This window comes from Choloepus didactylus, chromosome 13, assembly GCF_015220235.1.
Source record: "Choloepus didactylus isolate mChoDid1 chromosome 13, mChoDid1.pri, whole genome shotgun sequence".
NCBI classification, from domain to species: Eukaryota; Metazoa; Chordata; class Mammalia; order Pilosa; family Megalonychidae; genus Choloepus; species Choloepus didactylus.
In genome coordinates this window covers 94898728-95113887 of record NC_051319.1, presented here as the reverse complement: position 1 = coordinate 95113887, position 215160 = coordinate 94898728, and the positions used below count along the sequence as shown (strand labels likewise).

At 49.4% G+C, this 215160-nt stretch overlaps 5 protein-coding genes across 15 annotated transcripts; 2 read left to right on the top strand and 3 right to left on the bottom strand.

The window, feature by feature from the left end:
• Positions 1 to 34290: 34290 nt before the first annotated feature.
• NDST1 (N-deacetylase and N-sulfotransferase 1) lies at positions 34291 to 100020 on the bottom strand. Of its 5 annotated transcripts, XM_037800870.1 has the most exons (17): positions 99784 to 100020; positions 84559 to 84627; positions 79902 to 79991; positions 63869 to 64762; positions 57367 to 57861; positions 54517 to 54604; positions 53255 to 53409; positions 52374 to 52559; positions 50730 to 50858; positions 49795 to 49977; positions 48291 to 48387; positions 46972 to 47095; positions 45734 to 45908; positions 43287 to 43457; positions 42509 to 42618; positions 40187 to 40289; positions 34291 to 39410 (listed from the first exon to the last, which is right to left on the bottom strand). In XM_037800870.1, the coding sequence occupies exons 4-17, from the start codon at positions 64379 to 64381 to the stop codon at positions 39291 to 39293; spliced, it is 2649 nt and encodes an 882-aa protein (XP_037656798.1). In that variant the 5' UTR covers positions 64382 to 64762; positions 79902 to 79991; positions 84559 to 84627; positions 99784 to 100020; the 3' UTR covers positions 34291 to 39290. The 5 variants fall into 5 exon arrangements, with proteins under 5 accessions (XP_037656798.1, XP_037656797.1, XP_037656799.1 ...); XM_037800869.1 differs by lacking the exon at positions 84559 to 84627; XM_037800871.1 differs by lacking the exons at positions 84559 to 84627; positions 99784 to 100020 and adding an exon at positions 84887 to 84904.
• Positions 100021 to 121447: 21427 nt separating this feature from the next.
• On the top strand, positions 121448 to 129388 carry RPS14 (ribosomal protein S14). The gene is made up of 5 exons (XM_037800874.1): positions 121448 to 121603; positions 123811 to 123961; positions 124732 to 124893; positions 128207 to 128283; positions 129273 to 129388. Exons 2-5 carry the CDS (start codon positions 123813 to 123815, stop codon positions 129338 to 129340), a joined length of 456 nt encoding a protein of 151 aa, XP_037656802.1. The 5' UTR covers positions 121448 to 121603; positions 123811 to 123812; the 3' UTR covers positions 129341 to 129388.
• Positions 129389 to 142300: 12912 nt separating this feature from the next.
• LOC119507792 (cytochrome b-c1 complex subunit 2, mitochondrial-like) lies at positions 142301 to 145951 on the bottom strand. Its single transcript, XM_037800933.1, has 2 exons — positions 145871 to 145951; positions 142301 to 143710 (listed from the first exon to the last, which is right to left on the bottom strand). The coding sequence occupies exons 1-2, from the start codon at positions 145949 to 145951 to the stop codon at positions 142358 to 142360; spliced, it is 1434 nt and encodes a 477-aa protein (XP_037656861.1). The 3' UTR covers positions 142301 to 142357.
• A 6692-nt stretch (positions 145952 to 152643) lies between these two features.
• CD74 (CD74 molecule) lies at positions 152644 to 161031 on the top strand. 2 transcript variants are annotated; one of them, XM_037800861.1, is made up of 9 exons: positions 152644 to 152882; positions 156239 to 156411; positions 156573 to 156652; positions 157112 to 157174; positions 157946 to 158041; positions 158330 to 158417; positions 159487 to 159678; positions 160188 to 160250; positions 160476 to 161031. In XM_037800861.1, the coding sequence occupies exons 1-9, from the start codon at positions 152806 to 152808 to the stop codon at positions 160484 to 160486; spliced, it is 843 nt and encodes a 280-aa protein (XP_037656789.1). In that variant the 5' UTR covers positions 152644 to 152805; the 3' UTR covers positions 160487 to 161031. The 2 variants fall into 2 exon arrangements, with proteins under 2 accessions (XP_037656789.1, XP_037656790.1); XM_037800862.1 differs by lacking the exon at positions 159487 to 159678 and having other exon boundaries at positions 152657 to 152882; positions 160476 to 160550.
• A 1394-nt stretch (positions 161032 to 162425) lies between these two features.
• On the bottom strand, positions 162426 to 214260 carry TCOF1 (treacle ribosome biogenesis factor 1). Of its 6 annotated transcripts, none has more exons than XR_005211336.1 (28): positions 214117 to 214260; positions 211706 to 211761; positions 208616 to 208764; positions 206485 to 206558; positions 205535 to 205721; positions 204952 to 205025; positions 202758 to 202985; positions 200631 to 200843; positions 200270 to 200482; positions 199845 to 200057; positions 199408 to 199632; positions 198655 to 198864; positions 198200 to 198451; positions 197911 to 198114; positions 180582 to 180719; positions 180209 to 180388; positions 179827 to 180033; positions 179448 to 179657; positions 177598 to 177720; positions 172803 to 172992; positions 171467 to 171594; positions 169666 to 169779; positions 169176 to 169422; positions 168593 to 168678; positions 167789 to 167969; positions 165337 to 165879; positions 163581 to 164384; positions 162426 to 162896 (listed from the first exon to the last, which is right to left on the bottom strand). XR_005211336.1 is itself a non-coding variant. In XM_037800858.1 (28 exons), the coding sequence occupies exons 1-28, from the start codon at positions 214222 to 214224 to the stop codon at positions 163598 to 163600; spliced, it is 4878 nt and encodes a 1625-aa protein (XP_037656786.1). In that variant the 5' UTR covers positions 214225 to 214260; the 3' UTR covers positions 163581 to 163597. The 6 variants fall into 6 exon arrangements, 3 of the variants coding, with proteins under 3 accessions (XP_037656786.1, XP_037656787.1, XP_037656788.1); XR_005211338.1 differs by having other exon boundaries at positions 162426 to 162799; XM_037800858.1 differs by lacking the exon at positions 162426 to 162896 and having other exon boundaries at positions 163581 to 163624; positions 164287 to 164384.
• Positions 214261 to 215160: the final 900 nt, after the last annotated feature.

Genomic DNA, 215160 nt, shown 5'->3' with positions numbered 1-215160 from the left:
TGCAGCCACCTGGAGGCCTTGGTGCTCCTTTCCGTCCACCACCCTTCCCCCACCCCCTGCACTTTCTGCTCCACAGTAGAAAGCAAGTCCCTGGAATCCAGCCCACCACCCCAATTCTCTTTCTCAAGACCCCCAGCCCCCAGGAGGATCCCAGAGTGTCAGAGTTCTGAAAGAGCTTAGGATTCTTTGCCTTCCTCATTTCAGAGAAAAGGGGACGAAGGCCCAGAAAGGGGTAGGGACTTGCCTGAGGTCACACAGCAAAGCAGGATCTTAGGCCAAACAGTGGTGCCTTCTTCCTTCAGCAGGAGGGATCCCCCACTTCCCCACCTCAAGGTTTGGTGTGGGAAGACCCCAGAGCCCCAGAGGAAGGGTCAGTGTCTGGGCTGGAGGGTGCCCGCCTGCCTTTCTCAATAGAGATTGCTGCTTGAGGGCACCCCCCCACCCATACTGGGCACCCATCCAGGAGAGACGTCAGCAGGGCTGGGAACTGGGCCGGCCCCAGGAAATCCCCTTCAGGCCGGCAGATCCCGACAGGCCCAGAGGCTTCAGGTGCAGGAGCCTTCCCCCCCCACCGACAGCTCAGCTTCCAGTCCCTCATGTCCTCCATCTGTGCTCCGGGAGGAGAAACAGGCCCAGAGAGAACCGGGCCTTGGCCAACGTCACAGCAGCAGAGGCTGACAGAGGGTGGCTGCGAGCGAGGCTCTTCAGACTCAGGCTTTTCCGGTAAGCTGTCCCCCAACTCCCTCCAGTCTAGGGTCCTTTTCTTCTGGTCTGCACAGTTCCCCCCCTGGTGGTGGGAGAGGGGGTGGCCTCAGCTCCCCACTCCTGTTAGAATTCAGCCACTTCACCCTCCACTGGCTGCCCAACCATCCATTTAGCTAAGTGGTCAGCACGGTGCTTGACACGTAAGTGCCACAACAAAAGTGAACAATTTATTATGATGACAATGGTCAAGTTCCTACTATTCACCAAGCCTCATGCCGAGCAAGAGGAACACAAACCATGAGGCAAGCCCATGTCCTCACTCACAGGAGAGAAAGAGCCTCCATCTTTACAGTAGACAAAGAGCCTCCATCTCTGCAATACAGAAAGACACTTCATCTTTACAGGCATCTTCTCACAGACGACTCACCACCACGCTTTGAGGTAGCTTCCACGCTCATCCCCATTTGGGGGAAACTGAGGCTCAGAGAGGTTCAGATGCTGCCCCAGGCCACATGGTGGTAAGGGATGGGGCTGGGCCTCCATCTAGGATTTTCTGACTCCAGAGCTGGCCAGCAGAACACCCCCAAATGCTATAAGAAAAAAGGGGCATTGTGCAGGAGCTGGAGACCTGGGTCCTGGGCCTTGCTCGGTCACTAACAAGCTGTGTGAGTTCCTTTCTCTAAGGGTGCAGTTTTTCTCATCTGTGAAGCGGAGATAACTGCTTCACTGAATTATGAAGACCACGTGATGGGAAGGACGTGCAGGGGCTTTGCCAAGTACATGGTGATTTCCCTGTCTGGTCCTCCGTGCCTGGGCTGCCACAGGCCCTACCTGGCCTGATGGCCAGCAGGATGCCCCTCGGCATCACTTGTTTCAGCCCCCAGGGTCAGCTTCCTGAAGAAGCTCTTTGGTCTCATCCTCCCCACAGTGAACTCACAGCAGCTCCCCATTGACCTGGGATATGATGAGTTAGAGGGACTTTCAAGACCCCTGTAAACCCAACCCGTCTGGCTCCCAACCCAGACCTTCCACACGTCAGCCTGGGGTCCTCAGGCCTCCTTGAAGCCGTCCACCCGCTCCGTCACCTGTGGCTGGCCCATCCTTTCCACTTCTTACTGATAGGATAGTCCACGAGCTGCAGCACATAGACGTGGTGCTCTTTACTATGACAGCTCAGAGGACTTTTTAGAAGACGGCTTCTTATGACTTCTCGGTTTCTGCATTAGGAAGGTTTGCGGGTAACTGAGGGTTATTGTCTTGATGCTAATTATTGAGTAAAATAATAATAAATCTGCCATTTGTGGAGCACTTACTCTCTGCCAGGTGCTATGCTCAGTGTTCCCCTTACATCATGCCATTCATTCTCACCACCAAGTGAGGCTGTTGGTGGTAGGGGGGCCTAAACTGTTTGCCGAAAGGCCCCCAGCCAGTACATGGCACAGCTGGTCTTCAAACACATCTGCCGGCTCCCGAGCCCAAGCTCTGCACCTCAGCACAGACAGCCTCTTCCATCAGTGTTTTCATCCCAGTGACAGTAGAAGCCCCTGGGGGAGTGAGATTTTGCCTCAGACTTTCCATGCTCCCCCAGCCCAGCTGAGCACAGGGCCTTGTTCTTAACTGGCACTGGTGAGTGCTTGCTGAATTGAACCTTACGTGGTCCTGGTTGGGTTCTCAGGTGGAAGGGGTGGTGTGCGTTTAAGTATGGGGGTGTGGGCCCTGCTGCCCTGGCCCAGCAAGCCCTGCCCAGCCCACACGGAGCCCGGGACCGGGCATGGAGTGTGGCAGGTGTTCTCAGGCATGACCCCCTGCTACTCACCTGCTCTGTTTCCCACCCGGGCCAGTTCACCCCTCCTTGCTTGGGCCCTTGCTTCTGGGAGATCACCATATCGCTGCTGAACTCAGGGTAGACACATGGTGGACCCAGTGCCTGGCAGCCTGGAACTCCTGGGCACAGGACCCTTCTGTGTATGTTGATGGTGAGAGGCAGCAGAAAGGGACAGATCCAGGAAAGCAATCCTTAAACAATGGACCCACAATCAGAGGTGTTAAGTGGACACTTGAAGAAAGAGAAACCCCCAAGCTCACTGTCCCCTGCTAGCCAATTTAGCAGAAGCCACAGGAAGACAGCAGAGCTTATCTCAATTTCCCAAGGTGGCATACTAAGACACAGCTCCAGGCTTCCGAACTCTCAATGCCACGGCCTTGGGAGTAAGGAGCAGTTGTTACCAGCTGGGCTCCTCTCACCAGGGGCCACAATGTGGATGAAAGCCACGGGGGGATTCCCATCCCTCACAAACCCCATTGGCCAGGCTGGTAGATATAGAATTTGTTCCCCCTCTTCCCTCACACTCCAGCCTCTGTGGCCTGATTCGGGTCTTGATTGAATGGCTGGCCTGAGACAAAGCAGGGGGTGGCCTCCCCTTGTTCAGCAGGACACTGCTCACCAGGGCCCGTCTCCCTGGGGGGCTCAAGGAAGGCACTACAGCCCATGAGAGGGTGGATCACAGGCCCAGGGACCCTCGTCTCTGGCAGAGCAACCTTCACCAGGGCCCCTTCTGACACATGAGCCGTCCTGATCAGATCACCGGTAATTGAGTTGCTTTGGAGGTAAATTCCATCCAGATGTGGAGGATGGAGTGGACTTCCTGAGCAGAGCAGAAGCGGGGCACTTGTACATGGGCGCCTTGCAGCCAACTCGCTCAAGCAGCCAGGAGGCCTGGGATAGAACATCATCTTCTGAAAGCCAGGGTAGAATTTCAGGGCCAGGATGTCTGAGTCCTACCCACTTAGTGGGCAGATGGGGTAACTGAGGCCTAGAGAGCAGAAAGGACAGGTCCAGCTGTGAGCTGGTGGATTTGTTGGGTGAGGATTCCCCTATCGTCTAGCTGGCCAGATCTCTTAAGTTTGGGTTTTTTTATCTGGAAGTAGACAAAGGTAACCACCTGTGCCAGTTTGAGTGTATTGTGTCCCCCAAATGCCATTATCTTTGTAGTCTTGTGTGGGGCAGAAGTTTTGGTGCTGGTTGGATTTGCTTGGAGTGTGCCCCACCCAGCTGTGGGAGATGATTCTGATGAGATGTTCCCATGGAGGCGTGGCCCCGCCCGTTCGGGGTGGGCCTTGATCAGTGGAGCTATATAAATGAGCTGACTCAAAGAGAGAAAGGAGAGTGCAGCTGGGAGTGATGTTTTGAAGAGAAGCAAGCTTGCTGGAGAGGAACGTCCTGGGAGAAAGCCGTTTTGAGGCCGGAGCTTTGGAGCAGATGCCAGTTGCCTTCCTAGCTAACAGAGGTTTTCCGGAGGTCATTGGCCATCCTCCGGTGAGGGTACCCGATTGCTGGGGTGTTACCTTGGACGTTTTGTGGCCTTAAGACTGTAATTGTGTAGTGAAATAAACCCCCGTTTTATAAAAGCCTATCCATCTCTGGTGTTTTGCATTCTGCAGCATTAGCAGACTAGGACACCACCACCCCCAGAAATTCCCATCAGGCCTTGGATTAGGAGGTCAGCAGTAGGGGTCAGGGAGGAAGGAATCTGCATTTGGGGGAGGCTCTGATCACCTCCAGCTTAAACCCCCAAACCACAGAAAGCTCTGGGTACTTTTGCAGGGATCGTGGGGGAGGAAGGGGAAGACTCCAAGGGCGAGTCTGTAAACCACATGCCCCCCCACTCGCCCTTGTACTGTAGTGGGAGAGCCTATGGCCTGGCCTCCTTCCCCAGGGGAGGACCCTGCACACTTCTCTCCTTTGACCTCCTCTGGACCACATACCTTCCTGGCTCCTTTGGGCTGAGTTACTGGAAGGCAGGAAGAGGCCAGCCAGCTTTGTTGGGGGGGGGCATGAGAACTTGGAGAGAATGAGAGGAAATGGGGGGGGTGGGATGGTAGGGGGGAGATTAAGAAGGGAATTTTTTTCCTCCTGTCTCATGTTTTGGCTGCCTTAGTGTGAACATGTCTAGGCGCCTTATCGTGAAGGCCAGCACAGTCTGCGCGAGAAAGAAAATAGTGTCTGCAGTAGAGAAAATTACATCTTGATAAAATATCCCTTTGGAATGGCATTGTGGGTCTCTTATCAGTGGGTGGCTGGGCCGCACATACCTCTTGTCTGCCTGTCCCCATGTCCAGTCCCCAGCCCCCTCTTTTCCTTTCCCCTCCCCTATCCCCCTACCCATTGCCTCCCCAGGCAGCAGCCATTGCTAAAACTGTCAGGGAAGCCAGGAGATCCAAGTTCTAGTTTTGTCTCTGCTACTGATGCTGTGTGGCCTGGGCTAAATTCCTTCCCCTCTCTGGACCTCAGTTTCCCTTCAGTAAAGGGCAGGGAAGGATGGTCCAGATGGTTTCTAAAGATCCTTTCAACATTAACACTTGGTGGTGCTGACATTTTCATACTTGTTGATTCTGTGAATTGTGAAGCTTTCCAACCTCCACCCAAACACTGTCCCATGCTAAATGTCTCTTATCTAATATGTGCAAATCCCCTTCATTTCCCTTAGACACCTGAAGCTCTTGCCTAAATCCCAGGCAAAGCTTCCCAACCCAGAGCTTGTGCAGGTGAAAAGGGGTTGCCTCCCACCTGAGAAGTCCTGGTTCAGCATGTCTTTCAACACTTTTAGCCACAAATTTCTCTTTTCCTCAAAATACCTCCTAAATGAAAATCCATATACAAAACAGAAGTGAAGCAATTGTGCCCATTCCAAAGCAGCTCCCTCTTCTCCCACGGTCTGTTCCTCTGAAGGCTCCAGACCCTTCCTGCAAACTGCTGATCAGTGGTGGGGGTCCAGATGTGACAGCAGGAGTCCTAGTCCTGGGCCCAGCCCTGCTACAACCTTGCTGGGTGACCTTGAAAGAGCCCCTCCCCTCTCTGAGCCTCCACCCAATCATCTGAATTAATTGGAGGGATAAGACTGACCCATGCCCACCTCAGCAGGTTGCTGGAGGGTGAAGCAAACAGGAAAGTGTTCTGCAAACTGTAACAGGTTTCTGGAGTACTTGGAGTCTGCAAATATGAAACCTGGAAGGGCTTTTAGAAACCATCTACTTAATTTCTACATCTTAGAGACCCAGAAAGAAGGGAAGGGCCTTGGTGAAGGTCACACAGTGAGATGCAGCAGAACCAGCACCAGAAGGACAGCTTGGGAGAGGAGGCAAGATCTCCTTCTTTGGCTGCCTACAAAAGTACGAGGTATCATCTCTCAGGAAGGCTGCCTGTCCAGGGACTGGGGGACAGCCTGGTTGGCCTTTAGGAATTCCATACAGCTTGAGTATTCAACATGACCCATGTGAGATACTCTGAGTCTGGGCTTTCCCTCTTCCAGCCTCTGAGGTCTGCAGGGCAGGGATGGGGGGAAAGCCTGACCCATTTTGTGGTTGTTGTTGTTCCCTAAAGACCTGCTCCTAGTAAAGAAGACCCATCTTCACATACACACACACACACACACACACATAGCAGCCAGCCTGCCCTGTTGCCTCCCACACCACCCTCAAGCCGTGAGTCTCGGCCTGCTCACAGGCTCCACAGAGTGCCTCTGTCCTCTGGCTGTCTGGGTGGCTGGGTGTGGGCTAGCACATGTGTGAGAGGCTGCAGGCTGGAGGGAGCCAGGACCAGGGCCCTCCTCCTGCAGGTCACCCCCTGCCACGCATCTCACTCCCTGATCACCTCACTGAGGCCTCCTTCATCATTCCAGATCATGCACTCTTGGATACGCAGATACACAGCTCCTGGACCAACATTCCATTGGCCACACACTGCCTGTTCCTCATGAGCCCAGTCACAGCCTTGGAACCCTTCCCAGCACAGACTTCAGCTGGCCAGCACCAATCAATCAGAATAGGCCCCCAAATTTTTACCTATAAGAAAAGGCCAAGCCATTCACAGTACATGTGGCAGAACTAAGGTCCAGAAAGAAGGGCATTGCCTGAGGTTGCCCAGCAAATTCGGGTCTGAGCAGTGCAGTGCCCAGTCTCTGGACTCTGGGGCTGGACTCTTCCTCCAACTCCTGCAGGCTGAGCATCCTCAAGGAAGGAACCTCCCTTCCCATCCTGGTTGTGTCCCCCTCAACGACCAGCGTTCCCACTGACAAACCTCTTCCCTGAAGCCTGCTTGATGACAGGGCAACAGTCAGGGCCACCCCGGGCAGTGCCCCCAGTCCCAGGTCCCAAGCCTGCTTCCCTGCAAACCAGGAAGCCAGAAACAAAGCCACAAGAGGAGCAAATCAGAGACACGGGTCTATTCACCAAGGCTGTGAATCTCTGAAGGACTGTCTTGGGCAGAGGAGGGTACTCTGTTCACAGAGGGCAGAAGCGAACTCATGAAGACAGTAGGCAGGTTTCCCTTCAGCCTAAGGAAGGGCTTTCTAACTGTGAGCACCGCATCGCTGGAGAAGTGCCAATGAGTTTCAGATTCCTGCAGGAGTGGGCAGAGGCGTGGGGAGGTGTTAGGAGAGGTGCCCTCAAAAGCCCTTTTCTGTCCTGGGAGGGTGTGATTTGGGCAAACACACGCAGTCACTCATGCCCACAAACCGCAGTCGTGTGCAAACAGAAGCCCCTCTGTCCTCTGAGAGCAGGGGCAAGGTTTTCTCCCCGGGAAGTCCCTCCAGCCCTCAGGCCCGGTGGTGGATGGTGGGGTGAGGGGGACTTGCTAGAGTTCCCCTCCAGCACCTCCTCTTCCACGGAGCCTTTCCAAATTTCCCCTAATGCTTTTTCCCACCTCCGAAGTCCCACACTAATGTGAATCGATAGTCTAACTGCACCTCGACTCAGAACAGCCTTTCCCAAGGTGATTTTGGGTGACCTAGGGACACCACATAGAAATACCTAAATCTCTTAGCAGTGAGACAGTTATTTCTTTTAAAATTCTCTTTCATTCACCAAGGATAGGGCTGTTAGGTTAAGAAAAAAAAGGGGGGGAGGACACTCAGTTAAATTTGAATTTCAGATAAACAATGAATAATTTTTTAGTAAAAGTATGTTTCACGCAATATTTTATTTTATCTGGCAACCCTAATCAAGGAGAAAGTCTGATTTGGAAGCTAGACTATCTTTAGCACAGCTCTCCCACTTTTTATCAGAGAGAGCAAGTCTCAGGTTCTAGCTAGCCGTTAACAACACTGTTTTGATTTATTGTATTTTATTTATGTGATTACTGCTTATGGCAAACCATACAAGTTTCCCATTTATAGTAGCAATATACAGTTCCCCTTTGGACAAATGTATTCAAGTTTTAAAACGCAAGTCAATTTAAAGAAAAATGCTAGTAAGCAATATCATAGGCTAAACACAAATACAACAAAAAATAGGAAGGTGGAGCCTGAGGGACCAGGGTTTGGGGCTTTCTGAAAAGGAGTTCTCCGCTTTCCCGTCTGTGAGTCCCAGGCGCAGGGTCCCATCCTCCCCTGCCCTTGCTCTTGTGTCCTGCAAAGGGTGGATGGCTGCAATTCTCCAGCCCTGGGGGCGGGCCTGCAGGAAGTGCAGGAGGCTCGGCTGCGTTGTTGCAACTCAGGGGGAGATTTCAGCCCGTCCTCCATCCTTGAGGTCCCCAGGGTCTCTTTATACAAAACAGCCTCCCTGGCCCCGGGCTCGACTTCAGAGAGACTGTTTCTGCGGAGGCAGCCGCCAGGGACTTCTCAATGTGTTTCCCAGTCAAATCCAAACTTTTGTGGCTTTGCCAGGAAACAGCCCCCCTTTCCCACCCTGGCTTCCTCTCATCAGGGCTGCTGGGCCATGCCCTCCCAGATGTCCCCCACCCCCGCACGCCAGACACCATCAGTGCCCCTTCCCCATGCCTGGCACCCTCTCCCCACGCGTCCTCCACCCGCTCAGAAGAGAGCCTTGGTGTTAGCGGTAGAGAGTTGGGGGCAAAACAAAGGAGGATCTGATTCCCTGGGTTGCAATGAGGGCTCAACCCCACTTTAGAACATGACCGGGGAGGGGGTCAGTGAGGAGGTTTCTTAGCAAGTCTACTCCTCGGTAGCCCCTTCCCGTTAAAAGCCCTTTCCCCACCCTTTTATTATTATCACTATTATTATTATCACTGTAAAGAACAGGATAATAAGAGCTGTTCTTTCTGAGACCCCATGTGCCAGGCACTGGGTTAAGTACTTCCTGTGCACCTTCTCATTTCACCCTCACAGGGACCGTCCGAGGTGGGAATTGTCAGCATCCCATTTTCAATAGGAGACAGTCGAGGCTCAGAGGTGGTCAGTAACTTGCTCAAGGTCATACAGCTAAGGGGGACAGAGCTAGGATTTGGCCCAAGCAGGGTGACTGCAGACACCCATGGTTACTCTCCACCTCAGCTGCAGGGTTTCAGAGCCAGAAGCCTCCAGGAAGCGAGGTGGGGAAACTGAGGGACCAAGAGAACCAAAGGTTGCCAGGTAGTTTGACTCCCTGCAGGAAACCCCTCTGCAGCCTCCCCAAATTCTGATCTCTGCCAGAGCTGGAGCACTTCACTGGTTCTCTGTGTGGCCCGGGACAGGCCCTTCACCCTCTGCGGGCATCTGTGTCCCCTTCTGGGCTCTGTCACAGGGGCCTTTCAGCTTGGCCAGGCTGGGGTGGTCCCTCCCACCCCCCACCTCCAGGAGCCCAGGGTCCCAGCCGGAGCAGAGCCGGGGAGCACATGGGGGAAAGCCTGGGGACTGTCCCCCGCTTGGCTCCGCTCTTGATCCTCAGCAAAGATGCTTCTCCCAGAGGCGGAGGCAGGCTCCGGCCCAGACATCAAAGAGCCTGTGCGGCTAGCCCTTTGATGGGAGCCTTGTAAAATAATAGAAAACAGGAGGATGACACTGTGCCCCAGTCCAAAGCACAAGACTTGGAAAAATGAAAAGAAGAAACTCTTGGCAGCCCTCTGTGAGGGCTTTGGCTGAACTCAATTCCCTCACAGCTGCTGGCAGCCTGTCCTCTCCCCACTAGGCTGTTTGCAGCCACCCCTGGGGAAGTGGGTCCCACTAGTGGGTGTGGGGCCGGGGGCCCTCTCCCCACAGCAAAGGAACTTGTCCACTGGGGCCCCTTTCTCCCAGGCTCCAAGGTACTACCAGAAGGCATCGCAGAGTTGCACCTTAGCTGGGGTGGAAAGGGCTCCCAGGAAATCACGAAGAATCCTCATTTGAAGATCCTTTAGCTGGTCTCAGATTTCAGGGCTCATAGTCAAATAACTTGCTCCCCACCCCCCCACCAACCCGCCACCAAATGAATCAGTAGCAATTGGCCAGACCATGGAGAACTGTCATTGCCCAGCTCAAAACCTTCTGAGGGGCAATTTGGTGATGTCCATCAAATGTTAAGTGCACATGTCCTTTGACCCAGCAATATAGTTCCTAGGAAATTATCGGACCCATTTACTAGCCTGTGTGCTCAAAGGTGAATGCACAAGTATATATTTATTGCAGGAGTGTTTGTGGAAGCAAAAGTCTAGAAGCAATATAAATGTACAAAGGTAAGGACTGAGTAAATAAAGCCCAGAGCGTCAGTATGGTGGGAGAGCATGGGGTGGTAAAATCAATGAGACAGACAGACCTACATGTGCTGCTAGGAAATGATCTATAACCATACACTGGAACAGAATGGTGTGCATAATATGCTACCCCTGTGTAAAAAGGAAAGGATGGATATATTGAACAAAAATGGTCTAGAATATCTCTCCAATGATACATGAGAACTGGCAACAGTGGTTGCTTCTCAGGAGGGAACTAGGAGAGAGGGAAGGGAAATTCACTTTTTATTGAACACCCGGCTGGACTTTTATTTTTCTTTTTACAATGAGTGTGCAGTGTGATCTTTTTAAAATGTCAAGTCAATTAAATGAGAAAGCCTTTAAAATTTTTTTCCTTATTCTCTAGAGGATGAAGTCCAAAGACTTCAGGCTGAGTTGATAGTTCATTTCCACCCCCGGCCAGTGCCTCCCCAGCCTCCTCTCCTTTGCCCTCTTCCTGCACCCCACACCTCTGCCAGGTGGTTGGCTCTTTCTTCTCTCTCCCTCTCTCTTTCTCTCTCCCCTCCTCTCACCCCCCCTTCCTGCCTTTCTCTCTCTTCACCACCCCTGGTGCCAGTTTGAAACAGTTATGGACCTTAGAATAGCCATGATCTTTTAACCCAATATTGTTGGGTGGAATCTTTTGATTGAGTATTTCTATGGAGATGTGACTCACCCAACTGTGGGTGAGAACTTTGATCAAATCTTTCCATGGAGGAGTGGACCCCGCCCATTCAGGGTGGGTCTTGTTTAGTTCACTGGAGTACTTAAGAGAGCTCATGAGCCAACAGAGATGTTGAAGTTTGGAGATGCTTGGAGATGCAGACAGAAAGACATTTGGAGATGCTGAGCTAAGAGATAAAGCCCAGAGTTTGCCCTAGAGAAGCTAAGAGAGGACTCGCAGATGCTTAGAGACAAACGCCCCAAGAGAACCAAGCAGAGAGCTGAGAAAAGCTAAGAGAGACAGAAGGACAAAGACATTTTGGAGAAAGCCATTTTGAAATGTAACCCAGGAGCAAAGGACCAGCAGATGCCAGCCATGTGACTTCCCAGCTACAGAGGTGTTCCAGATGCCATTGGCCTTTCTTCAGTGAAAGTATCCTCTGGTTGATGCCTTAGTTTGGAATTTTTATGGCCTTAGAATTGTAAATTTGTAACCTAATTAATTCCCTTTATAAAAGCCAATCAATTTCTGGTATTTTGCATAATGGCAGCTTCAGCAAACCAGAACAGATTTTGATACCAGAGAAGTGGGGTGCTTCCGAGTTTGCAAATATCAAACATATTGGAACAGCTTTTTAAATGAATAAGGGGAAGGTTCTGGAAGAAAGGTGACCCTTGTTTTAAAGTGGCAGAGAATTTGGCAAAATTGAGTCCTGGTGTCTGATGGAAGGCAGAATTAGAAAGCGATGAGCTGGGATACTTGGCTGAAGAGATCTCCAAGCTAAATATGGAAAATGCAGCCTGGCTTCTCTTTGCAGCCAGGGAAGAGGAAAGAGATAAGCTAAGAACCGAACCCTTGGGTACAAAGAAACCAGAAAATGATGGTCTGGAAAACTCTAGGCTTCCAGAAAGTGAAACCCAGAGGCTATAGCCTCACATGAGGATTTAATGAAAACTGGAACCAGCCAGCCATTTCAGTAGAAGCCAGGATTGGAGATTGAGTTATCCAGAAAGGATCTGTGGAAAGTCCTATTGTCTGACGGATTTGACCTCTGTATGCTGCATGCCAAGCCAACAGTTTTTTTGTGAGATCTATATAGACTGAACCACAGCCAGTCTGGACTAAAAGGGACAGAAAAGAGACAGAATGAAAGAAAAATTTCTATAGAGAAGGCAGACCCATGGAAGCTGAGGTCTGGAATCAAGAAACCTTGGGCCAGGAAAGCATACCCACACAAACACGTGGATAGGGTGAGTTTAAGAGTGCCCTGGAATTTAAGTGTTGCCATCTAAGGGTTCTCAGATGCCTGGGGAATGGAGGGGAGCTTGGTTGCTCTGTTGTTCAGAAAGAGTGTTGGTGCCCCAAGCCTCAGAGACAGTGGAGCAGTGGAGCACACTCCCCAGGGATTGGGGAGATCCTGGACTCCACCCCACTGTTCAGAGAGGGAAGAGCCTTTGTCCCAGAAAGGCCGAGTCCAGGTAGCACCCCGATGCTTGAGGAGGGTGGGGCTGAGAAGAAGGTGGTCTCCCCAGTGCGTGAATATGTTGGAGCACTCACCCCAGTGTTTGGAGAGAACAGGGCTGCCATGAAGGTCCTTGGAAAGAGTGTGACACCCACACTCTCAACCCCAAGGGTAAAACATCATTTGATAAATGATTCCCAGACTTTGAAATCTAATGGAGTTTGTCCTGCAGGTTTTAGGAACTGTTTTGGTCTTGTGACTTCTGTTTTCCTTCCAATTTCTCCCTATGGCAGTGGGAATGTTTATCCTATGACTGTCTCTCCTTTGTATATTGGAGGCAGATAACTTGTTCTGAGTTTCACAGCCAGAGGAGAATTTTGCCGTTGGACAAACCACACCTGTAACTGATTTTGATAAGACTTTGTTCTTATCTATATTGTGATGGAATAAATGTATTTTTGCATTTGGAAAGAACATGTCTTTCTGGGGTCCAGGGGGTGGAATGTGCCAGTTTGAAACTGTTATGGACCCCAGAAGAGCCATGATATTTTAATATAATCTTGTTGGATGGAATCCTTTGATTGAGTGTTTCCATGGAGTTGTGGCTCACCCAATTGTTGCTGAGACCTTTGATTAAATTGCTTCCGTGGAGGTGTTACCTGCCCATTCAGGGTGGGTCTTGATTAGTTCATTGGAGTATTTAAGAGCTGATGCTTGGAGATGCTTGGAGATGCAGACAGAAGGACATTCGGAGAAGCTAAGCTAAGAGATGAAGCCCAGAGTTTGCCCCAGAGAAACCAAGAGAGAACTCCCAGATACTTAGAGAGAAATGCCCCCAAAGATCCAAGTAGACAGCTGAGAGAAGCTAAGAGAGACAGAAAGCCAGAGACATTTTGGAGAAAGCCATTTTGGAACACAACTCAGGAGCAAAGGACCAGCAGATGCCAGCCACAGAGGTGTTCTGGACGCTATTGACTTTCCTTCAGTGAAGGTTCCTCTTGTTGATGCCTTAGTTTGGACATTTTTACGGCTTTAACCTGTAAGTTTGTAACCTAATAAATCCCCTTTATAAAAGCCAATCCATTTCTGGTATTTTGCATAATGGCAGCATTGGCAAACCAGAACACCCCCTTCCTCTTTCTCTTTCCTTCTCTCTCTCTCTCTCCATTTCCCTCTCTCTGTCTCTCTCTGTCTGTCTCACATACACACACACTCACACTCACACACGCAAACTCACACACAAGATGAGATCCCCCTCTTTTCTGGTTCCCTCCAGCCTGTGTCTGGGTCCTCTCTGAACACAATTCAGATCTACTTTCTTCTGTGGCTGTCACACAGGTCCCACCCTGCCAACATGTGGAGCTCCCTTTTCCTCTGAGCTGGGCCAGACAGCCCAAGGCTGGCTCTGGGGGAGCTCTCTCCCAGCTTTGGGGGCTGAGGTTGCAGGAGTCCAGGTGGCAGGGAGGAAGTTCCAGGCAGCCCACGTGGAACTGGGAACTCACCAAGTGTCCTTTGCATGCCCTGCACCCCTCCTTGAAGCCCCACTCCATGGAAAATCCCAAACCTTTATAAGGCTGGTGGGCAGGCTCAAGGGGAAGCCAGAGGCTAGTCTTCCCATTGTAGACTAGGGCCTCCACCCAGGGGGCCAGCGTCCACCCTGACAGCTCCAGGGTGCACATGTTATCAATCAAATAATCTCACACTGACAGCTCAAGTGGCTTTAGGACAGGTGAAGGGAGGGGTAGCCACAGCCGGGCCTGATGAAGCGCAGTGAGACTGGCCTCCCCAAGAATGCAGGGGAGACCCTAGATGTGGGCCCTGGGAGAGACCCTCTAAAGACCTGACTTTTGCTTTGAAAGAGAAAATGGAGGCCCAGCAACTTGTCTGAGATTACACAGAAAGCAGGGAAGTCAGCGCAGGAATGAAGGATTTTGAATCCTTTCCCAGAGGTTGTTTCACAAAATAGTGAGAAAACAGGGATTTTTTTTCACAAAATGGTGAGAAAACCTAATTTGCTATGTGCCCTTGAACAAATCTACTTTGTGTCTCAGAACCTATCTGCTCATCTCTCATAGGAGGGAATTGAGCTCTGTAATTGTCCCTTCTAATTATGATGCTGAGCTGTGTTTTATTCTAATAATATGATAGATATTATATGACTTCAGAATTCTAGAGTTTCATTATTATTAACATTCTAACAGACTAACATTCTAAGATTTTATCCACATATCCACCCATCCATCCATTCATCTACCCATCCATCTTTCCCTCTATCTGCCCACCCATCTATTCACCCACCTACCCACCAAGCATCCATTCATCCACACACCCATCCAATCAACTATCCATCCATCCTCCCGCACATTCATCCTTCCACTCACCTATCCATCCCACCCACTCACCCATCCATCCACCCATCTATCCATCCACCCATCCATCTACCCATCCATCCATCCATCCATCCATCCATGAGCTTGCAGCTCTTAGATGGGGCACATATATCAATCAAATAATCTCACACATGAATGTATAATTACAAACTACAATAGGAGAAGCCTGGTTCTGTAAACGCTATACCAGAGAAGTCTGATCACTTTCCAGAGTGTGGCAGAGGTGGGGGTGCATATCAGGGAGGGCTTGCCTGAGGAGGAGTCACTTGGGGTAAGATCTGAAGGATAAGGAGGTGCTTAAATAGGAGAAGAGGGGAAATCAAGTTGCTGTGTCCTGTGTGGTCTGTGGTTTAGGAAGTTCTTACTTGAATCGTTTACTGGTTCTACTGCAGTGTAACACTAACCTCTGCAATGTTGGGATTTAACTGAGCATATCACAGTACTGGCCTTGGCTGCCCCACCCTAGAAAGAGACAACTGGTGGGAGAGGGTTTGCCTTTTCCTTTCCCAATTTCCCAGCCCCCCGATCTGCCGAGGCCGAGGGCAGCCTCTGCCTGACACTCACCTCTGCCAGCCTGGCACACTGCCCTGCAGTGCACTGGGGACCAGGGAGTGTGGTGCTGATGCAGCCTGAGGACCTTCAGAGCCTGGTACCTGTGCCCACCCCTGGCAGGGCCCCTCACTGGGGGTGGCATGGCCACTTGGGACCTCTTAGCCTCTCCTTCCACAGTTAGTGACGGGGCCTGCTTAGGGTCGCCAAGGAGACCTTTGCCCGGATCAGGACCTCCTGCAGCTACTCTGGGGCCAACCCTGGCAGAGTCTGTGGGTACCAGTGCCAGGCTTCCCCTGTCAGCCTCTCCTTCAAGGAATAAGCATGGGGTGCCACGCTCTCTCTGGGCCCCTCAGGCTGGCCTATCCCTTTCTGGTCCTGGAACTTACCAGGTACATTCCAGCCTCCTGCTACAGCTCAGGCGCCACCCACTTCTAGAATGCTGCTTTCCGGCTGCCTAAGACATTCGCTCTCCTGGTGTGTTTATGCCCTGGCTCCCCAAATAAAAGCCCTTGCCCCAGAGTAGGGAGGCTTGGCTCTTGGGCCTGGCTCTGCCACTGGCTCCTTGTGTGACCTCGAGCAAGCCCCTTCCTCTAGGTCCACCTGAGCGGATGGACCATCAGTTTCTTGAGGACGGTACCCTGAGCCCCCGGGCTGAGCTCACACCAGGCTGGAGGTTGGGCCTGGTGTTTGTGTGTGTATTTAGGGGGAGGGTGGGCAAAGGAGGAAAGGAAGGGACAGGAAGGAGAGAAGGCAATGGAGGAAGAGGGAAAGGGCTCAGAGACCTGTGGGGTGGGACGTTGGGGTGGGACCTGCTGCCCCTTCCCAGTGCAGAAGCGCAGGTCTGGGGAAAACTCTGGGTCCACACAGGAAGCCAAGAAGGTGGTTTGCAGCCTGGGGTTTACTGTGTCTCCAGCTGCCTGAATCTGGACAAGCCACGTCTGTTCAACTGTGTACCAAGGGCTGGGAGAGCCAGGGGGCGGGGGGCGTGGGTTCCTGTCGGCAAACGCTCAGCGCCCCAAGGGAGCATGAGTGGGCCGTGGCCCGGGGAGCGTCCAGAAGAGGGGGAGAGCGGAGAGGGTGCGGGTGCTGAGGGCAGCTCCTCTGCCTACCTCCTCTGTGACCCGAAGCAAGTTACTTAACTCATCTGCACAGTGGGGCTAACGGTAGTACCTGCTGTTTAAGGGCAGTGGTGGGGACAGAGCCACGCCTGGGAAATGCCTGGTGCATAGTGAATGCTCAGTAAATTTGAGTTATTAGAATTATTACTGTAAATACTCCACTACTTTTATCATGTGTCTGTGTGTAATCGAGTGTGTGTGAGGCAAGGAAATTGTAGGTTCACTGAGTGTGTGTGCACAGGTGTGTGTGTGTGTGTGTGTGTGTGTAGGAAGGGAAGAGGATCCTGGGGAGTGGGAGATGTGTAGGTTTGCGTGAGAGGCTCCATGTGCATGTGAATGTCATGCAAGTGCTGGTTCAGTGATGTTTACAGGGTTCTCAGGTCCCTGGAACCCTTGAAAGGTGACCCCCAAGTCCCATCCCCTCCTCCAACCCCTCTCTGAGAGGCCACAGCTCATGCTACTCTGTCCCTCATCCCCCTACCCAAAAAGAAAGAGTGGCCAAGCCTTCCTAAGTGGCTCACTCTAAGATGAGCTGCTCTCAACCAAGCCAGTTCTTCCTCGTATCTGCCTGGCAGCCCACCTGCTTCTGGAGGTAAGCAGGCCTGTCACTGCCCAGGCCCATGCCTGAGCGGTAGACGGCCTGCCCCTGTACCCACTGCAGTTCCCACGGGAGTTGGAGAAACCCCCGACAGTGGGCGGGATCATAGAGGAGGTGCTTTCATTCACAGAAGGTCTGAACTGGAAGAGAACTGTGGTACCAGCTTCCCCAATTTACAGACAAGTTTATCCAAGGTCTCCTCAATTCCACAATCCAGGACTTTCCCACCCATGGTGTCCTCTGGAGAACAATGGGGAAGGATGTGTTTCCGGGCTGGTAGGCAGACGCCCACAGACACCTTCCTCCAAAGGAGGGGTCAGGGCACGGTGAGCACCGAGAGTAGCCTCCAGGGCAAGGGACATTGGCAAAGGCGGGGGAACACATGCCTGTGCGTGTGAGTTAAATTGTTCAGGCTTTCTGGAGCTCAGTTTGCTCCTGTGTACACAAAGGCTCCCATTTTACGTAACTTCACAATCTTCCTTCTTGGAATTTATCCTAAGGAAATAATCCATACATGTGCAAAGATGTGGTTACACAGAGATTCAGTGCTGCAGCGTGCAGATTAGGGAAATTTTGAAAATAACCTAAAAGCCAAATAATATGGGGCAGCTACAGGATGAAAAAGCATTAAAAACATTGATGTGGATCTTTATTTCCTAATATGGGGAAATGCTTGACAAGCTGTTAGTGGAGAAAGGCAGATTATGAAGCCAGACGTGTATAAGCCCAACTTTTGGAAAATATGCATACATAAATTTTTATATACATAGATCCAGACTATACATAGTAGAAGAATTTACACCACAACATGTTAGCATTTAATCATTCTACATTGTGAATCTTCGGGTGATATTTATTTCTCTTTTGTTGTTGTGCCTTATATATATTTTTCCTGTTCTCATCAATATTTGTTTAATAGTGAAATCGTGGGAAGGCCTGTGCAGCTCTTTGCTTCAAGCATGGTGCTTGAGCATGTGTGGGGCAATCAGCCTTGGGTCTATCTTGGCTGGTGGAAACACCATCTTCAGTCCTCGGACCCATGCTCCAAAGTGCAGATCCAAGGCCTCATCCCAACCCACCTCCTGGAGGGCTCGGGCCCTGGTCATTCACCTCTCCCTGTGGCTCTGGACAAATAACACAAGGACCTTGGGCCATGGGGCATTTTCCTCTTTGGAACTTAAAGCCCTTTCCTGGGCAGCTACATGCCTCTCCCAGCAGGACAGGGAGGGCGAGGGCCACCATCCCCACTTCTGGGCAGTCAAAGCCCTGGGACCCTAGCCACTGGCCGAAGGCCAGTAGCTGCACCAAAGCCACCTGAGCCCAGCTGCGGAGGCAAAGGAGCTAGAGGCTCAACAACTGGGCCGCAGCCCCTAGCCCCTGGCCGGCCTTCCCTGCCCCCACCCCAGCTCCCCAAAGGCCGGGAACATCTGGCCGCTGGCGGGGCTCCAGGAGGGGTGAGCAGCGGGGCCTCCTTCCTCCTTCCGCCAGACCCCGCCGCTGGCTGCCGCGGTGCGTGCGAGGCACATCAATCAAGGCTGCAGTGCTGGCTGGTGCTGGGAAGGGGAGCCAGCCCCCTCCCCACCCCCTCCCCAGACATTCCTGCGTAATGGAATCTCCTTTCCTGTTCATTTATTACCAACCCGCAGAGCTCTGCCAAGCACAGGCGGCAGACATGAGCCCCGAGTCACACTGGCCTAGCCTCTTCCCTGGGAAAGGGGTTCCCTGGGGGGACCCAGGAGGAGGGCCAGACCCTAACACCCACTGGGGAGTTCCTACCATCTCCCTCCTCCCCGGCCCATGGACCAGATCCTGAGCTAAGTACTTCAAAGAGGTGACCTTGGGTGTTTATGCCTTTGAAATGAGCACTCTCATTATGTTAACGGGAGAAAACACAGGCTCAGAGAGCAAGAGAGTGGTGGAGTCTGCCTGATCCCCAAGCCCGTGCTCCTGCCTTGTCCTTGCTCTTCTTTATAATCCTGCACCTCTCCCCTTCCTTTCTTAGGCGTCCTTTCCTCTCCTTCCACTTGATGGGGGAAGGAAGGTAAGCGACAAGAGTGAAAAGAGATGGAAGGAAATCAGTTTATTGGGTACCCTAAATCTCAAAGCACACATCAGTGTCCCTGCTGTGCAATTGAGAAAACAGGTCCAGAAAGAAAATATGACCATAAAATACATCAAACACCTACTAGGTCCAGTACTTGGTGTCAAAGATGAATCAGACATTCAAGGGTCAAAGCCAGAATTCAAACCAGATCCAGCTGATAGAAGCTCAAGCAGACCCACACTACCATCTTGTAAAAGGTGGAAAATAAAAAGTAGCCCACCACTGTCACTCCAAAAGCTCTTTCCATTTCTGCAGCAGGCCCAGAGCTGGGAATAAGGCAGGGGATGGAGAGTGATTCAGGTTGGGACAAATCGTGAGCCTCCCTGGGACCTCATTTTCCTTTCTGTGAAATGGGGAGAATTATAGTAGCCACCTTATGGGGCTTATTTGTGGATGAAACTTGTTTATATGTGAGCGGCAGGCCCGTGGTGGGCCTGTGTGCCGGCTTCCCCTGCAGCTCATTTGACACCAAGAGACACCAGCCTGGTTGTGGGGTGGGAGGCTGGGTGCACCGAGGGGCTGCCCGTGCCGGACATGGGGAAGGGCCTTGTCTTCACTGCCTGGAGCTTTTTGGAGTCATAGAAGAAACTGATGTGACCTCTGCTCCCCTTACAAGATGGTACTCCATGGCGTTTGCCAAGGGACTTCTCAGAGAAGATGATTATTATTATTATTACTGTTATCCTTAGCTTAGCATGTGTATTGGTCAGGGTTCCTCCAGAGGAACAGGTAGGAGATATATTTTAAGAGATTTATTGCAAAGAATCAGCTTACCTGATCGTGGGGCCTGGCCAGGCACGTCTGGAATCCATAGCGCAAGCCATCAGGAAGGGAAGGTGTCCTGTGGGCACAAGCAGAAGCTGCTGTCTGTGTGTGAGATTGCTTCTTCCTTGGGGAGCCCCGTTTCTGCTCTTACGACTTTTCAACTGCATCTGGCCCACCCAGGTTATCTAGGATAATCTCCCTTACTTAACGTCAACTGATTATAGACTTTAATCACATCTACAAAATACCTCTACAGCAACACCTAGATCACTGTTGGATTGAAAAACTGGGGACTACAACCTACCCAGGCTGTAGGAAGAATGCCCATCACAATATGTGCCAACGAGCCACCAAGCCCATTGCTACATACCAGCTGATTTATTTTCCCCAATGATCCCTTGAGGCAGGTCAGTTCTTAACTCTTTTTTTCTAGAAGAAAGTGACTTGCCCAAGGTCACACAGCTGGTCAGAGAAGAGCTGGGATTTGAACTCAGTCAGCCTCCAGAGCAGGCACTTAACCACCCCGAAGTTCCGTGTCATGAACTCATCTTTGTCCTCATACAGCATGGTGAGGATTCCCTTCTCTGCTTTAGGAGGAGGACACTGAGGCTCAGCGAGGTTACGTGGCTGCTCCAGTTGCACAGCCAGGAAGTGGCAGGCTGTAGCACACCAGCCCACGGCCCCTCCTTACAACAGCCACCTGCTGCCCCCCATGTGCTTCTGCATCTGAACTCTCTGTGTGACCAGAGCACACCCTCCTCTCTGGCCTCACCACCACCCTGTGTGAGGAGGTGATGTGTAAGGAGAGGCAGGGCTCTTCCAGGTCTGACGTTGGAGGGCCTGGCCTTGGAGTGCAGGGACCCTCACCTGGGGGAGAAGATGCCCAGAGCATCCTGTGGGAGGCACCCAGCCAGGACCAAACACCTTCAAACTATCCTTCTCCCCAGCCTTGGGCTGCTCAGGGCCTGAGTTGCCCCGTAAAATGTGCATTCCCTGGGAAGCCAGGGCCCCTTCTGAGCAGCAGGCCCCCAAAGGGGCCCAGCTCAGCCAAGGCTGTGGTCAGTGCTGGCCGTGGTCTGGGCCACCCGCCCACCCCTTCCTGTGGGGGCTTCTGTGCCAGGGCAGGCGGCCCTGTGAACAATGCCCTGCTCTGTCTTGGCCTGGGAGGGGGGGTGGCTCATTCAGTCACACCTCACACTGAGCAGGGATCCAATGCTTCCCCGCTCATCCCCTCCAACTGGCACCTTCAGGCGTCAGAGGAAACGCAGACACCAACCCCCTCCCGAACTGCTCCTGTAGGCTGCAAGAGGTCAGGAGACAGGGTCAAAATGACTTCAGGGGGCCCTGGGGTTGGGGGTTGGGAGCAGCACACCAGCTAGGCCAGCCATGAGCATCCCAAACCCCACCCCAGCCAGCGCAGCTCCAACCTTTGCTCAGCATCTTTGACCAAGCCTTAGTCTTCATTTGGTGAGGGAGAAGGGCTCAGAGAGGCTGAGTGACTTGCCCCTGGTCACACAGCAGCAGAGGTGGAACTCAAAAACCAGGTCAGTGAGCCTCCCTGGATCTCTTAACCCTTACAGTGCACCACCCTTTGGGAACCCTGAAGTGGTCAGGAATCCCAGGGTTTGGGGACACTCTGCACAGATTTCAGCAACCCCCTCCCCCCAAACACATGCATACACACATACACACACACACACACACACACACACCTGCCTAGGCAGCCAAACCCTGTTGGGGGATGTGGGGTGGGGAGTCTGCTCTTCTGGACAGCCTTGGAAAGGGCCCTGCAATTCCAGGCCCAGTTCTCCACCCTCACCTGGAGGGGGCTTCTCTGCCCCCACACCCCCAGCCCAGGAGTCAGGGCCCCAGTTCAGGGACCCCCTGTTGTGTGTGTGTGTGTGTGTGTGTGTGTGTGTGCGCGCGGGGAAGGAGTTCAGTCCTGCCCCAGAGCCTCCTCCCAGCCTGGCAGGCCTGTGGGTCTGCTTGACCTCCTGCCCCAGTCCTCCCAGGACCCACAGGCCCCAGGCCAGCTCTGGCTTCCGGAGCTGCCGCCGCCTTGGCCGGCCGCACCGCACATGGTTTCAATCAGCGGCCCGGCTGCATGAATGGCGCCTTATGAGACCACCACGGGGCTCACCTCCACAGCAGGGCCAGGTGGGGCAGCCTCGGCGGGAGAGGAGCATGTGAGGGGGCACCAGGCAGATGGGGAAGGGGCGGGCTAGGGGTACAGGACAGCATGGCAGTGAGAGTCGAGGCTGTGGTCAGAGAGGGGATGGGTCGTGGGCAGGTCACCCCAACCTCTCTGAGCCTTGGCTCCACCTTCCATATAAAGGGTAATGGTACCCCCTTAGGGGAGCACTGTGCAGATTCACTAAGATGATGCTTAGCGCAGTGTCAAGCTCAACTTTTCAGGGGGTCAGAGATCCAACGGAGAGCAGAGAAGACCACAGCTTGGAAGAAGAAGGCTGGAATCCAGAAGATTGGGGTGACATTGGGGAGGGGGGACTACGATCAGCTCTGTGGTTTAATCAGCTTCCATGGTCTGGATCTCTGCAACAACCGCCACACTTCAAAGGGGCCTTCCAAGAGAGAACTTAAGAAACAGACCTCAGCATCATTACGGGGGTAGACCAGGAGGAGACTGGCCTGCCGCCCCCCATCTCTATTGCAGCAGGAGGGCTTCAGAGTAGACATGACAGTAATAATTAGAGTTCATCGAGCACCTACTGGGTGCTGTGCTCTGTGCATTGGCGGCATAGTCTTATTTAAACCCCCTCCTCCTATCACTGTTTCCATTTTACATATAACAAAACTATGGCTCAGAGAGGGTAAGCAACCTGGTCAAAGCCACACAGCAGGAGAGCAGCAGAGCCAGGATGCGAAGCCACAGGGTGCAACTCCAGAGCCCAAGCTCTTTCCTCTCCACCACCCTTATCAGGAAGCACCTTCCAGCCTCATTGAGAAATCACCAGCTCCTGTGTGGGTGGCCAGCATGGGAGGCATGCTGAGGGAACTTAGAGATCCTTCTCTGAAGGTCTCCAGTGGATGGGGCTGTTAGGGGCACTGCTTTCTGACATCCCTGCTAGACTTCCCCTTCTGCTTGGGGAGCTTCCAGAGGCTCAGTCCTCCCTGCCATTCTCCTAGCACCTAACACTGCCTGTCATAGACAAGGGGCTCCTGGGTGTTTGAGAACAGAGGGGAGTGAGGGAGGAAACATCAAGGAGAGGCACAAACCTCATTGTGTCTCTTGCACCTAACATGTGTGGCTGTCCTGCCAGGTCAGGATAAAGTCCAGGCTCCATACATGCCTCCCAAGGCCCCACAGGACCCTGCAAATGCTTGCAGCCTCATCACCCCTGGCCCTGACACGTCCGACACTCTCCAGTCGGGACCTTGGGGTTCTCAGGCACCCTTGGCTCTCAGTCATTCACCTCCAGGCCTTGCTCCTGCCTTGCCCTTCTCTGAGACCCTCTCTTCTCCCATCCTGGCCAACGGGTCCTCCAAGACTCAGCCTCGCTCCTGTGTGCCAGGACGCCTGAGCTGCCTGATTGGGTTGGGTCCTCTGTGACACACCCCCCACCCCAGCTCGGGAACAGCCTGGAACACTGCTGGAGTGAAGCGTGCCTTTCCTTGGGCCCCATGCCCCTTACTCTGGGAGTTGCCCCCAATCCAGATCCATTTCTGCAGAGGAAGGCTGCTTCTGCTCCCCTCTGTAGGGGATGGGGACGCCCCTTTCTCAGATGGGTTTCTCTTCTAACTCTACTGCTGGCCGAGGGGGCTGCACCCCCGGGTCTGCGGGGACGAGGGGTGCTGAGGGCGTCATTCCCAGATGCTGGCCTCTCAGTGGTTCCCCGAGCTGAGCAGGTGAGCACAGTGGCTTCTGAGGCCTGCGCAGGGGACACGTGTCCCTTCATCTCCGACGAGGGTGCCTCCCTCCTGGTGCGCCCAGAGCAGGGCGCGCGTCTCGGGCACCCCCAGAGTCACACTGAGCACCTTGCCCTCTGGTGTGAGGGGTCCGTGAGGACCCCCAGAGAAAGCAGCTTTCTGGAAGCAACTGTGGACGTGTTCAAGGGTTGAGCCCCTCAAATGTGCAGAGTGACTTTGTTTATGCTACTAAAAAAAGCTAAAATAACCCAGTCAACAAAGAAAGTGCAGTACATTCACAAAACTGAATCCCAAGAAGAATATTTAATGACACCAGGAGGTGGTCATAATTTATCTCTAAGTAAAAAAAGGTAGATAATAAAATATTATGGTGGATGGGGAGAGGGAATGGGAAGTGAGCACTTAAAATGTACAGGGTTGCTATTTGGAGTGATGGAAATGTTTTGGTAATGGATGGCGGTGACGGTTTCACAACACTGTGAATGTAACTAACAGCACTTAAACATATATCCAAATGTGATTAGAAGGGGAAGTGTTAGATCAAACATATGGTAAGAGAACAGAAATTTTTTTAAAAATCCATGGAACCACCCTACACAGTGAACCCTAAGTTAAACCACGGACTATAGTTAATAGTATAATTTTAAAAGTGTGCTTTCATCAATGGCAACAAATGTTCCACACCAATGCAGGTGTTAATAGGATGGTATATGGAAATCCTATATTTTATGTATTATTGTTCATAAGCCCACAACTTCTCTAATAAAGAAAAAAATTTTAAAGGCAAAAAAAAAAAAAAAGATTATATTGCATGAGAAAGACCTCCAGTCAGATATGTACAAGAAGTGACAGGGGCGCTTCAGAGTGTAGACTTGGAAGTTGGGACTCTGCCACCTGTGGCAGGGAGACACTGGCAAGTCACCACACCTAGAAACCTGGGGTGCATCATCTGTAAAATGGGGAGAAGTCAGCACCTGCGGAAGCACAGCTGGCTCTTCAGCGCAATGTGAATGGCACCAAGACTGAAATGGGGTGGTAGTTATTGCCATATTATGGTGACTTTAATTTTCCTAGGTTTGCTGATTTGTATTTTTTAAATTTTCTGCAGTTAATGTGTATTATTGGTATTAATTTTAAAAAATGAAAACAAACATGACTCCACAAGAAAACAGCCTAGAGGAACTCGTTTCTGCTTTTCCTGCCAGCACACTGTTGAGGACATCGCTGATCACGTTGCACTGACGAGGTTTCCTGGGAGAGGGATTTCCCTAGTCACACTGGCTGCCTATGGAATTCGAGCCACAGCTTTCTACCTAACTTCATGCCCAATGTGAGGGGATCAGTTAAATAAACTGATGAAGCTATACAATGTGCGTGTGTTTGTAACGTGCACGGGAGAATGTCTGAAAGATTCTCCCTGGTGATGGGTATGAGGAGGAAACCTGTGCTTTAGATTTTGTGTACTTTATTGATCAACTGCATTTTTTCACAATAACCCTGAATTTCAGTTTAAAAAAATGGAAATAACATAATGATGTAGTAGAAAATAATTAATAACATTTATTATGACTAAAAGGAGGGTTGCAAATTACAATGGATGGTATACTCTCATTTATACAAAAAACAACTTTATTTATAAAAATAGAAGGGAAAGTTCTTAAAATGTAAACAGTGGTTATCCCTGAGGTGGGATACAAGACATTTTTATTTTCTTCTTATATGTCTGTATTTTCTATACTTTTCACCATGGATATATACAATTTTGTGATGAAAAAAATATGTCTTTTCTTAAAAAGAAAGATCTGGCTCAGGTTTTTGCCCAAACTAAGTGTCTAAGTCATGGCAGGCTGCATTTTTAGCCTCCACTTTCTCCTCTCCTTTGTGTGTCTGTTTCCTCATCTGCTTTTAATTTGCATCATCTTGCCATCTTTCCTATGAGCTCGTAAAGGGCCTGAAGTCCTTGTTGGAAGGAGACGAGGCAGGAGCTAGGGGGCAGGCCCAGCCCACTGCTCCCCCTCCAGGAGGACCCCACCCCCACACAGCCTCCTGGGGCATTGTCCTAATTAGTGGGGATGCAACACAGACCCAAAGGCGGAACTATAAACCCCAGAGGCAAAGGCCCATAAGCAGCTGGTAACCAGCTCCAGCTGCGCAGATGGCCCGGGCCCTCTTTCCTGCTGGTGTCCCCAGTGGGGGCTGCACTGGCCACTAAGGACTTGCCCCCACCCCCTCCTTCCCCACAAGCTGCCACGAGGCCAGCCAGGCACCAGGAGTTGAATTGTAAGGGAGAGCTGGGTGAGCTTACAGCCCAAGTGGGAGGGAGCTGTGGGTGCCAAGCAGCCTCAAAGTCACTGAGCCCCATTACTTATGTATCTGGGCCTCAATTTACCCATCTGTAAAATGGGGAAGAAAGGAAGTAACAGACTAGTGAGCCTTTTCAGCTTGACCACATCATCATTAATCTATAAAGCTATGCCTGGACCTCAATGTCTGTAATATACCTATCAGCAATATAAACACAGGGTACAATAAAATAATCTATAATATAACCCATACCAGAAGAAAACACCATGGACTAAGATCCATTTTCCAGCCCCAGTAGCTCCTGAACCCCTGGGAACGTGGTGAAACAGATTCCTGGGCCCCCTCCCAGAGCTCCCGAATGAGAATCAGGCTCAGCAGGACCTGGGTATTTGAATTTTAAATAATGCCCAGTTGATTCTGAGGCCAGTTGTCTGGCACAGGTGGATGCTGGGGACCTGTGGCCCAGAGTTCACTGTGTGTATGGATAGAATGTGGGGCAGGGGTGTCAGCCAGGGGGTGACAGACGACCTTCACCTCCTGCCCCACATCTGTTCACCCGCCTCAGGTGCCCACCTTACACTTGGTGCCTGACTGGGGAGGGAGCCCTTGGGCAGCTCATCATCGTGAAAGCTCGGTGTGGGAGGTTTGAGTTTTCTTGGGTGGCACAGCCCAGGGAGTGGGTGCTGGAGGGGCTTGGAGGAAAGAAAGGACTCGCTGAAACAGGGGCCAGGGTGGGGCTCAGAGCAGGCCTTCTGGAGAAGGTACAGTGAAGGATAGGGAGGATCTGGGTGGTGGAACTGGAAAGGAACAGACCCGGTGGAGGGAGTGATGGGAGCAAAGCAGGGAGTGGAGAAGCAGGAGAGCCCCTGGGTCAGGGGAAAGGAACGCTGGGACCATTCTATTGCCATGTGGTTTGTCAGGAGCTCTCCTTGACTGAAGAAAGGTAATGCACAGGATAGCCCAGGGGCAGGGGACCAGGCCCCAAGCCTCCCATATCACGGGCAGCTGGCCCAAGGTCCCGGGGCGGGGTGGGGGTGGGGGAGGCCCAGGCCAGGGGCTCCCCCCACCTGACTGTGGACTTGTTTCCTCCTCCAGGCCAGGCCACTTGACCTGCCCAGTTCCCTAAGGGCAGGTGTGGCAGGGCTGATCCTAAAATTCATACAGGAATACAAGGGACCCAGAATAGCCAAAACAATCTTGAAAAAAAGAGTAAGAGTAGGAGGACTCACACTTTCCAATTTTAAACTTTACTACAAAGCCACAGAAATCAAGACAGTGTGGTACTGGCATGAGGATAGATATAGAGACCAATGGAATAGAATTGAGAGTCCAGAAATAAACTCTTATATTATGATCAATTGCTTTTGGACAAGAATGCCAAAACCATTCAATGGGGAAAAAATAGTCTTTTCAACAAATGGTGCTGGGGCATTGTTCCAGTTTGCTAAAATATCAGAAATGTATTGGCTTTTATAAAAGGGATTTATTAGTCCACAAATTTACAATTCTAAGGTCATGAAAATGTCTCAGTGAAGGCATCAGTAAGACAATACCATCTCTGAAGATAGACTGATGGCATCTGGGGTTTCTGTGTCACATGGGAAGGCACATGGCCGGAGTCTGCTGGGCCTCTCCCAGGTTGTCTTCTGGTTTTCTTGCTTTCTCCAGAATGTCTCTGGGTTTCTGTCTTAGCTTTTCTCTCTCAGCTCCTGTGTATCCTTGCTTCTTTCTCCCAGAGCATTTCTCTCTAAGCATCTGGGTCCTCTCTTTGCTTCCTCAGGGCAAACTCTGGATTTCATCTCTTAGCTTCTCTCCTGGTTCTGGTTTCGATGGATGTCTCCAAAATGTCTCTGGGCATTTTGTCTCTAAGCATCTCAGTCTGTGTCAGCTCTCTTAAGGACTCCAGTAAACTAATTAAGACCCACCTTCAATGGGCGGGGTCACATCTCCATGGAAACAACCTAATCAAAAGGTCCCACCCACAATAAGTCTGCACCACAAGACTGGATTAAAAGAACATGGCTTTTGTGGGTCCATAATAAATTCAAACCAGCACAGGCATCTAGAAATTCACATGCAAAAGGATGAAGTTAGACCAACCTGACTCCAGATACAAAATTAACTCAGAATGGATCAAAGACCTGAATGTAAGAGCTAAAACTATAAAACACTTAGGAGAAAATATACATGTAAATCTTCATGACATTGGATAAGGAAATAGTTTCTTAGATATGACACCAAAAGCACAAGCAACAGAAGAAAGAATAAAGTGGACATCCTCAAAATTACACACATTTGTGCTTCAAAAGACACCATCAAGAAATTAAAAAGACAACCCACAGAATGGGGTTTGGAAATCGCATATCTGATAAGAGACCTGTATCTATAACATATAAAGGACAATTACAACTCAGTAATAAAAAAACAATCCCATATAAAAATAAGCCAAGGATCTAAATAGAAATTTCTCCAAAGAAGATATATACAAGTGGTCAATAAACAAATGAAAAGATGCTCAACATCATTAGCCATTGGAGAAATGCAAATCAAAACCACAATGAGATACTACTTCACACCCATTAGGATGGTTATAATTTTTAAAAAATTAAAAAACAGAAATTAACAAGTGTTGGCGAGAAGGTGAAGAAATTGGTGGGAATGTAAAATGGGAAAACATTTGGCAGTACCTTGAAAAGTTAAGCATAGAATTACCATATGACACAGCAATTCCGTTCCAAAGTATATACCCAAGAGAATTGAAAACTCATGTTCACACAAAAGCTTGTATACGAATGTTCGTAACAGCATTCATTGTTCATAGTGGGCAAAAAGTGGAAACAACCATAAGTCCATTGATTGATGTATGAATTTTAAAAAGGTAGTATATCCATACAATGGAGTATCATTCACTTATTTTTTTTAAATGATGAAGTACTGATTGTGCTATAACGGGGATGAGCCTTGAAACACCACGCTAAGGGAAAGAAGGCAGGTGCAGAAGACCACATAGTCTACGATTCCATTTATAGGAGATGCCCAGACTAGGCAAACCCATAGAGGCAGAAAGTAGATGAGTGGTTGCTGGGGGGCTGGGGAGAGCGGAGAGTGGGGAGAGACTGCTGGTGGGTATGGGGGTTCTTTGTGAGGTGATGACAACGTTCCAGAATTAGTGGTGATACTGAAAACCACTGACTCGTACACTGTAAAACATGGATTTTATGGTATGTGAATTATATCCCAATCAAAAACAAAACAGTATAACCACCTTGGATGCTGTATGTACATTTTGAGGGGTCATTTACAGTGCCCCAGATCACCCATCCAATTCCATTTCACAGGTCTCAGAAAGAACAATACATTGCTAGGCTTCCACGGTGGTGGAACTCCCTGGCCACTCAGCCCCATCCTTGTCGGCCTCAGGGCACAGCTGGCTGTACCACCCTCAGGCCCAGGCCTTGGGGTGGGGGGCTCATGAGTCTTTCGCCCAGAACCCCATCAGCCTTTCTGAGCACCCCCGTGCAGGAGGCCTATGCCAAGGGCTTTCCAGGAGGAAACTTTAATAAAATAATAAAGTGCATCTGGAATAACAAGCAAGCCAATTAGACAAGGAAATTCACAAAGAGAAGGGTGATAACAAAATAGTAATCGTGACAGATATTCAACATATTTGTAAACTAAACAAAATAGCCTTTGCCTTCCTCCCTCCTACAGTCTTGTCCCCTGGGTCCTGTAAGCATTTCCATCCTAGTGAGGATCAGAGACATGAGGACTTGCCCAAGGCCACACAGTCACCACAAACCTGCACTTGAAACCAGTCTGCTCAACTGAGCGTATTTTGTCTAACATGCTGTACCATCTCATCCCATCCCAGAGCAACCTCCAGAATGGGCAAAGGCTGGGGCATTCAAGCTGTCCCCTCCCTCCCTGAAAGGGACAAGAGGCAGGGCCTGACATGGGAAGCTCAAATTACCCTCCACCCAGTGCCCACAGGCTTCTGTGAAAAAGCAAGGTGCAGGACAGTGTGAGGGGTGCGAGCCAGCAGGGTAGCTCTCTGCTCTTAGCTGCTAGGATATACAGGACAATTTCTGGAAAGAGTCACAGAAACTGAGTAGTGGTAGTTTCCTCTGAAGAGGTGGGCTGAGAGGGGCACGGATTGGAGGGAGAAATTTCTCACTGTATGCTCTGTTGTATTGTTTGATTTTTAAAATCATAAACGTATTTTTTTGTTTTAAATTTGTGGATATATATACGCCTTTGGAGGCTCCCCAGGTCCGCTCAGTCCCTGGCTCCAGAGAGGGGCAGGGCCAGGCTCCGTGAGTGCTCCCCGTCCTGCCTCAAGGGCACTGCATTTCTCAGCTTCCAAAGCACCAGAGCGAGGGCACGCCCCGGCTTCAGGTCCAGGAGGCAGGACTGCCCAGGGAACTGCAGGCTGTAGAACCTCAGGGACTGAGGACTCCCAGCTGTGTGACCGTGGCAGAGTTACTTAACCTCTCTGGACCTCAGATTTCTCATCTATAACGTGGGAATGATGATAATACCTACTTCAGAGGTATTTAGAGGGTTGTAAGGATTAAAGTAGATAGTTCCTGACAAGCGAGGGCCTGCCTGACACAGAGTAAGCAATAATTTTTAGTACTCATGTTATTAATATATTGATATTAATAATATTAATACTCCCACCACTATTAAACACCAGGCCAGTGTTTTGTGAGTCACATGGACTCTAGCCTGCGAAAGGCTGGGGAGATAGCACCCCCTGGTGGACGCAGACTGCACTGTACCTCACAAGTACCACTTTGATCCTCTCAAGTTCAGCTCTCCATTTCTTCCCTTTTATGCCTATTTCGGTATGTCCTTCTTAAGAACAATGAGATTCTTTTACATAACAGTAAAATAATCAGAATCAGGAAGTTTAACATTGATACAATACTATTATCTGATCTTCATAGTCCGTAAACATATTTCACCAATTGTCCTTATTGCATCCTTTGTAGCTGGTTGCTTCTTGGTCCAGAACTCCTCCAGGATTACACATGGCATTTGAGCCAGGTCTCTTTAGTCTCCTTTAATCCTGGACCATTTCTCATTCTTTATATTTCATGACCTTGATATTTTTAGAGTTCAGGCCAGTTATTTTGCAAAATATCCGTCAGTGCATGTGTGTCTGCCATTTCCTTGTGGCAGGATTCAGGTTACTTGTCAGCACCTGTCAGGACTTTCACAGGTAGTGTGCCGTGTCCTCAGGGCAGCACTTCCCAGGCCTGGGGAAGTTAGCTCCAACTCCCCCATCTGTGAGGAGGGCCAGAGAGTTGCTGCGACTTGCCTGTTATCACACAGCAAGGGAGAGGCAGAATCGAGACCCTCAGCTCAGGATTACTGTAGCAAGGCAGGAAGTGCCCCCTCCCCACCACCTGGGCCCCCTGAGGGCCTGCACTCTGAGAGGACCCTCAGCGCTGGGTGACAACAGCAGGTTTGACCCCCAGGCCTTCAAGACTTCACCCCCACAACAGTCTAGCTGCCTAGACTGCTTCATGCATTTCATTTTTAGTTATTTGTTACGACTTTCAGTACACCGATAATACATAAATGCATTATCATTGTTTAAAAAAAAAAGTTCCAGCCAAGGATAAAGTCTCCTGTGAAAATTTCCCAGTGTCCCCCACTTCCTCCAGAAGTAACCACTGTTATCAGTTGGTGTGAGAGAGACCTATCTCAGGGTAGAAAAATACATCCCGTGTACCCTCCTCTTTCCACAAATAGTTTCACACTCCATTTTGTAGAGATTTCCCTGGCAGGACTTGGAGACTGAGCTATAATTATTTTCAATCACATCAGCATGTTCCAGTGTATGGACACACCAGAGGTTATTTAGCTGATCCCCTGTGGATGGACATCTAGGTTGCTCCTAGCATTTTGCTATTATAAGACACACCACTTTATGCACATGGTCCAGGGCTTTTCTGAGGGGCTGCACAACTCTGGGAGACTGGACAGATTCCCTGGGTGGCCCCCCCGTGGGTGATGAGGAGGGTCTGATGTGCTTTTATTCACTCAACCTACTAGAATCGCAGGACTCTTGGGGCCTCTGAGAGCAGCTGGGCTGGGTTTTCACTGCGTGTTTTAAGGAATTTAGGGTTCCAAGACAGGAAGTGGGAGAGGGAGGAGGAGTTGAGCTGGTGAGAGTCCAGAGCCCCTCTCCCAACTCCAAACAGAATACCCCCCACCTCCGCCTTTATCTGGCTACAATTTTCTCTTTGGAAAAAGCATCTCAGCTGTTTCAAAATTCATAACTTCTGGCACAGGCATCCCTTCTATATCACACTGGGAAGTGGCTGTCCAGGCTTGTCTTGGATCTCTCCAATAACAAGAACGTAGAGTAACGCGCCCCCCCCTCACTAAAATGTCCACACCCTAATCCCTGGAACCTGCGACTACATTATGTTCCGTGGGAAAAGGGAATGACAGTTACAGATGGGATTGGGGCTGCTAATCAGTCAACTCTGAGATGGGGAGACTATCCTAGATTATTAAACTGGAAAAGGGAGGCAAAAGAGACCTGCTGACCTGTGATTTTAGCACAGTGAAACTCATTTTGGACTACTGACCTCCAGAAGTGTAAGATAATCAATCTGGGTTGTTTTAAGCCACTGTGTTTGTGGTAACTGGGTACAGCAGCCGCAGGAAGCCAACACATCCACCGTTGCAACACGGCCACCCATGACCGCCCGTAATTCTCAGATGCCAGACCTGGTCCTGCCCCCTGGCTCTCCAGAAGACCCCCTCTTTCCCTCTGCCTGGAGCAGCCTTTCAGAAGCTTCCCCAGAGTTCTCTCCAAGCCCACCAGTCTCTGTCCCTGATGGGATGTGGTTTCCAAGTCTCCCTCAGCGTGGGGCCACCCCGGCGATTGGCGTTCCTCCACAGGTAATGCCCCAACAGAGGCCCACCCCCCAGCCTGTCTGATGGAGCATCTGCTCCCATTAATGCAGCCTCCAGCTGAATTCTCATTGATGATGGCTTCCAGTGGATGGAACTCCAAAGAAGCTTCTGCAGGTGCTGCGCTTGGGACACTGGCACTGGCATGTCAGCGTGTGCTCACGTTGACCCTCACTCCACTCACCTGGTTCCTGGCAATGGATCAGGACCTCCCAGCTGTGCCCCCACGTGCCCCTCCTCTGCTCCTTGGGAGGCCTGATTCACTGGTTCCCAAACCTTCCTGTGCATGAGAACCCTCAGAGTTTCTGACTGAGTGGATATGGAGGGAGCCCACGAATGTGTGTTTTTTAAAAGCTCCGTTGCAGACAAGTGACCCTGGCCTCTCTGCTTGGCTCAGGCGCTGCACCCCCCCTCCCCAGGCAAATCTCAAGTCAGGCCCTCAATCAGGCTGGGAATGTTAGAAGATCATTTGCTTTGCCCAGAGTTTTGGCTCCTCGGAAAGTGGGGCTCTGGGCATTAATTACAACCCTTAGGGTGTCCCAAATGGGGTGCCTCTGCATGTTGGGAAGTTTGTTAAAAATGCAGGTGCTTGACACTCCCTTTATCCAGTATATGGATGGATGAGCAGAAAAATGGGGACAAAAAACTAAATGAAAATAGGGTGGGGGAGGATGATTTGGGTGTTCTTTTTTACTTTTATTTTTTATTCTTATCTGTATTTTTTCTGGTACAAGAAAAATATTCAAAACATAGATTGCAGTGATGAATGCAAAACCATATGATGGTACTGTGAACAGTTGATTGTACACTTTGGATGATTATATGGTATGTGAATATATTTCAATAAAATTGAATTTTTAACAAATGCAGTTGCCTGGGCCCCACCCCACATCTGCTTGAGATGACTCTCTGGAAGACCTGGGAATCTGCATTTAAGCACGGTTAAGAGTCTAACTTCCTCCATGCCCCTAAATGATAAGGGAAACTGAGAATCAAAAAGCAAAAGTGATGTATCCTCAGTCACAATACATGTGGCAGAAGTGGTTCTGGACTCTGAGTCCAGTGCTCAACCACCAGCACTTCTAAACAATCTAGCTTGTCTGCAGGCGCTTTGTCATCTAAGACACCCCAGGTAGCTATGCTGGGATAGGCCTCCATTATCTGGAAAAACATCAATTTGCAACCCAGTGAAAATGATCTTTGATTTGGCCACGTTTGACCAAGTCACCGTGTACGTGTGTGCACGCGTGCGTGCGTGTGTGTTTACGGGGTGGCATGGGCAGACCTCAGCTGTGCATGCAAATATCCCCATCTCCACCCACCAAAAGGTCAGACAAACAGGACCAATGTGTACAAACAGAACCCCACTTTATTAGCAGTTAGTTCGAGATTGTACATTAATGGAGGAAGTTCCCACTTTTAACACAACCCAAAACGGCTGGTTCGAGAGCCCTCATCTTCAGGTGAGCTGGGTGGCGCCTCCTCTCCACCCCTCTCCCCACCCCCACAAGGGACGGAAACCTCTGCCTGCTCCCCTAACGTGCCCCCCACCCTCTCCAGTCAGCTCTCTCCTCTCCCCAGGAAATGACATGAATTTCATGCAAAAATTACAAAAGGAGCCCTCTTGTTGATAATAAAAGCTAGCAGTCATAGAAAACCCCCTTTCCCTCATTCTCCTCCAGGGCCAGAGAGAGGAGTGGGAGGGATGAACTTCTTAGGATAAAACACAGCCTGAGTCCCCCCAGGGCCTTGGAACTGGCTCCGCACAAAGCCCATGCCCGCCCCTCGGAGGAGCCGGAGCTCTGGCCGTCTGAGCTGGCCAGGCCAGCCCCAGAGAACATCCCGTCCAGGGCTGGCAAGTGGGGATCCAGCACGGCCTCAAGGGCTGGGGGAGTAGGGGTCCGGAGCCCCACTCCCACTTCAACTAGACCAGAACTGCTTCCTTCTGTCCTGCTCATTTCCTCTTATGATTTTCTTTAACATTTGAAGGCCACTGCTGTAGCCTCACCTGCTCATTTCAAAGATGGGGAAATTGAGGCCTTGGGAGGAAAATCCTCATGCAGCTACTAAATGCACCTGGCTGGGACCTGGCCTCACCCCTGCCTCCATCCAGTGCTCTTCTCCCCCATGCCACAGCTTGAGGGAGCCAGTTCCCAATCCAGGCCCTTCCTTGGTGCATGCCAGGGGCCTGGCCCTGGCCAGGGGCAAATGTGAATCTATAAAACACCACAGGTCTGTGCAAAGTGCAAACCCTGGTACACAAAAAAGATAGAGAGGTGTATCCTCAGGGTCAAATGGGGCCAGAGACATCTCATTCCCAACAGGGCCCCAGTGCTGCTCAGTCCAGCCTCCACGACACAGCCTCCTCCTCTAGAGTGCCCGCTATCCCTTCCTCCCAGGCCTGGCTGTGATGCCACCTCCTCCAGGGAGCCCTCCCTTGCCTTTGCCTGAGCTTCTGGTGCTCCTACTGGCTCTCCTGCTGGTTTGGCACTTGGTGCAGGAGACAGAACAGGTGCATCTTAGGTGAGAGTGAAGCTGTCAAGTCAGCAGAAAAGGCAAAAGTCCATATTGTCTAAACCCTTGAAAACACGGGATAGAGAAACTGGTTGTATGACACAATGAGACAAATCCAGAATGGGAACTTCTACCAGGCAGCAGGCCTACTATCCTCAAAAAAATATATAAAATCAATGTCATTTTTAAAATGAAAGTAGCAGAGGGTGGGGGTGGTGGAGGGGAGACCTTTTCAACATTAAAAGAGATTAAGAAACACAGTTACAAAATGCAACGTGTAAACCTTGATTTGATCCTGGTTGGAAACCCAGCTATAATTTATTTGGGGGACAGTCAGGGACATTGGGATAAGGTTGGGACAGCAGACATTGTGAGGAAATGACTGCTATTTGGGGTGTGATATTGGACCAATACGTAGGAGAATGTCCTAATTCCTGGGAAAACAGGCTGAAGCATTTAGGGGTGAAGTCTCATGATGTTTGCAACTTCTTTTTAAACAGTTCATGATAAAACGGAGAGAGAGAAAACAAATGTGGTAAAATGTTAATAACTTTCCATCTGGGTGGTGGGAATATGGATGCTCATAATAAAACGCTTCGTAAAACATTTTTACAACTCTTTCCACTAACACACCCATTGGGACAGCACCACGTTGGGGACCTCCTATCTCTGTGGGTCAGTCCCGCTGCTCTCCTCTGGCAGAAATAGGCTGCTGCATCCTCAGCTGGGCCCAGAGGCCCTGGGTGCTGGTATTTAGGGGCTTGGGAAAGGCCCATCTTTAAAATTCAGACTCACCCTCCAAGTGGTGAGATGCCCGCCTCGTGGGGAGCTCCGAGAGCCCTCAGGGAAGGAGGCAGCTGTGGTGATTCCTCCACCTGCACCCCCTGGGGGCAGAGGCTCACGGGAGCAGGGGGGACAGAGAATAGAGGTGGGGTCACCTGCACTACCTCAGCTATTCCTCTCTCTCTCACTTTTTTGGTCAAACAGGGAATTAGTAAACAGTAAAGAGGCTGCTGACACTGTGCCCCACTGCTCTCTGGTTGTCTCTTCTTGTGGGAGGACTCTGTGTCTATCTGAGAGCCCCAACAGGGGCTTAGCCCCGAACTGGCAGGTCCTGGCAGTGTCTCGGCCCAGGGGTGCCCAGGAGAGACTTGTTAGGGGAAAGGGCAGCAGCAGTGTCCAGACCGACGGAGAACGTGTGACAGGTCGGGTCTCAGTACTGCAGAAGCACCGGGACCCAAATCTAGAACCTCTCCTCTGCTCCCCAAGGGCCTCAAGCCTGCCTGCTCCTTCCTCAGGCCCAAGGCTGAGAGAGGTGGCACTGCCTGCCCCCTGAGGGCCGCTCCATGGCGGCCAGGCCCGGGCCCTTCTTGGGCTCTGAGAGACGGAGGGTCCCAGAGGGTAGCTTATAGAATGTGGGAGCTGTAAGATTCTCACAGGTCACAGAACCCAAACAGCTCAGCTGACAGATGGGAAGTGAGGCCCAGGGAAACTATGGAAGTAGTTGCCCCGCTCTGGTAGCCTCTTCCGCGGTGTGGGAGGGTCTTCATAAGCACACATGGACATGCCGCCCTGCCCCCGGGCCCTGAGCGGCTCAGCACCTCTGCTCACAGGCCCACAGCGTGCGAGGCTTCCAGGCTCCCCGTGAGGGGCACGATGGGAATTCTGGCCGCACACAAGGCAACCACACACAGCTGGTCCAGTTGCGTATCCAACCTTCCTCGCCGCCCCAGTGTAGAACTTGAGAAAAGGGGATCGGTTCAGAACTCAGACAAACCCAGGCCCCGCAGGCTGGGGAAGGACGCTTCAAGCTGAGGAGAGCATGACAGGGATGCAAATGCAGGTCTGGGGCTGAGAAGGCTCAAAGGCACCCTGGGAAGGAGTGGTTTTCCCCATATCCTGGAATGACCAAGGGTGTGACTGAGGGAGGGACGGGAACCTGGCACAAGGCAGGGTCCCCGGGATGGGCTCAGAGGCAGTGTGGCATTGGAAGAAGAGCACTCGGCTCCAGCTCAGGAGCCTCGAGTTCGATTCTCAGCCCCGCTCCCAACCCCAGCTCTGTGACCTCAGCCCAGAAGGCCACCTCCCCTTTCTGGACCTGTCTCCATACCTCCAAAAGATTCTTCCAGCGCCAAGATACTGGAGTCTCCTGACAGGACAAGGCTTTCCAGAAAGTATTTCCTGGGTGTCAATTCAAAGCTGAATTGGCAGTTGGAAGGGGCTGGGGAAAGGCACCCCAGCCTCAGTCACTTCACATTGTTAAAAGAAGGGGTGGTTGTAGGAGCAGACCCCAACCATGAAAACAGCCAGAAATCCCACTGTCTGCAGGTGGGTCCAGTGGGCTCCCAGCTCCCAGGGCAGCTCCCAACCTAGCACCATGTGAGGGGGTGGGGGGTGGGCCAGCCTTTGGCCCTAGCTCTCCTACCCCAGTCCCAGCTATTTCCTTTGGCCAAAATTCCCCAGGGTGACCGGGCTTTGAGACTTTCCCAGCGAGGGTTGGTCTTCCCTATACATCTCACCACCTCTTTTCACCTGGGTTGCCCCAGTACAGCCACGGCACTTGGGAGAAGGAAGAGACACCTCTCCAAGGGCACCTCTAAACTGTTTCCTTGAGGCCTCAGACACAAGAAGACACTGCCCCCTCCCCTCCATCTCACTCTCAAGCAGAGATATGACACCCTTTGGAACCGGGGCTTACCACCGTTTTGTACAACTGAATTAAAAACAAACCCAACAAAAAAAAATATAATATATATATATACATTATATATATATATATATATATATATAAAGAACACAGTGCAACCCCAGCACCCAGGGTATAAACTCTTAAACTCTGGCACCAAGAAAAAAACCAAAATATTAAAATACTTTAGCTTCTTAGTATTTGGGAGGTTAAGGGGATCTCTGGGAACCCTCAGCCACAGGTAGCTGGGAAAAGCAGTCTCGCCAGCTCTGCCCTGTGTCCGCCAGGAGCCAAGGCCGGGTGGGCATGGGGACCACGCGTGTACGTTGGAACGTGTCTCCTGGCAGACCCCTGACCACCTCAGTCCATTACCACAGGAAGCACCACACATGCTATATCCCGGGGAGAAGAAAGGGGGTGGGGTTGAGGCCTGGGTCTCAGGGTCCAAATGGCATGGCAGTGCCCCAGGGACCTGAAGGAGGCCTCAGGGACTGATGGATACTGTAGAACCAGAGAATCCTTCCCCAAAAAGGGAAGGTGCGAGGTGAAGGTACGAATCAGAGTGTGTGGGGGGTTCCACATTCTCTCGAGGTGGCTACCCTCACATCCAGCCTAGAGACCGACTCTGGGTGCCCAGCTCACCCCTCTGGAGGGCCTGGCTCGAAACGGTCAGGGAAATGTCCAGTCTTTCTCCCTGGTTTGGCAAAAGGCCCAGCTGGGCTCTTCTCCCTTATTGTGTGGAGGACAGGGAAAATATGGCAGCTAACACTGAGGGGATACCCTGCCGGGACAGGGAGTGGTGGGATGGAGAAGGGTATGGTTGATTGAACACAGTCTCATGGAGTCCCTCCTTCTAGGAAGCATCTTCCACCAACAGGCAGTGGCTTCCCCCCAAGAAGTTGTGAACGGAATGGACCTCTGGTGGCTAGGGAGGTCCACGAGGCCACAGACCCAGCCCCTGGATGCTCCGGGGTGCTTGTGGACCTGCCGGGGCCTTCTTCTCCCAGCCCTGCTGGGCCTTGGCAGAGTATTGCTCATAAGTGCTTGGCCGGCCTGGGCCCGGCTCCCCACCCTGCAGGTCAGTCTGGCTCAGCTTGCGGCGGGATGTCCCTGCCATCGCAAACGTTCGGTCTGGCTGTGGCCACGGCTACCTGGTGTTCTGGAGGTCCTCCCGCAGCCAGGTGGGCAGTGTCTGGCCCATCTTGTACAGCAGCTTGGAAAGCTCAATGTTGTGGTCCCGGTAATAGTCCTTCAGGAAGGCTCGGGACTGTAACAGGAAGGAAAGTGCAGATCTTGGTGATGTGTTAACTCAAGAGTGAACCCCTCTCTAAGACCACCCTGTGTTGGCATCATCTCACACACTCTTCTTCTACATGACAACCTTCAATAGAAAATGTCTAAACAGTAGGAGCATCAAAATATAACATTTCAGGTCAGAATTCTTGTGATATGGAGAAAGGAAAGAGAATTAATCAGAAGCGAGGCCAACGGGAAAAGGGAAACCTACGTTTTGGCCTGTGGCCTTTCCCCTCTATGCTTTGTACATGCTGCTCTCTCCAGCAGGAATGCCCTAACCTTCCGTTCCATACATCCAAATCCTACCCCATCCTCTAGGCCCAACTCCAGAGACCCCCTCCCCTCCTTTGCAAAGTCTCCCCAACCCCTCCCAGCTTCAGGTGACATCTCCCTGTTCTGGGTTCCACAGCATTTGCATGCACCTCTTACTGCACTGAGCACCTACTTATTGCTAATGTGTCTCATCCCCCTCCTAGAGAGGAGTTCCCCAAAGGCAGGGCCCCTGTCTGATTCATCCTTAAAGCCCCACAGCATTCAGCCCACAGTTGGAGGTAACAAATGCTTGCTGGACTAAATCCATTCTGACCACCAAGTCCCAGCTCAGATTTCCTCCTCTTAGGAACACCATCCAAGAAACACCAAGGCCATTAATGTGTTGGGTGTAGGGTAAGGGGACAAGAGGCTCTCTCCAGGACAGGGAGCCCCTCAACTTGTCCAGCTACCACAGGCAGCATGTCCACCACTTACATCCAAGTCCATCTCTGGGTATTTCCGCCCCTTGCTTTTGCCCAGACACTTGGTTTTTCCTCCTTCAAGCAGTTGGCACCAAAATCCTTTCTTTGGATCAAACCTGTGGAGAAGGGGAGAGCCTGTGGATTGGAGTTGGCCCAGCTCAACCCCTCTCCACTTTAGGCAAGTTCCCAGACCCCAGGAGTGGCAGAGCCTTGGGGATCAGGGAATCCATTTCCCTACACACGCACACGCACACATGCATGCACACACTTATGCACACATGCACGCACACCCTCTTTGAACCCACACTCATTGTGTGGGGCTAATACCTGCATCTGTTGGCCCTAGTCCTGCCTCTGGGCTACACTAAACACGCCAACCCCTCCTTCCCGGTAAAAGGAAACTCTGAGTGTTCTGAGTCTTCTCTTCTCCAGGCTGAGAAGCCTCAGTTCCTTCAGTGATCCATAATGTAAACCACTTCCCCATTCTCTGTTATTCTGGACAACTTCCGAGCATTCTCTAATTCAGTGGTGAGAAACTTTTTTTTACCCAAGAACACAAAGGAACAAAAAAAAAGTTTACTGAAGGTTCTTTTTGCTTTTTAATAAATTGTATCTTTATCTTGAACTGCAATATCTGCAACTGCACTTAAGCAGGCCCATCGCTGACAAGTTTCATTTTTTTGGAGTAAATTTCAGAAATGACAGAGCAAGAATGCCTTCAGGATCCTACATCCTGCAGGGCCTTCAAAGACATTTTGAGGAGATGGTATCTGAAGCTGTCACAGGGAGGGGAGGCAAAATGGCATCAGAATTCAGCCCTAGATCAGAAACCACCAGGAGATTCACTGGGCTGAGGGCATCAGAAAAACACAATTTGCAACGGGCAAGTGAGGACAAGAGTGGTTTCTGGATGGGTCACAGGGTAGGAAAAATCATAGGTGGGAATGGGGGTGATGGTGATGGTGATGATGATGATGACAATAATAATAAGAGTTACCCCATAAACTGAGCACTTAGCACCTCCAGGCACTGAGCTAAGAGCACCACGTGCTCACTTTCATTTAATACTCACAGCGAATTGGAATACCTAGCAGTAAATAACTGAAATACCTGAAACTATCAAAGTACAACCCTGAACCCATGAATCTTGTAGACGATTTTATAAAAATGTAGCTTATGAGGGGTGACAATGTGATTGGAAAAGCCATAAGGACCACACTCCCCTTTGTCCAGTGTGTGGATGGATGAATAGAAAAATGGGGGCAAAAAAAAAAAAAAAAAGGCACCCAGTGTTCTTTTTTAATTTAATTGTTCTTTTTCACTTTAACTTTTATTCTTATTATTTTTGTATGTGTGGTAATGAAAATGTTCAAAAATTAATTTTGGTGATGAATGCACCACTACATAATGGTACTGTGAACAACTGAATGTACACTTTGTATTACTGCATGGTATATGAATATATCTCAATAAAAATGAATTTAAAAAATTAAAAAAAAAATACAGCAACCCTCAGGAGGTAGGAATTATTATCTTTATCCCCAACTTACAGATGAGGAAAGTGAGACCTGAAGAGCTTAAAAGACTTGTCTGTGGCACACAGCTGTGAAAGGAATGGATCTGGAATTCTAATCCCCGTGTCTCTAGCCACAGCCCACACTCTTAGCTGCTGCTCCATTCCACCTCTAGCTGAAGGACTGACTTCCCTTCCAAGACAGCGAGAAGGGAACATTCTTGCTGCCAGACTTTCCCAAGAACAGAGCCAGAGAGGGTGGTTTTAACCCTCCTTCTCTTGGGGCCCCTCATCCATCCGACCGTGGCATCTGTCTGGGACCCAGCACTGGGAGGCAGCCCTTCGCCAGCCCAGAGCCCCTGCATCGCTGGCTGACGGTGACTCATCTGGGAAGGGCAATCTCAGTTTGCTTGCACTGCGTTCTGTGGGATTATTAGCCACCACCAATAATATTTTTAGTTTCCTTTCCCTGAAATTATATTTTAAGTCATAATCCAATGCCAAGAAACCCTTGTGGGAACTGGAGCTGCTCATTGCTGATCTAACTCATTTAGACAAAACACTCTGAAAATGGTCAGCTCAGACTGCAGAGAACGCCCCAGGGATGAGCTGACCTGAGCAGAGCACATTCATCATTTCCCTATCTGATCATGACTCAGGATCAGCTTAGCTTTCCTGCTGGACTGCCATCAGGGAAGTGCTGCAAACTTTCTCATGCGTGCTGACTCTAAGCATGCTTGCCATAACCACTCAAGCCTTTGGCCTTTTGGCCCCAGAGCCTGATCAGGAGTATCCCCTGTGGAAAGACCAAGCAGCACTCACGCCAAGGTTTTGTGGTAGTCGATGGTGTTGGCCACCCCCAGGAACTTTTGCACCGTGTCCATCACTTTGGCAGGTTCTATCCGCAGCAGTTTGCCATCCAAGACCAGAATCTGGAAAGAAAGAACAGGAGAAGGGTAATCTAAACCTGCTTTCACTCCAGTGCCAGACACCCTTGATCTGCTGGGTCAGCAGCCATGGCAGAAGGAACAGAACTGGTTACCAATTTGGGACTCTACACTCTCTAGAAATCTGCTTCCTCCTCCACCTTTGAGTAGCAGGTGTCTCCAAGCTGCAGTCTTCTCATGGTCTAACTCCCTGCTCTCTCTCAGCTTTCCTGACCAGTGTCATCCTCTCTTAGACTTTAATTTACTACAAAAACCCTGCCTACCACGCATATCCCTACAACAGCCCTCTTCTGACCTCTCTCCAAGCTCCCAGTTCACAACTCACTCCCTGCTTAAATCCTCCAAAGGTTTCCCTAAGAAGCCTCATGTGATCTGGCCCCTGCCTACCTCTCCAGCCAGGCTCCTGCCACTCCCAGCTGCCTCCCCCAGGCTTTCCGGCTCCCTTCTACAGAGCCTGCTGTGATGGGAGAAGTGCTTGCGGGTTCTCACTCATCAACCTCAGGATAAGCGGGACTAAACCTTCAAAGGCCTCAAAGGTCTCTCTTGCCACTGGTGGCTTTCTGACCGCATGACTGGTGATGGTGAGGCTCTTCACCGACCATGGCAAGCTAGTCCCGCGACTGTCCTCCCAAAAGTCAGGGACGGGCAGCTACCTGGTTGGCGTGAAAGGCGCTGAGCCAGCGCTCGATGTGGGTGGCATACCAGCCAGGGACCAGGCAGCGGTTCTGGAGAGCGCGCAGCTTCGAGGACGCGTCGGGCCCAGCCGTGATCACCTCGTGGAAGGTGTACTTCAGGGCCACTGGGTCATCATGGGCTCGCTGGTGCTGTGGGCAAGGGGAGAGGGTCAGCATGTTGGGTGGAGGGCAGAAAGGAAGAACAGCCCCCGAGGAGCCCAGGAAGCCCTGGGACGGAGCCAGGAGCCCTGGGTTCAAGTCCTGGTCTGCCTCTCATTGCCATTTGGCCTCAAGGAAGTCACTGGCTCCTCTGAGACCTAGTTAGGGAACATCTTTGCAAAATGGGATTTAGACTAGATCAGGATTTCCAGTTGCTGGTCATTCACCTACCATCTGTGATCTCTGCCATATCCACAAACCACCTGTGGGTGCCACTGTCATCATAGTTTTCTTTACAGTGACTTACCTTTCTTATTCACATAAATTTATTTCAAAAGAAAACTCAATATCACCTCCATAAATGGAAAGCTAGAACCAGTTGTCATAAGTGGAAGGTAACCACTGATAAATACAATAAAAATAAAGCAATGTCCTCAAACTCCAGCCAGATACAAATAAATGTCTGCTGTGGGCTCTGAACCCTCTTTGTTGAAAACAGAGCTTAGCAGTGTTACAAAGGAGTTAAGGGCCATTTGCACCAAACTAAGAATTGGAAAAGGAAATATTCCAGGTTTGAACCACCTAAAATAATGCCCTGGGCCGCTGGGGCTCCCAGCGCCTTTGGGAAACACTGAGCCCTGTGCGCACTAAGTACTCCAGCAGTCTCCCTGAGGCTAGAGCTCGGGAACCAGCCCACCAGGGCATGGCCCTCCCCAGCCCGCCACGGCCTCCCTCCCCCAAGGCTCACTCACCCAGGGCAGGGAGCTAGTGCCATAGGGCTGCACAACAGCCTCCCTCCCTCCTCCTGCCCTCCATCAAGAGAGGCCACCGGCCCTCTCCTTCCAGTACCTTCCTAGATCCTCCTGGTGGGAATTGGTCTCCCATCTCCTTGTCTCCCTTACTCCCTCGACCAGGGTCTTAGATTTAGAAGACCTGGGTTCAAGGCCACCACATGAACTTGAGCTCGTCACTTAAACTTGCTGATCCTCGGTTTTCTCACCCACCAGAAGGGGACACACAAACACAAACCCTCTGCCTTCTGGATAATGTCTGTGAAGCCCCAAGCAGTGCAGAGGGAAAAATCTCTGAAGAGTGTTATCATTAGTGCTAAACGCAGACCGACTCAATCCATGATAGCTTTCCCTCCATGTCCCTGCATTTTCCTCTTTACCTTCCCCCATGAAAGCAGAGAGCCAGTTCTCTGTTCTTTGCTGAGAGATGGGGACATGTGGCATGGCAGAAAAGAGGAGTGGTCTGCAAGGGTTTCTGGCTTTTTTCCCCTAAAGACAAAGACCAGAGGAGAGTTGGATTTCAGGGCAAAGACAGAAAGTCCCAGAGAAGCAAGAAGGAGAGAGGAGCTTCCCCAGTAGAACTGGAGTAAAATCCCCTTGCCCGGACATGTAAGTAGGATGAATGAGGTCCATGGGGCTAGGGAGCAAGGAGGGGTGGAACCTGCTCCTGCCAACACCGCAGGGGACATGGCAAACTCCAGAGAGGAAATGGTCATTTCAAGCACCCAGGTGAATCAGGCCTAAGGGGGCAGTGATCCACCGAAAGTGGCCGGCCTGGAGAGGCCCTCCCGGCCAGGCTGGTCAACAGCTCGCAGGACACCATGGGCTAAGGCCCAGGTGCCCCAATGCCCTGGCCCTGTGGCATAAACCCAAGAAGATGGGCAGGCAGAGGAGGAACCCCCAACCCCCAAGAGACCTGAGCTTAAGCTTTCCTGTAAGCCCCGTAGAGTGGCAGAGGCAGAAATTAAAGTTGTAGTCCTTACACATCTCAAGTCAGGACTAGCATGTAGCACAGTCTGCTTTAACTTCCCCACTTCATCAGGCATTTGCATCCTCCACTGAAAATGGCAGATCTTGTCCGTCTCTGAAATCCCACTCCCACCCTGCCCCTGTGCCCAGTCAGGAAGCTACAGTCAGTATAAACCAGATCACTGTCTGCCAAATCTGGACTTTATCAACGTGGAACCAGCCTCCACCTCTTGTTGACGTCAGTCAGAGGCAGGACCCCAGATGAGGCTAGGAGGGTGGGCAGTTAACTATAGGCTAGGATTCGACATCGATTTCGGCCCGTCTCCACCACCAGGCTGGAGACTCCAAGGAGATGGGACTTGGTTTGTCACTCACCACATCCCCCGTGCCTCGCTCAGGGATGGCACGTCGCAGGTGCTTAAATATCGGTTGAATGAATGAGTGAGCAATTGAGCAGCAGGCAGAGACCCCTCCCCAACCCAGAGACCCCACCCGGCCCCGGCTCACCTGGTACCAGGAGTAGGCCCGGTCGGCTGGGCTGATGAGGATGGTCAGGACCTTGGCTTTGGGCAGCAGGGAGGCTGCCCGCTGGGGTGCTACTTCTGAATCAAAGTAGTTGGCACTTTTCTCAAAGTAGAAATCGGAGGTGGTGTTGGAAGGGATGGGGAAGAACTCCATGTACCTGCAGGGAGTCCAGGGAGGGGCTTAGTGTAAATATTCATATATTTTGCTACAGACGTATTAAAGTATTTGCTACTGGGATGTTGCCCCAGGGTCTGCTGAAGGTGTTTTCAAATATGTGGTCTCTCGCCATATCACCTTCCTAAAATCCAAAATATTCTGACTTCCAGTAACACATCTGGCCACAACGGGTTTTAGATGAGACATTGTGGACACGTCAGGGATATAGATAGATAGATAGATAGATAGATAGATAGATAGATAGATAGATAAGAAAGATAAGGAGAAAGGAAAGGAAAAAAAGAAAGAAACAGATGAACGATAGAAACACAGACAAAAGAGAGAGGAATACACACAGAGAAATACCAAAAACCAAACAGAAGCCCATAATCTCACCACCCAGGTAAATCACTGACATAAAAAAATAGTAATACATGCATAAGGTTAGAAAAGGCAAATAGTGCACAAAGATGCAAACTGGAAAACTGAGGAGTAAAACCATCTTCGCACTGGCCTCCCCCACTCCTGAGGTAAGCGCTGTAGACAGGTTCTGACAGGAAGCTGCAATTTTAACAAACCCCCCCCCCCCCCAAGATGAGTCCCTGAGGCTGGCAACCTGCTTCTGAAGGACCCAGAGAACACCTCCCACAGGATGTCCCACAGTCACCTAGCTCAGTGGGGAGGCCCAGCTCTTGGGCCAGAACACGTGGATTTTAGCCCCTGCTCTGGACCCGGGTTTCGGGGCCTTGGCTGGGTCCTTCTCTCCCAGGACTCAGGATGGACGTTTCTGTACAAGCAAGGGAGGGGCTGGACTCTGACTTCCAGCAGTGTCTGACTCCAGGCGATAATGCAAAGAGGCAAAGGGCTTCCTCATCGCGTGTCCCGTCTGTGAGAAGACTCCAGCACCATGACCCAAGGGTCGCTGCACTTTGTCCCTGTTTACAGGAACTTTAACTGTGTGTGAGCAAGCGCCAGCTGCTTCCTGCTGTGGCCACTGCAGACGTCCTCCTAGGCAGGCTCCGTCACGGCCTCCCATCCTGCTGGGGACAGAAAGGTCCACTCACCAGTCGATGCCTTTGTGATAGTTGTGGCCGTTAAAGAACTGGATCTCCTCGAAGGTCTCTGAGCTGGGGTAGTTGCTGCTGAGGTCCGGGTGCATGCCCAGGAACAGATAGAGGGCCGTGGTGCCTGCAGGGAAGGCAGGCAGCTGAGACCCAGGGCCCAGCCCCCAACAAGAAGGTGGTGGAAGGAGGCAACACGCTAAATAGGGAGTCTGCAGTCCTGGGTTCTGGTCCTCCCTCTCCATCATCCGCTGGGAGCTTCTGGGCCTTAGTTTCCTCATCTGTACAATGAGGAAATTATACTCAACCCAGGAGGGCAAACACATGGCATGAGTGGGGACACCCCAACTCCTGTACCCATGGCTGACATCACTAACCTATCACAGCGTTCTTCAGCACTAAAAAGGACTTGGCCTCAGAATCCTTTTCACCACTGTACTCCAGCAGTTAGGTCCAACTGATTAGTGTCTCCTCACAATCCCAGAACTAGATGGTTTCTGTCGGTTCCTTCTAGTCCTGGGTCTCTACTCTCTGGCACTTGGGAGAAGCTTGGAAAAAAGAGAGCTACTGACTCTAGTTCTGTTGATGTGAAATTCTTGAGGGGTGAGAAATCTAACTCAGATGTCCTCTTCTAGGTGCCCTACCCTTGTTCCTGCTTCCTCCCAATTTGACAGCCCTGACCCTACTCTCTCCTGAGGGAGTCCATTCACTCCTTGTGGTGGGACCCAGGGTTTCTATGCTATACTGACAGGTCCCGGAAGAGAAGGTTGTAGAGCTTGGTGATTAAGAGTTTAAGCTTTAGAGTCACAGAGACCAGAGTTCAAGACCTGGAGCTGCCATTTCCTAACTGAATGTGCTTGAGGAAGTCACTTAACTCCTCTGAGCCTTGAGTTTCTTAACTGTAAAATGGGAGTAGCCATTCGTGCCTTCTAGGGTGTGTGGACAGCAAACACTTAGCAATCAGGTCACCATTTCTCCCTCCTGCATCTTTGGCAGACATGACTAATTGATCTCAGTCCTCTGCACTGAACTCATTTTGTCTGGCACTGCTCACACCTGCAGAGCAGCTGATCTGGGCTTCTCAGAGACTTCCAGGGGGACACAGGGAGAGCTCCTGCACAGGCAGAAGAAATCTGTGCCTTCCCCCATCCCTCCCCTCTATACTTTTAGGCAATTCATGTTCACCCCAACTTCACTTTCACTTCTACTCTCTGGGGAAAGGGGAAGATTACTGGGGAGTGGAACCAGGGCAAGGAGGTCCCCAGAATTCAGTGGCTGAGACAGTGGGTGGTGGGAGCTGGGTAAAGAGTGGAGAGACCTGCCTGTTTTCTGGGGCCCGATGATGAGGAGCTTTGGGAAGCGGTCACACGTCTTCTCCTTGGACCAGATGTCTTTGTGGCGCTTGTCCTCACAGGGGTCCTGAAGCAACAGAGGAAGGCATTTGGAGAGGCCCAAGAACCCAGTGAATGACTCTCACTGCACATGGATATGTGGCTATCACAGCCCCAACGGACAGGCATAATCACTACGTGTCCTTGTCACATCCCAGCCTCGGGACACTGAGCCTCTGGCAGGCTTAGTCTCATGCCTCCCACACACCCTAGCAAAATGCCAAGCCCAGTGCTTGGCACATAATAAGAGCTCGTGCCAGCGTGGCACACTTGCTTCCATGCACACATGTAGACATGTGCTAGTCCACACCTCCCCACACAGACCCACATGGATGCACACTCCTACACAGCCTCTTAAAAAACAGCACAGAAACTTTGTGAGCATGGTGCAGATGAAGTGTAGAAGGCGAATGCCCCTCTTGGTTGGATAACCTCTGACCCAGCAGGCTCTGAGCCATTGGAAAGGGGACTCATGGGAAGGTTTTGGGGGACAGTTCTTGAGGGAGCCTCCCCTGGGCTCTGCTAAAAACTGGAATTTTTGAATTTGTTGAATTCAACTGAATGAGCTGAACCAGAGGTTGACAAACTTTTTCTGTAAAGCTTAGTTAAATATTTTAGTTAATATTTAATAATTTTTAGTTATATAGGAAATTTCCAAAGTTTTTATGAGTTACAATACCATCATTTCAGTTATTTCCTTATTATGAAATATGACATATACACAAAAGGTGATAGCTTTCAAATTACAATTTAACAAGTAGCTATAGAACAAATTTCAAATACTAAAATATTTAATATTTTAGGCTTTGCACACCATCTGGTCTCTGCCACAACTACTCAACTCCACTTGTAGCATGAAAGCAGCCAGAGAAAATATATAAGAGAATGAGCATGGCTGTGTTTCAGTAAAACTTTATTTACACATAAGCTCTGATTTGTAGGTCACTGGTCTGAACTAAGAAACTGCTGCCAATTCCAGCTTCTGCTTACAGTTTTTAACGGAGCCCAGGGGAGGCTTCCTCAAGAACTGTCCCCCAAAACCTTCCCATGAGCCCCCTTTCCAATGGCTCAGAGCCTGCTGGGTCAGAGGTTATCCAACCAAGAGGGGCAGTCGCCTTCTACACTTCATCTGCACCATGCTCACAAAGTTTCTGTGCTGTTTTTTAAGAGGATGTGTAGGAGTGTGCATCCATGTGGGTCTGCGTGGGGAGGTGTGGACTAGCACATGTCTACATGTGTGCATGGAAGCAAGTGTGCCCATGCTGGCAAGCAAGTGTGCACCTGAGTTTACATTCAGGAGAAAGGGTGAGGGTGTGGGGGGCTGAGCCCTTGAGCCCATGCCCAGAGCGTGTGCCTGTGAGTGGTGGGCACTCCATTCCTGCTCCAAAACACCCAGGCCACCCTGTCCTCCCCATCCTCCACACCTCCCACCTACCTGCCAGAGTGGGTCCTTTTCTTCAGAAAAGATCTGGAAGTACTTCTGGGCTAGCTGCACGGGGGGCAGTGTCTGCAGCCGGAGATTGGTCCAGGAGTGCAGGAAGCGCACCAGGTGCTTGAAGGTGTACAGGCCCAGGCGGTCATTCCCGTAGTTGGACAGGTGCGTCATGAAGATGCTGATCTGCTCCAGGGGAGAGGAGATGGGAGGTAGGGGTCAGTTGGCATCTGGACCCACCCTCACCCTGCCTGCTGACCCTTCTGGCCCTGCCCAGCTTGCACGGCCACCCGAAGACCAGTACAAGGTACACAAAATCACTGGGTGGCCTTGGGCTAGGCACAGACAGGTGTGAATCCAGGCCTGGCTAATCACCAAACATCACAAACTGAAATGGGAAGCTGACCTAATGCAGGAGTTATTTCTGCCTTGTTTTGTAATTTTTTGGAGGGTGGGTTGCATGGAAAATGAGGAGCACTCAGTGATCCCATAAAGCTGAATAACAACAAACATCTGACATTTATTTAATAATTTTAAAGCATGGATAATTATTTCCATTATACGGAAAATGAAAGAGAGGCCCAGAGAGCTCAGGTGAATAGTTAAAAAGTGATTAGATTGATAAATAGATGGGTGGATGGACAGATAGACAGTTAGACATGAACAAAGTCTGGAAAGAGAACATGGACAAAAATGCCAGTGCTATTGTATTAAAGTGCAAGATTATGAAAGAAAAGAAAAAAAGCAAGTGAGTCCAGATAACTTAACTGAGGTCCCCCAGACAGGAAGGGACAGAGCCAGAGCTGGAAAGGGGGTCTGCCAACTCCAGGCACCACCCCCCCGCCCCCACCAAGCTCAGGACAGCCCACCTGAGCTGCAGACAAGACACCCAGCACATCCCCACGGCACCCACCAAGCGAGCACTGAGGAGCACTCACGGGATTGAGGAGCACGGTGAGGAAGAGCTCGCCGCCGTTGATGATCTTGTCCAGCTCACTGGAGCCTCCGGGGTACTCGTTGTAGAAGATGGTGTGCGTGAAGAGGCCGCAGGTCTGCCGTGGGAGGACCTGGGGTGGGGTGGGGAGAGGAGCTAGGGCGTCTCCAGGGATGGACACTGTGGGGGAGGGTCCTTCCTCGGGAGAGGGGCCGAGGAGTCTCCTCGGAAAGACGGCCTCTTGTGTGACGGCACAGACCTGAGGACGTGGCCTGCTTTCATCACTGCTCACAGCCCCCACCCTCAGGGGTACTCTCCCCCAAAGACCCCCTGCAGCCTGCAACCTCATCCCTAGTGAGATCCCAGCCCCTTGCCACTTTACATACTTCACTGCTATTCTCTGCACAAAAGGAAGACTCCTAAAAGTAACAGAAATAAGGAAGAGAGTGTTTCCGGAAACTCAGGCCATTTGCCCGGTGAGGCCACGGCCTTCTTTAAAGCAGCAATCCCAGGCACTCTCTGCTACACCCCTCACGGCCTGAGAACCTCACCTGCTAGCACCCTTGGTCAAGCACCGGTTTATCTGTTTTCTGTCTTCCCCCATGAGACTGTGGGCTCCAAGAAAACAGGGCACTTGCCTGTCTTGTCAGCACCTCATTCCCAGAGTTTATACGAGTGCCTGGTACCGAGGAGGCTGGCTGTCGGTTGACAGATGAACAAACAAACGAACTGACAAATCTGCTCTCCCAAAGCTGCCCCATCTGGGCTGATGACAACTCATCCTTCCAGTGGCTCGGGTCAAAAACCTTGGGGCCATCCCTGACTGTTTTCTTTCTCTCACACGCTACATCCAGCTCATCAGCAGATCCTCTTGGCTCTACCTTCAAATTAAGTCCTTCATCTATCACGTCCCAGCATCACCCCTGGTCCATGCCAGCATCATCTCTAATCTGGACATGTGTGTCAGGAGAAGGTAGCTCCCTAACTGGTCTCTCTGCTTCTACTTCTGTCACTTATAGTCTCTGCTCCATGCAACAAACACAATGATGCAAATCCTTTCAAATGTGAGTCAGACCATAATATCACTCCACATGAGACCTTCCCATTTCAGACTAAAAGCTAACGTCCATCCGGGGGCCCCAACAGGGTCCTACCCGACCCAGCCCATCACCCCTCTGACCTCATCTCTACCTCTCTCCCATTGCTCACTCCTCTCCCACTGCACTGGCTCCTGGCTGGTCCTTAAAGACCCAGGACAGCCCTGCCCCAGGGCCTTTGCACTGTTTCTCTCTGCTTCAACTGCTCTTCCCTCACACAGCAGCATGGCTCATTCTCCCTTCCTGGTCTCGATTCAGATGACACTCATCAGGAAGGCCCTCCTAACCACCTCACTTAAAATAGCTTCTCCTATTCCACCTGCCCCTGGCACGACCTTGAGTTTCTCCGCGGCACGACCTTGAGTTTCTCCGCAGCATTTTCTGCCATCTGACCATTGTGTGCTTCTCATGTTTATGAGCACACGGTCTGTCTCCTGCCACTAGAATGTCAGGTCTCCGGGCACAGGGAATTTTGTCAGTTTTGTGTTGTCCGCCCCCACCCCCCTCCCCACTCCCCCACCCCTCCACCGGGCTGCCGGGGGCCCACACACCATGATGCCGTTGTGGATGAAGCCGCGGCGGTAGCGAGCCGGCTTCAGGTGGGGGTACTCCTCCGTGCTGGTCACGCGGATGCTCCACACCTGCTTCCAGGCCTCGTACAGCTGCACATGCACGGGGTACACACCCGAGTGGTGGGGCGCCACTGCGTACCCCATGTCCGTGGGAATGCCGTGCTCCTGGGGAGAGAGGGCCAGGGTGGCGTGAGCACAGGGTTCCTTCCCCTCAGAGCCTTAGTTTCCCCTCCATAAAAGGGGAGAGAGAAGTCAGAGGCTCACAGTACAGATGGGGACCCTCCACTGAGGCCCAGGGAAGGGAAGGGCTGGGCCCGGATCTCAGGGAGAGCGGCTCAGTGCGGAGACTGGAAGCCAGGTCTCCCGACTCTCGGTCCAGCACCAGGGACTCTAGGTCCCTGCGGTGAGGGATATGGACAGGCCTTTTCCTGCCTTCTCTTAGCCTCTAATTGGCCGGTGGACACCCAGGCCCACGCAGACCCAGCCCAGGCTGAGCCAAGGACCAAGGCCTCCCCACCTCCCCACTGAGCACCTCCTCCAGCTTTTAACAGACTCCCAACCATGCCTAAAGGTAAGAGCTCAGGCTCAGGAAGCAGGCCTGGGTTTAAGTCCTCACTGAACCTCTTACTTGCTCAAGTGACCTCCCTGTCTATAAAAAGGGGCTCTCAGTACCCGCCTCTTGGGGTCTCTGTGAGGTTTCGATGAGACAGTGTCTGTAAAGGCAGCCAGCCCCGACCCTGGCACAGAGATGTTAGTAAAAACCTGTCAGACTGAACTGCAAAGGCATGAGAGGCCAGCAGTCCAGACCCCAGCCCAGCCCCTGGCCCACCCGGCTCCGCCCTGTAGGGAATCTTACTCACGACAGCGAACTTCTTGTTCAGGGCCATCTGCTCCGCCAGCACAGACTGGTTGTGGAAAAGGTGGGGCTGCATGTGGCTCCACATGTGGGGGAACCACCAGAACTCCTTCACGTATGACAGCAGCAGGTCATCCCCAGCGTCCTCGGCATCGGTACCTGCAGCCCAGCACAGGGAGCTCAGCATGGCCCCAGCAACGAGGTCTTCAACCCGGGCCCAGGCCCGTGGTTGGGACTGCACAGTCATGCCCCACCCAAGAGCTGCTTGGAACAGTCATCCAAGCTGACAGGACCCCAATCCAGAGCCCCAGATTCTAGCCTACAGTGTGCCCTTGACTCGATTTGTGACCTGGGCCAAGTCCTTCTCATCTCTGGTCCCTTAGACCCCAACTGTGCAAAGCAGGGTCTGGAGTCAGTGACCTCAAGGGTTTCTTTGCTCTGACATGCCTGCTCGTATTCTCTTCCTGTTTTTCTATTAGGTCATTTGTCTTTTACTTATTGATTTGTAGAAGCTCTTTATATATACAGGATGCTTAATCTTATGTATATCATTACAATCACCTCTGATATGCTAAAGGTTGAGAAAAAGTGCATAGAGATACCCAGTATCACTTCCATTTGGCTTTGGGACTATACTGCACACATTGTTGCCTAACAGGGTTTTGCCTAGAGCGAATGTCACAGTGTCCTGAGTAGAGGCAGCAAGAGGGAATGGTCACTGAAGATGACCTGAACAGGGGCTATTCCTTCTTACCTAATCCTTGAAGGGCAGCACGTGAGGAACCTTGGAGAGCCCAAGAGAGGAAGGAATGTCTGAACCAAGCAACCTACAGCCTCCACCTCAACTCCTATGACTGAAATAAACTTCTAACAGTAGTCATGCCTAGGGTGGGTACAATTACAGGGCATTTTGACTTTCTATGCTATACGTTCCTATAATGTTCTTACATTTCCATCACCTTTTATAAACAGAAAGAACACAGTAATTTTTAAAGGCGCTAAGTGTGGGAGAGTCTAGAGGGAGAAGATGCCCCATCTAGGACAGCAGAGCCTGAAAGCCTCGGAGAGGGCTGAGTGGAAGCCACTGCTGCTTTGACTGCTGCCTTGCAATGGCCTCTGCCTGGGGCTGTGGCTGCTTTTGGGTCCGATGGCTCTGGGGAGGCCAATGGTCAAATGTACTCCTAATGCCGACCCACACGCCCACCAGCTGCCCTCCCGATACAGTGCTCTGAGAGTCTGGATGCTGCAGAGGCCCTTCGCACTTACCTGTGTGGAAGAATTTCCCTGAGTAGCCCAGATTGAAGGTGAAGTTTGGGATGTGTGTGCGTAGTTCATGCTGCGTGTCAAACAGGGCCTGGGAGGCAAAGGGGGAGGAGAGGGGTGAGGCGACAGCTAGGAGCTCCCTGCTCCTCCCACTGAGGGCCCAAGAAGGGTCCTGCTCCTGCAGGACAGGCTACATGATTTGCAGGACCTTGTTCTCAAAAACTGGTAAGAATTTTCAGATGGCAACAAGACATAAAAGCACGCATCGGGCCCCCCTGAGCCAGGTGTGTGCTGCCACCTTCACCAGGCCCCTGGCAAGACAAGACCTGGACTCCATCCTGGCTCTGGAGAAAGCTTCATGACTTCTCTGGGCCTTGGTTTCCCCAACTATAAAATAGGGATCCCTTGTGGGGCTTTTGGTAAAATTAAATGAGATACTGCATGAAAACCAGCTGATGTATGGTAAGTGATGAAAAATGGTGCCTGCTGCTATGTCTGTGGTCACTGCCATGTGAGCCTCAGTGCCCTCATCTATCATGTGCAGAGGATTTCTCCTCCCTGGTGGAATTCAAGGCTGATGCCCAGAGACCATGACTTCCCAAAGATGTACTGGGTGCCCAGCTGCAATGCTCCACTGCATGACACACCCAGTGTTTTGCAAGTCAGTGAAGGGGTGATGACACCACTGAAACAAACATTCAGTTGTACTCTGGATTTAAGACTCAAAAAAAAAAAAAAAAAATCCCTCCTGCATGATTCACCAGGCTCTTAAGAAACCTCTGAGAGCCTGATATCAAAACACGTTGCAACCTAAAAGTCCTGGCACTCCTGGGGGCAGAGCTGTCACCACTGGCATCTTCCCAAGGATGACCATGGCCTGCTGGACGTGCAGGCTCCAGCTGTGTGGCCTTGGGCAAGCTGGTTCACCTCGCTGAGCCTTGGTGCCCTCCTCTGTAGAATGGGAACTATAATACTACCCCCCTCGAGGACTGCTGTGAGGATCAGATGAGGTAACGCACAAAAAGGGCTGAGCACAGAGCCCGGCCCTCACCGAGCCCTGAATAAGTGGCTGCTGCTGGCATTCTTTAAATCATGCTGTACAGCCAGTACTGTACAAGTTAATGAGATGACATTCATGTCTCCAAAAGAAAGGCGCAGTTGTAGCCTGTGTTTGGGATTAAAAAGAAAAAAGTTCTGCCCTTTCTGGCTCACAAGGATGTTTAAGGCAAATGAGGCCCCAGTTGGAGAAGCCTTCTGCAGTCTGCACTGAACTGATCATGTGGAGGAAGACACCTTTATTAATATTCTTCTACAGAAAGGGCTCCTGGTTGCTATTACTCTTCTCATTTTAAAAACAGGGATAATAAACAACCGAGAAGGGCAACCCCAGAGTTTATGGGGGACACGGTGAGCCCGGGAGCCTTTCCCTGAGGGCTCAACCCTGGAGTAGAGTCGCCCCAGGACCCCACCTGGACAGGTAGACAAGGGCCTAGGTTATGGGGACAGTCACAAGAGAGAACAAGTGTGGGCCACTGGAAAAACCTCCTAAGCGAAAAACAGAGCAATCTCTCCAAGGCAGGCTGTGGCATCTCCTGAAGTCTTGGAGCTGGAAGGTTCAGCGGAAATCATCTTAAAGCTTTCTTTTAACAGGACAGTCCCTTCATCAAGTGAAATCTCATGAGGAAACACACAAGTGCAAAACAGATGAAAGCAACATTGCCTGTTTGACAGAAGGGGCAGCCAGGAGGGCTCAGAGCCTGGCTGTCTGCCCATCCTAACCCGCCCACACCTGTTACCTGCAGGCACTCATAGGAACCCCTGGGGCTACCCAACACCATCCATTCTGTTCTCCTCTCCCGGGTGTAAGGAAGAGCCAAGATTCACTCTCTATATAGGGGGCCCTTCTGGGAGTTCAATATTCAACCCCATCAGGGTTTCCTTCCAGGCCCCAGGACAAGCCCCTAACAGTGGATTAGATGATTTCAGGTAGACAGGCATACAGCACCAACAACCCTGAATTACCTGGGGAGAAAATCTGTATTCCTTTTGTAAATCTCGTTTAAATCCCCATACCAACATCAAAAAGAAGTCTTGGTTGGTGCTAATCTAGTAAGCTCAGCAGGCCAAGAATTTAATCCCCCTGTTTTGTTTTCATTGGATTTATTGTTATGGTTGCCCTCTATTTATGGCAACCAATACTGATTTTCCACTTACATCAGTGACGTTGTTTCCTTTGCAAATAACTTTAAGTAAAATAGTTGAGTTGATGAAAACTGTATTTTAAAGATTAACGATCTCAATTTGTAGGCCTCACTTTAATAGCGATAGCCTGCTCAAGTTTAAAATTTCGGAGTCTGCAAGGTACTTTTACACACAGTTTAGTTTGGTGAACACTTTTTGAATAAAAATATGCATTCCACTACCTACATATACCTCAACGGAAATATGCCTTATGTACAACATCAGCTTTAGTTCTTATTTTAAGAGTTTCATAGGAGCTCTTATATTAACATAAATATTTCTGAGAGTTAAAAATCACATCTGGTCTAAAAGGTGGGTAAACAACACTGCACAGCACCCATTTTTGGGTTTCAGTGACTGGGTCCCTTCTTCCATAGATACATTCTTATACTCCACACTCCAGATGCAAAATACCTGCATATTCAATACTTAAATATAATTTTAAATGACACTTCCGATAAGACAACTAATGCAAGCCAAGTAGTCAAGGGAGGATTATTAAGTAACTAACAGCACAGGAGAGATGCAGATAGGGCAAAAGTCATGACAGAGTACCCAGAGGGCTGACATTCAGGAGGCTCTCCCTGCTCCCATCCGTCACCCCAGTTGTACCTTCACATCCTCCACCTTCATGCGCGTGCCCTCCTTGCCCACAAAGATGTCATCGATGTCCACCAGGATGTAGCGGTCCAAAGGCAGCGAGAGGCGCTTGCCTGTGAGAAAGGCCACAGCATCGACGAAGACAAGCTTGTGTAGCCAGAAGTTGAGGTTGTTGCCAAAGAGCACGCGCTGGATGCCGTCATGGAGGCCCAGGTCCTGGACCACAGTGGCATGCAGCGCGGCATGCAGGCCGGCGTCGGCACCCAGGTGCGGGATGGACTCGGACGAGCGCGTCTTGGCCAGCAGCACCGGCTCGTAGGTGGAGTGGTTCGACTGGAACACGGTCCAGTCCTCGCCGGGCAGCACACCCTTCTCCACCTCGCTGGGCCGTGTCACGTAGAGCAGAGGGGACTTGGGGTTGATGCTGCAGTCCTTCAGGCCCAGGTTCGAGTGCAAGAACAGGGGAAAGCCCTTGAGCTGTGCACTCAGCAGGCTGTTCTCGTTGGCCTGCAATGGGGAGGGGAACAGAGTCATCAGATCTAGATCCCTTCAGACCACTGGGATCTCAGATGTGGACCAATAATAGCAACAGTGAATGCTAACATTCACGGAGGGCTCACCGTATTCGCAGCCCTGAGCTAACCTGTCACACAAACCCAGCTCCATCTCTTTACGATGAGACTAACACACACAGTGTGCTTACAGACAGCCAGGCCCCAGGGTCCTTGCACTTTGAGCGCAGAGATGCTACAACAATCCCAAAGTGGAGGTGCTGCTGTCACCTCCATCTTGCAGATGAGGAGACTGGGCACAGAGAAGCCAGGTAATGTGCCTCAGATCATGCAGTGGAGAAAGCGGAACAGTTAAGACCTGCCACCCGTCTGTCTGGCCTTGGGCAAGTTATGTAACCTCTGTGTGCCTCAGTTTCCTCTGCTGCAAAACATGGCTAAGAACAGTCAAGACCTAAGGGGTTGTGGATGCAGCATTAATGTTGCCAAGGTGCTTAAACCAGGGCCAGGGCAATTATCGATCTCCCCCTCAGTGCTCACACTGGCCTCAGGAGGCAGGTTTCCTGATTAGCCCACTCTACAGGTGAGGAAACTGAGGCTTCGAGGGCAGCACTGCCTTCAGCCACAGGGTGGTCAGGAGTGTCACGATTCATAGCTGGGTCTGTCCTTGCATCCCCAGCACCTAACTACCAGCTTTCCTGGCTGGAGTCTCCAAAATGGCTTTTGCCACACAACCTTTTCTTCACAAGAAATCTGACTCCACTGTAGAAGACAACGCACACCTCCCCCCCCAACCTCCTTCCCAATTCCCATACATTCCTAGCACCCCCTGAGGCATTCGAAAACCACTGAGGCCTCACAGGAGTCCCAGCTCCCTGTGCCGGCCCAATCACTGCCTGCAGCGTTGAGCTCCCGTCCCTTCTCCTCCCAGGGACTGCTGCTGCCCAGCTCCCTGGGGAGTGACAAACAGTGCTCACAGCATCCTCCTCTTCTCTTCCTGGGCTCACAGCCCTTCACAGCTTCCCCATAGGCCTCAGTGGCAAATCCCTCTCATCCTCTCAGCCACCTGCCTCTGGATATGGTGTAATTTATCCTTGTCCTTGTGCCAGCTCACTCGTCTTCTCGGCCTGGCAAACTCCTGCTCATCCTTCAATACCCAAGGCACAGCCCCTCTGCTCTGCACCGGCCTCCACATTTAATCCTCAGCTGCAACACTTCTGACTTTGGCTGCTGCAGTATCTGCCCAGGGTCTCTCCCCTGAAGGCAGACAGTACATCATTTCCACCTTTGGATCCCTGGTGCCCGAACGGGCTTGACCCCCAGTGGGAACAGATACATGTTTTATGAATAACTGGATTTCAAAAAAAAATAATAAAATAGAAACAGACCACCCCTCAGTACCTGGCACATGAGAGGTGTCCAGCACAAGTTTCACTTGTTTATTTCATAACTATTCACCATGTCAGACACTGTGATAGTGAGTAAAAAAAGAGAGACATGGCCCCTCTCCTCATGGACCTTAAAATCAAGCAGGGAAGAGTGATAATCGAATAACCAAGGAATGAACATAAAGCTACAAGGTGGTTAATGCTATGCAGAGGAGGTTCATAGTTCTAGAAGAGCAGATAACCAGGGCGCAGTCTGCTGGCTCGGGGAAGGCCTCCTAGACAAAGGAACTTTTGAGATAAGATATTGAGAATGAGTAAGCGTCAACCAAGGGACAGGTAGGGGCCAAGTTCAAAGAACAGCAAGTGCAAAGGCCCTGGGGTAGGAGAGGACGCAGCATGTTCGAGGAACAGCGAGAGGCCAGTGAGAACAGAGCTGAGTGCTCAGGAAAGAGAGTGGAGGGGATGAGGCAGAAAGGCCGGCTGGAGACCTGCAGGACCCTGGAGGCCAGAGGAGGAGTTTGGATTTTGCTCTAAAGGCAGTGGGAAGCCATCAAAGGCCCCATTCAAAGGGTTTTGAATAGAGGGAGGATAGGTTTCAATTTGCAATTTTATGCAATCCATCTGGCTGCTGTGCAGAGAATGAGTAGAATGGGGAAAAGTGAGAGTGGACAAGATACACCAAAGGAGGTTGGGGAGAGAGGCAGGGGCTTGTGCAGGGCTGCCACGGACAGCTGGTCAGGTAAGCACTGGGCAAGGACCCCCAGCTGAGGAAGGGAATGGGGGTGAAATTCTGGACAGGCCCTACCTGCTCAGCCTTGTATCTCCGTTTGGAGTTGCATCTGCCCAGAGGAGTCCCTTTTCCTAATTTCCTCCATGCAAAAGTACTTTTTTTCTAATTCACACAAAGGCTATGCAAGGCCCTGGCCCGGTAAACTGCAACAAGGGGTCTAGATTTGATTCTCCAAACACCAGGAGTGCCTGCCAACTTCCCACCCTGTCCTAAGCCAGCCCCAGTGTAGAGGCCCAATGAACAGCCCGATCTGTAAGGCCATCTCCCCCAGCCCCAGGTACCCTATGACCCTAAGCCAGTGCTGGCCAAGGGTGGGAACTGCTTGAACTGCATAGGGTCAAAGGTGGCAGGCAGCCAGTGACATTTCAGGCCCTGTTCATCACCTGCTGAGGCCTTGGAGGCCACACTGGACCACAGGCACTAGGGGGATCCCATTTCAAAGCCCCGACCCAGAGCTGACCGCCAGCTGACCGCCAGTTGCTGGCAGCCCAGCCAGCTGCCCAGCTGGAAGCCATAGAGAAAGGGAGAAAGCCAAGTTGCTGATCATCTGCCCCAATCATCAGTGAAAGGAACCAGCCGAGAAGAAGGGAGTGGGGTGGGAGCCTCAGCGTCACAGGGGCTGACTCCACTGCAGGCCTCAGCCCACAGGAGTGGGATCCGTCCTGTTCCTCAGCACTGACGATTCCCTCGGGGACACCATATCCCACAATAAGAATCATCAGTCAGAGGAAGAAAGAGCCCTGAGCTGGGAAGCAGAAGGCTGGAAGCTGAGGACAGACTCAGCCATTAAGGGATTAGATGGCCCTGGAAAACCCACTTCTCTCTCAAGGTCCCCCACCAGTCAGTTTGCTCTGACAGGCTCACTTGTGGTTGGATAAGAAGGCAACATAGGGGTTACCATTGGAGCTTGGTTGTCAGATCTTAGCTCTGTGACTTCCTAGCTGGGTAACTCCGGACAAGTCACTGAACTTGGGAGCCTTCATTCCTTACCTGAAAGTAACATGCCTACTGCACAGGGTAGTTGTGAGAATTAAACAAGACACTGGCTGAAAAGCAATGAGCTCAGTGTCTGGCACATGGTTAGTGCTCAATTAAGAAGGTCAGGTAGACTTGCCAGGATGTGCTCAGCCCCAGGGTGCCTGGAGTTGCAAGGCTGAGGCCTGGCGGGACGGATGCTCTTCTCCATTCAACCACCAGCCATGACTGCTTTCTCCATGCCAGGCCCTTTGTCAGGAACTCAGCCTACAACTAAGACCGGCTCCCCACCCTCAAGGACCTCACAGGGCACACAGTCAGAGCCACAAGACAAAATGCTACCACTGGCTGCATTTGCTGAAGTGGAAGATGCCAAAGCACAGTAGCTGCCATTTATTGAGTGGCTCCAGGAACCAGGCACTGTGCTTAGTGCTCTCCATCCACTGTCTGGTTTTACCTTCAACATGGCCCAATGAGGAAGGTGCTGCACTGGGTCCGTTATACAGGTAGGGTTGAGCGCCCTGCCCACGGTCACACTACTTATTAAGTAATAGCAAGCTCTGAACCAGGGTCTGGACTTTCAAGTCTGTGGTTTCACACTGCTCTGGGAATTCCACCACCAGTGGGAACTGGAAAATAAAGAGTTGCCAGATGGCTGGAGTCAACAAGGCTGATACATAGCACGGATGCTGGCCTCGCAGGAAGAGCAGAAACATGCAGCTTGACCACCAGAGGGCGCTCATTGGAACAGAAAGTCCCAGGCCACTGCTGAAAACCAATGAGCGGTCTTGTCTTAGGCAAAAGCATAGAAGGGCACAAAGACCTGGAATTGCCACTGACCTGGCAGCGTGACTTTGAGCATGTCCCTACCCCTCCCTGGACCTCATGTTTACCTCCTGTAGAGCAAAGAATTGGGACGAGATGGGATCCAAGTTCAGTTGTACCAATCATGCCCAATGACCCCAGCCCGCTGCCTGGTCCCCAGCATGCATGGGAACTCTGTGTACTGGATGTGGCTTTTGATGCAACTTCTACTAACTAAACAGTGTCTGAGGCTCTGAACACACTGCACAGTGGTTAGGGCTATGGCCTCTGGAGCCAGGCTGCCTGGGTTCAAATACTGGGTCTACACGTACATGATGTATGACCTTACTTTGCTTCAGTTTCCTTTTCTCAAATCAGGATAATCCCATCCTGCCTTGGAGAATAGATGCTGAGTGTTAAATGAATTAATCTGTGTAAAGTCTATGGGACAGTGCAGGACACCAAGAGAGCACTCGATAATGTCACCCTTTCTGATGTGTTTCAGAACGTGGGCTCTGAAAGAAACGTGATGAAATTCATGGCAGGAAAGGGTAGAGTCCAGGGGAAAAGAAGAAATGAGACGACGGGGACAGTCTGCCTTTATACCATTGTAAAGCCATAAACCAGGCCAGCGTTTCCCAAAGGTGCTCTGTGATCAAGCCGGTTGGGGAACACATCTCACCAAGTTGCTCTCCTGAAGGATTTCTAAGGGCCTTCCATTTCTTGGCCACAAAACCTTTTTTAGTTGCAGAGCATCCTGCTACATTAGGGTGCAAACGCACATACTAAGGGAAACTGTCAGCTAGACCGGCCTCCTCCACAGGTGCATCCTTGAAGGCCTGGGGAGGAATAGACACCCATGACTGGACATCAGCCACTTCTGGCCCATCTCCTTCTACTCTTCTCCCAGTCCACACTGAGCAAGGTCCTGTGCACTTACTGTTCCTTTGGCCTGGAAGGTTCTTTGCATACAGAACTGCATGGCTTGTCCCCTCCCTTCCTTCCAGTCACTTTATCAAAGAGGACTTCCCTGGCCATTCTATCAAAAATAGCATCACCCCCCCCCCATACACCCACTACCCTCCCTGCCCTTTTTCTTTATTCCTTTTTGCTCTTATCACCACCTGCCACATTGTGTGTGTATTTGTTCACTGTCACCCATCCCCAGCCCCACTGCACTGAAATGTCAGCTCCGTGAGCAGGGACTTTGTCCACTTTGATCTCCTCCATGTCCCAGTGCCCAGCACAGAAACTGTATTTACTGAGTGTTCAGTAAACATCAACTGAATGAAGGACAAATGCCCCCAACACACCCTTCAAGTACCTCCTAGCGCTTGCTTTTGTCTTGCAGATCAGAGTTCTATGACTCTGGATCCCCCATCCACCCACTCTTGCCCCATCCCTCCCCAAGGACAGACTCTCCACAACACCCTTTCAGCAAGGACCTTTGTCCCAGAAGCTGTTCTGGATGCCCCACAGAGCTCCAAGCAGCTCCTCGTCTCCCACTGGGATTTCCTTCTCTTCTTTCTCCCAAAGCAAAATGGCTCTGGCTCAGGAGGTACACAAACTCCAAACCCCACCAGAGCCAAGAGGAAAGAGCACAGGATATGGAGCCCAAACTCTCTATGCCTGGGATCAAACCCCAGCTCCCCCACTTATAGGTTGCAGAGCCTCAGACCAGTAACTGAGCACCCTGGAGCCTTGCTTTGCATCTGCAAAGCAAGGACACACTCTCCCCCTTAGGAGGATTTAGAGGCACAACAGAGCAGGCCTCTTCCATCTTGATCCCTGCTGGGGGCAGGACCCCATGCATAGCAGGCAACCCACTAATAAAGGCTGGAACTTATAAAGCTCTTACTGGGCACCAGGCCCTGTGTTCCGAGCACGCACCATACACCCATTTAGACTTCACGCCCACCCTGTGCAAGATGCGCACTCATAATACCCATTTCCAGGTGTGAAAACTCAGGTTGTCAGCCAGCTAGTGTGCAGGTGGGATTCAAACCCGGCCACGACTCTGACCTGTGTGGGACCCGCCCCCTGCGTACCTTGAAGAAACCGATGATGCCCACGCCGTAGGCCACGCAGTACTTGTCCAGCAGCTCCCGGTTCCAGGCATCCAGGTTGACGTACTTGAGGATGTTCTCGTAGATGATGAGGGCGAAGCGGCCGCGGCCCTTGTCGGTGAGCGTGGGCATGTCGCCCTTGCCGGGCGCGATCTCCGTGCGGTACTTGAAGCGGCTGGACTCCAGGATGGCCACCACCTCCTGGCCCAGCTGCGAGTAGAGGCTCTCCACGAACACCAGCACCAGCGGGTCCGTGCGCGAAGGGGCGGCCGCCTGCACGGGTTTGAGCGGCAGCAGGCGACTGGGCGCCACGGGTGGAGGGTCCCCGCAGTCGGGCTCAGGGGCATCGGCCGACGGCTCCAGGCCCCACTTCCAGCCATACAGGTAGTAGGCCGAGACGAAAACGCTGAACAGGCAGAAGACGAACAGCAGGAAAAAGACGGCCTGCGGGGACATGTGCCGACACAGCCTCCGGCGGCGCGCCAGGGAGGGCATCCTGGCCCCGCAGCCTCGGTCGTCGGAGGCCCGGCCTGCCCTGGCCGCCTCAAGGCGCCACACAGAAGAGACACGAGAGTCCACCGACCAACAAATTCACAGAGTCTTGGGAAGCGAGGCCCTCAGTGGGCAGCAGGCGTGGAGGATCTGGGCCCCCGGCCCTTCCTCCCAGCCAGGGCGCGGTCCGCAGGCCGGTCACGCTCCTTCCTTCCCCTGCGCCCCTTTATGTCACCATGGCAAACCCCCGCGTGGTCCTGCGCAGAGTGGAAGTGCCCCAGGGCGTCAGGACCTCCTGGGGGGGCTGGGCAGCCGGCCGGAGGACACTGGGCTGGCCCGGGGCTGCCACATGCCGCTCGCTTGGTGGGGCCCAGGGGGCTAAGGCTGTGGGGAGAACAGGAGAGTGAGGGGGTGAAGGCTCGGACTTTGAGGGTCAGCTGAGGACACACAGGCCCTGACCCAGGCAGGCCCGAGGTCAAGGACTGCTGCCTAACCTGAGGCTGCACGATTTGGGGAGGTTCCTTAATGTCTCCGAGCCTCAGGTTCCTCATTTGTGAAACGGCTGACAATAGCACCCACCTCACAAGGGGCTGGGGGATTAAGTCCAACTGTGTATAAATCAATCAGAGTAGTGCCTAGCATATGGTCTTTAGGAATGGTCATTGCTATTTATTATCATCATCATTACCAGGGTGCAAGACTAGACCAAGCAAGAAGGACAGGGTGAGACAACAAACATTTGCAAGGCTCAGGAGCCGGAAATGAAATTATAAATCACTACTTAACACCACGTCCCCGCAGTCTTCCCCTCACCCTTCCCCTCACCTGCCCACGGTGCTTCCCCAACCATTTATCTCTCTGTACTGGCCCAGCATCCCCATCTGCCAGATGAGAAGACTGAGGCTCGGGCAGAAGCAGCCAAGCCAGGATCCACAGCAGGGCTTGAGGCCTCAGTGCCCAGACTAAGTGGGAAGGCCCTGGCTGAGGCCTCGTACCTCTCAAGCATCAGTGACCTCATCTGTAAAATAATCACCCCTGTGGTGTAGGGCTGGGGTAAATCTGTCTGAAGAGCTTGGCACAAGAAATGCTCAAAAAATGGCAGCTGTCACTATTTGGCCCTAATGCAACCAGGCATCCCTTGTCCTCAGAGCATGTGCTCACGGGCACACACCAGCCCAGGACACCAGGTGACCATATGCCCTGCCTCGATGATCATGGGGCCCTCTGCCCACCCAGGCAGCCAGAATTCTGGATTTCCAGCTTCAGTCTTCAGCCTGACCCCTGGAAGAGTGAGGGAAGAACCAAGTGCCCACAGACACTGTACCAGGCCCTGTTGCCTCATTCCAAACAGCAATCCCAAACCCACGGCCCTCCAGCCTCCTTTAAACAGGAGTCGAAGTGAGTGAGACTTTTGAGCAGGCCAAGGAGCCACTTTCTATCAGTCAGAGCTGCTACAAGCTAGAAGGCGAGCTCCCCGGGGGCAGGTGTGCGAGCCTGGGCTGGGGCAGCCAGGCAGGGGATCCAGGACTCAGGGACAGCCTCGGGGGTGGAGAGCTTTGCTGTCCCTCAAAGGCGTGCTCAGCATGGGTACAGAATAACCGAGACCCAACAAATGCACTTCGAGGAATTTATCCTCAAGGTGGTAATTGCAGAAGTATGTAAAGATTTTCCCACAAGAGTACAAATCCCAGCACTGTTTTTAATCGCAAATGTCCAACAACAGGGGATTGTCTTTAGAAACTATAATGTGAACATATGATGGGATCCTAGGCAGCCATTTACAATTATGTCAAAGAACATTTACTGACAGAAATATAATTACCATATGTATTGTTAAAGTGGGAAACATTTATAAAACAGTATGTGTGATCACATTTTTTTGTTACCATTTTTTGAATGCATAGGCCAGGAACTGCTGCTAAATTAAAAAAAAAAATGCTAACACTGATCATCTCTGGGTGATTTTTATTTTCCTCTTTTTGTTTATCTGTTTCTAAATTTTTGACAATATCCACCATTATTTTGTAAAAGTAAGAAAACAAATGTTTTCTAAAGACATGCTCAAAAGCGGGAGGCAGGGGTACTGTGCACTGAGGAGAGGCCCGGCCTGGACACCGAGGCACCCTGGGTACTAGTCCCAGCTCTGTGGTGACACACTGCGTGGCCCGAGCACACCCTGCCCCTCTCTGTGCTTCCTGCCTGTTAAAAGAGGGCTTGGGCCAGATGCTTTCTGGGGGCTCTTCCCCTTCTGGTGGTCTACAATTCAGATCCTACTATGTGCCAGCACCATGGTGAGCCAGGGGCAGCCAAGGAAATGGACACCTACAGGGCAGTGACAACGCAGAGGGGAAAAGTGAGGGCACTCAACCCTTCTAGTGGTGGGGCATGGCGGGTTGGGGAAGGCTTCCTGGAGGAGGTGCTCCTTGACTCACCAGAAGAACAGGTAAGGGCTGGCCCAGCACAGGAAGAGCGAACAGCAGGTGCCACAGCCTGGTAACAGGGGAGCCCACAGGGCTTCCTGCAATTCTAGCTGAGCAGGGCAAGAAGGGAGCAGGTTCCCTGGATGCAGCCTGGAAGGCCGGGGTGACAGGTCCTGTTTTATACCCAGGGTGAGCCAGTGTCCCATTTACCACTGATAAGAGTAGCCCTTTGCCCTGTGGTCACCCCCAAGCCCCACCCCTTGGACTGGAGGGGAGGCAGGGAAGCCCTGAGGGTGCCCTGCCCACCGCCCACACCAACCAACCCTATGGAAGAGGAAGAGAGCAGCACAGGAGAGGAGCCCCAGCCTCCTGCACTGCAGGCCTGACCCCCATCTATTGCAATAACAGCCTTTCAGCCTGTTAATGATGCAACCGGCAGGGAGTCTCAGGCATCTAGGGGTCATGGATCCCTGTGGGAATCTGACATTTTTCCCCCCAAAAAATGCACATATGTTGGAAAATGTTTTAACAATTTTGAGGAGTTCCATCCTCGCCCTCCCTCCCCAAGCCCATCCACAGATCTAAAGCCGTAGATTAATTCCACAGGGTGGTTAAATGTGCAGACTGGAGCCAGACGGTTTCGGTTCAAACCCAGGCTCCACCACTCAGTAGCTATGTGTGCAACCTTGGAAAAGTTTAACTTCTCTGGGCCATAGTTTCCTAATCCATAAAAGAGGAAAATGTTGTAGACTTCTCAAGATAGTGAAAATTGAAATGACCTGATACGTATACTCAGAATGACAGCTGCTGTTATAAGGCACCACTGGTGCTTACTGAACGCGCACCATATGCATCACAACTTAGCTTCCAAAGCACTTCCGAGCTCATCTTTGTGCTCCACTCCCAGCAGCCCTAAGAGGCAGGCAAGGGAGTATGAGCCCATTTTACAGCTGAGAGGGAGACAACGCCTGCTCTTGATTCCGGACCTCAGACCCATAACTCCAGGTCTGGTGGGCCCCAATACGGACAGAGGGACAGTCCTGCAGTCCTCCCCTCACCACACACCTGGAAAGGATCCCCATGTCCTGAGGCTGGGGCCCTTCCAGGGAGCGGGATGGAGAAGGACTTGGGTGGTGTGAGACCAGGAGGCTGGTGAGACTGTGGCAAAACCCAGCCAGGGAAGGAGGAGGGGAGGTGAGAGGGGGCAAAAGAAGAGGCCAAATCCCCCTGGGCCCAAAGTGGGAGAGTGGCTGTTTTGTAAACAAAGCACTGACCACCCAGCTTGCCTGCCAGGGGACTTCCGGCACTGCCCCAGGGCAACCTCCTCAAAGGCCTGGAGCCAGCGTTCAAGGGCCTCCTCACCGGCCTGCATTCCTGTGGTCAAGGGGCGGAGGACTGGGGAGCTTCTAATTCCCCTGGAGTCAGCAAGGCCTCACGGCCAGCTGGGGACTGCGGCCTCACCTCCCCCTCCACCCTGGCTCCCCCAACCCAGGGCCCTCCTGGGCCTTGGCAGTGCATCCGTTCCCCTAAACTCCAGCCCCGCCCAATCGTGGTCACGCCTCTAGGTTTTGCTAATGAAGTTCCCATCGCCTGGAATGCCCATCCCCCCACCCTTGGGACACTTACTCATCCTTCAAGACCCCAGTTCCAATGTCACCACCTCGCTGAAGTCATCTCCAACCACCGCCCCTTTCCCATCCCTGCCTCCCAGCACTCAGGTTCCCACCCCATCCCCACCCCATAGTGGGGAGACTGAAAACTGGGACCCTCTGGCCAAAACAGAATGTAGATGTGTGTTCTTTGGCTTGCACAGTTTTTATTTATTTTTTTTTTAAATTTGAGATTCGTTATCAACATTTTAAAATCAGGAGATTTCATATAAAAAGCAGAACTTACAGTTTCTCTTTCAAAGGGGCACGTGCTGGTGACTGTGGCCACCAAACCTCCCAGCCACATTAGCGGAGGCACTTGCAGCTGCCCGTCTTGGATTCCTTAGAGAACGGAGTCCCTGTCCCTCTCTCTTCTCACATCCTACCTCCTCTCCTCAGTGGACTTCCTGCCCGGCCCTGGGCACACCTGAGTGTGTGGTCTGTGCAGAGTGAACTCCCCGCATCTGGGTACATGTCTCTGCCTCCCGCAGCCCGCAGGCCCTCGGGGCAGGACTGTGATTTACCGACCTCTGCACGGGCAGTTTCTGCCTGGTGCCTGGCACACAGGAAGCCCTTGACGAATAGCAATTTCCTTTCTCCCTTTCGCCACCAGCCTGAGTGCCTTTCAAGGGCAGGGACCAAGTCTGATTCATCTTGAAAGCTCCCACTGAGCTCTCTCCCCAGGGCCAGCTACTTACTAAGTACTCAGGATATGAACGAATGAACAGCTGTTACTACTCCCAATTTACAGATAAGGAGACTGAGGCTCCGAGGTGACATGACTTGCCACAGTCATGTGGGAAACAGCTACATCTTGACTCAAACACAGGTTCCCTTCCCTTCTTCAAGTGTGGTCTTTCACCCCTCCCTGATATGCAAGGGTTTCTCTAATAAGAAGAATAACAATATCATTATAATCACCATCATCATTATTATACTGTTACCATATATTGAACACTTGCTATGCTCCTGGCACTGTGCTAAGGACTTTTACATGATTATCTCACTTAATCCTTACAATCAATACTGTCTTTTTCCACATTTACAGTTGAGGAAAAGGCTCAGAGAAGTTAAGTCACTTGCTCCAAATCACATAGCGAGTCAGTGGCAGAGCTGAAATTTGAATCCAGACCCCTTGAGAGGGAGCCGGCTCCAGAATCTGCCGGAGAACCTTGGCTGGAGGTGAGGGAACATTGGGAAGGTGGGAGCGGGGGACCCTGAGAGGGAACCTCAGCCACTGAAGCTCTAGCACTCAGCCAGGTCTCTGCCATGCTCTCCCATCCTTAGCTAAGGTGCTTTTCCTGCCAAGGTGCTGGGGATAATGAATGAGATGCTCCGGTTACCATGGAGACACCATGGCAATGCCGCACTTTCAGAAAATACCACGGTAACTGTGGCCACTGCTCCAGAGCTGAAAGTCACTCCCTACCCACCCCCAGAAAAAGCTCTGGTTCCCCAGGGTCCTCCTGGGATGGAGGGAGCAGAAGTATGAGGGCCTTCTTAGAGAGCAAGCTGTCTAGAGACTGGGGCCAGAGGAAGGGGCCTGAGCTCGGGCCCTGATGGACGGGTGGGTTCTGGGAGTAAGACCAGGAGTTCCCTGGAGGCAGGCACAGAGACCGAGCTTCTCAGGCCTCTCACAGTGATGTGTGCCTAATAACCCCAACACACATGTCCTGAGTGCTCACTGTGTGCCAGCAGGCCCCCTGGGAGGGCTGGACGCACCATCTCCTTTCGCCCTAGCAGCCTTATGGGCAGCAGTGCAGTGGCTGCCAGCATAGCAGTCAAGAGCACAGACTGATGCCAGCCTGGCTGGGCTTGAATCTTGGTTCCATTATTTACTAGCCTTCTGACCTTTCAGCAAGTCTCTCAACCTCTGAGCCTCGGTTTCCCCAACTGTAAAATGGGGTTATGCTACTCATCTATCTTGCAGGGGTGCTGCCAAGACTAAGAGAAATGATACATATATAACACTCAGCTCAGTGCTGAGCACACGGTAATGCAGGCTAATAAAATTATTATCCATTTAACAGATGTGGAAACTGAGGCTCAGGAAGGAACTGGTCCAAGGCCACATATCAATTAATAGTGGATCCAGAAAGAAAGAAGAAAGGAGGTCATGCTGAAGCTAGACGAGAAGAACAAGAGAATGGGCTCCAGGAAGGGAGGACATGGGGTGTCAAGAACAAGAAAACGACACTTTCCCTCATCCTGAATTTATTGAGCACTGCTATGTGCCCCATCTGGTACTAGGCTCTGAAAATGCAATGTGACTGAGACCTTCCTGCAACAGTTTCTAAAGGCCTTTGGGCTCTGAGGTTGTGTCTCTGGTATGACTCTGCTGCTGCAGGGTGAATGGGGGAAGGTCTTCACAGCCCTGCCCAGCCTAGATTTTATTTCCTGCCTGGGTCATTCCTAAAAATGCCCCCTGCAGGTCCCATCCCCTCCCCCACCAGCACACTCACATGCTCACAGATAAAACAGGCAAACTCGCACGGAGCTAACATGCTCATATGGGGTCATCTCAGGCATCAGGGCCACATGCAGAAGCACCGGGGGTGGGGGGGATCTGAGAGGAATCAGTGCAAGAACGGCCTTGAAAGCAGGCCTGAAGGTACGTGAATGGGCAGCAGGCTTGAGCGGGGACAGGGTGGGAAGGAGCCCAGAGAAGGGGAAACAGCAGGCCCTGGCACCAATAGCCCCAAAGCCACCTAACAGCCACTCCCCATAGCTGACCCAGTCCCTCCCAGACTGTCACACCCCCAGCATAGTCACGCCACCACAGCCCAGCCACACCCCACAGCCACCCAGCTCCACCAGCCACCTGCCACAGCCTGTCCCACCCACCACGTACAGTGCAGCAAAGAAAATCCTCCTCCCCATTTGCTTCCCAGCTGTGCAGGAGTTTCTCCCATGCAATTACACCCCTGGGAGGCCGAGACCCAGAAGCAAATCCCTTCCTCTGCCGGAATTTGCTGCACACCCCATCCCCCACCATCCTGCAGTGCTGCCTGGACAGCAGCCAAGTTGCTGCCCATCAGTCACCCCGGAGTCCAGGCCACCACCACCAGGGGACTCTCGGAGGTCTGGCTCAGTCAAGGGCTACAGAGATTCAGTCCAGCCTGCAATGAGCAGACTGAACACTGAGGCCCAGGGAGAAAACAGGACCTGCTGGGGCCACACTGGCCAGGACTGACCCTGCCCATTCTCCTCCAAGGCCAGCCTTGGCTGGGAGTTGGACTCTGCCTGCTCTGGGTCCCCAGAGTCCTGCTCTGCACCCTACCACATGATGCCAGATATTCCATGGCCAGATGTGAGCTGCTCTTGCTGGTCTCCTAGCCTAACTGAAGGCCGTCCAAAGCAGAAGGGGCTCCTCCTTCCCTTGCCCATTTCACAACCTGGAGCGTCCCCCGTGGCAGGTGCTCAAGAGGGGTACATCCCTTCCAATTCCTTTCCCCTTTTTTGAATCTGCTCTGAGGACTCTCCAAGCTGAATGCAATAATTCTACTAACTTCCCTGTAGTACACACTATCTGGCTGTACTCCATGCTATTTAACTCTTCCAAGAGCACTGTAACCTATCATGCCCCTCATTTTACAGATAAGGAAACTGAGGCACTGAGGAGGCTGGGACTTGGCCAGCCCACGGAGGTGGTGACTGGGTGGACGGGCCTCTCGGCACAGAGCCTCCTGACTCCGGAGCCTGGGCTCCGTCTTCCTTAGCTGCACAGGCCCCGGTGGGTTTACCTACAACAGCCAACTCACGCCAGGTACGCACGTGTACCATACCATTCTCTGCTCCCTTTGAATGGTTTTCATTATGTCTATGTTTTTATCCCAATCTATCTGTGTTTTAGCATCACAAGCAGCCTCTAATGATCCTTCTTGGAAACAGACCCATAAATCATCCATCAATCAACATGCAAACTAAGCAGAAAACCCCAGTTCACTCCCTGGTTCTCAAGTTGGGAATTTGTTCTGGGTTCCCAGGCAGAGAAGGCCCAACAGAAAACCTCATGAGCTTAGATCCCACTTATTGGGAATTTGTTCTTATTCTAGCATGGCCTGGGGTGAAAGTTTACCTTTGTACCAGCTCTGAAGAAACAGTTTACCAAGCAAACAAACAAGATGGCTTGGGAGGGAAGAGGCAGTGTGGAGGACACCCCAGGTCAGGGCAGGCTCCCCTCCCACTCCCCTGAAGCCTGGACCACAAACTAAGGGTCAACAGGCCTGTTGCAGGGCCTTGCTTGTCCATTAACCCATGAAGCTTCCCAGGATAGGGCTCCCTCTCTGTCCACCCCCTAATCTGCCTATGACAGAATCAATGCCATCCCCAACTATTCATCTTAGGCTCAGCATTATAGGCACTCAGAAGGACTGGAACAACATTTCCTTACAAATATCAATCATAACCTCCCCCACTGAGAGCAGCAGAAGAGCCAACACTAACTGAGCTCCTGCCAACTCACCAGGGCTGGGCCAAGAGCTCCCCTACTTTATCACATCCAATTCTCACAACAACCCGGAGAGGTGTTGCCGCTGCTGTATGCACTTTACAGACAAGGAAACTGAGGTGCCGAGAGGGTAAGGGACCAACTCAAGGTCATACAGCTTAGGAGAAGTGGAGCTGGGACAGCCCCAAGCCAGCCCATCTTGGAGCACCTGCTAGTAACGTCCATGCAGTCTTTCTGCCAGCATTCTACATTATTTCTGAGCTCCTAAGCCAGCTCCACAGCCCAAGTGTGCCTGGGAAAAAGGTTTCCCCGAAAGTGACCAGCCCCAGAGCTGCCCAAAGCCTACCAGGAAGCCACACGCATGCAGGCTGACGTGGGCTCTCCAGCAACAGTGAGCTTCAGCCTCCTGGAAAAGCCTGTCCTGGCAGAGAGGGGCACCATGTTTCCCCAGAAAGGTAGGACATCAGCTGGAGAGTCCCAAGGGTCTCTGTCATCCCAGCAGGCAGAGGGCCCCATATGAGAAAGCGGGGATGCCTCCATGCCCCAGATGGAGGCCTCGCTCTCAGGAGGAGGAGAGAGGGGCAGGAATGGGGGTCCAAGGCTGGAGGCCTCAGCCAGCAGGGGCAATGAGAAGGAGAAGGGCAGCTGGCAGGCCTTGTGGGTTTGCTATGTGCCAGGCCCGATACAAAGCACTTCCCAATCATTGCCTCACTTCATCGTCAGTTACTCCCAGTGAATTAGAAACAATAATATCCCGTTCTGAACTTCTCCCCTATCTGCCATCCCTGCAGAGGAGGTGGGATATGCTGGTCACCCCCAACCTCCCCCTCACCCCACACATGCCCACTCTGGAACCCCAGACCCCCTGAGAGATTCTGAGAAGCAGACATACTCAGGGGGCCTCCATTTCATGGATGTGGAAGTAAAAATCTATGGGTCTCGACTCCCAGGGTTGTAAATCTCCCTGGCAATGCAGAATATGACTCCCGGGGATGAATGTGGACCCAGCATCATGGAACTGAGAGTATCTTCTTGACCAAAAGGGGGATGCAAAATGAGACAAAATAGTTTCAGTGGCTGAGAGATTTCAAATGGAGCCGAGAGGTTACTCTGGTGGACATTCTTATGCACTATATAGATAACACCTCTTAGGTTTTAATGTATTGGAATAGCTAGAAGTAAATACCTGAAACTACCAAACTCCAACCCAGCAGTCTGGACTCCTGAAGACAATTATATAATAATGTAGATTACAAGGGGTGACAGTGTGATTGTGAAGACCTTGTGGATCACACCCCCTTTATCTAGTGTATGGATGAGTAGAAAAATGGGGATAAAAACTAAAGGACAAACCATCAGAGACTTAGAAAATTCACAAATACCTGGAGGTTAAACAACACACTCCTAAACAATCAGTGGGTTAAAGAAGAAATAGCAAGAGAAATTGCTAATTATATAGAGAAGAATGAAAATGAGAACACAACATACCAAAACCTACGGGATGCAGCAAAAGCAGTGCTGAGGGGGAAATTTATAGCACTAAACGCATATATTAAAAAGGAAGAAAGAGCCAAAATCAAAGAACTAATGGATCAACTGAAGAAGCTAGAAAATGAACAGCAAACCAATCCTAAACCAAGTACAAGAAAAGAAATAACAAGGATTAAAGCAAAAATAAATGACATAGAGAACAAAAAAACAATAGAGAGGATAAATATCACCAAAAGTTGGTTCTTTGAGAAGATCAACAAGATTGACAAGCCCCTAGCTAGACTGACAAAATCAAAAAGAGAGAAGACCCATATAAACAAAATAATGAATGAAAAAGGTGACATAACTGCAGATCCTGAAGAAATTAAAAAAATTATAAGAGGATACTATGAACAACTGTATGGCAACAAACTGGATAATGTAGAGGAAATGGACAATTTCCTGGAAACATATGAACACCCTAGACTGACCAGAGAAGAAATAGAAGACCTCAATCAACCCATCACAAGCAAAGAGATCCAATCAATCATCAAAAATCTTCCCACAAATAAATGCCCAGGGCCAGATGGCTTCACAGGGGAATTCTACCAAACTTTCCAGAAAGAACTGACACCAATCTTACTCAAACTCTTTCAAAACATTGAAGAAAATGGAACACTACCTAACTCATTTTATGAAGCTAACATCAATTTAATACCAAAACCAGGCAAAGATGCTACAAAAAAGGAAAACTACCGGCCAATCTCCCTAATGAATATAGATGCAAAAATCCTCAACAAAATACTTGCAAATGGAATCCAAAGACACATTAAAAAAATCATACACCATGACCAAGTGGGGTTCATTCCAGGCATGCAAGGATGGTTCAACATAAGAAAATCAATCAATGTATTACAACACATTAAAAATTCAAAAGGGAAAAATCAAATGATCCTCTCAATAGATGCCGAAAAAGCATTTGACAAAATCCAACATCCATTTTTGATAAAAACACTTCAAAAGGTAGGAATTGAAGGAAACTTCCTCAATATGATAAAGAGCATATATGAAAAACCCACAGCCAGCATAGTACTCAATGGTGAGAGACTGAAAGCCTTCCCTCTAAGATCAGGAACAAGACAAGGATGCCCGCTGTCACCACTCTTATTCAACATTGTGCTGGAAGTGCTAGCCAGGGCAATCCGGCAAGACAAAGAAATAAAAGCCATCCAAATTGGAAAAGAAGAAGTAAAACTGTCATTGTTTGCAGATGGTATGATCTTATATCTGGAAAACCCTGAGAAATCGACGATACACCTACTAGAGCTAATAAACAAATTTAGCAAAGTAGCGGGATACAAGATTAATGCACATAAGTCAGTAATGTTTCTATATTCTAGAAATGAACAAACAGAAGAGACACTCAAGAAAAAGATACCATTTTCAATAGCCACTAAAAAAATCAAGTACCTAGGAATAAACTTAACCAAAGATGTAAAAGACCTATACAAAGAAAACTACATAACTCTACTAAAAGAAATAGAAGGGGACCTTAAAAGATGGAAAAATATTCCATGTTCATGGATAGGAAGGCTAAATGTCATTAAGATGTCAATTCTACCCAAACTCATCTACAGATTCAATGCAATCCCAATCAAAATTCCAACAACCTACTTTGCAGACTTGGAAAAGCTAGTTATCAAATTTATTTGGAAAGGGAAGATGCCTCGAATTGCTAAAGACACTCTAAAAAAGAAAAACGAAGTGGGAGGACTTACACTCCCTGACTTTGAAGCTTATTATAAAGCCACAGTTGTCAAAACAGCATGGTACTGGCACAAAGATAGACATATAGATCAATGGAATCGAATTGAGAATTCGGAGATAGACCCTCAGATCTATGGCCGACTGATCTTTGATAAGGTCCCCAAAGTCACTGAACTGAGTCATAATGGTCTATTCAACAAATGGGGCTGGGAGAGTTGGATATCCATATCCAAAAGAATGAAAGAGGACCCCTACCTCACACCCTACACAAAAATTAACTCAAAATGGACCAAAGATCTCAATATAAAAGAAAGTACCATAAAACTCCTAGAAGATAATGTAGGAAAACATCTTCAAGACCTTGTATTAGGCGGCCACTTCCTAGACTTTACACCCAAAGCACAAGCAACAGAAGAAAAAATAGATAAATGGGAACTCCTCAAGCTTAGAAGTTTCTGCACCTCAAAGGAATTTCTCAAAAAGGTAAAGAGCCAGCCAACTCAATGGGAAAAAATTTTTGGAAACCATGTATCTGACAAAAGACTGATATCTTGCATATATAAAGAAATCCTACAACTCAATGACAATAGTACAGACAGCCCAATTATAAAATGGGCAAAAGATATGAAAAGACAGTTCTCTGAAGAGGAAATACAAATGGCCAAGAAACACATGAAAAAATGTTCAGCTTCACTAGCTATTAGAGAGATGCAAATTAAGACCACAATGAGATACCATATAACACCTATTAGAGTGGCTGCCATTAAACAAACAGGAAACTACAAATGCTGGAGGGGATGTGGAGAAATTGGAAGTCTCATTCATTGTTGGTGGGACTGTATAATGGTTCAGCCACTCTGGAAGTCAGTCTGGCAGTTCCTTAGAAAACTAGATATAGAGTTACCATTCGATCCAGCGATTGCACTTCTCGGTATATACCCGGAAGATCGGAAAGCAGTGACACGAACAGATATCTGCACGCCCATGTTCATAGCAGCATTATTCACAATTGCCAAGAGATGGAAACAACCCAAATGTCTTTCAACAGATGAGTGGATAAATAAAATGCGGTATATACACACGATGGAATACTACGCGGCAATAAGAAGGAACGACCTCGTGAAACATATGACAACATGGATGAACCTTGAAGACATAATGCTGAGCGAAATAAGCCAGGCACAGAAAGAGAAATATTATATGCTACCACTAATGTGAACTTTGAAAAATGTAAAACGAATGGTTTATAATGTAGAATGTAGGAGAACTAGCAATAGAGAGCAATTAAGGAAGGGGGAACAGTAATCCAAGAAGAACAGATATGCTATTTAATGTTCTGGGGATGCCCAGGAATGACTATGGTCTGTTAATTTCTGATGGATATACTAGGAGCAAGTTCACAGAAATGTCGCTATATTATGTAACTTTCTTGGGGTAAAGCAGGAACAGGTGGGAAGTAAAGCAGTTATCTTAGGTTAGTTGTCTTTTTCTTACTCCCTTGTTATGGTCTCTTTGAAATGTTCTTTTATTGTATGTTTTTCTTTTTTGTTTTTTGTTTTTTTTTTTTAATTTTTGTTTTTCCATACAGTTGATTTAAAAAGGAAAAAAAGGTTAAAAAAAAAAAAAAAAAAACAAGGAAAAAAATATGTAGTGCCCCCTTGAGGAGCCTGTGGAGAATGCAGGGGTATTGGCCTACCCCACCTCAATGGTTGCTAACATGTCCACAGACATAGGGGACTGGTGGTTTGATGGGTTGAGCCCTCTACCGTAGGTTTTACCCTTGGGAAGACGGTTGCTGCAAAGGAGAGGCTAGGCCTCCCTATAATTGTGCCTAAGAGCCTCCTCCCGAATGTCTCTTTGTTGCTCAGATGTGGCCCTCTCTCTCTAGCTAAGCCAACTTGAAAAGTGAAATCACTGCCCTCCCCCCTACGTGGGATCAGACACCCAGGGGAGTGAATCTCCCTGGCAACGTGGAATATGACTCCCGGGGAGGAATGTAGACCTGGCATCGTGGGACGGAGAACATCTTCTTGACCAAAAGGGGGATGTGAAAGGAAATGAAATAAGCTTCAGTGGCAGAGAGATTCCAAAACGAGCCGAGAGGTCACTCTGGTGGGCACTCTTACGCACACTTTAGACAACCCTTTTTAGGTTCTAAAGAATTGGGGTAGCTGGTGATGGATACCTGAAACTATCAAACTACAACCCAGAACCCATGAATCTTGAAGACAATTGTATAAAAATGTAGCTTATGAGGGGTGACAATGGGATTGGGAAAACCTTGAGGACCACACTCCACTTTGTCTAGTTTATGGATGGATGAGTAGAAAAATAGGGGAAGGAAACAAACAAACAAACAGACAAAGATACCCAGTGTTCTTTTTTACTTCAATTGCTCTTTTTCACTTTAATTATTATTCTTATTATTTTTGTGTGTGTGTTAATGAAGGTGTCAGGGATTGATTTAGGTGATGAATGTACAACTATGTAATGGTACTGTGAACAATCGAATGTACGATTTGTTTTGTATGACTGCGTGGTAAGTGAATATATCTCAATAAAATGAAGATTAAAAAAAAAACTAAAGGACAAATGAGGTGGGATAGGGGGATGATTTGGGTGTTCTTTTTTCACTTTTATTTTTTATTCTTGTTCTGGTTCTTTCTGATGTAAGGAAAATGTTCAGAGATAGATTGTGGTGATGAACGCATAACTATGTTATCATACTGTGGACAGTGGATTGTATACCATGGATGATTGTATGGTGTGTGAATGTATTTCAATAAAACTGAATTTAAAAAAAAAAAAAAAAATCTGTGGGTCTAAAATACACACCAGCACCCCAGCAGCCCCTTACCAGAATCTGAACTCAGGGGACAAAATGGCAGTGACCCCTCAGAGTGAGCCAGGGCTCCCCTAGCCCATGAGGTCCAGAGCTAAGGACAGATGCTGGCAGGAAGACAGGAAGATGGGGAGATGAGAGCCTGGGTTGTCTCGGCACTTACATGCGCTCCCTGTGTGACTTAGGGCAAGTCCCTTCCCTTCTTTGAGCCTCTATTTCCTCAACTGCGCAGGGAGGTGTTTGGACTAGATCAGGTTTGTGACCTCGTAGGGGTTACAAAACCCTTCGAGAAGCTAGTAAAGGCTGAGAAACTAGTAAAGGCTCTCTCCCCAGACACACACCATGTTCCACACAAATTCACGGTAGCTGTGACTGCCCTCTGCCAAAAGTCAAATTAAGGCCATGGAAACTCTAGGGCCCTTTGGCTTTGATAAGCCGTGGCTCTCAAGGCCTAGACAGGACCCAAGCCATGGATGTCACATCCAGTTTTTCCCGTGGCCCCAAGGTAAATCTTTAACTCTCAGACCTGGTGCCTTCAGGTGGATTTGGGGACTTGCCTAGATGGCAGGAGAAGCCACAACAGAAACTTGGCCCTTCCTTGCCATTCCCTCCTCCCCCACGTCTTCCTCCTCTCAGAATCTGTCAGGTCAGCCCTGGGCCATCTCCCTGGGGCATCCCAGGAGCTGGGACACTTGAGGAACCTGCTTCTGATCTTGATTGCAGACAGGACCCGGGGCCGGGGAGTGGGCCCAGACCTGCCCCAGCCCCTGCATGCCCCCTGCATGCACATGCACACACTTCCCACATGTACACACACATTCAGACAGACCTGGGGCACCCGACATGAGGAAGGGGCCAGGACAGTGCTCAGAGAGTACAGAGAGGCCAGACAGGCTAGGAGTCGGGAGACAATGACGAGACCCACCAGAGCTCCAGGCAGCAGTGGCTCAGCTCTTCTTTACACCAGCCGAGTCCCCTCAATGGCTCCAGGCTTCTCACTTAACAGCGGCTGCACCTAATCCCAGAGCCAGGACAAATGGCATTACTGTTGGCCCAGTCTCCTCCCTGGGAGGGAGGGAGGGGCAGAGGGAGGAAGGAAGGAGGGAAGTGGCCCTAGGGCACCCTGAACCACCAACCACGTTCCCACAGGCCTCCCCCCAACCCCTGTTGCCACACCCCTCACCAGGGGACACCAGCCCCTACCTCCTCCCTCTCTGGAAAGGGATGCACACACACCCCTCCCCCCTTGCTGCTGTCACCCACCCAGGGATCCCCATAGCAGGCAGGGACCCCAGCCTGGAGGTGCTCTCCAGGGAGGAGAAAGCACAGCCCTGACCCATATGCCAATCAACTCTGTTCCCTCACGAGACAGGCGGCAGCCAGGAGTGTAAGGAGCCCACACTGGCAGCAAGGCTAAGCAGGTTCTAATCCCAGTTCTGCCCAACTCCCAAAGTCCCTATGTGGCCTCTGGCAATGCCCTTCCCCCTTCCAGGCCTCAGTTTCCCCATTTGTCCTAAGGAAAAGGACAAACAGCCCCTATCAAGGCCAGCTGGTGGTCTAAATGTGTGCAGTTGGCTTTGGGCCCCTGTCCCCACCCCAGTCCAGCTGCCAGGCCTTCCCATTGCCCCACCATCTGCCAGGAAGAAAGGTGACTGGAGGAGGCATGGATAGAGAAGGTTAGAATCTGTGCTAGTGTCAAAATCCTAGAGCTGAAAAGGGCCTTATGAAGCCAAGGCAAGCTAAGACCCAGAGAAGAGAAGCAACTCCGCTAGGGTCACACACTAAGCTGGAGAAGGGCCAGGCTAGCCTAGTTCTCCTCTCAGCAGCCAACACTTAGAAAGCATCCACCTGAAGAGCTATTTGCCTTTTAGAGGATGCCAGAGAGCACAAGGTAACTTGCTAATGGCAGAATTTCAGGACCCGGGAGCAGGTCTGTGTGTGTGTGGCACAGGCATGGGGCCTGGGCTGGCTTTCCAAGGCCCTGTCATGTCACACCACAAGGGTGGCCCACGATTCTGCCAGCCACGGGCAAATCCTAGGAACTCTTGCCAGGGATTAGCAGCCTTGGCCACCTCTTAAGAAGTCACCTGAGGCCCAGCCAGCAGGCCAGGGATGGTGACAGGGAGATTGGCCCAGATGGACTCCCCAAGACCAGAGAAAGACGCTGCCCCAGAAGACACCAAAGCCTTGGGGAAACTGGAAAGCCCCCAGGCCCAGTGGCCAAAATGGGATGAGGCCAAGTGGTGGGGGCTAGGATGGGGGTTGTGGGGGGACAACAGAGGAAAGGAAATGCTTTGAGACATTTGGAGCTGCAGAAGCCCCCTAACCTCATGAAGGCCTGGTGGGCACAGTACATGAGGCCAAGAAGCCCCCTCCCCCCAGTGCCCACATGAAAGCAGTCTCATCCCGCCAGACTTGCTGGGACTTGTCACCACGACAGGAGCCCACTACCAAACAGCTCGGGTGTGAGAGGCTCAATAGGCTTACATGGAGACAGAGCTGGCCCAGGGAGGGGGCAGGTGGTAGGAGGCAACTGACTGGAGGGCCTTGCTTTCTCCAGAACACAGACTGCTTAGGGAGCAGAGACACAGAGCAAAAAGCACCTGTGACCTACTTAATGCAGGCTCCTTTTAAAGAGACCCAGGGTGGCTTCAGTGAAATTCTGGAAAATGCTTCATAGGTGTCCCCACATCCCCAAGCTGGGTAACAGCACATGGGATCAGGAGAGATCAGCTACTAACCCAGGGCTGGGCTAGGGTGAAGCAACTGAGATACTTAGTGCACACAATTTAAGGAGGCACAGGCTCCCAAGGTCATGCAAGTACAAGGTCAGCACCTGACAGTGAGCACCTCCTTAAATTTTGTGCCCTATGTACCCCCCTCTAGGCCTGTCCTTGCATCAACCTACCAGTGAACCAGGACAAGCCTTGCTTTGTTTACCTATAAAATGGGAATAGTGCTGAGGGCCACCCCAGATGATTCCAAGGGCCCTCCTGACTTTAAGTTGGGTGATTCTATAGGGAGTATAACCGACTGACACCTCCACAGCTCATTGTTGGGCACAGTGGCCCAACTCCCTGCTACCAAGAAACCCATAAGTCACCATGCTCTGGGCCAGAGCACATTAAACAACCCCTCTATGTAACCACGTGCGAGGCCCTTTGTTAAATGCTTTACTTCTGCTCATCAGGGCCTCATTCTACAGATGTGGAAACTGAGGCTTGTAGAAATTCAGCAACTTGCTTGAGCTCCCACCAGGGACATGCTGAGCTGAAATTCAAACCAGTATCTGTCTTAATCCCCATATTCCATGGCATCGGCACGGATAACCTGAAACCCGCTGGGCCCCGAAGATGCTGCTGGACCTTTTCACCTCCCACGTTGCCTAGTATGGAACGCTGAGGCGGACGTTAGAAGCAGGCTCCTGGATGGCAAGGGTCAGGAGACAGGGATGGGGAGGCCTGCGTGGGCGTCGGGGCTCTCTGCACATGACCCATGTCCAGCCAAGCCAGTTGTCCGTGGCTGCGGTTACAACGTCCTCATCACCACAAGCATACCACAGCCACCACTTACCACTTTTAAATCATTACATAGACGACAGCTTTTTCACAGATATTTCTATTTCTTGGTGTCACATGACAACTCTTATGAAAGCAAGGCAGGAATTTCTTTCCCCTTTCTCAAATGAGGAAAGTGGGGTTCCAAGAGGATGAGTAACTTCCCAAAAGAACACAGAGTGAATAAGTGTTGCGAGGGAACTTGAAGCCCAAATCCTCTGCTGCTGGGGCCAGGGTGCTGTCTTTCTCCATGTTCTGGGATTTTTAGTTCCAGTTGGACTTGATGGTAACACAACCATTTTTGAGACTTACTATGTGCCAGGTACTACACCCCCACACCTTTGCACATCATCTCATTTAGTCATCATGACCTCTCCTTAAATTACATACTGCTGTTTTCATTTCACAGACCAAGGCTCAGAAACAATGAGATCTTGCCCAAGGTCGCCACGCTAGGAAGGGGCAGAGCGAATTCAAACCGAGGTCAGTCTAGCTCTGGAGCCTCTGCTACACTACCCAGTCTAGAAGGATCAGGAGGGGTATAGGAGACCAGACACACTCAAATAGTGGGTGAACATGGGAGGTTACAATAAGATTATGATAATAAGAGGACAAAGCTCTTGGGGAGCCCACAAGAGGGAGGCTGCTATGAGCATCCAGGCAATAGGCCAGGAGTCTGAGCAAGGGGCAGTGAGGGAATCAGAAGGAGGGGACAGATGAGGAAGGCAGCATTGTGAAAACTTGGTCAAGTACCTTGCTCTCTCTGGACCTCAGTTTCCCCAGCTGTTAAAAACAAAATCCCCAGAAGATCTCCAGAGTCCCCTCCATCCCTAAAGACCCTTGGACCCTAGAAAAGCAGGCAATGCCTGCTGTGGGCCTGGTGACTGCCTGGCTGCAAACCCTGGGGGACTGTGAAATATCCTTGGCCATCATGGCACAGCTCAGCTGCTGGGAAGCAGGACTGCAGAAGCACAGGGCTCAGCCGGCATGCCAGGGCACTAGCGAAGTGTGGATCCTGAGGGGGTCGTATTCCACCCGTTGTCAATCTCTCCACAGCTCCACTTGAGCAGGCACCACCCAGCCTGGACCCAGACCAGGAACTGAGGTCACGTCCAAGAGGCCAGTGGAATGCCACTCCAGGGCCTGCCCTGTCCCCACCAGCCCAGCCCAGAGCCCCACATGCAATGTAAGTCCCCTCAATGCCACCCATCCCTAAAAGCCACATTTCCCTAAGGTGAGCCAATGAGATGTAAAGATAAGGGGTCCTGCAGGAGACTTCAGGGAAAATGACCATCCCAGCCCCGAGCGACCTGTGCAAGGCATAGGCTGCCCTATACCAAGTCAATGAGGACCCTCGGCTGGGGAAGACCAAGAGTTTCCTTCAGGGCCAAACCCAGTCCTCACACTGGCAGATGGAAGGAGCTCAGGGACTTGCCAAGAGGGCTCAGTCCAAGTCCCCACACTCACGGCTGCCCCCTCAGACCACATGTATAACATGCTCCTGCTCCATAGCCTCCCGTGGCTCCTACCACCCACTGAGCGAAATCCAAACCTTGTAACCTGCTACACAGGTCACCATGATCAACAGTCTCTACGAATGGGTGGGGTACAGGCCAGGGGCTTGCTAAGTGCTTTTCGTACATTATCTCATTTAACCCTCAGAGAACCCTGTGAAGCAGGTACTGTGATAGGCCATTTTCAGAGAGGTTATGTCGCTTACCTGGAGTCTCACAGCCAAGTGGCAGAACGAGGATTCACACCCACCCCTGCCTGACTCCCAGGCTGAGTTCTTAACCACTGTGCTATGTGGCCTCCTCAGCACTCCCCCCGCCTTCCTCACGACCCTGTGCTGTACAGGAGGGGAAACCTGGGGCACAGAGAGAAAGGCTGTCTCTGCTGGAAGCTCAGCCAGGACAAGGCCTGGGGCCTCCAGCCTCCCCTCCCAGGGCTCCTCCTCACCCCCGCCCCAGAAGGAACCCCTTCCCACCCCCACCGCACTGCCCCACAGAAAGGCCAGGGCCACACCTGGGACAGTGAGGCCTTGGAATCTGCTTTTTCCCTCCACCCAGAAGGAAGAAGAAAGCAGCAGGAAGTCTGAAAAGAGAGAAAAGAACAAGAAGACACCAGGACACATTTCTTGTCACAGAAGAGACCCTCGAGTGTCCTGTAGGCCTCTCCTCCAGCCCCTGCAGGAATGACTCCTCCAGCACAGAACAGGCAGGCCAGGGCCTTCCACCTGCTCCCGCCCCTGCGCACTCCACCCCCCTGCAGCATATGCCGCAACCTGACCTCTGACCCAAAATCTCCATTTCTCTCCCCAAGTCTACTTGTATTCCGGCAACACTGTACTTACTTTCTCAGGCCAGAAAACTTTCGGTCAACTCCCTCTTCCTTTCGCCTTGCACACCTAATGTATCAGCATAACCCAACATTACTTTCATTCTGCAAAATAAACCCAGAATCTGACTTCTGATCATCAGCACCACTACTAAACCATCCCCTTTCACCTGCCAGACTGCGGCAGCCTCCCCTCGCCTGCCGCCTTGCTTCCACCCCGCCCCGCTCCAGTCCCTTCTCCAGGCATCGCCCAAGAGAACCTTCTAAAATGTATGTCAAAACAAGTCACTCCTCGGCTCAGAACCTCCCAGCAGGTTCTGCTCCCCCCACTCCACAGCCTACCGCAGCGGCTCTCTTTCTGCTCTCACTGGCACTCGTACTCCTTCCCGGCTGTTCCTCAAACACACGCTCCCCCCAGCCTCCGAGCTGGGGCCCTGCTGCTCCCCCTGCCTGCACTGCTCTTCCTTCAGATATCCCCTGGTTTCCTCCCTCCCCTTTACCAGCAAGACCGTCCACGACCCCCCCCGGACACAGGAGAGCAACGCCTTCAAGACACTCTGCACCCTTGACCTGGCTCTGGGTTTCTTCCCGGCCCTTCTTGCCTGTTGGTTTGTTGATCATATCCCACCACTAGAGTGTCAGCCCCGAGTCCAAAGCAGGGACTCAGTCTTTGTTCACTGCCATGTCTAGAAAACTGCCCGACACAAAGTAGAAGCTTAATAAAAATGTGTTGAATGACCTGAACACATGTTTTGATTATTTCTGAAGCCTCTTAGACAGGGTTAGGCGGTGGTTGATATTACAGTCGTGCCAGATGAAATCCTGAGGGTTTTCAGACGAACAGCCTCCCAGTGAATTCCCTCATCCCATCCTGGGACAACTGATTGCTTGAACCAATGGACAAGACTTTACAGTGGCCCCTGTCCAATGCCTTTTCCCATCCTTTGGGCCACTGAGGGAGGAGAACTTCTGGAGAAAGTGGATCTCCACAGGGTGGCTCCAGCCACCAAAAGGAACGTGGGTTGCCACTCCCTCCCAGCCCATCAGAGCCGCCAGGGACCAGCATGGGACAAAAGCTGCCCCATGCCCCAGCAAGAGGAGGCGGAGGAGGGAGGCTGGTGCCACGCCTGCCCCTTTCCTGCTGTCAGCAGGGGGACCATCAGAAGGAAGCTTTGTTCTCAGCATAAAGAGAATGAAGCCAAGTGCCAGGCAGAAACAGGCACGGAGGCTGCTGGCCCATCAGAGACAATTTTAAGGAAAAACAAAAAAGCGGGATGGAGGATGTTTGAGGGGTAATTTGCACACCTAGCCAGTTTCATGCCCCCAGGACGGCTGTGCCGATGGTGGCTTCACTTTCCCAGGCCATGGCCACAAGGCCAATCCAGACAGTAGGACAGTAGGACAATTGTCCCAAATGGGTGATCTGGCATTGGTCCTTCAGAAAAAGGTAGGGACAGGGAAGTGTGGCCTGGGAGTCAGAAGACCTGGGGTCCGAGCCAGGCTCTCCACTCATTCACCATATGACTTTGAGAGACTCCCTTCCACTCATCCCTAAGACAGCAGGGTTCCTCAAAGTGTGCTCTAGCTCCATCCCCCCATCTGTAAAGGGCTGGTTCAGGTGTGCTCTTGAAGCCTCAGTTTGCCTGCTGCAGGACCACGCAGAAGGGGAGCTCCCAGCCCATGGGCAGGTCACTGGATCACTAGGCCAGTCGTCCGATCTCTCCAGGCTCAGGCCTTCCCTGTGGAAACTAACATCAGGGGTTACAGCACCTGCCTCCTCCTCAGACATCAGGGCATTCTTCTCCTGATGGAATGTCTGGACTTGGAGCCTCCTCACCACTCAGACTCTAGCACCTGGCCCCAATCCCCTCTCTGCCATCCTCTCCAGGGATGGCTCACAAGGCCCTAATAGCCACACCAACCTGAGGAGCCCAGCATGTTGGTGCACAGAGGACAAAAGAAGCCCAGAGAGCCCTCCCCACTATGTGGGACCCGACTCCCAGGGTTGTAAATCTCCCTGGCAATGCAGAATATGACTCCTGGGGATGAATGTGGACCTGGCATCGTGGGACTGAGAGTATCTTTTTGACCAAAAGGGGGATGCAAAATGAGACGAAATAGTTTCAGTGGCTGAGAGATTTCAAATGGAGTCAAGAGGTAATTCTGGTGGACATTCTTATGCACTATATAAATAACACCTCTTAGGTTTTAATGTATTGGAATAGCTAGAAGTAAATACCCGAAACTACCAAACTCCAGCCCAGCAGTCTGGACTCCTGAAGACAATTATATAATAATGTAGATTACAAGGGGTGACAGTGTGATTGTGAAGACTTTGTGGATCACACCCCCTTTATCTAGTGTATGGATGAGTAGAAAAATGGGGATAAAAACTAAAGGACAAATGGGGTGGGATGGGGGATGATTTGGGTGTTCTTTTTTCACTTTTATTTTTTATTCTTGTTCTGGTTCTTTCTTGTGTAAGGAAAATGTTCAGAGATAGATTGTGGTGATGAACACGTAACTATGTTATCATACTCTGGACAGTGGATTGTATACCATGGATGATGGATTGTATGGTGTGCGAATGTATTTCAATAAAACTGAATTTAATTAAAAAAATAATAATAACTAGAACCTTAAAAAAAAAAAAGAAGCCCAGAGAGGGAAAGGGGCATGCTGATGTCACACAGCATAGCAGTCCCCCAGGGGTCCTCTCTATAGCCCTGGGCTCCATGCACTTAGGGTTCCCCAAAGTGTGCTCTACAGGCCCCCCAAACCTGAACCTTCTGGGAAGGGTTAGGCTGTACCCTACCCTGAACAAATCAAGAGACAATGGGGGGATCTGGAAATCTGCATTTTTCCAAGTGTCCCAAGGTGATTCTTGTACCCAGAACACTTGCAACCTCTCAGCTAAGACCAATTCCAGGAGGACACATCTTAGCCGGCCCTGAGGGATGGAGACTTCAAGTAAAAGAGTGGAATAAAACTTGAGTGCTCAGACAGCTGGCAAATGAGCTGACGGATAAAACAACACACTCTAGAAGGAGGATAAAGCAGTGAAAGGCCCAAAGGAGGGAGGCCCAGTCCAATAATCGCCAAACTGCTTCACACCCCCTCCTCCCTCGCCCTTGCCCCTGTGCCCCCCACTCTCGACACAGAGGTCTGGACCTCCTGCCTTCTGAAGGCTCCTGATCCCAGCCTTCTCTCTCCCCCCATCTAGCTCCTCCAAGACCCCTGGGAGAGCAAAACTTGGAGAAAGCTGCAGGTGAGGTGTTCTTCTTGGTTATATCACAGTGTGGGGCAGCACTTACAGCAAACATTTATCCACAGCTTAAAAAGCTGCCTGGGTCAGTGGCTAAGCAGCCACAGCTTATCTGGGAGGAGGATTTGAGGGCCACAGGGCAGGCTGATCCAGAGGCCACTATTAAATGGAACCTTCATAGCTGGCAGGGAGGCACCGCTCACAGCCATGCCTTCACTCACACAGAAAGCACTGATGATGCTCCTGCTGTGTACACAGCCCTGAGCCTGAGCACAGTGCTGCAAGGGACACAGCGATGAATCATGCACACACACACACATACCCCCTCCAGCCCCACCCCCACCCCTGCCTTCAAAGAGCCCATGAAGGAGACAGGCAGAGGCCCTGCACTGCACCATAACCAGGAAAGAAAATATTCTTACCTTTAGGGCAGGGTTGCAAACTCAGGTGCCTTCAGGGGTCAGCAAGATCCCATGTAAGTATGTGAAGTGGCGGGGTGGGGATGGGGCAAAGTGGAATGTATGTGCCTCATCCAAAGGGGAAAGCCATTGCCACTGGACAACACATCTTAGGGTTCTCTCATCTTCCAATTTTTGAAGCGAAGCCAGAAGTCCAGATTTTAATGTGAAATCTGTTGGAAACTAATATCTGGAGTAGGCCAAGCAAAATCTGCCTGTGGACTGGACGTGGCCTGCCAGTTGGTGACCTCTGTTTTCTTAAAAGGGACAGAGAACACACTGTGGAGTTCAGCAGAGGCTGACTTCCCTGCAGCAGAGGCACCAGGGAAGGCTTCCTGGGAGAGGCGGCATTGGCACTGGGCTACAGGGAGGGGGAGTGCACCCCGGGATAGGGAGCCATGGGGCCAGGGATCAGGAGCCCCCCTGGTAGGAAGGACCCAGGGCTCAGGCCATCTAGAAGGCCCACCTTTCCCCACAAAAGCAGTCCCTATCTCTGTCTCCAAACCAGACAGAGGCAGCAGCCCTGTTCTGTCCCCAGGCAGCAGAAGGAGGGGCTGCCCACCCAGCAAATCTCCGGACTAAATCAATCGTGTGGCAGGGCAGCGCGGGTCCGATTTCACCCCTGCAGCTTGGGGAACGGGTCGGCTAATGCAACAGCTCCATGGGGGGAGGGAGAGGAAGAGACAATAGATGGACCAAAGGAGGCTGAGAATGGAGTTCTGCTTGGCCAGGCCTAGCTGGTTACATAACCCTGCCTCAGGACAAAGCCACTCAGGGCCATACCAGGAAGGCAGAGCTGGGGAGTGCCAGAACACAGAGAAGTTTCTCCCCTCCCTCTCCTGCCCACTTCTGCTCTCCAACCTTGCTCTGCCGCTCCTGGAAAGCCCAGCACCGACTACAGAGGTGGAGATTAAGACCCCAAGCTAAGGCATTTATCAGCATCACACAGCAAACTGGCCACAGAGCTGTAACCAATAAAAATAGCAAACTTTTACTAACTGAATACTTCGTACCAGGCAGGAGGACAAGTCCTTTATACATAGTATCTCATTGAATAGGCTAACTACAATACCATGGGAATAAATACTGTTGTTATTCCCAGATGAAGAAACTGAAGCACAGAGACACAAGAGTACTTTACCCAAGACCACACAGCTTGTAAGTGGAAGAGCTGGTTTAGAACCCAGCCATTAGCCTCCAGAGGCCACGCTGATGCACAATGCCACACCTAGGCTTCCCTCTATCTGACCCAACCACCTCTTTGACAACCTTCTCTCAAGCCTGCAGTGCATGCATGTGGTCCACACCCTCCCGTCAGGCCAGAGGTTAACATCTTGGATGCTGGTCTGATGAAACGTACAAAATGCCACACATGATTTCAGGGCTCACAGAACCCTGTGCTGGTGGGAAAAGGGTGCGTCAAGATCACTGGACACTCAAAGAGACGAGAGGTGGCAGATGGAAAGGACTGCCCCAGGCCCCTGAGCCCCCTCATATCTGCAAACTTGGCATCCAAACCCCCAGCCTCCTTAGTCCACAGGCGTAGGCACAAATCAGGGCTCAGGGCCTAGTCATCCATTTGGGGCTGTGAGAACAGAATGAATCACGACACACAACGGCCCGCGCCTCTGCACCCACTGGTTGTGACTCAGAGCTCCCAGCTGCCAGGCAGATGGTGCACAGCTGGGTCCTGGCAACTAGATGGGGGTGGCATTGCAGAGCACACCGTCCCAGCCTTCTCTACCCCGCCCCCCCCATACAAGTTGACATCCCATGGGCCCACCTTGCTGCAGACCAGACCTGGCCTTGCCCCAACCCCAAGGGGGACACCCTCCATAGCCTCTGCCCACCCACCCCACCCACGCCAGCCAAGACCTGGGGTCATGAGTCAGGAAGGCCAGCCCCGGACAGGGCACCAACAGACCCAGGTTCTGATCCCAAGTGCTCTGCTGCCTCACTTGCAATCTCAAGCAGGCCCCTTCCCAGCTCTCAGCCTCAGTCTCCCCAACTGTAAAATGGGGAGATTGGACCCACCCAAGTTCTTCCCAGCTCCAAAGCAATAAGTCTATAAACAAAAGCACCTGATAATCCTCAAGGAGCTCTGGGATCCTGCTTTCAGGAAGTTACATAAATATCCTTCTGGAAAACAAAAGTCAAACTTAAAGACACTGTATTTTTTAAAAAAGGATATCAAGAAATCCTTTTTATAGTTCAACTTCCCCCATCCCACCTCCATTGTTCCAGATATCCTCTCAGGACCTAGAAAATTCATTTGGTTTCCGTCTGGGGTCTGGGCTTCTTAGTGTTCTTCCTTTAGGAAGATACCCCACCCCTCTTTGGCAGCTCTCTCCCCTAGGCACACCCATCTCTGTCCCCAGTATTGCTCTGGGCCACCCTGGAGCTATAGCCAGCTGCCCAGCCTGTCAAAGATGGCTGGCCGGGGAGTTCTCGGAGGGGGTGGGGCTATTGGGGAAACAAATCCTTCCCTACAGGAGAACACAGGCAGGTCTGGGTTGGGGTCCTGATCATGACACTGACATCCTGTGTGCCTGTGGGCAGCTCCCTGTCCTTCTCTGGGCCTCAGTTTCCCGTTTGTGAAATGACGGGGTTTCTACCTGTGTCAGGGAAGCTGTTGAGCTCCTGGGCAGTAACTTGCGGAAAGTGAGGCCGGAACCAACAGGCAGCATGGACAGTGGGCTCTGATCTTGACCTCCCAGCCCTCCTGCTAGAACCAGATGAGACCTACTTTGATTTCTGATTTTCTCTTCTGTCCTAGCTGTGGGACCCTGAACTCATCACTGAGTCTCTTTGAGCCTCAGATGGCCTGTTGTGAAATAAAAATATCTGCAATGGTAATAAGAAGCTTAAGCCTTAACCATCCCGGAACAATCTCTATCAACCCTCCCCCAAAGCCTGATTCACTCACTTGATAGGACATATATTTTTGCATCTTTAGAAAACCAATCTAAGTTATGCCTGCTACACAAACACTATAAGGCAACTGTCCTTCTTCCAATGAGCTCACACTCCTAAGCACCTTCTAAAGAATTCCTAGATCTTCCATCTTATCACTGGATGACTTCAATATTCCCATCTATAAAATGGGGACAATAATAGTGCCTACCTTATAGGATTGTTCTGGGGATTACTCCAGATGAAGTTATATGGGAAGTGCCTAGCAGGCGTTTATAAACTCTCAGTAAATGTTAGCAGCAATTAAGTCATCATCAAGATTAAACTTACTGAGAAGCTTAAAACTACTGGACTGGTGACAGCTACGGCCACTCAGTTCTCTTGAACCAAGTGTGGTCATTGTAACTGGCCCACACAGACACCAGCAGCACACACCCTTCTCTGAAGGAGGAGCCACTCCTTCTACCCAACGTCAGCCCCAGCCCCAGCCCAGGCCCCAGCATACAGCTGGTTTGTTCCTGCCACCAGCAGTGCTCAGAGATCCCCCATCCTTGCCACACTGAAAGCCCTCCCAGCCTTCTAGCTCATACCACCACCACCCTCATCCTCCCTTCCTAAGTTGCTGCAGCACCGTCTTCTGTAAGCGTGCTGAGGTTTCGCTGTATCCCTTCCCTGTGTCACAAGATTGTTTCCTGGAAACAGGGAGTCATGACAAGATGGTGAACTCTTGAAGACAGGTTGAAAGAGACTGGGCTTTACTCTGGGTCCTCCACATTTGCTGGTTACTGAATATGCTGAAAACAGGAGAGCCTAAGGAAAGAGAAACTCATTTAAAAAAAAAAAAATGACTCTGGTTTTTAACTTTAAGGAGCATCAGAATCACCCAAAGGGCTTCTGAAAACACAGACTGCTGGATGTTACCCAGCAGTTTGAAACCCAGAGTTTCTGATTCAGTAGGTCTGGCGTGGGGTGAGATGATTTGCATTTCTAACAAGTTCCCAGGTAGTGTTGATGCTCCTGATCCAGAGACCAACTTTGGGAACCACTGCCTTAACCTTGGGGTGAATCAAGGAAAGCTCCCATGAACAGGTGATGCTAACACACCTGAAAAAGCATGCGCAGAAGTTACCGGATGTAAGGAGAGGAGGACGGAAACCAGGCAGAGTGCCTAAAAGCCCTGAGATGACGACATGCATTTCTCCTCACCTAGCCTCTGCCTGGGCAGGTAGCTATTTGCAAGGCTGGTAGTGTCATAAACCAGAGGTGGCCGTGGCTCAGCCAGACAACAGCAGACCTCCACTTACCACCATCCTAGGACCTGCCCAGACAGGCCAATCCTCGGCCAGCCCAGGGATGACAAGAATCCAAGCCCCTCCCTCCGTGGAGCCAAAGACCGCAGGTCTGAACAAGGCCAGGATCCCCACCACAACCTCTCAACCATGTGAGCTCCAGGATTCTGTTCCACACCTCCAGAAACGGGGTGCTCACTCCCTCCAGATGTAACCCCTTCCATCTTGGCTAGCTCTGCTTTTTAAGTTTTCGTATCACACCGAGTTGAAATCAGTCTCCCCTGACACAACCACCCACCGGACTTGCCTTCAAGTACATCACAGAACAAGTCTATTTCCTCTGGCCAGAAAGCTCCTCAAAGACCACAGACCCTAACTGCCATCCTCTGAGCCTGCACTCTCCTGGCTGAGCCACCCACCTCAGTGGCCCCATCTGCTAAAGGGGGGTAAATTTAAAGAGTTCTCATCTCCTACTGGGAGAACTAATTCAGTTCCTTAGTTAGCAATAATATCAACTATAGCAATAATCATAACTAGTATGCATTGAGCTCTTGGTTAAGTACCTTCCGTACATCATCTTTCTAAATGCTATCTATCTGGGTACAATTATTATCTCCTTTGTATAGATGAAGAAACTAAATAGCTTGCCCATGGACTCACGAGTAGGAAGTGGCCCAGCAAGGATTTGAACCCAGACCATCTAACTTCAGAGCCTGAGCTCCCAACCTCTGCTCTGTTTGGATCTCCTAGTCACCTGCCCAGGATGTAGCCCAGGCCACCTATCTCCCTGCCACCATCCTCTCCCCCTTCCCAGGCCTCATCCCTGGCACCTGCAGTTTAGGACTGTGGGTGCCTGGTCATGAGGGCAGCTACAGGGCCCTCCAGACCAGCGGGACCTTCCAATCAAGTCAACTTGTCTGTTGCAAGCTTCAGACCCCACTCAGCATGGCCACCAGGGAGGAGGCTGAGCCTACAGAACTTGAGCACCTTAACCTTGATGAAAGCAGAGAAGAGGAAAAACAGAAGTGTAACAAAGGGAGGGAATCCCATCAGACTTCCTGAAGGAGATGGGTGGCTCCCCAACCCCATGCACAAATTAGCCCATCTCTCCAGGCCTCAGATTCCTCATCTGAACAAGCTTTCTGAAACCAACAGGCAGAACACTCAAGGACACGAACGCCTACGAGTCTTCTCTCCATCTCTAAAAGGGCAGATCCCCTCCCTAAGTATAAACAACAATAATAAGCATTGCTATCATTGAATAGCTCAAACTTTACTGGGCTCTTACTGTGCATCAGGCACTGATCTGCTCAACCTCCCTAGCAGAACAGGATTATTACTATCCCCATTTTACAAATGAGGAAACTGATGCTCACAGAGATTTAGGTCATTTGCCCTAGATAACACAGCTAATAGTTGCAGAGCTGGGATCTGAACCCAGAACTTCTGACTCCACTCAGCAAAGCTGCCCACCAACACCAATGCAGAAATGAGCTGCCCAAGGCTCCGCCTCCAGAGCTCAGAGCCTACAGCAGATGAGACATGTCCTGATGGCAACAGGATTCAAAGCCAGGTGTGCAAAGCACCCCAGAAGTCCAGATAATGGGTTCTGCATGTGTAAAGGAGGGATCAGGCAACACCAGCTCTGGGGAATTCGGAATGACTGCATGGAAGAGATGATACAGCAGCTTGGCTCTGGAGGGGGAAGATTTGGGGGTGGGCAAGGGGAAGTGACTGGGGTTTAGTATCTCATCACGAGCAGAGGCTTGGAAGCAGGAAAGAGCGGGGGCACCTGCAGGGGGTGGAAAAGAAGCAGGACCTGCTTGAGAAGTGAAGGGGAAAGGGAAATGGGGCACTCAGTTATATACGGGGCCACATCCAATACCTTGCCTTCAAATAAATAAATGCTCAATACATGTTCATTCATGATTCACATTTAATCCTAATCTGTATTAGGAAATAAAGCAGAAAGGAATCAAGGGTCAGGAGGTAACTTTGCACAACTCCCTTCCGGGTAAGAGTTTTAGTCCCCTGTGTGAGTCCTTGGTGACAGGCTGCCTCTAGCTCTCCAAAATATCTGCCTCCCAAAACATCTATCCTTTCCACCAAGCTCCAAACCCCCAAGATCAAAGCTGAATGACAGAGCTTTGCAACAGCCCCATAGGCAGGAGAAAGCACCTTTGCTGGTAAACCCCAGAGACCAGGAGACCGTTCTTTAACTTCTACTGTGGCAAGTGGGGAGCCAACCCTGTCCCCTCTCACCACGGCTACTCATATACAAACCCAGCAAAACACCAGCCCTTCCCCCTAACCCTTACTGACACAGCCTGATTCAGCTTTATTTCTTCACACTTGAGGAATAGGAGACTGACGCCATTTCCCAGGCAAGGAAATGGAAGCAGAAAGTTCAACTCCTCTGTGAAACCACAGTGCCCAGTAGCCAGGCTCTGGCCACTGAGGCCAGGACATCCTCAAGGGGCCCTTTGAAGGTTTAGCTGGGCTGAGCAGATTCCAAAAGGCAAGGACCCTCCCAGGTGGAGTGCTGCAGTCCAGGCATGTAGGAAACTTCCCAAGATGTACAGGAAGGGGCAGCTCAGAAAAGCTATGAGAAAAGCAGGATATAGAAGTGAGCTGAACATCATCCCAAATGCTGAGATTCTCATGTTAAAAGGGAACTGATAACTATAATTGTGCTATTAACTATAGCTAACAGTAAATTATTAAAATGTGCTTTCATCAATTGTAACAAATGTACCACACCAATGCAAGGTGTTAATAATAGGGTGGTATATGGGAATCCTGTATCTTATGCACGATTGTTCTGTAAACCCAATTCTCTAATAAAAAAATGTTTTTTAAAAGATAAACTACAAAGCATCTTAGTTAAAAGAAAAAAAGATATATTCAAAATTCTGAAAATGAAACTTACAACTAAAACTCAACTAAAAATGCTAACACAGATTAAGAAAACAAACAAAAGAAAAGGGGAACTGAGAAAGGTCACACAGGCCTGAACCCACTGATGCAAGTCTTCTGCACCATCTCCGACTCTCCAGCCTCTTTGTATACTTCAGCGACGGGGACCTCACCTCCTCTCCAGACAGCTTTCCAGGAGCTGCCACCCTTGGTGCTGTCTCTGCCCTTGGGAGACCCACAGGACAAGGCTATGCCCTCTTAAGTCTCCTTCTCCAAACCTCAGAGCACCTTTGAAGACCCCCAACCCCCAAGGCAGATGCAAAGCCCTGCAGCCTCCCCCTCCTTCCCTCTTGGTCCCACCACTTGAGTCCAACCTCAGTCAGCTCTCTGTTGCACCCAATTAGCATCGACTCTGAGCTGGTCTCAATACAGCCAGTCTTGCCACTGTCTTTGGCCAAATGGCCACTGAGGGAAGCAACACAATGGGTCAGAAACAGCTCCAGCCTGGGTTCAAATTTCAGCTCTGCAAATTACTCAACTCCTCTGAGCTTCTAGTTCCTCATGTGAAAAGAGGGCAGAGGTGGGGACAACCACCACTACCGCCACTCGCTACTTGACAGGGGGATTGTGAGGTTTCTGCAAAAGAGCCTAGCACAAGACACAGTAACAGGCATTGACTCAACAAGCCACTTAACCATCCTCTGTCCTCTCTACCAACTATAAAATTGAATCCAAATGCCCGAGCAGGATAGTGCAGCCTCCCTATAGCCCAGTCTTGTCTCCCACTGCCCCCCTTCCCACAGCCGGAATCCTTTCAAACACTTCCTCCCCCAGGAAGCCCTGCTGACATTAACAACCAGAAGTGCTTTTCCCCTCCACTGACTTTCCAAAGCCACCTATCAAGGATCACATCCTGCCTCAGAGCTATCACTTGGATCCTTGTCATCCCTTCCCCATCAGACCAGCAGCCTCTCCAGCACTTCACCCCACTTTGTCTCCCCTGTCACCCCAGCCCATGGACACTGTCCATACATATTTAACAAATTACCCTAACATTCCATTTCGAGCAAAGAATGTCCAAGTTCTCTAAACAGTCCAGATATTTCAAGCCATACCCCAAACCAAATTCCGAGCCAGCAGAAGTCTGCCCAGTCTCTGAAGACTTGAAGGCCTGGCTTTGGTCCCAAAGTATGGAAGAAGGGTCAAGCAGGGCAGGGAGAGTTTTGGGCTGCTGAGGCCAGAGCCCAGAGCCAAGTTTCTCAGATGCAAAGTTTCTCTTCAGGCCCACCCCTGGCCCATGCTCTAACATTCTTGACCATATCAACTTATAATTATAAAATGGTTTGTTGCATACTCCTTGTGACAGGAGGCTCACTATCCATCATATCTTGCTGGCTGGCTCCCTCCCTTCACCTATCAATTCTCCCAGAGGCTTCTTCTCCTGCTTTGATCAAGCTGATGAGGTGAGTCTAGCTGCACAAAAAAGGATGGCCGCATCCCTCGGGACCCCTTTTCAACCTTCCAGCCCCTCCACTCAAAGTTCTCTGACTCCCCTCAAAGCCCAGATACGTAATGGAATTTCCACTCTTGTTCCTACAAGCTGGCACTGAACTGTCTACTCAGGAGGGCCCCCTCTTCCCAGAGCCCAGGAAAAGCCTACATTCCCTGCAAATCAGAGGCAGGTTTGGAGCAGCCCTCAGAGAAGTCAGGGCAGTAACGCACAAACCATTTTCCAGAACTGTTTTCGTTACCAACCAGAGCCTGACTGGCAGAGAAAAGTCATTGCCCTCAGTGAAAGGCTAGTCCAATTGGTCCAGCTCAAGGACCGAAGGCAGCGGAAGCCTGGGCCACTCCATACATTCATTCACAGGGTATTTACTGAGGGCCTACAGTGAGCCCAACACTGCTAGGCTCGGGGATCCCGGCATTGCCCATTAGGATTCTTCAATCCTGATACTGACTTCAAATCCACCACCCCCCCTTACTGTCTTCAAGGACCTTTGGGGCTGGGGCATCCAGGGCTGGGACCACTGACCAAAACCAGCTCCTTAGTTTTAGCAGTGAGGACCTGTTGATGGCTGAGTCAGATAAACAGGAGTGCATTTGGGAGCAAATCCCCTGGCCATAGGTCTCTCATCTGCCCAAAGCCTGAACTGCTCAGCCCTACCTCTGCCTCCTGCTAATCTGAAAGTGACCTGGTCTGAATGGGAATGGAAGGCTCTGCCTTCCCCTGGGTGCTGGGGTGAGGCCTGTTGACAAAGCCACCAGCTGTCCCCAGATGGAGCCAGGGAGACAGGCTCCTCCCTGCATCACCTGCACTGGTAGGGTATTCCTGCCACGGACCCAGCCAGCACCAGAACTTGGACCATCACAGATCTCCAGGCCCAGGCTCCACCTACCCTACCCTCCTTCCCGGCTGCCTACAGTGACAAGAACCAGGGAGGGCACAAAACCTCACCCGTAACGAGTATCAGGCAGAGGGAGCATCATCTGTGGGTAAGGACAATGGGGAGAGGGAGGCAGGGATCCTCATCATAACTGAAAATGAAATGGTGAGCTCTGTCACAGTTGTACCTTGCATAGCCCTGTCATTGAGACACAGGCTGGGGGAAGGGGGTCAAATCCCAGCCCCACCACTTCCTACCTGTGTGCCCTTGGGCTCTGCCTTTCTGTGCCTCAGTTTTCCCCTGATACAAATGGGGTTAATAATAATGCAGGAGAATTAGATGAGATAATGTAATCAATGAGATAAAGCAATTAACCCACTGCCTGGCACAGAGTAAACATGCAATACGTACTTGTTGAATACAAACATGCCAGCATTTACTCAGGGACTGACAGGCTCCTACTTCATCTTTACTTTGGCAGATACTAGGTTGTTCCCGCTTTACAGATAAGAAAACCGAGGCTCAGGGAAGGTAAGAAACCAGCCCAAGTTCACACAGCTGGGAAGTGACAGACTTCTAGGTCTGTACCAACCTCAGACCAGGAGGTAATACTGTCCCAGGACATTCAGGAGGCCCTTCTAGGAGATACTGCAGAACGGAGGGCTGGGGGGTGGGGTGGGGCTCAATGTCTGAGAGACCTGGCAAGCTGGGGTGCTAAGATCTGGGAATGAACCAGCTGGCCAGTTCCCAGATTTCCTGGAGCCCACGAGGCCCACGGGCACCCCCTCTTCACCCACGTCCCAGGGCATTAAAGAGCAGCGTTCAAAAGGGAGATTCGCTACTGCCGAGAACCTAGAGGAGAAGGGAGTTAGAGACCAGGCCTCCGAAGTCCGCAGAAAACCGGTCCGCCTGCCTCACCCTTCCCGAAGCCGGGACCCGGCCTCTAACCCCCTCCCTCGCCAGACAAAAGTTTGCCCTGTTCGGAAGCAGGGGAGGGGGAGGGGGCATTCCTCGTGAGTGACATTATCCATGACCTACAGCTGCCGCGCTGCCCTCGCCGGCACCCCGGCCTGCCCCGGCCCCGCGCGGCCCCCCACCCCCTTTGTCCTCCCACCCCCGCGCGCGCGGGGCCCGGCAGACTCCGCCAGCCCGTCCGGCGCCCGCCCGCACCAAACTTGCGCCGGCGGTCGCTTGGGCCCCGCGCGGCCTGCAAACCCGGTTCGGGCCCCGCCGGCTCGGCTGCAGGGGACCGACCGGCCCCGGCCCTCCAGGCCTCTTACCTGCCGCTGCTGGGGCGCACCGGGGGAGAGGGGACGCTCCCGGCGAGCCGCCGGACGCCTGGGTCCCCCGAGCCCAGCGTGCGCCGCTTGCCTCCGGCCCCGGCCGAGATTAGCCCCTTCCCCGCCGCCTCCCGCCGCTCCCACTCCCGCGCCACACCGCAGCCGCCGCCGCCCGCTCTCCTACCCCATCCCCCGCGCTCCCCGGGCCCAGCCCCCAGCCCCGGCCCCCGGCCCCGCGCTGGGGCAGCTCGCAGCCTCCCCTCCTCCCGCGGCAGGCGGCGGGGGTGGGGTGGGGTGGGCGTCTCCCTGAAGGCTAGAAGTTGGGGCGCGTTGCGTCGCCCCCCGCGGGCCCGCGGAGCCCCCCACATCCCGTCTCCCCGTACCCCCTCCGGCCCCGGCGCCTACCTCCCCGAATCACGGCCGCTGGGAGCTGGGTTCGATCCCGTGCTGGCGCGTAGGGGCCGGCAGGGCTCGGTTCTAGAGGCCCGGGAGGCCGGCGGGCGTGCGGAGAGCGCCCCGGGGCGGGGGCCGGGGCGGGACCGGGCGCTGCTGTCGGGGCTGGGTTTCTCGGCTTCCACCCGGTTCTCCCTCGGCTCTCCCGGCGATTCGGTGCGGCTCGGCGACCACGTGACGCGGGCTGCCTTTGACCCGGGTCTCGGCGCGAGCAGGGGGCGGGGGCCGGAGGGGTGTCAGACGCGGGAGCCACGAGGACCCCGGGCGGCTGCCGAGCGTCCCGGAGGCGGCGACCCGGGAAAACAAAGCCCGGGGGAGACCAACAAGTTATTCGGGGTCAGAGAGGGAGCAGCAATGAGGGTCAGGAGAGGAGGCAGAGAGAGCCAAGGAGACAAAGACCCGCGCCCGCCGCGCCTCGATGGGCCCCGGGAGCGCCGTGGCTAGGCCCGAGTGGGCCTCCTGGCTCTGTCGCCACCAGGCTTGTGACAGTCCCCCCCGGACCTCCTCCCGACAGTTACCTGCCAAATACGTCTCTGCCGGAGTGACCCTTCCTGGGCAGGCCTTCCAGCCACCCCCCTTTGCCCTGACTCTTGCATCCCCCTTTATTTCCTTTATCGTGATTATCTGGTTCATTTACTGGTTTCATTGTTTACTAGAATGTCATCTCTCCCAACAAGTTGTTCCCAGCAGAATCCCCAGCGCCTGGCACATAACAGGCAGATGAAGAGGTGGATGACCTTGTGCAAATCTCTCCTCCCACTAAGCTTCAGTTTCCCACCTCCCCTGTTACTTCAACCATCTCAAGGACCCTAGGAGTTAGGTGGGGTTACAGTGGTTGTCCCCATTAAACAGATGGGAACAATGCAGCGCAAACAGATAAGGCAATTTATGGGAGTCTCACACACAGCTGGGAGCTGGCACTCATTTTGCTGCTCCAAGCAGGGGTTGTGCCCTCCGTGGAAACAGCTTGTAAAATAGGACAGGGGTGGATTTGATCAGTGGCTCCTTTAAGGAACTTGTAAATGATCCCCTGTGGGCTTTGGATTCTGTGGTTCCGGGATAAGGCAGGGGCAAATTTGGAAGAGTGGCTTGGCGAATTCCTAAGGTCATTTACAGGCTCAAGATTATCTGACTGTAGGAGGAAAGCCCAAAAAATACATGATCAACCAGAGCAGAGCTAAGGGAAGCAGAGACTGAGCTTGACACACGAGGGTCCAGTGGACTTACCAAAGGGTAACCTCTGTGTACTGAGAGAAGGGGCATTAGGCCATCCACTCACATCCCAGAAGGGAAAGATTCTGAGGCCTGCACAGGGAGAGATGCTTAACAAGTTGGGGATAAGACCCAGGTTCCTAACTTCCAGATGTGCCATGTCACAACTTTGGATGGAGTGTTCTTGGTAGTGGGAGTGGCCACAAGCCCAAACTGCAGGCCATTTTCAAGGACAGGTTTGTGACTTCCTAGCCCATACTTCAGCCACCTCTTTAGTAAGACCAGGGAAATCAGCGTAAACCAGCAAACCCTCCTTGGTAATCTGTGTTCCTATGGTCAATGATCTGAAGTCCTTGAAGATGGTCTGGGTCTTGGACAGGTTAAACAAGCCCCTTGAATCTTATTCATGCTCCCATCTGCTTTAGAGGGTAGGTTCTGTCCACATGAGATCCTGGAGTATCTTCTCTGTGCCAGGTACTGTGCACTTGGTAAGGTGGGAGGGGGGGAGTGTGCAGGGTTGAAAGAGACATGGGTCTGTAGCCTTAAGAAGTATCCAGGCTTGTCAAGACCTGCATGTCTCTCCCTGTGTCTAGAGGCTGGCAGTGCTGAGGGACTGCTAGAGAGGCACAGTGCAAGTGCTAGGGCCTGAAGGAAGAGGGGAGCAGTGTAAGGGGCTTTGGGGGGAGGCAGCCGCTGAGCAGGAGCAGAAAGAATGGGTGAGATCAGGGTGTAGAGATGGACACTCCTAGCAGAAGGAACAACCTGTTTATGGTTATGTGCAAAGGGCTCAAGATTAGCTGGTGCTGCAGCTGGAGGTAGGGTTGGGGGAGGCAGGAAGCAATGAGTGAGAAAGAAAACTGGAGAGGAGTATTGTGTGAGTAGCTCCATGGATCTACAATATCCTGGGGGCCTGGGAGAGTGAGAAGGCTGTAGGCAGGTAAAGGCCATACCAGGAGTCCTACTGTGGAAGGCTGGAGGGGAAAGGAGGGATTGGAGGTGAAGGGACCAGTCAGGTAAAAAAGCCATCCTCCCACCAGATCCAAAGCAGACTCACCTTCATCTCCATAGCTCTTCCTACTCTTTAGTCTTCGAGGTGGCTATTCAGAGTAGAGCCCAAAGCCTTCCAGCTCTCTGTCCCCTGAAGAGCCTGTAGTTGGCCCCAGTGGGTCTAGGTGAGGTTGAGGACCTGCACCTCTCACTGTGCCCCTGGGGCTTCTGATGAATACCACCCCTGAGCTGCCCTGCCCCTCTTTCCCCTCAGCTCCCACCCGCCTCTCCCAGGGCCTTCTTTGTGCTAACCCTTCCTTCTGCACAAACCCCATCCTCAGCCCCAGATGGCTTCCCCACTTGGCCAACCCAAGGTCACCTTCAAGTCAATAAGTCAAGTGCAGAGCTGATGTCTACCCCCCAAAACCTGCTTGGCCACCTCCTCCTTTGAGCTCAGAGACCTGATACCACCCCCCTCATCCCCAGTTCCCATCCAAGAGTGAGTCCCTTAATTCTGCTTCCACTTTTTTCCTCTAGCCCATTCCCATTCATTCATCTTCATCGCTGCCACCCTAGTCCCAGCCACCATCTTCTCTGCCCTGGACCATGTTAACAGCCTTTTAACCCCTCTTCCTCCCTCTGGCTTTGCCCCCTCTAATACAACTTCATCGTACCCATTTCCTACCTAAAGCTATCAATGGCTTCCCATTGCCTTGCTCTTCAGGATAAAAGGCCCTGCCATGTGTTCAGTCTCATCCCTTCCTTGCCCCAAATGGTACACCCCACCTTCCTTCCCCTTTACCTTACTAAATGCTCTTTAAGAGCATGGACTCGAGCTAGACCGCCTGGGTTTGAATCCTGGCTCTGCCATTTACGAGCCACGTGACCTTGGGCTGGTTATTTGACCTCTTTGTGCCTAAGTTTCCTCATCTCTAAAGTGCAAATCATGATAGTATCTACTTCATTAGGCTGTTGTGAGAATTAGATGAGTTAAAATAAGTAAAACCCTTAGTGTGGTACCTGTCACATAATAAGCCCAATATAAATTTTAGTTAAATGATTAATTTTGATCCTTTGGGTCTCGGGTTAAATTTCATTTCCTCCTGAGGCTTTCCCTAACCCCCTAAATCCAGACCAGGCCTCCTGGTACACTCCCTCTACATCCCTTGAACAACTCCAGCCTCCTTGTAGTTACTTATCAGATGCCTGTTTGTCCCTCTAGAAGGTAAACTTTTTTTTTTTTTAGTTTTTTTTTATTAAATTCAGTTTTATTGAAATACATTCACACACCATACAATCATCCATGATATACAATCCACTGTCCACAGTATGATAACATAGTTATGCGTTCATCACCACAATCTATCTCTGAATATTTTCTAGAAGGTAAACTCTTTGTGGGCAGGGCCGTGTTTGTCTCAGTCACCCCTGAGCCCAGGGCTCAGCACAGCACCAGGCACAGGGTAGGTAACCAGTACCTATTCGCTGACCCAACGGATTAAATGAGTTAACTTGTGTTTCATCACAAAACAGAGGACACCATCTACCTACAAAATGTCCATCAAGGGTACTTCATTCATTTCACATTGATTACTACCAACTTTATATTCTCCCTTACACCACCTGGGTAGAGGAGAGGACATGGGGGGGGGGGGCGATACAGAAATGAGTAAGAGAGATGTGGCCCCTGCCTGCAAGGAATTTATAGTCCAATGGGGAAGACAGACATGTAAATTCATAGGAAGATACAATGCAACATGACTATGTTGTTATAAAGGTCTGTAAACATTTTGCTTCCCAGGAGGCTAGGGTGGATCTTTGGAACAATGAAAGTGAAAAGTAACTGAAAACAGACACTGTTTGCTACATTAGCCAGCATCACCAGTTCCCAGCAGTTTTGCCTTTAGAACAGGAAGGGTAGGTGGGATCTACCAAAGCACAAAGCAGTCCGGTTCTAAGGGCATTCAGGCCACGCCCTCTTTCTCTGCCTGGTGACCTCCTATTCAGCCTTCAAGGCCCCATTTGAGCAGCACCACCTCCATGACATTTTCTTGCTCCTGCCAGGGTTCTGTATGGGCTCCAGTCACAGCTCTAGTGATTTTCTTGTAATATTCTAGGATTTGTCAGGGACAATCCAAATTTCATGTCATTCGCATCTTTACAAAAATAAAAGGTGATTCAATGAATGTGTAACTACATGTGATTTCACGTTTGGACTTCTGTGGAGGCAGAAAATAACCTCTGTCAAACCATGTGACCTGATATGTGGTTTGGAGAACATGGTCACCATAATTACAACCTTTACATGGTGTAACAGTTTCCTCTCTCTCTCTCTCTCTCTCTCTCTCTCTCTCTCTCCCTCTCTCTTGCTCTCTCTCTGACACAAATGCACACACACACACACACACACACACATGACTGAGCTCTTCCAGGGCAGGGACTGTTTGCTTCCCAGTGGCACACTTTGGTATTTGTTAAACAAATGAAGAAGGGGATCTGAAATGGGCATGTTATCCATGCTTCAGATGGACAATGGATATGAAAGGTTCTGGAAACCAAAGACTGTCTGAGGCAGGAGACGGGAGCAATTAACAGTATTTAATTAATTATTCTGGTGCGTGCTACCCACTTGTTCATTACCTCAGCAACCCAGAGAGCATGAAGCTCAGAGAGGTGAAGCAACTTTCCCAAGGTCACACAGAGAGGAGTGACAGAAGCGGTTTCAAATCCAGGTCCACCCAACTGAAAGCCTGAGTTCTTGTTGCTACTTACCCCACCTCGTGGTCCCCTAGTGCCATGAGCTCCCAAAGTGTCCAGTACCATCTAGGTTCTGTGTCTCCTTCCCTTGCTTCCACAGGATTCCCTTCCCACCCTTCCTTGGCTGCACACCCACTTTCATCAATGATGCTGCCATTTATGGTCTCAGCTGGTTTCCAAAGAAGTCCTACTTCAGGGACAGGTTTCAGGTTTTGGGGCAGAGCCTCAGGATTCTTGTCATGCCTTCCCCAGCCCATCCCTCACTCCCAGGGGCTGCCATCAGGAGAAGAGTGGGCTTTGGATTCCACTACCCAATCCCTTTCATGTGCAGCACTTCTCCAGCTTTTATAAAGCATTTCCCATTCTGTACACCAATTCCTGGTGGCCCCACAGCAGCCCCAAGAGGAAGACAGAGTGGAGATTTTTCACCCCCATTTTACAGATAAGAACATGGAGGTTTGGTCAAACTGCTGGAGATCCCCTCAGCTTGCTAAACCGGGATCTTCAAACCACCAGCCCCTACTCTTTTAAGTTCCTGGAGAACAGGGATGGAGGGTGACAGACCTTCAGAGTCCTCAGCAGAAAAGATAATGGCCTCTGCAAACAAATGTAAATCGGTTAATTTTACTGCTATGTGTTAATTGTAATGTGCCAATTCCAACCTGACAAAAGAAAAACACTCCAAAGTGTGCCTAGTCTCTAAACGATTATTACCAGCTCTAGGCTGGAAACCCCTTGAGGGCAGGGCTGGTGGAGGCCAAGTTCAGGACTGGCCAGCAGAGGCCTGAGTGGAGGACTCTAAGGCTCTCAGAGTGGCAGGTGCAGGGGCCTCCCCCCACGGGACTATTTCTTTCCCAAACTTCTTAGCCGCTAGTCAGAGGCTCTCTGCCTGGCCTTGCCCCCAGGCCGGTTTCCATTCACCTCCCCTATCAAACCTCCTCATTTCATGATACTCTGCCTTCTAGCACCCGGAGCCAAACGCTTTTAAAAGCACTCAAATCCAAAGGAGAGATTAACAAAAAAAGTAGTTTCTCCACAACTATTCCCATCAGTTATGTTAGTTCACCCTCAGGGCTCCTGTGGGATAGGGGGTTAGGCATAACAACTTCCATCCGCTAGAGACACAGACTCTAAGGGTGAGTGCCTCACACAAGGCCCTGTCCTTTCCAAAGCAGAAGCCTACAGGTGCTCCCACTAAGTTACGTCAAGGTCACCTGGAGGAGGCTGCTGTCTGCCCCCGCCCCCAGGCCCATCACTCCCATATGCACATCCAGCCCAATTTGTTCATTTGCACTATCCTCCTGGCCCCTGTTGGCATCTCAGTTTGGGATTCCTGAACTAATCCACTTCTCCTTGTTATAGAAATGGAGAAACTGAGACTCAGGGAGGGGAGGGGGTTGCCAGGCTCACTGATGACAGGTAGCAGAGCTGGAACTAGACCTGAGGCCCCTGGTGTCAGCCTGCCCCATTGCATGTCCTGTGTGTATTGCCTGCCCTCCTTCCACAGGAGCTGGGAGGTGGCACCAGCCAGGCAAGGACCCCCAGGATCAGGTCTGGATACCATACCTGGGCCCTTGGGGATGTACCAGCATGGGGTGGGGGGACAAGGTGTTGAACCTGGTGCAAAGTTGGCTCTGGGACTGGCATAGTGGCCAGATGCTTCTCTGGGGCTGTCGGCTCAGAAAGACATGGAAATTCTTATCATTCCAAGGCTCTCTTCATACCCACCTGTCTGGGCTGGATCTGTCCTGAGAGGGAGCTAGGGTGGGGGAAGAGCCAGGGACACTGCAGTGATAACTTTCACACACACACACACAGCACATGGTCAGACTCACACTCTCCACACAGCACACACACCCTGGCCCCTCCCTTCTCTCCCAGCCTTCCCTCCATCCAGGGCCTAAGAGCTTCACAGTTGGACTGTCCTGATTCTGAATCCAGGGTCAGTCCTCACTTAGCTGTTTGGTTTCATTTGTTTATTTGTAGAATGGGGATAATAGTACTTACTCCATGGGGTTGTTGAGAGGATTAAATGAGATATTAAGAAACTGCTTAGCACAATGCCCGGCAGAGCTGTAACTGTTACTGTTGTTTTTATCCATCTCTGCCCTATAGCTCAATGAAGTGTTTCTCTCTCTCTCTCATATGCAAAGACATAGACATTCCCCAGAGGCTAACTCCCAGGCTGCCGTCAGCCGAATGACCCACCTTCCCTGCATTATCACCCTTCCTCTGACCCCTCCACCCAGTCTCCTCTGGGTCCCTCAAGCTCTGGGCGTGGGGCCTTGTGTGTCTAGTATTCCTTCTTCCCAGAATGCTCTCACCCCTACCTCTTCACAACTCCAGCCCCTCCCCATCCTTCAAGGCCCAGCTCCTGTTCCACCTCCTCCAGGAAGCCTTCCCTAACTGACCTCTACTGTTAGTCTTCTGCCCTCTCTGAATTGCTGAGGCCCTCTGAATGATCCAACACCACTTAGTACCGCCTTGGAATTCCTGGCTCTGTTGTTGAGAAAGCCTCTTCTTTCCTCTTCCCAGTCTCCTGAAATTGAAAACAGCAGTTTCCAAGCAGATTTGGGGCACTCTAAATTCCCCTCCTGATTCCTGTGCCACTCCATGCCCCAGAACCTGTAGTCACCCACCAAGCAACTTCCTCAAGCTGGGAGCAGGGCAGGGCTGAGGGGCCATGAGGTGCAGATGGAGAGACAGGATAATCTACAAAATGAGGGAGGCTGGAAGGCTCCCCACTCCATTACCGGGGTTGCAGGGACAGTTCTGCTGAGTGATGGGGAAGCAGAGAGGATCATCTGGGGCTGAGGGTCCCCGCTGGAGGTCAGTGGAGCCCATCTGTGGGGACAGGTGTCGGGGCAGGACAGCAGCCAAGAAGGGAGAGGAGGGACAGAGCCCAGGCTCTCTGCTCTCGTGAGGAAGAGGGCACAGACTTGTACTGTGAGACCCCAAGAGGTGTTCTGGGAACCTGAGGGTGGAAGCTGCAGGGAAAGAGATCCCAGCCACCAAGAGGAAACTCTCACTAACCACTCAAAATGTCCAGCCGCCTTGGAGGCAGTGAGTCCTCTACCGGAGAAAGAGAAGTGGCAGGAAGAAGCTGCGTCAGTGCCGATCAGGGTGGGCTAGAGGGGATCACTGCTTTGGGTGGGAAGTGGACCAGGATTCTGCTCAGATTTTTATAGGCGCTGGAATTAGTATCTAAGATTCAAAGCCAGTGATGTAAAGTTCTGGGTATCTGGTTGTAAAATTCTGCCACTTTATAGATTCTGAACTGCCAGAACACTGAATCTCTAAATTTTGAAACAGACAATTCCATGATTCTGAGATTCAAAACTGTTGTGATTCTGAGGTTCTAGAACAACTCTGTTCATGAGAAATACAACACAAGCCACCAATGAAATTTTAAATTGCCACATTTTTAAAAGCAAAAAGAAAGTGGTGAAATTAATTTTAATAATATGTGGCATGTAACCCAATATATCCAAAACATTCTCAATTCAGCATGTAATTAATATAAAGAAATTGTTAATGAGATGCTTGAAGTTCTCTCTTTTGTACTTCACAACCCACTATGTATCTTACACTCACAGCACACCTCAATGACGACTAGTCACGTTCAAGCCCTCGACAAACACACGTGGCTGGCTGGTGGCTTCAGTATGCGACAACACAACATAGAAACCTAAAATTCTATGACTCACTTTTCTAAAATTCTAAGATGCTCTGCCTCTGAGATTCTAGAATTCTGCAGCATACTAAGGTTCTGAAATGCTACGACTGTGATTCCACCAGATTAAAATGTTACATGAACCCCAAGGCTGCTTGGGAGAGAGACCTCCCCCCAGATGTCTTTTGTATGGAAAGAAATCCAGATCCCTCCAGGGTTCCCAGGTGGGGGGAACAAGGAGCCCTCCCCTCTGCTGCCCCCACCATCTGGCCCAGTGGGCGGGAGAGGGGCTTGGCATGTCTAGCGTGCGGCCTCTCCAAGGGAGCTGCCTCGCCGGCCATCCCTCCAGCTCATCAACTCTCCATCCATGCGCACAGGCCCTGCAAGTCAGACTCCTGCCTCTGAATCCTCCTGGGGAGGGGGCGTGCCGCTGCCTCCCTCCTTTGGTTTCCCTCCACCTGGAGAGCATCTGGGGGCTGCCACAGCACATGGAGCTGGGAGTGTGGTTAAAACCGCAGATAGACCTCTGAATACAACTGGTCTCCTCTTGCTCAAGACTGGAGCCTGGAGGCCTGAGGCAGGCAAGAGACAGAGGCCCACTGAGGGGCTGTGATGTGTCCCTTTCATGGTACAGATGAGGAAACTGAGGCCTGAAAGCAGAAGGGTTTTCCCAGGTTAGGCACAAATCGAGTGTTGTGCTATGCCAGAAGGAGCCCTCCTGGTGAACCATAGTTCTCCCCTTCCTACTCCGCAACCCCCTCTCCAGCTGTAGGGAAAGCCGAGGAGCAAACCCAATGTGGCAGGATGTCAGGGGGGCTGCAGGAAGGACCCCTCTCCCCCAGATGTATCCAGGTGGTGACTTGCTTTGGGATGCTCATGCCAGGCCCAGAAGCCTAGTGGTTACAGGCTTGCCCCAGGCTCCTCCCTGTTCCAGGACCACAGAGCCTGCTGAGGGTCTGAGGAAGGGGGCCTGGGGCACAGGCAGGAGCCTGGGTGAGGCATGAGGCCAAGCTGGACGGTCAGAGAAATCAGGGCTTCAGTCAACATAAGCAGTGTCTGTATCTGCTGGGTTATCAGCCCTGTGTTCTGCTTCAAAGGCCTTTCATTTTATCCTCACAAGAGTCCAAGAAGAAAAGCGGGCATGCAGACCTGCCACCAGCAGCACATAAACCCCTAGCCCAGCTGCCATGCAGAGGGCCCAGTGCCGGAACTTTGTTACTGGTCCTCCTTCTTATAGGGGGAGAAACCGAGGCTCAGAGGGGGACTGTGACAAGCCCCATGCCACAGAGCAAGAGGGGTCCAGATCTAGGCCCCTGGGGAATCACTGGCTCAGTACCCATAAAGGGAGCCCCCCCACCCTGCCCTGCTGCCAGGCATCCAGACGCATGGCAGCTAAGGAGACAAACATCAGGAGTCGGCCGCAGCCATATTTTCCATAAGCTGCTTCCAGACTGGGTTTCCCCACCAGGGAAAGCCCCAAGGCTGTTCCTCATGGTCAGGAGAACCTGGGAGGAAATGACAAAGATCCTGCTAAAGAGGGAGCAGAAAACAGCAGGCACCTCTGGCCTCTAGGGATCTGATGCAGGGTTGGGGGTGGGGGTGCAGCAGGAAGGTAGACCTGGAGCCCAGAATTGAAAACGTGCAAACTTTAGAAAGGGGCAGACCCAGGTTCAAGTTCCAGCACGGTGACATCTGGATGATCTTCTGTCGGCGACTTCACCTCCCCCCTCCAATAAAAGAGTAACACACCTTTCCAGGGTTGTGAGAATCTGAGTGTGTATAAGCTAAGCCCATAGCTGGCGCTAAATAAATGTCAGTTCTCGCCCAAACGTGCCTCTGGGAACCAGTCTGATCCTTCGGCCACCTTCTTCTACCACAAAAATACTCCATAAATATTCTTGAAGAAACGAATGAATGAATGCTGCCATCCAAAAATGCTGCAAAATAGAGGGGCAGGCTTTGAACTAGACAAAAGAAGATCTGACGAACTCTGCCACAACTTGCTAGATGGATTTTTTTTTTTTTTTTTTTTTTTTTTTTGTGAGAGAATACAACTAGCCTTTCTAAAGCACTCACTATGTGTCAGGCTTTGCAAAGAAGTTTACATGTTTTTAGAGCATTTAATTCTCCCAGCGACACTAGAAGGTATGACTGTAACTCTTGGTTACAGATGAGAACACTGAGGCATGGCAGAGGCTAAGTAGCCCGAGGTCGCAGGGCTGGTTGGTGGCAGAGCCTAGATCCAGAGCCACACTCTTCCCTCTGGATGGCTCCCCTGTCCCAGGTTCCCCTGGGGAGGATTCCGGGGTGGCTCCTGTCCCTGGCTGGTGCAGCCCAGAGCCTCCGGTGAGGTTTGGAGGCTCCTGCAAGTCAGTCTTTGGGACTGTAAATAGGAGAAGAAGCGGGGGCTCTGCCCACCCTGGCCCTTTGTCAGAGACACATTCTCACAGCTTTCCGGCTGCTTCCTGCCTCAGAGTGAAGCAGGAAGCAAGGCCACCGGGGATTTTGGCTCCAGCTCCTTTGTCCTCCCTCAGTTCATCCTCCCCCCACCCCTCTTCTCCCTCCCTCCACTCCAACCCCTGGACCTCCCTCTTCCTTGTCCAACCACGGACCTTGAACTTGAGGTTCACTCCCAGGCAGACTTTCCAAGGGATGGCAACAATCCAGGGCTGGGGGCTGCAAGGACTGGGTTCTCCGCTTGGCCAAGAACCAAGGGGTGCTTTTCTTTTGGCGGGGAGGGGTGGGGCACAGATTTAGAGAAAGCCTGTCCTGATCTGGGGGAGCTGGGGGCTGGAAATGTGAGGGCAACTAGCATTGGCACGTCAGTCTAGAAAGAGGCTCTACAGTGGTGTCGTGTTAGATCATGCGGACCGCCCTCAGCTCTGGGTTCGGCTGTTATCATCCCCATTTAATGGAAGGGGAAACTAAGGCCCAGGAGGGTTGTGTCTTGCTCATGATTATGCAGACCTTTAGTGGCAGAAGCAAATATTTACCCAAGTCTCCAGAGATTCTACAATAATAATAATTATTATGATTGCAAATAGTTACCCCAGGCTCTGACTCCATCCAGAACATTCTTCTTATCACCTCATTTAATCCTCTCAACCATCCTAGGATGTAGCGATCCCCATCTTACAGATAAGGAAACTGAGAGGCTCAGAGAAGCAAATCACCTGCATCCACAAGTCAGAGTGTCAGAGCCAGATTTAAACTCAGGTCCAAAGTCCTCCAGGAAAGCCAGGGCCACTGCCACCTGGGGTAAGGTGGTCACCCTGTTTCCTAAAGCAGGGCTTGGGGTGAGCCTGGCCTCATCCCTCTGGATGAGCAGGCCAGGTGCACACAGTTCTTGGGGGCCCCTCAGGGAGGGGGGCCTGGAAAAGGCAGCAGGCACCACAGGGCTTCAGGACCAGCAGCAGCCCCTGCTCCAGACCACTGTGGTCCTCTGACAGCCTCACAGGTGAGCATGCATATGTGTACACATAGATTCATTCATTCATTCACTCATTCACTCATTCAATACAGCACCAGCCAAGTGGCCTGCATACCTCTACACACACACACCCACATCTTTTTGCCAACCTCTCCAACTGGGACAGACTACATAACTGCCAAGCCTGGTGCAAAAATGAAGATGCAGAGCAAAATTATTAAGAATTTCAAGACGGTGATAGCAGAGCACTGACCCAAGAGCAGGGGCCTGTGTGACTGCACAGCTTGTACCTCCAGGAAGCCGGCCCTGCCCCCAGCTCATCCTGCCCCTTCTTGCTGCTCAACCCTCCAACTGCCTCATCCTCCTTTCACTCCCACACACATGCCAAGCTCTTTCCCACCTCAGTGCATCTGCAAATGCTCTTCTGCCTACCAAAAACCCTTTCCTCAATCTTCTCTTATAACCGAGTCCTCCGCATCATTCAGGTCTCAGCCCAAATGTCACCTCCTTCAGGAGGCCACCCACATGGCTCCCCACCGCCTCTGCTGTTTACTCCCTTTGAAGTGGGCATCAGAGTCTGTGCCCTTCGGGGTTCTCATCAGTTACTGCTTATTGTCTGTCTCCCCCATTAGAGTGTGGGCTCGCGAGGGCAGGGCCCATGTCGGTCCTGTTCAGCCCTGAAACCCCAGAGCCCAAACCAGTGCTTGGAACATAGTCGGTGTTCAACAGCTATTTGTAAAGCAGTGAGTGTGTGCATGAGTGAATGAATGAACACAGACACCCTGACACATACCACCTCCCACCCCTACATTCCCCTCCACTCTCCCTCAGTGGCAGTCCCCTGAATGTCCTGGTGCCCCAGACATCCCAACGCAGAGAACTGATGAGACCGACTGAGGCAGGCAGATCTGAGGCCTCAAAACAAGGACAGATGGAAGTGATGAGGCTAGAGAAAAGAAAAAGAACAAGGGAGGTAGGAGAGAGGGAGGAGGAAGAGAGGAAGGAAAAAGGAGATGGAGTTGGCAGACAGAAGAGAGGAGGCAGACAATGGGGAGAACGAGTTGGGCTTGGTGATAATTCCATTTCTTCTCCTTATTAATGAAACTAATAATTACTATTAATACCTAGCCCTTCCCTGGCCCTTTCATCCAGGCTGGTGGGGAGGTTTTGAAGATGAAAGTCTGGGGGCCTCTCAGATGGTGTCAGTTCCAGGGGCTTCACAACCACTAATTAAGCTTGGCAGCCCCCTCCAATTACCCCCCCCAGCCCCCCGGGGGATGCTGTGCCACCTGACTCAATACCTTTCCAGGTGGGAACACAGCAGTTTGCTGCTCTCTGGGCCTCACCCTCCCATGGGAGATGCTGAAAAGCTACAGTTGGGGGGAGGGGGCCATCAGCAGAGAGAGGCCTTGGGGGAAGGGCTGCCCCCACTTCCAAGAAAGGGGACTCTCACACCAGGTGGCCTTGAAATCGGAAACTCAGGAGCCCTGTCCCCAGCTGAAATTACAGCCCCATCCCTGAGGCTTCTCTTTTGCCCCGCTTCCTCCACCCCAGGCCTTGCTGGAAGGCAGTGGGGGGAAGGGAGCCACTAGAAAAGGAAGATCTAACCAGACAAAGAGACAGTGTCACCAAGTCCAGCTCCTCTACACAGCCCCAGGGCCACCTGGAGTCCTGAACTCCGGCAGTGGGAAAGGAGCACCCTCAGAGGTCATTTCATTCCGGCACCCCTCAAAGAGGCCTCCCTTGTCTAGCAACCATGACTGACATCAGCGAGCCTCTCCCTGCACAACCTGCAGGGATGGGGTCCTCACTATCTCCCATTGTTGAACTGCCTGAACTGTTGCTTGTTTGAACTGATCCCATTTAATTCCCCGATATTACAATCTAGAGGCTCCTGAAGTTTCGTCAGCAGCTCTTATCCTTCCAATGAGCTCTGTACCAGATTGCTAAAGGTGCAATTATGCAAAATATGAGAAATGGATTGGCTTTTATAAAAGGGATTTATTAGGTTACAAATTTACAGTTCTAAGACCATAAACGTGTTCAAACTAAGAAATCAACAAGAGGATACCTTCACTGAAGAAAGGCTAATGGCATCCGGAACACCTCTATCAGCTGGTGTCTGCTGGTCCTTTGCTCCTGAGTTCTGGTTTCAAAATGGCTTTCTCCAAAATGCTTCTGGGCTTCTGTCTCTCTTAGCTTCTCTCTCTTAGCTCCTCTCTGTCCTTGCTTGTTATCCCAGGGTGTTCTCTCTAAGCATCTGAGGGTCCTCTCTTAGCTTCCCTGCTGCAAACTCTGGGCTTCATCTCTTAGTTTAGTATCTCCAAACATCTTTCTGTCTGCATCTCCAAGCGTCTGGGTCTGGGTCAGCTCTTAGCTTCTCCCAGGGGCACACTCTGGATTACATATCTTAGCTTCTCTCCAAAATGTCTCTCAGCTTCTCTGAGCTCCTCTCTGTGAACTCTCTTAAAGAACTCCAGTAAACTAATCAAGGCCCACCCTGAATGGGCAGGTTCACAGCCACATTTAATTATTTGATTAAATAATTTAATCAAAAAGTCTCACCCACAGTTGGATGGGTCTCATCTCCATGGAAACATTCAATCAAAAGGTCTCCCCCAACAGGACTGGATTAAAAGATCATGGCTCTTATGGGGTTCAGAACAGCTTCAAACTGGCACAAGCTGCAACTGCCTGTCCCATCTTCCTATTGGGATGTCATACAGGTGGCTCCAAAAACAACAGGGCCACCCAAAGCACAGCCTCCTCCAGGTTTCCCCATCTTGGTAAATGGCCCCACTGTCCATCCATTGCTGAAGCCGGGAATCTGGCAATCAGCCCCATACCTGCATCCAATCCATCTGAAAATTCGATCAGTTCTACTTCCAAAGTATCTCTCCCATCTGGATACTGATCTCTAGCTTTACAGCCTCCATCATGGTCAAAGCCACCATCATCTCTCACATGAATAGCCATTTTCACCTCTTCTGGCTTTCACTTTTGCTCAGCTTTGGTTGATGCCCCAAACAAAGCCATAGAGGACATTCAAATGCACAAATCAGAACATGTCACTCCTGCTTACACTGTACACTGCCTTCATGGCATTTAGAATATAATCCACACTCTTCACCAGGGCCTACCACACCCACAAGACCCAGCCCTGACCTCCTCCCTGACCTCACCTCTGTCCCCTCTTGTCACCCCACAACCCCTACCTCCTTGCAGTTCCCCACACTCTTCCCTGCCTCTGCCTGGAACACTGTTTCTCCAGCCCTCCTCCCAGGTGCACCTCCTTCAGATGTCAGCTTCGATGTATCCTCCTCAGACAGGCCTGCCCCTCCCCTCCTTTCCATGAGTGAGCCCACCTCTATAGCCTTCTTTATTATTACCATCACAGCACTCACCAGAGTCTGCAATGATGGTTACTGGTGTGTTTCCTTATGTAACGTCTGGCTGTTTCTTCATTAGATTGCCCCACTTTGAGGAAGGGACCCGTGTCTATGTTACCCATTGTTTTATCACTCATCAGTGCTAAGTACACTGCCTGGCACATAACAGGTGCTCAATAAATATGCTAAATGAATAAATGGCCCAAGATCCATGTCCTGATACTAACAGCCCAAGGGGTCCTGCTCTTCCTTTTGAGGTTTCTCAGAGTGTCTCAGTAGGTTGTTCTGCAGCTGGCCAAGTGCACAGAGCCTAGATTTGGGTCTAGAAGGCCTGGTTGCCATCTCTGCCCAGTTACTCCACTCTGAACCAGCTGAGTGACCTTGGACATGTCCCCGACCTTCTCTTGCCTCAGCTTTCTGCTTTGTAAAATGGGGATAATGATTCTGAGCTCCTGGGGTTGTGTTGAGAAAGCCCTGGTCACAACACATTTGTGTCTTGTGTGGGATGTCCTGGCTGAAGTCATTTCAATAAAATCTTGCAAGTGCTTGGGCCATGGAGAGGCTCCGGGGTCTCCCAGTGCAGACCTACATACACACACCAACCAACTTCTGGGTTCAGAAACTGCAAAGGTTCCCTTTCTTGGTCCCACCCACTTCCAGAAGTCCCAGTCCCAGGCCAGGCCTGTTCTTCCAGTAAACCTCAGGTACCATCTAGCGGGCACGTTGGGGAAAGCAGGCATTCTCAGTTCCCATGTTCCGCTCCCAGCTCCTGGGCAGCTCCCTGGAACTCCACCCTTTCCCTCCTCGCTGGGCACAGGTGGGCCGTAGCTGGTCGCTGACTCCTGGCTGTGTATCCGTGGAAAGTAACTGACACTCTCTGGGCCACAGCTTCTTCTCCTCACCCTCCTTTCTCTCCCAATTGTAAAACTTCCCTCCAAGGGGAGGAAAGGACCTATGGGCAAATTAAAATATGAACTGTTGTTAAGGTTTTGCACCCTGCCCACTCACTGAAACTGCTCTTTGTCAAAGTCCCCAGTGCCCTCCATGTTGCTACATCCTGTGGTCATTCTCAGCCCTCATCTTACTTGACTTCTTGGCAATGTTGACATAGCTGCCTACTCCTTCTCCTTGATTCCCTTTCTTTACTGGGCTTCCAGGACACTCCCTCTCTTGATTCCCTCCTGTTTCACCATCCACTGCTGCTTCTTCCTTGACTATCTCCTTCTCTTATGCCCATGCCCTTGATATTGGTGGCCCCAGTGCTCAGTCCTTAGACCTCTATCTACACTCAGGCCCTTGGTGGTCTCGACCAGCTCATGACTTTAAATATCATCAATATGCCAAAGACTCTAAATGTACACCTCCAGCCCAGATCCTCCCCTCTGTTCCACACTCAGATATCCCAACAATCTCCTCGACATCTCCACTTGGATATTTAAATAAACATCTCAAACTCAGGCCTAAGACCAAACATCGTATCTCCTCTCAAAAAACCTACTCCAGACTCAACTTTCCACACCCAACCTGGTGGCAACTCCATCCTTCCAGATGCTCCAACCATAAATGCTGGCCTCATCCTTGGCAACCTTCTTTCTCTCACCCTGCCGTGTCTACTCTCTCAGGAAATCCTGTTAGATCTACTTCCAAAATACAACCAGATTTTGACTTCTTTCTACCTCCCCTGGTCTCAGCTACCAATATCTTTTTTTTTTTTTAGAGAAGTTATAGGTTTACAAAAAACATCATGCATGAAATAGAATTCCCATATACCACCCTATTATTAACACCTTGCATTAGTATGGTACATTTGTCACAATGATGAAAGAACATTTATAATTGTACTATAACTACAGTCCATGGTTTACATTAGAGTTCACCATGTTGTACAGTCCTATATTTTTTTAAAAAATTTTATTCTAGTAACATATATATAACCTAAAATTTCCCCTTTTAATTACATTCAAATACATAATTCAGTGCTGTTAATTATGTTCACAATATTGGACTAACATCCCCACTGTCCATTACCAAAACTTTTCCATCACCCCAAATAAAAAGTCTGAACAATTTAAGCATTAACTCTCCATTCCTTACCCCCATGCCAGCCTCTGGTAAATTTTATTTTAGTTTTTGGCTTTATGGATTTGCTTATTACAATTACTTCATATCATTGAGATCATATAGTACTTGTCCTTTCTCATCTGGTGCATTGCATTCAACATGATGTCTTCAAGGTTCACCCATGTTGTTGTATCTATCAGAATTTCATTCCTTTTAATGGCTGAATAATATTCCATTGTATGTATGTACCACATTTGCTTATCGATTCATCTGTTGATGGACACTCATGTTGCTTCCATTTTTGGCAGTTATGAATAATGATGCTAGGAACATTGGTATGCAAATATCTGTTGAAATCCCTGCTTTAAGTTCTTCTGGACATATACCTAGAAGTGATATTGCCAGGTCATATGATAATTCTACACTTAACTTTTTGAGGAAACACCAAACTGTCTTCCACAGTGGCCACACCATTTTACATTCTCACCAATAATGAATGAGAGCTCCTATATCTCCACATCCTCTCCAATACTTGCCATTTTCCATTTTTTTAATAGTAGCCATTCTAGTGGGTATAAAATGGTATCTCATGGTTTTTATTTGCATTTTTCTAATGGCTAATGGTGTTGAGCATCTTTTAATGTGTTTTTTGGACATCTGTATATCTCCTTTAGAGAAATGTCTATTCAAGTCTTTTGCCCATTTTTAAACAGTATTGTTTATTTCATCTGTTTGTTTAGTTGTAGGATTTCTTTACATATTCTGGATATTAAACCTTTATCACATATTTAGTTCCAAATATTTTCTCCCATTGTGTAGGCTGTCCTTTTACTTTCATGATAAAGTCCTTTGATTCACAAAAGTTCTAAATTTTGATGAGGTCCCATTTATCTATTTTTTTTTTTTTTGCTTGTGTTTTGTGTGTAAAGTCTAAGAAAACAGAAAATCCTGAAGGTGCTTCCCTATGTTTTCTTCTAGGAGTCTAATAGTTCTCTTCTTATATTTAGGTCTTTGATCCATTTTGAGTTTATTTTTGTATATGGTGTGAGGTAGGGATCAACCTTCATACTTTTGCATATGGATATCCAGTTTTCCCAGTATCATTTGTTGAAGATACTATAACTACAAATATCTTTCACCTGGTTTATTGCAAAAGCCTCTTAATTTGGTTCCCTGCTTCTACTTTTGCCCCTTGACTTTCCCCCACCCCATCCTGCACCTCAGTCTATTCCCCCACAGAGCGTCCACAGTGACCCTGTTAAAACATGAGTGACACCATGTCATTTCTCTGCCCGAGACCCTCCAATGGCTCTACTCAGAATAAAAGCCAGAATGTAGACTCTAAGAGGGTTGGGATTGTTGTTTGTTTGGGTCACTGGTATATCCCAAGCCTCTACAACAGTGCCAGACTCATACAAGGCACTCAACAGACAATTATTGTAATGAATGAATGAATAATGGGAGTCACCTCCATGTGCTCACAGCGGGGTAACACACGGTGGAGTAACCCACTCCATCTCTCACAGTGTTGACAGTGCATGGGGTGTGGGTGGGGTGTGGAATACAGTCAAGGCAACAGGCAGGTAAGGTCCTGCAGAATGTGGCTCCTGACACTCCTCCAGCCTCGTCTCCCATCACTCTTCCCTCACTCACAACTCCCTGGCCATACTGCCCATTTTTTAATTCCTTGAACTCTCCAAACACCTTCCCACCTCAGGACCTTTGCAAACACTGTCCTCTCTGCCTGGAACACTCTTCCTGCCTTTATTGCGCTAATTCTTACTCTACTTTCATGTCTCTGCTTAAACACCATTATTATTGTATCCCAGTGCCTGGCACAGAGGAGGTGCCCAAAAAGATATATTTTTTCAATATACACTTTAAAAAATATTATTACCCCATTTTAAAGATGAGAAAAACTAAATCTTAGAGAGGGTACAAATCTTGCCCAAGGATCCCCAGTTGGAAGTTGTAGACCCACAGTCATACCAATAAGATGAAATAACTATTTGAAGAAACAAAAGTATTGATTAAATAATCGAAGCGGAGTTTGAAAGCAGTGACTTTGATGGTTTCTGGGATGGAGATGAGAATTTCCTGTGAGAAAAAAATTGTCCTGAGGTGAGTGGGTTTAGTCTTAAGATCAAGCTGCTCTCCTCCCTTCACAAAGCCTCCCCTCACTGAGGAACAGAGATCTGCTTGTTTAGTACAACTCTTATCCAAAGCAGAAACTCACCCCACAACAGTCTGGTCTCTGCTAACATACCTCCCTTACTGGGGTACTCACTACCTGAGAAAAAAGAAACCTCTCCCTCAAATAAGACAAACAGACAATTTGCAGAAGTGATACAAACAGTCCTGAAGAAATGTTTGACCTCACATATCATGAAAAAATGCAATGCAGCAAGGAGATATTTTTAGTTTCTCAATTTAGCATGAGTGAAAATTGATACGAACTTTCTGGAGGGCAGTTTAGCAATATGTTACAAAATTTAAAATATATATTCCTTTTGGCTTCTAGCAATTCACCCAAAGGAGAGAATAGGACAAGTATGTTCTCTACAGTCTTGTTATGTTTGAAAATTCCGCACAAAACCTAAATGTCTGTCAATAGAAAGACAGTTAAACAAATCACGGCACATCTATGCAAAGAAATATCATTCAGCCTTTAAAAATGACGCAAGGAGGAGGACAGGGGTGTTGGGTAGAGGGGTACTTTTTAGTAACTTCTGAAATTTTTTACTTTTGTGTATGCATTTCATATTCAAAATAACAAAATTAAAACATTTATAAAAGATGTAGATCTCTATTAGTCGCTAGAGAGAGATATCCACAAAAATGCTTAGTGAAAAAAAGTTACAGAATAGCATAATAGGGTATAATTTCACTTATATGAGATTGTATACTATAGATAATGATCTAGGTATAGATGTAGGCAAAGAAAATTATTTCTGGAATGGTGCTTTCCAATTTGATAATGGTGGCAACTCTAGAAGAAAGAATTTGGGGATGATTTAAATTTTTTTTACATACTTCTTTGTATTGTGTGAACTGTTTATAATGAACATGGATTTCTTTAAACCACCAAAGAAAAAATACTGTAAGGCTATTTTAATTTTAAAAAAGAAGTGACTCTCCTGTATAGATGACATTTGGGAAGGTCACACGCCAAGGTGTTAATAGACGTAGATAAGACTGTTGTTTTCTTCCTTTTTGTTTTCCTTTTTGCATGCTTATATTTATGGGATTTCTGTAATTAATTACTTTTGTAAAGGGTAAAGGGGGGGGAAATAGATTTTTAAAAGAAGTTTTTCCTTAAATTGACTTGAAGTCCCTAGATTAAGCTCAGTCTTTTAGTGAGGTACACTCCAGCTCATAAAGGACTATAAACCATTCTGTGTATCACCTCATATGTTTAAAAATGCACACATACACACAATGAATATACACATATCTAATATACACATATGTATCCAACATATACATATGTATCAACACATACATATGTATATATGTACATATATATGTTAGACCTACTGTTTGACAAGCTAGGTACATTTCTTGGCTCTTATCCTAATACTTCAAGGTCTAGATTATTATTAGAGGGATACATGGAAGTAGAGGTTAAGCATACAGGCTTTGAACTGAGAGTTCCCAATCACTTGATATCCCTTATCTGGAAAAGGGAAATGAAACAGTATCTATTTGATAAATATTGTGAGGTTTAATGAAGCAATACATATAAATCTCTTAGCTCAGGCTAGTATACAAGTATTGAATTATTTATTCTTATTGTTATGACTACCACCCAGCAAACAGCCCAGGACATAGAGGACCTAAGCACTGTGATTAGGGTGGTTTTGTTGTTGTTATTCCCCTCCGCACCACGAGGAGCAGTGTCGCCTCCAGGCGGCCCAGGCGGGGGACCAGCACGGCGGAAATCAGTTTAGCCGTGCCCACCGCCATCTTTGAACTCAGTGCCACCGCACTGAGAAGATGCAGCCGGTCCATTCAGGCGCTTAGGCCGACCCGCTCGCAGTGACTCACCGCTCACCCTTGCCTCCTCTTGTTCTTCCTCTGGTCAACAGTGTTCCCCGAGAACGAGTCTTAATCTCTTTGGAAAAAATAAAGGCAGTGTCTTCCACGAGTAAGGGCCCCGCCCAGTGACTTCAGAGGTAGTACTTCCGGCGACGCGGAAGTGACCCATTGTTCCTCCCTGTTCCATCTCTCTTTCCGGTGGCGGATTCTGGAGGCGACGCGGAGGTAGGAAACCCGGTTGGGGACAATCGGGTGGCATCCTGAGGCAAGGAGGCTTGATGGGGCTAGGGACACAGGGCAGAGGGTTTTTCCAAAGAAGCCGAACCCGGTGCGGGGTGGGAGGGTCGCGGCCCCCCTAGACTCACGTTTGCACTCAGCTTCGAGAGGACCCGATCTTGCTTGAGAGAGGTGCGGATGAATGCGGGTCTGGCCCTGGAAGCCTTGGCTCCGCGCTCCGGCCACGGCAGTGTTTGGGTGGCTGCACAGCGCGGGGGAGACCCTGGTCACGTTGGGCTCCCGTCTTTGCCCGCCACCTTCTTCCTGGGCGACTTCAGATCAAACACTAAAAGTTCGTGCCGTCCTAGAAAACAGTTGCACGGATCCTGTGGGGTTGTAGAGAGGATACAAGGAGGGAATGCTTGGAAAGCCCTTGGTCTGTGCTGGATGCTTTCTAAACCTGGGTAATTCATCTCTTGCTGTGTCGGGCACATTGCAAGTTATGGGTGCTCAGGGCAGGTCTCCTGAAGTGAGAAACTGGGGGTAGGGACTACAAACCAGTGTTTGTTGAGAGCCTATCAAGGTTGTTTACCCGAAATAACCTTTTCTCTCATCACCACCTCAAGGCAACATTGATCAGGGAAACTCCAAGTCATTATTTATTGAGCGACTACCATGGTGGACCTGCTGCTCTGCTCCAGACTCAGCTCAGATGTAGTGGAAAGGCTTCTCCACTCAGAACTTATCCCACTGAGTTATGCACGTTAGTGAAATTAGAGGGTAGGAACCTTTTACCTAGCACTTGTGGTGCTTTTCTTACATTAGGCACAGACTGAACATTACAAGGACAGCACTGGGAAGACATAGCAACATGTGAAACATTTTCAGGTCTGGGGAAGTTAATTGTGTATGGAATAGAGGCATTTTGGGGCAGGGCAGAAGTACTGGACTGGGAGTGAGAACACTTGGTTTTGGTTCTGCCACTGTCTTTATAACCCTAGGCAAGGCCCTCCTGTCTCTGTCTAATCTGTTTGCAAGGGGTTGGATGACCTGACTTCACTTGAGTCCTTGGCTCTATTCTAGTACTCAATAAAATGTTAGGAAGTAGTTCTGATGCTTGAGCCACAGTGGGGTCAGAAGGGCCTGGGGGCTTTAGGCAGCCTGCCACATTCTCATTCTCACTTACTTTTCCTTCCCCTAGTAAATTAATGTCCCTTGATTGCACTTACATGCTATGTTGGATTAGAGTTATTTGTTTACATACACATTGGGTTTCTGGAATGGGTTTTTTTCTGTCAGCCTTCCTGGAGGTGCCTTAAACCTGATGCTAGTAAAAGTTTAAGGACTTGGTTTTATAACAGTTGTGGAAGGGTGTCAGGAGATTTCATGCCAGAGAATGGGAGATACCATTTAAACTGGCTTTTCTGCAGTTTAAATTCCTGCCTGTGTGAATTCTAAGCTGAGAAGTTGGTGCACAATTCAGCAGGCAGATGGATCTCTACATGCCTTTTGTGATACAGTTGTTTAGGTTTCCTGGAGGCTACCTTGGGGCTAGGAAACACAAGCACTCTTGGCCTTGGAGTGTTGTGAGGTGTGTGGGCAGTCCCCTAACTTGGTTCTGATCTTTGTGTCTGTAACTTACTTGTTGTGTCACTCTGAATCTTCAGAGGCTTCTCAGCTTTAGTTTCTCCATTTGTGAATCGGGAGTGGCACATGGTTTATCCTAGAGAGAAGAGCAGCATACCGTGGTCAGCAGGTCCATCCAATGCTTCCCTTGGATGTGTTGAGGAAAATAAGTTTGAAAGAAGGGAATTTATTTGCCCAGGTTTACAGAGCTGTAGGTGAACTCTCAAGTCTCCAGGACCTAAGCTCCAGGGTGTTTTCCATGTTTGGGAGGTCTACTGGACAAAAATTAGAGGTTTGCTGCTAGTACCCTGAGTTTCTACCCTGTGGGTGCTATGATTTGTGCTTTTGGTAGTTTCTGGAAAAAGGTTACAATTCAAGGTACTTTGCCTGTTTAGCCATCAATTGAAATCCGCCAAGTACAGGAATAAATGAGTTTTAGTTAGGCAGAGATGAGTGAGTGTAGCACAGTCTTGGGTGGAAGAAGACAGGGATACAAAGGAGCAAAACTTGGTTTTCCTTTACTAGCCAGGGAAGAGGGGTTCTGGAAACCTTTCGTCTGTTAACATTAGGGTTCTTTTCTTTCCACGCAGAAATGGCACCTCGCAAGGGAAAGGAAAAGAAGGAAGAACAGGTCATCAGCCTTGGGCCTCAGGTGGCTGAAGGAGAGAATGTGTTTGGCGTCTGCCACATTTTTGCGTCCTTTAATGACACATTTGTCCATGTCACTGATCTCTCTGGCAAGTAAGTACCTGGATGGAAAGTTAGAGAACCCAGCTGGGAAGAAATGACCCTAGGGGTGGGTGGCATTTTGGGGGTTCTCCCAAAAGAATTAATGTTTTGTTCAAATAAATCAGAAGATTTATGTGCAGAAGTACATTTCCGTTTTTGCTGTGGCTGTCAGGAAAATTACAAAGTAAATGTTGCTTGGTCATTTAGTCCACAGATATTTATTGTAACTTTTCGAAGCATTAGGGTTACAAGAGGAGACATGGTCTGTGCCCTATGATCTCAGAGTGTGACACTCATTGAGCCCTCAGTTTTCTCTTATTTCTTGGAGTACCCTTTATAGGGGCCCCAGTGGACTAGAACTCAGCCCTCTATGCAGATTCTGACTGCCATTTAAAAGCTTTTGTGACTTATATGAAATCATTCTAACTCTTAAATTTTGATTTTCTTACCTATAAAACTGAGGATAGTAGTGTGTACCTCTTGGTGTAATTATGAGGATTAACTGCAGAAAGGAGTAGAAAGTGTTAATAGGTCTTTCAAGCCCACTAGAGTGTGATTCCTGTGAAAGCAGAGCCCTGGCAGTCTTGCTCACTTGTTCCCCAGTTCTGGCCAGTTAATAGGCAGCAGGCACTTACTGTTTGTCAGAGGATCTGGGTGAATGCTTAAGTTAAGCTTCCATCCTCTGTCAGCCCTGAGCTGTGGCTTTCTTTTACATATTAGGACATGATGACACTCAGTGAATCTTGGTTGAACAAGGAAGGAATAACTACTTTTATCCCTAGGGAAACCATCTGCCGAGTGACTGGTGGGATGAAGGTGAAGGCTGACCGAGATGAGTCCTCGCCATATGCTGCCATGTTAGCCGCCCAAGATGTGGCCCAGAGGTGCAAGGAGCTGGGCATCACTGCCTTACACATCAAACTCCGGGCCACAGGAGGAAATAGGTATGTAAGTCTGGAGCTGGTGGTGATAAGGCCACTGGGTTTTGGCTCCAGGGCACCTGGATTTGAGCCTGTTTTTTCTTTTGTGACCTTGTACAAGACATTTTATATATTTACATATTTAATAATTGGTTCCCTACTTGTTTCATCCCACCCCCAAAGCACTTTTCTGTGTTTATTGAGCACCCATTGCATATTAGGCATTGTGCTGTAACTATTGGAAGAGAAGTGTTAGAAAGAAAGTATTTAGAACATTTGTGAGGAGTGCTAGGAAGCAAAAGTATGTCTTGGTCAGGGTTGGTTTGTTTGTTTTTTTTAATTCAGTTTTATTGAGATATATTCACATACCATGCAGCCATCCATGGTGTAAAATCAACTGTTCACAGTACCATCATATAGTTGTGTCTTCATCACCCCAATCTATTTTTGAACATTTTCCTTATACCAGAAAGAATAAGAATAAAAAATAAAAAAGAACACCCAAATCATCCCCCCCATCCCACCCTGTTTTTCATTTAGTTTTTGTCCCCATTTATCATCTACTCATCCATCCATACACGGATAAAGGGAGTGCAATCTACAAGGTTTCACAATCACACTCCAACCCCTTGTAATCTACATTGTTATACAGTCATCTTCAAGAGTCAATGCTACTGGGTTGGAGTTTGGTAGTTTCAGGTATTTTTTTTTTAATTCATTTTTATTGAGATATATTCATATACCATGCAGTCACACAAAACAAAGTGTACATTCAGTTGTTTACAGTACCAATATATAGTTGTACATTCATCACCAAAATAAGTTTTTGGCATTTTCATTACCACACACACAAAAATAATAATAATAAAAATTAAAGTGAAAAAGAACACTGGGTGCCTTTTTTTTTCCCCTTCCCCCATTTTTCTATTCATCCATCCATAAACTAGACAAAGGGGAGTGTGGTCCATATGGCTTTCCCAATCACATTGTCACCCCTCATAAGCTACATTTTTATACAATCATCTTTAAGATTCATGGGTTCTGGGTTGTAGTTTGATAGTTTCAGGTATTTACTTCTAGCTATTCCAATACATTAAAACCTAAAAAGTATTATCCATATAGTGCGTAAGAATGTCTGCCAGAGTGACCTCTTAACTCCATTTGAAATCTCTCAGCCACTGAAGCTTTATTTCGTTTCATTTTGCATCCCCCTTTTGGTCAAGAAGATGTTCTCAATCCCACGATGCCGGATAGAGATTCAACCCTGGGAGTATTTCCAGGGAGATTTACACCCCTGGGAGTCAGGTCCCATGTAGGGGGAGGGCAGTGAGATCACCTGCCAAAGTGGCTTAGCTAGAGAGAGAGGGCCACATCTGAGCAACAAAGAGGCAGTCAGGGGGAGACTCTTAGGCACAATTATAAGCAGGTTTAGCCTCTCCTTTGCAGTAACAGACTTCATAGGGGCAAGCCGTCAGTCCCCAGTGTTTGTGACAGAACATCAGCAACAATCCAGGTGAGGAAGTCCAACCCTCGGCATCCTCCACAGCTCCTTGGGGGGGCCCTGAATATATATTTTTTATTCTTCACCCAAATTACTTTGGGATGTGTTGCTATTTCACTCTAACCTATACAGACTTACCGTATCTCACTTCCTATTCAAAGTTCCATGTAATTTTGGTATTTGAACAAACTGACTATAGAAGTTATATTGTTTAGAAAATAGAGATTCTACACCAAATAAACATTTCTTCCCTTGGTCTCACATGGAAGTTGAAGTTTTAATACACAGTTTCAACCTTTACCCTTTGGCCCGATTTGCCCTAGTTTTAACCAGATCTGCTTTATTCATATCTCTATTTAAGTCTAGGCTCTTTTTCAGCTTTTTTTTTTTTTTTTTTTTTTTAACAGTTGCTGTATGTCTTAATACTGACATTCATATTTGCCAAGCTCTAGCTCTGAGTTTCAGGTGTCACACAGATACCCAGTGTTCCAGAGACCAATCAGGTTATACACCAAGGGATGAACATCTTAGAGTTTGGAGATAGCCGTTACAATTCAGGAATAGATTTGATTGCTGTTAAGAGCTTACAATCTAGGGACCATTACAATAATCATTGTTAGGCTGTGCTCTAAGATTCAATTATGAGTTTACATATTGAGGTTAGTCCATTTCGGTGAGGCATTATAGTGTTTGCCTTTGTTTCTGGCATACTTCACTTAAAATGCTGTCTATGGGATCCATTCACCTTGAGTGTCTCACAACTTCACTCCTCGTAGTTGCTCAATATTCCATTGCATGCATACACCACAGTTCGCCATTCTGTTCCTCAGTCATTGTCCCCTTAGTCCACCTCCACCCACTGCAAATCGTGAATACTGCCTCCATAAACACCAATGTGCAAATGTCCATTTATGTCTCTGCTCTCTGGTCTTCTAAGTACATCCCCCATAATGAGGTTGCAGGATGTTATCGCCCCTATATACTTAGCTTCTTGTGGAACCATCACAGTGTTGGTCAGGGTTTTAACTAACATCTTCAAAGTTCTGTCTCTAGGTAAGGTCACATTCACAGGACTGGGGGTGAGGAATTGAACTTAACTGAAAGAGGGGGTTGGCACAATTCAATCCCTAACACCTACATACGGTGAACCAGGAGTCTGTCCAGTGAAGGAGAGATGGGGGGTGAGATATGTGTGTGTGGAGTATTCTAGCTAGAGACAACTACAAGGAAAAGGGTTTTGAGGTGGAAATGAACTTTGCACTTGCAAAGGAAAGAGTGGCATGAGGTGTGAACAGAGATAGGCAGAATTTTGTAGAACATAGTTAGGATTTGGACTTGAACCAAAAGAAAGATGGGAAACCATGAAAACTTTTGAATGGTGGTGACCTGATGAATGAAGGTTTTTAAGGTGACTCTGCTTGTGTGAGGAACAAACCAGATATGAAGTTGTTAAAGTGGATCAGAAGAGAGATGATGGAGCAGGTGGAAAAGGACAAATCACCAAAGAAAACTTAGAATCACAGCATGTGGCAGAAGGGACAGTGCCTTAAACAGGCTCTAGGCAAAGTAGGGCAAACTATGGCCTACAGGCTAAATCTGGTCGGCCACTTGTTTTTATACACTCTGTGGGCTGAAGATAAAAGATTATTCAAAAAAAGAAACAGTATGTAACAGCCTAAAATATTTTCTATCTGCCCTTTACAGAAAGTTTGCAGGGCCCTGAGCTAGAGGATCTTAGAAAGGAGGACCCCTGATGATTTGATGAGTTCAGATTTTAAGAAGTGAAGTGGCCAGAAATGGCCAAACACTTTTCTTACTTAGACCTTTGTTGTTTAGGACCAAGACCCCTGGACCTGGGGCCCAGTCAGCCCTCAGAGCCCTTGCACGTTCAGGAATGAAGATCGGACGAATTGGTAAGTGCCCCCCTCTGGCTAGTACTTCATTTTGCTTTGAAGCATTGATCTTAGAAAGCATGTGATGTGTCCTGTGAATACAGGGCCTACTCTGGTGACTCTCAGCAGTTAGGTTTGTTACGGGGGCTGCAAGAGGTGCCGTGTAACTTAAAATCTCCTCATTAATACCCCATCACCTTAACATGAATTTTGTCTTTCCATCTGCCTTGGAACAGCACAGTTTCATTTCTGAATCTACCCCACACTCCTTGGTGCTGGAGTTGAGATAACATCTGGTAGAACTGACAGATGAATTGTCCTTCCCAGTATTTTTCTTAAGGGAGTTGCTACTGGCACTTTGTGTGGACTGTCTCTTGCATTGTAGGACATAGAGCATCCTCGGTCTCTACTCACTAAATATCAGTAGGCCTTGCCAGTTATTGAGACAACCAGTGGTGAATTGGGGCTGGGGTGGGGTGGGGTGCAGGCATAGCAGCTCCCATGGGTGAGAACCATAAGTGGTACCTTGTGTAGATTCTGTTATCTGATCTCCTGAGACTGGCCCCTCCTGCTGTTTCTGTGCAGTTGGTAGCGACCTGTACTACTCTAAAATTACAGCCCTCTCCTGCTCTAAGATTTTTTTTAGAACATTTTCAACCTTTAACCTTTTGAAAAGGAGTCTTTGGTTGCTCTGTTAAAGAGGGCTTTTCCACTAGAGGGTGCACTAGTGGTCAGAAATCTGGATTTGTCATGTCTCCAGCTGGCACCCTGTGCAAGTTGTGAAACCCTCTCTGAGCCTCAGTTTCCCCTTCTGTAAAGCAAAGTTAGATCACCTCAGAAATTTTCAGGAAGCAGGTTATGGGCAGCTCCTTGTTTGTCTGTTATGTACTGGGGATTAGTGTAGAGAACAGTGGGATCCATTGCTGATTAATTAGAGCACTGGCCCAGGGAAGCCTGGAATTCTTCCCCATTCAACTCCAGACACTGATGTTTCCTCTTCCTTCCCACAGAGGATGTCACCCCCATCCCCTCCGACAGCACCCGCAGGAAGGGAGGTCGCCGTGGTCGCCGTCTGTGAACAGGACTCCACAAATTCTTTTCTGTTAATAAATTACCTTCACATAAACCATTTGACTCATCTCCTTGGAACATTACCCCTCAGGGATATTTGGTTCCTTCCTCCTGTGTAGATTTGACTAGGGCCTAGGGCTGACTTGAGGTCACAGGCTTAGTGGTAAAACAGCAGACATTTGATAGAGTATACTACCACTTCAGAGGATGCAGATAACCTGTCAAACAGGAACACAAGAGGGAGTGATGGTTCCCTGGGTGGGACAGAGGCTGAGCCTGTTGTATTCAGTGTGCTGGCTTCCTGGATGGTGAGCTGCTGATACTGCCATTCTGTCTCTTCCATACTGCCCCTCATGACATTAGGTTGCAATCTAAGGCAGACGAAGGCTTTGGAGACCTTGTTTTGAAAGTGGAGATGTTAGTTCCAAAAATGGACCAGTTCTTAAAAGAGCCAAAGCAGAGTGGAGCCTTCCAGACATGCTCCATATATAAACATGTGTGGGTGTGTACTCCCCCAACACCTTCTGTGTAGAATTGAGAGCGCGCTTTTCTGCGTCTCGCTTTTTCACTCTCAGCAGATTTTGGAGTTTGTTCCACATCAGTACATAAAAGATTCAGTTCCCCCACAAATGCACACCAGGCTATTTTTATCTGATGAAAAAGACAAAGTTCTTGCTTTCAGGAAGCTTGACTCCAGCTCCAAGGATGTGGCACCAGATGATAGTGTTGTGCATGGATTATTACACAGGGCCCCATGAAGGGTGACTGCTACACTGGGGGTTTAGGAGAGGCCTTGTAGAGGAGCTGGAATGTAAGCTGAAATGTGGGTCTCAGGAAGAGCCCACCATGCCAAGTGGACAGCATTCCCAGAGAGGAATACCTGTATTCCCAGAGGAATACCCTCCTGCCAATGCCCTAAGGCAGGCTTGAGCTAAGCCTGTTCAAAGCAGGCAGTGGCTGATGGATGAATGTGCCAGGCCCAGTGGAGAGGAAAGGATGCCAAGGGTCCTGGACTAGAAAGTGAAAGGGCATTGAGAATGCAAGATAGTCATAAGTTCTAAAGGGAAAAAAATCCAGTCAGGAGGGAAAACTTTGTTGGGAAGCTTATTTGGGGAAAACCGATGGCATGTTTGAACAGAAACTGGCAAGGGAGTAAGCCATATTCTGTGTGGGAGGAGTGTTCCAGGCAGAGGGAATAAGCAAATAAAGAGGTCCTGAGGCGGAAGTGGATTACTGTGAAGTAGCATTTGTTATATGCTAGACCTTGCTAAGTACTTTAATCATTATTAAATACTCACAAACCTGATTAAAAAAAAATTATCCCCTTAATATAGGTAAGAAAATGGGCTCTCAGCATTTTTATCACCCCCCAAAACACCCAAACCCATTAGTAGCCCACTCCTTCCCCTGCTTCAGGCAACCACAAATCTGTCTAGATTTGCCTAGTCAGAACATTTTATGCAAAAGCAGTCTACATTAGGTGGTCTTTGGGTCTGGCTTCTTTAACTTAGCATAATGTTTTCAAGGTTTATCCCCTTGCAGCATGTATCAGTACTTCATTCCTTTCTAAATTGCCAAATAACATTCCATTGTATGTACAGACCTGGACTCTACCAAGATCACTTTCCCCCTTGGAAGAGCCCCTGAGACCTGGGTTCTAGCCATGGCTCCGACCAACTTAGGGGTCTTGGACAATCAACCTTTGAAACTGTTTTTTCATCTTAAATGAAGGGTGTGTTTGCAAACCTACATATAAAATACAAGTCCATATTGATGTAGATAAATGATTGAATAAGTAAATGGGGTTGAAGGGCAGATCTTCCTTTAGAAAAAGATTCCAAATAATATAAGTAGAAACACCCCACTCCAGTAAGTAAAACTTAATTTCTTCTCCCCTTGAGTGTGTACTGGACTCAATGATTCCAAATAATAGAGTATGGAAAGAGGGAAAAGAATAATTTATCAGTGGAGGTACCTGGCAAACACTACCATGGTCAAATTATTAACACTGATATTTGCTATCATGTTCCCCCCCAAGTGATGAGGAGGACACTTTACCTCTGTGATATTATTCCTCAAAACCCGTAATCTTAGTCTCAAAACCCATAATCTTAGTCTAAAACATAAGAAACTCATAACCCAATTAGAGGGACATTGTACAAAATACATGACCAGGACTCCTTAAACATTCAAAAGTCATGAAAAACAAAATTAAGACAATGTAATGACAATGCAGTATGATCTAGGCTGGATCCTGGAACAAAAAAAAAAAGGCATTACTCCAATAACTAGTAAAATCCAAATGAAGTTTGGAGTTCAGTTAATGGTGTTGGACCACATTGGTTTCTTAGTTTTGACAAACATACCACAGTAACGTCAGATGTTACAATGGGGAAAATGGGTAAATGATATATGGGATCTCTATTAGCTTTGCAACCTTTTGATAAATCTAAAATTATTCCAAAATTAAAGAAAAAAATGTTAGAAGATTATGAGAGGTGCTTTCTCATTGTCAGTCTGGTTTCTAAGGCAGGTTGTATGGTGCACAGACCCTCAAGAGGCAGACATGCCAGATGAAAAATCCCAGTTCCGCGACTTCCAACTGTAACCTTAGGCAAATGCCTTAATTTCTCAGCCATTTAGTGAAAATTCCTTATAATAATGGCTGCCACAGAGGGTATCATAAGAATTAAGCTAGATTAAAGTGTTCAACACAGTGCTGGCACTGAAGAACCTGCTGCTATTCTTATGCCTGTTCCATTCTTACACCAAGCAGCATGAATGACAGCTGGCTGGGATCCTGGTGGGAAAATGTTGGCTGTTGCTGGAGCATTTTTATTTCCTGTGACTTTGCAACTTGTACTGCTGTTTCCTGGTAACCAATCAGACAGGTCTTTGAAAGCAGTTGCTTTCAGGGTTTTGTTTGCAAGGAGAGCCAAGCTGTTGCTGGCCACTGAGGTGAGGAGGACAGGACTCGATGGCCCATGGCCCACCTGAGCCCACATTCCTTCATGGAAGCCCAGCCTTAGAGCTGACCCTGAAGCTGGTGGCTATAACTCTCCAACCCCGTCAGGCCTCTAGCAATAGTCCCTCCTGAGTAGCTATCTAGTCCATCTATTCTGTACTTCATCTCTCCTTCATGCTGCCTTCTCACCTCAAACTCCTCAATGGTCTTCTTCCTAATGGGCCTCTCTAGTCCCTTCTAATCCCTAGGCCACAGCATAGCTGTGTGACTAAAGCTAGTTGGATTGCATCACTCCCCCAACTCCCCTCACTCCCCCTACCCTGGCTGTCTTATCACTGCCCCACCCAAAAGAGCATTTTACCAGGCCCTTGGGAATCTGGCCCTCCCACACCCTTCATTCTGCCAGACCTGGATCCTTTCAGTTTTCCAGTTCTCCATTCTCCCTCAGGCTTTCAGCCTTTACCTGTGCTTTTCCCTCCACTAGGCCCCACTGTCTCCCATTCAGCCTTCAGAATCAGTTTTCATCAGTCTCAAGGATAGCTTACTGGATGCCCCTTAAGCTGGGTTAGGTTCCTCTCCACTGAATTCCAGGGGTGCCCCTACTCCCCACATGGTACCACCGGTCCCCTCTATTGTAATTGCCTATATCCCCGCACTAATCTATGAACTCTGAGAAGTCAGGGAGTTATGTCTTGTTCAGTGTCTGCCACCCCAGCACCCAGCCCCGTCTGCACAAAGTAGGGGCTTGATAAAGATTTATTTGGTGAATCGTTGAAAGAAATGGATGAATGGACTTCTACCTTCTGTAGTTCAGTCAACTACATAGGGCCTTTCTAAATCCTGGATAAATTAAAACAAACATGCATTCCCTGAGCTCCCAAGAAATAGATACTCTCCAAGGGCATTAAAGAAATGAGAAAGAAAAAGGGCATCAAGCTGAAATGGATCAGGGAGCAAGCAGCTGTAGGCAAAGAAAGGTGGGGTGGCCTTGGGGGCAAATGTGGGAGTCAGTGCCAGGAGTTCAACCTTAGCTCTGTCCCCATCCCCATCCCCAGCTGAGGGAGGGAGCTGAACTTGACATTCACCTTAAGCCAGAAATCCTCTGATACCTGGGCTAGTGTGGTCCCAGGTAGGAGTGTCTCCTGGCTCTTGACAGAAGCAAAAGCAAATCCTTTCTGGACAAAACCATCCACAATTGAGGTCTAACAGTTTCCCACAGATTAGTTTCAAACAAATATCTCACAAGCAAAAGATCAACACACCCATGAAAATAAACCACCAGGAGTGAGAGTCAGTAGACACAACAAACAGCTTTATATATCCCCAAAGACTTCAGATAATATTGGAATTATCAGAATCCGAATATAAAATGTCTCAAGAAATACACATCAGAACAAAAAAGAGCAGGGAAAAAGTATATGTAGTAATCAGGTATACTTTAAAAAGAACCAAAGAGAACTCTTAGAAACACATATGTATATATAATACATATAATAATCATATATATATATATGATTATTGACATTAAATATGCAGTGGTTGGGTTAGATAGCAAATTAGAGCCAGTTGAAGAAAGAATTACTGAACTGCAAGATAAATCCGAAGAAATTATGAAATAGACAAGATTACAAGAGGATTGAACTGAATGCATTTCTGCATGGCCTCCTCTGGGTTCTGCCTGAGGTAAGGCACGAGCCTTGCCAGCTGCTCCTGGCCTTCATGAACCTGAGTGATAAGGCGATGGCTTCCTGCTGCCCAGAGGGTACTGTCACGGCCATCCTCAATCTCACAATGTCAGATTATCAAACCACCTCCCAAGATGTGGCTGCCAGGGAACATTCTTGTCCTTTGGTGGTCCAAAGAGATGTATAAGGGACTTCAAATTGCTGAAGTTCTGCCTGAGGAGAGGGAGCAGCCTTGTTGCATGTAGTCCTAAGGTAGTAGAATTATGCCAGTGGGTAGGAGTTGTAGAGACGTAGATAGGGTTTTCTAACAGAGCTGCTCAAAAGAAGGAATAAAGCTACTTCATGCATAGTGAGCAATCCCATCACTGAAGGCATACAAGAATGAGCGAGACCATCAAAGGCTAGTTACAGCACAGTCACTGTGTGGCATTAGTGATTGTTCTCCAATATGCTTTCTCTCCACTTTCTCTTGTAAATAAGTCTCTATTTTTAGGTGGACATTCAGCTGCCCAGAATAAAGACCGCTGTTCTCGGCCTCTCCGAGTAGCTAAGTATGGCCCATCCGATTAAGTTGTGGCCAAAGGGATTTAAGCAGAAGTTGTATATGCAGTTTATAGGAAGTGTCCTGAAGGCAAGAAGGCATCATCTTCCTTTTCTGTTAGATATTCTCAGGTCTACCTGCCTTGCTTCCTTGATATCTCTGGTAGAATTTGTCACCTTATCAGACAGGCCTTCCCTGACCAAAATAGTTAATTAGCATCTCCCCCACCTCTGACCCATGGTTCTCAAGCTATTTATCCATTTATCCTGCCATTGCATAGCACTTAACACCATCTGATATATACACCTACGTCAGCGGTTCTCAAACTCGATTATGTATCAGATTCACCAAGATTGCTGGGCCCCTCACTCAGGGTTTCTGATTCAGTAGGTCTGGGGTAAGAGCCTGAGAATTTGCATTTCTAATAAGTTCCCAGGTGGTGCTAATTTGATGGTATGGGGATCTTACTTTGAGAATCACTTATCTATAAAATTTACAGGACTTTTCTGTTTAGGTTACTGTTGTATCCAGCACATGGAGCTGTAAATATTTGTTGAACAGAATTAAAGGCCTTGCCTCTTTCAATCACTTTGAGGTAAGTACTATCATTATCATCTCCATTTTATATAAGGTTTAGCTGACGGTCATAAAGGTTAAGTGACTTGTCCAGGGGCACACAGCTAGAAAGGGGGCAGAGCTGAGATTTGAACCTATGATGGAATATAGGCACACCAAGTGCCCTTAATCACTATACTAGCTCATCCCTGGCAGGCTGGGTCTTAACACTGTCAGGCTGTCAGGAGGCTGTTAGACCTTGGGTGTCTCTAGGTGGCCCTGCCCTCAGGCGTGTTCAGGGCTCTAGGAAGAGGAGGTAACCCACCCAGTCTAAGCATCTCTGCAGAGGGTTGGGAAGTAGCTGGTGTGGGAAGGGAGCCCGGGGCTACGGGGAGCGGGCAGCAGTTATATATTGGGACCACCAGGTGGCAGTATCGATCTGACAGGAAGATGCCTGCTGCAATGAGGGAAGCCCCTAAATTCTGTTTTGGTTCTGCCACTGTTAGTTTTATGGCCTTGAGCACATCCCATCTCCTCTGGGCCTCAGTTTCCTCATCTGTACACAGAGAAGGTTGGATCTTTATGATCTCCAAAGAGTCCTTGCAGCTCAGACTCCATCTACAAGAGACAAGTGCAGCCCCTAAACCAAATGCATCACCTTTTTCCTCCCCCGTTGAAAAAAACTCTCACCAGAATACCACTGTCCAAAAGAAATATATGCAGGCCACAAAAACAAGCCACATATATAGTTTCAAATTTTCTATTAGCCACATTAATAAAAAAAAAAAGGTGACATTAATTTTCTTAACAGTTTTATCCACACACCATAAAATGCATCCTAAGTGACAATCAATGGTATAGTCACATAGTTATGCATCCACCACCACAATTTATATGAGAACATTCCCATTTCTTCTGAAAAGAAAAAGAAAATCCCATACCCTCCCTTATATCCCCCTATTATTGACATTTACCTTGGTATACAGTGCATTTGTTACAATTAATAAAAGAATATTACCATGTTAGTATTAACTACAGAACTTAACTTGCATTAATTGCATTTTTTCCTATATACCACCCCATTATTAACACTTTGTAATAGTGATATACATTTGTTCTCATTCAGGTGACATTAATTTTAATGATATATTTTATTTAACCCAATATTTTCAAAATATTATCATTTTAATATGTAATCAATATAAAAATATTATTGAGATACTTTACTTTTTTCTTGTACTAAGTCTCTAAAATCCAATGTGTGTTTTCCACTTACAGCACGTCTCAATTTAAACTAGCAGATTTCAAGGGCTCAACAGCCACATGTGGCTGGTGGCTGCCACAGGAGACAGAGCCACCCTAGAATGTTAATGGCAAAGGTTTACTGAAGTAGGTGCTATGCTGAGTTTCATATATCAATTACATTACTTAATGCTTACAATCCCCCACTTTAAAAATGGCTTTATTGAGATACAATTTACATATTGTACAATCTGTCCATTTAAAGTATACAATACAATTTTTTGGTATACTTACAGATATATGAAACCATCACCATAATCAATTTGAGAACATTTTCATCACCTCAAGAAGAAACCCCATACCATTTAGTTATCACCCCTCTACTTCCCTCTCCCTCTGCCCCAGCCCTAAGTGACTACGAACCTGCTTTCTGTCTCTAACGATTTGCCTACACCAGAGTTTCCTATGGGCAGAATCATATAGTATGTGGTCTTTTGTGACTGGCATCCTTCACTTAGCATAATGCTTTCAAGCCTCATCCGTGTTGTAGCATTTATCAGTACATGGCTGAATAATATTTCATTGTATTCCACATCTTGTTTAGCCATTTATCCGTTGATGGAAATTTGTTTTTTTTCCTATGCTTTGGCTATTATGAATAATGCTGCTATAAATATTTATGTACAAGTGTCTATATAGACATAATCTTCATTTCTCTTGGGTATATACCTGGGAGTGGAATTTCTGGGTCATATGGTAACTGTATATTTAATTGTCTGAGAACTGCCAGACTGTTTTCCAAAGTGGTTGCAGTATTTTACATTCTCATCAGCAGTATATGAGAGTCCCGATTTCTCCACATCCTCACCAATTTGTTATTATCTGACTTTTTGATTCTAGCCATCCCAGTGGGTGTGAAGTGGTACCTCCTTGTGATTTTTATTTGTATCTCCTTGATGACAAATGATGTTGAGCATCTTTTCATGTGCTTATTGGTCATTTGTATATCTTCTTTGGAGAAATATCTTCTCAGATCTTTTGCCCATTTTTAAATTGGGTTATTTATCTTTTTCATTACTGAGTTGTAAGATATTAATCCCTTTTTGCAGATGAAGAAACAGATCCAAAGAGAGACTAAGTGTCTGCCAAGGTCATACAGCAAGTAAGCCAAAGAGTCTGGATTTGTGGCTCTGTCTGGCTCCAGAGCCTGGGTTCTTCATCCCCACACAATCCTGCCTGAGCAGCTCCTTAGGGTGTGTAGTCAGAGGGGCCTCATGTCAGGGCCCCAGGTCAGGGGTCAGGCAAACTGCAAATGCCTGGGAGCTCAGGAGCAGGCCTGTGCTGGCAGGAAGGGGGGCTTTGAAGCCATCACTCCACCCCCAGGTTTCTAAGCAAAGCCGAGGTTGCCTAGAAAACAACCAGAGGCTCTACCTAGGAGAAACACTATCTAAGGGATATCATGTTTGAATGATAAATAATTGAGCTTGGGGGAAAAAAGCACATTAAAAACCTGGCTTCAGGAGAAAATGAGAATTGAGAAATGAAGAACAATAGGAATAACCTGCAGGTGAGCACAGAAGAGGATAGAATCACAGTGGATGGGGTTAATCCCAAACCTGGAGGTTACAGGGAGGCATGTTCTGTGAACTGGGCTCAGAGGTGAACAGGAGGGAAGTGGGGACAGACGAGGGGAGCAGAGAGGTGGGGTGGGAGTGGAAGAGGAGGTCGGGTCATTGCCACCTCGCCTTTCTTATACCTCAGGAATAATCACAGTAACGAGAATGATGATGTTAATAACTAAATTCATTGACTTCTTAGAAAGAACTTTAAATGTAGCATCTTATTTAATCTTCATAACCATCCTAGGAAGTAGGTACAGATGAGGAAACTGAGGAACAGGCTGCTAACAGGTAGCCGAGTTGAGATTCAACTGAAACAACTTGAGCTGGAGTTCATGCTCTGAATCACCATGCTAAACTACTTCCCAGACAGGCTGCTCATGGAGGTAGTGAGCTCTCTGTCTCTGGAGGTATACAAGCAGACCAAAGCAATGTGAGGAAGTACTCAAAGGGGATCATTCCTGGGGACGACAGAGAGACGTGTTGAACAGCTGTTAAGCTTGTCTGGAGAGGGATGGAGGTAGAAATTGTCCACATGAAACAGTGGGAAGGGATCCCATCTGCCTTTCTAATTCATCTTCAGACTGAGAAGAGGAGCTACAGGAGGCATGATTGCCATGGCCTCACTAAGGCTGGTCAGAGTGAGTAAGGGGCATGGCATGGAGGTTAAGGGAAAGGGCTCTGCAGACAGCTTCAACCTGGGTTCAAATCCCAGCTTTCCACTGCTAGCTAAGTGTACTTGTGCAACTCATTTAACCTCCCTGAGATTCACAGGGCTCTTGTGACAATAAAATGAGAAGACACATAAAAGTACTTTTCTTCAGTCAAAGAGGTGAGGCAGAGCTCCTGGAGCTGGAATGAGAGTCGGGCACTAACTGCTTTGTGTGATTCGGGAAGTTTCACTTTCCCCTCAAACCCAGGGGTCGGAGCTTATTGCCGGTGGCAGTTAGGGAACGAGGAGCTGCCAGAGTGAAGAGGGGAGCCTAAGACCCCAGTCCCTGGAGGCAGGAAGAAAGGCGAGGTGGCAAAGACCTGACCTCCTCTTCCAGTCCCACCCCACCTCTCTGCTCCCTTCGTCTGCTGTCCCCACTTCCCTCCCGTTCACCTCTGAGCCCAGTTCACAGACCTGCTCTGCTCAAGGTCACCAGTGACCTCCCTGTGGCCAAGCCCAGGGGCATTTCGCTGTCCTCGTCCGATGTGTCCTCTGCAGTATTTGACACGGCTGACCACGGGCCCTTGCTCCTTCACTGGTATCTCTGAGCACACCTACTCCCAGTTTTCCTTTTACTTCCTGCTTCTCCTCAGAGCTCCCTTTTGCTGCCTGCTCCTCCTCTATCCAATTTATAAATATTGAGGTTCCCCGGAGCTTGGCCCTAGTCCCATGGTTTTAAATACCATCTACCTGTTGATAATCCCCAAATATATATGCTCACTCTGACACCATTTTTAGGAGTTGGTCTGGTTATCCTCAACCATCTACTTGATATCTTTATGTAGGTGTCTCAGAGAATACAGTCCAAGCCAAACTCTTGATGCTTCCTTTTCCGGAATGTGTTCTTTTCCCAATCTTCTCCATCTTGATGAACGCCAACTCCATCCATCAGTTGTGTGGCCTCAAGCTGGGGCCCCTTCTCTGACCTCGCTTGCCTCACTCCCACAGCCAGTCCTGAGATTCCTACCTTCAGACTGGCTCTGTCCACGTCTCGCCGTCTCCACCAGCACTCTAAGTCACCACCACCTCTCCCCCAACCTGCTTCGACTCCTGACTGGTCTCCTGGCTCCTGCTCCTGCACCCTGAAATCTAGATGCCACACGTAAACCAGATCCAGCACCTCCCCACTTAGCACCCTGGGGTAGCTTCCCCTTGTTCTCAGAATAATGCCCCAGCGGCCACGAGGCCTGCTGATCTGGCCCCAGCACATCCTTCAAAGGCATCCGAAACCCCTTTCCCCCTCACTCACTGCGCACAGACGCACTCGACTTCTTTCTGTTCCTCAAATGAGCCAAGACTTCCCGCTTCTGCGAATGACGTCATCTCCTTCCCTGCCACCAAGCGTGGAAGCTCAGCAGCAGCTCGGTCCCACCTTCCCTCTCCACATCCAGTCTGGCCTTGAGTCCTGCAGACTTTTCCTCCTGAACATTTTTTCTCTTCATCCCCTTTTCTCTAGGCTTATAGCTACGGCCTCAATCAGGCCTCAATCAGGCCTCACCTCTCTACTTTGACTCTTCACAACAGCCTCCCAACATGTCTTCTTGCCTCTAGCCTCATGTTGTGGTCTGACCCCAACCAAAGGCTGAGATCCCCACCAGGTGCTGGTAACCAACTAGGTCTGCTACTCATATCTGACTCCTGCACAGACCTAACCGTGATCCCCTGAGATGGGCTCAGCCCTCAGCCAGATGTCTCCAGATGCCTCTGTGTCCCTGTCCCTAGTCCAGATCCGTGCCCCGTATATAACTGGTGCTTAATAAACTGTTTGTAGAATGAATGAATCGCAGGAGTCCCGCTCAGCCCCACTTGCAAAATCACATGTCCAGAGACCAGGTATTTACCCACCTGCCAGGTGGTGCCTCTGCCCTGGGAGAAAAGTGGGAGAGTCCCAGATCCTAGGTGGGTTGAACATTTGCTCTTGACACATCATATCTATATATCCTGGGCTCAATTTGCCCTTCAATAGGACAGAAATAGCAGAGCAGTTGGTCTAGTTCTCCCAGAAGCACAACCATGTTCAGAGCTTTTTGCTACAAAGAGTTTCCTTTAACCCTCACAGCAGTCCCACGAGGCTGTGGGGATTCTCTGCCCGTTTTACAGAATCTCAATGCAGCTGAGCCATCCTTTTAAAACGCATCAGATAATGGCATTCCTCTGCTCAAAGCCCTCCCATGGGTCCCAATTTCATTGTGAGTAAAAGCCGAGGTCCTGCTAATGGCCCATACCTGGCTTACCTCGTGTCGGCCCCTCTCCTTCTCTCACTCCACTCCCACCACCCTGGCTTCCTTGCTGCTCCTCGGTCATGCCAGGCATGTCCCCACTGCAGGATCTCTGCTTTGGCTATTCCTTTTGCCTGGAACAATCTTTTCCTAGACATGGACTTGGTTAACCGCCTCGCCTCCTTCAAGACTTTGCTCAAATATTGAGTTGTCAATGAGATCCAGCCCGAATCCCTGTGAGATACTGAAACCTGCCCCCATCCTGCTGCCCAGCTCTGCCTTTCCTTCTTCACATACCACTTATCACCTGCTAACAATAATATAATTTACTTCCTTGTCTCCCATCACTAGAATGTAAACTCCAAAAGAGTAGGGATACTTGCTGCTTTGTTCGTCAAAATCTCCAAGCACCTAGAACAGGCCTAGCACAAAGTAGACACTCAGTAAAATTTGTTGCATGAATGAATGAAAAAAGTGAAATAATGACTTCCCTGGGGCAGGCATAGCAGCAGCAAGGCTAGCTTACTCCCCATGAAGTGCCTTTTCTCCAGCCCCCAATACGTGACGGAGCTGCCCACAGGAAGGATGGGCCAGGCCATGCAGGGTGGTGGTCGGGGCTGGGCCTGCTCTCCTGCCTGCCAGTTGGGGTGGCTCATCCCTCTCAGGGGCTCAGGAGTCAAGGGACCCAGGAGGAGAATGGGGAGGAGTAGGGGTCCTGAGAGTCTCTCACCTGCCTGACTCACCAAGGGGTAAATGGCCAGGAATGCACACCTCTAGGGCCTGGGGTACCCAGACCAGGGAGGGCAGTGTCCTGGACCAGCTCAGGGGACACCGTGGGATGAGACTACCAGGGAGGTCTAGAAAGGGGGTGGGATGAGGCCCCCCTGGCTCTGTTGAGCAGCTCCAGATATCTGCACACAAACAGGGCCCAGATTCAGATTAAGCAAGTTAGCAGAAAAAAATTATTGTGGAACTATCTAACACTTACTGCACACACGTTCTCCATGTCAGGCATGTGTCGATCAATTCATTCAATTCTCCCAACAAGCTGATGAGCTAGATTCTCTTATTATGCCCATTTTACAGATGAAGAAACAAACACAGAGGAGTTAGTAACTTGCTTAAAATCACGCACCTGGTAAGTGGTGGCGCTGGAATTGTTTTCCTATCAAAACAGAGTTTTGGTAGTTGCTGAGAAATTTCAAGGCACACATCATGTGCATGTGCTATGAAAGAGCCCAGGGTCTCCAAAAGTGTAAATGTAGCAGAAATGGAGATACAGTGTCTTCTTTTTTTTTTTTAACACTAAAACAGAATATTTTATTTACTTTAGGTCAGCTGGGAGTAATTACCTGCATTTATATCTTAAGATATCTCACTTCATTGAGAAAAAAGGTAAATGTTTTATTAGAGACTTAACTTTCAAGTGTTTGCTGCTCTGGATTGAGAAAATGTTCAGCTTTCTCCTGTAATATGTACTTCAGTATTACAACTCGTCAACAAAAAGTGTATGCCCCAAATTTCCACTGGCTGCCATTGACTTCTTGCCAGAAACAAACTTCTTTGCTGCATTTATGATATCAGTGGCAGCCACCGAGTCAATCTGCTGAAGGACTGTGGTTGGTGGCACATATGAACCAGCAACTAGAGCCTGGGACCCAACTTCATCCAGGAAACCTTTAGAAGACCCTACTGACATTAGATATCCAGCTTTCAGCTTGTTCTTGGCAACTTGGACATTCATATTGGAAAGGTTTCCCTGAGTGACTGTTTTTACTTGGTTATAGGCAGCCTTGATAACATCTCCAGCAGCTACAGCATGCGAGACAGTATAAATCCCAAAGAGTCCGGAATCCGAGTAACTGGCATTAAAAGCAGAAACGTCAAATGGCTGGTGAATTCCCTTGGCAACAGCCTGGTACAGAGAGCTGGTGGAGTTGCTGCCCCTCTTGACATGTGGTCCAGCACCAAGGATGTGATGGAGAACACTAAATGCATTGGCTTCTGTACTTCCTATGGCAGAACTTTCTGCTACAAGAGCAGCATGGACAAGACTGTCTCTATTCTGTTCTTGAATATCACCTCCACGGTACCTGGCCTTTGCGCCAGCTAAACCAAGCCCACCCCTCATGTTGAGAAACTGTTCAGCAACTTGCTTTAGAAAAGGATGACTCACACCGAGTCCCATCAAAGCCATTCTTGCACTTGTAAAATAGTTCTGAACATAGTAATGTAACTCTTCTGGTGTCACTTTTCCAATCCTATAATCAGGACAATATAAGGAATTAGCCGAGGCATTCTGGTAAGCTGCAGCACATAAATTTTCAATGATACAAGCTTGTGGATTCTGAAAAGGCACAGCTTTGTCAATCTTCAGCTGAGGCTGAAGGGCAGAGACTTCCCAACGATGAAATGCTGGTGCTATGGTGACGTTGAGCAGGAGCTCCATGAGAATCTCAGTATCATCCCACTGGCATTCTACAGTGTAAGCCAGGTTTTCCCTTGTTGCAGTCACATTGAATTTACCAAGTGCTTCAATTCCACGGGTTATCTTGAAAGATGAAGCGCCTTTTGTAGTCAAACTGGATGAAAGACGCAGCAAATGAGGAGTTCCCAAATTGTTGGAGTCCTTGTATCTACTGCCTGCTTTAATGAACAAACCAATTCTTGATGTAGGAGCATAGTTTTCCAGAGAAGCAATCACTAAGCCATTTGGTAATTTGGTAAACTCAAGATCTTGAGGATGTGGAAGTGCTCCGGGTGGTGCAGCTATGGCTTTAACTTTGGGAGCAACTTTGAGGGAATAAAACCTCGAAAAGGAGCCGGCTCTGGTTAACAGCTTCGTGGCTCAAGATTGCTCTGACCCATGGTCACTGCCAGCTTAAAAGAAAGCAAGATGGTGGTGGAGGCCAATGTCTTCTTAGCAGCTGGCACAGCTCATATTCAGGGAGAAACTGGGCTTGCAGACATTGCTTTTAAAACTTTTCCCAATGATTTGTCATGAAAAATTTTCAACATATAGAAAAGTTGGTTATTCATATACCCAAACCCTAGATTCAATTATTAGAGCTTTCTGTCTGTCTATCTATCTATCCTCTCTTTTATCGATCCTATTTTTCTGAAACACTTGAAAATAAGTTGCAAACATCATGTCACATCAGCTGTAAGAACTTCAGCCTTCATTTCCTAAAAAGAATGTTTTCCTACCAGACTAAAATTCCATTATCTAAGAAAAGCAACACTAATTCCCAAATATCTAATATTTGGCCCATATTCAAATTTCCCCAGCCTGTAAAAAATGTCTTTTATAGTTTTTTTAAAATCAGAGTTTTGTCAAGATTTACAAATTGCATTTGCAATTGCATTTGGTTATTATGTTTCTTTAATCTTTTAAAATGTAGACCCCCCCCATCGTACCCCAACACCTTTTTTCATGACATTGACTTTTTGAAGGGTGTAGGTGTTGTCTTGCAAACTGTCCCACATCATGGATTTGTCTGATTGTTTCCTCATGGTGTGGCTTAACTTGTTCTTCTAACCCCTGTATTTACTATTAACTGGAATTTAGGTTTAAGAGGAGATAAAATCAACAACTTTTTAGCAAATATACTTCCCAGGTGCTCTGAGTCTGTATTATTATTGAATTGCATCAGACGGCGCATACCATCAGGTTGTCCCAGGCACTACTGTTTGAGCCCTTGTCTGAGGTTGTGGCAGCCAGCCTGCACCATTATATAAAATACTTTTTTGTTTCCCTCTTTGCTGCTAACAAGGATCTTTGGGGTGATACTTCAGAATGTGAATATCCTGTTCTCCCATAACCTTTCATCTCATGGTTTTGGCATCCTGGATGACTCTGGGAGTTACAAAAAGACGATTTTCTAATTCTTTTCTTCTACATTTATTACCTTACATTTGCCTGTAAAGGAGAGTTTTTCCTCTTCAATTAGAATTGAACTACAGTTCCTTCTAAAAAGGCAGGATAGATTGTATTGTTTGATGCTGAAATGGTCCCATTTTGACTCGTGTGTCCTTTTGACAAACCCTAGCAGTCTTTGAGCCCTTCTTTGTTTTTTTGCAAAAAAAAGATGTCCCAGCTCTCACCTTGTATTTTCTCTGCCCCAGCTCTACAATCAGCCATTTTGGAGCTGGAATGTGAATCCAGGCAGGCTACCCCAGAGCTCACTCGTTTAAGACTCATCATACTGCAGGGGCCAGTCCCAGCTCTGCTTCCAACTTGCTGTGTGACCATGGGCCAGTTCCTTCCCCTCTCTGAGCCAGTCTCTCTCCATATGAACAAGGGGGGAGCTAGGTTCCACCTCACCTCCTGTATTAGTTTCCTGTGGTGACCACACACGATACCAACCAAACTAGATGGTTTAAAACAACAGAAATTTGTTATCTCACAGTCCTGGAGGCTACAAGTTTGAAATCAAGGTGGAGAAATGGCTGTGCTTCCTCTGAAGTCTCTAGGGAAGAATCTGTCCATGCCTCTCTCCTGGATTCTGGAGGTGGCCAGAAATCTTCGCTGTTCCTTGGCTTGTGGCTTAACTCAGTCTTTGCCTCTGCTATCATAGGGCCATCTTTTCTCTGTCTGTATGTCTGTCTGTGCCTCATCTTCCCTTTTTATAAGGACCCCAATCACACTGGATGAAGAGCCTACCCTACTCCAGTATGGCCTTATCTTAACTTGCCTAATTCCATGTGTAATGACCCTATTTCCAAGTACAGTCACATCCTGAGCTACTAGGGATTAGGACTTCAATAGACCGTTTTCAAGGACACGATTCAACCCATTTCATACCCCTTTCCCCCTAAGGGTGTTGTATGACACCAAGCCTCCCTACTTCCTGTCCGTCTGTCCCCCTCCAAGTACAGGGAGAGGGGGGTGGGACAGGCCTCCTCCACTGGGCAATGGGGCCTGTGTAACAATTGGGACCTCTAAGAGAGGGAGAGTGCCCCTTGCAGCCCCCCTGGGAAACTCATTCTTGGGGACCACCATCCCGGGGGGATCGGTCTCCAGCTCCCGCAGGCAGGGACAGGAAGATGTCTGCAAGGACAGGAGGATGTGTAGGGTCATGCTCAGCCTTGGCCTAAAGTCCCTTCACAGGGAAGGGCCCTGGATTGCCATTTTGTCATTGCAGTCAGCTTAGAATCTATTGACTTTGGTGCATTTTTTTCCTTTATTTTAAATTGAGTTTTACTTTGTATAAAAATTATAAATTCACCTAGTATTATCAAATACTTCTACAAGACTTGTGAAAAAATAGCAGTTCTCACCCAACTCTTCATGGCACTTTCAAATTTTTTAACCAATCCTTTTGATATTTACCTTCATATATGTGAGTAACTTTCTGGTATTGTTATTTCACTTCCTGTTTTTTCCGTTTTAGACCTGATCTGGTTGGCTTTTTGCTGGGGAAAGTGAAGATTCAGCTCTCTTTCCTCCCCTGACCCCTATGTCACTCTTCCATGCTCTCATCTATGCCTCTACTGTAAGTCTGGCTACATCACTACTCAGTGTTTACATGTTATGGCGATGTCAATGCTACTCACGGCTGAGCTACGTCTTATAATATTACTCTTGACTTCCTATATAACTTTTGTTTTCCTCCAGGACTAACAGTTGTCTTGGTTTTTCACCTGTTTAGTTTTCTGTGAAATTATCATAGTTCAACATCGTACTCTCAAAAAATGAATCTAAATGGCCTCTCAGCTCTTTTAGACATACCAGGTGTTCTATCACTGGTGTCTTCTTGAAGAAGTATTTTTCAGAGCCATTGGGTCTGCTCCAGGCTGGACCTTTGCTTCCCTCTGGGACTTCTTTTCAGCTTTATCCTGGGATCCCCATCCCCTCTCAGTTTCCTGTGTCCTATGTCTTCCCTTTTTCTTAGTAAACCCCTTCGTTTTGGCAGAGCATACCTTCCTGAAGCTTTCTGAGAAGGGTGTGAGGAAGGAAATTTTTTTGAATTATTAGATATCTGAAAATATCTTAACTACTCCTTCATAACTACTTGCTGATTAGGCTTGGTAAAGATTCTAGGGTGGAAAAAATTTTTCCCTAGAATTTTAAGGTGTTGTTACATTGTCTTGTCGTTTGCAGCACTACTATTAAGTCCAAAGCTGTAGTGATTCGTGATGCTTTTGTGTGTCTTGTTTTCTCCTCTCTGGAAACTTGTGGAATTTTCTCTTTGTCTTCATTTTTATGAAACTTTGCAATGATGTACCCATGTGGGATTATTGTCATACACTGGGCCCTTTCAGTTTGGAAATTTAAATCCTTGTGTTATGGAAATTTTATTGAATTATTTCACTGGTGATTTCTTCCCTCCATTTTCTTTGTTCCCTGTTCTGGAACTCTGATTTTTGACTCTTGGGCTTTCTGGATTTGTCTTTAATTCTCTTGTCTTTTCTCTCTGTTTCTTATTTTTGGTTCTTCTAATCTTACTTTTATCTTAATAGCATCTCATTATTGTTTCTTGGGGGCAATATTGTCCTTTATCTCTCTGAGGCTGTTGATGATTGTTGTTTCCTCCATGGTGCTTTTTTGGGTTTGGTGGTTTGTTTTGCTCACTCCCTTTCATGTTAGAGGCTTTCTTCAGGTTGTCTAAAAGCTTGAGTGAAAGCTCTGACACATGAGAAGGGCTTATTCACGGAGGGCTTCCTTGTAGGGTGATCTGGCTGGGTTGTTTCATTGGGGAGCCCCCAGTGTCAGGATCTGGGATGGTCGTGCTCCGCAGAGGAGGATCCTCTGATCCTTGCCTTGATGGGGAAGGCCTGGTTTCTGGCCTTTGGGGAACTGGGTGAGGGAAGCAGCCTGGGACTCTCAGCTTCCATAAGTCAGCTTCCCCTTTGTTCAGCACCAGTGCTCTGCCTGCAGTGTGCCTGGGATGATAATCTTCCAGTTGCTCTCAGGGTTGGGGACAGACACTTGTCTTGTTTTGGAGAATAGAGGGAGAGGTATGGGGATCTGACTTTTCATGACAGACTTCCAACCTAACCTCCCTTTCACTCACCACCCAGGTGCCTCACTCGCCCATTCCTAAGCCTGTTCTGTCCATTGGTAAATGGGTGCCTTCTCAGTTTTTCTAGCTGTAAGTCTAGGATTCTGCTTTCTTGGGTCTTCTAAGGGAGTCATCACGAGTCTACCTGCTTTCCAGCTTTCAAAATTTTGTTGCTGTTTTCTCTTTTCCTGTTTTCTTTGTCCTTATAGATTTATACTTTAAAATAAATTCCCTTTATTGTCATTTTAGTGGAATTTGGGGAGGAAGCAAAAATAAATGTGTACCTTCTATCCATCGTTATAAAGAAATATTTTTTAATTGAGATATAATTCACATACCATAATAGTCTGCTGAAATTGTACAAATCAGTGGTTTTAATATCACCACTACCACTATCTAATTCCAGAATATTTTCATCACACTAAAAAGAAACCCTAAAATGATATGTATCTGATACCAAATATACAACCTGAAATTTCCCCTTTGAACCACATTCAAATATATAATTCAGTGCTGTTAATTACCTTCACAATGTTGGGCTACCATCACCACCATCCATTACCAAAACCCCATACCCGTTAGCAGTGACTCCCCATTCCTCCCTCTGTCAGCCCCAGGCAACCACTAATCTACTTTCCATCTCTGTGGCTTTGCCTGTTCCAGACATTTCACCAGAATGGAGTCATCCAATATGTGGATGTATTGCTGCCTTTTTTTGCTTAGCATTATGTTTTTAAGGCTCGTTCATGTTGTGGCGTGACTCAGTTCTCCCCAGCCCCCCACTTTTGTAAATAACAGCCTTATTGAGAATTTTCATTTTTTGTGTGTGGTTCAATAACATTCTATTGTATTGCACATTTTGTTTATCCATTCATCTGTTGATGAATGTTTGGGTTGTTTTCACTTTTTGGCTATTATGAATAATGCTGCTAAGAATATTTTGTACAAGTTTTTGTGTAGACATAGGTTTTCATTTCTCTTGGGTATATACCTAGGAGTGGAATTTCTGGGTCATATGGTAACTGTATGTTTAATTGTCTGAGGAACTGCCAGATTGTTTTCCAAAGTGGCTGCACCGTTTTACACTCCCACCAGCAATATATGAGTGTTCCAATTTCTCCACTTCCTCATCAACACTTGCTATTGTCTGCCTTTTTTATTTGAGCCATGCTAGTGGGTTTAAAGTGCATGTGGTTTGTCTGTTTGTTTATTTTAATCCAAGACATTGTGGGTATACATAAAAATCATGCATGAAAGACAGGATTCTCATATGTTAACCTTTTATTAACACCTCACATTGGTGTGGTACATTTGTTACAATTCATGAAAGAACATTTTTATAATTACAGTATTAAATATAGTCTATAGTTTATATTAGGGTTCACTGTGTTGTACAGTCCTACTATTTTTAAAATTTTATTGTAGTAACATATATATACAACCTAAAATTTCCCCTTTTAACCGCATTCAAATACATAATTCAGTGCAGTTAATTACGTTCACAATGTTGTGCTACCATCACCACCATTCATTACCAAAACTTCCATCACTTCAAACAGAAACTATGTACAATTTAAGCATTATGTCCCCATTCTCTACCCCCACCCTGGCCCCTGGTAAAATACATTCTAATTTCTGACTCTATGAATTTGCTTATTCTGATTATTTGATATCAGTGAAATCATACAATATTTGTCCTTTTGTGTCTGGTTTATTTCACTCAGCATAATGTCCTCAAGGTTCATCCATGTTGTCGCATGTATCACAACTTCATTCCTTTTAATGGCTGAATAATATTCCCCTGTATGTCTGTACCACATTTTGTTTATCCATTCATCTGTTGATGGACACTTGGGTTGCTTCCATCTTTTGGCAGTTGTGAATAATGTGCTATGAACATCAGTGTGAAAATATCTGTTCGAGTCCCTGCTTTCAATTCTTTTGGGTATATACCTAGAAATGGGATTGCTGGGTATATGGTAATTCTATACTTAACTTTCTGAGGAACAAACAGTCTCCCACAGTGGCTGCACCATTTTACATTCTCACCAATAATGAATGAGTGTTCCTATTTTTCTACATCCTCTCCAACACTTGCAATTTTTTATTTTTTTAGTAGCCATTTTAGTGGGTGTGAAATAGTATCTCATGTGGAATTGACTTGCATATCCCTAATAGCTAATGAAGTTGAGCATCTTTACATGTACTTTCTGTCCATTTGTATATCCTCATGGGAGAATTGTTTATTCATATCTTTCACCCATTTTTTAATTGGGTTGTCTTTTCATTGTAGAGTTGTATGATTTTTAATATATTCTGGAGATTAAAACTTTATTGGATATGTGTTTTCCAAATATTTTCTCCCCTTGTCTTTTCTACTTTCATGATAAAGTCCTTTGATGCACAAAACTTTTTAATTTTGATGAGGTCTGATTTATCTATTTTTTCTTTTGTTGCTTATGTTTTTGGGGTAAAGTTTAAAAACCATTGCCTAACATCCTGAAGATGCTGCCCTATGTTTTTTTCTAGGAGTTTTATAGTGCTGGACCCTGTAATAAGTCTTTGCTCCATTTTGGATTGATTTTTGCATATATTGCGAGGTAGGTGTCCACCATCATTCTTTTGCATATGTACATCCAGTTTTCCCAGCACCACTTGTCGAAGAGGCTAGTCTTTCCAATTGAATGGATTTGGCACCCTTGTTAAAAATCAGTTGGGTTAGATGGGAGGGTTAATAAGTTTCAACACACACGGTTCCAAAAATTCATTACCACAATCAAGCTAATGAGCATAACCATCACCTAAAAAGTTTCCTTGTGCCCCTTTGTAACCCTCCCTTTTGCTCCTCCTGGCCTCCCCACCCCCAGCAACTACTCACTGATTTTCTGTTATTGTTCGCAATTCTTAGAATTTTATACAGATGGGATCATACATACACACTCTTTTTCTCCGGCCTCGTTCGCACAACACATTTTGAGGTTCATCCAGGTTGTTGTGAGTCCCAGTTGTCCACTCCTTCCTTGCTGAGCAGTATTCCGTTTATAGATGAACCACAGCTTTTCATCCACTCACCTGTTGATGGACATTTAGGTTATTTCTGGTTTTTGGCAATTACAAATAAAGCTTGTATGAACATTCATACAAACTTTTGTGTGAACATATCATTTCATTTATCTTGATTATCCAGAAATCAAGTTTTTATCCAGAAAATATCATAGCAGGAAATATTTGAATAATAATAGTTTTGTTCCTTGAGCATCAACTAGGTGCCAGCCTCTGTGCTAAGTGTTTATTTAATCCAACAACCCTGCAAGGTTAGGATTATAGTCGTCACTTTACAAAGGAGAAAACCAGCTTAGAAAGGCTGAGGGACTGGCTCTGGGCACACGGTTCATATGTTCCCGACAAAATTCAACTCAAGTCTGCCTGCATCAAAGGCCATACACGCTCTTTTCCCTCCCAGCAAAATACGTAAACTATCTTCCTTGATTCTTGAAATTTAAGACTTTGGATCTTAGAACTACAGAATCTTCAAATATTTTTATGTGTTAATACAATTTTAAAAACACAAAAAGACAAAAGTTTAGTAAAACAAAAAAGATATGCAAGCTACAGATATGAAGAGCTAAAACCTTGCCAGCACTGTTAAATCTCCCCTGGGTTCCCTTCACTGACCCCGCCCACGGCCCTCCTTGCAGAGGCCCCCACGCCTCTGAATTTGAACCATACAGATCGAGCTTCAGGACGCAGAAAAGTAGAATGGTTACAAGCAGGGCTCCACCGTTTCCCGGCTGTATGACCTGGGCAGGCCCGTAGAGCCTCAGTGTCCTCACCTATAAATGGAGATAATAAAATAAAACACTTCTCCAAGGGTGGCTGTACAGACTCAAAGAAACAAAGCATGTGAACCAACTAGCTCGGTGCCTGACATACAAGCAGCGGCGATTATCAATTCCAGGACCTTAGACCCATGGACTCTCAGGTTTATAAAGTGTTCATGTTATAAGGGGCAAAGGGCACACTGAATCCAACCTTCCTCCGCATTTTTTTTCATTGTCTTAGTCGCATGTCTGATTGTTAAACATTTCTCATGTTAATCGTTTTTAAGTGTACAAGCCAGAGGCATTCATTACATTCACGATGTTGTAATATCACCACCACCATTTATTACCCAACCTTTTTCATCATCCCAAACAGAAACTCTATACCCACTGAGCAATAACTCCCCATTCCCTATTCTCCAGACCCGGACAACCTCTAGTCTACTTTGCATTTCTATGACTTTGCTTGTTTCAGATGTTGCATATAAGTAGAGCCACTTATATGTGAGATATAATCAGGTGTATGTGATACATGTCTGGTTTATTGCACTCAGCATTGTGTTTTCAAGTTTCATCCAGATTGGAGCATTCATCAGTCTCCCCTGCTTTTTGAGTGATGTAACTAAAGCCAGAGACAAGTGACCCTTCTAAGTTCACACATGGGTGAGCAGCGCCTTTCTGCACCCATTCACCTATGGTGAAAAGGGGAAACAAAGGCATTTTCTGCTTCAAACTGTTTTCCTGTCAGGGGAGTGACCATTCGCCTGTTTTTCGAACCACCCAGAGAGCCTCATGAATCCAAAAGTCTGCTCAGAAACAAGTGATGAGGGCTTGGGCAGCCAATGGGAGCGTGCTGGCCTTCCCACCTGCCCGAGGAGCCCCCTCCCCATCCTGCCCCGTGAAAGGCAGCTTTGCCCAAGTGGGGTATTTCCAGCTTTGCGGCTTTCACTTCCACTTCTCCCAGGTGGGCGGAGTGGACTCTTTGGACGAATCAGATTCCTCCTCAGTACCAGATTCAAGAGGTGACCCAGCGCCCCGGGGTCCCAGACACACAGGCAGCCACAGCGGCAGCAGCAGCAGGTTCTGTGGGAAGACCAGAAACCAGAGCCATGGACGAGCAGCGTGACCTCATCTCCAACCATGAGCAGCTGCCCATCCTGGGCCAGCGCCCCAGGGCCCCGGAGAGGTATGTGTGAGCAGCAGGAGAGAGACACAGATCCCGGTCTGCACGGATGGGCATGCGCCCCAGAAGGAGCACAGGGCCGGGAGTCAGGAGGGGTGCACTCAAGCTCTGACTTCCACACTGACTTTCTGGGTGACTTTAGCAAGTCTCTAGCCTGCTTGGGGGGCCTCGGTTCCCCCTGCTGTAAAATGAGGGGGTTCCTCTAGAGCAGGGGTTTGTAACTTTTTTTATCATGCACCTCCCTTTTGAAAATCAGAAAAGAGCCCTGGACTTTCCCTAGAGAAAAGCAGTTTCACCCAATGTCTCAGACAATATCAGGGGCTTCACAGACCTTAGAAACCTTGGACCAGATTTTGAAAATGTTACTGTTCCCAGATGGAGTTTCTAAAAGAGAACGGTAGAAGCAGTTCATCAAGGAGGAGTTTTCTCCTAGTTATGGGGATACATGTTCGTATCATGGGAAAGGCAGGTGTCTATCGAATAGAAGGAGAGGACTGCAGTTACAGGAGTGATTGAGAGGTGTTCGGAGGGGGTCGAGAAGGCAGGGGGTGGGGGTGCTCTGGCTAATTTTCTGAAAGAAGCCCAGAGTTGATGTGGGCCAGGGCCCCCTCACCCAGCCCCAAGAAGGCCTCACTCATGTGTTTCTCTGAAAAAAAAAAAAGGGGGATGGGGGTGGGGGCAGAGTGCAGTCACCCCAATCCCCTCACTTCCCCTAATCTCTAAAAAGTAGTTTGTTATCTATGGGGACTTCCAGCTAAATGTGATGTCAGCTGTTGCCAGGCAGAAAGGGATTTGGAAGAGACACTCAGAGGATGTCACAAGGAGCTGGGTTCTGGGGGACAAGACAAGGTAACTAGAACAGTGACCTTTGAAAATTCTGGGGAATCCTAAGGCTAGGAGTGTGGACTCCTTGGGAGGACTGGATTCCTGTCCAGGTTTGCTATTGTCATGTGCAACCTTGGATAAATCGTGCCACTCTCTGCATCATAATCATAATTGTTATTATTAATGATAATATCATAGTGATAGTGGCCATTCACCATGCACCTGACACTACAGCAAGTCCTTAGCACTGTTAGCTATTACATAATGAAAATGTTAAGCACAATCCCAGTCTTCATAGTAACCCTATGAGTAGGGAACTTTCATTATGCCCATTTTTACAGAAGAGGAATTGAGGCTCAAATTGGTAAGTAACTTACCCAAGTTATCACACTAGTGAGTGTTGGAGTCAGGATTTGAACCCAGGACTAGCCTGATTCCAAAGTTTGATCTCCCTCCATCATTAGGTCTCTCACTAAACACCCGCTTCTTGAGGCACGATTTGTGGGAGGGGAGGGGGGATGCCTCTGAGCTCAGGCCCCGCTGGCCATGGCAGACCCAGGTGGGCTACTTTTCAGAGAGGGTGCCCCCATGCCAAATCCTTGTCTGATTTTTATTAAAAAAAATTTTTTTATTGTGGTAAAAAAGACATAACTTAAAATTTACCAATTTAACAGTTTTTGTCTGGTTTTCCCTTTAGTTCAGTGGCTGCTTCTAAATCTAGCCTGGTCCTGTGTGCTCAGGCCATTCCAGACTTGAGCCTGTTTTGGAACCTTCCCTGAACACTTCTGCCTGGCAACAGTTGTGTCATGACTCCTGCTGGTTCTGACTGGCTCCTGACTTTGGTCGGGAGCTTGTTTTCTTCAAGAAGGAGTCAGTGGAAAGGGGGGGATAAATGGAGGGGGTGACAAGAACTGGCAGTCTTCCAGAGCCAGGGGACAGGCATTCATGATGCATAAAGAGGAAGGAAGCCAGATGCTACAGTTAACCACGAACTCCCCTGAGAGTAATAGTAGGTGTTATTTATGGAGTGCTAGGTATGTGCTAGGTACAGGGCCAAGTGTTTTACTCTCATTATCTTATTTAATATAACAACCCTGTGAGTAGGTGTCCTTACTCCGGGTTTACTTACTCATCATGGTGCTGTGACTTGCCCGTGGTCCACCCGCTGGGAAAGGGGCAGAGCTAGGATTCCAGTCCCAGCTATGAGGTCTCATCTTCGCCACTAGTCTCTAGGTTCTTAGGCCTTATGAGAAACTGAGGTTCAGAGTGGGGAGGGGTCCGCCCCCAGTTCACGCGGCCACGTATAGAGCTGGGACTTGGACAAGGCTGGGAGCCCAAACCTGGGCAAGGAATGAAGACTTGGGTGGCCTTTTCACCACCTTTAGAGGCTGGCCACCTCTGTTCTTTGGGAAGGCCAAAATGGAATTTGTTTCCTGTCATGGTCCCGTCCCCTCTCTTTCTCCACACAAGGACTCTACTTTCTTTCCCCTTCCAGAATAACTCTCCCTTGGCCTTGGCCCAGAAAGCACTGAGGGCTGGCAAGTGGAGAGCCAATGAGCTTGAACTGAGTCTGTGATGTCATGAGTTACTAGGCAGAAAGATCTACTGGAGTTGCCTAAACCATCCCTGCCAGTTGCTGGAGTAATTAGGATGCAGTTAGATCCTAACAATTTCCATTGGGGTCCTAATAGCCCCTCCCCTGGGGTGGGTGAGGGGAGAACAGGCAGGAGCTCTCAGGAACCAGTGGCAGGATCCTTTCATCCTCTGTACTATAACATGTATGGATGCCCCGAACTCCCTCAGCTACAAAGGTCCGCCTAGGTCTGGGTCTGTGTACTCCCTCACTGTACAGCCAGCCAGTATGGAGGCCTTGGGAAATTCTCACAGGTCACACAGGTTCAGGCACCTATTCTCCTGTCAAAAAATCCTCCGTGGAAGGGGCAGGGCCTGGCCTTGCTCCAGCCTGAGATTGCCCAGTGCTTCCTGTCCCACTCCTAAAATGGCAAGGCCCCACCTCTGTTTTTCAGGTGGGCTACATTCTCTGCTGTCCCCATTCCACTTCCTTCCCTTTTCTTCTTATGTCTGCTTTCCCTGTGGGGACGGGGGCATGAACACCTCCTTCCCCTTGAGGGCAGCCCCGATCTTCAGGAGATCCCCATGGCAGAGGGAACCTGGGGGGTCCCCCACCTCCTTCCATCATTGCATAGGTGGGACACTGAGGCCCAGAGAGGGCAGGAACTTGTCAAGGTCATACGGTGTCTCTTGGCTCTTCTTGGCTCAGGGGCAGCTCTGGGATTTCTACTTGGGAGGACTGTAGTGGCAGCAGTGGTTGGAAGCAGGGGCCAGGAGAGGGTCTTCAAGCTACATTTCTGTAGCCAGCTTTTTGTCTATGCTTACAGCACGTGTCTGTTAGGGGTGGCTTAGGGCTGATGGAATTGAGGGGCACATTCCCCCACACTCCCAGTCAGCCCTTGGTGCAGCTGCCTACCAGGCCTCTCCTCTAACCCTCTCTTCCGTCTCCCTGTCCCCAACAGCAAGTGCAGCCGTGGAGCCCTGTACACAGGCTTCTCTGTCCTGGTGGCTCTGCTCCTGGCGGGCCAGGCCACCACTGCCTACTTCCTGTACCAGCAGCAGGGCCGGCTGGACAAGCTGACGGTCACCACACAGAACCTGCAGCTGGAGAACATGCGCATGAAGCTTCCCAAGCGTGCGTGTCCCACCTCTGTCCTGTCACACTCTCTACCCCTGGGGTCCCCCACCACAAGACCCCTGCCCCCCACCCCAGGTCTGGGATTTCAGTCCTGGATCTGAGTACCCTCCCCCCTGGGCCCCAGGACCACACTCATGCTGCACTCTCTGTCCCCACAGCTGCCAAGCCCCTGAGCAAGATGCGGATGGCCACCCCTCTGCTGCTGCAGGCGCTGCCCATGGAAGGCCTGCCCCAGGGGGTAAGGACAGCCCCTGGGCAGTGGAAGGGGGAATGCTTGCCAGCCTGGAGGGAGGGCAGCTGACCCAGGAGAAGCCCAGCTGGGGAGGGAGACCTGGCTGCCGGGGGAAGAGCAGGGCCCAGTCTCTACAGTTTGCAAAGTGTTTCTCATTTCCCAGAGCATCTTGCTTTCTCCTCCCATGCTCAAAGCACCTGATGTTGTATACCGATAACGTTCCTGTTCACAAAACTGTGTGGACAAAGCCCTGGCAGGGAAGCTTATGCCAGTTAGACCGGTGAGGACATCAATGAGTTGCTTTAGATTTCACATTTAGTGGTGGCAGAGATGGGTCCGTTGGGTGCTTGGGACTCCAGACTCTGACCCAGGCCCCAGCCGTGGCTCCTGCTCCAGGCCACTGGGGCCCTTGGCCTCCTCTCCAGGGGGCCAGCACTGGTAACCATCTGTTCCTTCCTTCCACAGCCCATGCGGAATGCCACCATCTATGGCAACACGACCCAGGACCATGTCATGCATATGCTCCTGGTGAGTGGGAGCCAGCCGGGCACTCCTGCCTGCCACACGAGCCTGGTGATGCTGAGCGCCAAGGGCCTGCAGCATGCCCAGCTCACAGTAGACATCCAATTCGTGCTCACTGGGTTAGCAAATGAACACAGGCGTGGCCTGTAGGTGTTACATGTAGACCAGGCTCCCCTCATTTTTGATATGGGGAAACTGAGACCGAAAGCCTGAAAGTGACTTACTCTAGACATTACTTTTTCCTTCCCAAATTTTTACTGCATGTCTGCTCTGTGCCAGGCACTGTACAAGAATCTGGGCCTATTATGGGGAGCAATTGGACCCAGATTAGCGGGAGAGACAGACAAAGGACCCAGGTGATAAGAGAAGTGCAGGGGGATACAGGGGGATTTGTGAAGAGACAGGCACGGGACATGGCCTAGTTGAGAGTGGTCATGGGGGTGGCTAAGGAAGTCTTCCTGGAGGTGAAAGCTGAAAGATGAATAGGAGCCCACAGGGAGTAGAAGACTGAGAAGTTACTGGCAAAGCAGGGTCTGGAGCCTGGGTCTCCTAGCTCCCAGCCCAGGGATCTTGGAGCTGTCCAGCTTGACTGTACTCACCTCCTCCCCTCTCCATCTCCTTGCTCCCATCATGGCTGAAGTTCAGGGTCCGGTTTTGGTTTGGTGCCACTTGGGTCCATTCTTCAGAATAGAAATCCAGGGGAATATGGGCTGCATGTTTCACCTTGCCTGCTGGGGGACTCTTTTTAACATTCCTCCCTGCCCTGCCCTCCTGCAGAAGACTGACCCCCTGAAGGTGTTTCCACAACTGAAGGGCAGCTTCCCAGAGAACCTGAAGCACCTTAAGAACACCATGGAGGGCCTGGACTGGAAGGTCAGTGTGTTTCCCTTCATTGCCTCTCATTTCTGGTGGCTCAGGTAGGGCTGGAAAGAGATGGGGCGAAGGAAGCTGCGAGGAGACTTAGCACCACCTACAAAGCCCCAGATACTGCAAAGTGCTTAGAGTTGAGGACCAAGCCCAGGGGAACCAGGCTGGGGCTGGCCTACTGCCTGGGCATTGGTGCCCTGCTGGCTCTCCATGTCTGCCTCAGGGACAAAGACAGGCAGCGTTGGGGTTTAGAAATGCCTAATGGGTCTGAACCCCTTGCTCTATCCCCCTTAGGTCTTTGAGAATTGGATGCATCACTGGCTCCTGTTTGAAATGAGCCAGAACTCCCTGAAGGAGAAGCCTACTGAGGCTCCACCGAAAGGTACAAGGAGTGGGAGCTTTTGGGTACCAGGATCTCTGGGAGCTGCCCCAGGGCTCTCCTGGAGCTGTGCAGGTTAGGATCTTGCACACTCTCTGAGAAAGGACCACGGGCTCCCCCAGTCTACCTCAACTCTTCCTTTCTGTCTTCCTGCCTGTTCCTTCTGGGCCTGGCTGCCCCCAGCCCCCTTGAGTTTGTTTCATACCAGGGGGCCCTTGGGGTACAGAAACCTCCCTTCAAGAGGTGATTCCATTGTGGAGGATGGCACCAAGGGGACCTGGAGCAAAAACGAACCAAAACATACCAGAAACCATAATGACCTTCCCCTGCCCTGCACTCTGCATGTTTGGTGGAGGGTCTGGGAAGGGCTCGTGGTCCCCATGCTGCAGAGGTCTCCCCAAGGCACACGGCCAGTGAGTGCCAGATAAGAGGGCCTTGGGTTTTCCATCTCACAGACACTGTACACCCTGATTTTTTAAATCCCCAAAGCCCTCAAGAGTGCCGGGTTCTCATCCTGGTGCTCTCTCTAACTTGCTGTGCAACTTTGGGAAGTCTCTTCCCTCTGTGCTTCAGCTCCCAGCCATGGAAGATGGAGGGCCCACCCTGCTCAGGGTCTCGGATTTCCCCATCACACTCACAGCTACACGGCATCATGATATGTGTGTATATAGCAGAGAACTGTAGATTCATAAACCTAGAAGGCACTTTAGATGCCATCTCAACCAACTTTTTGATGCTTGAATCTCCTCTACATCCCAACAAATAGCAACCCCCATTTCTACTTGGAGAACCCCAATAGCATGAAGCTCAGACTTACCAAGGTGCCCATTGCTTTTCTCTAGAAATCAGAATCTTAGGTGCTATTCCAGTCTTTAATGTGTATTGAGTCTCAGAAGAAACCAAGTTCTGGGACGAATTAGCCACACAACTATTCATTTCCTCTTTGATCTCAGACCTTGTTGGTCCAAACCTCAGTTTTCCCATCTGCGCAATGGGTGGAGTGAGCGCAGCCACTTGGGCACATGGCACCGGGCCCACTCACTCACTGTCTTCGCCATGCCTGTCGCTTCAGTACTGACCAAGTGCCAGGAAGAGGTCAGCCGCATCCCCGCCATCCACCCGGGCACGTTCAGTCCCAAGTGCGACGAGAACGGCAACTATTTGCCGCTCCAGTGCTATGGGAGCATCGGCTACTGCTGGTGCGTCTTCCCCAACGGCACCGAGGTCCCCCACACCAGGAGCCGTGGGCACCATAACTGCAGTGGTAAGCAGAAGCCACCATGCCAGGGAGTATCACAGGACTAGGAAGGCTGGTACAGTTGAGGGGCAAGAGGTCCCTCCTTGAGTGCCCAGAGCCAAGACCCACAGGATGGCATGTCCTGGGAGGCAGCCACTGTTATGGGCCCATCCCTTTATCCATCCACTCATCTATGCCTTCCACATCTGTCTATTCACCTATTATTAACTTTGTTTCATCATCTGCTATCTTCACCCATCCAGGCACTATCCACACATGCATCCAGGAAGCCTACTGAGTCAGTCATCTCAGTTCATCAGCCCCTTCCTTCCTTGGCCTTGTTCACTCAAGCCCCAACCACACGTCTTCATTGACACTTGTGGTCATCAAGGAGCATCCTTCCGTCTGGCTCCTGCTTTACCAGGCAGTAGGCCGGGGGCTAGTTTGGGAAGAGCTGCCCTTGGGCACCTTGCGAGTGCTGGGGCCAGGTCTTGGTTGGGCTGCAAGTAACAAACGGATTCGCTGTTCCTCTGCAGAGCTGCTGGAAATGGAGGACCCGAACTCTGGGATGGGCGTGATGAAGCAGGATCTCGGCCAAGGTAAGGGTCCCTCCAGAGGGGAATCTGATCCCCAGTTCAGCCCCACCCTGGCCAGCTCCCTTATGGGTGGATACCCGCACAGCACAACCCTGGGCCATTTTTCAACATTTTGGGGATGTCCAGGGTAGTGGACACAGGGTAGTGGAGGGTGGCAATTTCTCGGCTGCTGGGGAGGGGCAGAGGCAATGGGAGATCCCAACCTTACCCTCCTGCTTCTTTCTGTAGCCATCGTGTGAACATAGCAGTCTCCAGCACACAGCCATGCCTGTTTGGCCAGCTATCTTGCCCCCCTCCATCCCTCAACCCAGCCCTTCTCCCCTTCCCTGCATCCTTCCCCCAAACCCTGCACCTCATTCCATCGGAAACCCTGGAGTCTGGCTCTTCATCATCTTTGGACACAACCAATCAAGTCAGAACAGCCCAGACCATTGGTGCAGGAGGACCCCAACTCCCCACCCATCAACAAAGACGTAAGGCCGAGATGGACCAAAAGCTAGACTGACCCCCTTTCTGACACCACAGTGGCATCAAGATCCAGGCCCACAGGCAGGGTGGGAAGGTGCAGGGAGAAGGAACCACTCCACCCCATACCCAAACCCCCAAATGTTGGGCACATCTGCTGTCCTCTCTGCTGGCCTCTGTATCTCTCCAGCCTGTCCACTCACAAGCCCGCCTCACTTTGTGACAATCCTCCAGTTCCCTCTGCTCAGCCTACCCGCAGCTTGCCATCAGCCCTCAGAGCCATGGTTCACGTTAAGAATAAAAGGTAGTGAGTAGAACACTCCCGTCTCCCGACTGTCTGTTGGGCTCCAGCCTCTGTACCCCAAAGAGGTAACTAAAGACCTTGAATCCAGTCGTCTGGGTGGGAGAACAGACACAAACGTTGGTGGGGCCAAGTGGGTTGTGGTCTTTGGACACAGACACACTTGGGTTTGTGTGTTTGACACACAGGGATACGCTTTACTTCCCAAGAAACAGGCGCTTGCCCACTGTTACGTAAGCAAAGGTCCTTTTGGTCCAACTGTCATTTTTCCATGTTCCCATTTTCATTTCTGTACCAAAAAGAACAGGACAACTGCGATGACAGGTGGCAGCAGACACAGGGCCTCAGGGTGAGGGAGTAATGGGGAGTAGGGACCTGGGGAGACCTTGGAACCCCAACTTGCCCCAGAGGCCCAATGGCTGCGCAGCTCCAGCTGGTTGCTGCCATGAGGGAGTGAAGGCCCCTGTTGTTGAATTTCTTGACTTTTCAAGGAGGCAGAAATTTAGACTCTTTGGTGAAATCTCTCCATTTTCCAAACTGAAAGACTTGCTGTAGGTCAACAAAGCCGCACCAGGACACTGCTCTAGACAGTACACTCAGGCAGGGAGGGAGGCTAAAAGGGACAGGCTTTGCCCACAGTCCCCAACTTAAGGGTACAGCTGGAGGCCAACTGGCCCTCCAAGACTTCCAGCCATCTTCTTCTGCTGTCTTTTGCTGTCTCCAGCAAAAGGCTGGAGCCTTGGAGAGAAGCCTCATGACTCCTTGTGCTCCACACTGCTCTGGCCCCAGGGACGTGGGACTTTGATCTTGGTTGGCACAGTGGGACACATCTTTTACTATTTCCCTCCTAGTCCACACCCAGGGCTCCATGGCCTGTGGCCGTCACCCCTCTGTGTCTGGCACCACCACAGATGTGAGGGTAACCCACTCCTAAGTGGCTTCCTGCTCCCGCTGAGCCTACCCACAGCCGCTCTCTACCACTTACGTCATACACACCAGTGTCACTCCCTGTGGCCCCAGCTCACATCCTGCCCCCTCCAAAGCCTACTTATCAGCCCCCCATTGTCCCTTCCATCTCTTGCCCCTGGGTATTTGCACACCTACTCCAGCATCTGGAAACCAACCACAACCTTCCTTGAGTTGATCCCCCAGCTTAGATGTCAATCCTCCAGCAAGTCCTCTCGAGCCCAGTTCCATGCTCTTCAGCACCCAGAGCACTTCGCCTAATCTTTCTCCAGCAAACTGTCCCATTCACCACAGTCGCCCAGAGCATCGATTCATAGTCAAGAATGAATCTTGAGTGTTTTACCTCAAAATGTCAGCCAAACTCTACACTCTCAGAATAAATCAGTTGCAAAATGTGTGTCCCAGATGCACTGGAAACTTGTACTTTTCCTTCAAACCTTTTATTTTCTGAGTTCTTTAAAAAAAAAAAAAAGGGGGGGGGAGAAAGTGACAAAAGAAGGACAAAGCCTCAGCATCTGCCAGAGACCAAGTGGCGTGGGGTGAGGTGCAGGCCAGGCCTCCGTAGGTCTGCAGAGCGAAGTTGTGGCAAGTCCTGAGGCCTTCGGAAATGTTGGACTTGAGGGGGAGAGGCAGGGCACTTAAAAAAATATATATATACTGTACACATCTATATGAAGCGTCCTGTGTCTGCAGAGCTGTCTTCTGTGCTGTGGAGAATGAGCAGGAGGTTACAGGTACTGGGTGCATTTTTCGAACCAGCCGCTCTGCAGGACTCCCTGGCTTGGCCAGCACACTGGACACTGCAGCTGACTGTTTTCTTCTGGGGAGGGAGGGGAAATTAAAAATTCAGTTGCAATCCAGGGTGGGCAGACGCCAGAGGCACAGGGATGGATGGTCACCATTTGGCTGAGAAATTCCTGAGGGAAGGAAACACATCCAGAGGTTAAGATTTCCCAAACTGTTTCTCCATCATGGAGAATAAAACAGAATCAAAAGGTGGTGGGTGGTCTCTCAGATGCAGGAAGGGACCCGGCCAGCACTGCCCTGGGGGTTGGGCTGAGTGCTTCGGTGCTCACTTACCCAGTCCTGACCACCCCCGAGGAGGTAGTTTCTGTGTTATCCCCCTGGCAGAAGAGCAAACGGAGGCCCAGAGGGTGGGTGATGTGGGTGACGTGCTCCAGCCGGCACAACCGGGTGGAGCTGGGGTGTGAGTGAGGGCGGTTCGCCCCTTTACCACCACCCCGCAGGGCCTTTCCCGGCCATGGGAACCCGGATCCATCGGAATGGCTGCTTTTGTGCAAACCATCTTCCTTCCCAATAGGAAGTGCCCCAACGTTGAACGAACTGGCCAGTTGTGAGGGAAAGACTCAAGCCTTATCCTCAGCTACCGACAAGCACTATCCCAGCGCCCTTCTCCTAAGGCACACATGGCACCTGTGCCCGGGGCTGGCTCAGCGTCAGCCATCGTGACCTCTGTTCTGGATTCTCCAGTGAACTGGCCCCAGTGACCCTGAGGAACGGGAACTCCCCCTCCAGCCCACCTTCCCCTCAAGGCCAACCTACCAGGCCCTGCCCGGCTCCCTGAGAGCAGGGAAGCATACCTGCTGCTCTGAGCTCTTCAGGCTGTCTGCTCTGCTGTCTTCTTCTGTGAGGAGAGAAGCGGGAGAGGCTTTTGACCTGAAGCTGCTCCCTGCCCAATGCTATCCCCCAATCCTGAGGATTTGTGGCTCCCCAGAACAGATATCAGGTCTGCAGGAATCCCTGAGGGCAGGGACTGTGCTCCGTGTGCCCTCAAGAAAGCAACCCCGAGCTTTCAGCAACAGATGTTCAGTTTTTCTAAACCCAGCAGAGGCCTCTGCAGGCCACAGGGAGGACCACGTCACTTGTGGGTAGGTGCTGAAGCCCCCGGATGGGCTTGTAAGGTCAGCCCCATCCAGGCGGTTGGCCTTGGTCACTCGTTAAGTAGACAGGGGTGAGTTCTTTGGTGGGATACTCTGCCGGCGGGGACAGACACATCCTCGGTAATCCTCCCTCCCCACCCCCAGTACCTTCTTCTCTCTCACAGGCAAGTCAGGGTTACTGCTGTAGCTTACCACATGCACAGACCTTGTGCCTCCTTCAGGGGGACACACCCTCCATGGCTGTCCCCTAGTGTGCCACAGCTCCCAAGCTCCTCCACTGGACCCCAAGAATAGAACAGGGGGGCAGGGACCAGCCTGACGCGTGGGATGGAGGTGACAGCTTTCAACCCGGGGACTGGGTTTCAGTCCTTTGTCTGGCCTGAGAACCCTCAGGAACTCACTGTACCTTTTTCTTCTTTTTCTTTTGGGATGCCAAGTCAGCGTCTTTGGTGGAGACTTTTTTTGCTTTCTTCTTCTTTGCCTTTTTTTCTTTGTCTTTTTTTTCTGAGGGAAGAAAGGAAGTAAACTTCTGGAAAGTAAACTTCTGCCACCTTAAGTGGCAGAGTTACTGCCGGGAGCTAGGTGGGGCAGGGCTCCAGGCACCCTAGAACTCACGCTCCTGCGTTCTGGTATTCTTGCCAGCATACCAGGCAATCTGCTAAAACTAGACAAACTGTGCCATGCACCTGTGGGAGGCCCTGCTCTTGCCCTAGAAAGAGCTGGCTTTTTAGGCATTTTTCTGGTCTCTGGCACCTCCGTAACAATGCCCAGGGTAGTGCTAGAGAGAACTGCTCAGGCTTGACTTTGACCCTGAGCAGCTCCTCTCCCTCTTTGAGCCTCAGTTTCTACCTATAAAATGGCAATGAAATGGCATCTACTGCTCAGGGCTGGCATGAGAATTAAATGTGGCCCTACTGCATGTGGAGTCTAACACAGAGCTCAATAATGGGCAGCTGTTATTACTGTGGGGAAATGGATGCCCAGAGAGAGGACAGGGCTTGGGGATCCCTGCCCATTCTGCACCCAGGGAGCTGGTTAGCTGTTTAGAGAAAAGGGAGTTCCTGCAAGGTCTGCTGACTCAGGTTGGAGGGAAGAGGCCATGGTTCACCCAATTCCCTGACCTTGCTCAGGCTGGAGCCTGAGTCCAGACCTTCCAGAAGCCTGAAACTAAAAGCATGTGACTGGGAGCCCTAAGTAAGCATCCAGTGCTCTGGGAGCAGCCCACCACCCTGGAGTGCCCCCCAGACCCTGCCGGCCCAGCTGCTCTGGAATCCAGTCCTGGCTTTGCCACTTCCTGTCCCCAGGATCCCAGACACACCAATTCTCAGCCTCTGCCTTCTACAAGGGATGGATCAAATCAGGTGCTGGCCCAAGACCCCTCGCACCCATGTGGTACCCAACACCGCCTGGCACCTGTGCAGGGACACCTGCTCCAGGCTGCAGCCCGGTCACTTACTCTTGTCGGAACTCTTCTTCTCCTTCTTGCTCTTTGGGTTGCCTTGGTCTCCACCCTCAACCTTCTCCATCCCCAGCTCCCCTTCTGGCTTGTCCTTGGCCCCCTGGGAGTTAGGAGACCCCCTCCCCTTCTTCTCATGGACATCGCCACTCGCTTTGTCACTCTTTGATTTCTCCTTGGGAGTCCTGGTGGCCTTTTCTGGGGAAGCAGCACCCTCCCTGCCTTCCCCAGCTGCCAGTTTCTTCTTCTTCTTGTTCTTAGGGGCCTTGGCAGCTGGCTGGTCTTCTGACAGCTTCCGCTTGCGGTCCCCTCGGGCCTTCTTGCTGGCATCTGTGGCTGTCTTTCTTTCCTGCTCCAGCAGCTCTGCTAGGACCTTTGCCACCGAGGCTTGCACTTGGGCCTCGTTCAGGGGCCAGGGCTCATTCAGGAGGCGCTGGGTGATGTTGCTCTGCAAGGCCAGTGTTGAGGCTGGGGGGTTCGCGGCCCCCTTCTTGGGCTTCCGGGACTTCTGAGGTTTGGTTCCTGAGGCAGCCTCTTTCCTGCCTATAGAGAGGACTTGGGGTCACAGATTTGAGGGAGATGGGAGGCAGATCTCTCATGGTATGTGAGAGCTGGGGGGAGGGGGTGGTATCCAGCATCCACCTCTTCCTCACACCAGTATGGACAGGGAAAGCAAGGCCCAGTGGTCTCCAAACACACCTTTCTACCAGCTTCACACCTCAATTTCACTTCTAACTAGAACCCTTTTCTTTGCTGCCTCATCTAAAAGCTCCACTCGAATTGGGTTTGGGAATGGAAAATGAGCCTGGGATGTTCATGAAATGGCCTGAAATCTGTCACAGGAAGGTGAGACAGGAAGCAGCTGGCCTTAGCTAGCAGGAGTCTCAGGCTGGGAGAGAGGTGGGTTCTCTGTGGGCCTGGCCAAGTCCTTGCTCCTCAGGGTGTCAGTTTCTGTTTGTAAAATGAGGGGTTGGACGAACAGTGAGGTGCCCTATTGTCAGTCCTAGGGATGAAAGTGAACACACGCAGACCATGTGTTCTTCCCCACATGGCCCTGCAGGCCTGGGGGTCCAGGCGGCTTGGGAAGCTGCTGGTGCAGCCTCGGTGCACATGCATGCGGCGGCTGACTAAGCAGGTTTGCTGCCTGCCAGAGTGACTTCTGGTGTAGCCTTTGTTTAGAATTTTCCACGCCTCTGCTCTCCTTTGATAATTGTGTGCTGACTACATGTGTAAAAAAAACCTTACCACAGCCCCCTCTAAAATGTCTCCCTGTCGCACCCGCCTCTCACAGAGAGAAGAACACTGGGGAAGAAAGAGAGCAGCAACTCCTCTCCTGCTCCAGCTCAGGGCAAGCTGCGGCTCAAAGCCCAGGACTGGGGGGGCGGGGGATGGGGTTTCAGTCTGTGCCCCAACGCTGCCTCTCACTTCCTAGTGTCTTGGGCTGGTCTCCCCTCCATTCTGGGCCTTGCAGCACAGGAGCTCTGGCCCCCTGGGCTCAGCCAGGTGGGTCCAGACCCAGGTGGGGAGAGAAGCAGCTTCTGGCTCCAGAGCCACGGTGGCCAGGGAAGGTAGATAGGGCAGGCTGAGCCAAGGGGTTGGGAGCATGTTCCTGTGGATGGAGACCCAATCCCATCCTTCAGTGATTCTCGAAAGAGCGGTAGCCAGCTGGAGAGCGAAGCTGAGGAGGACACGGCCTACCCCCAGAAACCCCATTCCCCACAGCCCACTTCTCTCCATCCTGCCTGCAAATGCTCTAGAACACCAAGGCTGGAGGACCCTTTGTGCTGTCTGGGTGAACCCATCTAAGATAGCAGTCCCCAGTTCTGGGGGTGGGGGCATGAACTCTGGCCTCGAGCAGCCTCCTGTGACCTCCAAACACCATGTTCCTATTTTCCATGTGTGCCATGCCTTGACACAGACTGGATGCATCAACCCATGCCTTGTATGGTGAAAAGATAGAGAACAGGAGTAGCCAGGGGCTTGGCCAAAACTTTAGACTGAGTCTGGGTACCCCGGGGGCCAGTCCATGGCTCTGGAATCTTTCCATGCGTTGGAGACTCCTCCCAATGTGCCTCCCAGCCTTTTGTCTGAGGTACCCTCTGAGTCCCTGCACCCCAAGCCATGAGCCCAGCTCAACCATTTGCTGGGAAGTAATGTCAGCTGGGATAATCAGAGAGAGCCAAAGCCTTTGGCACCCAAGCCAAAAGGTGCTGCTTCCTCTAAGGCAGGGATTATCCCACCAGGGCGCATCAGCACGTGCCAGGATGGGATAAACCCTGCTTCCAGGCTGTGGCAGACCATGGGAGTCACCTCCAAGTCTGATGCAGGGGTACAAGACCCCACTTGGAGAGGCCCTGTGGGCAAACAGCCATGTTGATGGGACTGTTCTTGAGAGCAGGAAGATGGACCTCCAGCACCTGCTGCCTTGTTCCTCCCGCGGCCCTTGACTCACCTGTTTTAGGGGACGTGGTGGTTGCTGCTTCTTGGCGCTCCACCTCTGGCTTGCTATCTGGGGCATCTTTGGTGGCCAGAGTAGAGGAAACTGAGGGGTTGGTATATGGCCTGGGAGTGGTCTTCGAAGCCTGGGAATTAGCTGGGGTCGACCCGGGGGTCACATAACCTGAGAGGAGAGACTGCAGAAGCCCAGTGTGAATGAGGCCCAGCCCCTGTCCCTGCCAGCCCGAGCATAAGGCCTGCTGAGGAAACTGGCCCAGGGAGCACTGAGATTAGACCACAAGCGCCAGCGCACAACAGGTGGCAAAGAGGCCCAGAGGGGGGCAGTCCCTACCTTCCAGCACATCAGCCCATTGTGTGCAGCCACTGGCACTACTTTAATTAAGACATACTTTAGACAGACATATTTAAAAAAGAAATTTCCTATCACTAATGCTTGCCTTGGAAAAACAGTAACCTTAAAAGAAATCCCATCTGTTAAAAAAAAAAGGAAGTTTTTGTCCAGGCATCACCTAAAATTAGAGACCCCATGGGTTAACTACTCACGGCTTTAAGGCTGAAATGAGGCCTGGGGGAGGAGCCACCCTGGCTCTACTCACTGGCTGGGCCAGGCCTGGGCAATCAGGACAGCCCTGGTGCCTTGCAGACAGGACTGTGCCCACCAGGGGCCTTGCTCAGGGCCCCTCGGAAGAGGGGACCCAGACTCCTGACCTCAGTCTGAGACTGCACCAGGTGTATGAGAGCCTGGCCTGGGGCTCCAGACCCAAGAATCCCAAGGCTGCCAGCCCTCTCCCTGTGTTACCTGGGAAGGCTCTACCACCTCATCCTCGCTGGACTCTGCTGTGGTCTCCTCCACCAGGGTCTCCTTCTTGGATGGGGCTGGACCTACTGGAAAGCAAGGTATCCTGCTGGGAGCCCTGGGTACCCCTGCCCTCTTCAGGAGGGTCCCTGGGATTCCCTATTCTTCTGTATGCCCCTTGCCATCTGCTTCTGAGTGCTCTTTCCAAATCCAGCTGCTGTTCACAGCATTCCAGGTGAGTCACCTGCACGCCAAAGCCTTCCTTTGTAACTCCCCACTTAGAATTCCCTACTGTACCCCATGGCGGAAGCACAACCTTGGGACTTTGGGTTGTCAGTCACAGGGGCCTGATACCAAAAAGCTGGGAGTGGTCAAACAGCAGTCAGAAGGTCTTTGAAATTATTTGGACTAACTCCCTCACGGAGGTGTATATAGGGAGGGAAACTGAGGCCCAGTGTGCCGTGACTTAGGCAAGGTCTCAGAGTCAAGTCAAGGTCCAGAGCTGAGGCCAGAGCCCAGGGATCCACCAGATCACCCCTCATCTCTTTTCAGGCCCACCCCAGCCTTTCCCTTACACCACCCTCACCTAGCCTGGGTGCCAACTTGCTCAGTTTGTCCTCCTTAGCATCCTCCTTGCTCTCCAAGGAGCTGTCACTGCTGTCCTCGCTGTCATCTGAAGTCGCAGAGGCCTTGGCTTTGGGGTGTCCCGAGGGAGTGGCTGTGGCCTTCTGGGCCTCAGGAAGTTTGGGTTTTCTGAGCTTGTTGGTCACTTTGGCCTGGACAGTAGTGCTCTTGGGATTCAGCAGAGAGAGTTTTCCTGGAGCACTGTCAACCTAATTTGGGGAGAGGAGAAAGAATGGAAAAAAAATTAGGGGACATAAGGTGCTCACTGAACACTTCGATCAGGGCTGGGTACTGTTAGGTGCTTTATTGCATGGCCTCATTCACAGCCCCATTTCTGGGAGCAGAGCATAGTGGGCCTGGTTCCCCTGCTCCCAACCGCTCTTTTCTGATCTGTTCCCCTGGACAGTGGACCTAATTTGTCTTGTTTGCAATTCCTTGCTCCCAAAGCTCACCTCACTTGAAGACTGGGCCCTGGCAGTGGGAGGCTGGGCCTCACTGGCTTTCTGGGCGAGGACTTTCAGTGCGGCCTGGGTCAGTGGGAGGGAAGCCGGGTTCTTCTTTGTTACCTGTGAGAGAGACTCAGAGGTCTGGGGAATGCCATCTCTGCCATGCCTTGGTTAGATCCTGCCTGGCTGGTGTGGGAGGGGACCCTGGCAAGAAGAGCCATGGGGCTGGAGTGGAGATCTGTTGTGGGGCAGGCAAAGGGGCAATACTGCTATCTGGGTGGGAAGTGGGTGCCAGGCTTCAGGATGAGTTAATCGCATTCCACTCCTGCTTCCTACATCCACCAGCAGCTAGAGAGAGAACTTAAAAATGACACTAGGTGTGACACCTTGCCAAAAGCCTTTAGGCTTCTCACTGCGCTGTAGATGTAATGCCAGTCCCTCCCCATAGTCTGTCAGGCCTACATGGTCTGTCCCTCTTCCCCTGGTTACTTCATTCCAGCTACCTGTCTTCTTCCAGTTTCTCTACCTCCCCAGTACTTTCCCAGCAGGGCCTTTGCACCTATTGTGTCCCATGCCTGGAGTGGGCCCCCAGCTTCTGCTTCTCTTGCACCTCCTTGGAGGCCTTCCCTCTCATCCTTCCTAAAGTGCCTGCAAGGACCACCCTGGACCTTGCAGACAGGACTGGGCCCACAGGGAATCCGGCCCGGAGCCCCTGGGAAAAGAAGGGGCCCAGACCCCTGCCCAGGCGAATGCCTCAGCATGAGACTATCAGGTGGACGGGAGCCTGGCCTGAGGCTCTCCTTTGTTCTCTATTTTATATTGTGCCCTTCAAGGCATCTGCCACAGTTGCTTAATACTTTATTCTTGGTTTTCTTGTTTAATGGCTGCCTTCCACTTGCTAGGGAGCTCCAGGAGGGCAGGGACCCTACCTGCCTCATTCAGGCTGTACCCCCAGGGCTGCGAGCAGAGCAGATGCTCAGCACCACCTGCTGGCTGAGTGGCCGGATGGAGGCAGGTTTCTGGGCAGTGACCATGGCCCGGCTGCCTCCCAGCACCATGCTCCCAGGAAGCTCTTCCTGGGCTACAGCTTGTGCTGAGTGCAGAGCAAGTGCGTGGCACACCAGGCCCTCTGAGCTGAGACCCAACCCCTCTCCAGACCATCCCAGCTCTCTTCTGCCCTCAGAATGGGATAGGATATCCTCTCCCTTTTGATGGATGGGATGTGGCCAAAAGAGCTCCAGGCTGGGAATCAGGAGATCTGTGTTCTGAGCTTACCTAATCTGGGTAAAGTCACAACCCTCTCTGGGGAGCTCAGTTTTATCACCTGAACAATGGGTCATTAGTCCTACCCTGCCAGCTTTTAGATTCAGGCAAGGACCAAACAAAACACACAGTGGACGTGGTGAAGGCTGGGGGAGAATGCTGCTAGTCACCACTAGGAATACATATATAAAAAAGCAACTTTCATTCAAATTTTGTTCTGGCATTTTAAACCAAAGGAAGTTAAAAACAAACCAAAAGCCCAACCATGTTGGAAAAGTTGATGAGGGAATCAAGAAGCAGATCTGGCTGCAGCCCCGATGCCATGTTCCCAGTCTTTTCTTTCTGGCACCTCCAAAGTAATTTGGTACCATCACATTAAGGTTGCAGCCAGAAGACCAGGAAGGCCCCCGACTGCAAGGGGTGGCTCCTCTGGGGGGTAGTGAGAGTATTTACACTGCAACCCAACAGCATGTGCGGGTGGGTCCTGGGCAGAGTAGGGAACCCCCCTTTGCCCCACACAGCCTTGCCCCTGCCTGCCAGGTACCTGGGTGGCTGGTTCCTCCTTCTTGACTTCTGATGCCCCACCAGACTCCTCGCTGGCACTGGCAACACTGGCTCTGGGGGCCGTCCTTGGGTGGACAGCGGGTACGGTCACCGTGTTGGTTCTAATGACTGAAATGGAGTGGGATGGGGTAGGAGGAACACTTCATCAGCCATTCCAGCGGGCCTGGCACTGTGCTCCAGGGCCAGGCAAAGGAAAGCTTATTTAATCCCTCCCCAAGCCTTTCAGACTGAAGCTGTCACGATTTCCATTTTACAGATGAGGAAACCAAGGCACAGGGAGCTCAAATGGCTGCTGTGGCAGTTTGCAGACTCTTTCCTCACCCCTGCCCACACGTCAGGCCTCCTTAACGTGCCCTCAGCTGGCCAGGCCGCGGCTCGTGAGCAAGGGGCTGGAGCACGGCCGCCAAGTGAGACTCTCCTGGCATGTAAACCCTTCTCCCTCAGAAGCATCATGGTCATTGGCAAAGGGTCAGTAACATGGCATTCACTGGAGCACTATTTAATAGCAAAAGACCCCTCAGCGTCCTCCAATTCGCTCCTGGTTAAATAAACTATGGTATTCACCCCCACAGGACTACTTTGTGGCTAGGAGGAATCATGCTATAAATGACAAAAAAACAATGCTCAAGATACATAAAGTAAACATTACTGAACGTTACATACAGTATGATCTCATTTTAAAAACATACATGTACGTTTTAAGGTTTTTATAAAGGTCAGGTGTAAAAGGGTAATAGCAATTATTTCAGGTAGTGGGATTACAGATGACATTTTTTTCTGTGTTAATATGTATTTCTTTATTATACTACCAAGATCAGGTATTATTTTCCCACAAAAAGGGTTATAATAAAATAAGAGTAATATTAACCATGTTCCTGCCATCACTGGTGGAATCACAGATTCTCAGAATCAAAGAAATCCCACATCTGGTCCTGTCCCCTATTCATACATATAAAATCCTCTCCTGCAATAGGATTAGATACTCCTGCTTAGGGAGTACCTAACCCCCTTTACATGCCACCAATGATGGGAGGCTCACTACCACTCTGCCAGGCCACTCTCTGTTCAGACAGTCAGTTGTTAGAAAGCTCTTCTTTAGGCCATGTAGAAACCTGGTCCTAGAGCTTCCAGCCACCTGTCTGGGTTCCAAGCCTGGAAACCCCGCAGAGAAGCCCTGGTAAATATTCCTCCAGAACAGCAGACCTGAGCCAGTGCCCTCTCCCCTCCGGGCTACAGTGGGGGGCAGGAGGCCCTCCCTGCTGTGCCTGGCAGCTGTCGCAGGGGAGTCGAGCCCTGCGTGGTGGGGCCGTGCTCACCAGGAGGAGTTGGGCACTGGGTGGCGGGGATCACGTCCTCATCCTCGCTCTCAGAGGAGGAGCTCCTGGCTGTGCTCTCTGAGGCCCAGGCCTTCCTTGGGGTGCTCGCAGCCTGGGCTTGTGCGGGGGTAGCAGCTGGGCCAGCTGGACTACGATTAGGGTCGACAAAAATCAGAGGGGGTTTAATCACCTTGAAAAACAAAAACAAAAACAAAACATACCCCGCCAGTGATTAAAGGTTTGGCCAGGGGAAAGGAAAGACAGGGTGGGGAGGGTTTCAAGAGGACCCAAAGGGCTTCGGGCAACTGAGCAAAGTTAGAAGCCATTCCAGCTGCCCGGGGCACTCCCACCCCACCTACCTGTCAAGACCCAGCACAGGGCCTCACAGGCGCCCACCCGAACCTCACAGTGAACCCCAGCTCCACTGTCGAGATGGGAGAATGCAAAGTCCAGAGACGGGAAGAAGGCAGCCCGTGGTCATGTAGCTTAAATGAAAGCAGGGCCAGTTCAGGGGTCTTTACCCTGGCTGACTTCACAGATACCTGCTGAGTGGGGACACTCCAAGCAGTGCTTCCCACTCTTGCCTGGCTGTCATGTGAGTTTTACCCGGAGTTAACAATCCAGTTGCTCCCGCCCCCGAGATTCTGATGCAGCAATCCCCGGATTAGCCCAGGAGGCAACTCCAAAGGCTACACTGACCCAGCTTCTTCAACAAATGAACTATGCAGGGGAAAGAGCAATAGATGAGCAGACTGAAGGGCCTAATAGCCTTTGTTTAGCCTCTTATTTGAATACACCGAGTGTGAAAAATATCTGACTCATGAGACAATCAGGGAATTGGGGACGCTGACCAGGAAGGTAAAGTTGAGTCAATGTCAGTCTTTTTTAAGGTGTGATAATGTATTGTGGTTATGCTTAAAAAAAAAAAAAAAGAGTCCTGATTGATCACTGAGAACTGTAGAAATCCTGATGGATGAGGTGACATGTCTGAGACAGGGCTGTTGGGGACCAGCAGGTGGATGAAATGAGTCTGGTCATGAGTTGGTAACTGCTGAGGCAGTGTATGGCACGTGGGGGTTCCTTATGTTAGTCTCTCTAGCTTTGGGTATGTTTTAAATTTTCTTGTAAACTACCAAAAGGGGTGCGGTGTGGGGTTGGGAAGAAACTGCTGTCCACGCACTCAAAGCAGCAGCTCCCAGGCACTGTGCAGGCCACTCCGGCTGGGCACCCCAGCCCCCAGAAATGTGCCCACTGCCCGCCAGGGCACCAGAGGCCTATCCCCCTTACACCCTGCACCACCCCTTCCAAAATAGAGCCCCAGTTAGAAAGAGCCTGTGAAGCTGTGAGCCAGGGAGCTGGGTAAGTACTTTCTACCCTCCAAATGTCCAGTCTGGGTCTGAGCTCCACTGTTCTGGTCATGGGGAGTGCAGGGTCAGAGGAGGGCACTGTCTGTGGTCAAGAGTGGCACAGTCAGGTCTGGAACCAGGCATCTGTCCACCACCCCACTCTGTACTTCCTGCGGCCTGACTCAGCACTGCCCACCCACCCCCGGGTGCTGAGGAGAGAGCGGAGAAGTAAAAAGTAAGGCAGAAAAGGGGCCCGCCCGAGGGTAGAAGCTCTGCTGGGCTTAGGCCCTTCCTACCCCTGCCAAACTGCCTCCCCCGTGGCTGCTCTGATCTGCCACTTCCAGAGTCTTCCTTCCCACATGATGAAAGAGAGAAGGATGGAAAGTGGGAGAAGGCTCACAGTCGAGGGAGGGGGGATCTATATATATGTGAGAAGACAGAGGAACAGATTGTTGGGGACCAAGAGAGGCAACGAACCCACCGAGGCAAACAATAGCGCCTCAGGATGTTAAAAGCAGCTCAGTAGCAAAAGCCTCCTCCTCCCAGTTCCACCTGCCCACGCCACCCCGCGGTGGCCTCTGTGCTGTGGGAGGGGGGTGGTGCAGGGGGCCTGGCAGCAGGGGCGGAGGCAGGGCACAAGGGGACCACAGCCAAGCGCTGCTTGTGGAGGGAGTGCAAGGATAGTCTGCAGAGTTCACGAAGGTGAGCCGAGCTGCCCAAGAGAGTGGGGAAGACCTGCTTCTGAAGTCTCTGCCAAGACTTCACTGGGTGGTCAAACCCCTGCGCTTTGTGAGCCTCAGTTTCCCACCTGCTGAATGGGGACAGCAACAATCCTGGCCCAGTCTCACTCACTAGTGGGGTGCTGCTAAAATTTGGAAAAGGCAAAGCATACACAAAGGGTGACAGGAGCTTTCCTTCTGGGGTGGGTTAGAAAAAATGGACTTGAAGTTGAGGCAGCAAAACCATCGATTGCCTGGACATTTGGCCAGGCCTCTCTGTAGGTGCTGGGCAGTAAGAACCCAAGACACCCAGGACTCTCTTCTTCCCTGTAGGACCTGCTACCCGCTGCTGCAGCTGAGCTCATTCCACCCGAATCCTCCCTCCAGCAAGTCTGGGGCAGAGTCAGGGTGGGGGCTGACCAGCCCAGGCTGCAGATCCTGGGCAAGGAACACAGCCACAAAGGCACCCAAGGTGGCAGAGCTCTGGAGAGCAGCAGCCGCTCTCAGAACTGCCTGGGAAATAGGGAAAAGATCCTGGGCTGGGCCCATCCCAGAGGACTCAGAAATGCAGCTCTCTAGGACACGGCCTGGAAGCTCCAAGGTCAACAAGCCCCCAGAGATTCTACGTGCAGCCTCCTGCTGCAGCCCCACCTCAGGGCTCTGAAGGCCAGTGGCCTCACCTGACTGCAAGTCAGTTCTCCAGGCACCAGACAGGAGCAACTTCCACAACCAAGCACGCTAGGGCCATGATTTAATGCCTTAATTTGGTTTCTTATAGCTCCCTTCTTTCTCTCTGATTCAACCTGAACCTTTGAGGGCAGGGCTTATGTCTTGAAATTGGTGTCCACCCCAGGCCCCAACATGGACCCTGGCCTGAGATTAATGCTCAGCATGACAGGGCTGAGCCCCAGACCACCCGTCACAAGCGTCCCTTCCAGGTGGGGAGACTGAGGCACAGTGAGGGGGCTGGGAATGGAGCCGCAACCCCCTTTACTGCCTCCCAACCTGGGGTTCTGCCCACCACCCTGGCAGCAATCTGTTTCCCCCCACTGATGGGCTAATAATAAAAACAGAGAGCGAAACTTGTCAATAGAGAAGTGCTCGATAAATGCATAATAACGGTAATAATCATAATTAGTGAGCTGGGAATTAAGGAGCTAAAACCCCCCAGTCAGGCGGGGGCTGCAGCTCCCCCAGGCTATGCCCGTCTTCCCTGAATCTTCCTGGGGGAATGCTCAAACCGCTGACTTTTTCCTCCTTCTCTTTTAATAGGGACTCCAGAATCTTCAGGACTAACGTACCAATTAAATGGTTCAGTTTAAGCATGATGTTCATTTTAATTGTGTTAGTCCACCCCCGCAGAGAAAAGGCGCAACAGCCCCCTCCCTCCCAGCTGTTTAGATCTTGCTCAGAGGGGGAGGCAGCTTTTTCAAGGCTCCCCTAAGCCCCAGAGAGACGGAGGGCAATGCCCAAGCTCCTGCTTTCTTCCCTGCCTAGAAAGGGAGGTGTTGGGGGATGCCGGACAGTGGGTAAGAGGACACAGGGCTCGCCGTCAAGCACCAGGTCTGAAACCTGCTAGCAAGTGATGCTGGGGAAAGGTCATTCACCTTCCCTGAGACTTGTTCTCTCTTCCTCGAAACAGAAATAACAAAAGGACCTATCTTGGTTGTTGTGGGGATTAAATAGAATAATACCAGCAGTAAGTGGCCAGTAATCTTAGTTGTCATTCATTATTATTTCTGTAATCTGTGCAATGCAGAAGAGAAAGGCAGTGAGCACCCTATCACTGGAGGTATGCAAGCAGCGCCAGGGCACCCCCAAGAGATGGATCACTAAGAGCATGATACATGGTATGTGAAGAAGATCCCACCAGCCTAGGGCTTGGAGGCCTCCTGCTTCTCTGATTAGGCCCCAGGAGGGGAACGGGGGCCCTGAGGAGCCTGGCTCTGTGGCCTAGGCTAGAGGAGGGCAAAGGGCAGCATTGCCTACTGGGCAGGCCTGGGGCTCACACAGAGGCAGGGACCATACCAGCCCGGCTGCCTTGGTCTCTGCAGTCAGGGAGACACGAGGTTGGCTTGGTAGCCACCTCGGGGATGCAGTGCCATGGAAAGGTGGGCCCCACACTCTTGAGTAAGGCCTGAGAGCCCTGCAGAGAAGACCCCCACTCCCATGGAAATGGCCATACATAAGCGGCCAGGACCAGGGTGCACAATTCCTTGGCCTTCTGAGGGTTAAGAGGACTTGGGGCAGTCACTTCAACTCTCAGGGCCTTGACTCCTGACCCACCAAATGGGGTACCACGATCCGTCCTCCTTGTCCACAGCAGGCACTATTTATTGCCCGGTACTTCAAGTACTTCCCTCGCCACTCAGAGGCAAGGGGGAGGCACCATTGTTGCATGTTTCAGAGCAGAAACCCCCAAGTCTCGGAATGGTGAAGGCACCGCCAGGATCATGGAGGAGTGGTGGGTGGTAGTCAAAAATCGACCTCACGCTGTCTGGCTCTGAAGCCTGTGTGCTCAACTACACTCTGCTACCTCTCGGGGTTACTGAGAAGAAGAGTGTGTGTCAACCCTGGAAAACTGTGAAGTGCTGTTCAAATGTGAAGAGGGGAGGCGAGACTTTCCCTGTGGGGAAAATTTGCATGCACCCCCGGGAGCCCACCAGCCAAGCCTGAGCCCACAGTGTGTTCAGAGAAGGCCCGAGGCCCCAAGCGCACAGCACGGCCTACCTGGCCTGATGGCAGCTCCTTCTCACTCTTCCCGGAACCTTCTGCACTCTTCTCCTGGGGGGCTGGAGCCAGGGTCTTGCTTCTGGCAGCTTTGGAGTTATCCTCCTTCCGAGGGGTCATGACCTGAGTGAGCACATGGTGGTGGGAGGAGGGGAGATTAGCTGAGGGGGAGTACAGACGAGGGACCAGGAACTTGGCCTCCACCCGGGGACCAGGGAACCCCAGTGGTGAGCAATGACCCTTATGCAGTTTTAACTTTCCCAGGAAGGTGGCACAGCCTGTCCCACAGCCACTGGAAACACACGCCTCCATCCCACTTTTCCTCCTTCCAGAAGAACTTGAAAGGGACGTATGGCTCAGACCTGGCGAAAACCTGAGGGTTGGGGCACTACTGGCTAGGGGTATGGAGCGGGAGGTGACAGCAGTCTGGGACAAGGTGGCAGGCATGAGCCAGTGGCCCCAGCAGAGCTCACATCTGGCTGGGACATCCCTAGCTAAAAGCATTCCAATGGTCGTCATTCCCTCCTGCCGGGCCAGGCACAAATGAGGGTGCACGGCTGGTGGGATCTAGTCAGGCGCCAACTCAGGTAAAGCCTGAGGAGGAGCAGAAGGCAACTCTGTGCTTACCTATAGGCATGAAGACCCCAACTTTCACTATGCAGCCCCAGACAGAAAAGGGAGTCCCAGGCTTCCAACTTCCCAAGAGAAGCTAGAAAATCTGATTTGTAATGCCATTTCCCAATTTTCAAATGGGCAATTACAGAACACACTGTTGGCTGACCCCCAACAGCCATGCCCCAATCTTTCTTAGTAACTGAACCCTGGCTCTGTTCTGTTGACCCCTGCCACATGTTTTTGGGAAGATGGCCCCTTCTCCCAGCCAGGCCCGGGAGCCTTTTCCAGCAGGGACTGGCTTTGGCAGGAGTAGGTGGGTGGGAGGCATTTGCCTGAGGTAGGGCCAAGGAGAGGTAGTCTACTGGGGGATTTCTTAGTTCTTCAGGAGATGCTGCAGCCCTCCTGTGACAAAGAAGTTGGTGGAAGAAATCTGGGTCACCACTGATGCTGAGCTGCAGAATTAACCACTCCGTAGCTTCTCTACCCCGAGTCTTATTGTACCGTGAGATTGAAATTTCCCGCAATAACCCAGCCACCTCATCCATACCCTACGGACTACAAAGCTCCTTGAGGGCATGGGCATTATCTTTCAGCCCTTTATCTCTAGCAACAAGATAAAGCATCCAACAGCTGTTGATCTGGTATTCAATGGTTATTGGTTTGGTGAACCAGCGGCAGAGGTTAGTGCTAAGAGGAGTCTCAGCTCAGAGTTCTGGGTGCTTGGTTTATTCACGGAGAAAACAGAAATCTAAGAGGGGAAAGCCTGGCCTGGCATCAGGATTTCCAAATTCTCTTAAGAAATGGCAGATCAGGCCACACTGAAAGTACATTTTCACAGCTGGCAATGATGGGGGGCTGTCCCCCAAGAAGGAGTGATGGTTCTCCATTTTGCCATAGTTGCCTCCACTTGCTACTGTCTCTCCTGCTCCAAGGCTGAATGTCTATTGCCTCACCTGGCCTATCTCAACCATTCCCATTACCCGTCCGAGCCCTACAGATACTGGAGTGTGTCACCCTGAACTTCTGCAGGACATAACCACCCCTGCTGCCTTCCACAAGCAGACACAGGGAAATCGTCCAGATAAAAAACGGTTTTTCATTCCTTCTCTCTCCCCACATCCTAGGCTTCGCATTAGGCTAGATGAGCCCTCCTTGCGTAGGTGATCCTTGCCCAGGTGAGAACCCAGGCCCAGGTAAGGGATGTGACTTCCCCCCCACCCAGGGCCTCCCCATACCTGTTTTGCTGCCTGAGCCTCATTGTCACTCTCTGACTGTGACACTTTTGGATTCTTGGCCTCATTTGCCTTGGTGGAAGTTGCTGGCCTCGCCTTCCAGGGGACCGGTGTATCCACTTGTGCTGTCGGGGTCTTGGTAGACACAGGAGTGCCCAGGATGCCTTTCATTGGGGAGGCCTTGGTCTGGGGGGTTTTCACAGTGGGTTTCATCTAAAGAGACATGGAGGACAGCAGCTGGGGGCAGGAATCCTAGAGCCAGAACCTGGATTTGTGGTCTTCCCTCCCCACCTGGACCAGAATCCAAGTTCGGACCAAGGAGAAACAGATGGAGGCGCCTTGGAGGCCGGGCATGTGCAGCTGCCTCCTCCTTAGGCCTCACCTGGGCTGGGGCCATGGCTGTCGGTGCCTCCTCCTCACTGTCTGACTCCTCCTCGCTGCTACTCTCTGAGTCCTCCTCTGGCTTCCCTGCCTGGGCGGCTGCAGGTCCTGTCTTCCCAGGAGGTGCCAGGGCAGCTACTTTCCCTGGGGACCCCTTGATGGAAGCTGAGGCAGCTCTGACCTGGCTGGGTCTCCCTGAGGTCTTTGCCTGGATTAAGAGAGACAGAATCGGAGAAGGCAGTCCAGAGGGTGGATGCTGCAGACACATAGGAGATGGAAAACGCAGCTGTACTGCGGGCAGGGGGCTGGGGCCCAAGGCATACCTGGGACTCCTGGCAGAGGAGAAAGCAAAGGGCAGCCCTCCACCTTCCCTAGGGCCTCACCTGAGCAGGTGCATCTTCCTCACTGTCTGAGTCCTCCTCACTGCTCTCCTCCTCCTCCTCTGTTCTCCCGGCTGCCCCAACCTGGGTGGCTGTGGCCACTGCCTTCCCCACGGCGGGTGCAGACACCTGGCCCCTCACCAAGGTGGGACTGCTCTGGGAGGTTCTTGCTGGTGGCTTTCCCTGAATTGTGAGGAGATAACAGTATTGGAGAAGGAAGTAGAGTATGGCTCCTTTTAGGTTAAGCTCCCACCCATGTCTTGACTGTGGAGAGGCTGACCGACCTATGCAAGAGCCTTCTCCAGGCTGGGGTCACAGCTTGGAGCTCTTCTCCAGTCCAACCCAACCCCCTCCTGTGGCTTCTGGCCCCTCTTGCCTTGGCCGGGGACCCCTGTTTGGCTTGAATTGCTGGAGTGACCACTTTTCCAGGAGCTGATACTGCCCCTTTGGCTGAAGATGCTCTGGTGGAAGCTGGGTTGGCTTTGGTCTGGGAGGTTTTCACTGAGGCCTTCACCTGCCAAGAGAAAAGGTGAGTACAGAAGGAAGGTGAGAGGCAGGAGGGCAGTTAGCCGAGATTGCTGATTCAGGAGTCAGAATGCCTGAGTTTTCTGAGAATTCTGGACTCTTCCATTTCATCACGTGACCTCACTGAACCTCATTTTCATCCTTGGGAAAATGGAGACAGTAATAAGGCCCACCTACAGGGTTACTGTGAGGATTAAGTGGGAGAGTCACAGTGTCGAAAATAGTGCCTGGCACATAATCATCCAACTCATTATTGTGAGTGCCTTTCTTACTGTCAGCTAAGCACAAGATTACCCAGAACAAAGACATTTACAGGCTCCCTTTCAGCTAGGTGGTCATGTGACTTAAACACTGGTTAATGGAATATAAGTCAAGTGTCATTAAAGGTAGAGAACATGTCCTTGGCTGGAATCCTGAGGTAATAGTTGGAGCTCAAACAGCCATATTAGTCTATGAGGTGGAGCCAGGTACTGAGGCTAGAAGAACATGACAGAAAGCCATTGTTGTTTGAGGTTTTCTGCAGCTTAATCTAAACTTCAGCTGATATCCAATGATCCCCAAAATGCCTGGAAGTCTCCAGCAGATGCAGACCTAGAGATGAGAGCAAAAAAGAGCAAAATTCCTGGAGTGAGGTACTTGATAGGAGTGTGAGGGTAAGCCCTAATAACCTGAAACAAGATGAGGAATTTGGCAGCATCTTACGGCCTTTTCCTCATTTTGGAGATGTGTTACCTGGTCAGCGTCAGAAGGCCTTCCCCCCATCCCTCATCTACATGAGACCAAATAAAATTAAGAGGCAAAACTTCAGTAAAGAAAATTCCCTAAATCATACACTGCATATGACTAAGGTCAGAACTCACCCAGAGGGGAGTAACGTTTTTGACACAGACTTAAGAAAACAAAACCAAACCAATAGGACAAATTTGAACACACATACATATACAGAAACCATCAGAATGGGCATGCTTTAAAAAAAAAAAAAAATAGCTTAGAACATCCAGATTCAATTCCCAGAGCCAAGAGCCCTCTTTACCCAATATGCCAAGTATAAAATTGGACAAAATGGTCAAAACCAACCATTTGGAAGACATAGGAAATCAACTGAAGGCAAACAACAAACAAAGAAATGTTAACTCTTCAGTCTGGAGGCTCCTCAGAAAGCTAAGTACAGAATTACCATATGACCTGGCAATCCCACTTCCAGGTGTATACCCAAAAGAATTGAAAGCAGGGATGTGAACAGATACCTGCACATCAATGTTCATAGGCATTATCCACAATTGCCAAAAGATGGAAACCACCCAAGTGTCCATCGATGGCAGAATGGATAAACAAAATATATGTTCATACATGGACTATTATTCAGCCATGAGAAGGAATGAAGTTCAGGTACAGGCAACAACATGGATGAACACCGAAGATATCATGTTGAGTGAAATAACCCAGGCACAAAGAACAAATATTGCATGATCTTACTTATATGAATATGCAAATTCATAGACAGAAATTAGAATACATGTTACAAGGGGCAGGGGTAGGGGTGGGGAATGGGGTGTTAATGCTTAATTGGTATAGAGTTTCTATTTGTGGTGATGGAAAAGTTTTAATAATGGATGGTGGTGATGGTAGCCCAACATTGTGAATATATTTAACAGCACTGAATTGTATACTTAAAAGTAGCTAAATAATTCTCTCTCTATATATATATATCCACCCAGAATTTAAAAAAACCCACAGAACTGTACAACAAAAAGAGTGAACCCTAATATAAACTATGGACTACAGTTAATTATAGAATTTTAACAATATTGTTTCATCAATTGTAACAAAGGTACCACATTAATGCAAAATGTCAATAATAGGGAAAACTGAAAACTGTGTGTGTTGGAGGAGAGTATATAAGAACACTGTACTTTCCACATGATTTTTCTGTAAAACTCACAACTGCTCTTAAAAAGAAGTGTTTAGGGGGGCGGGGCAAGATGGCGGACTGGTGAGCTGTATGTTTTAGTTACTCCTCCAGGAAAGTAGGCAGATAGCCAGGAACTGCGTGGACTGGACACCACAGAGCAATCTGACTTTGGGCATACTTCATACAACACTCGTGAAAACGTGGAACTGCTGAGATCAGCGAAATCTGTAAGTTTTTGCGGCCAGGGGACCCGTGCCCCTCCCTGCCAGGCTCAGTCCCATGGGAGGAGGGGCTGTCAGCTCCGGGAAGGAGAAGGGAGAACTGCAGTGGCAGCCCTTATCGGAAACTCATTCTACTGATCCAAACTCCAACCATAGATAGACTGAGACCAGACACCAGAGAATCTGTGAGCAGCCAGCCCAGCAGAGACGAGACAGGCATAGAAAAAAAAACAACACGAAAAACCAAAATAAAAGCGGAGGATTTTTGGAGTTCTGGTGAACATAGAAAGGGGAAGGGCAGAGCTCAGGCCCCGAGGCGCATATGCAAATCCCGAAGAAAAGCTGATCTCTCTGCCCTGTGGACCTTTCCTTAATGGCCCTGGTTCCTTTGTCTCTTAGCATTTCAATAACCCATTAGATCTCTGAGGAGGGCACTTTTTTTTTTTTTTTTTTTTTTTAATCCTTTTTTCTTTTTCTAAAACAATTACTCTAAGAAGCCCAATACAGAAAGCTTCAAAGACTTGCAATTTGGGCAGGTCAACTCAAGTGCAGAACTAAGAGAGCTCTGAGACAAAAGGCAATAATCCAGTGCCTGAGAAAATTCACTAAACACCACAACTTCCCAAGAAAAGGGGGGTGTCCGCTCACAGCCATCATCCTGGTGGACAGGAAACCCTCCTGCCCATCGCCAGCCCCATAGCCCAGAGCTGCCCAAGACAACCCAGTGTGACGGAAGTGCTTCAAACAACAGGCACACACCACAAAACTGGGTGTGGACATTAGCCTTCCCTGCAACCTCAGCTGATTGTCCCAGAGTTGGGAAGGTGGAGCAGTGTGAATTAACAAAGCCCCATTCAGCCATCATTTCAGCAGACTGGGAGCCTCCCTACACAGCCCAGCAGCCCAGAACTGCCCTGGGGGGACGGCACTCACCTGTGACATAGCACAGTCATCCCTCAACAGAGGACCCTGAGTGCACAGCCTGGAAGAGGGGCCCACTTGCAAGTCTTAGGAGCCATACGCCAATACCAAGGACTTGTGGGTCATTGGCAGAGACAAACTGTGGCAGGACTGAACTGAAGGATTAGACTATTGCAGCAGCTTTAAAACTCTAGGATCACCAGGGAGATTTGATTGTTAGGGCCACCCCCCCTCCCTGACTGCCCAGAAACACGCCCCATATACAGGGCAGGCAACACCAACTACACACGCAAGCGTGGTACACCAATTGGACCCCACAAGACTCACTCCCCCACTCACCAAAAAGGCTAAGCAGGGGAGAACTGGCTTGTGGAGAACAGGTGGCTCGTGGACGCCACCTGCTGGTTAGTTAGAGAAAGTGTACTCCACGAAGCTGTAGATCTGATAAATCAGAGATAAGTACTTCAATTGGTCTACAAATCCTAAAAGAACCCTATCAAGTTCAGCAAATGCCACGAGGCCAAAAACAACAGAAAATTATAAAGCATATGAAAAAACCAGATGATATGGATAACCCAAGCCCAAGCACCCAAATCAAAAGATCAGAAGAGACACAGCACCTAGAGCAGCTACTCAAAGAACTAAAGATGAACAATGAGACCATAGTACGGGATACAAAGGATATCAAGAAGACCCTAGAAGAGCATAAAGAAGACATTGCAAGACTAAATAAAAAATGGATGATCTTATGGAAATTAAAGAAACTGTTGACCAAATTAAAAAGATTCTGGACACTCATAGTACAAGACTAGAGGAAGTTGAACAACGAATCAGTGACCTGGAAGATGACAGAATGGAAAATGAAAGCATAAAAGAAAGAATGGGGAAAAAATTGAAAAAATTGAAATGGACCTCAGGGATATGATAGATAATATGAAATGTCCGAATATAAGACTCATTGGTGTCCCAGAAGGGGAAGAAAGGGGTAAAGGTCTAGGAAGAGTATTCAAAGAAATTGTTGGGGAAAACTTCCCAAATCTTCTAAACAACATAAATACACAAATCATAAATGCTCAGCGAACTCCAAATAGAATAAATCCAAATAAACCCACTCCGAGACATATACTGATCACACTGTCAAACACAGAAGAGAAGGAGCAAGTTCTGAAAGCAGCAAGAGAAAAGCAATTCACCACATACAAAGGAAACAGCATAAGACTAAGTAGTGACTACTCAGCAGCCACCACGGAGGCGAGAAGGCAGTGGCACGATATATTTAAAATTCTGAGTGAGAAAAATTTCCAGCCAAGAATACTTTATCCAGCAAAGCTCTCCTTCAAATTTGAGGGAGAGCTTAAATTTTTCACAGACAGACAAATGCTGAGAGAATTTGCTAACAAGAGACCTGCCCTACTGGAGATACTAAAGGGAGCCCTACAGACAGAGAAACAAAGACAGGACAGAGAGACTTGGAGAAAGGTTCAGTACTAAAGAGATTCGGTATCGGTACAATAAAGGATATTAATAGAGAGAGGGAAAAATATGACAAACATAAACCAAAGGATAAGATGCCTGATTCACGAAATGCCTTCACGGTTATAACGTTGAATGTAAATGGATTAAACTCCCCAATTAAAAGATATAGATTCGCAGAATGGATCAAAAAAAATGAACCATCAATATGTTGCATACAAGAGACTCATCTTAGACACAGGGACACAAAGAAACTGAAAGTGAAAGGATGGAAAAAAATATTTCATGCAAGCTACAGCCAAAAGAAAGCAGGTGTAGCAATATTAATCTCAGATAAAATAGACTTCAAATGCAGGGATGTTTTGAGAGACAAAGAAGGCCACTACATACTAATAAAAGGGGCAATTCAGCAAGAAGAAATAAGAATCGTAAATGTCTATGCACCCAATCAAGGTGCCACAAAATACATGAGAGAAACACTGGCAAAACTAAAGGAAGCAATTGATGTTTCCACAATAATTGTGGGAGACTTCAACACATCACTCTCTCCTATAGATAGATCAACCAGACAGAAGACCAATAAGGAAATTGAAAACCTAAACAATCTGATAAATGAATTAGATTTAACAGACATATACAGGACATTACATCCCAAATCACCAGGATACACATACTTTTCTAGTGCTCACGGAACTTTCTCCAGAATAGATCATATGCTGGGACATAAAAAAAGCCTCAATAAATTTAAAAAGATTGAAATTATTCAAAGCACATTCTCTGACCACAATGGAATACAATTAGAAGTCAATAACCATCAGAGACTTAGAAAATTCACAAATACCTGGAGGTTAAACAACACACTCCTAAACAATCAGTGGGTTAAAGAAGAAATAGCAAGAGAAATTGCTAAATATATAGAGACGAATGAAAATGAGAACACAACATACCAAAACCTATGGGATGCAGCAAAAGCAGTGCTAAGGGGGAAATTTATAGCACTAAACGCATATATTAAAAAGGAAGAAAGAGCCAAAATCAAAGAACTAATGGATCAACTGAAGAAGCTAGAAAATGAACAGCAAACCAATCCTAAACCAAGTAGAAGAAAAGAAATAACAAGGATTAAAGCAGAAATAAATGACATAGAGAACAAAAAAACAATAGAGAGGATAAATATCACCAAAAGTTGGTTCTTTGAGATCAACAAGATTGACAAGCCCCTAGCTAGACTGACAAAATCAAAAAGAGAGAAGACCCATATAAACAAAATAATGAATGAAAAAGGTGACATAACTGCAGATCCTGAAGAAATTAAAAAAATTATAAGAGGATATTATGAACAACTGTATGGCAACAAACTGGACAATGCAGAAGAAATGGACAATTTCCTGGAAACATATGAACAACCTAGACTGACCAGAGAAGAAACAGAAGACCTCAACCAACCCATCACAAGCAAAGAGATCCAATCAGTCATCAAAAATCTTCCCATAAATAAATGCCCAGGGCCAGATGGCTTCACAGGGGAATTCTACCAAACTTTCCAGAAAGAACTGACACCAATCTTACTCAAACTCTTTCAAAACATTGAAGAAAATGGAACACTACCTAACTCATTTTATGAAGCTAACATCAATCTAATATCAAAACCAGGCAAAGATGCTACAAAAAAGGAAAACTACCGGCCAATCTCCCTAATGAATATAGATGCAAAAATCCTCAACAAAATACTTGCAAATCGAATCCAAAGACACATTAAAAAAATCATACACCATGACCAAGTGGGGTTCATTCCAGGCATGCAAGGATGGTTCAACATAAGAAAATCAATCAATGTATTACAACACATTAACAAGTCAAAAGGGAAAAATCAATTGATCATCTCAATAGATGCTGAAAAAGCATTTGACAAAATCCAACAACCCTTTTTGATAAAAACACTTCAAAAGGTAGGAATTGAAGGAAACTTCCTCAACATGATAAAGAGCATATATGAAAAACCCACAGCCAGCATAGTACTCAATGGTGAGAGACTGAAAGCCTTCCCTCTAAGATCAGGAACAAGACAAGGATGCCCGCTGTCACCACTGTTATTCACCATTGTGCTGGAAGTGCTAGCCAGGGCAATCCGGCAAGACAAAGAAATAAAAGGCATCCAAATTGGAAAAGAAGAAATAAAACCGTCATTGTTTGCAGATGATATGATCTTATATCTAGAAAACCCTGAGAAATCGACAATACAGCTACTAGAGCTAATAAACAAATTTAGCAAAGTAGCGGGATACAAGATTAATGCACATAAGTCAGTAATGTTTCTATATGCTAGAAATGAACAAACTGAAGAGACACTCAAGAAAAAGATACCATTTTCAATAGCAACTAAAAAAATCAAGTACCTAGGAATCAACTTAACCAAAGATGTAAAAGACCTATACAAAGAAAACTACATAACTCTACTAAAAGAAATAGAAGGGGACCTTAAAAGATGGAAAAATATTCCATGTTCATGGATAGGAAGGCTAAATGTCATTAAGATGTCAATTCTACCCAAACTCATCTACAGATTCAAAGCAATCCCAATCAAAATTCCAACAACCTACTTTGCAGACTTGGAAAAGCTAGTTATCAAATTTATTTGGAAAGGGAAGATGCCTCGAATTGCTAAAGACACTCTAAAAAAGAAAAACGAAGTGGGAGGACTTACACTCCCTGACTTTGAAGCTTATTATAAAGCCACAGTTGCCAAAACAGCATGGTACTGGCACAAAGATAGACATATAGATCAATGGAATCGAATTGAGAATTCAGAGATAGACCCTCAGATCTATGGCCGACTGATCTTTGATAAGGCCCCCAAAGTCACTGAACTGAGCCATAATGATCTTTTCAACAAATGGGGCTGGGAGAGTTGGATATCCATATCCAAAAGAATGAAAGAGGACCCCTACCTCACCCCCTACACAAAAATTAACTCAAAATGGACCAAAGATCTCAATATAAAAGAAAGTACCATAAAACTCCTAGAAGATAATGTAGGAAAACATCTTCAAGACCTTGTATTAGGCGGCCACTTCCTAGACTTTACACCCAAAGCACAAGCAACAAAAGAGAAAATAGATAAATGGGAACTCCTCAAGCTTAGAAGTTTCTGCACCTCAAAGGAATTTCTCAAAAAGGTAAAGAGGCAGCCAACTGAATGGGAAAAAATTTTTGGAAACCATGTTTCTGACAAAAGACTGATATCTTGCATATATAAAGAAATCCTACAACTCAATGACAATAGTACAGACAGCCCAATTATAAAATGGGCAAAAGATATGAAAAGACAGTTCTCTGAAGAGGAAATACAGATGGCCAAGAAACACATGAAAAAATGTTCAGCTTCACTAGCTATTAGAGAGATGCAAATTAAGACCACAATGAGATACCATCTAACACCGGTTAGAATGGCTGCCATTAAACAAACAGGAAACTACAAATGCTGGAGGGGATGTGGAGAAATTGGAACTCTTATTCATTGTTGGTGGGACTGTATAATGGTTCAGCCACTCTGGAAGTCAGTCTGGCAGTTCCTTAGGAAACTAGATATAGAGTTACCATTCGATCCAGCGATTGCACTTCTCGGTATATACCCGGAAGATCGGAAAGCAGTGACACGAACAGATATCTGCACGCCAATGTTCATAGCAGCATTATTCACAATTGCCAAGAGATGGAAACAACCCAAATGTCCTTCAGCAGATGAGTGGATAAATAAAATGTGGTATATATACACGATGGAATACTACGCGGCAGTAAGAAGGAACGATCTCGTGAAACATAAGACAACATGGATGAACCTTGAAGACATAATGCTGAGCGAAATAAGCCAGGCACAAAAAGAGAAATATTATATGCTACCACTGATGTGAACTTTGAAAAATGTAAAACAAATGGTTTATAATGTAGAATGTAGGGGAACTAGCAGTAGAGAGCAATTAAGGAAGGGGGAACAATAATCCAAGAAGAACAGATAAGCTATTTAACGTTCTGGGGATGCCCAGCAATGACTATGGTCTGTTAATTTCTGATGGATATAGTAGGAACAAGTTCACAGAAATGTTGCTATATTATGTAACTTTCTTGGGGTAAAGTAGGAACATGTTGGAAGTAAAGCAGTTATCTTAGGTTAGTTGTCTTTTTCTTACTCCCTTGTTATGGTCTCTTTGAAATGTTCTTTTATTGTATGTTTGTTTTCTTTTTAACTTTTTTTTTCATACAGTTGATTTAAAAAAGAAGGGAAAGTTAAAAAAAAAAAAAAGAAAAACAAGGAGAAAAAAAAGATGTAGTGCCCCCTTGCGGAGTCTGTGGAGAATGCAAGGGTATTCGCCTACCCCACTTCCATGGTTGCTAACATGACCACAGACATAGAGGACTGGTGGTTTGATGGGTTGAGCCCTCTACCATAAGTTTTACCCTTGGGAAGACGGTTGCTGCAAAGGAGAGGCTAGGCCTCCCTATGGTTGTGCCTAGGAGCCTCCTCCCGAGTGCCTCTTTGTTGCTCAGATGTGGCCCTCTCTCTCTGGCTAAGCCAACTTGAAAGGTGAAATCACTGCCCTCCCCCCTACGTGGGATCAGACACCCAGGGGAGTGAATCTCCCTGGCAATGTGGAATATGACTCCCGGGGAGGAATGTAGACCCGGCATCGTGGGATGGAGAACATCTTCTTGACCAAAAGGGGGATGTGAAAGGAAATGAAATAAGCTTCAGTGGCAGAGAGATTCCAAAAGGAGCCGAGAGGTCACTCTGGTGGGCACTCTTATGCACACTTTAGACAACCCTTTTCAGGTTCTAAAGAATTGGGGTAGCTGGTGGTGGATACCTGAAACTATCAAACTACGACCCAGAACCCATGAATCTCGAAGACAGTTGTATAAAAATGTAGCTTATGAGGGGTGACAATGGGATTGGGAAAGCCATAAGGACCACACTCCACTTTGTCTAGTTTATGGATGGATAAGTAGAAAAACAGGGGAAGGAAACAAACAGACAAAGGTACCCAGTGTTCTTTTTTACTTCAATTGCTCTTTTTCACTCTAATTATTATTCTTGTTATTTTTGTGTGTGTGCTAATGAAGGTGTCAGGGATTGATTCAGGTGATGAATGTACAACTATGTAATGGTACTGTAAACAATGGAAAGTGCGATTTGTTTTGTATGACTGCGTGGTATGTGAATATATCTCAATAAAATGAAGATTAAAAAAAAAAAAAAGAAGAAGAAGTGTTTATTCTTGAAAACCTGCTAGAACTTTGGGTAAGAACAGGGAGACTGTGCAAACTTCTTGCCTGGGGCAAGAAGTGTTCCAGACTACTGCTGCTCAGTTGGTGAGACTAGTTTCACCAGTACAGGAATGGCTGTGAAACCAGCAGCTTTGCCACAGGCGAGGAAGATTCCATTTGAGGCAGGGGGTAAAAACCCTTAACGCTGCCAGCTAAAGTGGTAAACTTGGTAGTGAATAGATGAAGAAAACATGCTAGTTTATAAGACTGAGAGCAAAAGACTAGCCAAAAATTTAATGGGGAGACTCTGGAAATGAGAGAGCCACATAAGGGCTGATCAAAGATCTCCACACATCCTGAGTTGACTGGGAAACTAAGCACATGAGTAGGGAGACCCAAGAGAGACCAACAAACAGTAAAAGCCAAGGGATTTTGAGAACCGGCTGCAGCTTTGAATGCATTTCTCAACCCACACACAAATCACTCAGCAGAAGGTGGAAATCTTACGGGCTCAAGATGCTTGCACAAAAACTCTGCCCAAATCATAAGCTGACCGTTAAGCTATATAGCTAAAGGGGTGACCCTTAGGAAGCAGTAAACAGAAACTGATCTGAGCTGGCCCAGAGATGTTGGATTTAGCAGACTTCAAAATAGCTGTTACACGTACGTTAAACGAATTAAATAAAAACGTGATCACAGTAGTTCAGCAAATAGGGAATATCAATGGAGTAATAGAAATGATAAAAGAAAGAGCAAATAGAAACTATAAGTTGAAAAATACATTAAAAAAATGGCAAAATAGTAGATTTAAGACAGCAAAATAATCCGTGAACTTGTTAGCTCAAGAGAAATGATCCAATCCAAAGAACAGAGAAGAAAAAAAAATTAAGAAAAATGAAAAGGGCCTCAAAGACCTGTGGGATATCAAGTGTACCAACATATGTGTAATAGGAGCCCCCCCAAAGAGAGAAAGGGGTAGGAAAAAAATTAAATAAATAATGGCCAAAAATTTCCCAAATTTGATGGAAAAACAACAACAAAAAACCCAAAACAAAACAAAAAAAAAAACATACCCATATGATCCAAGAACCTCCATGAATCACATTTAGGATAAAACTAAAAAGAGCTACATCTAGACACATCAAAGTCACACTGCTGAAAACTTAAGACAAAGAGAATATCTTGAAAGCATCAAGATTAAACATAGCTCATCACATACAAGGGAATGGCAATACAGACTAACGGCTAACTTTTCGCCAAAAACAGTGGAGGCCAAAAGGCAGTGGAACAACACATTCAACATGCTGAAATTAAAAAATGATAACCAAGAATTCCATAACCAGCAAACCTATCCTTCAAAAACAAAGGTGACATAAAGATAGTCCATAACTAGCATGGTCACTCTAAAAGAAATACTAAAGGAAGCGCTTCAGGCTAAAAGGAAATGATACCACCAAGTAACTCAACTCCACAGGAAAACATGAAAGGCACTACAAATGGAAAGATAAATACAAAGAAGGTTGTTTAAAGAAATAACCATACACTTTGTTTATGGTTTATAACATATGGATGTAACAGATGTGAAAATAATAGCACAAAGAAGGCGGTAGAAAATGAAATGAAATTGGAGCAAAGGTACTTACTATATGTTACAAGATTTAAGTCAGTATTAACCCAAAGTAGAGTGTAATACATTGAAATTACACATTGTAATCCCTGGAGCAATCAATAAGAAAATAATAACTCAGAAAGGTTCACAAAAAAGATAGTAAAAGAGGAACATCGGGGAAAAAAGACATGAGATCTATATATGTAAAAGAACAGCAAACTGGCAGACATAAATCCAATCATATAAAATAATATTTAATGTGAACAGAGTAAATCAGGAGTCTGCCAATCATGGCCCATGGCCTGTTTCTGTATGGATTGTGGGCTAAGAATGGTTTCTATATTTTTAAATGGTTGGGGAAAAAAAATTTAAAAAGAATGATAGTTTGTGATGTGAAAATGCTGAGAAATTCAAATTTCAGCATCCATAAATACAGCCATGCATTTACATATTATCTATGGCTGCTTTTGCACAACTTGCAACAGAGATTGTATGGCCCAAAGCCTAAAATACCTACTATCTGGCTCTTCATAGAAAAAGTTTGCTGACCTTGGATTAAACACTACAATCAAAAGACCGAGATTGTCAGATGATAGAGACACACTTTAGATTCAAAGGTACAAGAAAATAAAAGGAATTGAAAAAGATATCACATGCAAACAGTAAACAAAAGAGCTAGAATGGCTATATTAATATCAAAGTAGACTTCAGGAAAGAAATATTACCAGGGAAAAACAGGGACATTACAATGATGTATTACTAAGAAGACGTAACAAAATAAATATGTATGAATCTAAAAAGAGCCTCAAAATACCTAAAGTAAAAACTGATTGAACTGAAAGGAGAAATGAACAAATCCATAATCATAGATTGAGACTCCAAATTCCTCTCTCAGTAATCAAACAAGTAGATGAAAATCAGCAATGATATATATGAAATAAATATATGATACATAAGAAATATTACTAGAGAGAAAGAGTGACAATTCATAATAAAAGTGTCTATATATCAAGATGATATGATGACTACAAATAAATATGTATACCTAACAACCAACCCTTAAACACATGAAGCAAAATGCCACAACAGTAAAAGGAGAAATAAACAATCCAACAATTGTTGATTTCACTACTATTCTCCTACTAATTGAAAGAACACCTAGATCGATAATCATTAAGGATATAAAAGATCTGAACAAACACTATTAACTAACTTGACCTACCTGACAATTATAGAGCACTCCTTTCCACAACAGATTCTTTTCAAGGGCACGTTCAACATTCTCCAGAGCAGACCACAAACCAATTCTCAAATTTAAAGGGACTGAAACCATACAAAATCACGTAAAATGTGTTTTCTGGTCACAACAGAATTAAATATTTGCAAATTAAACAACTTCTAAATAATCCAAAGATCAAAGAATGAATATACATTTCAATTTCATGAGGTGAAGCTAACACAGTCCTCACAGGGAAATTTATAGCCTTAAATACTTACATTAGAAAGAGCTAAAATCAGTAATCTAAGACATCACTTCAAGAAGCTAGAAAAAGAGCAAGTCAAACTCAAAAATAAAGAGAATAAAGATCAGAATGGAAACCAATGAAATAGAAAACAGGAAAACAAAAATCAATGAAATCAAAAGCTGGTTCTTTGAACAGCACAAAATTGATAAATCTTTAGCCAGACTGACTAAGAAAACACAGAAGGTACAACTACCAAAAATCAGGAAAGAAAGAGGGACACTACTACATACCTTAGAGAAATTAAAAGGATAAAGGATTTATAGAGGAATACTATGAACAACTTCATGCTAACAATTTGCACAATCTAGATAAACAGACACGGTCCTAGAAAGATACAAATCACTGAAACTGACTCAAGAAAAAATAAAAAATCTGAGTCAACCATTATCACTTAAAGAAACAGATTCACTAATTAAATCTGGTCGTCTCCCACCCCCCAAAACCAAAAACTCAGGCCAGATGGCTTACTGGTGAAATTTATACAACATTTAAGAAAGAAATAATACCAACCCTACACGAACTCTTACAGAAAACAGAGGACAGACTCCTTCCCAACTCATTTTATGAGGCCAGTATCACCCTGATGCCAAAGCCAAAGACATCACAAGAAAATAAAACAACAGACCAGTATTCCTTGCAAATATAGACACAAAAATCTGTAACAAAACTACCAGCAAACCAAATATAGCAACAACTAAAAAGGAATACATACCATGACCAAGTGGGTTTATCTCAGGAATGAAAAGGTAACTGAGTATCTGAAAATCAATAAAGGTATGTCACAGGTTGAACTGTGTCCCCCAAAAAGATGTGTTGAAGTCCTAACCACTGGTAGCTGTCAATGTGACCTTATTTGGAAATAGGGTGTTTGCAAATTCAACTGCTTAGATGAAATCATACTAGATTAGGGTGGGCTTTGAATCCAATGACTGGTGTCCTTACAAGGGGAGAGATTTGGAGACACAGACACACAGAGGGAAGACAGCGGTAGGAACTGGAGTGATGTAGCCACAAGCCAAGGGATGCCAAGGATTGCTGGCAACTACCAGAAGCCAGGAAAATGCAAGATGCTTCCCTAGAGCCTTCAGAGAGAGCCTGGCCCTGCCAGCCCCTTGATTTTGGAAATCTAGCCTCCAGAACTGTGAGAGAGTAAAGTTCTGTTGTCTTAAACCACCCGGATTGTGGCAATTTGTTACAGCAGCCCTAGGAAACTAATACAAGATAATACATTATATTAATAGAATAAAGGACAAAAACCATAAGATCAGCTCAATAGACACAGGAAGAGCATCTGACAAACTCCAACCCCCATTCACGACAAGAACTCTCAAGAAACTAGGGATAGAAGGTGATTTCCTCAACCTGACAAGGGGCGTTTATGAAAACCCATGTAGAATTATCATCATACTTAGCCAAAGACTGAACACTTTCCCCCTAAGGACTGGCAACAAGGCAGGGGTGACCACTTTCACAACTACTATTTTACTGTGCTGGAGGTTCTAGCCAGTGCAGTAAACAAGAAAAAGAAATAAAAGCTATCCAGATCGGAAATGAAAAACTAAAGCTGTCTTGATTTGCGGATAGCATGATTTGTAAGTAGAAAATCCTAAGGAATCTACAAAAGCTACTAGAATAAGCAAATTTAGCAAAGTTACAGGATATAAGATACACCAGGTCAGGCCCAGGAGGCACCCAAGATTCATTCAGCCGTTCACCAAACACAGACTAAGCAACTCTACTACCTCTCTCACACAAGGGCTGTCTTCCTATGGCATTCAAATGAATCATCTCCTTCCTCAGTCTCAAGCACATTTGGTTTTCCAGAACCAATCTTCAATCTTCACTATTTTAAAAATTTGTTTTGAACTTCAACTCCCAAAGGGATGGTTTACTGTGAGCTGGCTGTCTCTGAGCAGATCACTGATTCCATCTGACTCATTTCTGACCCCAGCAAAGCTGGGCACAGGGTGGGACTCAGTTAGTGCAGACAAGCATTTTGAGGATAAGGCCAGACAAATATTATCTCATTTAATCCTGACAATAACCCCAAAACAGAGGCATAGGGATTGTCTTCATTTTACAGAGAAAGGCAAGGAAAGGTGGTGGTCTACACGACTCCTCTTAACAGGCCAGACTGTTCCAGCAGAGGCTCTCCTGGCCTCCTTAAGTTCAGAAAGGCACCATCTTCTGACCAGGACATCAGGCTGAAAGGCTGGGTGCTCCCAGGGAAGGATTAGCAGCTCTATTTTTCACCCAGAGAAAAACAAAGCCTATAGGCACAATCTTCTCTGTGGCTAGAGGAAGTATTGACCAAGATGTGGCAGAAGGAAGTGGGAAATGCAGAAATTTTCGAGGAAGGAGCTCTGGGCACAGGCCCAGCTCTAACCCTCACTGACCAGCTGAGCCAGACCAAGTCACCAAACAACCCCTCTAAGCTCTAATTTTATCCCCCAGAAACCAAAGTGTACATTATGGTACAGGTGGGAGGCTCAGATGGGAAGACAAATATTTAAGTGCTATGCACAATAAGACTTTATAAGGAACTGGGTCTGGAGAAAGGGGAAAGGAGCCTATTGGGCTGAGTCTCAAGGGGCCTGTGCTGGACTTAATCCGTTATGTACCCCATAAAAAGCCACGTTCTTTAATGTAATCTTGTGGGGGCAGACCTATTGTGTGTAGGATCTTTTGCTTAGATTGTGTCCATGGAGATGTGAACCGTCTAATTGTGGGTGACATCCTCTGATTAGAATATTTCCATGGAGGTGTGACCTCGCCCATTCAAGGTGGGTCTTAATTAGTTCACTGCAGAGCCAATACAGACCCAGATGCTTGGAGATGCAGACAGAAAGACGTTTTGGAGATGCTAACCTAAGAGATGAAACCCAGATTTTGCCCCAGAGAAGCTAAGTGAGAATCCACAGACGCTTAAAGAGAAAGCCACTGGAATCAGAAGCTGAAAGCAACACAACCTGGGAGAAAAGGACCAGCAGAAGCCAGCTACGTGCCTTCCCAGCTGACAGAGGGGTTCTGGACGCCATTTGGCCTTTTCCTCACAGAAGGTATCTACCTCTTGATGCCTTAATTTGGACATTTTCATGACCTTAGAACTGTAAATTTGTGAACTAATAAACCCACATTGTAAAAGCCAGTCCATTTCTGGCGTTTTGCGTTTTGGCAGCTTTGACAAACTGGAACAGGGCCTAAGCATATGTTAAACCCTCAGTTAAGAAATCATAGGATCTTGGGTCACAAAAGTCAACAGCAAGAGGGGGACAAATGTGTGCTCTGGTACAGGGAAATGACTGATTTCTGAGTGGTTATTGAAAAAAAGAATGACAATTAAAAAATAAACTGTGGGTGGGTAAGTGCAGGCCGTGAGCTACCTTCACGTCTCCCAGCTCTTCTAGGATGGGAAATCTGACGCTTAATTTTGGCCCACTCTAGCCTGGCTCACCTCAGGGTGATGTAGCAGAGCTTGCTGTGTGCTGGCCCCTTGCAGGATGTGACAGGAGAGAGCTAGTCAGATTCTCACCCAACACTGTGAGGGTCGATTTCCAGTTTCGAGAAGAGTAAATGGAGGCTCTGATGGATTACATCACTTGCCCGGGGTCAGCTGGGACATGGAGCTGGCACCTAAACCCAGGCAGTCTAGCTCCAAATCCCCTGATGTTTGCCTCACCATGCTGTCTCATCCAATGATCCCTCTGAAATGTGTGATTGTGGCAACTCTCCTGGGCGGGGCACTCTACCACCTCCTGGCCTTTGCACAGGCTGCTTTCTCTACCCCTCCATTTCACAGGGCCAACTTTTTCAGCCCACAGTTATAGATGACACTTCTTCCAAGTACACCCCCTAGACAATTTCCCCTGCCATGCTCTGCTAGCCCAGGTACACACCCTCTATCTCAACGTCCCACCATGAGTATGTGTCCATGCCTGCCATATTGGCTGGGAGCTCCCTGAGGGTGAAGGTGACAGGTGCCCTAGACCAGGACAGGGGGTGACAGACTGTGTACTCAATATAGCCTGCGGGAGGCAAGAGGGAATCTCAGTGGGAGCTCAAAAGGCCAAGGAGGAGGCCCTGGAGCACCAGTGGGCAGAGGAGACACAGAGTGTGACATGGGGAATGAGGCGGAGTTGAGGCTGCCCTGAAGCTTCTGTACATAGACGCGGCCCCAGACCAGCACATCCTTAGCTTGGCCCCAGGCGTACATGGGGTGGGGGTGGGATGGTGGGGTGTCTCCTCCTGGGCTTCACCTGTGCTGACGTCTTGGCTGCTGGTGCCTCCTCGCTGTCTGTTTCTTCCTCACTGCTCTCTGAGTCCTCCTTCGTCTTGGCTTTGACCTGGGTAGCCACAGGCACCGCTTTCCCAGGTAGTGCTGGGGTGGTCCCTTGCCCTGAGGCCCCCTTGGCAGGGGCCGAGGCAGGTTTCCCTTGGAGGCTTTTCCCCACAGACTTTGCCTAGAATGAGTGGAAAAGAAGTTTGTCCCAGGAGCTCAAAGGGCTCAGGGTCAGCCCTGAGGTCAGCCAGAAAACCGAGCTTCACCTGTCCCACGGGTGCTGCGGGAGCTGTCTCCTCCTCACTCTCTGATTCCTCGCTGCTTGAAGAATCTTCCTCTGACTTCTGGACACCCCTGGCTACAGATGGGGATGGTGTGTCGACTGGAGAAGTCACCATTCCTGCTTTCCAGGGGGCTGGCGTGCCCACTCGCACTGGGGGGACTTTGGCAGATGTGGGGGTGATGGAGGTGCCTTTCTTTGGGGAGGCCTTGGTCTGAGTTTTCATGGCTGGTTTCGCCTGCAGGGACACAGGAGACACAGGCTGGGGAAGGATCCTGGATTCAGAGGCCCCATCTGTTCTGAGATGGCGTCCCATTGCTGTCCTTTCCCACCGGCCCCACACCCACGTTCTGCCTGCAGAGAAGCACAGCTCCCTGGGGGCCTGACAGACGGGGGCGGCTCTGGCCAGGCTGTGGCGCAGCCTCCTCCCCCAGGTCTCACCTGGGCTGGAGTCCTGGCCACCAGCGCCTCCTTCTCACTGTTAGATTCCTCCTCACTGCTCTCTGAGTCCTCTTTGGATCTTTCAGTCTTGACCTGGGTGGCTGTCGGCCATGCTTTCTGAGGGGGAGCTGGGGCAGCCCCTCTTCCTACAGGCCCCTTAGCGGGACTGGAGGCAGGTCTGACCTGGAGAGTTTTCCCCAAGGACTTCGCCTGGAGTGAGAGATGCAGGATCAGCAAAAGGAGCCCAAAGGGTGGATGTGTGCAGAGACACCGAGATAAGAAGGCAAATGAGTCAGTGTGAAAAGATGCTGGGGGCAGAGCGCAGGGCTCCTGGCGCTGAGGGGGAAAGAGCCTGAGGAAGCCTTCCAGGCCGGGACCTCACCTGGGCTGGGGGCACAGTGGTCCGCACCTTCCCCTTGCTCTCTGAGTCCTCCTCACTGCTGCTTTCTGAACCCTCCTCCAGCCTCCCAACCTGCGCCCAGGGGGCCGCAGACCCTGCTTTCCCCAGAGATGCCTGGATGGCCCCTTTCCCTGAGGGCCCCATGCCCGGGGCTGAGGTGAGTTTGACCTGGGAGTTTTTGCCCGAAGGCTCTGCCTGGGAGTGACAAGGGACAGGATCAGGGGAGGGATCCCAGAGGGAGGAAGGTGTATAGAGACAAAGGAGCCGCTCCAAGCAGAGAGGGGGAAGGACAAGCCCACAGGAGGCCTTTCTAGGCAGGACACAAGGCTGGGCAGGGGTCCTCTAGGGCTCACCTGAGCCGGGCTCACAGTTAGGGTCCTGGCTGCTGGTGCCTCTCCCTCGCTGTCCGACTCCTCCTCGCTGCTGCTCTCTGAATCTTCCTCTGGCTTCCCCACTGGGGCCTGGGCAGCTGCAGGCCCTGCCTTCCCAGGGGGTGCTGCGGTGACCCCTTTCCCAGGAGTCTCCTTGGCAGGGGCAGAGGAACCTCTAACCTGGGGGGCTTTCCCTGAAGGCTTCGCCTGGAGTGAGAGAACCAGGGAAGCGAGTCCAAAGGGTGGGTGCGTGCAGAAACACAGGGTCCAGATAGGGCTAGTGAGGCCCCAAGGTGAGAAGGGGGTAAGGAGCAGGGGCTGACAGTGCCTGGGGCTCTTATGAAAAGAAGGAACAAGTCCTCAGCGGGCCTTCTAGGGAGGGGCCTGGGCTGCCTGGGGTCTCCCTCCTCAGGCCTCACCTGAAGTGGGGTTGTGGCTGCTGGGGTCTCCCCGTCACTGTCCGACAACTCCTCACTGCTGCTCTCTGAATCTTCCTCTGGCTTCCCCACTGGGGCCTGGGCAGCTGCAGGCCCTGCCTTCCCAGGGGGTGCTGGGGTGGCCCCTTTCCCCAGAGTCTCCTTGGCAGGGGCAGGGGCGCCTCTGACCTGGGGGGCTTTCCCTGAGGGCTTCACCTGGAGTGAGAGAACCAGGGGAGCAAGCCCAAAGGGTGGGTGTGTGCGGAGACACAGGGTCCAGATAGGGCTAGTGAGGCCCCAAGGTGAGAAGGGGGTAAGGAGCAGGGGCTGACAGTGCCTGGGGCTCTTATGAAAAGAAGGAATAAGTCCTCAGCGGGCCTTCTAGGGAGGGGCCTGGGCTGCCTGGAGTCTCCCTCCTCAGGCCTCACCTGAAGTGGGGTTGTGGCTGCTGGGGTCTCCCCGTCACTGTCCGACGACTCCTCACTGCTGCTTTCCGAATCTTCCTCTGGCTTCCCCACTGGGGCCTGGGCAGCTGCAGGCCCTGCCTTCCCAGGAGGTGCTGGGGTGGCCCCTTTCCCCGGAGTCTCCTTGGCAGGGGCAGGGGCACTTCTGACCTGGGGGACTTTTCCTGAGGGCTTCGCCTGGAGTGAGAGAACCAGGGAGGCAAGTCCAAAAGGTGGGTGTGTGCAGAGAAACAGGGACCAGATAGGGCCAGTGGGGGAACAAGTCCTCAGAGGGCCTTCTAGGGAGGGGCCTGGGCTGCCTGGGGTCTCCCTCCTCAGGCCTCACCTGAAGTGGGGTCGTGGCTGCTGGGGTCTCCTCCTCACTGTCCGACTCCTCCTCACTGCTGCTCTCTGAGTCATCCTCTGGCCCCACCGCCTTGGCCTGGGTGGCCACAGGCCCTGTCTTTTTAGAGGGGGCTGGGATGGCTCCTTTCCCGGGGGTCCCCTTGGCAGGGGCTGAGGCAACTTTGATCTGGGAAGTTTTCCCCATGGCTTTCACCTAATAAAAGAGAAAGAACAGTTTGTACTCTCCCTTCTGGAAGCCCTCTGGTAATGCTCAGAGGCCTCACAAGACCCACCTGCCTCCCTCTCTGGCCTCCTCTTACCCACTCGCCTTGTCCATCTTCACCATCTATACTCCAGCCACACTGGCCTCCTTCAGGTTTCTAAATATCCATCCGTTTCAGTCTCTCACTCCTGGGGTCTTTACATTCCCTGCCTCCACCCCAACTTCCCCTGGTCCACGCCCCATCCTCTGGGTCTCAGTTCAGTCACCACCTCCTTGTGGCAGTCCTCCCGAGGCTCCGACCACCCCCTCGGCTGCCTGGGCACACAGGCAGTTACAGCCTATCCCTGCTGGGCTCCCCCATCAACCAGAGAGCTCTGGGAGCACAGGTACCATGCCTACCCAACCCACTGCCGGATCTTTGGGGTCAGCCCCCAGTGTATAATGGATCAGGCTTAGGGAGGCAAGGCGGGGAGTTGCAAAGGTCCAGAGGGAGGAAATGGAGGAGCCTGGATGTGGAAAATGGAGAGGGGACCGAGTGACGCCTCTCTGGGCTTTCCGCAGCTTCACCGGGCCAGGGTCCCCGTGGCCTGGGCCTCCTCTCACTGTCGCACTTGTACTGCCTCCTTGCGGCACTCAGGCTCTGCTCCGAGCCTTGGGGCTCTGGCAGGGAGGCCACGGGCTCTGTCCTTCCCAGAAGGGTCATGACTGTGCAGCCCAGGGCTGGTCTCCAAGTGAATTTTACCCCAGAATATCAGCAGCTGTGATCACTTCCTTTCTTGACTCTTCCTGTGAAGAGTACAGACTACTCTAGGTATGCTTTGTTTGGCTTACACTTTTTACAATTTCTTTTTTGAGCCAATATGGAGAAAGATTTTATGTAAAAGTCCCTATTTTGACTCCTGAAAAATGGAAGACCTTGCCAACACTGGGTAGCCCTTGGGCACAGCAAAACGAACCTGAATTGAGCAGTTGTCCCCTGTAGATAGGGCCTGCACACTCTGATTTGTCAACTTCTTTTGCACTCTACTCCCACCTCAAGGTCTTTGCATGTGCCATTCTCCCTGTCTGGAGATGTCTATCGCGCCCTCCCGCTTCCTCAGGTCTTGACTGAAATGTCTCCTTCTCAGTAAGGCCTTCCCTGACCACCCTATTTTTTTTTTTTTTTTTTTTACACCCTATTTTTAAATGGCTATTTCTATGTCCCTCTCCTGCCTTACTGTTCTAATAAAGTGCATCTAATTCACCTCTGTATTTATGCATGTCTTCTCCGTATTGTGCTACCTCAGGCCTGGGTGTGGATGGAACCCCTCCTCCCCAGCCTCACCCGGGCTGGTTCAGGGCTGCTGACTCTACCTCCCCCCTCCTCTTTGGTTCCAACTGCTTCCCAACCCCCCAGTCTCCCCTTGGGACACCCACCAGAGGCTTGCAGGCTACTGCTCTGGCCACTTGCCTGGGCAAGTGAGGTCCCAGTGGATATAAGGTAGCCAATATGGGGTTGCTGTAGCCAATATGGGGTTGCTGACTCCAGAGGACCAGGCAATCAGAATAACTTCTGAAGCCCCATCCACAGTAAGACTGGCTAGGGCAAGTTCACTAGTCTGTTTGATACGGAGGGATACTTAGGTGAAGGGGATTGGTCACCGACAGAGTTGGGTGCAGGACCTACTTTTTGGGAAGCAGCCATTCTAGGGTGCTGCTTGTGCAAGAAGGGGGATTTCCACAGGTGGATGAAGCAAGCTAGCTCAGTTGCCCTTGCTTGTCAACTTCCATAGCCCTCTCCTAAAACTCCAGGCTGAGCCCTCTCTGGCAGAGGAGACACTCATTACACAGATACCCTGCCAGCATCTGGAGTTCTGGAGGGGACCAGGGGAGCCAGTGAGGGGCAGCATCCCCCCCAGGCCTCACCTGGCTCGGGGTCCCCACAGGGGCCTCTTCCTCACTCTCAGACTCCTCGCTGCTCTCTGACTCCTCTTCTGGCTTCTTGGCCTTGCCAGCTGGGGTCGGGCCACCTCCTCTGACCTGGGGTGTCACAGCCCCTGCCTTCCCAGGGATTGGGGCTGCCTTTCTCCCTGGAGATTCTTTGGCAGGGGTTGGTGAGGCTTTGACCTGGGGGATTTTCACTGAGGTTTTCACCTGGAACGAGAGGATGGGATTAGGGAATGAAAAACTACCTTTACCCTTCAGGTATACAAGGTGCTTCGCAGTTTATAAAGTCCTTTCCCAATGTCATTTAATTCTCAAGCAATTCCAGGACAGATATTATCTTTATGCCCATTTGCCAGAAAGAGACAAGAGGCTCAGAGAGGTTAAATCATTCAAGATCACAACTAAGGGGCACAGCCACAATTTGAACCCACGTCTGTCTGGCTTTGAGAGCAGAACTGTCAACCACTCCACTCCTCTCCCACCTGGCACACACAGAGGGGTAGCCTCTCAGGACAGCTCATCCTTGCCTGTTCTGAATTCCAGTCCTGCCACTGGCTTGCTGAGTTACCCTGGGCAAATTCTAACCCTCTCTGAGCTTCAGTTTCTAGATAAATTTTTGTGTCCCTTTCAGCTTTTTCTTAAGACTTAAAGTTCTGGGATCTCTGTCTTCGGTTAGACCTCACCTGACCCTGGGTTTCTGGAGCACCCAGCTTCTCAGCCTCACATTCCTCCTTGCTGCTGTTGGAGCCCTGTGCCAGCTTCTGGCACACTAAGGCTGTATGTTTGCTTGCTGGTTTCCTGGGGGCAGGAGTGGCCCCCTTTCCCCAGGGTGATGGGAGCCAGGGGTGTCCTTATGGCTGGCTGCCTCTAGGACCCAAAAGTGAGGATGGAATGTGGGAAGTGACCCATGCCAGGCCTGGGGCAGAGGAGGGTGAGGTCTCAACCTTCACAGGCTACTGGATGAGGTGGGAAGTACCCTGGGCCCCAGATCAATCCATCCCTGAATGGTGCTGGTTCTCTTTCCAAAACATCTTTCCAACCAGGGTGCCCTAGAACTGGCCCCCAGCACCTCCTGCTGGCATCACTCCCATAAGCCCCTAAACGGTCTCACTCCTATTATGTTGCACCACAGCCCAAACCAGGTCAAACCAGTGATCTTTTTGAAACATGAATTAGGCCATCTTCCACCTGTGTCGGAAACCCTTCAATGGCTTCTCAAAGTCCACAGGATAAAGCCCAAACTCCTTCCAGTGATCCTCAAGGTCAAGCAGCAGATCTGGCCCCTGCCTACCCGACCTCACCTTGCATCACTTTCCCTCTCATCAATGACATTTCAGATCAATGTTCCTTAAAAGTGCCAAACTTCCTTTTGCCTGTCTCTGCACTTGCTGCCCCTTTTGCCTGGAACACTCTTTCTGGCTTACAACCTCTCGATCTGGCTGCATCCTTTCATCTACATCAGATTCCTGTTACTGCCATGCAATGTCTCCATTTTCTATTCATAACACCCATCACCACTGTAGTTAAATATCTGAGGGACCCCCTACTTTCCCAGAGCTGCAGGAGCCCCGCCTGACTTGCTCACCACTGTATTCTTCAGGCTTGGCACCTGGGTGCACAATGAGGAGTGACTTGTGGGTGCTTCTCCCAGGTCATAGTTCAGGGGAGAGACAAGGCCACAGATCCTGAGAGTCCTGACCAACAGTGGCCAAGTGCCTAAACCTGCCTGGCATTCACAAGTGGTCCCAGAACCATCCCAGCCGCCTCACCCCACTCACCCAACTACACCACATGACAGCCGCACACTGGTCTCCAGCCTTTGCTTGTGCAGCTCTTTCTGCTCAGGACACCCTTCCTCCACCTCTCTGCATGGTGAGCCTCACTGTACTTCAAAGCCCTGCTCCAGTGCCACCTCTCCCAGGAAGTCTTCCCCACCCTCTCAGGTGGGACGGCGTCTCTCTCCCGTAACTTTATACCCTTCTCCCACTCAGTGCAATGAGCAGCACCTCACTCTGCTCCCCTCCTCTCCAGACTTCATCCATCTCAGCAACCAGTTACCCTGAAACAGATGCTGAACTGATCTGGTCCCATGGGTCTCTGAAGCCCTGGCCAGGCTCCCGGGAGGGTCAGAGGTTTGGAGATGGTAGATCCCCAGGGATGGGTGGTAATTTACCTCCATGTCTGTCTCATCACTGGAACTGGAGGTGTCCTCACTGGAGCTGTCACCTTGGCCTGCTGACGCTATCCCTGAGGCATGGACAAGAAGGGGGCTGAGGTCACCCTTTGCAGACCCATATTCTCGCCATCCCCCCGGTCCCCCACCTCCCTAGGTCAGCTGCTAATCAAGGTCAGGTGCAGAGCATTTGTTCCTCATGGGTGCAGAGCCCTGTCTTAAAGCCCCACATTAAGTGGGTGCCATTATTATCCTTATTTTCTTCCACATCTCTGAGGCCCTGGCGCCTTATGGTTTATAGGTAGGCAGGGAAACACCTATTTTATATAAGAATGAGGCAAACCCAGGCCTCTTAGACTCTTAGCCTCCAGTGGTCCCTGTGCCCACCTGAGGAGAAACCAGAAAATGCTCCAACCACACACCCAGGGGAGGAGAAAAACAGCCTGAGGTGCAGGGGCCCTCGCTGTCATGGAGACAAACCTTTGAATGTCAGTACCTTCCAGAGCTCGATGAGGCAATGTCTCGGTCTGCCTCCCAGCCCACACCCCGGGGCCTTGGCTCATAAGAGGAAGGGGCTTCTCACCAGGCTTGGCAAGGACACCATGGGCTGGGGCGCTGCCCTCTTCTTCAGTTTCTGAGACTAAGGTGGTATTTGCCAAGGGCCCTGCTGACTTCTTGGGTGACGTCCCAGAGGGAAGGCGGGCCACTGCCTTCCCAGAGGCAGGGTGTGGTATGGAGTTCACTGGGTCGCTGGCTTTCTTTGCCTTTGCCTACAGAGGACAAGAGGGACATACACATCTGGGTATGGCATGGTGAACCGAGGTCGGAATCCACTTCTACTCCTTCCTAGTCCTGCGAGTTTGGGCAAATAACTCAACCTCCCTAAGTCTCGGTTTCCTCTTCTTTAAAGTGGGGCTCAATATGGGTAACTCCCCTCACAGAGGTGTAGAGAACTGAATTGCAGTTCTTGGGTCACTGTATTGCCTTGCTAAGAGGTGAGAAGCATGGAGCAGTTTGTTGTGCATATTATCATTATTCCTTAACGACTTGTACATGTTGTTGCTAACGCTCCAGGCAATTTCAGGAACACAATCCTTTATGTGTCTGTAACAGTGATTAATGGATTGCCAGAAAATTTTGTTTTGTAAATATATTTTACTTTCCAAGCAGGTTCTAATTTAGAAAATGCTTTTAGAGCCTTCAGAACCACAGATGCCTTATTCCCCCTAGTATCGGTAAAGATGTGATGAGTGAATAGGCAAATGCAGAGATAAAGGAAGGAAGAAACTGCCTATTCAAGGTGCTGGATATGGTGGCTCAGAGCAGTGCACACCATGCCCACCTTACAGGAAAGGACACTGAGGCCCAGAGAGGTGAAAGGACTCGCCCCAAATCACAAAGCTTGTGACATGAGGGGTTGATATTTGAATCCAGGTTGCGCAACTGTTGAAAACACTATTCTTCCCTGCCTCAGGGGACTGTCATCTCCGGGGTATTCCAATTTCCATGGGTTTGGAAGGCAATTCCACTCACCTGAGCTTTTTCTTTCGTGCCTGATGGCAAATCTGTCCCCATGACTGAGGAGTTGGCAGACACGAGTCTTGGGGCTACAAGACACAAACACCCAGTGGATAAACCCGATGAGCTTTTCACATACAAGAAGGCAAACAAGTTTCATCTCCCCTAACTATTTTATTGGTATTGGCTGCTTGGTGCTGGGATGAGGATCTGAGGCCAAGCCCAGACTGGTGGGAAAAAGTTCCATAATGCATTAGCCATGCCTAGCAGGAGTGGGAGAGGAGAGAGCAGCAAGATGAAAGCCACCTGTTTGCATGCCTGCTGGGTTCCCAACTTCCTTGTAGCACCAGACACTGAGGTCCCGAGAGGAAGAGAAATGGCTTGAGCTCTTGCTGCATGCCATCATGAAGGCACTGCACAACTTCAGGGGGCACCTTTCCCATGGGCTACTGCACTGTAGCCCTGAAAGCTGCTTGGCACACCAGAGGTGGTTGTCAGGCAGCCTGCCCCAGGTCCAGAGAGTGGCTCAGAATTTAAAGTTTCTTAATGGAGAGGTAGTTGAATCATGAGACCTGGGCCCAGCTGAGATGTACAGATACACAATGCTTTTGGCCCCAGGATATCATCTCCTTAGATCTCAGACAAAGATTCCTAAGGTATGTTGTTAAATAAGAGAATGTTGCTGAGATATATGGCTTTCCTGGTATTTAACTCCAGCTCTCTTTATTTTTAAATAATAAGAAACTTTGAACACACTCATAAATAGAAAGTATAATGACACATCCAGCTTTCATTATTATCGACTTGGGGCCATTCTTGGGTCATCTATTCTCTCATCCATCTTTCTCCATTGTGTATTACTTTGAAGAAAATACCAGATATTGTATCATGTTGATTACAAATATTCCAGTATGTTTTTCTCAGTGAGGACCCTTTCAAAGACTACAACTACAATACTATTATCACAGCCTTAAAAAGAATCATTAATATCAAATAGCCAGTCGGTATAAAGTTTAACAATGTTGGTTTTAAAAAAAGCATATATGGATGTATGTATACATGGATGTCCGTAGATGTAAAGGGGAAAGCTTTTAAGGCTCCTCACTAGTAAATGCAGTTAGAGAGTGAAAAGGGAGTAGGGTGGAACAGGAAGCCTTTTGATTTTTCTTTTATATGTTTTTGTGCCCTTCAAAGTTTTTAATATGGATTTGTTTTGCATTTATAATTTAAAAACATCAAGCAAGACATAAATGATCTTAAATATCTTTAAAAACATGCTCCGGAAAATAACCAGAAAAATAATTTGCCAAACTGTAGGTGGCAAGAATATGGGAAATTTTTCTGCTGCCTTTTTTCTAAGTACTTTCCAAACAGTCTACAATGAATATTGTATAATGAATTTGACGTCTCTTTCATAACGAGAAAGTCTATTTAAAAACCAAGAAATTTCTTCTATATAAACAAAAATAACAGCACAATGCACAGAAGACACAACAACTCTTGTAGTTACCACTGCTGTTGGGAGAGGCACAAGGAGCTCTGGGAACTCGGGGGAGGAGCTGAAAAGACTTTTCCCTGAGGCTCCCCTGCCGACCCTCTGACACCCGAGTGCCCATTACAGCCCCCAGGTGCTAACTTGCACACTTCCAAAATAACAGCAAGGTCAGCAACTCCTAAAGCAGCCCACAGGCCACACAGGAGAGAGGTCCGCTGGCTGCCCTCTCTGAAATCTCTCTAGCAGCATTTCTGGAAATGTGGTCTTCCTTCCATCTTTATCAGAATCACGGGGGAGCCTGTAAAAAGATGGCTCCTGGGCTCTGTTAGAGGGGGTGACTGCACACCAAATCTAGATGACTTGTAAGACCCCACTGGATCCTCAGCACCTAACACCAGGCCTGGCACAGAGGAAGGATTCAAACAAATAACCAGAAAACAGACACAATGTGGGATTCCCCCGAAAAGCTCCCGTCCTCCCAGGACTCACTGAAGAAGCTGGAGGTGGCCTCTCCTTGGAACAATCCAACCCCATCCCAGAGGCCTGTTCCCAAAAGGTGCAGGGCCTTGGGCTGAGCCCCCACCAGCACCAGTGTGGGGGGCCTGATGGGAGGCCCAAGTCCCAGCAGCGCCCAGCACACAGGGCTCTTACTCATCCTGGCTTTGGTGGTTTCGGCTTCTGCCTCCTCCTCCTCCTCTTCCGAGCTTTCCGAGCTGCTAATAGGGTCCGACACACGGGCCTTCTTGGCCAGCAGCGCTGCATCATCCTCTGCCTTCCGCTTCCGACCAATCTCTGAGGTTCTGCAGGGCAAAGGTGACTGACTGTACCAACTGGGTGACATGACAACTCCAGGGGATTTGAAAAGGAAGACCTTCCCACATCCTCCCACCCCCAAGGAAACGAGCACAGAGCATGTAAGCAGTGATGAAAACAATGTAGACATAATTTTGCATTCTGCATTTTCACTCATTTCATAAAGTGGGTTTGAAATCCTCTGTTAGTCTTCAAGAGAATCATGAATGGTTGATAATGTTATATAATAAGAGCAGCAGCTAGCAGCCATTGAGCCATGTGTGCCGGGCCCATGTGGAAGTTTTACAGCACCACCAGGCTCCTGCCTCCTCCAGGACCTGCTGCCCAGTCCGGGCCCTCTTCCTGGAAGACCCAGGCCCTTCACATCCCGCACGTCTTCAGCTCCAATGCCCACTCCTCAGCGAGCCTCTCCCCAACCAACACGCCCTCTACCGTCATTCTCTACCCTGTTTCCCTGCTTCATTTTCTTCAGAGCACTTCTCTGTCTCTCTCATGTTCTTCTATTTATTTCCTGCCTGACTCCCCACAACACAGTTGGGCCAGGCTGGGGGAGGGGAGGAGGGCCGGCAGAAACCTTTTCTGGTGCACTACACTACCCTCAGTGCCTAGCACAAGTCTTAGAAAATGAACGACTCAGTGACTGGCCCAGAGTCAAGAATAAGTTTGGGGCATCGGTGAGATAAACCCCCAGATTTCTTAGCCCCCTGAACTTTCAAATATTATTTGCTGAGGAAGCCGTTGTCTAGGCCCCGTGTTTTCTGGCTGTGATGGACACAGATCTGCCAGTTTGGGATGTGCTGTGTGGGACCTCATTTCCAGGAAGGTACTTGTCAGGACTCTTCTCCTAAAAATAGGTTTCACTTAATATATTTATCAATTTATTCTACCTTTCTCCTCTCAAAAGAAGATGAGTTCCAAAAGGGAAGGAATTTTTCTTGGCTTTGTTCTGAGCTATATCCTCATCTTCTAGAATAGTGCCTAGCTTGTTAGGTACTTAAACACTGACTGGGTTAAAAAAAAAAAAAGAAGAAAAAGAAAACTTCCAATGGCCAGGCACTTGTTTAGCACTTCATATTTAACTTTCACAATGCCATGAGCTCATTACTATTGTCTTCATTTTGCAGATGAAGATACAGGCTCAGGGAGGCCATGAAACTTGCCCAAGGCCATCCAGCAAGCTTCTGGGTTTGAACCTTGCCACGAACTACTAGGCCAGGCTGCCTCTGGTGGGTACGGGGTTCCGGTCCTACTCAGTACCTTTCCCCAAAGAAGGTGATTAGTGGCAGAGAAGGGTGTGTGATGCAGCTCACTGAAGCTGCGCTCTGGGGAAGGAAGTGCTGTGGATAACACCCAGACACCTCGGCAAGTTGTGAGGCCGAGGGCAAGGAAGTGTGGCCCATGTGCCTGGGGCTCTGAGCTTGACTTAGCAGTAAAGGAGAACCAAGAACCTGAGGGCTGGCAGGTTTTTGATGACCTTAGCTCTCCACTGGAAGCCCAAATCCCTTCCACACCTTTCCTGCCGCTGCTTACACATCTCTGTTGACAGGGAGCTCACCACTCCCACTGTAGCCTACCTCATTTTTAGATAGCTCTGATGATCAAGTGTTTGTACTTGGAAGCTGAAACCTATTCTCCTAAAACAGTATGTATGGGTCCCAAGTCTGAATGCCAGGGCTCCAGAGAACACGCTGCTCTCTTCGCCCTCAATGACATGCAGACAGTGGCCCATCACCCCCTTTACTCGCCCCTTTGCCATCTTTTTTCCATCATGGACAAATCACGATTCTCTCCCATTCCTCAGGGAACATGCCTGTAGGTCCTTCACTCTCCTAGAGAGCTGAACTCAGGCCAGTGCAGGGAGGGAACAGGATTATCCCTTCCTTCATTCTCAAACCATTCCTCTACAGATACACCCTGGGATTAGTCCTCCTTCCTAAAAAGTGTTTACGTTTTATGTGTTTCATAGGCACTTCAAACTCAACATGACCTAGAAATCTTTACTTCAAGTCAGGTTACCTACCAGCTCTATGCACGGCCCCACCTTCCATCCAGGTGCATGAGCCAGACACCTGGGAGTCAACTTGATACCACCTCGCCAATCCATCCAAAGATCTTGGTTTTACTTCCCAGTATTCCTGGAATCCACTGTCCACCCCTCTCTACCTCCTCTGTCATCCCTGCCTCAAGCCACTGTCAGCTCTTGCCTGAATGACATCCACAGCCCTGAATGGGTTTTCCAAGCTGCAGCCAGAGTGATGAGCTGATCCCATTACCCCCTGCAGGGCTCCTGCAATGTCTTACTGTAATGGCTTGCAGGGGTGGGCCCCACCAACCCCCCAGCCTCATCCGTAAGTCCCCCAGCCACAGGCCCCAGATGCTCTAAGCACATGCCTCCTGCCTCTCCACAAGGATTCCCTAGTTCACTCTCCCACTTTCTTCAGTAATCAAGTCATAGGTCACCTCAGGGAAGTCACCCCTAAGCTCCCAAACAAGGAAAGGCTAACTTGTTTACGTGGTTTGGGCACCAGGTTCCTCTCTTCTGTAACACTTATTACCATTGTGATTTTACATTCATTTGTTTCATTCTCTGATACTACGTCAGCTCCATGTCTGTTTCATTCAGTACAGTAACATCACACTTAGAACAGGAGGGCCTGGCATCCAGTAGGTACTCAATAAATGTTTGTTGACTGAACAGATGACAAGCTGCAAAGTTTTGGTCCTTATGAGATCACAGCTTTCAATGTCCCCTCCCACACTGAGACACCCACCCCGAAATACTCAGGCATGTGATCTGGCTTCCTGGGAGTGGCAACAGTGTCCATGATGGGAGATGAGGGCTCATCTTAAACTAGATTAGTTTCCTGGCTTATTCCAAGCTGATTTTTTGGGATGTCCCTACTCCACCCCTAAGGCCCCATCACTCACTGTTGCCAGTGTGTATAGATGTCCAGAAGGGTAACAGGCTGGGCCAGGAAAATTTTCTGCAGAGAAGTAAAGAGAGAGCAGCAATTAATCCCCCAGCACAGGAAGCACCCGCCCTGGGTCCAACTCTCCCCAGCCTCTTGACCTGCACGGACAGCCGGTTAAAAAGGGGGTCTTTTTATTCTAGGAAACATGCCCGCTTGGCCCTGTCTGCACCAACCAAAACCTTCCAGAGACAAGAAGAAAAAGCAATTCCAGCAAAAACCTTTTAAGCCAACATGTTGGTAAGAGGCACCTTTGAGAGGCTGGAATTTTGCAATATTCCAGGCTAGCATTCACCCAACTCCCAGCCTCCCAGGCACTCTCCACCTCAGAGGCCAGGAGATGGGGCTTTTTCCACCATGACCTTTCAAGAAGCTTTCAAAGGCCTGATTGGTAAATCTCCCCCGGGCAGTAGGAACCGCAGCCCAGACACCCTAGGCAGCCAGGAGGCACAACCGCAGTTCACTTGTCTGCTGGGGAGGCTGTGCCCAAGTGGTGTCAGTGCCTTGGTGGAAGTGGAAGAAACTGGGTGGAATCGAGGCCTTTGGAGCCAAGGCCATGGGCCTCTCTCTCTGCAAATATCAAGAACCTGGGGTTTCAAGTGACCCAAGGAGGCTGAGTGAACAAGGTGGGGGGAGGACGGAGGGTTCACAGACCTGGGCAGAATGGCCCTAAGAGTGTGCAGCTGGAGTCAGGCAGACCTGGGTTTGAGTCAGAACCCCTAAGTAACCCTGGGCTAATCCCTTCACCTCAAACTTCAGGTTCTTTCTGTAACACCAAGACTGTCACTCTGCTCTGCCCCAGGCACAGGCCTCCTCACTGCCCCTCACATGTTTCAGCTTCTCATCCCCATTAGTGTCTTGCTGTTCCTCCTGTCTGTAATGCTCTCTTCCCTCCTAGCTGCATCATGTACTCCCTCATTTCCTTGAGGTCTCTGCCCAAAAGTCACCCTCTTGGTGAAGCTTCCTTGACTACTCTCTTTGCAACTGTACCCCTAAACTCCTTATACCCCCCGCCTGCTTTATTTTAATAGCTAGCATCTAACATCACCTAACATACCATATGATCAATATGTTTTTTATATTTGTCATCTGCTAGAATGTACGCTCCATGAGGGCAGGACACTATTGCTTGGGCACATGCTCCAATGAAGATGGATACTGTGTCTTGTCTCTGTTAATGATCTAACTGGAATAAGAGGAGAAGCCAAGGCCCAGGGATACTTGGTAAAAACATCAATAACATCCCAGGACCCATCACTTTTTGATCCTTTTGGGAAACCTGAGAGCAAGCATTAGGACCAGCATCTACACCTTAGCAAAGGGATAGCGACTAACCATATCCCATCACTCACCAGCTTAGAATTCCCCAGTGGCCTCCCACTGCTCTTAGGTAAAGACTAAACTAACTACAGGACCCACGCAGGCCAACCCCTTGCTCCCTCTTTTGTCACTTCAGGAACCTCCATCACCCTGGTCCTCCTTACTCCAGCCACAGGGGATTTTCTGGAGACCAGTGCTTATATAACAAGTGCCCTCCTACCACAGGACATTTGCATCTCTGCCTGGAAAATCCACATCCCTTCCTTCAGATCTCAACAGTCACTTTCTCATGGAAGCAGTCTCAGATATTCCTTGTGACAAGGGCAATCTGCCATATCCTATCTTAGCACCCTGTGTGTCTCCTTCTTAGCACTTAATGTAGAAAGTTTACAGTGACTTTCGTGATACTTCGGTTTATGTCTGTCTTCCCTTCCAGACCATAAGTTCCAGAAGGGCTGGGGGACGTCCTCACCATTCTATCACCAGCAATCTGAGCACCAGATTAACAGTTACTAAATAAATGAATGAAATAAGAAATGACTGCCTACGAATTCTAATTCCAAACCTGTCCAGCTCAGTACAGAAGAATCGCTAGGGGCCTGAGCTCTAGCTCAACTAAAAAGTCGCGGGCTCCTTCTCTTGGCACTCCCTCCGAGGGCTGGTTGCCCCTCGGAATCACCACAACCTTACTCGGCGCGGGGGGGGGGGGGGGGGGGGGGCAGTGCCGGGCCACGTGGCCAGAGACTTCAAAAACTTGAGACTGCGGCTCCCAGGAAAGGGGTGGAGGTGACGGGCAGGCGCGGGAATTACAAAAGTCCAGCGAATCCAATCACATGCCCTGGCCCGCCCATTATACTGAAGGGGTAACTGAGTCCACACTGAGAGCCACAGAACAGGCAAAGGCTGCGGCTTTTTCGGCGCCCCAGGCCCACTCCCCGAGCACCGCGGAATCCAGCTCCCGGGACCCGCCAGGCAGCCCGGGGAGAGGGTGTGGGCCGCTGCTCTCCCGATCTTGCACGCGGCCATCGCACACGGCCCTCGCCCACTCACCTGCCCACTCTGCTCCTTCACTTCCCGCGCTGCGCGCACATAGCCCGCACGCAGCAGATGATGGTAGATCAGGGGAAGCAGCTCCCGCCGCTTTCTGGCCTCGGCCATGCCCGCGACCCCCGGCCACTAGGCTCACCTGCACGCCCCCCCGGCCACTCCCCGCCCGCCACTTCCCTCGTGCCCTTAGACCTCCCGCGTCCCACTTCCGGCTCCTCCTTCGTCCGGGTAGCTCGGCACGCCGGGAAATGTAGGCTTTTCTACGTTGCGTGCCCGTCCCCTCCCTGGCGAGTGAAAGGGGCGGAGACTCAGAGGGCAACAAGACCTCCCGTAGGAGGGGAGGGCGGGGTTTGAACTAACCACGCCCCCTGGGCGGCCATGATGTTAGTGACTCCCTCCAGTGAATCCCCTGGACTCGCTCTTTGAAAGAATTGAGTTCTGTTAGTTCTCCGACTGCTGCAATCGAGGTTTATTCGTCTCTGAATTCAACTAGTCTGCATCTCTTGCTAGACCCGAACTTTCTGTTGCCTACCGCTTTATTCATTTCACGCATTTTCAGGACCTATGAACTGAGCACTACTTGTCATTAGTTTATTCATTTATTCGGTGATTGAACAAATTGAGCAAGGTACCGTGGGTTAGCACCAGGCTAAGCTAGGGGGATAAAACGACGAATAAGACGTGGCGGCTCCCCTAAAAGCTCACAAGGGAGAGACAAACCTTCGTAACTAAGCAACTATAGTTCAATTACTTATGTGCATTCCTTAAGTGCTCAGCCTGTGGGAGCAGGGAGGGAGAGGCATCTAACCCTGAAGAAATGTCTGAGTCTTAAAGGTCGAGCAGGGTTTTCTAAATGTAGAGGAGAGAATTGACACCCCACTCTGAGGGCCTCACATGGGTATAGAAACAACCCTGGTGTATGCTGGAAAACATTTCTGTGCTGCCGGGCTGTGGAGTTGGGGGGGAAGAGGGACAGGGTGAGGACATGTGAGGCTGGAGAAGGGCCCACAAGGCTCCCACGTAGAGGTAGGACTTTGCTCCAAGGGC

Bases quoted from the DNA above. Each gene is read 5' to 3' on its own strand.
- NDST1 (XM_037800870.1), bottom strand. From the start codon at position 64,381: ATGCCCTCCCTGGCGCGCCGCCGGAGGCTGTGTCGGCACATGTCCCCG. The intron at 52,560-53,254 runs GTGAGTAAGATT...CTCTCTCCCCAG, and splicing joins TGAACAAGAAGTTCGCTGTC to GAGCACGGCATTCCCACGGA. The intron at 42,619-43,286 runs GTAGCTGCCCGT...CTTTCTTTCCAG, and splicing joins GCGCCTTTCACGCCAACCAG to ATTCTGGTCTTGGATGGCAA.
- RPS14 (XM_037800874.1), top strand. From the start codon at position 123,813: ATGGCACCTCGCAAGGGAAAGGAAAAGAAGGAAGAACAGGTCATCAGC. The intron at 124,894-128,206 runs GTATGTAAGTCT...TTTGTTGTTTAG, and splicing joins CGGGCCACAGGAGGAAATAG to GACCAAGACCCCTGGACCTG. The intron at 128,284-129,272 runs GTAAGTGCCCCC...TCCTTCCCACAG, and splicing joins AATGAAGATCGGACGAATTG to AGGATGTCACCCCCATCCCC.
- LOC119507792 (XM_037800933.1), bottom strand. From the start codon at position 145,951: ATGACCCTACACATCCTCCTGTCCTTGCAGACATCTTCCTGTCCCTGC. The intron at 143,711-145,870 runs GTGGTCCCCAAG...TGAGCCACGAAG, and splicing joins AGACCGATCCCCCCGGGATG to CTGTTAACCAGAGCCGGCTC.
- CD74 (XM_037800861.1), top strand. From the start codon at position 152,806: ATGGACGAGCAGCGTGACCTCATCTCCAACCATGAGCAGCTGCCCATC. The intron at 157,175-157,945 runs GTGAGTGGGAGC...GCCCTCCTGCAG, and splicing joins ATGTCATGCATATGCTCCTG to AAGACTGACCCCCTGAAGGT. The intron at 158,042-158,329 runs GTCAGTGTGTTT...TATCCCCCTTAG, and splicing joins TGGAGGGCCTGGACTGGAAG to GTCTTTGAGAATTGGATGCA.
- TCOF1 (XM_037800858.1), bottom strand. From the start codon at position 214,224: ATGGCCGAGGCCAGAAAGCGGCGGGAGCTGCTTCCCCTGATCTACCAT. The intron at 180,720-197,910 runs GTGAAGCCCAGG...TTCTCTTGGCAG, and splicing joins CAGCCAAGACGTCAGCACAG to GTGAAGGCCTCAGTGAAAAC. The intron at 163,625-164,286 runs GTACAGTGAGTT...CTCTCCTCACAG, and splicing joins AAAAGAAAAAGAAGAAAAAG to AAGAAGACAGCAGAGCAGAC.